Genomic DNA, 288,358 nt, shown 5'->3' on the forward strand with positions numbered 1-288,358 from the left:
TCAAGCAGCAGATTTAAAGAAAAACGTCACAAAGTGAAAATATCTGCAAAAACTACAAGTCCCATGAGTCTGCAGTGTATAGTCTATGATAGTCCAATTACTGTACAGCACACAGTATAAATATGTATGACGTCCCTTGAAGAAATATTTCACTCTATGTCAGGACCGGAGGCGAGGATTATGCATGTTTAAAGCTTACTTACAACCAGAGATGCAGGTTCTAAAACAGGTTTAAAATAGAACTTTTTGAAGGTGGACTCCGAAGACCAATCAGCTGCATTCATGATGTCTTCTAGCCTACCACCTACCTGTATGGCTTTAGAAGCCATAGCTCCTCTAGTGGAATGAACTCCAAATGTACATATGTCAATACTTGCCTCATCCATGATCCATCTAACCCATCTAGCACTAGTCGGGGATGAAACTGCTTTAAAGGGTTGTTGTAAGGAGATAAGAAGTTGATACTCACCCGTAGGTCTGACTTCTAACGTGATGTTTTCATAAGCCTTGATACAGTTTACGACACATAGTTTTGGATGATCCAGAAAGGCTGGGTAAGACACAATTCCGATATTGGTTTTAGTTCTCCTAGAGATAGTGAAAGTAACACCTTCCGGGGTAAAGACCCTAGCAGAGAGATCCAAGGCACTAACACCAGATACCCTTTTACAAGAAATGAGACAAAGTAGTATCGCTAACTTAGCCAAAATCTGTTTTCGAGAAAGGAGGTGATTATCGTGCCAATGAGAAAGAAATTTTAGGATTACATTCACATCCCGTAAACTTAAATATCTGGGCTCAGGAGGGTTAGAAAGACGGATGCCCTTCATTAGTTTACATACCCATGGATGTTCACCTACTGGTTTATTGTTAATGGCTATATGCCCTGCAGAAATGGCTGACCTAAAGGTATTAATGGTGCGATAGGCCAGACCCGAATGGGCAAGTACTGCCAAGAAATTTAAGATATAGGTGTTGTGCCCCCAAGGGATCAATATGTTTCGCCACACACCGAGTCCATCTGTTCCAGGCCAGTCTGTATGTTTTAGTGGTGCTAACGGACCAGGCTTGTTGGATGAAGTTATTAGCTTCTTTAGAAAGGAGTCTGTTTTTCCAACGTCCCCGGAAATCCTCCAAGCCATGAGACAAAGATGACCTTGAAGAACCAACGGGTGAGGAGACCCTTGGTGATCGAGAAGAATCGAAGGGAATGATGGAAAACGGATCGGAAGGTCCCAAGATAGTTCCATTAGATTCAGGAACCAAGCTTGAGACCTCCAAATCGGAGTCACAATAACCAAGGAAGCCATTTGACGTCTTACCTGAGCTGCCACTCTGGGAATCATTATGAAGGGGGAGAAGGCATACAGAAGGTCTTCTGACCAATCCTGAAGAAAAACATCTGTCGCTATTGCTCCCGGATCTGGTCTCCACCTGACATATCTCGTCAGCTGATGATTGAGACAGGATGCAAAAAGGTTGAGATCGCAAGGTCCCAACCTTTCCATCAGGGAAAGAAACATTTTTGGATCCAATTTCCAGCTGGTGTTGTCCGTAAGTTCCTGGAGTTCCAGTCTGCTGTTGTGTTCTTGGAACCCAGAAGATACTCCGCCACTACCGAGATCCGTTTCTGAAGACAATAATGCCAGAAATCTTTCGCTAGTTCTGAGAGAGCCCTTGATCAAGTGCCTCCAGTTGATTGATATATTGGACAGCTGATACGTTGTCCATCCTCAGAAGAATGGAACAACACACTTTGTCCTTTGTGAGGGATTTGATCACAAAAGATCCCACCAATAGTTCTAGACAGTTGATATGGAGAGAGAGTTCTTCCTCTGACCATCTGCCTCCCATGGAGATCTCCCTGCATCTGGCTCCCCATCCTAGACGACTGGTGTCTGATTCTATAATCATGTCCGGAGCCGACCCGAAAATCGCCGTGCCATTCCAGGCTTCCATGTGGTCTATCCACGATTTCAGTTCTGTTTTGCCTTCTGGAGATAAGGAAATTATTTCCGAATAAGTTAGACCCATTCTCAGATGAGAAGCTTTTAATCTCTGTAAGGCAGTGAAGAGGACCTGGGAAGATGGCTTGGATGGAAGAGGATAGAAGTCCCACAACTCTGGCCAATTGACGGAGAGAAATTCTTTCCCTTTTGAATTTTTTTTTTAGTTCTTTCCGAATCTTGGAAAGTTTCGACATTGGAAGGCTGAGAGACACTACAACAGAGTCTATGAGGAAACCAAGAAAAACTATTTTCTGAGAAGGCGTTAGTTCTGATTTGGATTCGTTGATCACAAACCTGAGATTCTGGAGGAGAGCAATAGTCATGCTCAGATTGGATTCGAGCTGAGCTAGAGATTGGTCCATCAGAAGAATATTGTCCAGGTAGATTATCATCCTTATGCCCCTGGTAAGAAGGAATTCTACTACAGGTCTCATAAGTTTGGTAAAATACCATGGAGCTGAGGAAAAACCGAAAGGGAGAGTTCGTAAATCTGACCTTTCCATGAGAATTGAAGAAATCTCCGGTGAGGGGAGAAAATGGGGACTGAAAGATAAGCCTCTTTGAGGTCTAGTCTGATCATCCAATCGTTTGGAAGTAAAATGTCCCTCAATAGATGAATGCCTTCCATCTTGAAGTGTTGATAAACCAACCATTCGTTGAAATCTTTCAAATTTATCACAGGTCGAAAACCCTTGTCCTTCTTTTCCACCAGAAAAATGTTGCTTAAAAACCCATTCGGATGAAGGAATGCTCTGCAAATGGCTTTTTTTCTGTAAGAGACCTTGTATCTCTAGATCTATAAGACTTGTCTCGTGAGATAGGAAAACTAAAGGTCTAGTTTGAGACTGTTGGATTGGAGTACCATAGAATTCTATATGAAAACCACAAACTGTTTGAAGGATCCTGGGATCCTTTGTTATTGTTTCCCAGTTGTGAGCAAATTTGAGAAGCCTTCCCCCCAGTTCTAGAGGGAAAAAAGGGGTAATGCTTACTGGAAACTCCTCCTGGTGCATTAGCTCCTCCTCCGACCCGGTTGCCCTTGGCTCTGCCAGAACCTCACGAGGGGTAGAATGTTCCTTGACGACCGTCGTTCCAGCTGTTGTTCCTCTTTGGGTATCCTCTAGAGGAGCCTTCATGGTAAAGGCGGCCGGAGGAGTGACCCCTTCCTCGTCCGGCCCCAGCAAAAACCTAATCGGGAAAAATCTTCTTAATGGAGTTTTGGGCCTTGTCAAGAGCGGAAAAAGTAGCTACAAATTTGCCTAATTCTTTGACAAATGGCTCCCCAAAGAGGTTTCCCTGAGCTATTGCTCCTGCTTCAGAAGTGGCTAATTCGCCGAGTTTGGGATCAATTTTAATAAGTAAGGATCTCCTTCGTTCTGCCGCAAGAGCACAGTTGGCATTTCCTAGGAGACAGATAGCCCTTTGAGCCCAACCCGCAAATAACCTCTAAAGAGAGCGGGGTACGCGAATGCTTGGCTTGCTCCGCCAATTGAATAATCTGGGTAAGAGGGCCAACAACATCCAGGAGTTTGTCTTGGCAGTTTCTCCAAGATCTGTCTATACCCTTCTTAGGGTCCTTAATGTACTTACTATAAAAGGTACATAGCTTTGGGTCGATATTGGGTGTAACAGCTACCTTGCCTGGTAAAGAGGGCCTAGGGCATTCTGCTCTAAGTTTAGCTCTAACCTCTCTCTCTAGGGGTAATTTATCTGCCACATAGTCGGCTACCTTAGGCTCAGGGACCCATTCAGAAGAACTAGGATGATACATTTCAGAGGGGTTAAACATATCAGAATCTTCTTCAGGAGAATCTGGGGAAACAGAGTTAGGACGCCAAGGTCTACTTAGTTCCTGTTCCTCATCTGAGAATAAATATTAATCTGAATCACCCTCCCCTCCAAGGGGGACCCCGAATGAAGGGTCTGCATTTTATGCGACAAAGTCGCTTATCTCTCCGGAGTTGTCTTCTCCCGGTAGGGTAAATGCTTAAGCATGCGCGCACTCTTAAGGAAGGTTATGGTAAGTCTATCAAAACCCTCCAGGTGCCCCGCATCACGCTTTGAGGCCTTTTTTACCCCCTGATCTAATCCCACTAGGGCCCGGTTTGTGTTGAGAAGTGTCAGAATAAACCCCTGGGATACTCTTTGTGAGTTTATCAACCAGTTCCCTAAGAGGTGCAAGCGCATTAGAAATAGCAGAAAAAAGCGCTTGACTCACTTCTGGGGGAAGACATTGAGAAGGCCGTTCCTGTTGTGCATCCTGGAAGGAAGCGGTTTCGTGACCAATAGACTGGTCCATTATAAGGGTGGGGGGACCAAAGTCAATAAAATTATAGAAGAAAAAATATACAAAATGTATTGCCTTTCTTTTTTTTTTGTTTTTTTAGAAGAAAAAATAAAAGCTGCTTTCAAAATATATACACCCAAAGGATAAAAGGGTAGCCCCCTCGGTGGTGCTCTAATATGAGAAAAGTCAAATAAATATTTGACAGAAAAAATAAATAAACTGGCTACAAGATGGTGCAATTGGTTTAAAACTGATCACCAGTACTATTTAAGCGAGGGTTGGTTCAGGAAAGCTAACGCTTGACAGAAATTCAAAGAATTTCCTGTCAGCGTTGCCCTGAAACATGCGTCGTCATCAGCTGAAGCGCTCCGTAAGAGCCTCCTCAGAAGACAGCTTACGCGTTTGACAGTTCGACGGGGAGAGCCTCGCGCACCTGTGTCGAACGCGACGATAAAAGATAAGAAATGCGAGTGCTCGAGCCAAAAGCCTACCACGCTACATAAACTGCGCACGAAATATATAATATATAACAATAAAATAAATATCTGAAGTTAAGGAAATCGTTATTGGGAATGTACTTGACTGACGAGCAGTGAAGAAAGAGCAACAGGAAGGGACGTCATACATATTTATACTGTGTGCTGTACAGTGATTGGACTATCATAGACTATACACTACAGACTCATGGGACTTGCAGTTTTTGCAGATATTTTCACTTTATTACGTTTTTCTTTGAATCTGCTGTTTGATTAAAGTGTAGAAAGTTATGCATAATCCTCACCTCCGGTCCTGACATAGAATTGAAGAGCGGTCATCCTGGCTCATGTTATGCTGGAGGGGCCCGGGCCTTTTATCTTTTTGACAGCGAGAGCACAGTGCATGTGTTCAAGTGCCCCGCTCACTAGTTGAAGAAGCGGAGTTGGCCGGGCCAACTTGTCAGCGCAGTTAGCGGTCTAGCTGGTTGGGTGCAGAGCTCTATGTAGAGAGGCCATTGCATGGACGCACTCAATCAGTGCATTGCTGGTGCACCGATGGCACACGTAAGGCAAGCCCATATGCACCCGTCTGCACCCGAACTGGCTCAGGTGCCAGACACTTCGCACCTCTCAAGTCAGATAGAAAAGTATTAACCATAGACCAGATTATAGCGCTCCGCCTCACCTTCTTAGAGACCTGTTGGGCCCCTGTTAATTCTCAGGCCAACCCATATTGTTGCAAATGTTGCCATTTCTCTTTTGACCCTAGTGATAACACTGCAGGCTTATCCAGCAATTAAACTGCAAGTCTTTTTGGCCACAGTAACAACAATGATTCCTCCTGGCCCAGTACTGCAGAAAGTGGATTCTGCTTCTTTAGCATTAACTGCTGCTCCCTTGCTAGTCATCAGCAACGTATTTATGACTTTCTGCTGGACAAAGTCCCTGATGCCCTGTTCCTGACAGAAACATGGCTACTTGACGCATCTCTACCCAATGTTATCTCCGCATTGCTGAAAAACAGGGAGCTGGTGCCCAACAAGTCCCGACTTGCTCACTCCCTATACACTTAAGAGTGGTAACTTTACTCTACTGCGAGACTTAAATATTTATTTGGAAGATTTCAACTGCAAGTTAGGCCAGGAAATCATAGATCTGCGTGCGCTGAACCTTTTTTAATCAATTCAACACACACACACCTGGTGGGCCACCTCCTTGTCCCCATCTTTTCTAATATTACACATCTCACCACAGATCTCTCCTTGCCATTACCTTGCCTGACTACTTTGCAGTGCTTTTTACATACCTCACCCTTCTGCACCCTCCTTGGTGGCAGTTGGTCGCAAGATCTCTGTCAGAAACTGGTCAATCAATCAATCAAAGCATTTGTAAAGTGCACTACTCACCCATGAGGGTCTCAAGGTGCTGGGGGGGCTGCTACTGCTCGAACAGCCAACTCTTGAGGTGTCTCCTGAAGGTAAGTAGGTCCTGTGTCTGTCACAGGTGGGTGGGAAGAGTGTTCCACGTCTTGGCGGCGAAGTGGGAGAACGATCAGCCACCGGCGGTCGTTCTGTGGATCCATGGGACAGTGGCGAGGGCAAGGTCAGCAGAGCGAAGCTGTCGGGTCGGGGTGTAGGAGAGCCGTCTGTTGAGGTATTCTGGTCCGGTGTTGTGCAGTGCCTTTTGAGCGTGGGTGAGGAGTTTGAAAGTGGTTTTATTGTTGATGGGGACCTAGTGCAGATCTCTCATGTGGGCTGTGATGTGGATGCAGTGGGGGATGTCCAAGATGAGGTGTGCAGAGGTGTTCTGTATGTGTTGCAGTCTTTCCTGGAGCTTGGCCATGGTTCCTGCATAGAGGGCATTGCCGTAGTCCAGTTTGCAGCTTACGAGGGCTTGGGTGACCGTCCTTCTGGTTTCAGTGGGGATCCATTTGTAGATTTTCCAAAGCATGCAGAGGGTGATGAAGCAGGAGGAAGAGACGGCGTTGACTTGATGGGTCATTGATAGCGATAAGTCCAGGATGATTCCCAGATTGCGTGCGTGGTCGGTGGGTGTCAGTGCGGTTCCCAGTGTGGCAGGCCACTAGGAGTCGTCCCATGCCGAGGGGGTTGAGCCAAGGATGAGGACCTCAGTTTAGTCAGAATTCAGTTTCAGGCAGCTGTTCTTCATCCATTTGGTGATGGCCTTCATTCCTTCATGGAGGTTGGTTTTGGCGGTGGCGGAGTCCTTGGTGAGGGTAGGATCAGCTGGGTGTCATCAGCATATGAGACGATGTTGAAGTTGTGAGATCGGGCGTTGATTGCGAGCGGAGCCATGTAGACGTTAAAGAGGATCTGGCCGAGGACAATCCCTTGGGTATGCTGCAAATGATTTGGTGGCTTCAGAACGGAATGGAGGGAGGGGGACTCTCTGAGTTCTGCCAGTGAGGAAGGAGGTGATCCAGTCCAGGGCTCCCTGCGTCATTAAGGTTTGTGCGTAGGGTGTGGTGGCAGATGGTGTCGAACATGGGCGAGAGGGCCAGAAGGATGAGGGCCGCAGTTTCACCGTTGTCAAGTATGGCCCTGATATCATGGGTGGTGGCGATGAGGGCGGTTTCAGGTCTGTGGTTGCTGCGGAATCTGGGTTGGGATGGGTCCAGGTTGTTGTTCTCCTTGAGGACACAGGTCAGTTGTTTGTTGACAATTTTCTCAATGACTGCTGCCGGGAAGGGGAGCAGAGAGAGGGGCCAGAAGTTCTTGAGGTCCTTTGGGCCCGCCTTGGGTTTCTTGAGGAGGGCGTTGATCTCGACGTGTTTCCAGCTCTGCGGGAAGGTGGCGGTCTCAAAGGAACTGTTGATGATCTTCCTGAGTTGGGTTACGATGACGGAGCTCGCTTTGTTGAAGATGTGGTGAGGGGCAGGGGTCGGATTTTGAGCCGGAGTTCATGGTGTTCATGATTTAGATGGTGTTGTCATTGTTGACGTGGGTCCAGGAGAATAGGAGGCTGGTGGGTGGTGAGTCTGTGGTGTTGGTGGTTGACGGGGAGTCTGGGTATTGAGGCTGTCTTGAATGTCTGCGATCTTGCAGTAGAAGAAGGTGGCTAGGGCGTCGCAGAGGTTTTGTGATGGCGGGATGTCGTTGATGTTGGAGCCCAGGTTGGAGAGTTCCTTCTTGATGTTAAAGAGCTCCTTGTAGCTGTGTGCGTTGTTGTAGATGCGTTCTTTGAAGGCGGTTCTTTTGGCGGTTCGGATGAGTTGGTGGTGTCTGCGGATGGCGTTCTTGACGGCTGTGTGGTTGTCCGGTGTCTGTCCTTGGAGCCATTTTTTTTTTTCTAAACTGGACATCCCTTCTCTTAACTCTAGATTATTGAATACTTTACCTTTACGGTCTCCTTCGAGACCTCTACTGGCTCACAGTAAAAAAACAAATCATATTTAAGGCACTGTGCTGCATGCATAAAATTAACTTGTACAATGGTTCACGGTACCTGCAAATGCTGGTGGCTCTTTAAAAGGGCTCCTGCATGTGCTCAAGCAACCAATCCCTCTACATTATTCCCACAGTTAATTGTGTGTGGATGGGGGGGTCATTCCTTATCATACCTGGGCCCCAAACTCTAGAACACCTCCCCTGAGTCCTTGAGAAGCTGTACATCACTTACCATTTTTTGTAAGCACTTGAAAACTTGGGGCCTCATTTACAAGGGCATTGTATCACCGGAGAGTCACTTTTTTCTAAAATTCCCATGGCAAAATGCCCTGCTCCATATTTGCAAAGGAGCGTTGAGCCTTTTTTAGTGGTTTAAATCTGCCTTGCAAATATGACACCTTGGCACGCTTCACTTTGCGTGAAAGGGACATGCAATGGGTGTTGCTGTGGGTGTTCCACCTCAACACCCATTACATTTTACATTACAGGAAATCGTAAACCTGAGGCAGCGGCAGAAACTAACACTACACCAGGAGTGGCATTAGAGTGGTGCAACGAAGAGAAATACATTTCTTTCTTCTTGTTTTTACTTTTTCTATGTGTGCTGCATTCCGCAGCACACCTAGAAAGCCCAAGATGCCATTAATGATTGTTTATGTGCAGGAAGGCGTTCCTTCCTGCACATAAACAATCATTAAATAATGACGATTTGTTAGTTCTATGTGTGCTGCGTTATGCAGCACACATAGAAGTAACATATGCCCGTTATTTAATTTTATGTACTTGAAGGGACACCTTCCTACACATAAACAATCATTCTCCGCAACGCAGGCACCCTTGCACTATGGTTGACGGATGCCTGTGTTGGTGCTAGACAGTTAATTTCAGCATCAGCGCTAGGGAAAACACAGGGGTGCACCGTATTGTAGTAAATAAGGCTCATTCCTGCATTTCTAAAATGACGCAGCAGAGCAAAATTTGCCACCAAGCTGCACCCCTTCTTTGTAAATGTGGCCCTTGGTTGTTTTAATCAGTTTTTAATTGGTCCACTTTGCACTGCCTGCTGCTAAAGCGCTGGGAAATCCTATTTGGGCAGCCATGCGCTATATAAGATTTAATAATGAATGGGAAAATACTGGCCCTGGCATAATAAATATTATTTTTGACAGATGGGATTGCCCATAGCACATTTTGAAAAAAAATAAGCCAGCTGAGGCAAAGAGTTAGGTTTCATTGGCCTTGCACACCATCAGAGGACAATAACTTGCACTATTCTACTCCATTATGCAAGGCTCACACTTTTCATTCCCTTGCCACAATTCAGGGCAAGTATTATGCCACACTACTTTCAAAGATCACGAGCTGCCCCTGCAAAAACAGAAGGTAAACAGTGTTGTGATGCTCTCTGTCTACTTTCTGCAGCATCCACTGGAACAAGGACATTAGGTTTTTGAAATAAATAATTCCAGCTGTACATTGCCCAGTTTTCTAATTGAATAAAAACAATAACTTAAATGTAAACAAATATTTGAACAATGTATTGCTTTGTTTCATAAATGTTAATACATGAAAAATGATGTGTGTGAAAATTTCTCTATTGAAATAAGGAACAATTTAAGCTAATACCATGGTTAATATTAAATATATGGTGTATATCAATTAATACATCTGAACTAAAATACTTTAAAATCCCTTTTTTTATCTCTCCCAATGAGTTAATACATTTCTTGTTGTGGTAGACACTAGGGGAGCTATTGAATCATTGCTCTTTGTGGTATAAATAATTTAGACTCCTGGTACTGTTTGATGTTCTGAGGCACTATATTCTATTCACACAAACACATAATTTTTCATCAAATGCAAAGATGAAGCATCCTAAAAGCCATGTGGCATCTCTTCCTGGGACGACTTAGTCTCAACAGTCATGATGATGTCACTTCCTGTGATGTTATGAAGGTCAAAGGGAGTTGGATGTCACTTCTGCTACCTCTGGCATTTTAGTGAATCAATGTTGATTGTGGATTCTCTTAGTAGCTTCACAGTGCCTCCAATGGGTTTGTCCTGTTGCTGCTGGGTGAACTCAGTATAATACTGTTCTGTGTTGTGCATTTTCCATGGACTGATTCTCATGCACATTATCATTTATGAATCGCTCTTTTGTTCATTATTTTATTACACATATTCATTATAAAATGCAATTCTTTGCTATACGCTGATAGTGTATCAACAGCTCATTGTAGGAGGCTGGCCTGGTTTGTGTTGGGTACTTACACCTTATACCAGTTCCGGTTATCCTTTATTACTGAAATGTAGACAGTGTTTAGAAGCCAGGCTTTCTAGGGGTAGCTGTAGCTGAGCAGCCAAGGCTTATTTAGGAGACATCAAAGCTCATTCAATACCACTGTAGTCACACAGTACTCACACACATGAAAGACAATACTAATTGTTACAAAAATAAAGGCACTTTATTCTGGTGACACAAATGCCAAAAATACCACAGAGACTATAGTCCCTTAGGAGGTAAGTAATACACAAATGAAATACATTAGTATGCAAAAACAGGTGTAAAAATATTTAGAAAACAGTGCAATCAGTGAAAATCACAAGAGGTAGGAATGGGCCTAGAGGGAACACAAACCATATACTAAGAAAGTGGAATGGGAATGTTGGTTTCCCACCTAGGGAAGTGTAGGGTGTAAAGGGGCACTAGGAGTACTAAGAAAACCCTAAAGGTAAGTACTAGAACCCACCCCAGAGCCCAGGAAAGCAGGAGCAAAACACAGTAACTTTCCCAGAACACACAGAAACACGAGAAAGAAGATTATGCAACAACCAGAAGAGACTGCAAGACACCAACAGTGGATTTATGGACCTGAAGAGCTCTGGAAGAAGGGAACCAAGTCCAAGAAGCACAGAAGAGTCCAGGGAGAACAGGATCCCCTGCTAACCCAGGTGAATGTGCAAAAGAACCAGCGGTGAAGAACAACAGTCAGTACTGCACCCACGAAGACGGATTCTGGTTCCTGGTTGGTGCAGATGACGTCCCACGCCGGATGGAGGATTGCAATCTGGTTTGCGTCGCCGGGGTCCGCCAACAAGCCTTGAAACACACAAAGCTAGCGGTTAGCGGAAAATGGCGCTGCCGAGGACAAGTAAGGACAGGATGGACTCTACCCAGGAGGGGGAGTCAGAGAGGGTGCTCAACAACTCAGAGAGCCCACAGAAGTCCAGGCAGCGTGCACAGGAGTCCCACAGCATGGGGAAATAGGAGGTGCAGAAGGAAGCACATGCAGCACTACGACAAAGGGTTCCACGTCGCCGGAGACCACTCAGGATGATGTGCATCGCAGGATAAAGTGCTGGAGGCTGGAGCTGCATGGTACATGAAGAACTTCATGGCAGGATGCCAACAAGCCTTGGCAACTGCAAAACACGCAGTGCATGGGAGTACTGTCTTCAGGAGAGGGGATGCACGCAGCCAGTCGTCGTTGCAGTAGGTGCCTGCTAAAGCACGGGGTGTGACTCCTTCACCCCAGGGGAAAGTCCTTCGCTCTTTTGGTGCAGGGTGAAGACAGGCTGTCCTCTGAGGATGCTTGACCGGGAAACAGTTGCAGTTGCTGGCAGGAGCTGAAGATACGATGTTTCAGAAGTTGTCTTTGCTTCTTTGTTGCAGTTTGTAGAGTTCCTGAAGGATCCAGATGCAGTTTCGTCTGTGAGAAGTTGAAGTGGAGGATGCAGAGGATTTCTGCTGTAGTCTTGCAAATCAAATCTGAAGAACCACGCAAGAGAGATACCCTAAATAGCCCTGAAAGGGGGATTGGTCAGCTAAATAGGTAGGCACCCATCAGGGGAGGGCTCTGATGTCACCTGCTGGCACTGGCCACACAGATGCTCCCAGAGTTCCCTGCCAACTTGGAATCCAAGATGGCAAAGCCCGGGGACCCTCTGGAGGAGCTCTGAGCACCAGCCCCTTTCCTTTATCCAGTTTCGTGCCATAGCATGGACTGGGGGTCCCTGAACCAGTGTAGACTAGATTATGCAAGGAGGGCGCCAAATGTGCCCTTCAAAGCATTTCCAGTGGCTTGGGGAGGCTACCCCTCCCAAGCCTGTAACAGCTATTTCCAATATGAGAGTGTGTAACACCCATCTCCCAAAGGAAATCCTTTGTTCTGCCTTTCTGGGATTGAGCTTTTCAAGCAACAGGAGGGCAGAAACCAGTCTGAGAGGTGGCATCAGCTGGGGCTGCCTGGAAAACCTCAGAAGGCTGTAATGGCAGTATTGGGGGTCCTCTAAGTAGCACCCAGAGTGCATGGAATCATACAACCAATGCTTGCTAAAGCATGGGGGCATGATTCCTACATGTTTGATACCAAACATGCCTATGTTCGGAGTTATCATTATGTAGCTGGACATAGGTAGTGACCTATTTCCAGTACATGCGTAAACTGGCATCCCCGCACTCATGAAGGCTGGGAAAATGGTCCTGTAGGTCGTGGGGGCACCTCTGCTAGTGTAGGGGTGCCCTCACACACAGGTACTCTGCACCCTGCCCTCAGGGCTGGAGGGCCTGCTATAGGGGTGGCTTATAAGTGACCTGGTGCAGTGTAAATGGCAATGAAAGGGTGCATGCACCTTTTTACGCAGGCTGCAATGGCAGTCCTTCAGAAGCCTTTGAATGGGCTCCCTATGGGTGGCCAAAGATATGCTGCAGACCATAGGGATCCTCTGGAACCCCAATGCCCTGGGTACCTAAGTACCATATACTAGGGACTTATAAGGAGACACCAGCATGCCAATTGTGGGTGCAATACTGGGTTATCAGTATGCAACAACCATAATTTAAGGGAGAGAGCATAACTAGAGGGGTCCTGATTAGAAGGATCCCAGTAGACACTGTCAAACACACTGACAAACAGGCCAAAAGTAAGGGTAACCAAGCTAGAAAGAGGCTACTTTCCTACACTCATATGTTATGTATTCATATAATGAGATTTTTAAGGCACAGTTGTTAAGGCAACTGTGCAGGAGAAATTCACATTTGTTTTTTTCACACCCTACATCGAAAAATCACAAAGCCTAGTTTGCTCATAATAGTGTTAAAACACTATCTATGTTTGATTGACAGGTATCTTACTGGGGAGAGATCAAAGTATATAACAGCTCATATGTTATGTATTCATATAATATGATTTTTAAGGCACAATAGTCAAAGCAACCGTGCAGGAGAATTTAACGTTTTTTTCACACCTTATACCACCTATCACAAGGCCTAGTTTGCTCATACTTGTGTTCAGAACACTATGGGGGTCATTACAACCCTGGCGGTCGGTGTTCAAGCGGCGGTAATACCGCAAACAGGCCGGCGGACCAAAAAAGGGAATTATGACCGTGGCGGAAACCGCCAACAAAGACAGCCACTTTAACACTCCGACCGCCACGGCGGTACAGACAAGCAGCGCGGCGGTCACCGCCAATAGACAGGCGGAAGACAATGTACCGCCCATAGTATCACAACCCGCCAATCCGACACCTTTTCCGGGGCGGATTCACCGTGGATAAAAACACGGCGGAAACAGTTTCTGCAATGTGAAAACGCTCACCTGAACACATCCCACGAGGAAGGAGGACACCATGGAGCCGGAATTACAAATCCTACCGGCCCTTCTCTTCCTACTCATCTACGACCACCAACGCCGGCGAAGACAACGGTGAGTACTGCACCTACGACATAGGGGAGGCAAAAGTCAGGAACATACATACGCAACACCCCCACCCCCACCCTCGCATATTACAACACACACACCAATGCATTTACAAACATCACAGTAACAACCCACAACCCCCCATGAAGAATGCAAAGACAAAACAAAATCAGTTCAAACATTGTAATGTATCAATATACATGTCTCAAATATATACAGATATATTATAAAATCATTCAAAAGTATATACATTACGAGAAGTAGTGCAGATATGAACATATCAATGTCCGTGCACCACTAGTCCAAAAATGCATGGGCGAGGCCCACACAAGATACCTGTCCACAAACGGAGAGAACACTGCTGGGGCATCAGAGAGAAATACAACAGGCACCTCAGGGGGAAGGGAAGGGGGGGCACCTCAGCCGGATGAGTGCAAAGCCGGATCCACGATGGGGCTCCATGCCCATTGATGTATCCTGGGGAGTGCAAAGCCACAGGCCCTCAAGTCTCTACAGTGGGTGGGTTGCCCACTGGACCATCCTGGGGAGTGCAAAGCCACAGTCTCTCAAGTCTCTACAGTGGGTGGGTTGCCCACTGGACCATCCTGGGGAGTGCAAAGCCACAGTCTCTCAAGTAGATAACAGCCTCCACAGGTTCTGGAGGGGGACTGGTGCCCAGACTGCTTCATCCTGTGAAGGACAGACAGAGTGGATGGATCTCTTCACTGGTTCTGGAGGGGGAATGGTGCCCAGACTGGATTAGTCTCCCCGTGACAGTTCCTGTCCCGTCACTGTCCCAGCTGCACATGGGATAACGATGCTTGATGTGGCGGTCTTTTCCTTCTTCAGCGGTGCATGCCCTGTTCAGCGGTGCTTTGCCATGGCAGTTCTGGACTGTTCAGCGGTGCTTTGCCATGGCAGTCTCTGGACTGTTCAGCGGTGCTTTGCCATGGCGTTCTCTGGTCTGTTCAGCGGTGCTTTGCCATGGCGGTCTCTGGACTGTTCAGCGGTGCTTTGCCATGGCGGTTCTGGACTGTTCAGCGGTGCTTTGCCATGGCGGTCTCTGGACTGTTCAGCCGTGCTTTGCCATGGCGGTCTCTGGACTGTTCAGCGGTGCTTTGCCATGACGGTTCTGGACTGTTCAACGGTGCTTTGCCATGGCGGTCTCTGGACTGGGCGTTGGTGTGTGGCATGACGTTCTCTGGACTGGGCATTGGTGTGTGGCATGACGTTCTCTGGACTGGGCATTGGTGTGTGGCATGACGGTCCCTCATTGCCCAGCGGGGCTGTGGCTGCCGGGGCCCTCCTGGGCACTGACTCCGGCGGTGGCGGTGGTCTCCTGACCAGTGACAACACTTGGGCCCTCCTGGGCACTGACTCCGGCAGTGGCGGTGGTCTCTGGACCAGTGACGATACTTGTGCCCTCCTGGGCAATGACTCTGGCGGTGGTCACCTGACCAGTGACGATACTTGGGCCCTCCTGGGCAATGACTCTGGCGGTGGTCTCCTGACCAGTGATGTTACTTGGGCCCTCCTGGGCAATGACTCCGGCGGTGGCAGTGGTCTCCTGACCAGTGACGATACTTGGGCCCTCCTGGGCAATGACTCCGGCGGTGGCGGTGGTCTCCTGACCAGTGACAATACTTGGGCCCTCCTGGGAAATGACTCTGGCGGTGGTCTTCTGACCAGTGACAATACTTGGGCCCTCCTGGGCACTGACTCTGGCGGTGGTCTCATGACCAGTGATGACGGTGCTGGCGGTGGCGTCCCGGCTGCCGGAAAGGATGCCGCCCTTCTCCACTGTGATGCTCACACCAGGCTGTGCAGACTTCTTCTGGCCCTTCCCCAACTTTGGAGGAGTCACAGCTGACTCTGCAATCCCCCTGGGACCTTTGTGAGTTGTCTTGCCTCCAGGAGTCTTCACACGGTCCCGTCGGCCACTTTCCAACTTCAGAGCCTTTACAGAGGGTGGATTGCCAGTGCATTGGCTCCGGGTCACACTGCCTGCCCTGGTGGCTGGTGCACTCCACACACCTTGAACACGCACCACTGGTACTGGAGGGTTTTTGGCTGAGGGGCTACATCGGGACTGATGAATTGGAGGGGGGTGGGGGCAAAAAGGTCAACTTGGCAGAGGGAGAGTTTCTGACGAACACTGTGATGGGTAGTTGGAGGGGGTCTGGGAGTGGAGGAAGAGGAGGTGGTTGTAGGAGGTGTCACTTTAGGTGTTTTGGGTGCAGGTGCAGGTACTGGAGGCTGTCGTGAGGTGGATGGATGTTGGGTGTGTGGGTGCCCGCGTTTGTGTACTTTGGGAGGGGGCGTCACAGACACACTGGGAGAGGACACAGGGGACGTGTAAATGGGAGTGGAGGTGGTGATTGCAGGTGAGCGGGGTGTGGTGCTGGGTGTTCTGGTGCGAGTCCTGGTGCCTGTAGATGTAGTGCATGCAGGTGAGAGTGTAGATGACACTAGGAGGGAGGAGGGAGACGATGAGGAGGGGGACACAGTGGAGGCAGTGGATGTTGCTGTGTCTGTATGTGGGTGATGCTTGTGTGAGTGCCTGTGGGATGTGTGGTGTCTATTTTTGCCTGAGCTACTTTTGTGTGTTGAGGTGTGTCCATGCTGTTCTGATGGTGTGCTTGGGATGGGCTGGGGTACAGGGGATTGGGTCTGGGTGGAGGAGGTTGGAGGGGGGAGGCTAGACAAAGGGACAATGGCTGCCATCAGTGCTGAGGCCAGAGATTGCAGGGTTCTCTGAAGGACAGCCTGACCAGAATGAATGCCCTCCAGGAATGCATTACCGTGTTGCAACTCCCTTTCTACACCCTGGATGGCATTCACAATGGTAGACTGCCCAACAGTGAGTGACCTGAGGAGGACAATGGCCTCCTCACTGAGGGCAGCAGGGGTGACAGGGGCAGGGCCTGAGGTGCCTGGGGCGAAGGTGATGCCCACCCTCCTGGTTGAGCGGGCACGGTGTGAATGCTGAGGGGCTGCTGGGAGGGCGGTGCTGGTAGGGGAGGTGGCGGCTGTACCTGTAGAAGTGGGGCGCACAGATGGTGCCGGCACCACAAGGGAGCTTCCATCGTCGGACGAGTCCGTGTCGCTGGTTGGTGATCCGGTGGCCGAAGTGAAGCTCCCCTCGCCCTCCGTCCCACTGGTGCATTCTGAGTCCGTGGTGTGGCCCTCCATGGCCATGTGGGCTGCAGCTCCCTCGTGCTCCGGTCCCACTGTACCTCCGCCTGATGATGCTGATGCACAAAAGAACAGGGACAGCACAAAAAGGGAGGGGAGACAGAAGAAAGACAGGTTGAGCGCATGGCATACCGCTACAGTTGGCGGACAATACAGACACAGCAGCCCCCTGCACTACGCCGTGCTCCTGGCCTCTACAGATGCAATTTCTGGGATCTGGCCTACATGGCTATGATGGACATCTGCACACATGGATGCCACAGGGGCATGTATACCTGTACTTGGCACTCTACTGCGGTGGGGTAGAGTGCCACATGGCCTGCATTACGGAGGGGCCTAGACTACGTATTTCTGCCTGGCCTAGGCACACCCACAGCCCTCCTCACTCAGCCAGCCCCTCCACTGCGCGCCAAGTACCCAGAATGAGGTTGTACTCACCCCCTTGTGTCTGCTGTTATGCCCTCAAGCGCCCATCCAACTCCGGGTAGGCCACCGCCAGGATCCGGAACATTAGGGGGGTCATGGTGCGATGGGCACCCCTCCCACGTTGGGAGGCCATCCCCAGCTGAGCCTTCGCCGTCTTCTTGCTCTAGCGGCGAATGTCCTCCCATCTTTTCCGGCAGTGGGTGCCCCGTCTCTGGTGGACCCCCAGGGTCCGGACGTCCTTGGCGATGGCACGACAAATGTCCTTCTTCTGGTGGGTGCTGACCTATATGACATGCACAAGGGAAGAAGAGAAGTCATTACCAACTGCACCGTCGATGTGACTGTCCCCCCTCCCTACCCTAGCCATGTGGCCCATACAACGTGCTACCTGTGTACTAACCTGTTGGTCTGGAGGACCATAGAGTAGCGTGTACTGGGTGAGGACCCCATCCACAAGTTTCTTCAACTCCTGAGCAGTGAAGGCAGGGGCCCTTTCCCCAGACGCAGCAGCCATCGTCGCTTCCAGACCGAGGTCACAGCAGCACTTGCAGTGTAGGTCCTCTCCTGTCGAAGATCAGGTATCTAGTGATTGAACAGATAGAAAATCACGGTGACGTCCGCGGCGGTGACGTCCGTGGCGATGCGTATCATCACCGGCGGCGCACTTGTTCATTGGCTCCTGGGACCTATGGGGTCCAATGTTAACCAATGCAGCATTGCGCCACGGTCTACGACCGCCTACCACGACGGTGTGCAACGGCAACGCAGTTACCCCACAATCCCATTGTCCCAGTTTAGAGGTCAGGCAGCCGCCATTTCAGGGGCCCACATGGCTTCATTTACTTCTGCGTCACACATAGCTAGGCCTACACTCAACACACATACAGGAAGGGTTTTGTGTTTGGTGTGATGTTCTGTGTAACTGTGGGTACATACCTGGAAAAAAGTTGACTCTGTGGTCGCTGTTGTCCTTCCTAGGACAATTGAGAAGATGGCGGAATCCTCCAGTGTACCGACTGCTGGTGGACCTGTCGACAATGGAGGAGCGACATTTAATCGTCACCTACAGGTTTGACCGTGCCACTATCCATGAACTATGTACCCAGTTGGAGCCAGACCTGATGTCACCAATCCGCCATCCCACTGGAATCTCCCCTGACGTGCAGGTGCTGTCAGTGCTCCATTTCCTTGCAAGCGGGTCTTTTCAGACAACAGTGGCCATGGCATCAGGGATGTCCCAGCCTATGTTTTCCAACGTGCTGTCCAGAGTGTTGTCTGCCCTGCTGAAACACTTAAGGAGATACATCATTTTCCCAGAGGTGGAAGATTTGGCTACAGTCAAAGGTGACTTCTATGCCCTTGGACATATCCCCAACATCATACGTGCTATTGATGGGACCCGTGTAGTTTTGGTCCCCCCCCACAGGAGTGAACAGGTGTACAGGAACCGGAAGAGTTATCATTCCATGAATGTACAGATGGTATGTTTGGCTGACCAGTACATCTCTCAGGTAAATGCTATGTTTCCTGGCTCAGTGCATGACACCTACATCCTGCGGAATAGCAGAATCCCTGATATGATGGGTCAACTCCAGAGGCACCGTGTGTGGCTATTAGGGGACTCTGGTTACCCCAACCTGTCCTGGCTATTGACCCCAGTGAGGAATCCCAGGACCAGGGCAGAGGAACGGTACAATGAGGCCCATGGGCGGACTAGGAGGGTGATCGAACGCACCTTCGGCCTCCTGAAGGCCAGGTTCATGTGCCTCCATATGACAGGTGGTTCCCTATTCTACTCACCGAAGAAGGTGTGCCAGATCATCATCGCCTGCTCGATGCTTCACAATCTTGCATTGCGACGCCAGGTGCCTTTTCTGCAGGAGGATGATCCAGATGACTGTGTTGTGGCAGCTGTGGAGCCTGTGGAGACTGTGGACAGTGATGAGGAGGTAGCTGAGGAAGAAGACAACGACAACAGGGAGTCAGTCATACAGCAATATTTCCAGTGACACACAGGTGAGAACATTTTCATTTTTACCATTACATTCACTCTCACACGTCTTCCTCTATCCTGTGTGTAATTTCATAGGATTATTTGGTAACTGAGTTGTTCCTTTCCATTACGGTTTCACAGGTGTGCTTACCAACGTGTGTCATCTGCATGCATCCTTCAAGGATTTGTGATGTGTGACATAGGTATGTTGCCTTTATAACTAGAAACGCATTTTGACACTGTCATTGATAATACATTTTACCAAATCATAGACTGAATCCAGATTGTTTTGTGGTTCAAGGGTGTTTATTTAAGTGCTCAAAAATGGAGGGGGGTTGTAAAATGGTGAGGGGTGATGGTGGAGGAATGTCCATGGCAGAGTCCAGTCTATTAGTCTCACAGGTGCACTGCCCATATGGGCATAGGAAGTGGAGCTGGGGCAGTTTAAGTATGGACAGGGTAACAAAGTGGGACAGTGGGAGGACAATCAGGGTGGTCTCATTTCCTGGTGGGGGTCTTGCCATCTTGCTCTTTCCTGTTCCTGGATCTCAGGGACCTCTTGCGTGGTGGTTGTCCGTCTGCAGGGGGTGGGGTGCTGGTGTGGTGGTCTTGTGGCGGGGCGTCCTGTCCACTAGCGCCGGCGGAGGTGGTGGGCAGTTCATCGTCCATGCTAGTGTCAGGGGCCCCTTGGAGTGCCACGGTGTCCCTTAAGGTCTGCTGTATGTCCTTCAGCACCCCTACGATGGTGCCCAAGGCCGACCTGATGGTCCTGAGCTCCTCCCTGAACCCCAAATACTGGTCCTCCTGCAGGCGCTGGGTCTCCTGAAACTTGGTCAGGACCGTCGCTATCGTCTCCTGGGAGTGGTGGTATGCTCCCATGATGGAGGAGAGGGCCTCATAGAGAGTGGGTTCCCTTGGCCTGTCCGCCCCCTGTCGCACAGCAGCCCTCCCAGTTCCCCTGTGTTCCTGTGTCTCCGTCCCCTGGACCGTGTGCCCACTACCACTGCCCCCAGGTCCCTGTTGTTGTTGGGGTGGTGGGTTAACCTGGGTTCCCTGTAGTGGTGAACACACAGCTGATTGACCTGTCCTGGGTACGGAGGTTTGGGCCCGCTGGGTGGGTGCTGTACTGGTGTTACGAGAGGGTGGAAGGTCAGTGTTAGGCTGTGCCTGTGCAAGGGGAACCAACGGTCCCGAGGCCCACGATGGTCCGGGCTGGTCATCAGGATCCAGTAGGGCAGAGCTGCTATCGTCACTGTGGGCCTCTTCTGTGGGTGGAGTGGAGTTGTCTGGACCCACCGGGGTGGTGCCGGTCCTTCGTGATCCTGCAGGGGCATAAGAGCATGATTATTGCATGTGTGTGTGTCATGGTGTGCATTGGTGGGTGACCGTGTACCCCAGTGCGAGCATTCCTGTGTGGGGGCTTGTGTGATGATGGTTAAGGGTTGTTATGGGTATGTGCAGTGAGCATGCTTTAGTGATGGGTGTCCATGCTTAGTTGTGTCATGCAGGGCTTGGTGTTGGGATGTGTGGTTTGTGTTCTTAGTACATTAGTGAGGAGTTTGGGTGATAGGGGAGGGTGTGAGGGTGGGGGCGGGTGATAGCATGCACGTAGGGTGGCGGATATGATAGTTAAGAATTGACTTACCAGTGTCCATTCCTCCACCGACTCCTCCAAGGCCCTCTGGATGCATGATGGTCAAGACTTGCTCCTCCCATGTTGTTAGTTGTGGGGAAGGAGGTGGGGGTCCGCCGCCAGTCCGCTGAACCGCGATGTTGTCCCTTTAGACCGCTGAACGCACCTTCCCCCATAGGTCGTTCCACCTCTTCCTGATGTCCTCCTGATTTCTTGGATGCTGTCCCACAGCGTTGACCCTGTCCACGATTCTTCGCCATAGCTCTATCTTCCTGGCTATGGATGTGTGCTGCACCTGTGAGCCAAATAGCTGTGGCTCTACCCGTAGGATTTCCTCCACCATGACCCGGAGCTCCTCCTCAGAAAAGCGGGCGTGTCATTGGCATGACATGTGGTGGTGTGTGTGATATGTGTGGGGCGGTGTCAGTGTTGATGTGTGTGGTGATGTGTAGTGGTGTGTGGTGTTTTGTGCGTGGATGTTGTGTGGGTGATGGTGTTGTGTGCCTCTGTGTGGTGGGATTGTCTATTCTGTGTTGTCTCTCTGGCCTTTGTGACTAATTTTTGGTCGTAGGGTGATGTGGGTGTGTGTTTTATATAGTGTTGGGTGTGTGGGAGTGGTGTTTGTATGTGTATCAGGTGTGTGTATTTGGAATTGTCCAATGTGGCGGTGTTTTGGAGATGTGTGTGTATTTTGAGCGCGGAGGTGTGTACCGCCAATGGAATACCGCAGTTGAAAGACCGCCGTGTGGATTCGTGGGTCGTAATAGCATGGGCGTGTTTCTGTTGGCGTGGAGGTGGAGGTTTTGTTTTCGCCAGTTTAACACTGACCTTTGGTGTTGCGGACTTGTGTGGGTGTCTGTATTTCGGCGGATTTCGAGATGTGTGTCATAATAGCTGTGGCGGAATTCCGCGGCAGTGTATTGGCGGTCTTCTGCACGGCGGTAAGCGGCTTTTACCGCCAATGTTGTAATGACCCCCTATCTTTGTGCAAGTATCTTGGTGGGGAGAGGCTGTTCAGATTCCTGAAGGGGCTTTCAGGCTGTAGACACATAACTTGAAGGTTATGTGCTGTTGGCATTCTTTTTCTCACTCTCAGGAGCAACGCAGTAAAATAAGTCAGACACTAGTTTTGTGTTAGGCTGAACAATGAAAATACTAGAAATCGGTAAATAGTCTGTGTGTTAAAAGGCCATCTATGAAACTCATTTTAAGCATCTTTGCTGCTAATATAGATTTTGGCTAGTGACCAAGGGAAAAGGGATTCCATGAAACAATCAAATGTTTAATACTATCACTAATTTTATTTGATGAAGACCATTTGATATAATGCCAATTTTCCTCATATTTTTATTCACATTTTTCTTAATGTTCTTTTTCTCCAATAAAGCTAACCCATATATTCTATACTAGAAGAGGGCTTTAAAATTTAATAAAGCTTTTTTTAAAATGTATAGTTTGGATACTTATTTGTTTTCATCTTTTGAGGAAAAGGGCTCTAGAACTAATTTATAAAAAAATGAATGAATAAATATACTCTCTCTTTTTAGAAGACGTTTGCCACCAAGGAGTCCTTTGAAACATTTTGAATGATTTGTAATCCACGAAAGGCAAAACCTGGATGATCTTGATGAAGGCTATATATTAATCGACACATGAAGGAAAGGGCAGTTCTTGTGTAAAATTCTGATGGTACACAGACATGCTGAGAGACTTTACTAAGATAGATACCTGGGGAAAGTGACTGGGAAGAATCTGAGTTTGGGAAGAAACCTATGTTTCACACTGTAGTGAATGGAACAGGATTAGGCCAGGATTTTTTTGGTCACCAATTGCTCAACCAAGAAAAAAAAGATTGCCACAAACTACCAGAACTTTAGTTTTGTATATTATAAACTTTAAGGTGTTAGAGCTCAGTTGTGGAAGCAGATTCTGGATTGCCTGACATGTTATATAACTAAGGGGGTCATTACGACCCTGGCGGTCCATGACCGACAGGGTTAATGTGGCGGTAGCACCGCCAACAGGCTGGCGGTAATACTGCTGCATTATGACCATTGCGGTCCCGCGATGGTAATACCGCCAGGATCGCCAGGCTACTGCCAGCCTGCAGCCTGGCTGTCCCAATGGTCGTAATCCGCCAGGGCAGCGCTGCAAACAGCGCTGCCCTGGGGATTACGAGTCCCCATCCTCCAGCCTGTCCATGGCGGTAAACACCGCCATGGAAAGGCTGGCGGTATGGAGGACTCGAGGGGCTCCATGGGCCCCTGCAGTGCCCATGCACTAGGCATGAGCACTGCAGGGGCCGCCATGCACAGTCCCATCACGCATTCCACTGCCTGAATTACGGGCAGTGGAATGCACGACGGGTGCTTCTGCACCCGACGCACCTCAACATTGAAACAGGCTCGTAATCGAGTTGGCTTCAATGTTGAGGTTAAGTTTCCGCTGGGCCAGCGGGCGGAAACGCTGTTAACGTCCTCTGGCCCAGCGGAAATGTCATGATAGGGTGCAAAACATACCGCCTGCACTGGCGGTATGTTGGCACCCGTGGCATCGGCGGTCTTTTGAAAAGACCGCCGATGTCATAATGAGGGCCTGAATGTCTATATGGGTGTCATCAGCATTAAGTCAAAGGAATGGAAGCAGAAGACCTAATCAGACATGACAAGAGGGAGACATGAAGGTTAAAAATGGTGGTACTCCAGAAAGAGCTCTGTGGCACCCCCTGAATCACAAACCTAAGACTCAAAGGGGGCAGTTAGATTCTTGAGAGCACTCTCCCCAGCCAAGGGTTTGATCTTATGCTCCTGCCTTGAAGAGACTGACAGAAGGATTTCCGAAGTCCCTATTGAATGCTGTAGAGATGTCTAATAATAACAAAACAGCTCTTCTACCTTCCTTTCATCGCCCATCACATTTTCAGTTCCTTCAAGATTGTGAGTAAAGATGGCTCTGTTCTGCTGTACAGTGACAGGAAACCAGATTGCGCTAGACCTCGAAGATGGGTATCCTCAAAAAATATTGTCAGCCGAGTAATGATGTATTTCATATAATTTTGAAGGGTGGCGGAGTCAGAGAGAAAGGACGAAGATTACTCAAGATGTAGGGGCCCACACTTTTTTGCTGTCTCACTACAGACTGTAAGAGCTGTGCATAGCTGTCAGCATTGCATGCAATGTTCCGATTGGATTGCTTTTTTATCAATCTCAGGTCCCTTGTTTTTACTGGTGACTTTCCTTCCTATTCGATGTGTGTGCCTCCCATTCAGCATAGTCCTTTTACCTTGCTTTTGTCTCTCTAATGTGTATCATTCCACTTTTTAGGCCATGGATCTATTTGGTTTTGTGTTTCATTTCTTTTTTGACACTTGATTTGAGTATATGTGCTATTCCTTCCTCTGCTTGTGTTCCCTCCCACAACTACCAGGTCTGTTCCTTGCTGCATCCCAAAGCTCGCCCACTGCCATCGCTCTTCTCCCCACCTCCATCATGTTCCTGGTGGGTGTCTTTTTGTCTTGGTGTGTTCCCTTTTCATCCTTCACCCCTCCATCTTCCCCCAAAAGCCTTCATAAACATCTATCTGTCTCACACTCATTGTCTCACAATCAGTGATTCCAGCTGTCATTCCTTGTTGGGCACCATTGTCAAAAAATGTATACTAAGGAGTGGGGCAGTGCTTTGAAGAAGGATCATCAGCATCACAAATGGGTAACCTCTCTGCTGTGTCATCGCTGAAGGGTTGCCCATATCCATCACAGATCAACCCATGGGCAGGCTACTCAAACTGGATGAAGATGCTGTCAGTTTTCATATGATTGAGGACAAATGACCTCCGCAGCTCGACACCGACAGGAGTAATAAACTGGACAGCAGTGCTTAAATATTAGCTTCAGCATCAGTAAAAATGAATTAAATTAATTTATAGACAAGTTGTGTGCAATATGGATAGCTAGAACTTTTCAGACTATTTATTGCCTAAGAATTCATTTCCAAGGAGTTGATTATTGGTTTCGCAACCCATTTAATGGAAAATTGACTTGCCATATTTGTAATACCTACGTTCTGTCTTAAACATCATGTATGGTCATTGTACCTCCTGTTTTGAACTAATCCCTTCTTAGTGCATATTCACAGAGTGTTTAAATACCTCTTCCTAAAACATCTTTTACCTGGATATGTGCACTGATGCAGTTGTGTTTACAAGGAAGACCATGTGTCTGGTTCTATGTGCACAATCTGTGCTGTACTCCACTCCTCACCCCACCTGTTCTAGAATCTTCAGGTTTTACCCATCCTTAGATGTACACAGTCATGGAATAGTCTAGGATAGAGGTCTCCAGCGAGTAGCTCTCGAGCTACTTGTAGCTCTCCAGTCACCTATAAGTAGCTCTCTTGTTTCCACTCCTGCCTACTAAATTAGCATTTGTTTGACTGAATATATGTATGCCAAAATAGAAAAGCATGTATAAGAGACAAAATATGTGTATTTCCAGAACTGATTAGATGATGTTTGAATTTCCAAAAACTATTTAAAGCTGATATTTAAGTGATAAATCATTTGATGTTGAGGAAGCTTACTACTAACATTATTACTTTGGTGCCAGAGGCATTTAAACTATGGGTATTATGTATCACCCACATAAAAGTATTCCAAATTGACAAAGCCTTTTTAGGTCGGGCGTGCAAGCTCTCTGGCCTAAAGTAATCTATCTGTGGGCTTTTCCCCACACCCACCTCTTGCCCATCACTAACACTCATTTATGGGCTTGCTTTTCAAATATCCATTTGCCATCATTGGTAAATGCTTTATGTTTGTCCCTCCTCTGGCAGTTTTATTACCTCCTTGGCCACTGACCCCGTTACATGGATAGTTGCACTTTTGCCGATAGGTTTGACTGCGATCAAACTTTTTCCTTTTGTGTCTCTTCTTCACACTCATGCTCGTGGCTGCTGTGGCGCTTTGAATAGGCTTGCTTATGTGAACTGTTTTACTTTTCATTTTCAATTAATGTGGCAAGAAAAGTCCAGTTAGGAATTTACAAGCCAAATAGCTCTAACCCGAAGAAATGTGAGACCCATTACATTGCAAATGCTTGTTTTTAATTATTGCTGGCAATCCTGTCTGATGCACTGAGGTGATCACTGCGGGTAATTTTCCAAAGGGTTGTCACTAATGTAATTTTGTCTGATGTCACTATTACGACATGAATGATATTAGTAGCCCGGGATGATTTTTATTGTTCAAAAGTATCTCCTATTACAGAAAAGGTTGGAGACTTCTGGTCTAGGATATCCCAGATTAGCTAGCCTACCTCCAAAATGTTTCTCAAATTCTTGTTTCATACCTAGTTCATTTCACATATTCACTTCCCTTGCCTAGTAGGAAGAACCCTTGGTCAGTTTGTAATTTGTACCGTCATGGCTAGGGTGGAGTTTTTATTCACCTTTAAAGATCACAGGGTCAAGCCAAACTGTGAATACATTATTGACACTTCTTCATTCGTCCACACCTCTAAACGCCACATTGCATTATACAATAACTGCTCCTCCATTGTCATTGAAATACAACATGTGAACACTTCTGACATAAGTCCAAACCAAAGATGATCCCCTCTGAACAACACAGCCTACATGGTGTAGCCTACTAGCCATGTAAGATCTCTTTGGTGCCTTGCATAAGGGGAGTAAGCGCTATATAAATCATACCATACTAAATGATAATGGATTTAAAAGCGTACGACAGGCACTGATGGAAGACTCACCACAGTAAAAGGGCAGATTTATGCAATAAATGTCTCTGGAAAGATACTGGACTTGTGGTGTGAGCATGGTGGGATGACTGAGTCATTCATAGTGCCTGTGATGAGTAAGATTAAAAGGTTGGTGTGAAAAACCTTAAATTAATGATTAATAAAAGTTTTTTATTTTTTTATTATAAATGGTTTTGTTTTTCATATCTTTAAATATAATTCTGACACAATTCTTGGAGGGACAGGCAGCGGCCATTTGCTGCCTGGCCATTTCACTTGATGAAATCCACTTTAACAGAATTCTAAATGTATTTACAATGCCAAGCTTCAGAATTCTATATCAGAGAAAGTCATTACTGATAGTGAACAAGCACTGCCAAGTCAAAACAGCTTTTACCAGCCTAATGACACTTATAGTAAATTTTCTGAGGAACTGACCCAGAAGGCAACGGAGTGAACCATAGGAATACATATCATATCATATAGTTGACCATATTGTATGCCCTGAGGAGTTCACCCCAGGGTTGTACAGGAGCAGCAAAAAGCATAAGTATATAGATCTATGGGGTATCTCCTAAAATAGGATGCATATATCCTGGGAACACTGAGCCCTGCCAAAGGTGTAATCTCCTGGGGTGGATTTCTATCTTTTGATCTGGGATTGTGGGGTGTTCCAGGATTACTGGGAACACTAGTAAACAGACTGAGGAGGTTATTGGCAAGATTGTGGGGCTCGACCCGGAGTTTGGTTTGCTGGGTCACCAAAACAGACCCAAAGGATAAACCCAAGCTTGCAGATTTAAATATTTCGCCCTAGTACTTGCCAATCATGGCACAGCCAAGTGTTGGAGAGTGAGGGAGCACCCAATATAGCAAATTGGTTGAGGGAGCTGGTCCAAGATGGTGGCTTAAACCTCAGAGCTTCAAAAGAGGGTGGAACTGACTTAATCACTGGTTGGGATGTGATATTGATCGCCTTGGTGGCTAAATCAGGCACTAGGCCTCCCAGGACTACATCAAAGGTGTAATAATAGCAACGGACAAGGTATCACGCAGCCTTGGTGGGCCACTCACTCAACGCAACATCCTAAAGTAGGTATGATGATGAAGGAGACAGCTGATGATATGTGCTGTGATGCCCTGGGTGTTCTCCTGACACACAAATTTGTCTTCGTTACGCAACTTCATTTGTCTGCTAATTATATTACTTCTGAGACAGCATAGCTCAACCGAAGGGGGGGGGGGTGTAGGTTTAAAGTGTGGTAACAGGCGATTTTGGGGTTATATTATATTAATATTATGTAAATTCCAACATAATACCATAATATGTATAGTAGATATAGAGTAGATATACAGCAATGACAGACCTGCCTCCTCACCAGTGCCACAGTGTGAGACGCGATATCGGCTCCCTTCACACCGTCACCCGATAAGGACCAGATATCACACGGTGGGAAGGAAAACGAGCTGGAAACCACTGCAAACAGTGGATTTTCAGCTTGTTTTCATAGTCTTTGAACTGCCGATGTACATTAAGGGGTGTGAACGTGCCACAGGACAGAGACACGAGCCTCAGCAAGGGTTTTTTTCTGTTTCTTTGGAGGGTGGGGTTTATCGAGGGGCTGGGGCAAAAGCAGCCTATAGGTACTTCTGGGTGCTAGGTCCCACCCATCCACACATGGTGAATATTTTGTTAGGGTTGGCAGGTCTGCCCTGAGCATGCAATGTTTCCTTTTTAGGCAAGAAGTCAGGTTCTTCTTTTGTGCTATTAATAATAAACAATAAAATCATTAATAATAATAAAAATCAACTTGGGAGGAAGAATCTATGGGGTCCATCCAAGGAGCAGACATTGCACACCTATCCGTATGGATAACACGGACGAACTGAAGAGAGAGGATATCACTCATTGATTTTGTGGGTGGAACACATTTAAGGTGCAGAACAGAAGAATGTGAAGTAGGGGGTGGTTTTAGGTAGGTTATGGAGGGAGATCAGGGAAGAATGTCTTGGATAAAGCCCTTTCCAGGCTTAAATAAGGAAGACACCATAGGATGATGCACTGACCTCTCTGCCCAAACAGTGAAGACACCACAAGAAGACACCATGGAATGACGCTAGAATATAAAGGCCTAATTATGATCTTACAAAAAAGGTGTCTTAAGTATTGTTTTCAAAAATATCCCTGGCTGGATGTAATAATAGAAAATCTCCATAAATGGGGCAATATTTTAGGTCTAGCCTTTGAGACCACTTTGTCTTGCCAGGCTATAGTTTTCAAAAAACATACATGATACACATACCTATAGCTGCTTTTGGTCAGCAGGTTTCATCCATTGGTCTGGTGAATTGTCATTCACATCTTGCTTCCACCAACCACAGCATAAAGCTTGGCACAGCGGCCCAGCCCACTTTACTTATTCATGCATTTTACTCTAAGTGACAGCACAAAGCTTGTGTACATTGTTCACATCTGCTTAAAATAGTTCCTTTCTATTCAATGACCGAGCTCTTTCAAAGACTTGTATATTATTATCTTTCTAAAATGTATATTTATTTTTCTAGCTCTTCAGGTGGGCAGTTAGATGATAATTTGCTGGATGATACTTTCTCATTGTCACCTTCAGAAAACAAACTGTGAAATTTATGACAAAACTGAAATTAAAACAGTTACATAAGTAACATTTTAATGTTTTTAATTTTTATTACAAGCATGTGGTGCCACAGTTAGGTGACTATCTGTTTTAATTTATTTTATTAGAAAACTTTAAAACAAATCTACCACTGCACCGGAATGTCAGGGGAAGATCTATTGGCTTTGTTAACAATGTCTGTAATTGACATTTTTGTCACAATGTTTTTGTCAGACTGTCGTTTAGTTATTAAAATTCTAACATGTAACTGACGTCATCATTATCTCCACTCGTCAAATGCCATCTGGGCTCGATGGCCTTACAGCAAAACAAAAAACATTCCAATATGACCACCACACATTTGTGGGTATGCAAAGCGGCCATCTCTAAAAAACTAAAAAGCGCTGGTGAAGTCTGTAAGTCTGCACCCCAATGTAACAGGCTAGATCTATTGGCCTTGACAAAGCTATGGGTTAGAACTATTGACTTGGGCAACGCTTGTTGAAAATTGTTTTGTATCCTCCCTTATTGTGTGGCTCTGCTCTGCCTTGAATTCCTGCACCCTTGTTGAATCTAAACGGCCCCAGAATTTACTTGGTATATAGAGAAGATGGAATGCGTAAAGAGCCAGAAAATGTGATGGAGATGTCCACGGTGTAAATTTACAGCAGACTTCTGATTTTTGTAACATTTCTGGATCGCTCTTGGAGACAAATATCTCCTGGGTAGATTGATTCACTAACGACCACAGCTCTATTTCACAAAGAGTCACATAATGTTTTCACTAAAGTTCATGGACTGGAATCTTGTCCAAAATTGCAAGAGACTTAACCACAGTCAAGAACACCTTTCTCCACCCAATGTGCGCTGAATAAAATCAGAAGGCACCACACACCCGCTTTTAGAGTGAAACTGGTTTATTTCCAATTGCATTATTTCCATTTGGATCATCTCCAAATTCACAGAAGAGCCCCCTCCTGGAGAGGAACAGTGAGTGTACAATAGACCAGAGGAAAGGACTGTACATAGAGAGAGGTGGGTGAAGTGAAGCAACAGGAACAATGGGAACCATTGAGAGACAAGAGGCCCTGGTCCACTATTCGCTGTTTTTGCTTGTGGAGTCACCTGTAGTGAAGAGAAAAAAATACAGATCAGAAAAATAGCACCTAGGATGGAGATGTGTGTTGCTAGGCACTGCTGGGGAGTTGGTGCAACTGTACAGTGATGGCAAACTAGGTATATGTGTGCATCGTCATGAGAACCCCTGTGATCTTACAGTGTTAAATGAAATTATTTGAATATTACTGCCAGAAGCACTGTTGTTAAAATGCACAACAAGAAGACCCGTGTTCCAAACCCGCAGCACCTCACAGAGGCCAAACATGAGGCCTGCAGGGCATGTTCCATTGCCAGGACACTGGATGTAAATTTACACTGCCAGAACTGGGGTAACCATACGCAGCAAGGAGAACTTGTGTAACTTTACACTGCCAAGAGAAATGGTGTAAATTTACATTGACAGAACTGGGGTAACCATACGCAGCCAGGAGAACTTGTGTAACTTTACACTGCCAGGAGAACTGGTGTAAAGTTACACTGCCGGAACTGGGGTAACCGTACGCAGCCAGGAGAACTTGTGTAACCTTACACTGCCAGGAGAACTGGTGTAAATTTACACTTCCAGGAGGGCTGGTGTAAATTTAGAAAGTCAGGAGAACTGGTGTAGATGTACACTGCCAGGAGAACTGTAGTAACTTTACACTGCCAAGAGAAAATGTGTAACTTTAAACTGCCAGGAGAGCTGGTGTAAATTTACAATGCCAGGAGAAATGGTGTAACTTTACATTTCCGGGAGAACTGGTGTAACTTTACCCTGCCAAACATCATGTAACTGTACACTGCCAGGAGAACTGGTGCAACTTTACAGTGCCAGAACTGGAGTAGCTTTACACTGCCAGGAGACCTGATCTACATTTGCCCTGGCAGGAGACCTGCTTTTAAATTACACTGCCGAAAGATATAGTGTAAAGTTACCTTGCCAGAACTTGTGATGGGAATATACACTACCATGATTCCTAGCGTATGTTTACACTGCTTTGAGACCTGCTGTAAATATGCACTGGCAAGAGGCTGACCATAAAGTTACACTGGCAGGATATCTGGTGTAAAGTTACACTGACGAGAGACCTGCTCTAAAGGTACTCTACAAAGGGTGCTGGTGTAAGTGACAGTGCCAGGAGACCAGGTAGATAGATGCATTGTAGGAAACTGGATTGAAACATACACTGTCATCAGATATGCTGCAAGGATGCACTTCCAGGAGACCTCATATTAATGTTCATTGTCAGGAAACCTGGTGTAAACGTGCAGAGTTAATATAGTAGAGCTGTAAATAAACACTGTTGGGGGTGTACACGGTGAACTGCTAGATTGGGAAGCTGAAGCAGGTAGGATAGGAGCAGAGACAGCCCTAGGTGCTAAGGTAAGATGGGGGCAGGAAAGTGAAGGAAGAACCTACAGAGGAAGGGAGTAAAACAGGAGATGACAAGAGCAGGAACCACCGAGGAGAACGGGGAAAAGCAGGGTAGGAACGCAGGGCAGGAAGGAGCCTGCCCTTCACTGGTATACCTACCTGCACTGCAGGGAGCGTTGTACTCTGTTACTGCATTGTCACCTGGAAGAGAAGGAGAAACAAGGATAAGAACAGGCTTATTCAAAGGATTGTCTCTCATTGCTCGTGGACAAGCTGATTGGTCAACACAGTCCTGCAAACAAACCAAAATTCAATCTACTCCATTAGAAAACTAGGGTGCAGAACACAAATCAGGGATTACACAGCAATATGAGCCTGCTTCCCTGAATACACAAACTGTGCCTGAGGGAGGCTAGCGCCTAGAGAGTAGTACCAGGGTGAGGGGAGCTGCTGCCCATGGTAAGTGGGAACAACTGCTGCATGGGAGTCATTATTTGCTTGAAGTTCTCATTGTCTGCTAGAAGTGATTATTTCACAGTGTATTTGAGGAGATATCTATTGTCTAAGGCAGTGTGCCATTTCACAATGATGATTTATAATGAAATACGGGGGCATTGAGTGGTTGGTAAAGCTCAAGCACCAACGTAATCAGGGGTGCTCCTGACAGGCCTAACCCGTGGTTCCCCCACTATTTAGCATCAGACCTTGAGTTTGTTTTGCTCCTCCATCACAAAAACAGCCCACTCCTACAAGGCCTCAGGTCATGGTAACAGTAGCCATGCCTTCACTGGGGCAGGTTAAGGACCACCAGATCTGTCCGCCTGGGACAGCCATGGAAGGCAGAGACACTGTGTAAACCATGGCCTTCCCGGGCAAAGAAATAGTTCTAAGGCCCCACATGAAGGGAGAAAATTTGCTGTCCTTCAGAATAATTATTTTGTTTCTCAAGAATCAGCTCCTGCTTTGTGGGTTTAATCATTAAAACCAAAAAATACGGCTAGCAGACTTGGACCTGATACTCTGCATCTTCTCAGGAAGGAGAGAAGCTCACATGCTCTGTCGCTGTCCCCAACAATGCTGATTCAGGGTTAGCAGAAGTGGCATCACCCACTCTTTGACTCACACGGCTGACCCATTCTCCAAACCTCAGTCATGAAACTGTCTTCTGACTGCTGCTAATAGGCTAAGGGATGTGAATGGATTTGAAAGTACAAAGAGCAAACATTGGCCAATGTGTCACTTAGTTTCTATCCTTATGCCTGCCTTCATGAATCCTGAGATGAAGGTATCAAGGGATATGATGACAAGGGGATCAGTTCCAACCATTGGCCGCTCCTAACTCAACATGACTTCTCACCTTTCTCATAGTAGTCGTAGACCGTCACGGTGGCTGGCTTCATGTCCTTCACCTCATTGTCCTGCTCCAATGAGAAGCTAAACCGATGTGGTGTCTTGTCAAGCTACGATAGAAAACAATTAACCAGAGAAATGTAAGGATCACCTTAACCACAGAAAACCTGAACTGTATTTAATGTCTAAAGAAATCCAACACCAATCTAAATGCAACTATATTAGATAGTGAGAATGATAAATTGATTCTGGGAGATGTAAATTATGTTGTTATTGTGATGGTCCTCTCTTCGCATGGTTTCAATGGAATACCTCTTAATAACATGGTCCATCGGCTATCCTGTCGCAAAAGATTTACGAAATGTGCATATGAGCCACCAGTTCCTGTAATTTCAAGGCCTTTTTGAGTTACCATCTAACTGAACATAATAAACTGATGAAAAGTGCTGTCTTAGCTCTCACCTGATCCAAGTAGATGGTGACTTGATCTGGCTTGATTTCCACTTTCTTAACATCCTTCTTTCCCTCCACCTGTGAACACAAGAGCACAGTTTAGTGTATGCATCCCAGGGTCCTTGAGCCCTTCCTATAGCTATGCAGCTTCTTCATCCCTCTGACAGACTTTATGTATGCACCTCACTGCTCCAGGGTGATGTCACCCTGCCACACTCAATACTTCGATGCACCTGTTTCCTTTTGTGACTATGATCTTTTTCTCCCTCTCTCTCTCTGTTACTTACTCTCTCTGTATTGTTGTCATCTTTCTCTGTTGCTTCCTTTCTCACTTTGTCTAACTGACCAACCAGTCTTCCCACAACCCACTTAATGCACCATCTTCCTTTCACTGACTAGATATATCTTATATCAATCTGAGACTTTTGTTCTACCCCTCTCATTTGCTTTCATGCAACCTTAACCTTATCTGCCTTTTCCTGCTTCAGTTACTAATGTGACATAATGCATTACATATTGTTTTATTCAAGTCATGTGTCATGTAAAGTGGCCAAACATGAATAGTGGCCCTAATACATGTGATGCCAGCTTTTGGCCCAGGCAGATTGAACACTGGGCACAGGGAGTGTCAATCAATGATGCCCAATGCTCATAAACGTTACCTTTATTCTCTTAAAGAATGGCCTGAGACAATGCCCAGGGCAGGCCACCAATAGCAGCTATGCATAGGGCAGAGTCTTCGGGGGTGCGGTCAATGGCCACTAGCCATATGCTGAACCACTCTTCCCAGCACCAGGTGGGTACCACCTGAGACCATGCCTGCAGGCACTGGTTACAGCATGACCTTTGACCTTGTCATTTGTACTGCATCCCACCGAAACAAACAGGTAGGATTGTCGCAGACTAAAGAGGGTTGTATTGAACAAGACCTAAACTCTGTTCCTGAGTCCCATTAGCCAAAGGAAGAGCTATCAACCATCATTTGTTTTATTTGTTTCAAGTAGCATATTTTCTTTAAAAAAATGTTTTATTTCAGAAATAACACATGATAAATAATGTAGTGTACTTATATATTTCTTTACATCATACTCAAAAGAGGCATTTGATTATCACACCCAAAGATGTCTTTTGCATTAACCAAATGGCACCTGGCAACTGCTGCTTCTACTGAAAGCAGTGCACATGATGTACAGCAATAGGATCTCTCCCTAGGAGGTCAAATACTATAATGAACAGTGAATAGATTGTCTGTGAAGGATAAATACTACTCTGGCCTGATCCAAAATGTGAGTGACACTGCCATTGGACAGTGGGTGGAGGGGGCTGACCTAAAGCAACCAATAGCGGAGGGAGCTTACACAAACACCAAGATTTGTCCAATGTGCGCCAAAAATGAAAAAGCATTGGCTGCTGAAGTTTACTATGCCTCTATATGAATGAGTATACGAGCATAAAAGTATACAGAACATAGATAGGAAGAGCAAGATAGAGGACTTTGGGGCACACTATGATCTTATGTAAGGTGATCCAGCCCACAAATAAGAGCGGTGGTTCATGGTACGGTTTCCTCACCGCACCAGTGCAGAAGGCGCCTGTGTCAGGGGCGGTTCCTCCATTAGGGTGGAGTAGCATCAACCCCCAGAAGCTGCAAAACCTTTAACAAACAAAATGATAATAAACCATGCTTATCGTTTGATTGTTAAAGGGGCTGGGCCACGGGGATGATGAGCAGTGAGGGGAGTGCACTGTGCACTCCCCTCAGTGTGCATTAATGCTTGGCCAGATGTCTCTTGCCGGCCAAACACACATGTGCAGTAAACTCTCTACAGCCCAGCAACACAGTTGGCAGGGCTGGAGAGACCATGTACAGGCTCCCAATCTGCCTGGGAGCACCCAGCCAATCCTGATGCTGCTCTGAGCAGCACCCAGATTGGCTGCAGGGCAGGCTGAGAGCCTGTGCCTGCAGCCTGCAGCGAAGGGAGCGAGAGGAGCGGTGCGGGAGCGGAGCAGGTGAGTTTTTATTTTAAAAAATATATATTTTTAAATACATTTTATCCCTATCCCATTCCTCCCCCTAACACCCACGTGCCACACACACACACACCCTTGTGACCGAAGGAAGCCGCTACTGGCTTGTGTACTTCTCATTGGCATGTCAAGTGCATACATTAACTTGAAACATCTCACGGTTAATGCATATTTTGCTCACACAAGAGCTCGGAAACATAGGGCAGTGATTGCCCCTTTTTTTGGCAGCTCTGCTGTGAGAAAAACATGGATTAACTCAGAGATAATTTGAGTTAATATATGCAAAGAAGATCCCCAACAGCAGAGCAGAGACACCTTCAGCATTGGTGTAGCACAGAAAAGTACATCGTGATACAGGGGTACATTTCACAACAATTTCAAAATATGACTATAGTTATCGGATTTTTTAGGAAATATTCTACAATAAGGATTGGTGAGAAATAATAACAAAATCCAAGATATTTATGATTCTCTGATCTGGGGGCCAATCACCGTACCTTGAGTTTTCGGGCTATTTAACTTGTAGCGGGTCTAATCTCAGGTAGAGCAGATGCTCAGTGAATGGTATGGATGCGGTTGGATCTACACTAAAAATGTCATTGGCAAATGTCAGCTCTTTGGCGTCTAACCTTAGCATATACCAGTGGTGACACTTGAAGAAGTGAAATGATGAAATATTCCTTATAGAAAGCGTTTGGAAGAGGGATCAGGGGGGCACCCATTTCTAATGCCACTTGTGATAGATATAGGTGGAGAAGAGAGCCCAGTTATAGATATTACCACCCGAGTGGACAGGTATGGGGATCCGGCAGATATACGTTTGAGGAATACATTACCAAAACATCACTGACCAGAGGAATGATCCTGACATGTGAATCAGATTCTATACTGAGACTGCATTTTTTTCAGTGCAAAATATGAAGATATTTTAAAATTTTTGCAGAAAAACACTGAACAGGTTTGCACCAAATAAATCAGGATGGACCGAGCATTAGACTGTAGTACCCAATTGGTGTTAACGTTCAGTGTTCCTCGTAGCAGAATTGGGAAAAAAGTAATCATGGATTTTAATCGAAAGTGTAACATTTGGGAATACTTTTTTCAACTTCTCCCGCCACCTCTCCCCAACCAATCTGCATGAATGTTGCGGACATAATTTGGGGAATTATTGGAATGATTTGTCTAGTAATGTTGGTCTTTCCCAAAAAATTCAATATTATGGCAGAATATCTTGCATTCATTTGTTAAAGTCAGTGACATGAAAGTGGACAGTATATGTGAGGTGGCCTTGCATGGAACAGGTCGGAAAAAGAGATAAATCTCTCATATTTGATGGTGTATGGGGTAAGAGATGTATCCAAATGACAAAAACAAGAGAAAACCTATAAAATAAAATTACAAATGTTACAAAGCACACTTCGGCATCATAATTTTCCACCAGGTAAAAAGCCAGCATGATTACATTCTGCTCCTTGGAATACTCTTGGAAATAAACCATTGTCATATTTTCAGGATTACTCCTAGGTTTCCTTGAGAATGCTGTGACAGTCAGAAATTTGCTCCAATTAGGAAAGGGCATCTAGTAGGCCAAATAGCAAATTGTTCAAGCCAAACTCTGGATGGAACAACATCCCACCTCCACCTTTCACTGTGTGACGTAATTGTCCCATCTTACCTCTCGCACAGAGCTCTTCACAGGAATAAACCCTGACACCATGTCCACAACGATGAGAGCCATGTTCGAGGTCTCCCGGTTACCGATGTAGCTGTGGAAGAAGGCAGAGGAGTGAGACATTTGTGATGCAGAATCTCGAGTCACCCTGTTTGCACTCTACCAAAAGCAGACAAGATTAAAATTGTGACAAAATGGATATGTAAGTAGTGGTATGAATACTGCACCTCCACTAGGATGAGTGACAATAGTAGAGCGTATAGTAAATTACAATGAATACAGTCCATGCGGTGCTGGTCATGTATTTGAGCCCTACTACCCAGGGCTTAAAACTCAGTGGTTCTCTAGGGATCTACTGAGACTTATTTTTCAAAGGTTACCCGATACACTCCATATTAGAGTCCTATTTCAGTCCTGAGTCCATTTGCAGTAAGGATACCTAGTACAGATGAAGTTCAAATCCTTTTTAGGCACACAATGTTAATCTTCTACAGTCGACACATGTTTTGTCACATCTGTGACTTTTTCAAGGCTAAAAATAGTATTACCAAAACCAGTCTGCTCCTGTATGTGGTGGCTAATGTATTACTGTTGACTAATGACTCATTTTATCCACATTATTATAACCTTTCTGTTTTTTTAATCCATGTATCGTCACAGATGCTCTTTTGAAGAGTTTGTTAAAAATTGGGTTGTTGGTTGACTGGGGTGTGGCCCCTGGTCAAGCGACAGCCACAACCCCTTGCAAGATGAACCACAAAAAGTCACTAAGTTAACTTATTCTTGGTATCTTGGCACAAAGTAAGCAGTCAGGCTTACATTTAGAGCCAATGTGTAAAGTATTTATGCAGCACACAAACAGAAATATAGTGAAAACACAACAGAAGAGAAATCCCAAATCAATAAGGAAAAATAGGGTACATTTCAATACATTTTTGGACACCAAAACAACAAAAGTTCAATCAGTAGAAGCAGAGTTATGATTTTAATTTTTTTATAAAAATAGTTCCAAAAAGCACAAACCTTCAACTATAGATGTCTGGTTGCCATGGACCGGGTCAAAGTCACGCTTTCAGGCTGACCTCAATGTCGGATACAGTCACCAGATTAGACCCATTGAGTCTACCTCCCAATTGAGCACCAAAAGACCCGTTCAAGTTGGAGAGGGACACAAGGAGCAGGGAATGCATCCCGGGAGGCTGTCAGTGAGCATGAAGAGCAGACCAGGTGTTGCAGACTGGAAGCTGCACACTGGCAGTCCCCACAAGAGGTCGATGTTATAGCACCAAGTGTTGGGATGGCGGCGCTTCACGTTGCATTGTAAGCTGCAAGATCTTGGTGCAAACGGCCCACTGGATTTCAGCTCTGAGCCGCACTAAGGGTCCAGGACCTGAGGGGCACCAGCTGTGGATCAGGAACTCTCTTCAGCTGGGTCAGGAGCTAATGCATGATATTGGGGGGCTTTTTGTCTCTGAGACTCAGATCAGTAGACCAGCAGACCAGTCCTTGGAGTTACTCTGATGATCTGGGTTCAAGATGAAGTTGCAGGTCCAGTTCTTCTTCCCTAGGAAAGAGGGCAGAACAACAGGGCACTAGCACCTTCAGAATAGCAGTTCAGCAGTGTGGCAGTCCTTTCAGCAGCACAGCAGTCCTTCGTCCTGGCATAATATTCACAGGTCCAGAGGTGTACTGAAGAGTTGGTGTCTGAGGTCCCCTTTGTATTCTGCCCAGGTTCTGGAAGGTGAGAGAAGCTCCTAGAAAGTAGTTTTAGAATGCATAGAATGTTCTGCCTCCCCTGCCATGGAACCAAGCTGGCTACAGAATAATGGGGTGTTGTTAGGCCCTATGTGTGAAGGCAGACCACAGGCTATTCAGGTGCAAGTGAGGCTGTGCTCAGCTCCAGCCCCTCATCTTGCTAGCAGATGTCCCACTGAGGCATACTTAGTCCCTCTACTGTGTGACTGTCTGGAAGAAATTAACACAGTCAGTTATACCTAGTCATGTCACCCCAGGCAGGGTAAAGGCACAAAAGGGCTAAGGGCAAAAACATGGTAACTTTCTAAAAGCACCATTTTTAAAACTGCAGTCAAAAACCCGACTTTACTATTAAATAGGGCTTTCCACCACAATTCCAAAGAAAACCAAACATAACATAGCTATCAGCTTCCATTTGGAAAAGTACAGCTTACTAAATGAAATAAGGCATCCCCCAATGTTAGCCTATGGGAGGGAGAGGCATTACAGAACAGAAAAACTAATTTGGGACTTGGTCACTACCTAGACATGCAAAACCTAAAAGTACATGTCCAACCTTTTAATTACACAGCACCCTGCCCTATGGGCTATCTAGGGCCTACCTTAGGGATGACTTGTATGTAAACAAAGGGGAGTTTGGCAAGGGGATTTAAATGCCAATCAGAGGTGTAGCGTCAGGGAGGGTGGGGAGGTTTGGGGTGTTAGCACTCTCAAATAAATGTATTCACCACTAAATAGGTCGGTACAGGTACTTTCAGTTGGGTATGATGAGGTGGCTGTCTGATTTCACCTAGTATTTCTACATGCACCCACAGACAAAAACATATGCAGACACATTCACACACACACACACACACACACACACACACACACACACACACTCTCTCTCTCTCTCACTCTCTGTTTTGACGTTCTTAAAACTGTTGTTTATTTTACAACCTCTTGTCTTCTAGGTAACCCTGACAATCCACACACTGGTATCCCTTCCCACTGCCCTTTAAGCCAAATCATGCGTTGTTTCTCAAATATTTTGTTTTATGATGGTATATTAGTGTGATTGTTGGGAGATTCGAAGCTCCCCCCATCCAATCTTACTAACCAAGCTATGCCCCTGATGCTGGTTCACTGTGGCAGTTTAAAACTGCATTCAGGCTTCAGTGGCAGGCCCACGACATGTTTTAAAGTGCTACTTAAGTGGGTGGCACAAAAGGTGCTGCAGGCCCACTGGCAGCATTTAATTTACATGGTATACCTCTCTACTAGACGTGTAATTAAATTAAATATGCCAATTAGGTAAATGCCAATTCAACCATGTTTTAGGGAGTGAGCACAAGCACTTCAGCATTGGTAAGCAGTGGTAAAGTTCATAGAGCCCAAAGTCCAATGAAAACGAATTGAGCCAAAAGTGAAGGGTAAAAAGGAAAAGGGATGGTGATGATCATTCAGATAGGGCAACGCCCAACAGTGTTTCTGATCCAATAGTGATGTTATTGTCAAATACATAAGCAAGAGCCTCGAAGCACAGCCATATCACTTTGCTGCAGATAACCTTTAAGGGTCTCTAGTAAACAAAAGCCCAACCTTACTAACCAAAGTTAAACATGTGAGGAAGCAGGAATACTTCTTTCAGTAGTAGAGGGCTTCGCTCAATATTGTCTTAGTCTGAAATTTTAGGATAGAAAACAGACGGTAACCTTGGAGCACGCTCCCACCTTTTCCTCATGTGGGACAAGTCAAAACTGGGGGAAGAAGCGTGGGAGGGGAACATTGAATGGCGAATTACTAAGCCACCAGACTTGCCCTCTCCAGTATCCTCTATTTAGTTTTAAAAATATAAATGTGCGTTCAGTGAAGGTAATGCCTCCAGGGAGAATATGGCGGTTACTAATGTTGCTAACCGACCCCAATTGGCACCCATCCCAATGAAACTTCAGTAGTAGCCCGGTGTAGTATTACTTGTGCTCCAGGAACACTTCATTAAAGTGAGTGGGGTTTAGGAATTGTGCTGTTTTCTAAATTTACCACTTTATTTTTAATAGAAATAAAAATTTATGATGTATATATTTTATAATGTTTTAAAAGACAAAATGCAGATCTATACAATTTATTAAGCACTGTTCACTTATTTCCCTGAGACTAAAGACAAATCCAACTATATTTTGGAGATAGTTTAAGGGTAGGTAGGGTAGAGACACTCAAAAGAAAACCATGAAAAGTATATAGTTTACACAAGTACATTTCTATTTGAAGCTTTACTTAATTCCCCCATTGATAGGCTTACTCTATTGTGTGACATATTCATGTTGGTTAGAAAATTCTGTGGAGTATGTGGTATTGTTAGAAATGGGGTCTTTGGTTGACAGTCAGGTTACCCCCTGTTCAAGCAAAGACCCTCACTCTAGTTAGGGTAAAAGCGAATCACCCTCAGCTAACCCCTGTTTACCCACTTGGTAACTTGGCAGACCAGTAGGCTTAACTTCAGAGTGCTAGGTGTAAAGTATGTGTACCAACACACACAGTAACATAATGAAAACACTACAAAATGACACAACACCAATTTGGAAAAATAGGAAATATTTATCTTATTTATAGACCAAAACGACAAAAACCCACAATACACAAGTCAAGTTATCAATAAAAATGCAAAAAGAGTCTTTAAGTAGTTTTAAACACACACTAACACTGTTAGCGTGAAAATGTACCTTGGGTGCCTCAAAAATAACCCCGCACGGGCGTCAAAAGGGATTGCGATGCCTTGAATCCACTCACGAGCTGGACCTTGCGTTGTTTCTCCTTTCGCAGGGTCAGGCGCATCATTTCTTCTCTCCGCAGGAGAGCGATGTGTCGATCCGGTCAGCACTCTTGGGTCCGGGCAGGCCTTGCATTGTGTTTTACACGCCCAGTGGTACTTGAGTCAGAAATCCAGCCGCACGATGATCTGAAAACCATGCAGCGCAGGTTGAGATCTCCCAGATTCTTCGGTCGTGTTTCTGGCAAGCGTCGATTTTCAGTTGCAGAGCCGGCAGCGCGTCGTTTCTTCAGCCGCATATCGGAGTCACCACAATCTTTTCCCCGCACGGCGCTCGGTGCGTGGATTTCCTCGTCTTTAGGCTGCCAGCTTCTCCTTTCAGGGTCCCAGGAACTGGATGGGCACCACAGGGCAGAGTAGAAGTCTCTCCAGAGACTCCTGGGGCTGGCAGAGAGAAGTCTTCGCTGTCCCTTAGACTTCAAACAACAGGAGTCAAGCTCTAAATCAAGCCCTTGGAGATTTCTTCTCAAGATGGAAGGCACACAAAGTCCAGTCTTTGCCCTCTTACTCTGGCAGAAGCGGCAACTGCAGGATAGCTCCACAAAGCACAGTCACAGGCAGGGCAGCTCTTATTCCTCAGCTCTTCTCCAGGCAGAGGTTCCTCTTGTTTCCAGAAGTGTTTTCTAAAGTCTGTGGTTTTGAGTGCCCTTCTTATACCCAATTTCTCCTTTGAAGTAGGGCTACTTCAAAGTAAAGTCACTTTAGAATGTGAAATCCTGCCTTGCCCAGGCCAGGTCCCAGACACTCACCAGGGGCTTGGAGACTGCATTGTGTGAGAGCAGGCACAGCCCTTTCAGGTGTGAGTGACCATTCCTCCCCTCCCTCCTAGCACAGATGGCTCCTCAGGAAATGCAGGCTACACCCCAGATCCCTTTGTGTCACTGTCTAGTGTGAGGTGCAACCAGCCCAACCGTCAAACTGACCCAGACAGGGAATCCACAAACAGGCAGAGTCACAGAAATGGTATAAGCAAGTTTAAAGGTAGCCCCCATGTTAACCTATGAGAGGGACATGCCTTGCAACAGTGAAAAATGAATTTAGCAATATTTCACTGTCATGACATATGAAACACATCACTATTGGGGTCATTACAACCCTGGCGGACGGTGTTAAAGCGGCGGTAAGACCACCAACAGGCTGGCGGTCTTTTTTTGAGCATTATGACCATGGTGGTTACCGCCATGGTCATCCGCCGCTTCTCCGTTCCGCCTGCTGGGCTGGAGACCTGGGTCTCCAGCCCGGCTGCCGTCACAATACCGCCGCCGGTATTGTGACCCGCCTTACCGCCGTGGATTTCCAGCGGTAGGAACCGCCATGAAATCCATGGCGGTAAGCACTATCAGTGCCAGGGAATTCCTTCCCTGGCACTGATAGGGGTCTCCCCCACCCCCCCACCCCGACTCCCTCCCCTACACCCCCCACCACCCCTGCCACCCCCCAAAGGTGGCAGGGCCCCCCTCCCCACCTCGACCCCGACATTACCTTACACATACACACCCGACACGCACGCTGGCACCACCAACACACATACACGAACACACACCGACATACATGCCAACATCCACACACACAGTCAGACACGTACACCCACATTCACACATTCACGCACACATCCACACAGACATACCTACAGACATACACGCACTCATTCCCAAAACACGCAACACCCCCGAGCATACACGCACTCACACACCCCCTCTACATACACAGACGAACACCCCCATGCACCCACACAACACCTCCCACCCCCCTCCCCTAACGGACGATCGACTTACCTGTTCCGTCGATCTGCCGGGAGGGGACGGGAGCCATGGGGGCAGCTCCGCCGACACCACTCCGCCAACAGAACACCGCAGCACAGAATCACAGGATGTGATTAGCTGGGCGGTGTTCTGTTGGCGTGGCAGTGGAGGTGGAGCAACCTCCACTTCCCCGCCGCCCGAAAGTATGGCTGCTGGCAGCTCTCTGTCGGAAAAACGACGGAGGGCAGCCAACGATCATAATACGCCGAGCGGCAAACCGCCACTACTGGCGGTCTTCCGCACGGCGGTCCCTCAGCGGTTTTGTTAAAAGACCGCCGAGGTTGTAATGACCACCTATATGTCCTACCTTAACCATACACTGCACCCTGCCCTTGGGGCTACAGAGGGCTTACCTTAGGGGTGTCTGGCATGTAGGAAAAGGGAAGATTTAAGCCTAGCAAGTAGGAACACTTGCCAAGTCGAAGTTACAGTTAAAACTGCACACACAGACACTGCAGTGGCAGGTCTGAGACATGGTTACATGGCTACTCATGTGGGTGGCACAACCAGTGCTGCAGGCCTACTAGTAGAATTTGATTTACAGGCCCTGGCACCTCTAGTGCACTTTACTATGGACTTACTAGTAAATCAAATATGGCAATCATGGATAAGCCAACTACATACACATTTTGTAAAGGAGCCCTTGCACTTTAGCACTGGTTAGCAGTGGTAAAGTGCCCAGATTAGAAAAACAGCAAAATCAGAGTCCAGCACACATCAACAACCTGGGGAACAGAGGCAAAAGGTTAAGGGAGACCACGCCAGGTATCATTATGAAGTAAGAGAATCTCACCTGGCAGTGACTGTGACCGTGAACGTTGACTTTGCTGCTTCTGTGCAACTCTCCGGATCTGTAGTTACAGCCAGTTTGAAAGTGGCATCACTCTTTGGAGGCGGGATGTTATACCTCAATGTTGTCTGACAGAAACAAATATTAGTAAGAGAATGAAGAAAATCCAAGAGTGGCAAAGAGTGTTGGCCCAAGCCTAAGGGTCCAAAGAAAAAATACAGGAAGTTTTCAAATGGGGTAGAGAACAGGGGAATAAAGAGCACGTACATGTAGGCAGGATGTATTTGCTGCTATTGAGGATCCTTTTCAAAATATTTAATTAACATAATTTAAACGAATCCTTGAGTATTGTGGTCCCATCTCCATAGACTTAGAGGAAACTGATACAGAAAAACTTGAATAATTAAGGCCTACTGTGCAAGGAACACCAGCTGTCGAGTTGAGGAGAAGCATTTAGTTTAGTGGTTTTTCTGCTCATGGAATTTGAACAATTTCAATTAGAAATGCATAGGGCATTCCAAGAATCCCTCCCATAAAAAACAGAAATGAAACCATCAAGAAGCAGACTAAGCTAAAACAGGAGATCTAACCCAGGAAAAGCATTGAGAAGTCTGAGCTTTAATATTCTAAAATTGTCAGCTTTCATCCTTGAAAATACTGAACAATGCAAGAGGGAAAACCTAGACCAGTAGACAAATAATATTCATTGAATTAAAACTGAGAGTTTCAAGCTGAAGGTATTGCAATCCATACTAGGAAAATCTAATGGATCTCATCAAGGAAAATCCTGGAGAAATCCTAGACAAAAATGGGACAATGAGAGTTTCTGGTAAAGGGATTCTAGGACACCATGAAGCAGTGGTCTAGATTATTATCCCACTGTGTACATGACATTCCAATTGTGTCTCCCAGGAAAATTCTTTTGAACTGGGTGCCAACATTACTTAATTTAATGGTTGCAACAAGGGAAACACATGACTCTGGAAGAGTCTCAGGAATATAAATGTCAATAAATTACAGGGAAATAATTTGATAAGGATTCACAAGCTGCATTTTTGATAAATGGGATGTAATACTTTTCAACAGAAAATGGCCTATAGTGATGGGGACTCCAATCTCTGGACACCCCAGGCTTCAGTGCTAGTCCATATCCATATATTTACATAAACCCAGTGCTTAATGTGTATCATATTATGTATTGGTGCCTAAGCGTACAGAAGCCCATTGCCAATGCCATAAAATGTGGGTTCAGAATCCCAAATCTGGTTAGTCTTGATTCCGTCCCAGGCCTCTTTCACCCTTCATCAGAGATCCCCTGCTCCTTTATCTCACTACTTCAGGTTCTTTGTAATCCCTATTTCTTTCTTTGCACGGTTTTACTGTCTTTCTCTTCTTCAGAACATCCTTTTGTGTCTTTCTCTCTCCTGCACTGAGTTAAAGTCTAATGAGGAAAATGAGCTGGTCTCCGAAAACGACTACTGGTGGGCTCCACCCGCAACGAGCAGCTCAAATTAGGAACTGCATAAACCATAATACCCCTAACATGTTATGTTGAGCATTGTTACCAGAATAATGATCTACAAGAGAGGTCTTTTAGTCAAGAAATGCATATAACCTCATTCATTAATAAACTGCTACATCTGGGCGTGTGACTGTCTGCATAACTTGGTATGTCTCATGTCAAAAAATTCGCATCTGCTGGGCTCTTCTACAGACAGAACAGGAATCCCAGTCCAACTCCCCAGAAATATTGAGCCTTTCTTCCTAGGAATTCTAAGCACCTTTCACTCAGAAAAAGAAGTTGTCCCAGAGATCCTGAATATCCCTCATACAAAGCTCATATGTGGGAAATTCCTAAGGTTTTTGGGAGGATACTGTTTATAACAAAAAGATCCCAATATTTGAATCCTCACTTACCTGCACATACACGCAGCCCTTCCCTGCTGCCGATATTGTGTATTCTCCTGGAACTTTCGTAAGTGGTGCTTGCTGCAGCAGAAGCCGATTTTTGTTGTGCACATGGAACTGTTGTTTGATCTCATCTCCGATTTTGACAGTCACAGTCACATCTCCCTTTTCGCTGAAGGTAGCCCCAGCATAAATGGCTAGACCATTGAGAGCGACCACTGTGTCCTAGAAAAATGGAGGCAACATGGTAACTGGAAAGTGACCCTACACAAGCAGAATGTTTATAACAGTGACCATGCACCACTGCCCTCTTACTGGCTGGAGTGCCACAGTGCTACCACACCAGTGCCTACTGGATGGTGGATCATCAGGGGCACTCACACAGATCAGTCCATTCACCTGTGCAAACACTAACAGAAGCCAGTCATTGCTAACAAGCCACTGTGCACACATTGAGTGAGTGGGAGTTTTACATTTCTCCTACACACCTATAAGAACCTGAAAGTGGCAACAAACCATGACCTACAAACTAGCAGGAAAATGAAACAGCCTACAGATTGTCAGAATAGTGGAAACTCACTAGTACGTGCAATGCACTGCTACAAGAGATATAACATTTATTTTTGGGGCAGCTTCTATTTATTCCATAACAGCAGTCATGAAGACACAGGCCACTGCATCAGCCACCCATATCTCAGAAAACGCACTCCCTAAAGAACAAGAAGTAGTCTGATTCTAAGGCCACAATTAATCTTAAGCAGTTCATGAAAAGGTAGATCTCTCTTCTGCCAGGCCCAAACTGCCTTCCTTGTAACCTGGACCAGGAACATTATTGCCATCACAGCCTTCAATGCCTTAAAGTGTCACATGGTCAAGACAAACCACTCCGTGTCTGTGAATATTAAGTGTTTAAATAATGCTGGCTGATCACTTTTCCATTGATAACATTCTGCACTAACCTAGACCTTAATTTTGGGATGAAAGGGAGATTAAATCTTCATCCCTGTGATTGGAAGACCTTTTTACAGAACCAGGGAAGTAAACAGGCAAAGTGAGAGCAAAGTAAGACATTTAGAGGTAGGTGCCCTTGCCCCATTTACAGACCTGTCCTCCAGGAAATGGTGTTCAATACCAAAGAATATACATTTTATGGATGTGATGTCTGGACATTGTTTTTTCGCTCTTTGTGCCTTTTACCTGAGTTGAAGAGAAGCCCCCATATGGGTTCTGCTGCTTGGAGAGCCAGCTCACAATCTGTGATGCTGTGCCAATGTCTTCTTTGGACACATGGTGCTGAGACATGTATGCCAAGAGCACATAGGATGTCATCTCCACCTCTGCAGAGGGTGCTTGATACCAATAGGGCACATCTTCTTGCTTGGGTTTGTCTTTACGCTCCCAGTGGATCTGTCCCTCTGCAAAAATAAAACTAATATTTAGGGGGTTTAGGAAGCTCAAAGGGTGAACAGTATGGCACAGCAGTGAGGAAGAGAACTATCAAAGAGAGAAGATGAGGTTTCATTAATGTTCAACATTGTCACCAAATATGTAGGTTTTACTAGCTTACATTTTTAATGAGCAGAATAAGTGCCATTTTATGGGATACAGTCATACCCAGAACATCTGTTGGGAAAGGTGTGATACCTTGAATGTTCCAATCTAGAACTTCTAAGATCACTTCTCATGCACTACTGTGCCTTCTTAAATTGAACACTGAACTTGCATTGTTCCCAATCAGCTCAAAAAGACGAGGGGGAGTGGTGAGGGCTGCTCCTAGGTGGCATCATTCTTCATATGGTCCAGCCTTTCATCCTTTGTACATTTGGGTTACATTTACCACAGTGCCACAGGCAGAATCCAAAAAGGAGCTAAAATATCAGACTTGAATCATAATTTTAAATACAAATCATTTGGTCATCAGGCATCACCAGTCCCTGTCTATTTCTGACAGCAGTTCTGTCCTGTTCGCTGTGTTACAAGTGCATTATATCCAATGGTATTTGTGATATGGTGGATGGGATATCTATGGGATATCCATCATGTTTGTGATAGAGCTCCCTTGGAATTGTGCTTTATACCATCAGTAGAAGTTATACATGAAGTTATACCCCTTGCCAATACTTCTAATTTGTACAAATAATCAACCCTTTGCCTGTTTGACTGAATAGTTTGCCTTCATATATGATACTCATGCTGAACAAGCACCTGTACTGATCTACCTTTACCAGTGTTCTACATGACTGCGCATGATCATTAACTACAACTACTTGACCACTTTATGGTAAATGGAATTAGACTGGAAGAACTGTTCTGTAGGCTACACAAGGAAGTTAAAACAGAAGATTATTGGCCCTCGGCTGAAGAATTAATTGCAGTTTCAGCTTTATCAGTCTACACCCAAGATTTCATCATATATGAGGGCCTCTCACTAGTGATCTAAAGGGATGCAGTGATTACGGTCCCAAAGTACTATTCACATTTGCAAACCTGGGTTGTGCAATTTGTGCACCAATTAGCTTGTAAATTGCAATGCAATTTGCTTTGCAACCTTTGCATTAATTGATCGCTTCACAAAATGTCCACTCATAGTGGTTGCAAAATGATCATAGTTCTACAGGTTAGTATCTGTAATAAAAACTCCTGCAGTTGGTTGCAAATGCAGAGATGGAGGATGCTAGGACAACAAACCTTCATCCTTGTAGTTTCTTTCCCAAATAGGATAGTTTCTGTTTTTTTGTGTTTTTTCTTTTTTTTTTCTTCAGAAACCATGTCCGTTCAAGGAAAAGGTACTGCTTTAAAAAAGGGGGCTTGGGGATGCAAAAAAAGGCAGGGCCTCGTCACTTGTTGGTTATCAAGCCATTTTGTTGTGGAAAAATGTCCAGATCACAAGTTTCAGTTTTTGGCTGTTTTGGCATCTTTAGCACCACTTCCATGGGGTCAGGACTGGAGGGGCACTACTTGGAGGGCAGGACACACTTCAGGCAGGGTCCAGTTGTGGGTTCAAGGTTGTTGAAGCTTTTTGTGTCACTGTAGCTCAGAACAGGAAGCCCGCCAACTAGCCCTTGGAGTCACTCTGGTAGTCCTGTGATCAAGCAACAAGGTGGGTTTCAAGCAACAGGGCAGCCCTTCAAAGGTAAAAGGCAGGCTTTGGGTAGCAGGACAGTCCTCTGTAAACAGCAAGGCAGTCCTCTGTAACAGAAAGCAGGCCTCAAGAAGCAGGGCCGTCTTCTGAAGTACAACACAGTCCTTCTGGGGGTCCTCCAAAGGTCCTGGCTTGAACTGAAGGGTTGGTTTCAGGGTCCAATACCTATACCTGGTACCAGCCATTGAAGAACGAGAAACTTCTAGGCATTTCTAGATCAGGTTCAGGAAACTTCCCCCCTTCCCCTGCTCAGGCTGCAAGAGGCCAGTGTGACAAAAGACTAGTATCTCGATCTTTGTGAGTGTGTTGGAGGCAGCCTCTTTAAAAGGTAATTGGGGCAGAGAACAGGTACACCCCACCCATCCTGCAGTACGGCTCATCCTGCAAACACCAAGTCCCTTTTGTTTTGGTGTTTGGGAGGCATAACCAAAGGTCAACTGCCTACTATTTACAGTCAGGCGCCACAGGCTGCAGGTACCAAATGGTTAGGACAAGAAAATGCCAACTTTCTAAAAGTGGCATTTTCAGAGTTGTGACTTAAAATCCATCTTTATCATTGAAGCACATTTTAAAGTACACTTGTTTTTAGACCAAAGATGACATTTCTACCTGTTCCCAACGAAAGTTGGCACTTATTAAATGTAATAAGGTAACCAAATGTTATCCTATGGGAGAGGTAGGCCTCACAGTAGTAAAGAACGATTTCTGATGGATACAACTACCTGGATTCCTCACTCATTGAATTTTCCCCCTGCACCAGCTTTCGATGGAAATTTTCTTCTTAGCTTCCGCACGTCGACGAGGACGTCACAATTGCCCATGCGACGCCGTCTGACGTCATACAGGCAATAAGAGGTCCTCGCCGACATGCCGACGTCAGTTCCCTTTTTTCCGTGCCTTCTAACAACGGTTATTTTTCGAAGGAGCTACTGTTTCTACTCTGCGTAGTTACAGTTACTGTTACTGTTTCTTTCTTTGAAAAGAAAGCATGTCTCAACGAAAGTCGTGTTTTATGCCCTGCAATGAGTCCGGAGGCAAAATGTCAGTGACGGACCCACATATAGACTGTTTGTGGTGTCTCAGCTCCGACCACGACGTGGAGAAATGTGACTCCTGTCAACAGATGAACCTGAAGGCATTAAAGGAGCGAGAGGTGAAACTCTTTTTGGCGAAATCCAAGGAGAAGCGGCATCGACGCAAGTCTTCTTCTCCTAAGTCCCATCGGCGTCATCGTGACTCCCGGTGTCGTCGTGAATCTCGACGCCGGTCGAGTAGGGAGAGATCGTGCTCGAGGTCGTCTTCAGCTCGACGCCAAAAGACATGGGAAGTTAGTCCCACCATCTCTCCGCAGCCGCAGACGCCTCTTGCATCACCGGCTTCACCAGCTTCGCCGACGTCGCCTTTGAATCCACCATCTGTGTTTGAGGTTTCTCAGCGTCAGGAGTTCTCACCGGCCTCTCAGACGCCAGGGCTGGCGCCGATGTCACCTCGAGCCCAGGCTCCACAGTATCCGGCTTTCCCGGCCCCAGGAGCCGACAGTTCCGCATTTTTAAATAAGATGTTTGCTCTCTTTTTCAACAGATGGCTCCAGGTGGTGGACCGGCTAGTCCTTCGGGTCCATTGGCCTTCAATATGGGTGCTCCGGCTCCTTTACGACCGGCACCTTTCATGCCCTTCCTTCCGATGGGAGGTGTTGGCTCGGCGCCGGTTCCTATGGCGTCGACTTCACAGCCGGTGACGGCGAGTAGATCTGCTGGTCTGGCGACGGAGAGTTCTCTTGTCCATCCTTTGCCTCATACAGCGCCGAAGAAGTCCACGGCGCCAATGGATCCGCCGTCAGATGGATCCGAGGATCGGCGTCCGGCTTCGAAATCGGCTGACGCCCTGTCGACGCCAAGAATTGAAGCCAGGCTGCATTCAAGAAGGCTTGCTCTTCGCATTCTTGAGGAGCAGGAGTATCGGAAGCAGGCCTTGGAGGAAGGAGAGATTGAAGAACTTCTGGGAGATCTCCCGGGTTTAGATACGGCAAGTGGCTTGGACACCTCTCCAGAATGGGACTTAACATCTCCTGGAGAATATACAGAGGAGGCTGCTTCATTCCACTCTGTAATAAGGAAAGCAGCTGACTTTTTGGACCTTCCCTTTCCAGTGTGTGAACCTAAGCCCAATATTTTAACGGAGGTTTTACATCCTGCTTCGACAGTTGCAGAGCCACTTCTGCCTTTTAATGAGGCTCTGTTAGATCCAATTTTAGAGATCTGGAAGAAGCCGGTGTCTTCTTCGGCAGTTAATAGATCAGTTGCTCGCAGGTATCTCGTGGCCCCTGCGGATCCTGCCCCAGGTTCTTTTCCAGGAGTGCCTTCAGACAGATACTCAAAGAAAATTGATCAATCTTCCAAGAAGGCTTTCTCATCATGCAGCATGGCTCTAAAATCTACTAATGCCACATGCATTTTGGGCAGATACATCTATGCCCTAATGGAAGAAATAAAGTTGTCCCATACTGAGGTGCCTCAGGAGGTGTTGAGTCTGGTCTCCGATGCTCAAGCTGCAGCAACCCAAGTGATCCAGTCGGGGCTGGACACTACTGATTCTGTGGCCAGGGCTATGGGCACTGCTGTTGCTATGAGGAGGCAGGCCTGGCTTCGTTCCTCTGGTTTCTCATCAGATGTCCAGTCAGCCCTGCTGGATCTTCCCTTCGATGGGGATAAACTTTTTGGATCCAAGGCGGACTCTGCCCTTGAGAGATTTAAGGAGAGTAGTGCCACAGCGAAGTCTTTAGGCTTGCAGGCCTCCTCTTCTGCTTCTTCGAGACTCTTCAGAAGATTTAGGGGGTTTGGTCGTGGCTCATCCTCCTCCTTTCGGGGCAGATATCAACAACAACCCGCCACTGCTCTCTCCTATAGATCATACAGGGGGAGGGTCCGAACCAGGGAGCCGCCCAGCAGCACTCTGCCTCTTCCTCTTACTCTGGAGGGGTGCAGCATGGGAAGCAGCCTTAGTCTTCCACTAATTCCTTCACATACCACTCCTGTAGGGGGGAGGTTATTGAACTTTCTCCGCAAGTGGGAGGATATACCATCAGACTCCTGGGTCACCAGCATTGTGGGGAAAGGCTATGCCCTTCCCTTTCGGGAGTTTCCTCCCCCCATCCCGCCCGCCCATCCTACTGTTCAGAAGAGCATCTCCTGTTACTAGAACGGGAGGTTCTAGTCCTCCTTTCAAAGGGTGCAGTGGAGTTGGTTCCAGAGCCGGAGAGGGGTCAGGGTTGTTACTCAAGATACTTCCTGATCCCCAAGAAGGATGGTCGGTTGAGGCCTATCCTGGACCTGAGGATCTTGAATTGGTTCCTCAAACAGGAAAAGTTCAAAATGCTGACCTTGGCTCAGATGCTTTTGGCATTGAATGCAGGAGATTTGATGGTGTCTGTCGACTTGCAGGATGCTTATTTTCACATCCCGATACTCAAGTCGCCCAGGAAGTATCTCCGGTTTGTGGTGGGATCGCAGCACTATCAGTTTGCGGTCCTTCCATTTGGTCTTACTTCAGCACCTCGAGTCTTCACAAAGGTGATGGCGGTGGTTGCAGCAGAGCTCAGAAGGAAGGGGATAGTGGTATTTCCTTACCTGGACGATTGGTTGATCAAAGCCAAGTCTCTGGAGCTCGTGCTGCGTCACCTGCAGTCGACAACCCAGTTGTTGTTCGACCTGGGTTTTTCTGTGAACGTGCCCAAATCTCACCTGGAGCCCTCTCAGCGCCTCCTGTTCATAGGGGCAGTACTGGATACAACATTGAATCGCGCCTTTCCTCCGCCTCAGCGGATTCAGGACATTCAGGCGTTGGTTCCAATGTTTCAAAGTGGAGCGGTCATTCCAGTCCTCAAGGTCCTACGTCTGCTCGGTCTGTTTGCTTCTTGCATTCTGTTGGTCACTCACGCTCGCTGCACATGAAGGCTCTTCAGTGGTGCCTCCAAAAGCAGTGGTCTCAACACAAAGGAGATCTCGAGGGATCGGTAAAGATCTCCAGTGACGCTGCAGTGGATCTAACATGGTGGGTTGCGGATGGCAATCTTTCCCAAGGAAGGCCGTTCTCGCAACCTCTGCCAGTGACCACAGTAATAACGGATGCTTCCACTCTAGGGTGGGGAGCTCATCTGGGGGACCTGGAGGTCAAAGGTCATTGGTCTCCAGTGGAACAGATGTTTCACATAAATCTGTTAGAGTTGCGGGCAATACGTCTGCCTCTCAAGGCCTTTCTCCCTTCCCTTTGCGGTCAGTCGGTTCAGGTCTTGACTGACAATACTACCGCGATGTGGTGTATAAACAAACAGGGAGGAGTAGGGTCATACCTTCTCTGCAGAGAAGCTCTGCGACTATGGTCCTGGGCAAGGGACCATCAGATTTGCTTGGTAGCAAACCATCTGGCCGGAGTCTTGGACATGCGTGCGGACAGTCTCAGTCTGCACTTCTAAACCGATCACAAGTGGCGTCTTCATCCAGATCTAGTCCGGAAGATCTTCCAGATGTGGGGGATTCCTCGGGTAGATCTATTTGCCACTCGGGAGAACTCGCACTGCCTGTTGGTGGACGTGTTTCAGATGTCCTGGTGCGACCAGTTGCTTTACGCGTTTCCCCCGATACCTTTGATTCTTCGGGTTCTGAGAATAATTCGCCAAGACCGGGCTCAAGTCATCTTAATAGCTCCGGATTGGCCAAGGAGGGTATGGTATTCGGATCTTCTCCAACTCTCTCTCTGCCCCCCGCTCCGTCTCCCTCTCAGGGCAGACCTTCTCTCACAATCGAAGGGGCAGGTTTTACACCCCCACCTCCAGAGCCTGCACCTTCATGCCTGGACATTGAACGGGGCAACCTGAGTTCCTTTTCTCTCCCACCTGAGGTCGTGGATGTTATTTTATCCGCCAGGCTACACTCCACCAAATCTATCTACGCTAGCAGGTGGGCTAAATTTGTGTGTTGGTGTGGAGAAAGGCAAATCGATCCCTTACGTGCCCACTTATCAGATATCTTATCTTTTGCATTGTCCTTGGCACAGAGGGGTTGTGCAGTGGCTACAGTCAAGGGCTATTTATCGGCCCTGTCAGCCTTTCTGTGTCTTCCAGACCAACCTTCTTTATTTAAATCTCCTTTAGTGTTAAGATTTTTAAAAGGCCTCATTAATAAGTTTCCTCCCACTCCTTTCATTATGCCTTAGTGGAATTTGAACCTAGTCTTAACGTTTCTTATGTTTTCACTTTTTGAGCCCATGCATTCTTGCCCCATAAGGTTATTGGTGTTAAAGACTGTTTTCCTTGTTGAGATCACTTCTGCTAGAAGAGTGAGTGAGCTGCAGACTCTTTCTGTTAAGCCCCCGTATACATCCTTCTATGTAGATAAGGTGGTATTGAGGACCAAGGCTGCTTTCTTGACGAAGTTTGTTTCACCCTTCCATATGGGTCAGACTATTACTCTCTCCTCTTTTATCCTCCACCTCATCCTTCTAAAGAGGAAGAAAGACTACATCGTTTGGACCCGAGAAGAGCGCTGAGCTCCTTCATAGACAGAACGAAGGAGTTTAGATTAGAGGATCAACTCTTCATTGGGTACGTGGGAAAGAGGAGAGGAAGGGCAGTCCACAAGAGAACACTCTCCAGTTGGGTCATTATTTGCATTAAGTTGTGTTATTCTCTGGCAAAGAAAGAACCCCCTGATGGAATAAGAGCTCATTCCACCAGAGCTAAGTCGACCTCTTCGGCCTTGGCTAGGGGTGTTCCTGTGGTTGACATCTGCAAGGCTGCAACTTGGTCATCCCTCCACAATTTTGCAAAGCATTATTGCTTGGATTCGGAGGTTAGGAGGGATGGCCATTTTGCACGGTCGGTGCTGCAGGATTTCTTGGTTTGACCATTCAGGCACCCTCCACCTAGTGCGGTACTGCTTTGGGACTCTATTCAATGAGTGAGGAATCCACAGGTAGTTGTATCCATCAGAAGAACGAGTTACTTACCTTAGGTAACGCCTTTTCTGGTGGATACATTAGGTCCATCACAGCTTTGTTAAAGTTAAGCAAGTGCTCAACAGGATTTCCATGGGAAATTTGTGGAGGATAAATCTTTATTCCCCTCCACTGATACAGGCAATTACAGTATTTCCACAGTTTTGTGCAAAATGGGCATAACTGAGGCCACCTAGTCAGTGAGAGGCCCTGAGGGACACTTCAGATCAATATTAAGGGAACTATCTAAGCTTCTGGCACTCTACAGAGTCAAATAATCACCTGTATCAATGCTGTTACAACAGCCATGATTAGAATCACAGCCAAAGAGCTCCTGAAGATGATCTAAGATGATCTTAGTACTTATCATGGGTCAAGGGCATGTAGGGTTTTCCTCCTCAAGCAGTTAATGTCCAGTATGTCTAAATCTGGCATCAGTCTTTGGAAAGTCCATCAATGTCAGTAAAGGATCCATGCTCGGCGCAGGACATAGCAAGGTTAGGTTGAGCACTGACAAAACATTTCGGAGCTGAAGAGGCACTGCTAGCACCGGAATGGTGTGAGAAGGAGACAGAGAGGAGTTGACTGTTGCCGAGGATGGTGATGCTGGCAGAAGCTTTGTGGGATGTCCTGAAGGCTAACTAGGTATGGAAGGTACACCATAAGGTGTCAGAACAGCAGAATATTGCAACCACAGCATGGGTGACAGATGTTACCTACACTGGGTCAGCACTAAAACCGCCATAAAAAGGGCTTCAATTCCTGGAGTTGAGACTGATACCAACTACATCACCAATACAGGCTTTGAGGGCGATGCTAAGGCTGAAGTCTGGGAACCCTGCTGCCGAAAGAAAAACCTCCCCCTCAAACTATAACAACGTCTAAAATTGGAACAATTCCTGTTGTGCTGCTTCTTGTGAGATGGCTTGTCTTTATCCATAGAAGCAGGCCATTTTGAAAACTTAGCTGTCATAAGCAAGTTGCCGGTCATGTGGCCTACTTTTCACATGAACCAGAGTTGTGTTTTAGGATGCAAACATCAGTGAGAGATGTCCCTAGGGTCAGACATCATCATCTGCTTATGGAAGAAAGATTACACCATATAAACCCTGAAATATTTTTTGCATTATAAACATTCAAGGAGAGCCACTCCATATCCACATTGAAACTGGTGGAAAAAAGGAAATTACATCAACACACTGGGTTGTGCAATATGTGGCTCTGTGACATCGTATCCTGAGAGGATTCCATAGTAAAGTCAGAGCTGTGCTGCTACCTGCCTGCACGGGAGAACTATTTCAATGTTCTCAGATGCAGGCTGGTTCCTGGGGGAGATGCAGGAGATGAGGAACCTGCAGGTGGAAGTATGCATCGTATTTGCATGAACAGCTTTCAACTTTTACATCTGATACTGAAAATGCACTACATTAGATACAGTAGAACTATCTCTGGTTAGGTCTTGTAACATGTGGTCAAGTTGGCCAATGTATCTGTGGTTTAGAGTCATGGTATACGGATTCACAAGTCTTGATTGCAGGGAACTCACTTTCCAAAACACATATTGCTTAAAACTTGGAAGTTAACTTTCAAAACCTCTCACATTTGGTTAATGCAAATGTCCTTCTTGACTCTTTTTGAAATAACATATTTTTGCATTTCACGCTGATATTCAAAAACATCTTGTGCAATTGCAGTGTTTCACTTATGTTCATTGTCTGATATGCTAGACTCCATCATACCATTATTTGAATCTAGGCCCAGATTTACAAAAAAGTGCAGCATCTGACCACTGCTGAAATGCAGGAATGCACAATATTTACAAAAATACAGCGCTCCCATGTGTTTCCCTCTGCTCCGGTGCTAAATTTGGCTGCTAGTGCAAATGCAGGTATCCTTCCACCATAGTGGAAGGGTGTCTGTGTTGAGGGGATAGATGGTTTATGTGTAGGAAGATGCCCCTTCCTGCACATAAACAATCTACAATTGCGATTTGGCACTTCTATGCAGCACACACAGAAGTAACAAATCATATTTTATTAATGATTGTTTATGTGCTGGAAGATGCCCCTTCCTGCACATAAACAATCTACAATGGCAATTTGGTACTTCTATGCAGCACACATAGAAGTAACAAATCATATTTTATTAATGATTGTTTATGTGCAGGAAGGGATACCTTCCTGCACATAAACAATCATTCATGGCATTTTGCTCTTTCTATATGTGCTGCAGAGAGCAGCAAACATAGAAAAATCAAAAACGAGGAGGAATAAAATGATTTCTTCTTGTTGTGCCATGCTAACACCATCCCTGGGGTGGCGTTAGTTTTTAGCGCTGACAGATTTACGATTTCTCATAAATCTGGGGCAGCATCAAAACCAATGGGGGTTGTGGTGTAACACCCACAGCAACACCCGCTGCACGCCCCTCTGCCACACAAAGTGGCTTAATGCCTCCTTGTAAATATGCTGCAGTGAATAGCGCCACCAGAGCGTCACTAAACATTACGCTCCGGTGGCGCTAGGGCCTTGCAAATCTGGCCCCTATTTTGTTTATCTACCTTTTATGTTCTTAGATACCAGACCAACACTCTTCTTTCTGTAGCTTGTCTTTTCTCACATGTCTTAGTACACTTAGGGAGTCATTCTGACCTCGGCGGTAAAAGACGCTTACCGCCGGTCAGAAGAACGCCATAACACCGCCGCGGTAAACCGCCACGGTCATTCTGACCCGCAAGAGGCAAACCGCCAAAAACCCGACATCCACAAAAGTCCGCCACACCAACGGCCAGCGATAAACTGGCGATGACCAAACCTCCACCATCACGCCAACAGAAATACGCCCATGCCATTCCGACCCACGAATCCCCGCGGCGGTCTTTCAACCGCGGTATTCCATTGGCGGTACACACCGCCGCGCTCAAAATACACACCCAGCTCCAAAACACAGCCACATTGGACAATTTGAAATACACACACCTGATACACATACAAACAACACTCCCACACACCCAATTAACTATAAAACACACACCCACATCACCCACAAACCCCTACAACTACAAGTCAGAGACGAAGGCCAGAGAGAGACAGCACAGAATAGAGAACACCATCACACAGAGGCACACTACACCATCACCCACACAACATCCACGCACAAAACACCACACACCACCACACTCACCACACTCATCACCGCAAACACCACCCCACACCTCATCCACACCACCCCATGGCACCCCAAAGACACCCCAGGTTTTCAGACGCTGAACTCAGGGTCATGGTGGAGGAAATAGTTTGGGTAGAGCCCCAGCTCTTCGGGACACAGGTGCAGCACACCAGCATTGCCAGTAAGATGGAGCTATGGCAAAGAATAGTGGACAGGGTCAACGCTGTGGGACAGCACCCACGAAATCGGGACGACATCAGGAAGCGGTGGAACGACCTACGGAGGAAAGTGCGTTCCATGGTATCGAGGCACAACATAGCGGTGCAGAAGACTGGCGGCGGACCCCCACCTCAACCCCCAGAATTTACAACATGGGAGGAACAGGTCTTGGCGATCCTGCATCCCGAGGGCCTCGAAGGAGTAGGCGGAGGAATGGACTCTGGTAAGTCTAATCTCAACTACTTCATCCCCCCCACCCACCAGCATGCCAGCTCATACCCCCACCCTCCCCCCACCCCCATCACACATCCTCCTTGCTAATGTCTCACCATCACAACCCACCCATCCCAACCCCAAGCCCTGCATGCCACCACAAACCATGGACACCCATCACCTAAGCATGCCCACTGCACATACCCATCCCCCCCACAAACCACCGTCACAACAGCCCCCACAAGGGAATGCCAGCACTGGGGTACACGGGCACCCACCCATTGCACGCTATGGCACACACAGAAGCAATAACCATACTCTTATACCCCTGCAGAATCCGAACGCCACCACACCGCCCAGGGAGGTCCAGAAATGTCCATCCCACCCCCAGAAGAGGCCCCCAGTGATGACAGCAGCTCTGTCTCCCTGGACCCAGATGACCAGCCCGGCCCATCGGGGACCTCGGGACAGTCGGTTCCCCTCACACAGCCACAGGCCACAGCAGACCTTACCCCCTCTGGGAACACCAGCACAGCACCCACCCAGCGAGGCCCATGCCTCTGTCTCCAGGACACGTCAATCAGCGGTGTGTCCACCACTACAGGGCACCCAGGTTAACCCACCACCCCAACAACAACAGGGACCTGGGGGCAGTTGTAGTGGGCACACGGTCCAGGGGACGGAGGCCCAGGGAAACAGGGGAACTGGGAGGGCTGCTGTGCGACAGGAGGGGACAGGCCCAGGGAACCCACTCTCCACGAGGCCCTCTCCTCCATCATGGGAGCATACCACCACTCCCAGGAGACGATGGCGACGGTCCTGGCCAGGTTCCAGGAGATCCAGGTACTGCAGGAGGAACAGTTTATGGGGTTCAGGGAAGAACTCAGAAACATCAGTTCCGCAATGGGCACCATCGTTGTGGCTCTCAACCAGATTGTCACCACATTGCGGGACCATGTGGCACCACAAAGGGCCCCTGTCACTAGCATGGACCAAGAACAGGCAACCACCTCCGCCGGCGCTAGTGGACAGGAGGCCCCGACACAAGAACAACAGGCCACCAGAACCCCACACCCTGCAGAAGGAGAACCACCCCGCAAGCGGGCCTGAGATCTAGGAAGAAGACAGAGTAGGATGCCAAGACCCCCGCCAGGAAAGAATACCCCCTGATTGTCATCCCACTGTCCCACATTGTCACCCTGTCCAACCTTAAACTGCCCCTGCTCCACCTTCCACAGGCATATGGACAATGCACCTGTGAGACTGAGAATCTGGACTCTGCCATGGACATTTCTCCACCATCACCCATCACCGATTTTCAACCATTTCCCAAAATTGAGCACTTTAACAAACACACTTATTGCACAAAAATAATCTGGAGTCCGCCTGTATTTTTTAACAAATGTTTTAGACATAACCGTGCCAAAAAGTCCAGTTACATTGTGATGACAACATACCACTGTCACACAGCTGTAGTCCATGGGGAAACAAAGCAGAGGTCACGCAGTGGGGCCCACATCTTTGAAATTGGAAGGGAAAGTCACAACTCAGTTAACATACACTGGGGGGAAACTCAGACAGTAGAGAAGCAGGAGACTGTAAGTAAATGTAAAATGCCAGTGTTGATTCTTACCTGTGTGTCATTGAAAATACTGCTGTATTACTGTGATCCTGTTGTCTGTGTCGTCCTCTTCGTCTTCCTCCTCTTCACTCTCCGCAGGCTCCACAGCTGCCACAACACCACCATCTGGACCATCCTCCTGCAGGAAAGGCACCTGGCGTCGCAAAGCCAGGTTGTGAAGCATACAGCAGGCCACGATGATATGACACACCTTCTTTGGTGAGTACATTAGGGATCCGCCTGTCATATGCAGGCACCTAAACCTGGCCTTCAGGAGGCCGAAGGTCCGCTCGATCACCCTCCTAGTACGCCCATGGGCCTCATTGTACCGTTCCTCTGCCCTTGTCCTGGGATTCCTCACTGGGGTCAGTAGCCACGACAGGTTAGGGTAACCAGAGTCACCAATTAGCCACACACTGTAGTTGTTCCATCACATAAGGGATGCTGCTATTTCGCATGATGTACGCGTCATGCACTGACCCAGGGAACTTGGCATTTACATGGGAGATGTACTGGTCAGCCAAACAGACCACCTGGACATTCATGGAATGATAACTTTTTCTGTTCCTGTACACCTGTTCACTCCTGCTGGGGGGGACCAAAGCCACATGGGTCCCATCAATGGCACCAATGATGTTGGGAATATGTCCAAGGGCATAGAAATCACCCTTCACTGTAGGCAAATCCCCCACCTCAGGGAAAACGATGTAGCTCCGCATGTATTTCATCAGGGCAGACAACACTCTGGACAACACCTTGGAAAACATAGGCTGAGACATCCCTGATGAAATGGCCACTGTTGATTGAAATGACCCACTTGCCAAAAAACGGAGAACTGACAGAACCTGCACTAGAGGGGGGATCCCTGTGGGTTGGCGGATGGGTGACATCAGGTCTGGCTCCAGCTGGGCACACAGTTCCTGTATAGTGGCTCGGTCAAGCCTGTATGTCAGTATGACATGTCTTTCTTCCATTGTCGACAGGTCCACCAGCGGTCTGTACACGGGAACATTCCTCCATCTCCTCGCAAGTCCCAGCGGACGGTGCCTAGGAAGGACAACATGGAGCACAGAGTCAATCAACCCACAGGTACGTTCCCACAGCTTGCACAGTACACGATTCTCAATGCAGTGAATGGCTTGTATGAGTGTTGATGCAAGGCCTAGGTATGTGTGACGCAGTAGAAATTAAGATATGGGGGCCCTTGAAATGGCAGCTGCCTGACCTGTGAAGTGCGACAGTGGGATGTGAGGTCAATGCGCTGGCGTGGCACACCGTGGCGGTAGGCGGTCGAAGACCGCGGCGCAAAGCCGCATTGGTTAACTTTGAACCCTATGGGTTTCAGGAGCCAATGACGATGTGCGCCGGCGGTCGCGGTACGCACCGCCGCGGTACGCACTGCCGCGGGCGTGACGGACATTTTCTATCTGTTTAATCACTCGATACCTGATCATCCACAGGAGAGGACCTATACTGCAAGTGCTGCTGTGACCTCGGTCTGGAAGAGACAATGGCTGCTGCATCTGGGGAAAGGGCCCCTGCCTTCACTTCTGAAGAATTGGAGAAACTCGTGGATGGGGTCCTCCCCCAGTATGCGCTACTCTACGGTCCTCCAGACCAACAGGTAAGTACACTGGGACCATGCTTTGTGGCCAATGCCTGGGTTGAGTGGGGTGAATGAACGATGGTGGGGAGGGGAGCGAATGAGGCATGCATCAAACGACAGATGAGAGCATGTGCCACATGGCAAGGGTGGGGATGGGGGGCCACTCACATCGAGCATGCAGAAAATGATGATATATTATTTTCTCCCCCTGTACATGTCACATAGGTCAGCGCCCATCAGAAAATCGACATTTGGCGTGCCATCGGCAAGGACGTCCGGACCCTGGGGGTCCACAACAGACGGGGCACCCACTGCCGCAAGAGGTGGAAGGACATCCGCCGCGGGAGCAGGAAGACCGCGGAGGCTCTGCTGGGGATGGCCTCCCAACGTAGGAGGGGTGGCACTCGTCAATTGACCCCCTTGATGTCCCGGATCCTGGCGGTGGCCTACCCCGATTAGGATGGGCGCGTGAGGACATCACAGCAGACACAAGGGGGTGAGTACAAGCACATTCTGGTGATTTTTAGCACATTGGAGGTGTCTGGGTGGGGGAGGAGGGCTGTGGGTATCCCTAGGCCAGGGCGATTTCCGTAGGCTAGGCCCTCCGTTAGGCATGGCCCTGTGCCCCCGCCCCCCACCTCTGTAGGTTGCCTAGTACAGCTAATCATGGCCCTGTGTCACCTATGTGTGGATTTGTCGTCCATAGGCTTGTAGGCCATGTCCCACGGATTGAGTAGTGTACCCCAAGTGCGCGGCGTAGTGCAGGGGGCTTCTGTGCCTGTCCTCTCCGCCAACTGTGTCGCCAATGCATGCACTCAACATGTCTTTATTTCTCCCCCCCCCCCTTTTTTTGGTGGTCTTCCTGTTCATGTGTGCATTAGCATCATCGGGCGGAGGAGAAGTGGCATCGGAGCACAAGGTAGCTGCATCTCACATGGCCATGGAGGGCCATGCAACCGACTCGGAGTTCACCAGTGAGACGGAGGGCGAGGGGAGCTCCACAGCTGGGACATGTGGTGACACCAGCGACACAGACACGTCCTCGGAAGGGAGCTCCCTTGTGGTGGCGGCAACATCCGTGCCCACCGCAACAACAGGTACAGCCGCCACCAAGCGCACCAGCTCCACCCTACCAGCAGCCCCTCAGCGTTTGCACCGTGCCCGCTCACCCAGGAAGGTGGGCATCTCCTTCGCCCCAGGCACCTCAGGCCCTGCCCCAGTTACCCCTGCTGCCCTCAGTGAGGAGGTCGTTGACCTCCTCAAGACGCTCATTGTTGGGCAGTCTACCCTTTTGAATGCCATCCAGGGTGTAGAAAGGGAGGTGCACAGGAGTAATGCATACCTGGATGGCATTCATTCGGGTCAGGCTGCCCATCAGCGATCGTTCAACGCTCTGGCCTCAGCACTGACGGCAGCCATTGTCCCTGTCTCCTGCCTCCCTCCTCCAACTTCCTTAACCCAGTACCACTCCCCTGTACCTCTGCCTATCCCAGACACACCTACAGACCAGCCTGCACACACCTCAACACCCAAGGGAAGCTCATCCAGACATAAGCACCACACATCACACAAGCATTCACCCAAGCGCCATCCACATCCAGACATGCCAACAGCCACTGCCTCCTCTGTGTCCCCCTCCTCCTCGTCTCCCTCCTCCCTCCCTGTGACGTCTCCACTCACACTTGCATGCACAACATCATCAGCCACTACGTCCATCACCAGCACACCCACCAGAACACTCCGCACACGTGCAGTCACCACCCCCACTACCATTTACACGTCCCCTGTGTCCTCTCCCAGTGTGTCTGTCACCCCCTCTTCCAAACCAAACAAACGCAGGCAGCCACCCACCCAACAGCCATCCACCTCACAACAGCCTCCAGCACAAGCACCTGCACCTAAAGACACCAGACATGACTCACCTGCAACTCCCATACCCACTACACCTACCCTTCCCACTGCTCCTAAAAAGCTTTTCCTGTCCACAATTAACCTCTTTCCATCACCTGACCCACCCCCTCCATCTCATAAGACTCCAATCAGCACCTCAGCCACCACAAACCCTGGACCTACAAGGACAATAGTCCAAGGATTTTGGAGTCCACCACCTTCAAGGCCAGCTACTTCGGCTAGCAGTAAATAGACAGCCAGCCCACCCCCTGAAAAAAAAAACAAGAAAGCCAGTGCCCGGCGCGAGAGGCCAGAGACAGCAGGCTCCAAAGGCACTACCCTGGCACCGTCAGGAAGTGGGGTGCCACCTGGCACACCGACAAAGGGAGGAATGGGCCACAGAGGAGCAGGGAAGGGTGGCAAGGGCAGCACGCCCGACAAGTCCGGCAGCAGGCGAGCTACCCAGGAGGGACCCACCAGCCCCATTCCAGGTGTGAAGGTGGACACCCACGGGCCCGGGATGGCAGCACAGGAGGGCCCCGCAAGCGAGAAGACAGATGTGCACGAAGGGCCCAGCAGCCACATGTTGGGTGGCGAGTGAAATCCATGTCATGGCCGGATCTGGTGCCCTGGAGACACATGTCAAGCACCGCTGAACAGGGCCCTTCAAGTCAAGCACCGCTGAACAGGGCCCTTCAAGTCAAGCACCGCTGAACAGGGCCCCGCCGTCTCAAGAACCGCTGAACAGGGAACCGCCGTCTCAAGCACCGCTGAACAGGGCACCACCGTCTCAAGCACCGCTGAACAGGGCCCTTCAAGTCAAGCACCGCTGAACAGGGCACCGCCGTCTCAAGAACCGCTGAACAGGGCACCGCCATCTCAAGAACCGCTGAACAGGGCACCGCCGTCTCAAGAACCGATGAACAGGGCACCGCCATCTCAAGCACCCCTGAACAGGGCCCTTCAAGTCAAGCACCGCTGAACAGGGCACCGCCGTCTCTGCACCGCTCCGCTTGGCCTTTCATCTCATGCACCGCTCCGCTGGGCCCTTTATCTCAAGCACCGCTCCGCTGGGCACCGCCGTCTCTGCACCGCTCCGCTGGGCCCTTCATCTCAAGCACCGCTCCGCTGGACCCTTCATCTCAAGCACCGCTCCGCTGGGCCCTTCATCTCAAGCACCGCTCCGCTGGGCACCGCCGTCTCTGCACCGCTCCGCTTGGCCCTTCATCTCAAGCACCTCTCCGCTGGACACCGCCGTCTCTGCACCGCTCCGCTGTGCCCTTCATCTCAAGCACCGCTACGCTGGGCACCGCCGTCTCTGCACCACTCCGCTGGGCCCTTCATCTCAAGCACCGCTCCGCTGGGCCCTTCATCTCAAGCACCGCTCCGCTGGGCACCGCCGTCTCTGCACCGCTCCGCTGGGCCCTTCATCTCAAGCTTCGCTCCGCAGGGCACCGCCATATCTGCACCGCTCCGCTGGGCCCTTCATCTCAAGCACCGCTCCGCTGGGCACCGCTGTCTCTGCACCGCTCCGCTGGGCCCTTCAAGTCAAGCACCGCTGAACAGGCCACCGCCGTCTCAAGCACCGCTGGCCCATTGGCAGAAGGGGCAGGCCCGGATCTGTGTCGGGCAGGGCTGCACGAAGCACTCTGGGCACCATGCCTCCTCCAGAACCAGTGGAGTCTGCAATCCACTTGATAGACTGTGGATTTGCACTCCCCAGGATGGCACAGTGGGCAATCCACCCACTGTATAGACTTGTGAGACTGTGGCTTTGCACTCCCCAGGATTGAACAGTGGCCAGCCCACCCACTGTATGGACTTGTGAGACTGTGGCTTTGCACTTCCCAGGATAGTACAGTGGGCAATCCACCCCTGTATAGACTTGTGAGACTGTGGCTTTGCACTCCCCAGGATTGAACAGTGGCCAGCCCACCCACTGTATAGACTTGTGAGACTGTGGCTTTGCACTCCCCAGGATTGAACAGTGGGCAATCCACCCACTGTAGAGACTTGTGAGACTGTGGCTTTGCACTCCCCAGGATTGAACAGTGGCCATGGAGACCCCTCGTGGATCTGGCGTCGTGGACTCATCTGGCTGAGGTGCCCCCCCCTTCCCTTCCCCCTGAGGTGCCTGTAGTTTTGCTATCTGATGCCCCTGCAGTGTTCTCTCTAATGGATTCGGGTCTCCTGTGTGGGCTTTGCCCATGTGTTTAGGCCGATTGGCCCATAGGACTATTTACATATGTATATATAGTTATAGATGTTTGATATATTTTTTTACTTAGCCGTACAATATACTTCAAATTTCATGATCATTTTATTTTGTCTTTGCATTCTTCCGGGGGGTTTGGGGGGTGTCACTCTGAGTTGTTGCTCTGCATTGATGTGTATGTAGTTGTGGGTGAGGGTGAGGGTGGGTGTGTTGCGTATGTGTGTCCCCGTAATTTTTTGCCTCCCCCCTCCCCTGTGTCGTAGGTGCAGTACTCACCGTTGTCTTCTGCGCCGGCGTTCATGCTCCTGGTAGAGGAGCAGGAAGACAATAGCTGGTAGGATGTGTAGTTCGGGTTCCATGCTGTCCAGATTCCTCGTGGAGTGTGTGGAGGTGAGCGTTTTCCGTTCGTAATGTCTGTTTCTGCTGTGTTTTTATCGGCGGGGCTACCGCCCCGGAAAAGGTGGCGGATTGGTGGGTTGTGATAGGGTGGGTGGTACATTGTCTCCCGCCTGTCTGTTGGCGGTGAGCGCCGCGCTGTTTGTTTGTCCCGCCGTGGCGGTCGGAGTGTTAAAGTGGCGGTCTCTGTTGGCGGTTTCCGCCAGGGTTAGAATTCCATTTTTTTCCCCGCCAGCCTGTTTGCGGTTTAGCCGCCGCTTTAACACCGACCGCCAGGGTTGGAATGACCCCCTTAGTGTTATTCATAGCCTGTTAGGTTCCTCAGATTGTTAAGAAGATTGTAAGGTCCTTATTTATTTTTCCGCTATTGTTATAAGGTACTTAATAAAGATTTGTCAAAAAATAACAATAAGACACATTTCTCATGGCTTATCAAAACCCCTGTTGCTTTTGCAGCTGTTTGAAAGTTAAGTTAATATTTAATAAGGACTGAAACATTGTGATCATTACGAGTCCCCCTTACGGTCATCACTCCATTGAACACAGTAATTCCAATGCAGGCGTAAGTAAGAGTTTCCTCTGTAATCAGAATTATAACGAGTGCATACATTTCAGAGTAATGCCCAGTGCACATTTTGCTAGCAACAACAGCCTGGAATTTGTGCAAGTATATCCTGCAGCACTGATGTTTTGAAGCACGGAATGGGTTTGGGGAGGGGAGAACGTGAGTTTTTCCTGCTTAATTCCAGCATTCTGAGGTACACAACGCAGAGTGTAGAGGTAATACCACTCCCAGTAAACTCTGCCCTCTAATGGATCGGTATTTAGTATGCGCAATAACCATCAAGCCCTAGCCACTTGGACTGAGTCCCTGAATGAGACCATGTTTCACACAGCAAGCCTTTTCAACTCTCTGGCTAGATCCAGTATCAGCAATGGAAAGATAGAAGAGTTAATTTTAAGTTCAATTATAATAAACAATCAGATTTTGTATTAAAAATATGCTACAAAGGCAAATATAACACAGATGAATCAAGTTTGTAATTTTGGGAAAACTTATGAAAGGGACTTCAGTAAAGAACAAAAGGCTTTTTTGCCCATTTACACAAAAACCTGTGTCTTGGTGAAAATATTGTGAAAGTAAATACCTATCTGCCAGGTGTTACACATCTCTAAGACAGGGAGGTGTTTCCTTCGCTGTTCAGAATGGGATGTCGAATTTTTAATTCATAATTTCAAACAAAATCAAAAGTCAAATAAAAAGAAACTATTGCACATGTCAAATATATATTTAGGATGCATCACTCATCAGTCCTCTAGTTCCCTTACCTTAGAATGGTTAGGGTCTCAATAACTTTTGTGGGAACATACCTGCCCTTCTTACCTGATTTGATGGCCTGCTCATTTAGCTCTGCTATAACTTTATCACGCGCCTCCTTGTAGTCAGCGAGGGTGAAGGTGTAGGCCATAAGAGCTAGTGTGTAGGTGTTGGTAACAGTGGGCAGAGAATCTTTCAGGCAGGCCAGAGCACGCTTCACTGTGCTGTCCTGCAGAAAAGAAGTTGAATTGGAGGTTTGTCACTTGGACCTACGGATGCCATTATATGCTTTCAAATATTTTACCCCAAAATACATGACCAGCCAGATTATGAATAGGAGATTCCAGATGATTAGAGTTTAACTTCTTACCACTCAGTCTAGGGTCTCACTATAAAGGGGGTTATTCTAACTTTGGAGGAGTGTTAATCCGTCCCAAAAGTGACGGTAAAGTGACGGATATACCACCAGCCGTATTACGAGTTCCATAGGATATAATGGACTCGTAATACGGCTGGTGGTAAATCTGTCACTTTTCCGTCACTTTTGGGACGGATTAACACCTCCTCCAAAGTTAGAATAACCCCCAAAGTAATTATCTTTGAGGGAGCTGGATTGGGATTTATGTTTCAAGCTACACTCAAATTGTGACCTCTTGGTGGATTCAAAAAGATAAAAAGGGTGGGAGTTCCCTCTCCATGTCCCTACCACTACTGGCCGTTCTTCACCATGACGACCTCTAGAAGTTAGATGGATGTTGAGTTATTGAGCAAACCCCTTTATCTCTGACCTTTCATCCCTTTTCAACTTGTGACAAGGTGGGGATAGGTTTAGAGCAGAATGCCATTTCAGAATAATGACAGCAAGTGCCTGTTGGCACAAAGGAAATAATAACAGCTATAAACCTACACAACTCATTATGACCTATCATTCAAATAGCAGTATAAAAATATTTTGGATTCTCAATCATTTTGATTTTCAGAATGCTACTTTCTCAAAATACACGTTTTGTTTGTCGAATATTCGCAATGCTATAAGAAAATCCAGTCCATTACTTGCAAAGTGACCTTCTCCAGTATGGCGGTAGTAGAAACAATGAATTAAGCACTGTGCTGAGCTGCACTTCAGTGAGCTATTTCTAGGGTCCTGGCCAGCTACTAGTATCTCCTGAGCTATCCGTCAAAGTGTCCTCTGTTAGACCCTTAAACTTATCTCATCCTGATGGAAAGTTGAATATTGGCCAAAGCATTACTAAAGGCCTGTCAAAGTTTGCATGAACCCAGAGGCTTCCAACCCACTGATCAATGTTTCAAAGGCTCTCTTCCATCCTCCTCCTCTACATACCCAGTGAAGGCTCGAACGGGACTCACCGTATCATTCCGCCCCAGTTCGAGCATGGCTGCTGTGACGTAGGCCGAAAGCGAGAGGTTATCTTCAACGCCACCCTGTGGGAGACAGAGCTAAGTTGTCACAAGCACCTCTTTCAGAGTTCTCTCCCACCCCTCCCTTCTCTCAGCAGTAACACTCAATACAATGTGCAGCTCATGCTGGCAGATTAAATATCTCTTTTTCAGTGAAATTTACAAAAAGCTTCTTTTTATAATCAATTACCACTTTTCAAAACGTCCTGGTGCAACAAATGTATTCTACCAATCTGTTGAGACTTTGGAACTTTAAGTTAATTCTGGCAATATGGACGTAAGTTCTCCAAAATGCCATAGGTACCGGAAGTGATATCACACACCATTTGATCCTCACTTTCACATACACTGACATTCACATACACACACTCTCTCACGTAAACACACTCTCACCTCTAAACACGTACACAACATACATTTGAAAGCATTTTTTATCTACCTCAGCTGCCAGGGAAAGCCATATTTCAGCTCCATTTTTATTAAGGTAACAGTGAAAAATGTAATTTTCTTCATTATTAGTTTAATAAAAACTTCATAGAAAACAAGGAGAATGGCGTCCCAACGGATATCCCAAAGGACAATCCATGGAGGAGCTGCTGCTCTATTCCAGGCACTGATCTTGCCCCCTTAAGACCAGGGGTTGCAAAGGTAGTGCCAGGGGGTCACAAAGAGTAAGCCAGGGGTCGCAGCTTCGACCCCAGCGATCCCCCAAATGACGTCCATAGCTGGCAAGCAGACCTTTCTTGCAGATGTGAGTGAAAGTATCTACTTTTGTTGTATTTCTTTAATGTAATACCATGCAAAGTTTATTGCCACTTTGTCAAAACTAGAGTGACTCATATCGACACCGAAGGATTTACAGTGACATCTAGCTGCAATAACATCACAATATTTCTATCTGCCATCATAACAAATGCATGTATTAATGAGTGCCAGGTTACAATGTTTTGCCCTGACTTGTATTTACAGGGCTTTGACATATCAGACACATGCATGTCATTGTCAGTGGTTACTGGAAGGTGCCATACGAACCTGCTTCTGTGCATCAATAAAGAGAAAACTTGCCATCTTACATTATGGCATGTAAAGTGACTCTTTATTAATGAATCAGCAGGTTTGCTTCCACTTAAAAATCTGTACACATATTACGGATTTACTTCTGGACATGGAGATCGCAAGGCCTGTGGTATGTTCCCTACAAGACACTCGCCCTCCTTTTTGTCTGCTCTGGTGGCACATGTCAACAAGGGACATTTAATGGAAAGGTAGGCCCATGTGCAAGGACCGGTTCTGTGATGGCTCACACAGGACAGCTGGGGCAGAACTGGCTACTGTAATGGTTCTCAAAGGAAGGGACTGTCTGCGGTAGAACTGTTTGATTTGGTAGTGTTTACTAGACCCGGTTATTGATCGGTGTAGTGTGTGGATGGATAGTGTGTTGATGGCCAACAGTGGTGCACAGTGCTTCACTACTCGGGCTAGGGTGGCTATTCGCTTTGGACATATGATTAGCCGGTTAAATATGTTTGAGGCAATGCTGTACGCATGCGCGTGTTATATTTAACATGTTCTGAACGGTTGGACAAGCACAATGGTGAAGGGGTGTAATGTGCTGTGCCATGGGCATGTCTGTGCCATGGGATGTCTTTAGTGTGTGCTGTTGGATTAAGTCAAAAGATGCAAAACCAAAAAAAATAAAATAAAAAATATGTTGTGTGGTGAGTTGTGCTGGAAGTTTGTAGAAAGCCAATTAACTGTCAAATGGGTGGACATTAGTACACAAGACGCACACTTATGTGCTTCTGCATAGTAATGACAGGCATGTAGGCATGCAAACAACATACATCTACAGTTTCATGCAAGCACTCAAATGACATCTGTCCACACATGTCAATATTGCAATTATTGTATTACAGTTGATAGCAGCAGGTTGCTGTGTATCAGCATAAGTAAGCATTGTAATGGCATGCAACAGGCATGTCAGTGTCACACTGGTTCCTGTTTATTATTGGAAGATGGTGGGGATGGTTTAAATACTGGCTTCACTTCCGCTTCCGTTCCTTCAATTTCTTTCATTGGAATGTCTACACCTGAGCTGTGAATCAGCAGGGACTCTCAAATGGTGACTGACTGGCTTCTCTGCTGTTTGCAGCCCATGAGGTTTAGAACCTCCTGTGGCATGAAAGGCTGAGGTCCAGTGTACTATGGCATCTTCCCAGCAACATTCGCCAAGTAGTGCATGCCACACACTATGCCAAAGCTGGTAAAGTCACAGCCTACTCGTTTAATGCAGAGCGCCTTGTCTAAAGTTGACTGCCCATTCCTCTGCTCTGTTGCAGGTGTGGGTTGTCTGCTGTCCTCTGCTGAGATGCACTTGAAAGTCACAAGCATCTGGACCATGGACCACAGAAGATAAAGAATAAGTAGTCACTTTGAAAGCAACCTGCAGTGACTTGTCTTGGAGACAATGTTATACTTTCCACATGAATCATCTTGCAGACCTGAAATCATTGTGTTTTCACACAATATATTTAAACAGGGAAATGTATTCTTACATTGTTGTTCATGCGAAAAGATGCATAGATGCTCTTGGGTGGAACAATGGCGGAAGTATAGTTGACACCGCCGGCATTGCCTACCACATGAAAGGGGGCCATTTGGCACAAAAATGATTGTGTGGTTCCCCTTGACTTCGGCCCTCATTGAGAGTGATCCGGTAAATAGTGCTCTGTGTCACAATTTATTGTGTACGATAAATCCCAGCAATTTATTAGTTTTACCGCACCAAAAACCACAGGTTACTGTATTTACCAGGCATTTTCCTCTGCCTGATAATATTAGCTGGTATGACATTTTGAAATATATCTGGGGGTGTGGTGTAATTTATTTTCACAATATTCATAATTCTGATACCTTTGGTATTCTATTTAGGAGTTTTGATATAGCGCATAAAGCAGCGTGAGGATTGGCTGGGAGAGCACCCAGCCAGGGCACTCCCAGGCAGACTGTGAGCCTGTGCATGCTTTCTCCAGCCCGACAACACAGTGCCGGGCTGGAGAGAGCGTTGTGCGCATGTGTGTTTGGCCGTCCCGAGACGGTCAGTCAAACATACATGCACACTGAGGGGGGAGTGCTGTGCACGCCCCCTCAGTGCTCGTCAGACCCTGTGGCCCCAGCCCTTTACAAGAAAATGATAATAAACACAGTTTATTATTGTTTTTTTGTAAAGGTTTTGCGGCAGCCGCTGCTGGCGGGGGAGCCACCTCTGGGAAAGTTATAAAAATGACCATTGGTTTTTGGTTTCATCATTCTTTATTGACACTCACTACCGATGCAAGTAGGCACTGTATGACCACACCTACCTCCACCCTCAGTTGCCTTCCTCCTTCCTGAAAAATAACTTTATCCTTCTGTTGTCCAGCGAATTTTTCAATCTGTAAATCCATTGCTGACAAACCGCTATTTCCGTTTTTTATATTTATTTTTATATTACATTTTTATTCACAGGTAATCTCCCATAATTCTTGATTACAGACTTGCACATCCTTTTTTTCTACAGTTATGCTTTTTCAACAGTTATGCTTTCCAACGTATTGATTTTTTTGGCTTATGCTTTTAACACAAGGTATGTCCTCACGTACAATTTTACCATCTGACATGGGACAATTTCCTTCCATGTAAAAGGTGTATTTTTCCTACGATTTTCTTGAAAACTGCACACAGTACAAATAAAAATAATTCAAATTTTTTGCCTAGCCCTATTTAAAAACTGGTTTTCCCTTTGAAATACTTGTATGATACATACACTTCCTAAAGAAGATTATAAATGCTTGCATGTGTGGCCCGTATCTGTGTTCACATGTTTCTATAACACTTCATGCCTACATGGAGTTACCACATCATAGGTGGAGCTACCACATCATAGGTGGAGCACCTCTTCGGTCCTCATGCCACTACTCCCGACACTTCCTTATAGGCCAAACTATAATCTTTCCCGCCACCCCCCAGCCATGCACTTCTCCAAGGAACCCAATAAGTTCTCTGTGGCCTCATCAAGGATGTGAAACAATAGATACATTCTAAATTGAGTAGTACAATATGATACAACACCTGCATTGGTGTGTGTCAACATTACAAAATCATGCAATACAACAATTGCAAGGCTCATCCTTGAAGATTGTGCGTGAACATGTGTTTCCACTGCAATAACATTTAAAGCAAAGAAATGATGGATACCTGGACTCTTTAGCGATTAGTAGGGGAAAATTCACAGTACACTGTCTGAATACAGCAACTAATATGCTTGCGAAACCCTAAAACCCTAAAAAATGGTGGTTCTCAACCTGAAAACCAGGCACCCCCTAGGGAGTCACAACAGCTACTCACGGGGGCCGAGACTGTTTAGAATATTAAGTAATTGGATTTGTAAAGCAATCATGAATGCAAAAGCAACATTTTGAAATTTTTAAAGACTCTGTGAAATTGAAGTGAATAGAAATATAAAAATCATGGTGGTTTCCTTAGCTTTACTTGTGGGAGCAGTGCAAAGCAAGTACAGCAAACTGAATCCAGCATGGCCAATTGGTGCCTTCTGTTGGACCACTAGGAGCCTCATTACAAGTTTGGCAGTCATGAGACCGCCAAACTCGCATCGACGGTCGGACCGCTGTGGGTTTGGCCATCCGACTGCAAATTTCACCTTTGGCAGTCTGACTACCAAAGGACCACCATCCCCGCCGGGAAAATTGTTCCTGACGGCATGATAGCGGTCGGACTTGCAACCAGTTATGGCAACACTAAACTCAGTGCCGCCAGGCTGATTACAACCCCTCTTTCCACCAGCCTTTTTAAGGGGGTCCCCCAGCACTCATGGCCATGGCATGAGCAGGGCAGTGACCGCACTGTCCAGCACCATCGGAATGCAGACAGTGCGCCTTCCGAGAGTGCTGGAGTGTAAGGGAGCCGAAGCCAATATCCTAACACGGTTCCCACCGGTCAGCCCGGCGGGAACACATTTTACAATCTTGTAGTATGCTCGGGTGGGAATGTCGTCGCTAACATATAGTCCAACATATTACTTTATCATTTAGAAAAACGATGAAAAATTGAAAAGCTCTAACCTTTTCATTAAAATGAGAATTTTGATAAATACAACATTCGTAAATTATGTATTTGTTGGATCTTGACTTGTCTCTGTATTTTTGTATATTGTTTTGAGGTTCCGATTGTTGAATTTGCTTTGGCAGGTATCCCAGTCTTCTGGTACCAATGTAATGGAATTTAATGGGGGTCCACAGAAGCACAAAGGTAAAAAAAACGCAGCGCTAAAAAGAGCCTTTTCAAAAGTGTGTTCTGTGGCTGAGCTTTAGAAAAATTCTTGGAAGCCTGGAATAACGGTGTAGTGATGTATATCACATTGCACTCATTACCCTCTACTTACAGACTAGAATGTCAATGCAATTCTCCTGTAACTATGTACAGTTGAGTTGCGATGTCACCCTCTTTGCCGGTGCCAAACATTATGAAAGGCCGGTCACTGAGCAGGATTGCTGCTTTTGTTTCAATAGTGAGAGCAAATAACTTTTTAATGAAGCTGCCTGAAGATTTAATCAATAGCTGCAAAGCACACTTTTATTGCTCTGTGTTGCCAGCATTCCTGTTATAGCAGAATTCTGTTTGCCTGTTACCACACATTCTGAACCACAGCCGCTTTTGATTGTGACATATTAAACTGCTTAAATATATTTTGCAACCAATTATACCTACATATGAGCATGTATTTTGCAGCAAATTACAACTGCACATGAGCATGTTTACTGCACATTTCAGACAACATCTTTATTTATGCATCTGCAAATCTCTTATTTATAAGAAAGAGACCTAGGATTTAAAAGATAGTTGCAAAGGGGTGAAGCTGTGACCATGCAGTATAAGGAAGAATATATCACCAAGTTGCTTAATTTTTTTGTAAAAATCTGTAAATCTTGCCCTGTAGACCGTTCTTCTTAGCCTTCGACTTTACTATTTCTAGGACTGACACCAATAAACCTACCCTTTCCCAATTTGCTGTCCTCCCTGTGGGGACAGGGATTCTTATTCTCTTCTCTATAAAGTGTGGGTTCCCCTCAAATTCTTGCCTCGCTCACATTCTACATTCAGCATGCCCCTGTCCTTGGCCATGTTTTGGCTGGCCTCTGTGTTTTTCTACCCCTGAGTACTCAGTCCCAAAGAGCTGGTAATAATCCTTGATAATCCCAATTCTAAAGAAATCCTCCACTGACCCCTCTATCATCAGAAGTTTTTGTCTCATTCCTCGTCTGTCTTCCAGCTAATATGGTAAAAAAAAGAAAATCAATCAACACTCAACGTTTTCTTTCTTGAGTCCAATCACATCCTTGGCTCCTTCCAGTCAGGCTTCTACCCTCTCCATAGAACTGGGCCTGCTTTTCCATCCACCTTGGATAACCTTGGCTTCCTGGTGGACACAAGTGGCTCTTTGCCCTTCGTCTTATTCTACCTTCCTGTAGTATTCAACCTGTTTACACACATCATCATGCTATGATGTCTTCGTCAGATTAGAAAAGGAGGCAGTGTTCTCTCTTGAATCAGTCATAATTTCTCCGACTGTCCATGAGCCTTTCACTTACCTCCTTTTCATTCAGCTTTCCTAGATGTGCCCAATGGGGCGCCTCAAGCTTCTCTCCTCAGCCCTACCATCTTCAACTTCTGTATTGCTTCCTGGGCTCTCTTTATTTTCACTTTTTGTCTTTCCTTCATGACCTAAGCAGACAATACTCAAATTTTGTTCTACATAAAAAAGCTTTTTTTTTCCATCTTCAGAACTGTTTCATTGCGGTGGTTTCTTGAATGAACAACAAATCGCTAGATACTAACACCGGCAGACTCCAGACACTAATCTTTGGACAGCATCTTCCCCATACTTCCATTGGTTGGTGGCCTTGTGAACTGCCTTCCCTTTCCAACTGCAGAGTCCAAATTTCAACTGTTGAGCTTTGTTATTGATCAGTTCCTCTCTACTCCCAAATTATAACATTTTCCTCCATATGCTTCTGCCAATTATGTCTACAGGAAAACAAAGTGTATCTTTTCTCCCTCCCTCCCTCAAACACTGGTCCAGGCCACAATGCTTCTTGCTTCTATTACTGCAATTTCAGCTTCTTAGAGCTTCCATCTCCTTCTTCTCATTCAACACATTGCAAGCCATATCATTCTTAATCTTCCTAAACGTCGGCCCGTCTCATCACCAATGCCCTCTCTTCACTGGCTTCCTTATCCTAGGACCATTGTTGTAATTTCTCTATGATTCACCCATGACTTCAACCTCTTATTCAAAGAACACATTGTCAAGAAGACCAAACCACTCTAGTCTAACTCACTTCCCTGAAAAAATAGTATCCTTTCTTCCATGAAAAGAACTCAAAACAACCACCTAATCCGTAGTCCACTACTACCTTGCTGAATGCCACACCCTGCTCATCAGCATCTCAAAGACCACCTTCTCTCCTCTGAAAGGCATGTTTCAAGCAGCAAGATGGCACAATTAAGTGCTGGAGCAGTATGACCACCTCAGTTTCATTCTACATAATCTACAGTGTACATCTGCAAACCTGGCATCACTACAAGTCATTCTATGCCAAGACCACATTTACCTAGTGCATGAACTAATATTATCTGTAGATTGACACTAAACAGAAGCTCCAACATCACCAGAAATGCTGAAATATAATGAAAAACAAGAAAACACAACTTCTGAGCCTATGCCCTCAGAATCTCAAACAACATCCCCTCCAACATTAGAACTGTACTAACTCTACTACAATTCAAGAAGAAACTAAAATCTCAATACTTCAAGAAAACAACTTCCGATAGGTTCACTTGTCACTTCTTCCACTTTTCCTACTTGACCTTGCCCCCTGTAGAGTGCACCATTACTAGCCAGTGAGGTCCATGCTTTAGAAATACAAAAACACACATACATACACTTAATTCTCCTTGTTTTGCCACCATGCATTTCACAAACAAGGACGCAGGTAGATTCAGTTCAAATTTAGGAAAGATTCTCATTCTCGCTCTCTCTTTTCTGCCTTGATCTTTCTTTTGACCTTACCTATAGTGTGTTATTCTCAAATTGAGGGGTCATTGTTCACTTTTATAACGGCCTAACACTGAAACGCTCTTCTTTTCTACCCATCACTATCTGTCTAATGGATCTGTTTCCTTAAATCTCTGAAAACTCTACTTGCCTGCTCCTCTCTTTAATTGACCTGCATTGTGATTCTACAGCCCCCTTCCTTCATGTAAGCTACCATGCTGGTGACAGCTGTGTTTAATAAATATCTTTCATCAATAACAATAATGCAAATCACCTAAGATCTCATTGGCTTTGTAAAAGAACGTGGACTTAAGCCACACTCCTCTTCAACTCTTCAATGACTTGCAAAACCCGCAGACTGTACATGAGGGGACGTCTTGTCTCGTACTTAACAGCAAAGTTAGAGTTATTCACTTCCACTTGGCGTGCTACAATGTCAAGGCCCAAGGAAAGGCAACGTTCCAGCAAGGGATTAAGACATCGCTTTGTGAAGCCTCCCATACCTTCAGTGCGTTGTTCAAGAGTTTTCCAGAACTGTTGAAGCAGCCGCTATCCAGCTGATGCTCCTTGAGATACTTGAGGGCTTGGTCGATGTACACCTTGTCAACATATATGTCGTACCGGGCCTGGCTAAAGGACTTCATGACAAAAGCAGTGAGCCTGAGGAGACAGAAAATGTGAGGGTGAGAATTATGGAGCATAGTAGCTGTAGAGAGTTGGAGGGACAGAAAGGGGAAGGAATGGAAAGTTGGAAAGGAAAAGTGGGAGAGATGACAAGGAACAGGAAGAAACTCCAGAGATTGGAAGAAGATGAGTAAATGATACAAAAGGCACAGGGTGATAACAGGTGGGAAAGGGAGGCTTGTAGATGTTGGGGACAGGGTTGCAAATAGACAGGCAAGTGAGAGAGACACAGAGGTGAAGAGAAGAGAAAAAAAGGATGACAGAGATGGGCTATAAGTGGATGTGGAGGCAAGGGAATTGTGAATACAGGAAATGAGATACCAGGTGATGACCCGAGAAAAAAGAAGGAGGCAAAGAACTGAACTAAAATGACATACCACCGTGCTTCCTTAATATTGATTTTAGCAGATATGACATAATGAGCCTAATGAGTTACCTTGCTCCCATGTTCAGATGGATTGGTGTACACAAACCAACTGCCTGGGGAAGCTTGCAGTGTACTAGGGGACATATTTTGTCAGGTTGATAGCTTCGATGAGCACTAAACTCAAACCTAAGGTTTTAGGGAGTGGTACTAGGGTGATTGAGATGACATTCAGATCACAGGGTGCACTGTACTGTAAAAGAGCTCATTGTTGTTTATTCAAATACACAGGGGTGATGGACAGTGAATTTAAGCCGGTCCCCCATCCCACAAGCCTCGCTATCTCGTATTCAAGTACTGGTTGCTGTCATGGTAAGCGAAGTAGAGTCCAGTATTCCTAGCATTCTGAAGGGGCAAACACTAATTAGACCAACCTACTCAACAGGTATGGTCACAAATGTAAACTAAGCAACATTCCAGGCGTAACAGAAATGAAGTTACATAGGTCTTCATTACGACTTTGGCGGTCTTCCATATTACGGGTACTGCCGGATTTCCGCCACACTTTGGGTGGAAATCCAGCAGTAATCATGCTGGCGGGTGGAGGCGCTCTGGCATTTCCATCACCGGCCCCACCCCAGCAGTAGAACACCGCCCGCCATATTATGAGCAATAATATGACCTGGCGGTGTCCTGATGGCGAGGCGCTGCCGGTAGTGGAAGTGCCCCTTCCCGTTCTCTGCCAGACTACCTCCTGCCCAGACCCAATAAGTTGATCATCTGACAGGGGAGGGGGTGGTGGGAGGGGAGGTGGTGTTGTGTGTGTATGTGTGAGTGTGTGGTGTCTGCATGTGTGCATGAACGTGTGAATGCGTGTTTGTATGCATGTATGAATGTTGAAGTGAGTGTGTCTCTGCATGTAAGTGTGCATGCGCGTGAGTATGCGTGTTTGGATGCATGTATGAAAGTTGTGAATGCGTGTGAATATGCATGTTTGGATGCGTGTATGAAGGTTGTCGTGAATGCATGTATGGATGAATGCTTGAATGCGTTTATGAAGGTTGTTGGGAATACATGTATGGATGGTTACGCGTAAAAAGGGGAACAAGGGGTTAGTGTTCTGGGATACCCTACTCATTTCTGTCTTATAAGCACAATATTGGCATCTTTGAGGAAAGGCCATGTCACAAGGTGAGGGGAGATGGCAGCAGAGGGCATTGTTATGGGGAGGAGGAAGTAAGGACACAATAATAAGGTACCGGAGTAATTCAAATACGTGTAAGGTTTTTTAAATGTAATTATTACACCCTACATTTTCCCATAGATCAGGGACAGACATGTAAGAAAACTGGGCAAGTTTCAATTACCCGATGAAGGAGGTGGTTTCTGTAATTGTGCCAAAAATGTGTCTCTTTTCCCTGTCTCCCAGCTACCCCATTGTCAGGTCCATCTTTTAAAAGCCTATTGAAAATTTACTTTTCTATCTAAATTTGATCTATGACGATAAGAGAAGGAACAAATGTAAATAATACATGACTTAGGTGTAATAATCCTTCCTCAAGTCACTAATTGTAATATCACATTTAGGTTCAAGCCTCTTACCTTTCCTTCTTCTCCTGTCCAACTCCCAATCCTAGAAGCTGTTTCAGAGGTATGTGCCACCATCTTAGCTTCTGTGTCTATATGCAAAATACGCTGTACTTGCAAATTACTGATTTGTTCTTCTCTTCTTAATGCTATAGAACCAATCGACTGAATGCCACCTGTTTGATGTTCTCTACTTTTTAGCTTCTGTTAGCAGGGTTTTTAAAGTTTCCATTAATTCACCCATCCTTTAATGTGTGATTCCTTGCACTCTTATTCTTTCATCCATCCATGTTATGTACGCATTCATCCATTTTCACTCTTTCATGCATTCATTGTCCACACTTTAATGTCTCATCATCCAACCATCTATTTCATACTAACAGACCTAGCCACATTCTCTTCTTTTATTTATGTCCCTACACACATATTCTTCCACTTTTCTTTCCAGGTCCATGTGCTCATTCAACCATACATGTATTCAGCTATCCTAAAACAATCACTCACCTATTCAGTCATCCATTCTCCTAATTTAATTCATTCTTCCATTAATCCAGATTCATATTCTCATTCATCTCATTGTTTTATCAATGCATTCATCTTCAGTCCCATTGATTTATTCAGTACCCATCCATCCATTCTTCTATCCATCCATCCAATACAAAATGTGATTGAAACACACTTGGCACAACATATCCTGACCATTTTTTAACAAAATTGCACACACAGCTGAAATGGGGCAGACTCCATAAACTTTCCTGGCTCACTTTTAGAGGCAGCGATACAGGGCCACAGACACACTTACCAGGTGTTCCCTTCCTGATCGCTTTTGCCAAAGGCGCTGTAAGACCCATCATCATGCTTGTAGTTCAGCTGCCGCTGGTACCCTGCAGAAAAAGAAATGAAGTGAGAGGCGATATTTCTCATATTCAGTTCCAGACGAACATTTCTTCTGTTGCCTGAAAGAAGCATCATATCCCTAATCGCTGGAAAGGAAGGGCCTCAAAGTTATTTGAGGGAATATGCAAACAAATTAAAAAGGCAAAATGCTGTGAAGCAGGGGCATTCAACATTTATTACCAAAACAGACTTCAAGCACGATTTTCATGATAACTAACTTTTACATGATGCTCCAAAGGATTTAGTGGGCTCAATTCCCAAAGCTATTTGCATCTATGGGTCCAAACAACAGGTGCAAATTGCCTGACTCAAAAGCATAATGCAATGTGCAGTCCCCCAAAGCACAACCTCTTTACAATCTTTCTGACTGTCTGACTTTCCTTTCACTGCTCATATTTAGGGAACTGTTTTTTCATTTTCTTTCAGCGCTCTATGAGAGTGCATGTCTTTTTGGGATCTCTCCATCACGTGCTGCTTCCTCCTTGCCAAATCCCACAATCTGTCCCAGAGTGCTTCATATTGCACCTGATGAAGCGGAAAATGAAGGTTTCGATTTATTAACGCTTAAACGTAGTGCTGAAATAACCATGTGTGACATTAACCGAATTAATCAAGATTGTACGGGGACAAAATGTGCCCTCAGAGTAGTTTGCCATCATTTATACGCGTGCTTTATATAACGTGGTGTATTAGAATTGCACTAATCCGACATAATCATAAACGTGTGCTACGATTTGCTTGTTTGAAATGTTTTAGTTTAGCATTACTTTAGCGGAGGCTTTGGCCTAGTTGCCTGGTCTCACGGTTTAGATGCTCGTATTTTTCCATTGTGCTAATAAACGTGTATTCTTGCTTGAAGCTGTACTTTTCCACAGAAACTGTTCACATGCTTATCTTAAAGTTAGTGCCAGCCTGGCATATTTTCTCTTTAATTCAAGGTCGACTTGCAGGTGCGGACAATGGAGGCTCTGAGAGTAAGCTAATTGGGAGACAATGTTGCGATTTGCGTACCCATCTCCAAGGATAATGTATGCTTAAGTAAAAGCTTGAGAACTGTCGTTTTTGATTGGTCAATTTGAAGCTAACCTATGAACCCTCCAATGGAGACCCTACAGGACTCGAACTGTTGTCTATAAAACCCAGGTGCACGAGGAGAAGGTAGCCATTACCAGCTCGATACCCGCCATTTTGCAGACTTCGTAGCTATTATGGCCCACTTTGCTGCGACGCCATTTTGAAAGAGACTTTGATTCTTTCTCTAATCGAGAGAAAGAGACTTTAAATGATTCTTGCCCTAGAGACTGTAACTTTGATTTGATCCCTTTGCATGAAGTAGTAGTTTTACCTTGCCGCCGTGAGGCAATTGCCCCGTCCACCCCTGCCCCTTAGTCCCGTCCTATGCCGATCGAAACGGTACCCATGCTGACCGAAGAATGGTACCTGTGAGACGAAGACTTCCTTGTATGCTGATCGTAATTGGTAAATATGAAAGGAAATTGTAAAATTGCATTGTGTTTCTTTTAGGTAACCAACTGCTGATTTTGATAAGGGCCCTAGTTAGGAGTTTTCTAAATTAATGTTGCTAAATTGTTTTCGCATGAAGTCCCACATGCTGATGCTAATTTGAGGTTAGATGAGGATTCCATATGTTGCACAATGCAATTGGAGATCTTGTTATGCTGACTAAATGTATGCCATTAGTTCATTACAGATTATCGTATTAGTGATTTGCATTGCTATTATCGAATGCCTTGTGATTCAAATGCTACATAGATTACACTTGTTTCGACGTTATGGACAGCTAATAATGTTCATATATGTTTATCATTTGGTGTTGAGAAACATTTACATTGTGCTAGCTTTGTTAATATAGGGAAATAAATTCACTAACTTTGCAATAAACTGGTGTGGTTCTTCCTGACCGAAAGGTCAGGGTTCGCCGAAATGTATTCTGGATTAATTGTTAAGTGTTATGTTGTTCAAGGTGTTGCTTATGTTCGTTATTGATTATTGATTTTGATGAGACTGATCGATTAAGAGTACAGAGAGTTCCCACTAAGTCAAAAGATTCATCGGCCTAAAGAGCGTCCAAAACAGGTAAAATTATTAGTACGGACCGCTCTATCAGTAGATGGTAGCAGAGGACGGTTTCGTCTTTTGGGACCCTGTACTATTAAAGTATATGGTGTCGAATTAACGGTTACGCATTTTGAGACCCCATTCGAGAGGTTGAATTAGATTTTTCTTGGATAAAATAGATTGACAAGATGATGATGGGCTAGGTCCACCGCGACTTTCCCGGGATCTCGGAGCTTGCGAATGGAGAGAACGGAGGTGTGGAATCAGCGCTGGCGGTACTAGTGATGGTATGAGTGAAGTTAGGGTTTTGCGCTTGCACAGCTTATTGCCGCAGGGTGTGTGAAAAGGTTGCGAGGATTTTTTTTCTTTTGAGGATAGCGGAGGTGCGACTCCGAGTGTAGAAGTAGAGAAGTCGTCGAACTTCATAGAGATATCGGAGGTGCGGCTCCGAGTGTGAGAGTAGGGAAGTCGTCGAACTTCATGTGCGTCTGGCGCTTTGTGCATAAAAAGGTCCACGTGGTTGTTGTTGTTGAGACGGGCCCTGCGAGGTCAAGAGACTCCGGAGTATGATGATCCATGTTGTGGTCTGGGCGGTTTAGTAGGTTGATCGGGCGTGGTCAACGAGTCGGTACGTGTGTTAGGGAGTGAAAGAAACTTCGACTTCGGGCTTTGACAAAGATTCTAAGTGCACTAGAACAGATCATTGACAAGTTGAGAGTAAGTCTGCGGGTCAGATTTGCTTGCGAATGTGGGGACTGAGAAAGACGGAATAGCGGCCAGAGGCTAGTGAAAGAGTCCCGAGGCTAGTGAAAGGTCCCTAAGGTCCTGAAGCGATTGTGTTACCCTTCCTGTAGTAAACCGACAGATCTGTTTTATTTTTTTGGTAGCTCGCAATATATGCAAGAAGTTGTTACAAGAGGAGGTGAGTGAAGGAGGACTAGCCGCGAGGCTTTGTCAGCCGCAGTGTGTGTGAGTGTGACGTCACTAAGAGCCGCGCTGGGATAGGTTAGTTGAAGAGAAGGGTCGCGCACGGATTGGACGCAGTCCGTGGCACTCGATTGGAAGGGGAGAGGCAGGTGAAGAGTATTCCAGGAATTAAAGTCACCTATTGATTACGAACTTTGTGAAATAAAAGTGACCTATTGATTATAAACTTGGTTAAATAAAAGACGAGGAAGAGGAAATTCCTTAAAGCATTCAGGAGTGCGATGAAGGGGGAGTCGTACATTAAAGCGAGCGTAGGAGAGGAGACGCCGCCCGAGGGTACACCAGCTTACATTGTAATGGAAGAAAAGGGGGTAGCTCCGTGTCTTTGGCTAAAGCAATGGCACAAGTTGACAGAGAAACATGGGAGCGTAGCGTTCCCAATATATGGGACTTTCAATATAAAGATTTTAGAGAATTTGAGATTCACGATGTACGACATGAAGGTGCCTCCAAGGCCAGCACAGTTTGAGGCTCTAGCAATTTGGGAACTGATGGCCAGACAGCAACAGCAAAAGAAGTTCAAGACCAGAATGAGGAAGGTAGAAAAGACACTAGCGGATGCTAGGTGGGATAATGCACAGAAGGTGTGGAGGTCAGATGTATTGCAGGGGATAAAATTGTTCCCAGCAATTACTAAGGAAGGAGAAGAGACAGGTAAGAAAGCTACCTGTAAGACGGACAGAAAGTGTTCCAAGGATAGAGAGGACAAGGAAAAGTTGAGAAGAGAAGAGGAGTTAGAGGATGAGGAGTTGATAATGCAATTGCTGAACGACCGTCCACCACCTTATGCGGAAAATGGACAAGGTCCAAGTACCAGTTCTGCCCCTCCGGTACCGGTACAGAACAATGAAACTCAGAGTTCAGGAGCATCATCGGGACCAAAGGACCCGAGTCTGCTGTTCACCCCGCAGATACCGCAGGTTAGGAGAATATATCCAGATGTGCCTGTGTTGAAACCAGCAGAAAGTTATCAGTCACAGATGCCAGGGTACTACAGTAGTGATAACGGTGCAGGAATGATTCTAGATCCAACAGTAAGGGGAGTACAGAATGGTTACAGCCCAACAATGGCACAAGCTGAATCAACTCAGTTTTTGATGCCTCAAAAGCAGATGCAGGGAGGAAATGCACATGCTCAAATGACGGGGAGCCAGATGGGCATGCCGACAATGATGACCCATGGTGTGGGAATGAGCATGCCTCAGAACATGGGGAATGGACAGAACCCAGACGCAATATCCTTACCCATTACTGTAGGTCCAGCGGTACATCTGTATAGTCAGCCTCACTTGGGTCTGAACAGTCAGGGATCAATGCTGCAGAATGGGACAGAAAGAAGATGCATAGAAAACACGCCAGGGATAACTCCGATAGCGGCTCAGCCAACTGGGTCTGGGTCCTTGATGGAGTTTAGTCCCGTATGCGCTCAGTCAACACTGGTGAGGTCGAGCCCCCCACTGATAATACCTCTCACATCGAACACTGAAAAGCTGCCGCAGCCATCGATGGCAGTCGATGTGAATGCTACATTGATGGGAGTAAATGCGCAACAGCTAACCCAGTGGTTCAACAGTCTAAATTCCACACAAAGTTCAGACAGTGGGAAAGGAGAAGATTACTTGAATAGGATGAGGCTGAACATGGAAGCACAAGAATTGGTGGAAGGGAATATGGGTGTGAACAGATTAGAGTCCTACACGGAAGAAGAGCTGAGGTATCTATGTCCAAAGATCACGAAGGAAGTGAACAAGGTACATAAAAGTCTGCAGGAAGTAGCGGACAGAAACGGGATTGACATAGGCAAGACGAAACACTTGAGCAGGAGCTATAGGTTGGATTTTGGGACTACAGATTTTGAACACATGAGGTCCGCAGGTATGAAAGCACACCTTAAAGAATTGCTGCAGAGTGCACAAGTGTGGAGGTGCTTAGACAAGTGGGAAAGCAGGTGGGTAAAGAGGAAGGATAAGAGGAGGGACAGTGCTACAGAGCAAAATGAGAAAAGACCGCAGAGTAGTGATACAGTAACAATGTTACCAATGAGGGAGACAGCAGGGGGAAAATTAGTACACGTACCATGGCACCGAAGTGACATCCAGTCCTTCACGGATGATTTTCCCAAACTAAGAGAGAAGCCGATTGAATGGTATCAGCAGACTGATAGGTTTGTGAAGCTTGGAAAATGTCTCTGGGAAGACCTGAATACTCTCTTTGAGATTGTGGTTCCGGCAGATTTGTGGGAGGATTGCAAAAGAGCCGTAGGTTGGCCGACAAGTGAACCAGAGAGGAACAGGGAGACAGGTGCACCATCGCCTATGGTGATGAGCTTGTACTACAAGGTGATTGAGCATTTGAAAACGAAGGTACCCACGAAGAATGTGGATTGGCAGAAGATTGATCGAACTGCCCAAGAGGCCAAAGAATCGATTCATAGTTACTATGAGAGGTTGTTGAAGGCGTTCAAGAATTACAGTGGCACGGAAACCATAGAGGCGAAGGACATGCTCCATTTTGTCTTCAGATTTGTGGAAGGGCTGAGGCCAGAGATAAGTCAAATGATAAAGTCGCATTTGATTTGTTGGCAGTCTAAACCGATTGACGAAGTCTTGACCTATGCGAAATACTGTAGCGACGAAATTGAAGTGAAACAGAAAAAGTTGAAAGAGAAGGTGATGATGATGCAGCTTAAGGCAGCTCAAACAGGTTTGCAAGGTCTGCAAGGCTTGCAAGGGATGCAAGGGTTCCAACAGCAGGTACCACAACCGCAGTTGCAGTTGCAGGGAAACATGGCGTTTCAGCCACAGGCCAGAGGCAGAGGCAGAGGCAGAGGCAGAGGAGGTTTTGTGAATAATGGTCCGGATTTGAACACTGTTGTGACGGGTGTGCAGGCAATGAAGAAGGTGATGCCGTGTCATGTGTGCGGAATCGTAGGTCATTGGAAACGCGAGTGCCCAATGGTGGTGCAGGAAGGTGCAGGTGTAGGTGCAGGTGTAGGTGCAGGTGTAAGTGCAGGTGTTGGTCAGCAAAACAATGATGTCAATGCATTTCAGACAATGAGGGGACCGAAAATGAGAGGTCCAAACCCAAATTTTCAGACCATAAATCAATTGCAGGGATTGCAACCTATGCAGCCGCAGCAGATGCAGATGCCTCGTATGCAGATGACGCAAATGCAGCCGATGCAACAGCAGTTACCTATGGTACCTAATCAGCAAATGCAAATACCCTTGGCACCAATGAGTCAGCAGCAAGTGATGGTTCCTCCGCAGGTAACAGGTCAGGTAATGAGTACAAATGGCACCGTACAACAGTTCCCATTACACAGTGAGAGTGGAATAAACAACGTATGGGAGAGTGAAAGTTCAGGAGAAGAAGGAGACTGTGTGCTTGCGGCATCCTTGGAAGTCGATCAAAGGGGTCCGTACGTAGAGGGAAGAGTAATGGGTCATCGTGTTTCATTCTTGGTTGACACGGGAGCCACACGTTCAACAGTTAAGAGTAGTGAAGTTCCAAATTTGCCACTCTCGGGAAGGACAGTTCAAGTGGTGGGAGTAGCAAACAGACATCTGACGAACCCAATCACAGATCCGGTTCCAGTCAGCATCGGTAACTATCAAGGGGTACATCAGTTTGTGGTGTGTGACTCAAGCCCGATAGCACTGTTAGGAAGAGACCTATTGTGCAAATTGGGTTGCTCGATCATGTGTTCGAACGAAGGAATAACAATCCAGACAAGCAGTGATGGGGAAGAAGAGGACAGTGTAGAGGGGGACGAGATGGAAACTGTCGATGAAGAGTATCCTCTGATTTGTCTCTTCCCGATGATAACTGAAGAAGATATCCCAGCCGGACTACGGGAGACAGTCGGAAAGGAAGTGTGGGACATGACAGGGAAAGAGGTGGGATTGATGAAAGGAGTGGAACCAGTGAAAGTGATGGTAAAGCCCAATGCAATCTTTCCCCAGACCCCACAATACCACATGCCACAAGATACCCTCATGAAAGTTGCTCAACTCATTGACGAATTTGTAAAGCAGGGGGTACTGAAAGAGGTGTTAAGCAGTCCGTGTAATTCACCAATAATGGGACTAATAAAGCCGAGTGGAAAGGTCCGACTCGTGCAGGATTGGAGGAAAATAAATGACATTATAATAAAGTGCTGTCCTGTCGTGCCGAATCCAGCTGTGATAATGTTTCAAATTCCTTGCGATGCTGAATGGTTCTCAGTCATCGATTTGTCACAAGCATTCTTTTCTGTGCCTCTTCATGAGGACAGCCAATTCCTCTTTTGTTTCAAATTCTTAGACAGAGTGTACAGTTGGTGTCGAATTCCTCAAGGGTTTTCTGAGTCACCGTCAATATTCAATCAGATTCTAAAGAAAGACCTGGAAGCATTAGAATTACCATTCGAGTCAACCCTAGTACAGTACATTGACGACTTACTGGTTGCATCAAAGACAGAAAGTGGCTGCACAGCCGATACCATTGCTCTGTTGAACCATTTGGGAAGGAATGGACATAAGGTGTCTCCTTCCAAATTAAAGTTCTGTCAGAAGAAAGTGAAATACTTGTGTCACCAAATAGAGAAAGGGTCACGGAGAATAATGAAGGAAAGAATTACAAGTATACTCCAAATGAGTCCACCAAAGACAAGGAAGGAGGTGAGGAAGTTTTTGGGAATGGTGGGCTATTGTCGCCAGTGGATTCCCAACTTCTCGTCTCTAGCAAAGCCCCTACTGAAACTGACCCAGAAGGATGCCTTGGATGAAATTGAGCTGAAAGGAGATGAGATGGATGCTTTTGTTGAATTGAAAGAATGCATGTGTAGGGCTCCAGCTTTAGGTATGCCTGATTACACGAAGCCTTTCACATTGTTTTGCCATGAACGTGATGCATGTTCTTTGTCTGTCTTGACCCAAGCCCATGGTGGCGTGAACAGACCAGTAGCGTATTTTTCAGCTACTTTGGATCCGGTTGCAGCAGCACTCCCAGGGTGTTTGCGCGCCGTAGCAGCAGTTGGTATCAGCCTCACTCAGAGTGAAGGAATAGTGATGGGACACCCAGTAACAGTCATGGTCCCTCACTCAGTTGAGATACTTTTGACCCGCTCCCGAACGCAACACATGACTGGAGCAAGACTCACAAGGTATGAAACGATAATTCTGGGCTCACCGAATGTGCAGCTGAAAAGGTGCACTACGTTGAATCCAGCAACCTTGCTTCCTGGAGAAAATGCCGAAATTGAGAACGCTGAAGACGTCGAGCATGACTGCCTTCAGGTGACTGAATTTTGCACAAAACCTCGACCGGACATCAAGGATACCAAGCTTGATGTAAATGACCAAATTCTTTTTGTTGATGGTTCATGTCTAAGAGACGGGATGGGGATTTTGAAAGCAGGATATGCTGTATGTACTGTAACAGGGGTCTTGGAAGCGGGATGGCTTCAAGGAGTCTATTCTGCACAAGTAGCAGAACTTGTAGCCCTTACCAGAGCATGTCAATTGTCTGCATTGATGAAAGTCACCATTTACACTGATAGTCAATACGGGTTTGGGATTGTGCATGACTTTGGACAAGTATGGTCACAGAGAGGTTTCCTGACTTCTTCAGGATCCCCAGTGAAAAACGGGGAAAGAATAAGGGAATTGTTACATGCCATTCAAGTGCCAGCTGAAGTTGCAGTGGTAAAGTGCAGTGCTCACACGAAAGGACAGGACTATGTGTCTCTGGGAAATGCATATGCAGATCAAGTCGCAAGATTTTGTGCTTTGAACTGTATATTGCTATGGGATGATTGGAATACAATAAGTGAACCAGAACTCGAACCAGCTGAAGCATTTGCCTTGAAGGTTGTAGATACAATAGAAGAACTAAAAGCATTACAGAATAATGTCAGGGAGGATGAAAGAGATTCCTGGATCAAATCACAATGTATAAAGAGACAAGACGAGTTATGGGTTTCACATGAGGGGAAATATGTTTTGCCAAATAGTCTCTTATCACAGCTTGCGCGGTTCTATCATGGGCAAGCTCACCTAGGGAGAGATGCCATGATAAGATTGTTCAAAACTGATTGGTTTAACCCCAGATTTCGTCAAGCTGCAGAAGCAGTTTGCCATCGATGTGTCACTTGCCAGCAGATGAACCCAGAAAAGGGAACAGTTGTGAACGCGAGTCACATTGGTAGGGCAAGCGGGCCTTTTAGTCGAATGCAGATGGACTTCATTGAGATGCCTGTGCATGGGGGTCTGAAATATGTGTTGGTGATTGTGTGCATTTTTAGTCACTGGATTGAGGCATACCCCACACGTAGAAATGACAGCCTTACAGTTGCCAAGCTATTGTTGAGGGAGTTGATACCACGTTTCGGATTCCCGATCTCTTTAGAATCAGATAGGGGAAGTCACTTCAATAACGAGGTGATAAAGTTACTTTGCAAAGCGCTGAACATTGAGCAAAAGCTGCACTGCAGCTATCGTCCTGAAGCCTCAGGACTGGTGGAGCAGATGAATGGTACGCTGAAATCGAGAATGGCAAAAATATGTGCATCGACAAATTTGAAATGGCCTGACGCATTGCCCTTACTGCTAATGTCAATGAGAAACACTCCTGATAGAAAAACTGGATTGTCTCCGCATGAAATTCTCATGGGCAGGGCTATGAGACTTCCTGCAGTTCCCGCAAACATGCATTTGAATATTACAGATGATATGGTGTTAGACTACTGCAAAGGACTGGCTGACGTGGTTCGCTCTTTCTCTCACCAGGTGGAAGCGACCACCTTGCCACCGATCCAAGGTCCAGGACACGCACTGAAAGCAGGTGACTGGGTCGTGGTAAAGAAGCACGTGAGAAAATCGTGTCTGGAACCCCGTTGGAAAGGCCCTTTTCAAGTGATCCTGACGACAACTACCGCTGTGAAGTGTGCGGGGGTTCCCAACTGGATTCACGCCAGTCATACAAAGAAGGTGTTGTGTCCCACAGATGAGGAAGTTGAAGCGCTGAAATTGCCAGTGCCTGATAAAACAGTGCCAAGTGCTGAGGCAGAACAAAAGCGAACTGAAAGCGATCAAGCAGAAGCAGGAGAGAAAGCGGTATTGTTAGAGGGCGAAGAGTCTGACTCACTTGGGGAAGACCAAGGAGAAAGTTCAGACAGCGACGAAGAAGCTGCAGGTGACAAAGAACCTGAAGCAGCTGAGGGTAGCAAAAAGCCTGAAGCAGCTGAAGGTGACAGAGAACCTGAAGCAGCTGAAAGTGATAAAGAGCCTGACGAAAATAACGGTGACGAAGGGCTCGAAAAAGGTGAAGAGCCAGGAGAGCCTGATCAGAGGAGGGCTTTCCCAGAAACAGACGATACAGAAAAAGAAAAGGAGAACGTGATCGATTCCCCGGAAGAAGGGGATAAGGCAGAACAGAACGAAAAGGTTCAAGCTTCCACAGAAAAGATCGCAGGTCCATCAAATGGACATGGTGCAAAGAGAAGACTAAGCATCTCACCAATAAAAGAAAAGGGTAAAGAAGGTTTGAACGAAGGAGGGAGACCGAAAGTGAAAGAGAAGAGAAAGGAAGTGACTGTCGTGGAACAATCGTCAAGTGAAGAAAAAGACTTGACAAAAGAAGAAAGTACCAGCGAAGCCGAGTCGAAAAGGGAAGCAAAATTGAAAAGAAAAAGGATACCAAATAGGAGGTATTCCGGTCCTGAATGGGCATATGCAGTCAATGATGATTGGACTGACGAGTTTGTATCTCTAAGCATCGAGAACGAAGAAGAAGAAGAGATACCAATAGAAAAGAAAAGTTTCATAGACTCTGTCGATTGAAAGAGTAAATGATATTGCTTGCTACAATCTAACGTGAAAGAAACAACCAGCTGAGACATTGTTAAACCGGATGAGACATTTGCTAAACTGATAAAGACTGAGTCATTGCCGAATTGAGACAAATGCTGCTAACCGATAAGTGACTGGCCTTTTGAGGAAGACGGTGTGAACATTGCGCTTGTTCAGCTTTGTAACTGAATTGCTGAATAGTTTCATTTATAAGTGCTTCTAGCTCTCTGATTCTATACAGATCATGACTAGGTACGCTACGCAAAACAATAGAAAGAAATATTGTAAATATGTGTGTATAGGCTTGGTAATTACATGTGTACTAATAATAATGGCAATTGTGATTGGAATGCATGGAAAGGGTGAAAGTGAGAATATCGAGGCTTCTACTATTGCTCCTGTTACTGTCACTGAACTAACACCATTGAAAAGACTAGCAATGGATGAGAGGCTCTTGCACGATAAGAAAGAGCTTTCGTATAACGTTTTCTATCGCTTACTAACAGAGTATGTTGAAACTATGGATGCGAAGGATTGTTATGTGTGTACACAGATACCGACATCAGTAAAGGAAGGGGTAACTTATCACCACATGCCTCTTACATACGGGATTACATGTAGTATAGTAATGTCTAGGTTTTATGGTCAAACTAACATACAGTATTTTTACTCGAATTATGATGTTACCTTTGCTTATGTTCCTATAATAGCGCAGCTAAGCCAGATCGCAAAATATTGGGATTATAAAATTATGGGGGAATTTTTCGAGCCAATGCAACCTTTTGAAACGGCTCATGCTCATAGGGAAAACCTTACTTGCTCAGTCTCTGCTGTAGAAATAAGCTTTTTGGATCGCACAGATGATAGAAGGGCTCAAATGAAAGCGAAATTAGAAAAGGAGTTACATAAGAGGACTTCAGTAGATAATTATGATTTTGCTGCTATAAAGACACAAGGGAAAATAGCTTTAGATGCTTGGCATGTAGGGAAGTTTTGTATATATCGAGGTGAATCTTATTATGACAATATTTTTGTAGGAGCGAGTGAATGCAAACATACGTTTATTTTTAAGGCCAAATGGACATTCATGATGGACGGACTTGACCCTGTCATTCCAGGTGTATATTACATTTGTGGGCATAATGCCTATTATCGTCTTCCAAAGGGATGGTGGGGAAGATGTTATTTGGGTATAGTGTTCCCAAAGGTTTATCAACTGGATGACGTATCGATGATTCAAAAGACATCTGGATCTCATAGTATCCAGAAAAGAGAGACCGCAGCTGCTGTGGTAGGTGATATATTTGGAGCCATGATTCCTTCATTGGGAGTTGTGCTGAATTCCATCAAGATACGAAAGTTGTCTACTATAGTGGATAACATGTTGACAAAGTTTTCAGGTGCTATAATCCTGATAGATGCTGAGCTTGCAGCGGAAAGAGCTATGACTCTTCAAAATAGGCTTGCTTTAGACATTCTTTTAGCAAAGGATGGAGGCGTTTGCAAAATGATTGGTGCACGTCACTGTTGCACCTATATACCGGATAATAGTGTGAAGATTAAAACTATGCTTGCTAATCTAACAAAGGAAAGTGCAGATTTGAAGGAATTGAAAGAACCAGGAGTGTGGGAGAAGGTTGGAAAGGGAATAGCTTCAGTGGGACATTGGATTGGGGGAATTTGGAATGGAATATTATTGAAAATAATAGAAGGAATATTACTAGTAATAATGTGCGTATTTGGAATTTGGGGAATAAAAAGGGGAATAATAATGATTATGGAAAGAATCAAAAGAAGAAAGGAAGAGAAAATTATGAAAAGAATGGCAGAAGAATACAAAGCGCAAACAAGGGGTACTAAAAGGAAAAGGGAACTGACAGAATTTTAATGGAATAAAATTTGTGGGCTAAATTTGTGTGATGACAAGTAGTCATCAGAGGAGGGATTGATGAAGCGGAAAATGAAGGTTTCGATTTATTAACGCTTAAACGTAGTGCTGAAATAACCATGTGTGACATTAACCGAATTAATCAAGATTGTACGGGGACAAAATGTGCCCTCAGAGTAGTTTGCCATCATTTATACGCGTGCTTTATATAACGTGGTGTATTAGAATTGCACTAATCCGACATAATCATAAACGTGTGCTACGATTTGCTTGTTTGAAATGTTTTAGCTTAGCATTACTTTAGCGGAGGCTTTGGCCTAGTTGCCTGGTCTCACGGTTTAGATGCTCGTATTTTTCCATTGTGCTAATAAACGTGTATTCTTGCTTGAAGCTGTACTTTTCCACAGAAACTGTTCACATGCTTATCTTAAAGTTAGTGCCAGCCTGGCATATTTTCTCTTTAATTCAAGGTCGACTTGCAGGTGCGGACAATGGAGGCTCTGAGAGTAAGCTAATTGGGAGACAATGTTGCGATTTGCGTACCCATCTCCAAGGATAATGTATGCTTAAGTAAAAGCTTGAGAACTGTCGTTTTTGATTGGTCAATTTGAAGCTAACCTATGAACCCTCCAATGGAGACCCTACAGGACTCGAACTGTTGTCTATAAAACCCAGGTGCACGAGGAGAAGGTAGCCATTACCAGCTCGATACCCGCCATTTTGCAGACTTCGTAGCTATTATGGCCCACTTTGCTGCGACGCCATTTTGAAAGAGACTTTGATTCTTTCTCTAATCGAGAGAAAGAGACTTTAAATGATTCTTGCCCTAGAGACTGTAACTTTGATTTGATCCCTTTGCATGAAGTAGTAGTTTTACCTTGCCGCCGTGAGGCAATTGCCCCGTCCACCCCTGCCCCTTAGTCCCGTCCTATGCCGATCGAAACGGTACCCATGCTGACCGAAGAACGGTACCTGTGAGACGAAGACTTCCTTGTATGCTGATCGTAATTGGTAAATATGAAAGGAAATTGTAAAATTGCATTGTGTTTCTTTTAGGTAACCAACTGCTGATTTTGATAAGGGCCCTAGTTAGGAGTTTTCTAAATTAATGTTGCTAAATTGTTTTCGCATGAAGTCCCACATGCTGATGCTAATTTGAGGTTAGATGAGGATTCCATATGTTGCACGATGCAATTGGAGATCTTGTTATGCTGACTAAATGTATGCCATTAGTTCATTACAGATTATCGTATTAGTGATTTGCATTGCTATTATCGAATGCCTTGTGATTCAAATGCTACATAGATTACACTTGTTTCGACGTTATGGACAGCTATTAATGTTCATATATGTTTATCATTTGGTGTTGAGAAACATTTAATTGTGCTAGCTTTGTTAATATAGGGAAATAAATTCACTAACTTTGCAATAAACTGGTGTGGTTCTTCCTGACCGAAAGGTCAGGGTTCGCCGAAATGTATTCTGGATTAATTGTTAAGTGTTATGTTGTTCAAGGTGTTGCTTATGTTCGTTATTGATTATTGATTTTGATGAGACTGATCGATTAAGAGTACAGAGAGTTCCCACTAAGTCAAAAGATTCATCGGCCTAAAGAGCGTCCAAAACAGGTAAAATTATTAGTACGGACCGCTCTATCACACCCTCTTCTGTTTTGCTCTCCCCTTTATGTCCTGCTTTTTCTTTGACCTGCTCTCTGAATCCCATTGTATTGCTCCCTCCTTTGCCGGTAGTGTCCATTGCTTCCTCGTCTTTTGCTTTTTAATATTGTGTTTTTAATTATTATGCCCCATCTGGTGCACCCCTCATCTGATATCAGTTGCTTCCCTCCCACCTCCATGCTCCCTTACCTGGAACTTTAAAGTTAGCTGTTTAGTGAGTCAAGAACTACCATTAAAAAATACAAAAAAACACTGACATGTGCCAGTTAGTTTAATTAGCTATAAGTGCACCCCCATCAAGCACTGATTAGGACTTCACATATTACCTTGGGGACAGCGGTACTCATTAGTAATTTAAGCAATACTGTTCTCTAAATCTGAGTGATGCCATCAATGATGCCATTTAACACGTAATGAGTCATGCAAAAACGTATGCACAGGTAATTCACCTCCCACGCACGATGGATGAGTGGATACTTCAACGAGGAGGGTGACTTGAAAAATGTGGGAGCACCCATAAATGTAAGAGTTTTTGGGTAGTCATAAACTTCTCAGTGACCCATCACTGCCCAGAAAACAGTCAGAAATGTACTCCTATCTAGAGCAAGAGTAAATTAATTCCCATTGCTTGTAATGGAAAAGAACACACCCAAAATTGATAAGGATGTAAGGCAAAGAGTTTCGTCATAAGAAAAGGTGTGATTTCACCAATGCAGAATCAGTTTTGTAAGCATATAGATTGCGCAAGAGCAATCACCTCCGCTTGGAAGTAATTAGGAATTTAGAAAACTCTTCAAAGAGCACTCCAAGAAACCTATGTCTGTTGCAAGTTCCCATGGGTAGTCTGGAAAAAGTATGCAAGTTTCTGTAATTCAAAAGACTTCACCCATGCAGGCATGCATTTTTTGTGAACTAAGCCCATTTGTATGCAGATTTGTAGAAAGTCAGGCTTTTTGATGGTTGTCCCCCCACTTTTTGCCCCCATTTGAACTGATAGATGGTGGTTTTTGACTTTGACAGTGTACTGAAACCTACTAACCAGGCTCCAGTGCCAGTGTTCTTTCCCCTAAAAACATAATACCCAATTGGCAAAGCACTTTAGCACCCCTGTAGGTCCTAAGAAATGGTGTAGGAAAGTGCCACTGTTTGACATGGTCACCCCCACTTTTTGCCTGGGAATTTGTGCAATTTTGACAGAATGTGCACTGGGTTCCCAGTGCCAGATTTCTTTCCCTAAAACTTTGCAATTGTTCCCAAATTGGCAATACCTTTAGAACCTCTGTAAGTCCCTAGTAAAAGGTACCCCTGGTACCTGACCATGGGTACTAAAGAGGATCCTTAAAGGCTGCAGCATGTATTGTGCCACACTCAGGCACCCCTCAGCACACACATGCCAACTGCCATCGCAGGCTGCTTGACATGGTGCATGACAAGTGAGAAGAGAACATGGCCCACCTCCTGTGTGCCATGCCTACAAACACTGCATGCAGCATTGGTAAGTCACCCATACAGCAGGCCTTAAAGCCCTAAAGCAGAGTACACTATACTACATGTGTGGACATATCTGCATGAGCAGATATGCCCCTGTGATGTCTATGACGAGTTCCCCAGCTACATGATAACTTCACTGACACCGAAGATGTTTGGTATCTTGTATTAACAAGCCCACACTGATTCCAGTGATGGATTCATTAATGCATGCCCTAAAGGGCACCTTAGGGTGCCTCCTGAAAACCTACCAATTACTAGTCTACTGGCTGACTGGTCTTGACCAGCCTGCCACCACAGACGAGTTTCTGACCCCCTGAGGTGATAGCCCATGCCTCTGGGGTCAGACACAAAGCCTGCTCTGGACGGAGGTGTTACAACCTCCTCCAAGCAGGGAGACTTCTTATCAACATATCAAGGCAGGAGGATTCAAAGGCCGCTGCTGCCTTTGTTATGCGACCTCCAGATCCCTCAGTCAGTGGAGATGCCACTCCCCCTTCTCCGGGCACATTTGCCACCAAGCCAAGAAGGAGAATTTCGGATCAGTAGGTGTGTTCCCCATCTGTCTAGTTCCACCACATAGGTGGACCACCTGATGTGAACACAACACTTAGAATTCCACCATTGGGTCTTAGTGGACGTAGGCTCGCTGGATCACGGATATGCCCACTCTCCACAGGAAGTGGTCATATAAAGGGTGTAGACACTCAAAAGGTAACCATCCCATTAGCTACTACCTGTACCATCCCTGGATTCATCATTTAGGTGGCACCCCTGATGCCAGGAAATCAGATTTGATGAGTCCAGAAGACAAGGAAAAAGAAGAGCTGTGAAAAAGTGAGAAAAAAAGACTTGCTGTGGACCTTTGGCACCAAACTCTCTTGCCTGCACCAGTCTCAATGATTGTGACAAAGTGACTTGTCCTGCAGCTGAGCACTTGCCATGAATCCCAGTAGACTGCCAGTGCGTTGCAAATTACCAGCAAACTCCCTTGGTGCAGAGGAGCTACTCCCCTGCAGTTTGCAGGCAACAAAACAGCAGAGTTGGGTACAATGTCTTGCAGCTCACTGGCCAGCCAGACGCCGCAGGCACCCAGGAAGAGGCACTTGTACCCCAGAAGGTCAGACCTGGCGACTAACCAAGTGTGAAGACACCAGGATCAACCATGGTAGCACACCACCAGTACTCTGGGTACTGGACGCCCTGCACCAAGCCAAGACCGTGAGAGTACAATTGGGACTCCCACTGCACCGAGCAGCCATTGAGGGATGTCAGCACAAGAGAGATCCACTTCCTGAGCAGCCCTGCCATCCTGCTTTTGCACCCTCAAACCAACGAGACCGACAACCTGGATGTCTTTGACGCACCCAGCCCAGCCAACCTATCTATCTATGCTGCACCCGAGCACCCCAGCCCGGGTATCAGAGAACCAACTGTGCCTTTGTGTCTCAAGGACCCTACGACCCATACCTCACATTCTGAGCTCCCAGACATGTCCACAAGTCCCCCTCTGCAGCCCGTTTCTAGGTGGTCCCACTTCTCTCCACCGGCATAGCATGCACCTCTGTACCCAGCCGCCTCAGGGCAGGTAACGAGTAACTGCTCGTCGTACTTTGTACCTTGGCTCCCTCCGACCCCAAGTCCTGAAGGAGACCATCAGAAACTAACTGTAAATAACTGTATGCAACATATGCCTTTTTCCCTATAGGAAAGCATTGCTGCATAAAGACACATTTAAGCGAAAATTTACTTACTTGGAAAAATCGATATTTAAAAAAGTACTTATTTGTTAACGAAGTTCTTGGTATCAAAATTTACATAAAAATATGTTCCATTTCTCTAAATTTGTCTCAGATTTATTCTTTGAGTGTTTATCTCATGTATTGCCTCTGCGAGTACAGCAAATTCTCAGCACTACCCTCTGACAAGCATTAACTGCTCATCTGCATTACCACAAAAGAGACTATTTAGTGTTGTCACTTGTGCCTCTGTAAACCAGTTGGGGTCAGCTTACTGCAAATGGTACCCCTGGTACTAGGGCATGTGTACTAAAGAGAGTCCCTAAGGGATGCAGCATGTATTATGCCACCCTGAGGGAACTCCATACAAATTCCATGCAGAGTGCCATAGCAGGCTGTGTGTCATAGTACAAGCCATGAGTGAAAACACGGCATGGCAAACTTATTGTGTGCAATGCCAAAGTCACTACATATAATATATGTACATGACCTCTACAACAGGGCTTAAAGCACAAATGGCAGAGTGCAATATATTCAAAGTAAGGACATATCTGCATGAGCAGATATGCCACTGTGATGTCTAATTCTATTACTAGATATTGCAAGTGAACAAGGAAGCCATCTTATGGTATGTATTGGGCACTGGTCATTATGAGTTACCTATCTACATAATGGCTTCTCTGAAACCTATGTTGTTTGGTATCAAACACCTTGTCTTAACAAATCTACACTGATGCCAGTCTTGGATTCATTATGGCATGCACCCAAAGGGTATCTTAGAGGTGGCCCATGAAAAACTACTAGCCCTCTAGTATGCTGGCTGACTGGTATCGACCAGCCAGCCACTACAGATGAGTTTCTGACACCCCGGAGGCAAGAGCCTGCATTCTCAGAGGTCAGAAACAATGTCTGCTCTGGAGGAAGGTGTTATCACCTCCTCCAGCAGGATGGCCAGTAAATTAGCATATCTGAGCTGGAAGCCTCAAACCTCTGCTACCCTTTGACATGCAACTCTGGCTTCCCCCAGACCTAGGAAATGCTGCTCCCTGCCCAGAAGCTTGTTTGGCACCAGGACAGGAGGGAAATTAACAATGCAAGTAGGCGTGTTGCACTACCAGGCTAGTCATACCCTTACAGTGGGTTGCATGATCTGCCCCATAAAGGAAGGTGTCCGCCATCCGCTTTTTGGTGGAATTAGGAATTCTGGGACAGGGTTATGCCCACTCTACACAGGAAGTGGTCATATTCGGTGTGTGATCACCCCAGGGGAGAGAAGCCCATTGGCTTACACTCACCTAAATGCCCCTAAAGTACAAGTTACTTACCTTCGGTAACAAAATATCTGCTAGAGGCATATTCTAGTTGCAGATTCCTTACCTTAGAATTTTCCCCCAGGTGTCAGACTGGATCCGTAGATTTTTCTTCGAGCAATACCCTTGCGCATCGGTAGGTGGCGTCAGTCGACTCCGCAGGCGTCGTAGGCGTTGTGGTCGCCGTGATGACGTCGGGAGTAGTACATAGATGCCGCCCTTGCACAGTGACGTCAGTTCTTTTGGCACCAAAACCTCCCCACTGGCCGCTGTCCTGACAATCACCTGGACCCGACTCATCCTATCGCTGTGAATCTCCCAAAAGCCTCACAGGGTTGCCAGTACTTCATAAAGCAGCCAGCATCTCCTTGGAGTGGAGGAGACATCCCTGACATCTGCAGGCACCAGCCACGATATCCAGACCACCAATCTGCTGACCAGCATGCCCACTGATGCACCATTAACCCAGGAGGAGGTCATCGTCGTCCCGGAGGACAGACCCATCTCCCCACAAAGTTTGGAGACACCAAGTCCACCAGGAGACGCCCTCCACCAATGCCCAGGGTACCAGAGCAGTTGGAAAAACCAAGGCTTGTCTGTGCCTGAGCCAGATACACAGCCACAAAACAACAAACTGCACCCAGGGGATGAAAGAATTTATGAAGTTGCCCACAAGAGGGGCCAGACTGTCTGTTTTTCCTCCTCCTCTGCAGGCCTAACCAAGCACTGTGAGCGCTCTCGATGTAGGGGACCAGCCAACCAAAACCCTCTGCACCCAAGCGCCTTGGCCCGGGTCCAGCAGTATCGACTGTGCCCACTTGCTTCCAGGACCCTCAGGAACTGTGCTCCAGGTTGGGAGCTCCCGGACTTGTCCGCCTCTTCAGCCTGTTTCCAGAAGCCCCATACTTTTGCCAATCATGCAGTGTGCGAGGCACCCGACCCATCCAGCACCTCTGCTCCCAGACTCCCCAGGGCAGGTAAAACTGAACTGCTGGTATTTATCGTGCCCTTGCCCCATAGCATCCTATGACCTAAAGGGGACTCCCAAGATACTTCTGTAAATACCCATACGCGGTACATGTACTTTACCCACTGAAAGTCATTACCGGGTAAAAGTGCATTGATGTATTTTACTTATCCCACTTTGAATAAAAACTCCACAACAGTACTTACCTTACTTGAAGGATTTCTGGTGTTGAACCATAATATTAAGTGTTGTATTTTTCTAAAATTGTCTTGAGTTTCTTCTTGAGTGTGTCTCATTTATTGTATGTTCCACAAATGGTTAGCACTACACTCTGATAAGCCTAAACAGCTCACCCATATTACCACAAAAGAGAGCATTTAGGGTATTTAAGTTAAGCCTCTATCAACCAAAGAGGGTCGCCTGTACTATCTGCATAGTATAACCCTACATTGGTACACTACATAGATAGCCACCATCCTACAAGATTAAATAGGTGAATATTAGATATTGCTCCAGTCTTTGTGGACCAAAACTACACAACCCACAAAACTGTCATCAATAAAGAATACACACCTATGATGCAACAATCAGGTGATATCAGGACTTTTGTTTCATACTAGGGGCCACATGTACAAGATAGAGTTGCATCAGCTTTGACGCACCACTTTTCTTGCGCCTCCCTGTGCCATCCAGCGACACCATGTGTGAGCCGTATTTACAATACGGCACACCATGGCACAGGTTAGGACAATAGCATCCTAATTTATGATGCTATTGTGGTTCTTTGCAGGATTAGCGGCATAAATTGTGGCGCTAACCCTGCAAAGTAAATGGAGGCCCTTTGAAAGGAAAGGGGTGTCATTTTAACACCTGCCTTAGGCAGATTTTAAGAATGACGCTAAAAGTGGTGCAGTGAAAGGTTGTAGATTTCAGTGCGCCATTTTTACAGGCCTCCCTGCATGGAAACAGCCCCATTGCATACATTATGCCTGGCGCAAGCATAATGTGAAGCAAGGGGTTACAAAGTGGTGCAATGCATGCATTGAGCCACTTTGTAAATATGGCAAAGGAGAATGGCCTCCTTAACACCACATTAGCGTAAAAAAATGATACTAGTGGGGCGCTAAGAGGTGCTAGGGCCTTCTAAATTTTGCCCTTGGAATTACACTATGGAGCTGGTACAGAACATACACATTGACTCCGGAAATGAAGTGATGAGTAGGGGGTGAATGCTATGAAGTAGACAGAAAAAGCGGGTCCGGCCCTCGAGATAATGTTTAAAATAATGAGGCCAATTAGTGCAATCCACAGGCCCATTGGTATGTAACTTGGCTAATATCATAGATTTAATAGGCAGTTTTTTGGAAAGAAACTCGTGAAATATTACAATGCTAGTATGCAATGCCAGAAATGTCAGATCCACCCAGGAGGTATTGAAGGGCTCGCCTTTCCAACAAATCTTGGTGAAACGATTGCAAAATTGAGTATTCCTCAATGTAAGTTTCCTAGAAATTGTCTCTAAAGTCAAAAGTTTTACAAGTAGCTTATATAATTGTGGTATGCAGTCTTACATACCACAAATCATTTCAAGATCTCCATAGCATTTTTATTCAATTCTATCTTCAAACTCTTTATGAAAGACTGCATATATTATGACTGAGAATGTACTAGAAGGAGGCAGAATGGTTACAAAATCTCATACATTCCACAGATTGCAGGGCTCTCCCTCAGGATAGACAGATCCTCCAAGCTCAGACACTAGGAGTTAAACTCAGGTTACTGTGACACAACAGGTCAGCCACCAGACATATCCTTAAGGCTACACCAATTTTACAGCTTGTTGCTTTAGACAGCAGCACTGATTATCGTGCTATAAATATTCAAAATATTTATCAATATAGATGAAGAAATACCTCCACAAAAATCATAAAATATCAGCAGACGCATTCATTTCCCTCTGACACCAAGGAAGAAGTATCAGCAATGAATGTCCACAAGTTATCAGAAATTATAACACAAATATCAGCTTTATGTACATCATCAACCCTCAGATAAGCAAACATTTTATTCCCAAAATCAGCGTCAAATTTCGAGACAAACTTCAAACGTTGTTGCAAAAAACAGGTTTTCATGTTGGGTAAACGTATAGTTTCTTATCTGTTGGTGAAGTTTTGCAGCTTGAAGAATTTTCTGGATTTATGTACTGTCATTATTCGGACATCTAGGGTTTTGGTCTGGAATTCTCCACTATTTTGTAGTCCTAATTTTATATTTTTGTTGTTCGTCGATGGGCCCCTATTTGGTGTATCCTGTCACGTCTTACTCCTTCTTAGGAAGCTCCCACCTTTGGTTGCCATATTCATATACTTTTATTCTTCTGGTAACTTGTTCTCTTCTTCCAGTCTTCTTGGTGGAGGAGGGTGGGTACATCTACAAGTAAGAAACTACGTTTTGCAGCATGAATATTTCGTGGATTTACATGCTGTGCATAGATTTTGTAGCGGTTTGATGCTTTTGTGGTGGTTGGGTTGAAGATGAGCTTTAATTTGTAAACAGGTGTTGTAAGACCTTTTTGTCTCACTTGAGCTTCCCTATTCATTTGAATATATCTATACAGAAGTGTTTTGTGAACGTGTGTACAGATGACCGTGTTGCTGCTGTGCATATGTCCTGTAAGGATGTTGCTTTTTTCTTTCTTGTTGAATCTGCCTTTGGCTTTGAGATAAATGTCTCTCCTGCATTTGTTGGCACAATTGAATGGTTTGGGTGATCCATTTTGCAATTGTGCCCTTAGTTACAGGTTTTATCAGATAATTATTAGCAAATTAAACAAATGTCGGCTTTGTTTTCCTGTTTGTTTTTGTCTTTTTAGTGTAGTATATTATGGCACGACTTTCGGCCTGCGTGTGTAAAGTTCTCTCTGCGTGTGTCTTAGGTTTTTGGAAAAAAACTTGGTATTTGTATCACGTAGTTGATGTGGAAGTGTGGACCGAACTTGGGTAAGAACTGTGGGTCTGTCTTCATGGCAATACTGTCGTTGTGGACTTTAAAGTATGGTTCTTGAAGGGTGAGTGCTTGTAATTCGCTCACCTTGCGCAGAGATGTTATGGCCACCAAAAATGGTGTCTTAAGTGTGAACATTTGTAATGTGGCTCTGTGTAATGATTCAAAGGGTGCCTTCATTAATTGTGTGAGTAGCACATTTAAATTTGATGGTGGTGCTGGTACCCTTCTTTGTGGTGCAATCCTTTATGCTCCTTCATAAAACCTTTTTACAACTGGTGCTATGAAGTAACTTCTTCCCATGTGACCCCTTGTGTATGCCACTATTGCTGCTAAGTGTACCTTTAGTGAAGCATATGTTAACTTTAAGTCAATGGAGTATGTTAGATATTTTAATACTGTTGAATCCTTTGTATTCTTTCCTAATTCTTAATAGTCCATTTTAAGACACCGTAGAGAGTATCTTTTCCACTTTGCCATGTAGCATTTTCTTGTGGTTGGCTCTCTTGTTTCCTTTAGAACAGCCATTGTGCTTTCCAGTAGCTTTAGATGAACATATTCTAAGTCCTCAGAAGCCAGGCTACCAGCTCAAAGACTCTGGTTCTGAGGGAGTAGTACCCTTCCCCCTTTCACTGACTGTAGATCTTGTTGTCTTGGTAATCCTTGAATATTTCTTTGTGCTATTGCTATTAGTTCTGAGAACCATGTTTGCGTCACCCACTGTGGGGCAATTAGTATGAGTGTCATCTTGCTTCTCTTGAATTTGCTCTGTAACAATAGTATCAGGGGAAAATTGTAAGCAAATGTCCCTGACCAGTCTATCAACAGTGCATTCCCCAGGGGTTGGTGATATGGCTGTCTGGATGCAAGGCTTTGGCATTTTGTATTTATTGGTGTTACAAATAGATCTATTATTGGAGTTCCTCACTTCCAAAAGATCATTTTGAGGACTTTCTGATTTAGTTCCCATTTGTGTGAGCATGATGCATGTCTGAATAACCTGTCTGTTTCTGTATTTTCCTGCCCTGGGAGATGGACTGTTGTTTTTTACATACTCCACTGTATGGCTAATTTCTATAGATCTTGGGATAGTCTTGATAATGCCAGGGAATGTGTTCTTCCTTGCTTTTTCATGTAAAACACTGTGTTGTCTGTTAGGGTCTTTATAGATTTGTCTAAGAGCAACTACTGAGAGGCTTTTAAGGCTAAGAACACTTTTCAGATCCAGGGTATTGATGTGTTGTCATGCCTCTTGTTCCTTCCAGCCTCCTCTCACTTTGAGCGAGCCCCTGTGAGCTCCCCAACCCATATGTGAGCATCTGCTGTGATTGCCACTGCTGAGTAGGTGGTGCAAACTTACTTCATTGAGTATATATTTTTGGCTTCCAGTTCAAAAAAATAATTCATTTCAAGGCTCCACGCACAGGTCCATTTATGGGAAAGGTCCACCTATCATTTGATCCCTGCTTACCCCTTAATCCCCAGAAAGGGCCCTTTGCTTTAGTAACCAGGGACTTCCAGTGGTGGCAAAGATCAAAAGAGCAAAGAGTGAAGGCCGCCATTTTGAATTGCTCACCTCCAGGCTCTGGAATGCTCTTCCGGCCTCCCGTAGAAGTCAGCCATCGGAAGTCCGTTTTAGGAAAATGCAGCAAACCCACATTTTCTAAACGTGGTTCAGGAAATGTTCATCTTGGATTAGTGGAGGGGTTATGTTGTATCTAGCACTTGGAGGCCAGTTGGGCAGCCATGCGCTATACAAATACAATGAATTGAATTGAACATGTGATGCGTTCTACCACGCCATCCCCTCTTGTACCTTTTGCATGACAAACACTAGATCTTCAAAACAACATGTTGCTTGAGACCACCGGTTTTGTACCCATTCCTGAATCACATGCATTTGTAGTCTTGCATATGGGATCTGTGGGCTACATGATGCCATTTTCCGTAGCATTTTCCCCACTGTCCTCACTGTCAGAGCTTGTCACTTCTGGTATTGAATACGCTCCAAATGGGTCCAACACTCTCTTTCTAAATGCCCATATGTCACTTTTGGAGGTGGTATGGGTTACCAAAGAGGTGTGGACCCCTTATATTGACCTCTATGGGTATGTATCATCAGCAATATATTGGTAAACCCATCCAATGAAGTTTATTGTAAAGTGCATCAATGAAACACAGACCGCCAGTCTGATGTACATAGATGAAGCCAACACGTGTTTCGGCCCTAGTGGTATGTAAACCTGGGGCTTTCTCAAGTTTATTCCAGTATTCTTAAGGTAAGTTGTTATGTGACTCCATTAGCATGTTGCAATGATTAGGGAACAAATCACTCGATCAGCACCATGTTCAGCAAAATCACGGGATAAATCCCTTAAAGGGTGGTGTTGTGTGTTTCATTGATGCACTTTACAATAAACTTCATTGGATCCACTGATTTAGCTGGAGATGATAATTTAAAAGAGAATTCTGATCTGAAGATATGGTTTAATTAGCTGTTATATGGGGTTACCAATATTTTGCTCCCTTCTGGTATTGGATTGTTTCCAGCAGTAATGATGGTATTCTCTTTTTGCTGGGGTACACTTTCACTTGGATTGAGTTGATCCTTGCTCCAAGAGACATTTTTTCCTGCTCTGGAGTCGGTGATGACTTCTCTATGTTTAATGGGGATCCCCATGTGAATAGAGTTTTCATGACTTGCTGAATATGTTCCTTGCGCTTGTGTGAATTGGCTCCTACTAAACAGGCATCTACGTAACGATAGGCATGTATGCCCTATCTTCTTAGGTGTACTGTTACAGCTGCTAGGCACCTTGTAAATACTCTTGAGCAGATTTTATCCTGAATGCCAGCACCGTGAACTGGTAGTGCATTTTGTTTACCACAAACCTAAGGCATTTTCTGCATTTTGCATTCATTGGGATTTGCAAGTATGCGTTCTTTAAGTCTATAGTTGCTGTGTAGTCACCTCTTTGTAATTGGGGAATGACCTCCTTCAAAGTTTTCATCTTGAATTATTGTGTCCTTATAAACTTTTGTATTAGGAAATATGTTGAGTAATTTCCCTGGTTTACTTCTGCCTTTGGCCCTGCTTCAATTGCTTTTCTCTCCAGCAATTTCTCTTCCTCCTTTAGAAGAGGTTTGTTTCTTCTTTTGTGTGAACCTTCTTTTTTGGTCCCCTTGTTGGAGGCATTTCATTTAATTCTATGCAGTATCCATATTTAATTACGTTCAAGATCCATTTGTCTGATGTTATCTTTTTTCACTCCTGAAGGACACTTTTTATTCTGCCTCCCACTGGTGTTATTGTGTAAAAGGCTGTGCTCTGCTTTTATGTCTCTCACTGGTGTTATTTGAGAGAGGTTGTGGACTCTTAAGAAGTCACTTGTTGGAGAGGATTGTGCCCCCCTGGGGTTGTCCCATGACCCATGTTCTTCCACAAGAGGACTGTCATCTTTTCCCTTGGTATTGCCAGCTCTGCAGGATTGTAGGTGTTTGGTTAATTCTTTCAAACCCAATTGGAAACTGCCTCTTCCCTTGGGCTTTTGAGATGGTACCGAACCCCCTTCGGAAACCTCGTTGAAACTGTAATGCTCCCATCGATTTTGCGATTTTGTTGTCCTTTTTGAGATGGTTCAAGGTGCCATTAACTGTGCTCCTGAACAAATGATCACTGTTAAAAGGGGTATTTAGTATGATTGCCTGCACCTATGGCTTGAAACCTGAAATGCTCACCGGTGAGTGATGGCGTAGGCTGATGTCTATCATCATCTGTTGGCTGGAGGTGTCCGCCGCATCCAATGCTGATTTGAGACATGAATTTCATCCTCTTGCTCTCCTTGTCTGGAGGAAGGTCTGATGTAGATGAGATGTTGACCATTTTCCGTGTTGTCGAGGTGATGATTGAATCAGCCGGTACACTTCTCTTGATTTATGCAGGGTCCTTGTACGAATACTTGTACTTTTTCTCTGCCTTTGAGTCAAAGCTCTACAAGTGATGGGTTCTTTGTATCATTCCCTTCCCTGGTCCTGGACACTTGGAAGCAATAGCAAGAACTGGTTCCTTGCTTGTGTTAGTAAAAAGTGTTTCTAGCAGGAAACAAGACCAAGGTCTTTCCTCTTCCAACTGCACCTTAAACTTGTCCACAGCCTTCTTAATCACCCGATTATACATGGCAATTTCTTCTGGAGCAGGACTTTGAGGGATAGTTATCGACCCTCTCCTCTGGAGAATATGTGTCAAGGTCCTGACACTGAGGATCTGTGATCCCTGATTCCACAGAATCCTGGAACATTCCTCCCATTTGTTCCTCCTCCTCTTCATAGAAGAGCTTGTCTTCTTTTTCCTCTGTCTGTGGCTTTGGACTTAAAGGTGGGTTGATGTCTTCAACCTCTTTCTCTCCCTGGTCCCTTTGGTGGTATTTTAAATCCCTTAGGGGAGTCATTGAAGTCTTTTTTCTTCTGGACAAGAGGGTCTATTTCAACTTCAAGGTGCCTCTTCTCGATTTCTGCTGCACATCATTCGGCATATGGCCTCTGCATTGCTTTTTTTTCCCCCGATGCCGAAGATTCCTTAGAGGATGCCTCGGTCGCCAAGCTTCATATTTCTTCTTGAGACCTCCCCTTTTTGATGTTGAAGCATCTTTCCCTCGTCTGTCCTTCGACAACTGGGTTTTTTCATGGGATCTTCCTCCTGCAGTGTCCCTTTCAAAGGATTCGAGGGATTCCCTGTCTAGAGGCATGGCTGCGGCATGGAGGGTTTCCACACAGAGGCTCCCTTTGATGCCCTTGAATCCTATTTTCCTGGTTTTCCTCCTCATCACTCGAAGGACCCAAGTCTCTTAGGGATGGAGTCTTCTGCTGTTCCTGTATAGTATGATGTGCTTGCCTCTGCCTCTCATTCAACCTCTGTGTCTTCAATGTGAACACGGACAGGCACTGCAGTTGTCGATTCGATGGAAATTTGTGGTGACAATTCAGGCAGAACTTGAATGGAGTCTACTCCATTACACTATTCAGGGCGCCCCCTGTACAGGCATTCTCAACAAAACTTTGAGATCATTCTTCACTTTCCCCTTTGACTTCTCCTCCGGTATCTTACTGTCGGTGTTCTTCTCTGATTTTTGTTGAATTTTCGGCAAACTTCTCATAAATGTTTCTCAATTTTTCTTCCTCGTGTTGGAGAGCCTTCAGCTGCCCATCCAGACCCAATGGCGGAAAAAAAGAATCTGAAGAAGGCGACGAAAGGTGAGAGCTTCCGGAGTAAGGAGTATGACATCACAGAACACACCAAATGGGAGCGGACAGTTGATGTACAACAAAAAAAAAAGAAAAATAGGCATAGGACTACAAAACTGTGGAGAATTCCGTACCCAACCGCTAAATAGAAGAATAATGGACAGCATATGAATCCAGAAAAGAATTGTGCCGCAAAATTCAAATCCCCACAACAAAGTGTGTACAGTTTTGAAAATGTACATTTGGCACCCAACACCAACTACATTTATTGAATCCATGGATTTGGTACGTAAATAACAGTCTGTTCCTTTCATCAGGTACCAACATGCACCATTGCCAGAACTGTACAGATTGTGCAGCACATGCAGCTGCATCACAATGAAATGCCTGGGGTCACGAATGGTCACTTTCAGCCAGGATGCCCACATAAGCATTCTAGTGCCCATGCACCAAGCGTTGCCGTTTACAAGAAACAATGCTACACAAATAGCAGCCGTTCTTCTCTCACCGCTCTTGAGGTACTCCACTGCCTTTTCTTTGATCTCCGGTGTCATCTGGTTGGTCTTTCTTAGGTACTGCATGATGTAGATATTGGGGGCAAACTTGACCATATTCTGCTCGCCGCAGCCATATGGCATGGTCAGGAGTCGGTCGATGTTCTGCAGGGCAGTGCCCATGATGTCACCTATACAAAATAAGGGCAGTGCAGTGATGAGAATAGGACCATGGATACAACAGCACTGATCACAATCTCACTGTTACTAATGTCAGTGTAAAGGTTTAGTGGATATTAACAAACGTGTGGCACTAATGATGTAATGTACTTAAATGTTTATAGGATTTGGAATGTGGATGGAAACCATGGGTGGCACTATGAGGGGGGGTACAGATGAAAGAGAAGAAAGGGTGGATGCTGGGAGAAAATAACTGTGAAAGAAGGAAGAACACATGGATAGTAAAAAAAGGGTTTGAGAGAAATGAACAGAAGAAAGGAGCGAGGGAATGGAGAAAAGTGAAGAAGAAGGGGCAAACAACTGAAAAGGGTGTAAGAAAGAAAAGGAAACAGGAGTGAAGAGAACACAATCAAGAAGTAAGAAAGATATAAAAGAGAAACTGTGGAAGTGAGGAGAAGAGTGGTGGGTGGGAATAGTAAAAACAGATGGAATCAAACAAGGTGAATCAAAGGGAGAAAGGAAGGTAAAAGGAGTGAAGCAAAAGAGTAAAGGCTGGCAAATGTGGAGGAGGGACTAAGGTAGGCAAAAGAAAGGAGAAGTGGAGTAAAGGAAAGAAAGGAGGTTGGTCCTGAACCAATATCCAATGCAAGTTGCCATGAAGAGATTAGTGAGACATAAAACAATGTAATGGGGCAAGAAATGATGCAACAAATCAGCGTATCAGAAATCCTGAGCTGAGACACAAAAGATGCATAGAGGCAGGAACTAGCGCAGCAAATCAATGTGGGTGTAGTAAAACATCCAGAGAAATTCTGAAATTAGAAGATGTGCTACAAACTAATACTTTCTGCAGTGAATCGTTGGAGGATTTACTGAATCAGGCCTTTTTACCAAGATGAAAAACAAGGGACTAAGATATGATATAAGTAGACAGAAAGTGGTTCAATAAACGAAGTTCTGCAAAAGAGCAATTAATGATAATGAAAGCATTTCCTACCCAGGGCTGACACATGCGCTCGCTCTGAATCTTTCAGAATGTTCTCAGGGAGTTTCAGAGAGATCACTTCTGATGCCTCGCCATCTCCTAGGAGGAAAACATCAAGAAACAGCAATGTCATATCACAGGTAGTGGCTAGAAACTCTTCAGTGTAGAAACCTAACTCCATGTCTTTTCTTCCCTTTGTTTTAATTAATCAAATAGCTGTTAATTCACAAAGTGCACATCAGTGTACCATAAAATAGAATTTTCAATTGAATACTACAACTGGTCTGGGTTTCGAAAAGGTGAAGGTAGAGTCATTTATTCAAAGGCAGGCAGACTGTGGGGCACATTTATGAGAGGCTTGTGCCACTGTTGCATCACTTTTAGAGACGCAACAGAGGCACAAACCTTTCAACCATATCTATGAGGACACGCAAAAGCCCCTTTGTGTGGCTCTGAGTGGCCTCATAGGCATGGAGTAGGGCCTTACTCTACGTCAGGGAGGCATTCCATGGACATTGCAGTGGGTGTTTCCAGCCAATACCCATGGTTTTGATGCAGCTCCAGATTTACAACAACTTGTAAACCTCGGGATGGGCCAAATCCTTACGCCTCTCAAGGAGAGGCGCAGCAAGGAGTAATAACTTTATTTTACCTTGTTTTTAGGGTTGAGCCTGCGCTAGCATGTGCATCGGTTGTAAGACACTTTAGTAGTTAGAAAAGGGCTCGGAGCCCCGTCCATGTCGCATCAATGTCTTTCATTGGTTCATGAATACGTCATGCCTTTTCCAGTGGTTAGCCCTCCTCGAGCGCAGCGACCAAGTACTGAAAACATACGAGGCTCGCTGTTTTCCGTCCGGTTTGTGGACTACTTTTTATCTTTTTTCGCATCGCGATCTCGCTTGGCAGAAGACAAGCGCTTTGCATGACATCGACCCTGTTACATAGTTAATTGCACTTTTGCCAGTTACGTAGATACTTGCACTTTTGCTGATAGGTTTCACTACAAGTGAACTGTAGCAGCGCGATTGTGCTCTTTTTTTCCATTTAATGTGACAAGAAAAGTCCGGTTGGGGTTTTACAACTGCTAATAGCTCAAACTCTGAGAAATGCAAGACCTGTTGCATTGCAAATGCTTGCTTCCTCTTTCTATGTTTGCTACATTCAGCAGCATACAAAGAGAAAAAACCCACCCAGGATTGTTTTTGTGAAGGAAAGTGTCCTTTCCTGCACAAACACAATTATGCTTACAATGCAGACACCCTAGCACCATGGTGCAAAGGTGCCTGTTTTGGCACTAGGCAGCCATAAATGGCACCATTGCAGTGGGAAAGGACAGGATTGTGCATATTGCATAGATATGGTGCATTCCAGCCCTTTCCTTTTGACCCAGGGCAGTGCAGCAAAGTGACTTGCTGTGCTGTCCTGTGCCAAAAGCCCATACATCTGGGCCTCACTGTCTAAATATACACATGAGCTTCAGTGCGCAATCAAAGATCAACAAATCCTGTGCTAGAGTTACTAGTTCTGCCATCACCAAGATTTTGGGTCCACATCATGTAGACCACCTTAGAGGTGGAACTGGCCTGACGGTTGACATGCCTCTCTGACTACTAATTTTACGGTCTATCCAGGAATCCAAATGTGCCCTGGATCGGGGGGGCAGTATCTGCTCCCCTCTGAGGGAAACCAGATTCACATACCAAAGGCTGTGGGGTCTTTGAAGTCCCCTGCCTTGGAATGCTAATTTGCAGGTTTTCCTGCTGGAAGGGGTGGATAATATCCCTGCCAGTGCAGGCTTTCTTCCTAACAGCCAGAGAGCAGAGGCTCTCACCCCTGGGGATCAGAAACGTGTCTGTTGGTGGCAGCTGCTTAAGACCAGTCAGCCATCACACAGGTCGTTGGTAGGTTTTTTCAGAGGGCACTTCTAAGGTGCCCTGTGGTGCATGTATTAATAAATCCATCACTGGAATCTGTGAGGTTTTATTAATACTAGATGGTTGATACCAAACATCCCTATTTTCAGTGAAGCCATCATGTTGCTGGAGAACTCATATTGACCAGTGTCCAGCACATGCATTTAGAATGACTTCCCTGTTCACTTACTATGTCTAAGAATCAACAAAGACATAGTAGGGGTATATCTGCTCATGCAGATATGTCCTCACATATAATGCATCGTGCCTTATGACTGAAAGACTTGCTGTAGGGGTGGCTTACATATATTGCATGCATTGTTAGTGGGCATGGCAGACAGACTGTGCCATGTCAGGTTTTCACTTTGAGCTTCACCAAGACACACAGCCTGCTATGACAGTCTACATGAGCTAGGTGAGGGGACCCTTAGGGTAGCACAATACATGCTGCAGCCCTTGGGGACTCTGTTACCTATACCCTATGTAACTGGGGTGTCATTCACTAGGGACTTACAGGGGTGCCAAAGGTCTTGCCAATTGGGGAGCAATTGTACAGTTTTAGGCAAAGAGATCTGACACTGCGGGCCTGGATAGCAGGAACCCATTGCACTTTCTGTCGAACTTGCATCAAATACCAGGCAAAAAGTGGGGATGACCATGTCAAAAAGAGGTACTTTCCTACAAGCAGGACCAAGATTGATTTGCATATTACTGGGTCTAACCTAAGGTAGCTTAGTGGGCAAAACATTATTGTTGGAATGGTATCCTAAGCAACTACTAGTGGTTAGGCTATTTATAAACATTCTGATCATCATCTTTTGGGTGTTTGACATTCCCTCTCACTGAGACAATCTGTTAGTCTTCTCAGTGAAGAAGACTGACCCACTGCTGTATCAAAAGCAACCTGGCCTTTTCATATTTTAGTTGGTTCCAATTTCCTCCCACAAAATGGCAGTCAGACCTTTACCTTGTGCACAGAGTAGGGAACTGTGAGCCTTCTCCTTCAGGACTCCACCTGGCTGAAAAGACAGAACAGGAAATAATCAGGGGACTCCCTAGTAAGTCAGTACGCAGCATGCACTTCAGAGACATACAAAGTTGTTGGAACAAATAAGGTTGTACTGACTAGCAGGCCCCATCTACACTGCGGGGGACTATGTTACACTCCAACACGTGTGTGATGGCCCAGACTGATGCAATGTTTCTGTGAAAAGTCCTAGTAGATATCAGGTAATTGGAGTAATGCCTCAGTAAGAAGGCAGGATACTGGAGTGATGTCACCATCAGTTGGCAGGTTATTGGAGTCTGTCTGGTGTCTGGTTCCTCAAATTCTGCAACAGCGTGATGTCAGGTTATTCAGAATGATTCGAGTTTGACATTTTTCTAATGTGAAATTCAAGTCAGGCTTAAGGCTTCTGGAATTGGTGTGGGGGCTGCCATCATATTACTAGAGCAATGCCACATTCTGACATTATGTTCTAGGAGAAACATTTCAATCTATTGTCATGTTCCTTTAGTGAAGTCAATCTGAGTCAATAAGTGAATGTGTGAGTTATTGAGTGAGTGAGTGGCAACAATTCTGAATCCAACATATTAACAGACATAAATAAATAATAATGACATATTGATGAATACCACAGATAGTCCCAGCATTTTCATCTCACTATTTTTCTTTCCCTCTTCTTTCTCTTTATCACTCTCTCTCTCTCACACACACACCCCTTCTTTATTCTCACTTTCATCTCTATCTAGCTCGTGCTAAAATTTCCTAAAAGAGACATCGCACAAAGAACGTAACACCGTTTGGAGACATATTAATTTAAAAACGTAAACTCTATTTTACTGGAGTGATAAATAAAAGAAATGGAAAGTCACACTTTTTTATCACAATAGTATTCGAGATAAAGACAAATAATTAAAGTGGTTTCATTTTTAATCAGACACAAGTGTACTTTTGACTTTTAAATCATATGGAATTTTACTTCTGGTTTTATCACTCCATTGTAATATCACCAGGCCTTCTGAAAGTCAACAGAGATAGGCACCTATCTTGGATTGTCATTGTGCATAATTACAAGACAGCTGTCAAATTACCCAACGTTGGCGGATGGCAAATCACATTACAATATCACTAACATCATTTACTATACTTCTCATTGTATTCCATATTGCATCAAGATTATGGCTATATTGGAAGTATCTAAAACAATGTTCAAAGATGGCCAACGCTTTTGCTTTCTGCTTTGCAAATCCTTCTGATTGCTTGTAAAAATCAATGCAAGTATTTGCAAATCTATTGCTTGGAACATTATTTTCCATAATTGCAGGACAACAGCTACCATCTTTCAATAGACAGAGAGAAAGCATCTGCCAGAAAAAGAGAAGAAAGACTAAGGAGCAGGTCATGCACTCCCATTGAGTACCAAAGTGCAAAGGGAGCAGTAAAACATGTAAGAATATCAGTTCCCAGAGGTGTATGTTATGGGAGTCAACCAGTAAAAAAGCAGGGAGGAAGGCTATCCAATCAGGAGGAGGGAACTGAAATGGAAAGTCATAAAATCATGAGCACAGGGCTGACCCAACTCGCAATCTTAAGTATACATTAATGTATTGGTTACAACATTCCCAGAAACAGACAGCTACAGCTGCCTCTAGCAAAATCTCAAAAATGTAAACAATGAACAGGAAATGAAAAAGAGTCCTATGTATGGCAAGGAAATAGTTGTAGGGAGTAATTTCTCATTTTCACACGTACCTTGACAAGAATGGGCTTGATGACTGTGTCAATGCGCCCTTCAGAGGGTGTCACTGTGATCTCATTGCCGCATGCTTCTTTGGAGTCCAGAGCTTCTGTGGTGACGGTCAGGTTCACTTCACCTAAAAAGTGGAGGAGGACACTGGGTGAGATGGGCTGGTGAGGTGAGCGGGAGCAGCAGGATCCACAGATCAGGTGAATAGAGAGAAAGAGGAAGTCAGGGGGAAAGGAGAGAGGAGGAGGAGATGAGAACAGAAGGGTGTACAGCATGAGTAAAGCATGACAAAAGAGGGTTGAAGATCAGAAGGAAAGTAGGAAGGAGACAAAAGGCTATGAATAAAGTGGGCAGAAAAAGTGATGTCACTGCTGATGTCACGTTTTTTGTGTGAACTCATCGACAAAGCAGTGTTCTATGGTTGCCTGGCATATTATAAAAAATTTACATTTAACAATAATATCTCATTGCCCAACTAACTTCATGGTGTTTTAACTCCGAACTCGGAATCCTGCAAGATCAGCTTGAACCTTAGCAGATCAACTTGTATTATTTTCAAATAATTGTGTTTAGATTCAGTTTCTAGGTTGAAATTCCTGTATTGAATATGAACAGGGGTGTAGAGCAGAGGCCTGTCAAGGACAGAAAGTAAAGAACCCTCCAATCCTCATCTCTTAGATTGCCTAATGTAAGAAAAAGCCCCTTTCTCCCTTCAGAAGCCACTTTGCCATACCAGATTGCAAATGTTCTTGGTATGGAGAGCTGCTTCCTTGAAACTGTCACTTTCAACCAAAAGGCATAAAAACCACAAGCAAGTTTTGAATGAAGACCAAAATGAGAAATTAAGATCTACAAAGGTGAAGAAAAAGCCTGCAAAAACCTTGCAACAAAATATGTAGCAAGAGGGCGATGAACCCCATGAAAATCACACAGAAAGCATTGTGACACAATGGACAACTGAATGCTTCTTGCTTTTATAAGGTCCACTTAGTATGGTTTACGGGAAGAGTAAGTGAGGTAGAGAAAGTAGCCGCCCTCTTGCTTGGCAGATGTTCATGTGTGGTGTTTATATTTCCTCTATTTTGAAATGGAGAAAAAACTCCATTGGAGGTTTGCCAGAAACACGGGAAAATGATACGATTTCTGGAATGAACACCTGTGACTGCTTTCCCCTGTAACTCCAGGGAGCCATCTGCAATTTACTGAAATTTACTGCCTGTGCCTCACACAGTACAGGACACATGGCCCAACTAAATTGAAACATACTGGGCAGACATCCATGTCCCCATCTTCAATGCAATAGGAAATGCTGAAGAAATGTCCATTAAGCGCAACCTCTGCTCAACCAGGAGGAGAATAGAGTGATGTTTAAACCCCAAGGTGCAAGCGAGCCAACGAGCTACTGCCACAGAGAGTAGGAGCCTTGCAAACCTTGGCACCTTGATATGGATGCATGAGGAACTGGCAGCTTCTCAGCCAAGACACGGTCATAGAGCACTTTCCACACTGGTCACAGGGGGTGTCCTACAAGGTCCAGAAGAAGCTCTGTAAGACATTTTCTGCAATCCACTCAAAAGAATTTAGTGTATCGTCGACTTCTTCCTATATATACACACCATACCAGCTACCAAACGGCAGCAGTGAGTAAATGGTGCCAGCGGTCCACTGAAGGTGGGGAAATTTGCACTTTTGAAGTTGCTAATTCCGTCAAGTTTCCTACTTCACTGTCATAGAAAACTCCTGTGCTACAAGTATTTTTTTCAGAGTTTCTCAGTTTTTACTTGCATAATGGTAGTGCCTAATCACCAACAGTCAGCAGCTCACTGGCAACCGCATGGCCTCATTATTTCCTGAAACAAAAACAGATATTCCTGATGTCTTGTGGCCCTCAGAAGACCTACGAAGTGTGTGGCATGACAAAGAAACCACAGAATACTCTAGACTAATCATAAAAAATTGAAACACCACAGTGGGTGGCATACTCATGGTAACAAAGTGAACAAATATTTTTTGGCCCTCGATTTCAATTTTGTCTCATTGAGAACATTACATTATAAATTATTTACAATTATAGCTTTCAAGAAACAAATGCTTAGTCTTGCCTAAACTGATTTACCATGCATTCCCTAGTTAGTCCTTTATAGACCAATTAAGTGTATTTGATGGGCTGCGTCAATAAGAGAAATGTAAATATGGATTAGAGCTGTCACTAGCATTACATTTACAAAGGCACTGATAAAGACCTTAACAAGATATGTGCGAAGGACCTGGCCTTTCTGACTTTGGGAAAGAGCCACATTATGACTCTCTTCCATTGGTCTCTTAATTTGAGATGGAAATTCTTATATTGGAGCAGAAAGTGGGCTCGTCAGATGATATTTGTCCTACGAACATTACAAAAAAATCTCTCAGGTCCAGTTGAAAGCAATGTCCTCTATTTTTGAACTCATGGCTCTCATGGGGTGTTGTTCTGAACAGCTGGAAGATGCGGTGGCTAAAGTCCGCTCTGAAAAAACTTTAGACCCTATTGAGGTGAAGAACTATACACCCAAGTCCTTGCTCCTTGCATTGTCAGAACTGGGAGAAAAGATTCTAGCAAAATGGCTTACTCATCTTGAAAATAATCAATTCTTAGATGACAGTCAAATGTGGTTTAGGCCAGAAAATCCTGCAGTAGCTGCATGGGTCTCAGTCATGATTAGATCTGCTTTGTATTCTTCCCACAAACCACTTAAAACCTTCAGGTTTTGCTCTTTCATTTGAGAGAGAAAGCATGAATGGAAAATGAAGAGTAATTATGGATTCTCTAGTATATAACTCAACACCCCAAAAGCAGTTAGATGGTTGTTTAAAAAAGATGTTAGAATCAGCTTAATACAAGCTATATTTTAAAATTATGCTCAGAATGTATAGAAACATGCAGAGAGATTCTATTTTTTTCTATAGTTGCCTAAAGCATGGAAAAATAATTGTGACATCAAAGCTCAGCTGTAATAAGTTATTACAGTGGACCCGATACATCATTTCTTTATTGCGAGTACATAAATCACCTGTAATAAGGAAATTAGACAGTCTTTTATACTGGGTTGGACAATTCCATATATGATATTGGGATTTGGCAAGCCTGTTAAAGAAATTATGGATGATTTTAAAAACTGCGTAGTGGCAGTGTAATAATGGATGAACTGTATACTCTTAAGACTGAATGGTTCAAATTTAAGGTTATTGCGTTTGCCAGAAATAATCCTTGGGCTCCCAACTTGTGGTATGAACTTCTTGGAAAGCTGACTGGGGTCGCAGAGAAGGTTACGAGCTTTTGATTACAATTGGATAAGGAGCAGAGCCTTACTCTCCAGATTAATGGAGCAGTATCCGCCAAGAAATATTTCCCTTTTAACTTGACTAACTTAAGAAAATTTCTGGTGAGGGTTGCTATAAATTTACATCTGGATTTTGCAAATGTGTAGACTTTAGGACTTCCTGATAGAGCATTACACAAGCTTTAGGTTATCCCGGACTTTGCATTATTGACTATCTTTAGACCCTGAAAAGTTGATTCTGTCTCTGACACCTGTCACTGCATTCATTGGTTTACAGACGAGAGGCATATCAACTGATGTAAGGCCTTTCACATGATGAATGAAGTCTTTGTCCTTTCATAAGCTGCTCAAAAAATATTAATACAATTAGTCCACAAGATGGAAGCAACAATCTCTTATGCATGCCACATATCTAAAAAATCCTGAATATTGAGTAGAATATACAAATAAAAACAAAGACATTTCCAAATGTCATCAACCTATACAGAAAGGAAAAAGTTACACTATAAGCATCTGGTGGTGGAGTGGAGTGCTGTAGATTCACATCCTCTGTATACCACAGCCATCTGGTGTTGGCATCGGATATTACAAATGCAATACACTTTTAGCCTTGCTGTAGCAAGTTTAGATGCACTTAAACATCCACCTTGCAATGCCCATCTTGGAAATGGTATGACCTTTGTGGGGTTTGGCAAAGCTACAAAGAGCTGGTTAGTTTTTCTGAAGTACTTAGTCCTTTCAATGTAATACAGGAGGGCCTGGTTGACCTCTAATGAGTACAGCTCACTTTCTGTAACAGAATCAGGTTGTGGAAAGCTTGTGTACCGCAAGGACTGGTTCCTGAATGGTAAGTGTGTGTAACACGCTGATGCGTCTGAGTGAAGTTATAGGCTATAGGAACGGCCACTTTCCAGGAACAAAGCTGTAAGCTGAAAGAATGGAGGGATTGAAATGGCACAGCCATACGTCTTGTCTTATTTGAAACACCTTAGGGTTCCACATGGGGCTGGAGGTGCTGTTGGAGGGTGTCACCCTTCTGAGCTCCTCCTTGAGCCCACTTACCACGTAATCCTGAAGGGGGCTGAGTGTTCCCTGTTATGCAGGCATGCCGCTACCGCGGCTTCATTGAGGTACATTGAGGTACATGCAAGGTCCGCCTTCTGAGGGTATAAAAGATTGCAAATAATATCTTGAACCTTGACTTTGATGGGATCTAGTTGATTGAAGATACAGTAATAGACAAGCCTCTTCATCTTGGCTGCATGGCTTGTAGTAAGCCTCATGTACTATGGTCATAAACTCCGCAGGGAGGTTAGGTAGCCACACTCTAAGCCCTCAGGTGCTATATGGTTAAGTTGAGTTGCTTGGGGCCTGGTTGCCTGATTTGCGTACCTTATGTGAGAAAGTCTGGCCATGATAGCTTCTCATGGGGACTGATGGACCTCTCAAGGAGCATTCAGTATGAGGGTTGTCTGGTCCAAGTTGGTACCACCAGTGTGAAGGTCAAGGACACCTCCCTAAAATGTCTCACTAAGTGTAGGATGAGTGCGAGAGGTGGAAAAGTGTAGGCAAATATCCCTGACTAGTGTATCTATAGTGCAGACACCTGAAGGCAGTGGATGTCCCCATTTTTGCATGTAATATATAGCTTTCATGTTGTCTGTATTGATGAGGAGGTTGGTAGAAGTGTACAGAGCTCTTGAGGTAGGAGGGGCCTATGCTGTGTAGAGTGTTGTTTATGTGTGTGAGGAGTTTGAACTCAGTTTGTTGGTGTATGGGGAGTGAGGAAAGTTGCTTGAGGTGTAAGGTGATATGGGTGCAGCGCGGTGGTTTGAGGATGAGTCTTGTTGTGGCGCTTTATATGGTTTGGAGACTGTTCAGGAGCAGTTTGGTGATTCCTGCTTAGAGTGTATTCCAATAGTCGAGTCTGCTGTTTATCAGGATCTCTGTGACTATTTTCCTAGTATTCGCTGGTAGCCACTTTAATATTTTTGCAGCATTTTCAGGGTGTGGAACCAGGTGGAAGTCATTGCATTGATTTAAGGTGTCCTATCAAGTTTGTTGTCTAGGATACCCAAGTTCCTGGTGTAGGTAGGTGTGAAGCCGAGGTCTGCTGGCCACCAGGTAGAAACCCAAACAGCGGTTTATCTTTCTGAAGATCTCCACTTCCGCTTTGTCTGAGTTGGTTCCCATCCTGGAACTCATCCTATCTTTGTCATGTAGTTGGTGAAGATGATTTTGTCGCAGGGGTTTTATCGGATAGTGATAATATCAGTTATCTAGGAGAGTACGTTGATACAATGCCATTGAATGAGGTTAGCCAGTGGGGCCATGTAGTTGTTAAATATGGTCAGACAGAGATAATTCTTGTGAGACTCCACAGAAGAGGTTCTTGGCTGCTGACGTGTAAGGTGGCATGCTGACATTTTGAATTCTTCCTGTGAGAAAGGAGCAGATCCAGTTGAGGGAGGGTGTTGGTGTGTGTTGAGGCAGTGGGTGAGTTGCTTGTTGATGGCTTTCTCCATAATTTGGATGGATAAAGTAGTAGGGAGATCAGGCGATAGTTTGCTAGCTGGGTGGGGACTGCCAAAGGTTTCTTTAGAAGTGTATTGATTGCTGTGTGTTTCCAGGCATCTGGGAATATTGCAGTGGTGATGGAGGTTCTCAAAATGCGGGTGAGTACTCTGCTGATTGTGGAGTTGTCCATATTGTCAATGAGATCTGGAGGTGCCCTTGGATGGTTGTCATGATGTTGGCTGGTTCTTCCATTGTGATTGCTTCCCAGGTGTTTAGGGTGGAGGCACGGGTGCAGAGGTCCAGTTGAGGGTCTAGATTATTTTGTTGCGGAAACTTCTGAGAGATTGTCACAGAGTGCTTGCAAGAGGTTGATGCTGTTCATGGTGGAAGCTGGAGTTGTGAAATCTTTGATGATTGTGAAGATTTCTTTACTGCTATTGGAGCTGTTGTCACAGTTTACGTTGTCAGTGGGGTTGGGCTGGCTTATGCGCAGGCTGTCGGAGCAGTTAGATTCTGGAATGCTCTAGCTGTGTCTGGCTAGTCTGGAGGTGACAGGTTTTGTTTGGTGAGAGATGTTGATTTGGAAGTGGACAATGTTGTGATCAGCCCACCATGAGAGGTGTGTTTGTGGTGAATTTGATGCCATTAAAGGTGGCAAATACATTTTGAAGGTGTGCCTGAGTGTGTGGGTGTGATGACGTTTTGTTTCAGTCTGCAGTTTCTTAGGCTTTCATAGAGTGTAAAAAAGTTGGGGGTTTTCCTGTATTTCAGGTGGAATTTTAGGTCTCTTAGTACCATGTGGGCTCCAGAGTTGATGGTAAGGGGGGGAGAGGGAGGACAAAATCTGCAATCTTGTTAGTGAAAGTGACTCATGGTCTGTTTGGTAGGTATACAAGGATTCCGTTCAGGGTGAAAGTTGCTGAGGTTTTGAACTGTAGGTATTCTATGAAGGGGGTCACTTTCTCTGTGGCTGTAGTGCAATTGATGTTTTTTTTAAAGTTTATAGCAATACTCCTCCTGGTTTGTGTTGGTGGTTCTGTCCAGCCAAGCTGGATATCGCAATGCCATCTTTTGACTCAGCATTTCCGCCATGTTTCCATAAAGAAGAGGAGGTCCAGGGATTTACTGTCCAGTATTTCCCAGATTTCCATGGTGAGTCTCCCGATTGAGTGGGTGTTGAGGTGCTGTTACCGATGCTGTGCAGTGGTCACCTGAGGAAGAAGGTCTAAGAAAAACCTGCTGAGCAAAATGTTGCTATTGTTCCACCACTGCAGAGAGAACTGAGTGCTGGCCTTAATCACCACGAGATCATTCCAGTAACCCTCGGCTTGTGACCATGCCTCACACATCACTGTTGAAACAGGTGTATCTGCATTCTGGTCTGCAGAAAAATTGTTGTGCAGTATGCAGTCATACCAAAGAACATCAATACAGTTCTTATAGTTACCAGATGAGTGGACTGAAAAATCGGTAGCAGCTATTTGAATGCCAACACCCTCTGTGTGTTTGGATATGCCTTTCCTTTACCAATGTTCAATATCGGACCCAGAAAGAGCTGGGCTGGAGGTGACACTTCTTTGCATTTATGGTGAACCCTAGGCTGCAACAAGGTTAGAGCCACCTGGGTTTGGTCTTGTGTGATGGATGCTGGTGTTTACAGTGCAGAAAGCAGAATCTGCAGAATCACATGTGCAGTGGATATTTGCGTTGGAAACAATCTTTACCTAATTGATTAGTTCCTCACCCCTTTTCCTTATGACTCATGTAGGTGTTGTACCAGTGCCTCCATCTCCTCCCAGGAAACCTGTTATACCTTGACAGAGAACCAACCAAATTAGTGATAAACCACTGGGTGGTTGCACCAACTGCGACATGCTAAGTAGCAGCATTGAGATGCTTGCTCTCCTTTTCCGGGGAAGTGGGGCATAGTCTCCACTTGCCTTAGTTGAGGCCCACTTCCTCTCAGTACGTACTACCATGAGTCTGGTGGGATCTTGAGTCCGATGTAGAAAGGGTGACTGGGAAAACCCTTAAACAACTTCTTGACTCGCAGGGTGACGACGCAGCCTTGATGTGGTATTTACAATTTTCAGGGGCTCACTTGAGCATACCCTGGAGCATACCCTAGACCATGGGCACAAAGTGGATGATGCATTTGGTCTTGGAGAGGGTCTGCATGAAAAGTCACTGTCCTCCTTTAAGAATTCCATGTCGACTTTATGATGGTGGACCGGACTCTGGATGACGGCATGATATGAGGTGATATCATCTGGCAGGGATGACTTGGCCACGCAAAGTTCGAAAACTGGACCTTGTGGCGTGGGTGTGGGGTCAAGTTGTACTCATCCTGGGGAGCCCACAGATAGCATGTTGAAAATGACACACTGCAAGTGAGAATGAACTAACAGAATTGCAGTTGCAACCATTTTAACACAATATCTTGTATAGACAATCATGGCTTTTCAAGATTACAGTACTTCCAGACTCTGGATGTGATTTGATTCAGGTGATTAAGCTAAATAACTTTGGCTTTGAAGAATCAGAGAGTCTTGCTCCCCATTTAATGCTATTAATCAGATTTTTCCTCTAAATGATTCTAATCTATGTGCTAATCCAAGGTGTCTGTTCAGATGTTTTCCTTCAAATATTTTTCTGTCTGTGTTACATTTTGAGCTGAATTAAATTCCATTTGGTAAAGAACAGACAATCATCTACCAGACATAGATTATCAGTACCATCCTTCAATGTGCCCATGACACTGCACACTAAGGACACCTGCAGCCAGTTCCGACAAACAATACTGTGCTTTGCATGGCGCTCTGTCTCCATTTTGACACTGCTGTGAAAGGTGGTGGTCTGGGCAACATAAATCAGTGGTATGTACAGTCACCAATTTTTGGTGGTGTTAATGCTGCCTGATAAACCTCACAATCATGCATGGAGCAACAAGGGAAGAAGGGAGTTGGTGAAAGGGAAAGAGATTAATTATTAGGTGGAGAAAATGAAAATGATGAAGTAGGGGGATGAAAGACAGTGTTGATGAATTGGGCCACATGGAGGGGCTAGGTCTGAGCAAAGGAGAATTAAAGTGTGTCAGCAGAGGCAATAGAATGACTATGGAGGATTGAAGGGGATCAGGACGGAGGAATTCAAAGGTGATAAGTATGGATTAGGGAAATAACATGGAGAGGGTGTGAATGAGAGAGGGAATGAAGGGAAATATCTGCTTTCAAGGAACATCTGAGGAATTAGTAAAGAATTTAGCGAAGAGATGAAGGATGAATTTGAATGACAGAAACAAATAACAATGATAAAGTAGGAAGCAGTAAGGAACGATGGAAGGAGGAAAGTAAAGGAACAAAGAAGAGAAAAAAGGAGGAATTTAAGAGGTGGGAGAATTGGGAAAAGGAATAAACAGCAGAAGAAAAGAAAGAACAGTGAAGTAAGAAGCAACATTACCCAGTTTCAACGGTGTGACCGACCAAGAGAATGTCTTTCCTTCACTGGCACCAAGGCAGCCGGTGTACTTGCTTTCAGGATGGGCTTCCATCTTGAACTCCTCTGATTTCAAAAGCTGTATTTGGATCTTCAAGGGGACAAACACATCACATAAGACTTCACATTCTCTAGTTGCCCCCAATTGCTAAATCTCTTACTAAAAATCAGCTACATTACTCATTTTTTCTTCTTTCTGGCATCTAGCTTTGTTTTGCTTTTAATTACAAGAGTTGATTAATTCCCGTTCAATGTGCAGAAAGTGGCCTGAGACTTCTCGGGATATGAGACAACATTGCCAAAGAGAAATCTACTGTTATTCAAAAAGGTTTAAAAACTAACCAGATTTTCCTAGAAAACATTGAAATGTATTCATAAAAAACAACTGGGAAGAAAGGAACTAAAGAAAAGGAGATTTGACATGGCTGACCTTGAAATATTATACATAGTCAACATTAACACGAATCAACAGATGTTGGTTAATAGTTCTGTCAGAAATGTTTGCTGCGACTCACAGTAATCTTTATGGAGAATGCACATCAGTCTGCCTCATCCGCAATGAAATATTAGGGGCCATGTTTTGCACAAGAAAATATCTCTCAGTGAAATTCACATGAATGTCTCAAGGCTTGACCACATTGCTCTGACCTACTCTCTAGGTACTCGCCTGGATGGGCTCCTTCAAGTAGTTGAAGATGGTGGCCTTGAGGGTAAAGGTTTCCCCCCGCACCACAGAGTATGGCAATGAGAGATCCACGAAGAAAGGCTTGAAAGCCCTCAGCGTCACTGGAGAAGACATCCCAAAACCGATATCTGCCAGACAGAAGGTACCAGTAACCCAATCTGTGATGGTGTCGGGGACGGTGACAGGGACTGTAGCTGTCCCAGACTCTCTAGAATGAGACAGGGGAAAGGTGCAATCAGAGGGATATCTGTGGAATGATGTCAAGAGCTGAGATAGATTATTATCAATCAATATTTCAAATGGTTCAACATTAAGTCATTCTACATCAACCATAGTAGGAGCTCAATATCCCATAGTGATAGGAGCCTGTACACCACATAATTTCAGGTCATGAAGTACCAGGGTCCATAGAACTAAGGATACACTTTCACCTTGGATAATAGGGAAGGACAGAGTTCCTGAGGTGAGAACAATGTCAGAGAATGGTCTTAACAAATACTTATCATCTTCCTTCTACTTAAGTGTGACAGCGATGTCAGCATGCAAGTGATAGTGGCAGGAAAGTCAGCCTCAAGGTAGGTTATTTACTTGAGGTATTCTTGTGGTCAAGACATGCGCACAAGAGTCAAAGACCCCACCAGTGCAAAGGTGAGAAGATGATTAGTCCCTGCTTCCAGACCCCAAGTGCTTCACACTGGAAAGCCTACAAAGGGTCCACTGACACCAGCTCTCGTAAATGCCACTGGTAGTAGAAGAGACATTATACTCCCTTAGACATTGATAACATCATTTAGTTGAGCGTTTCACCTGCTGTTTGATCAATCGTAGGCCAAGGTTTGCTGATGACAGCCGAGAGAAAGTGCAAGGAGTGTAAACTCTGAAAGTCCTAAAATACTACTAATGCTACTACTAATACTAATAATAATAGTAATTTATGTGTTAGATATAACTCATACTATTTCAGAGCACTGTAAATACCAGGTGTGACTATTTTCCAATTGATCCACCTTGGAACACTCACAGGGTTGTAGTTATAGCCAAACATGTGTCAGGAGCAAGCAGTTTCTCACTAAACCATCTCTTTCTGATCTCTGTGCAAATAAACATGCTGACATATTTCCACTTGCCATAGGTCCCATATGAATGTATTTTAGTACAAATGGAGTCTTGGATGACAGACAATATAGCATGTTCATTTAGTGCCTAAACTGGTGCATGTTCAGCTTTACCCGAGCTACCTGACTACGGTGCAGGATGTCAAAGGGCACCATTTGGCAAAAACTGTCTTCTCCTATGGCAAGCTCCATATTCTTTACCCATTCTTGCCAAACAGAATACCACAAGATGATACCTTTGCATTTCTTTGTACTGATTCAAGAGGCACAGTAAGCAGGATTTGCATTATTAGGGAAGTATGAGCATCAATGGGTACTCTTTGATATCACTGAGGAGAACCATGGAAGGTGGGTGCCATGTTATTGCCAGCAACACTGTATGTGCACATGCTTACTGGCCCTCAAAACTAACACGGCTGGACACAGCATTCTGTTATGTCCTGATGGATCTAGATCAATGTTACAATATCCTTCATGAATTTTCATCCAGTTCAGGCACCACTTCTCAAGCACAGCCAGATTTGAAATGCAAAATATTTCAGCAAAGTATTGCAGGGGTATGCACAGTGTGGTGGTTTACAGCCTAGATATTGGACATGTCATTATCACTAGATGACATTACCCTACTTCCTCTTACGGCTTCAGGAACCACTGAAAGTCATCTTTAGAATTGGTTTAAATAATAAATATGTTGTGAGTGCCACTTATAGTTTAGGCATTTTCCTCTTCATCATTCCCCTGGAACCTTACTCTGAAACTCTTGCCCTCTAACTATGGAGTTGGAAGCTGACTTCTGAAGATTCTGAAAAGTCCTGAACACACACTGTTGAGGAAGGTCTACAGGCTCTGGCAGAACCAAAGCTCTAATGCTGGGCGAACATGTTTGCTAAAAAGTGAAAATGCCCAAATCCACCGTTTTAGCTCTCACCTCTCAGACAGCTGTTAGCTGTCTGGTTATGAAAGACTGTTTGTGGGATAAACCAAGATCTTACGATGGGCTTACTGCCTGCCCACTACTTTCATTGGCTGGCTTTGTCTCTCTCATTAGTCCCTCTTCTGGAGGATAGCCTCTTCATCATACTTTTGAGTGGCGGATATACATCCTGTCACTGCTCACTTTCAGGGAACTTCTTTTTAATTTTTCTTAAATGAATCCATAAGAGTGCATATGTTTTTTAGGGCTTTCCCTCGCATGCTTCTCGCTGTGCCAAATACCAGACCGCCTTGTTCCATGTTGCTCTCTCCTTCCTGTGCTGCTTTCTCTCTCATGTACATCTCTTTTGCCAGTCCCTGTCGCCCACTCTCTACGTTGCTGTCTGTCTCGTGTGCTGCTTTTCCCTTCCTTGACCCACCAGGCTATATTTTTACTTTCACACTACCACGTCTTGTTACTTTACTTCCTCTCATCTAACTAGCATTTTATTGAAGCAACGGGCAGCTGCCATTTGCTGCTGTGAACTCTACTACAAGATAAACACGTTTATGCACTTTTTCTTATTTACTAATCTAAACGGTGTCCACAACTTTACATTGGTCACCAAAAATAAAGAAAATGGTGCCTGTGGCAGTCTAAGTGGGAGCATCCACTGTGACGCATGTGTGCACGTACTGCATAACGCTTGCACAAGCAAATGTCTTAACGCATGCAGGCACCTACAGAGTGATGCAATCAGCAACAGCAGTGGCACCTTTGTATCTCTTTTTTGGTTTTGCTGAGGCTGCACAGCATCAGGAAAAAAACAGTGGTGTGGCAAAATGGTCTACAAGATCCATTTGCTTTTTCAGTAAATGTTTCTATTATGACCACTCAGTGGATTGTGGCTAAAAAACCATGCCACCATGCACTTCTCAGGAGAACTAGAAAAAGGACAGATTATTTTCTCAGGAACACAGGACAAATGCTCATGTTCAGGCTACACAGTTATATGTTACTATTTAGATATCAACAGTATTGACCAACAAATAACATCACTTCCAGGATATCTCCTACCACTACATCCAAAGGTAAGTATATGATAACTATTCTTAACCCCATCCATACTTACCTTAGGAGGTGAGTACCAATTACTCAATAAAGCAGTGGAAGGCTTATATAGTGGATGCAACATTTTTGACACCAGATCACCTGAATTTTATGTATTGTTCCCACTGCCCCTAAACCAATCAAAACTGGTCTCTGTGGTGAAAACCTTGGCTTCAGGAACCCTTTTTGTCTGCATGTTCATACCATCATGTTCTGTCCATTGCGGGATAAACAGACAAGTAATCTTGCATCAGTTTGTGGATAAATAGATGTACGGCCAGGATACGCATGCTTTTTGTCAGGGGTAAGCTAAACTTAGGAGGTGCTGGAAAGGCTGCCCTGGAACTAGAAAATAATTGCCCAGCTCTACTCCGCTTCCTTATGCTGAAACTGCTAACTACTATGCTGGTTCTGATGAGCTGCCCTGATCCTCTCACTTTCCCACTTCCAAACCTACTCCTCCTTGCTTTGTAAAGAATTCTGAATCGACTACCACAATATCATGCTCCTAAACTAATAAAGGAAATTAAAATGTTGATATAAAACATAGCTGACTGTAATATCATCCACAAAAAGGTAAAAAAAGTTTTATCGACTATATATACAGTTTTAAGTAATAAATGTTAATTATAATATATAAAAGTAATATAAGGGAATAAATTCCATAATTTAATATTATATATATATATATATATATATATATATATATATATATATATATATATATTATACACACACACACATATATAGTATGACATAATTAATGAAAATATTTATTTTCCATTATATTAATGTGACATTTAATATTTCAAATGTGGTACTTTAAAAAGCATATATATCAAATAAAAATGCATAAACAAATAAAAAAACATCACAAATATAAACAATTTGATAACAAGATATATTAATTTGACCAACATAAAAAATAGTAAAATATGAAAGCAAAGAAAAACACATTTACTAAAAATAGTTAAATATAAAATTAAACTTTCTAAAATAAAAAACTACAAACCAAAATCATTAAATATAAACAAATAATCACATAATATATATCCTATGTCACCAAAAGTAGGAAAAGTGATTAGGTTTACTATTCCAGCTCCAGTCTAAACAACAGTAGGGAAAATGTTAGATTTCGTAGCGGGTAGATTTACTATTCCCACTCCAATTGAAGCAACAGTAGAAAAAGTGTTGAATGTTGGAGGGGTTAGATTGATTATTTCCACTCCAGTCCGAGGAACAGTTAGGTAAATGTTAGATTTCAGAGGGGTTACTTGTACTATTCCCCACTCCAATCCAAGCAGCAGTAGAGAAAGTTTCCAGCTTCAAAAGGGTTACATATAGGAATACAAGTCTTATTAATTTACTAGCAAACTGTAAACACTTCATATAAAACATTATCAAATTACAGTATTTTTAAATTACAGTATTCAGAAAATACATATATATGTATATATATATATATATATATATATATATATATATGTATATGTATATATTTTTTACCAAAATAAAACAGAAATGAAAAAAGACAGTAAACAAATAAAATACATATATTATTATGAACTTCCCTGACTACATAAAACATAACAAATTTAGGAAACCATTACTTATTTATATTAAATTAATACATAAAAAAGCAAAAACAGATAAAAAAAAACACAATCAAAATCATGCTGCAAATAAAATTTCACAATCACTTAACATTACATAAATTAAAAACGAATATAAAAATATACTTAATTACCGATGAATAAGTTAAATATACAAACCAATTAACATAAAAATTATTATGTTTTTATTATACTCCCAAACATACTCCCTGCCACAAAATAACACAGAATAAAAAAAACAGAAGTGCCATAAACATATAAGAACTAAAATACATATTGAAGGAAATACAGCATGAAAAAATATCAGTAATTAATGAATTATGTATTTTCTGGATTGTAATTAATACATAATATTTAACAAATAATTTAACAAATTAAAATCCATTTAATTTTATTTAACTTCACACCCTTTTCCTCTACCAACTCAACAACCCACAACTAAAATTTAACTTAAAGAAACCAAAACTATTTAACATTAATTTCAATTATTTAAAATGTGATTAACTTTCTACCATATATCCCTACAATCCCCAAAAAGCGACTAAAGCTTAATTTACTATTGCTAATAATAAAACTGCAATAAAAATTAAAATTACAACTTTAAATTCAAAATAATGTAACAAGAAATAATTTATATAATTATTCAATTAAAAAAGTACTCAACAATAAAACAACAAATTAGCAGCAATTAAAACAGTTCTAATTTAAATACCTTTCCACCCTATTCCCTTACAATACCAACAGCTCAGGACAACATTATAAATGAGTAATAATATTTAAAAAAATACTAAGGGCCAAATGAAAATGCTAAATTGGCATTATTTAAATAGCAACTTCATAGAAATCGCTAAATAAGAAATGCAAAATGCAATGTACTAAGATACTGATTTCCAAATAGCTATTCCTACAAAGTAGAAATCACTATTAATAAATCACTACTAGGAAATACCATTGCATGAGAGTCAATGAGCCAGGTTTGCATTTCCTAAATAGTGATTTCTTATTAGGAAATCACTATTAAGGAAATGCAAAAGCAAGGATGGCAATGGGCAAAAGGCCCCCCTTGGTGCACCTGAAAAATAGGATTGAACCTGTAGAGCACACATATGCCTAAGGGTCATGTGTGTGCTTTATTGCAATTTAAAAAGAAAAAATAAACACTTTGGAGTGCTTTTTTTAAACATGCACCTGGTTACCATAGACTTCAAGTAGATGGTAATTGCATTTCCCAAATGCCCAAGTTGCATTTAGGAAATGCATGGTGCATCAGAAAAGGAATCGCAAATAGGAAATCCTTAGTTGCGATTTCCTTGCTGGAAATCGCGAATTGTGATTCCTACAGGGTAGAAATCACAATTTGCGATTCCTTAAAGGGGATTTGTACATATGAAATGCCCAGTTTGTATTTTTCAACTGCCCAAATTAGCAATTCGGACCGTTAAGAAATGTGAATTGGCTTCATACGCCTGGCCCTAAATCACTTAAACTTACAAACTACATTTTATAAATTTAATAACAATTATGCCAACAATTGTAACACCTAAAAGGAATGTAATAACGAACACATCAAAATCATTTTAAAAACTTAGTTTTTACAACTATATTAAGGAAAACGATATTACATATAACAATATTCTTAAAAACAATATTATTTACCAAAACAAATATTCATAACAATATTCTATACCCAGATATTTTTGCATCACAATATTATTTCTGATATTTATGTGCCACAATATTTTAAACTCAATGTAACACAAAGACTGGACAGTGGACAATGAAGCAATAATTGATTCCAACTTAAGCAACAGGCCAGTCACTGTGAATCAAGAACATAAAATATCATCAAGAGATTCTACTAAAGTAAACACAACATACCCAACTGCGGTCAGGTCCCAGATCCAGGTCTCTGGGAAATGCTTCCGGACCTGCTCTTCCACCTTTGGTTGAGAGTCTGGTAGAACATTGGCCTGCGGAGGTGCAGATTCTGGCATGGAGTCTAAGAGCAAACAAAGATGACTATGACTAAACAGAAAACAGTGAGGCTTCCCTCAATGAACCACCTGATAGACCTGCAGCATGAGATTTAGGAAGGGGGCCTAGAGCGTGCAGTAAATCTCTCTTGCTGAACGTCCCAGTGAGGGTTTAACAACATGTTTGGTATGAAATTTTGCGAAAACAAAAATTGTTAATGAGAATAGAAAGTGCCTCTCATTGTCTCATTATCTCTATCCCTGATGTTCTCTACCTCTTTCTACATAGCATGTCACTCTTGCTGTCTCACACTTCTTGTCTCTCTCCTTTCTCTTGCCCCCTTTCTCCACTTTTGTTCTATTTGCTATCCTAACATATATCATTTACTCCCCTTTCTCTTTTTCGTCCTCCCTTCTCTACCTCTCTCCCCTCTCTATCTGTGTAGTAAAATTACAGCAAAACAGACATCATATATTGACGGAGGTAAGTATGGAGCATAACACCTAACTCAAATAAAATAAATAAAATTTACAGTAAAAAGGAATACATTGAACAGACAGTATTGAAAGTGCAAATTACACAGACTGTGTGAAATTAACTATGTAGGAATGTGGTAAAATGACAGAAATATCAGTATAGGGTGGGCCCAGGGCTGTCCATGCTGCCACCCACCAGCAGTGTAGTGGGCTGAGGCATAGCTGCAGAGAGCAGCAAACATTGCCAAAGCTAATAGGACTCACCTTTAAAAGGCAAATGCCAACTTATTGGATTTGCCAGTGCTTGTTTGCAATGGTAAGCCCCCATCACAGCTCATGCATGCTTTCGAAGCACCATTTCAACATAACTTAATGCCCCGTGCTGGACACAGCAACCATTTTGGAATGTAAGAACAGCATTCAAAAAGGGCCACCATTATAAAACTTTCATTTTGGCATTTTTAGGTCGAGCACGCAGGCGCTTTGACCTGTTGTAAGTCTTGTGGGATTTTAACCAAGCCCACCATGCCCATCACTTTCACTCATTCATGGGCTTGCCTTTCAAAAATCCTCTATCATTGGTAATTGCTGTACATTTGTCCCGCCTTGGGGGGGGGGTTTGTTAGCGCCTTGGACACTGACCCTGTTATATGGATGATTGCACTTTTGCCGATATGTTTGACTGTGAGAGAACTTCTTTTTCCTTTTGTGTCTCTCCATCGCACTCCTGCTCATGGCGGCTGTGGCGCTTTGTTTCTGTCTAGAGCAATGTCCAGTTAATATTATTGTCTACTCCTTTTATTGCAAATGTACTAAAATGATTCTTGTGCACTGTTAGTGGTGTATAGGTCTTTTTACTACAGGAAACGAGTCTAAAGTTTGTAAGAATAAAGTGTATACAGCAGTCATGTCAGACCATGCTGTGTAATGCATACATAAGCACAGTTTCGAGATGGAGACCTTGTACAGTTCGAGTAGAAGATTTAAGTCTGTTAGGTTGTCTTTAGTACATGCAACAAAGGGGTATGGCCGTACTAATATGGAGACTATTAAAATGCTCATCTCTGCAAAATACTTATTTGTTAAAATAGGTAGGATATTTATTTAAAGCATATCTCTTCCTGTTCAATTCAAAAGCAAGGGAGCATTTTAAACAACATCTGGTTTGCCATGGAAACTTCCGCTGCTAAGGCGTATTTCACAGGGTCTCAAACTTAGCTAGATAAAAGTAAAGTACTTGCCATGAGCACCATGTGTTTTTGACAGAATTGAGTCTGTATTAGGAAGTGATGGTTCAGCATAATGAACTTTATGACGGACACCATAATGCCATTTATGGAAATCAGCTGATGGATTCCACACACTCTAGAATGGGATGTTTTAAATTATCTAATGGGTGGCTTGGCTAAATTATTGTTTGATGGTAAGTGAGATCAAAATATATTTTTTTGTTAATCTAAAAAAGGGTCCAAGGCTGGTGACTTAATGCGTCCCAGTGAAACATGCAAGTGGCAAAACAAAGCAAACAGACATTAGGGCCTTCAGGATTAAAGTGGCACAAGTATCTTAAGAAAAAAGTAATAATGTTCTAGAGCAGTGGTTCCTAGCCTTTTAATTTCTGTGGACCCCCACTTTATCATTACTGGAGCCCGGGGACCCCCACTGAATCTTTATTTGAATCTAGGGACCCCCTACTGGGTCATTGCTGAAATCTGAAGACTAAAACAGATAATATTATTTAATTTTCTAAGCAGTCGCGGACCCCAAGGAGGCATTATGGACCCCCAGGGGTCCCCGGACCACAGGCTGGGAACCATTGTTTTAGAACGCAGGTGTAGAAATCTCAAATGACTTCTTATGTGTTTCTTCAACAGAAGCAGACAAAGAAATACTACACATCCAAAGCGTCCACAGAATAAAAAAATAAATGTTGAAAAAATAAATAACACGCATTAGCAAAGCTGATAGCTCTGGTGTGGACTGCCAACTTTTTGGCTTTGTCAATGCTTGATTTGCTTTGTCATGGAGTTTGTAAAACTGTGGCCCTAATTAATAGTTTGGCGGATGGGAACACCTGTCCGCCAGACTCCTGACAGGGTTGCTGCCACTGTTGCTGCCACCTCCCTGACGAAACCTATTATGACTTTCCTGCTTGACTGACGGGTGTAACCCAAGGTTACTGCCAGTCAGCCTGCAGGGGGCAGGAGCACAGCAGACAGAGCGCATTACTAGGGTGCTGGGCAGGGGGGGCCTGTACTGACCCTGCCAGTTAGGAGAGCTTTGGCAAGCAAGCATAGCCAGCGAAAACTGTCTTAATGTGGGTTCGGGGGGGGGTCTCCCCCCGAGAACATTTTGTAAAAAAGAGTGGTCAAATTGTGCATTTTCATGCAAATCTGAGAAAGCAAGAAGATTAATAAGGCAATTGTGAAAGTGTAGGTGTGACATCAATTAAGAGATATGACAATGATGTAAGTAGCAGGTTATTCAGTGTAACCACTGAACCACAGAACCACATGAAGTTCTGTGGTTACACTGAATAACCTGCTGCTTACATCATTACAGACTTTGAGATAACTTTGGGCCAGATGTATCAAAGCTTTTTGCACTCGCAAACGGTGCGAACGCCCGTTTGCGAATGCAAAAAGCCATTTCAGAATGTATCAAAGGCATTCTGAATGCAATTTTAAGGAATCACTAAAATAGTGATTCCTTAAAACTGCGACCCTGTTTAGAGAGTCGCAAATTGAGACTCTCTAAATAAGAAATTGCAAATAAGGAATCCTTATTTGCGATTTCTAAAGCACATGTATCAAGCAATTCCTTAATGCGAATTGGGCATTAAAGAATCGCTATTTACCATCAAGTTGAACTTGGTAGTAACCATGTGCAAATTTTAAAAATGCATTTAAAATGCATTTTTAAAATTTACATGTAAAGCACACATGCCCTTTTGGCATGTGTGCACCTTACATGTTGTAAAAAAATATTTTGGGGTGCAGCAGAGGGGGCCTGGGGCCCCTGGACTTTGCATTTCACAAAATTGCAAATTCCAGTTAGGAATTTGCAATTTTGGAAATGCAAACAATTCGCAAATATGGGCCTACAGGCCTATAGGTGTGAATGGGGGCCGGTATTGCAATTTGCGAATCGGTAATAGCATTTGCGATTTTTAAGAAATCGCTATTACCGAATCGCAAATATGATACATTGCATTTTGCGAATCAAAAAATAGCAATTTCTTAAAAATCACTATTTCCGACTCGCAAAATGCATTCTTGCTACATCTGCCCCTTTGTATTTTTCACAGTCCCTATGATTGCAGTCAGTCACGCAACATTGACACCTGTATCTCACTCTGAAAATCATTCCAGCACAACTGCAGCCTTCAATCATGGCAGCCCACATCACAGATCTTCACTCAATGGCTGCACATGCGCTTCCACATTCTGGAAGCGGGCCTGAGCGTGCTGATGGTAAGTGGCACTTTAAGCAACCTCACCGCAGGGCACAGAATGGAAGCTGGTCACAGAATGTTCATTGTTGTAAGCAGCGCAGGAATGAACAGCAGTTCTGCATGCATTGCACTAAGCATGCCTTACTGCAATATTTAAAGCCTATGGCTATTATTTAACATATGAACATGCAGTTCTGCATGAACTGGAATAAGCATGCCTTACTGCAATATTTAAAGCCTATGGCTAATATTTAACACATGAACACACACAATGCATGCACTGCATTCTTGTACTACAAAAATATTTTCTATTTTTTGTTCTGAATCGCTTGCAAGGCACTTTTTGTCTTCTGTTTTTACATAACTTGTAAGTTATATGAATACAATCTTACAATCAATATAACACAAGCTATACAGACATCAATGTATTCTGTCACAGTGTCCTATGATAACTCTCTTGTCTATTCACAAGAATAGCACATCAGAGGTAAATGGGGCCTCCTCGGATGTCCTTATAGCCCGAGGCATTGGTGCCATCCTAGCTTATCTGTTATCAAAAGGTTCTGTGTGTTTAAGGTCTGACAAAGAGCTTGAATTCTATTGTTCGCATTTGGGGACAGTTGTATAAATTTTTCCAATAGCGATTACCTAATTGTGATTTTTTGCTAATCGCAAATAGGTAATCGGTATTTGAATGTATGAAACTCCAGGAGTGTCATTTAGCGATTACCAACGGCTTGCAAATCGACCTACCCCATTAATATTTATGAGGTAGGACACAATTCGCAACCCATTGTGAATGGCTACAGGGGATGGTGGCCTGCTGGGCTCAGCAGACCACCATGTCTGTGATTGCTTTTAAATAAAGCAATTTATTTTCTTTAAATGCACCCGTTTTCCTTAAAGGAAAATGGAATGCGTTTAAAAAAGAAAAATGAAAAGTTCTCTTTTAATTTTTTAAGAGCAGGCACTGGTCCAAAACCTGCTCTGAAAAAATGGTTTTGCATGCATTCACAAAGGGGAAGGGGTCCCGTTTGCGTATGGGTTACCATCTACTTGAAGTAGGTGGTAAAGTGCGAATGTTTTGCGAACGTATTTCATTAGTCAGGCCATAAACCAACACAGCACACAGGGCTCGGGATGGGCTGTAAACTATGCTGTAGGAGGAAATCCTTGCCCTGATGTGCGGGCACGACAGTCACAGCCGAGTCCATTCTGCAATTTACATTTGTAGAAGACAGTAGGTGTCAGACCAGAAAAGCTCTTTGAAAACGTGATTTCCTTTGTAAAAGTTTCGATGTGCCTTGTGCAGCCTGGATTTGAATGAATGTCCAGGTGAGGCACGGAGCTAGCAGCATCTGGTGAGTCTTTAAAGCATTTGTACGCTAGGTGAGAAAATACAAAATGCGCGTTCTCTCTGCCTGCCTGGAAAAATAAATGAAGTTGTTCTTAACACATTGAGGAAAGAGTTGTTTTAAATTAATTATCCACATCTGAGTTGCGCTGTTCTGCAGATAATTGAAAATGCATTGACTGAGAATGTATGTACTCGAGCTTTTAAAGCTGTGGGAAAAGCCTTCTGCAATATTTACGTGACACATTCCTGTAGTGTTGTTGTGCTTTAAAAATTTGCTGAAGAGGGCGCTATGATACTATAATTAGATAACTACTCAGCACTCCTGCAGTGAAGCTTTGATTGTAATATGCACTTACTGTGAAGAGTTTCACCAGCGGTTATTATGCTGTCTGTAGGTAGAAAGCATAATTTTGTGAAATACACGTTGTTCAGGGGAATTAGGAAAATACCACACACAGTCTGTTTGCCAACTGCAATCCTCTACCCTCATTTAAATGGATCCACTTTTTTTTTTCTTTGCAATTTTATAAAGCACAAACTCGCCCCATAGGTGTTGGAGCACTGTACATGATCCCCAGCTACATTACACAACACATTAATTTTTGGTAGGCACCACACAGGGAGATTAAGGGACTGATGAATGTGACGGTATTATGACTGCCATCTTCGCAGTGGTGGTCTGGATAACACATAACAACCCTGGCGGTCCGACAGCCAGGGAACTGCCAGCTCCAACATGATCTTGGGTCCCGGTGGTCTAGAGGTGGTAGAGATCCTAATCTGTCCTGGAGATTACGACCTCGTTCTCCACCAGCCTTTTTATGTTGGTAACACCACCGGCGGAGAACAGGTGCAGGGGACCACAGAGGGGCCCCTGCATTGCCCATGGGCTTGCACTTGCATGGGCAGTACAGGCCCCCCCCGACCAGCACCGTTGTAATGTTCACTGTCAACTTTGCAGACAGTGAACATTGCAAGAGTACTGGTGCACCCTGCTGGCTACATCATTGCCGCCGGCTTGATTTGAGCCGGAGACTCTGCTGCGGCCCGTTTCCCATCAGGGCAGCAGGCGGAAACTTAGGTCCTGTTGTGAGTTTGGTGGACAAAGTTTCCATCTGCCAAACTCCTCAGAGGCCGAAAGTGTTTTGCCCAGAATCACAGAGTATGTTGAGCCGGCACCGAGACTTGCACTTATCAACTTCTGCACAAAGGAGCAGTTTTAAAACATGCCTAAATTATACACATCAAAACTGACATGGTTACCCACACTCTCTCCTGGGTTGGAAATGGGAGAGTCTGTCTCTTGTAAGTGTCAGCGAACGCACTTGCAATAAATCCAGAATTTTTTAAAGCAGCATCGTAATATTGAGTTCTGCTATCATTATGACTCAGAATGATAGGAGAAGTCAATATTATGATGCTTCCAAAAATCCTGGATTTTTATTCAAGCTGGTCTGGGAGGCTCAGAAGCAGCGGCCCTCACAGAGGGATGTAATGCCATCACAAAGTGAGTGCAGGAGGTGGACAGGATAATAGTGTGCAAGGGATGCTCTGAACTGAAGTCTCATACATCCGCTATCTTGCCTCATACTGTATCTTCCCTCTCAGGTGCATCTGTTTTTCAGTTCAGCATGCCACACTGAGCCATGCACAACCGTGTTCTTGAGGCAGAAGCTTCCCTGTCCAAACACACATGACCGGCGATAGTGCTCCAACGTTACTTGTAACATACGTGTTGGCCTTGGTGTGAAACAGTGTCTGCGGGACAACCCTGGACAATACTGTCAGAGCCCTAGATGGCTGTTCATGGCACTGTGTCCCATGTGCCCTGGAGAGTTGAATATTTTGAATCATCCAGAAATATAAAAGCAATGTCAGCTTTTCATCCTTATCAGGTGGATAAAATGCCGACCCTTGAGCCAGGTAATGCTAAACATCCAATATGTGGCAAGCAACACTGGTAGGAGGCTACACTGGGACCAATGTAGTGCTCTAGAAATACACTTTGGGGGTCATTCCGACCCTGGCGGTCATGGACCGCCAGGGCCGGGGACCGCGGATGCACCGCCAACAGGCTGGTGGTGCATCCAGGCCAATTCTGACCGCGGCGGTAAAGCCGCGGTCAGAAAAGGGAAACCGGCGGTTTCCCGCCGGTTTTCCCCTGGCCTGAGGAATCCTCCATGGCGGCGCTGCAGGCAGCGCCGCCATGGGGATTCCGACCCCCTTCCCGCCAGCCTGGTTCTGGCGGTTTTGACCGCCAGCCTGGTTCTGGCGGTTTTGACCGCCAGAACCTGGCTGGCGGAAACGGGTGTTGTGGGGCCCCTGGGGGCCGCTGCAGTGCCCATGCCAATGGCATGGGCACTGCAGGGGCCCCCTAACAGGGCCCCACAAAGATTTTCAGTGTCTGCATAGAAGACACTGAAAATCGCGATGGGTGCAACTGCACCCGTCGCACCCTTTCCACTCCGCCGGCTCCATTTGGAGCCGGCATCCTCGTGGAAGGGGGTTTGCTGCTGGGCGGGCGGGCGGCCTTCTGGCGGTCGCCCGCCCGCCCAGCGGGAAACTCAGAATTACCGCTGCGGTCTTTTGACCGCGCGGCAGTATTCTGACGGCGGGACTTTGGCGGGCGGCCTCTGCCGCCCGCCAAAGTCAGAATGACCCCCTTTATGTATGATTACTGCTTTTTATTCACCATTTATGTGGGAGAAGGCCAAACTAGGGATAGTAACGCTGAACACAAATTACATCTAATTTTATAACCTGTAAATGAGGACGCACATATTTAAGACAGTAGTCATTCATTTAGGTAGCACCAGACAGACACATTATCTATCAGATGCAGTGGGCCCTGGTAAAAAAATGCTACCGGCACATGCTTAGGACTTAAGAGGCCTAAACGTGCACCTTGTCAGTCACTCACTGTTGGCACAGAGGTGGAGGTCGGCACCTGGGTCCCTTTGGAGAGGGGGCTCAGAGTTCATTACTTCTCAGAATGACCCCCCTTACTCTGGACCTTGATGACAGGGACTTTCTGTAGGATCTGCACCTGAATGAGTTGGCCTCCGGGGAGCAGCACACCTGAACGGGTCTTGGCCTCTAGACTGGGACTGTATGGCACCTGATGCTTCGAGATATTTTGAATTCCCTGCTGGGAGGCTGATTGGACCAGGGGAAGTGGGCGCCTTGTGGTCCTGGTGGGGGAGGGAGTCCACGGGATGCGATGCTGACCAACAGCCAACTACCATAGTTGAATTGCATCATAAACAACATGATCCCTGGAATACAAATCATAATATGTCATTATTTCATCACACCAACTAATTTTTTAATATACTTACTTACCTGTGTGGATTGTGGAAGGAAACTCAACGGCGAACTAAGACAACTCCGTTCTGTTTTCTGGATCAACCAACGCTCGTTGGGGCCTATCTCCTCCTGCTGCATCACGTAAATGATGAAAAAGGACTGGACACCAGCGAGAGAGACAGCCTCCACCCCCATCCCCACACTGCCTCTTGTCACGTGCACCACCATGCACTATAAACACTGCATCAGTAGAATCCTGAATGCAGGCCCCTTGTAACATGCCACCTCTCAGTCTAAGCCAATCCTGGCGCTGAGCCTGCTGTTGCTGCAGCGCTAGGATTGGCTAGGGCAGGGGACCTCACTGCTCATACCGAGGCCGGTGGCTGCGCCTTTGAGGCATCCCCAGCTGACTAATGGGGGCTGTGTTGCAGACCTAGTGCACATGTCTGGTTGGCTGAAGGAAGGCCGCTGCCCAACCTAACATTCGCACTTAAGTGCACGCAGCGCTGGGAATCTAACTGACTCTGCCTGGTGACATTTTTGCTATTGTAAGCCCCACCCCCTCAGGCCCGCCTGGCTGCCTCAGGAGCAGTCTTCGCTCAATCACAGAAACACTCAATTAGCTGCTGCACTTTAAATAGATAAAAACGTGTTTTACTTAATGCATTTATTGGCATTTATTGGGGGTCCAGGGTCAAAAAATTCAGTGGGGCAATGCCCTAACAGAGGCACCGCCTCTGGTGGGCCTACTCATTGCCCCATGCTGTGAGCTGTAGTGGGCGAAATCAAAATGTGAATAACACAACAAAAGAATAATGGATTAAGAGGGCTGGCATACAAGTCAGTACAATATGTATATATATTAATAAAACCAGAAGATCTTGCCTAACGCCACACCTAAACTGCAGGACAGTGAAAGAGCATTCACCATGGCACTGCTGGAGGGGGAGATTGGCACAGCAGTTGGTAAAGAAGCTAAGGGTGAACTATAGGCGCGTGCCCTGTTTGAGGCAGCAAAGATGCCTCCCACTGATGATGGGCAAACGAACATAGCAAACCCAGGTGGTGTCTAGTTCAGAGCAGCACTTGTTGCACCCTTCTTTTAGGTATGTGGATAGTGAAATAAAAAAACAGCTCAGATAAAGCAATAAGTCACTCAACATAGATACAAGCCAGTCACTAATGAAAGTAGCCAGTAAAATGGTATATTATAGACACGTGCATAGTTACCTTGGGCTTGAGAGTGCAGTGCCTTTTAGTTCAGAAAGTCTTGTAGCACTAACACAATGACTCTACTGTTCGTCTTGTTTCCTTGGTGGCAGTTTATCTTTGGGAAGCCCCGTAATAACCCTGAACAGCTAGGAATGGGTTTTGCAAGCAGTTTCTTTGAACATGCAGCGCAAAGCAAAGTGTAGGCTGGAATTTTTGCTGAGTTGCCTAGGGTGACCAGATGGCCCCATTTTGACGGGGCACCACTTTTCCTTTCCTGGACTTTGATTTACGTATCAGTACATTCTGGGAGTTATAGTCTCAGTGACTTGGAAACATCTGGTCACCGTATATGGACTGGCTCATATTTTCTACATCACATTTTCTCAGTGTGTCACTGTGATAGTTCCCTCAGTCAATTATTTAAAGGCGTTTCTCAGGAACAACAAAGCAGAACTGGAACAATCAATTGAGCAACAGGCCACAGTAGTGGGGTGAGGCTTAGGTTCTGTATATGGGAGTTCATGAATGTATGTGTGTGTGTTGGGGTGGTAGCTGTGCTTTTTGATTTTTTGTGTGTATCTGTGTACAAATGGCAAAATACAGTACTTTTCAGATGTTACCATCTGCTAAATGTCCTGGCCTGATGCCAATGCTAATGGGCCACCTTGTGATCTATTTGCAAAAGCCAGCTAAACCAAAGTAGCCACTGAATGCAAGCAGATGTCCAAATATCCTTCTCTATATAGTCTATTGTTATAGATCCATGCGTTATGTATATGTGTGTGTTGTCTTGTGTGGTGACAATACCTCCTGGCAGACAGGTACAGATTTCAGTAGGTGAAACCTAAAAATATGTTTGTCATATGAAGCGGAAAGTGAAGGAGCAACGAGGAGTGAATAAAGTAATGGAAGGAGAAAAGGGACAGGGGATACTTACCGAATAACATAGTACTACGGTCAGCTAGACCAATTCCTCCACCACTACCACCTGCAGGAGCTCCTGGAAGTCCGAAGTGTCGATGCATGTACATAGGGGGTTCAGGACATTTTACTGGCTGCCGTATGTTAGCGTTGGTTATCATCTTTATGCCCATGGCCTGCAGGGAAAGATGAGAGTGGCTTCAGAGTCAGAAGAAAATTGTTACTAACCCCCATAAGCACCTGTTTGTAGCATGCAGTGCTGTATACTCACATGCTCTGCATACTCCTGCAATCTAGTGTTGGGCTCAGTCTTTTGCATGTTGTTCTATTCAAAGTAGTCTTTTAACTTATGAGGTATATGAACTCCACTGTAAGTTTGCAATATTCACTGGAGATTGTTTTTTGCACAACAGGTCAGAGTTGTTTTCTGCCTTCTGGAGCGTAGAATGTGCACTGTGAGTGATAAGGAGTGTTCACTTGGATTTTTGATAGGAAGTTTGAAGACACTTGACTATTTATCTACAATTCCTGCTTTTAGATATTAGAGGACTCTTGTGGGGTTTTTCAAAGGCTACAAACAGCTGGCATGCTTTCCAAGAAGGTTTTGTTTTCTATGTTGTGCATGAGGCGCACTTGGCATCTAGAGTATGAAGCGCCCTCTTCGCTACCGAATCTGGTTGGAGAAAGAACACTGGGAGCTCTATGGTGTGGCTATGGTAGAAAGGGGATACTAAATTAGGAAGGAATTTAGGGTTTGTCCTGATCTCTACTCTGTCCTTGTGAACTTGGATGAAGGGCTTTTGCAGTGCGAGGCCTTGCGTTGCAAAGCAGTAATCGCAACTAGGATGCCACCTTCCATGAAAAATACTGTGGAGGCCAATATTGTAAGGGCTCAAAAGATGGACACATGAGTCTGGTAAGGAGAATATTGTGCTGGGGGAACTCTGGGAGGAATGCCCTTTTAGTGCCTTGATGACAGCTATATACAGAGGAGGGATGTAGGTTCCCTGTTTCTCATATATGCAACTTTGGGGGTTAGATGGAGCTGTATCGAGGGGTAGGATAGCAGTGACTTTTGAAGTTTGAGCAAGTAGCTAAAATATTAGGTAGCAGGCTATACGTGGTCTGACTTGTTGTCAATACATACCTGATGGTGACCAAGGCTGCAGAATGGAAGACCTCAGGTGCCAGATCACTAGATTGGCTTGCTTGGGATCTGGATAACTGATACGACCATAGTTCCTGCTGAGAGGGTCCGGCCTGTTGGGAAGCCTTTCGTATGGGATCATCGACATTTAGAACTGGGCTGAGTACTAGGCCTATCGAGCCTAGGTGGGGGCTACTGAGGTGAGTCTGATGTTTGCCGCATCTTCCACAGCACCCATGGAAGGAAGAGATGAGGCAGCATGTGTAAGCAAATATCCCTGACCAGTTGATCCTGTATTGCCTACATACTGTGGGTTCGGGTACTTGGGGGCAAACTTTAACTATTTTGCAATCTCGGGGTGCCCAAACTTTAGAAATGCTGGTGCAGGACCTGCAGGTGGAGTTCCTACTCACAGACTTGTTGATGAGTTCTGCTTATCAGATCTGCCATAGAGTAGCCCACTCTTAGAAAGTATTGTACCATCAAGTGAATGCGGTTGTGGAGCACCAAATGCAAGGGTTCCTGATCTAGCAAAGAAAGTGAGAGTGAGTTGCTGTCAACCTGCTACTGTAGGTAGTACATGGCATTTATGTTGTCTGTCGTGACCAGAAATACCTTGTCTTTGATGTGTGGTAGTAAAGTTTTCAGTGCAAGATGTATCACCAGAAGCTTGTGGTAGTTCATTTGATAACTCTGCTGCTTGGGGTCCAAGCTCCCTACACTGTGACCTTATTCAGGTCAGTGGTCTCCTGGCTTGCGAAGCATCTGCAGTAATGGTGACTTGTGAAGTCTAGGAAATGCCATCCTCGCAACAAGTTGTTGTTGTGTTCCACAGCAATACAGGTTGGCCTTTACCACACTACATTCACCATTTGGCCATCAGCCTATGACCACTGTGCTAAAAGACACTTTTGCAACGGGCGCATGTGTACCAGGCTTGGGTATGATAGCGATTTATGATGATAGCAATATATGAGGGCATCATGCCTCGCAGGCGCATTACAGTTCAGACTAAGGCAACATTGTGACTGAAAAAGAGGTCCATGATGACCGGAGGATGTGACCCTTTGAGAGCTTGGGTGGGCTTTACCAGCAACCAAGTTCAATACCTCCCCTAGAAAAGATTTGATTTGAAGGAGTTGTAAATGGAACTTGGCCACATTTATTGGAAACCCAAGGTTGTGAAAAATTGATGTAGTCGCTTGTGTATAATAGAGACACTGTTGGCTGCTTGAACTCTAGATCAGCCAATCATTGTGACATAGGGAAATGTGAAAGCCCACCCCTCTCCTGAGTGGGCTGCTACCACCGCCAGGGACTTTGTAAAGACCCTTGGGGCAATGGTGATGCTAAGGGAAGTGCTTTGAATTGGTAATGCCAACCACATACCCTGAAACACAGGTAGCTTTGTTGGGCAGGATGTATGGGGATGTAGAAATAAGCATGCATGAGCTATAATGCTGCCAAGTAATTATCTTGCTGGAGCAGAGGGATCACATCCTCCAGCATCGCCATGCAGAACTGTTCTAAAAGAACATACCTGCTGGAGGCAGAATGGGTGAGAGTGAGCTGTCTATGTTTGGAATGAGAAAATAAAATAAGTACACCCCTTTGCCCAGTTGGTGCATGTGTTCTGCTTCTATGGAACCCTTTTGAAAGCCTCTTCCTCAAAAAGATTGAGATGATCTCTGCTAAAAACATGCTTCAGGGCTGTATGTTGGTTGGCGGTACAAGATGTTCTAAGGAGTAGCTATACTGAACAATGGCTAATAACCATTTGTATGATGTGATCTCCTGCCAGAGGGGGAGAAAATCTTGGAGATTTTCACTGACAGATGTGATAGAAGGAAGGTAGGGGAGTCCCTGTTTGGAGGTGGAGGCCTCTTATCCACAGTCTTCTTTACTCCTGTCCCAGTTATTGTTGCCCCCGGAGACTACGCTAGAGTAGTTCTATGGTGACTGCTGGCGGATGGGAGGAGTATTTGTAGAGGTAGCCTTAACCACATGTCCTGTTTAGAGGCCTCTGAAAGGATGTCCTGGGGGGAGATGTTTGAAGGGCACCCATGGCCTTGGCAGTGTCTCCGTTTAAAGTTTTTGCAGCATTTGGTCAACCTTCGGGGAATAAAGGTTTTTGCCGTTGAATGGTAGGTTGCACAGATGATGTTGCACTTCAGGTTTAAAATCATAGACATGGAACCAGGTGTGGCAGCGTGCCTCCACCTCAGTGCTGTAGTGTCACCTGCATCTAGGGCAGTGAGGATGTTAGCATTGGAGATTGTCTTCTCTTCCAACACCAATTCCTCTTCTTTTTGCCTTAGCTTCTCGGGGAGATGGTTAAGGAGATCCTGAATGTCATCAAAATGTGCCCTGTTGTATGGGGAGAACAAGCAAATGGAGTTGGTGATTCTCCAGTGTAGGGCTGTCTGAAATGCTACCCACTTCCCTGATGCACTTATTTTCTTGCTTTCTTTGTCTAGTGGGTAGAGGAAGAGGAGCATCTCCTGTGGCCTGGGCATTTTTGTGCTTACGTATGGTGTGGACCACAAGGGGAATCAGGGGGTACTTGACCATGTATATAAGGTGGGTTGCTGGGAGAGGGCTTTTGTTTTTGTCCACCCAGGGTGCTAGTATCCTCACTTTCACAGCTTTTTGAAGATGTCTGTGATGGTTTGGAGCATAAGCAGGAACTGTACTGTGCACCAGGTCTTAGTCAGCATCTCCACCAGGAGGTCATCATCCATCTTGTGATATGTATCCACCCTCTATATCTCTTCATGATACTCTTTGGTACCATCTGTGAAGGAGGGGGGAGGCCTATCTGGGAACAGACTGAAATTTGTATTGCCCCCTCATGTATTGAAATTATAGTCATCCAGCCCATGGGTCATCAGTAGGCATCAGGTCATAAAGTGCACTGTAGGTGTCAAATTATCTCCGTGTAAGAGGAGTGGGGTGATTCCTCAGTGAGTATTATCAAGGGGACATATGTGTTGGTGGTGGAGGTGTGGAGGAAGAGGCGGTAGAAGAAGAGCAGTAGAAAAAGAGGATGTGGAGGATGAGGTGTAATATGGATAAAGATAAAGGCCCTGTCTCTGCATCGTTTGTGCTTGGGAGATGGAGGAGGCTCCACAGCAATTTCCCTCTCAAAGGTTAGCCTCCTCTTTAGTGGCAAAGCCCCTGTTGGCTTTTTTATGAAGCTTAGTGGAGATTTTGCTGGTATGCTAATAAATGAACATACACTTTTGCCATGCATTTAGCTCCTTCTGCAGCCGCTGAAGGTAGGTTGTTATGATGCTTCAGAGCCATTAGTCAAAGGTGTTTTTAGCACCAAGTGTGTTTTCGGGCCCAAAGGAATTTTGACTTTAGAATTTGGCACCACAGTGGGTCTCTATTTGGGCAGAGAGGCCTTTTGGTGTCAAAGATCCCTGGACTTGTGAAGTATCTTTGGGCTCGACAGGAAGCTGGCTTGATCCCCGGAGGAGGGGGCACAGTCAGCTCCAAAGACCTTGGTCAGTGACAAACTTGGCCAATAAGTTTGGTGGTGGTCTGCTGGCTTTTTTCAGGGAAGAACCTCAACACCTGACACACTTGGGAGCAGTGCTGTGCCTCAGCTCAGGGACCAATGCCCTGGACTGATTTATATATTGGTGAGGACCATACTTGTGGTGCATGTTCACGTCTGTGGCTTTGAGGCGCCAGAGGAGAAGACCATCTCTGCACTGAGTGATGACTGGAGGGCCTGTGCCTCTGAAAGGTCAGCTTCTAGTGCCTCAACACTCTGTCCCCCAAAGCACTGGGCGTGTCATCTGAAACCTGTCTCTGAGCCTCTTTGTGCGCCCACCTACGCTTGCGTCGTTATTGTAGAGTCTTCTTTGACTAGGAGGTAGGCAGGTATCACACATGGTGTCATTGTGGGAAGGGAAATGTCAGAGATTACACAGTTCCTGGCCGTCCAGAGGAATTTTGAGTGGCACTGGAGACAGTACTGGAAGAGGGTCCTTTCCATTACTGTGCATGCATTTTTTAAGACAAAGTCTACCTGGTGAGCGGTGCGGAGCCCCGGGATGAGCCTGAGGTCTTGCCGGTGAGGCATCCTTGGGAGGCCGGTAGTTAAACAATGTATTGAAAGCCAAGCAGAGCCGAACATCAACAACTGAGCCAAGTTTTAACACTCAGTACTAGAACAACCATTTTGGCCAAAGGAAGGTGCTGCAAGTCATGGAACACTTTGATCAGCCAGTACACATCCGAACCTAGTGGTGGAAAAAACAATCGAATAGGAATTGAATAAATATGTTCATTGGAAACAAAAGGAGGAGTCGCTAAACCTCAGAATTGTTCTTCTTAAAAAAAAAACTCTGAGCCCAGCACTACACGGCAGGAGTATACAGAGCATGTTTACTTACAGCAAAGCATGAAACAAACATGTTATTCCTTGGACTGTATCATCCCTTTGTTCTTGGTCAGACTGAGATATAGTCTCTTGCAAGAAACCTTTTAATTGGGCATGGGTCAGTACTGAACTTAATGACTGACTCTGCACGAAGCTCTGTCAGTGACAGAGTGATGTGATCTACACTGTTCCTACATTAAATGAAGCCAAGTTCTCACTCAGTGTGAGAACAGAGTTAGTGTGTGTGAAGTGATGGATATATGGCTCCTTACACTGGATGAGGACTCTGACACACTGCTACAGCCCTCTCTAAAAGTAAGTGCACTTTTAGAGCCTTCATAAAGTGCAGGAGGACCTTTGTACATCACTTCACACATTTACTTACAGTGTGTCAGAGTGAGAACTCTGACACTCACCGAGTGCCTGTGAAGCGATGCACATAGTGCAACCAGCACTCACTGAGGGGGTGTCAGTGCAAGGTGGCACATAGGCAGCAACGAAACGTAGTGACAGCTCTATATCTGTTAATGAATGTGTGAGCACTAAAGCTCACACTGAGAGAATGAAGAGATGTGCTGACTGTTTCATGCATTAAATTAGAGGTGGATATGCGAGGAGATGAAGAGATTGCTTTCTGCATTCAATCATCGTATACTGTGCAAGGAAATTCAACAGCTTCCTGCATTCAATGAAAGTTGACTGTGCGAGAAGACGCAGACTTCTCCCTGCATTCAAAGAGAGGTGATTCAGCAAGGAGTTTACAGACCCTTCATTCAGTGAGAGTTGACTGTGCGAGGAGATGCACACACATCTCCCCGTATTCAATGTGTATTGATTGGACAAGCAGATGCACAGACTGTTGCCTGCATTTAATGAGAGATGACTAGGCGAGGAGTTACAGAGATTGAGCCCTGCTTTTAATGAGTGTTGACTAAGTGAGAAGATGTACAGATTGCTCCCTGCATTTAGTTAGAGTTGACAGTGTGCGGAGATGTGCAGGCTGCTTCATGAACTCATGAGTGGTCTAAACCTCCCTCTGGAGTTGAAAGTGTGAGAGAATGTGCAGATCTTCACGTGTACTCACTAAAGGCATTTAACACTCCCGCTAGAGGTGACAGTGTGAGGAGTTGTTCAGACTACCCCTTGAACTCAGTGACTGTTTTAACACTTTCTCTGGGGTAACAGTGTGATGAGATGTGCTCAATACTTAATTGATTCAGTTGAGCCTCAAACACTTACTCTGAGAATGAGCGTGAGGTGATGCTGAGAACACTTGTTTTACTACATGAGGTGGTGAAAGTCTGAGATAGCTTACACTCGTTACTGGGTGCGAGGTGATGTATAGATTGCTCCCCATACTCACTGAGAGCTCCGAAATCAACTGGAGGTCACACTGTGAGCGACTCATACACTTCATCCTGAACTCAGTGAGGGCTCTAACACTCCTGTGGGTGGCAGAGTTTGGTAATGTACACTTCACACACTGAATTAAGGGCCAGATGTATGACATTTTGTTCTCAGACTCATAATTTGCAATCCGTTTGGGAATTGCAAATTGCGAGTCGCAAAACAAAATGTACAACAGTGTAAAGCACACTGTTTGTGATTCCCAATGGGGTCGCAAATGACCTACCTCATCAATATTCATGAGGTAGGTCGCAATTCGTGACCCCATTGGTAATGGCCGCACTCACAGGGATGGAGGCCTGCTGGGGACAGCGGACCACCATGTCTGTGACTGCTTTTTAAATAAAGCAGGGTCTTTTTTTTAAAACAGACCATTTTCCTCAAAGGAAAATGGGATGCATTACAAAAAAATATGAGAAGTTTTCATTTCATTTTTTCAGAGTAGGCAGCGGTCCATGGGAGCATTGCCTGCTCTGAAAAAATGTTTGCGCCCCTTTCACAAAGGGAAAGGGGTCCGTTGAGAACCTCTTCCCTGTTTACGAATAGATACCACTTAAAGTTGGTGGTAACTGCGAATGTTTTGCGTTCGCATTCACAGTCCCAAAACATTCTCACATGCCAGTCAGATTCGGTATTAGGAAGGGATGCCCTGAACACGCTCCTTCCTCGTACCGAATCGCAAAAGCAAAATGTGATTTGATAAACAAGTTACAGAGTCGCATTTTGTTTTAGTGCATAGAAAAAAAGCATTATTCCAGTCACAAACGGCCGGGAAAAATGCTCCGTATATCTGTCCATAAGCGAGTGCTCTAGAAGTCATTCTAGAGATCAGTGATGTAGAGACTGCCCCCAGCGCTCAATAAGGGCCCTAAAAATTCTCTCTGAGGTGACACCACAATAAGAAGTACAGACTGCTCTCTGAACACAATGAGGGCTCCAACATTCTTTCAGAAGTTAACTGCGTGAGGGAATGTACAGACTGCTCCCTGCATTCAGTGAGGACTTTTATTCTTGTTATATGGATAAGAATGTGAGGCGAAGCACAATCTATTCCCTGAACTCACTGAGGGCTCAAACACTCCCTCTGTAGAGGACAAGAAGATGGAACGTACAGACTGCTACCTGAACTAGTTGAGGGCTCTAACAGGCCCTATGTTGGTAAGGATGTGAGGTGATATACAGACTACTTCCTGCACTCTATGAGGGCGATAACACTACTGAGGTCTATAGTACTCCTTCTGTAGATCAAAATGAGATGTGAGGTACAGACTGCTCCCTGCACTCATTGTAGACTCCTCCTTGGGTAGCAGTGTGAGGAAGTGCACAGTCCACTCCAGTGATTAATTTGTGCGGGTGTTTGATTACTTATGACAGTCTATCTTTTTTTGTATGCATTACATCCGTTTAACAAATAAATACATATTTTAAAATAATTCTAGAGCATCTAGGCCATTCTTACTACTTCTGGTGGCCTGGAAGTGTCCAAATTGTCACATATATAGGAGTGTGAGGTTTAGTAGGGAGCTTTATAGTGGCATGTGGCAAGGGGGACAGCAATGCCTGGGACCCTGCCACTTATTTAGTTGCAAATTAAGCACTGGTCTGTTCCTTTCATTCTGTGAGCACCACAACACACTAACTGTGGATGTGAATGTGAGGTGAAGCACCAACTAGTCTCAACACTCAGTGAGGGCTCTAACTCGCTCTCTTTAGATAAGATTGTGATTTGATGCACAGGCTGCTCTCTGCACTCAGCGGGACTCCAACTCAATCTCTTTAGATAAGATTGTGATTTGTTGCACAGGCTGCTCTCTGCACTCAGTGGGGCTCTAACTCGCTCTCTTTAGATAACATTGTGGTTCGATGCACAGGCTGCTCTCTGCACTCAGTGGGGCTCCAACTCTCTTTATATAAGGTTGTGATTTGATTCACAGGCTGCTCTCTGCACTCAGTGGGGTGTCTCTTTAGATAAGATTGTGATTTGATGCACAGGCTGCTCTCTGCACTCAGTGGGGCTCTAACTCTCTCTTTAGATAAGAGTGTGATTTGATGCACAGGCTGCTCTCTGCACTCAGTGGGGCTCTAACTCTCTCTCTTTAGATAAGATTGTGATTCGATGCACAGGCTGCTTTCGCCACTCAGTGGGGGCTCTAAGACTCACCCCGGGTGATTTGTATAGACTGCTCCCAGGGGTCAATGAGGACTCCAAGTCTCCATCTACACTCGGCCTACCTGCACCAAGCTATACACGTCCGGGTCTCTCTGAGGCCTCCATGGCATGATGGATCGGCGTCTCCGGGATAACGATGGGCGAACAAAATCAAATGGACGGGGCATTATTCCAGGGAAGAAAGGGAGGCCTGGGCAGTGCATTTCCACCTGGTCTTCCGTTTGGTAAGGGTAGCCCCCAAAATAACCAGGTCGGATCATGTTGAACACCTAAAGGAGGAGAGATAATTGAACTCGCTGTGACAAAAATAAAACAGACGTTTTTCTGGGATGAAGATATGGACAGTGAAAGGTTAGTGGCAGTGAATTACAAGGCTATGAGTCAGTAAAGCACTTAGAGTGACATTATAAACAGCATGATAGAAAGATGAATGGTTTACTGAGGTCCCAAGTGCAGGCACATTTTATCACAGGCTTGTAATTTCCTAGACTGCTAGCAACACGTCTTAAAAGATGTGTTTAATTTACAGGCTGCCAAATTATTATTAAAAGCTGAGAATACTGCAGTATATATTGTCTGGTCAACATTAGTGTCTACTTCAAAGAAGAGAAAACTATTGCTGTTTGTTAGAAATGGGGTTTCTGGTTGGCTAGGGTATGCACCTCAGCCAGGCAGAACTTACCCACTCTAGTCAGGGCAAGGGAGTTACACGTCCAAGATAACCCCTGCTCACCCCCTTGGTAGCTTGGCACGAGCAGTCAGGCTTAACCCGGAGGCAATGCGTAAAGCGTTTGCACAACACACACATACATGTGACGCAATATCCCCACCACAAAGGAAACACAACACCAGATTATATAAAAATACACTGTATTGTACACAACGTAATTATTAGACCAACATCACATAACAGTACTATCCTGCTACCTTAGCAGTTGTCAGAACGTTACACATTAGTTACTCTGCAAACTAGCAGTAGTCACGCATAACACACAGGTTACTCAGTATTCTGCAACATAAGCAGTAGTCAGGAAACACGTTATCACATTAGCACACTTGTCATAAGAATATCATAAAACGCCCATAGTAGGAACATTAGAAAACCTATGGCAAGTTAAGCAAACATATTAGCAAGTCATGCCCATAAAAGGAACATGTGCACACATATGTAAACACATCATAGGACAGGCAGGCAATATAACATAATTACAAAGTCTGTAAAAAGAACTTTAAATCAACGTTACATTAGTCCGTTTTAAAGTACCTGAAAAATGATGAAAAGGCACCTCCAGTGCCTAAAACGAATAATGGGGCGGCACTTCCAGTGCCTAAACAACCAATGGGGCCCCCGGCGCTCCTCTGCGCAAAACGGGGGCCTCCTGTGCATATTTGGGCCAAAGAGGGGCGGCACGCACCCTCTCAGCGTTCCTGACGGGCCCCTCCTGGGACCCGTAATCACTGGGGGCCCCCCGGGCCTCCACCGGCCCTCCTGTGGGGGCCAAGGTCAGGGAAATCCTGAGGATCTGGAGGGGGGCGCCACGCACCCCCTCCACTCTGCGAACGGGCCCCTCTGGGGGCCCGCAAACTCCTGGGGTCTCCCGGGGCCTCCGCTGGCCCTTGCAGCAGGGGAGACCCCTTTGTGATGGCCTCGGGCCCACGAGGGGGCCCACAAGAGAGTTGGCGGCGGGGGCGAGCCTCCGATGAGGCTGTCTCCCCGGCCGCGCACTGCAAAGCGAGCCCTCCGGGGCTGGAGCAGGGGAGGGAGAGGTGTCCTCCTCTCCCTCCTGCTCCGATGGCAACACCGGCACCAGGTCGGGCCGGCCGGTGCCCCGGGGGCGCTCCTTGGAGCGATCCCTACCCCGGGGGCACCGCTAGGAGCAGGCTTGCTCCTCGTTACTTTGAAAAGGGGTTTCTTGTGCCCCGGGGGCACTGAGCTGAGCGCGATCCTCGCGCTCGGCAATAACTTGAAAACCCGGCTGCGGCGGTGATCCCAAACAGCAGGAGAGCGCTTTTCAGAGCGCTAGCACACATTTTAAATCCCGGGCTGCGGCGGTGATTTCCCTGCACGAAAGAAAAGCGCCTTCAAAGCGCTAGAGCACATCCACAAGCTCGGGCTGCGGCGGTGATTTCTCTGTTAGCAAAAGAAAAGCGCCTTCAAAGCTCAATGGTCCCTCAGCAGCCTCAGTCATCAAAAGAATGCCTCATTCCTCATAAAAGCAGGATCGTAGCAGGGGTCAGGGGCCACAGCACCCTGCCCCTGGGAACAATTAAACAAGAAGGAGCACAGGGCTGGTGGGCCCAGCTACAGGCCAGCACAAGGGGTGCAGATGGTGGCAGTTCCTCCTAGTGACCAGGCAGGTCACAGGTCAGCACAGCAGCAGCAGTCCATGGCGGTTTCCTGGTGAGTCCATTCATCAGCGTTCTGTGTCCAGTTTCAAGTTCCAAGAGTGTTCAAATTGTGGGGAAAATTCCCCTGTACTTATAGTCAGTTCATACAGTGTTTTACAGTGGTAGGGAGAGGAGGTTCCAGCCAGTTACAACTGGTTCTGGGAGTGCCCCCTCTCTCCTTTCAGCACAGGCTCCAAACATCAGTGGGGGGTTAACGACCCTATTGTGTTAGGCCAGGGCACAGCCTTTACAAATGTAGGTGTGCCCCGCCTCTCCCTTCTCTCAGCCCAGGAAGACTATTCAGTATGTAGATGCACCTCAGTGACACCTCCACCCTCCCTGTGTACAGGCTGTCTGAAAAGTATGCACAAAGCCCCAACTGTCACTCTGCCCAGACGTGGATTGGAGTCAAGCTGCAAAACACCAGAATCATAAGCACAGATAAATGCGCACTTTCTAGAAGTGGCATTTCTGTGATAGTAATAAAAAATACACACACACCAGTAAGCAGTATTTATTATCACCATCACAACCATACCAAACACGCCTACGCTACCCCTCATAAATCAGACAATACCCCTTACACATAAGGCAGGGCATTTCTAATGCAATCCTATGAGAAGGCAGCACTCACAGCAGTGAGACACCAAGTTAGGCTGTTTGTCACTACAGGACAGGCCATGCAATATGGCACATGTCCTGCCTTTCTACATACATGGCACCCTGCCCACAGGGCGTACTTTAGGGGTGACTTACATGTAGTAAAAGGGGAGTTCTGGGCCTGGCAAGTAAATTTAGATGCCAGGTCCCTGTGGCAGAAAACTGCGCACACAGGCCCTGCGCTAGCAGGCCTGAGACAGGTCTGAAAGTCTACTTCAGTGGGTGGCGCAAGCAGCGCTGCAGGCCCACTAGTAGTATTTAATTTACAGGCCCTGGGTATAGAGATACCACTGTACAAGGGACTTATAGGTAAATTAAATATGCCAATTAGGTATAAGCCAATCATACCAACTTTAGATGGGAGAGCACCTGCACTTTAGCACTGGTCAGCAGTGATAAAGTGCTCAGAGTCCTAGAGCCAACAGCGAGAGGTCAGAAAAACCAGGAGGAAGGAGGCAAAAAGACTAGGGATGACCATGCGTATGGCCAAAAGTCCAACACAACCCCCTACCAGCCAAAATCCAGGGGAGAACAATCAATACCTTGATGTACTTTCCTGATTGGGGCGATAGAACAAGGACCCAGGCCCACAACAGCAGGGGCATGTTCCAGTTCTACGCCTTCCTGACTCCACTGGGATCTCTCTGTCAATGCGTCCCAGGCAGCCTAGACCAACCCACGGGGATTCTCTAGCTGCCAATGGCCAGAACCAGGCCCCAGGCCATCTAGGAGCCTCTGGTCTCTGAAACCATAATGAGTGGGGGGCGGTAGCCCCAGGTGCAAAGCAACCTGTCTCCACTCCATTTCTGATCAGTTCAGGGGCTCTACCCTGCCACTGATCCACCAACCTAGGGTCCGCACCCATAGGTTCTACAGGGGCTAGAGGCGAGGCTCTCCTCCCTCTACCCCTCCTTCTAGGATTCCGCCCTCCTCTCCTAGGAGGGGTATCACCAGAATCCACACTTGCCAGGGTGCTGGGTACAGCAGCCCTGCACAACTTTCTCGCCAGCCCAGGATCACTACCTGGCGACTGACCACCCAACCTAGGGACGACACCCTTGGGTTGCACCGGGGTCCGGGACGGGCTTCCCCCTCCCTGAACCCCACTTCCAGAGTCCTGCGTCTCCCCACCTCGGGAGAAGCCACCAGAAGTTTCACACGGGGGGGTGAGCACACTAACCGCCCCCCCAACCAGATCAGAGTTTACCCCTTGAACCTGTCTATCTAGTCCAGGGACGACACCCTTAGACTGGACCATTGCCCAGCGAACCAGGACTTCCTTGGGAGCACACCTACCCCCTACCAGATCAGAGCTTACCCCCTGAATCTGGCAATCCAACCCAGAGTCACTACCCTGCGGTTGAACCACTGCCTGGCGCACCAGGACTTCCTTGGGAGCACACGTACTCCCCATCAGGTCAGAGTTTACCCCCTGAACCTGATCATCCAACCCAGAGTCACCACCCTGCGGTTGAATCATTGCCTGGCGCACCAGGACTTCCTGGGGGGCACACCTACCCCCCATCAGGGAAACACTTTCCCCAAGGGCCACACAAGAGTCTGGCTGGCGCAGGTCTCCTGACCTCTGCCCATCGGACAGAGTCTGGATTCCTCCCAGCCCAGAAATGGTCTCACCAAGGTCATTCCTGGGGGGCTCTGCACTCAGAGCTGACCCCTGACCCTCCAGGTTCTCCACTGGGGCCCGCAGCCCCCTCTCAACCCTATGTCTGGATTTCCGCCTCCTCCGCTGTAGAGCGAGACTACCAGACACCAGGATCGGCGGAACGCTATCACCAGCCACCCGCCTAAATCCTAATGACAAAATGGGATCCTTCTGAACAGCTGGCCCTACGGCACAGGTTAGGCTCACCTCCTGGCGTTCACTCATGGAACCTTCAGGGGCCTGGGACGGTATCTTGGGCACCTTGGGCCTCAGCCCAGCCCCATTCCCTCTCCTCAGAGACGGGACATGGGGTCCCTCACCCATCCCAGTCCACTGGGACCTACCTGGGACACTCCATTCCTTTCCCACCACACCTTGTTGGGAAACACCTAGACCACTCTCATTAGGAACACCCCCTAATGTCACACCAGACCCTCTGGTACGCAACCAGAAGTCTGCCTCCTTTGCAAGCTCCCTGGAGTCAGAGAGCTCACACACTGACAAGTGTTGGCGTAACTCTGAAAAACAACAACGAAACAGGTGCTCTCTGAGAATCAGATTAAACAGCCCTTCAAAATTGTTTACTGTGCTACCCTTCACCCATCCATCTAGTGCAATGCAGCAATCCTCCACAAACTCCTCCCAAGACTGGTGGGACAGTTTCTTACCACCCCTAAACCTTTTTCTGTATTCCTCAGGGGAAAAACCATACTTCACAATCAGTGCGTTCTTCACAGCGGAGTACCCCTCCCTGTCACTCTCTTCTAGAGTCAGTAGGGCATCCCTTCCCTCCTCAGGAATAAAACTCCCTAGGCCAGTTCCCCAATCCTTCTCAGGGATCCTGCGCTCTACCAGAGCCCTCTCATATTCCTTTAACCACTGACGTATGTCACCCCCCTCTTGGAACCTAGGTACCAGATCTATGGGTATGTGAGGAACATCTTTGCTACAGCACTGTACATTGCTGCCACCACTGGACTCCACCTGCAGCGCTGGTGAGTCCAGAACCTTCAGACTGCGCTCTAGAGCGAGTCTTTCTCTGGCAAAGGCCCTCTCTGCCTCTGCCATTCTCTCCTGTACTAAGGCCTTCTCTACCTCAGCCCTTCTCTCCTCAACAGCTAGGCGCGCTAACTGCAACTTCAGGTCCCTCTCTTCCCGCCTATCTCTTAGCTCATCAGGCGTCAAGGAATGAGAGGTAGCCCTGCTTCTTACACTGGACCCAGCAAGGGACTCCCTATCACTGGGGCCTTCCCTGTCAACTGGCGTCCCCAACCGGTCATTCTCACCCTCCTGATCAGTCTCTCTACCACTCTCTAGGGATGAGGTCTGGGAGCCCTCCCATTGGGAACCCTCGCTACACTCAGGATCCTCTGGGTACCCCCTACGCACACTCCCTCCCTGGGTAAATGTCACAAACCTTTCAAAGAAATTCAGAGATCTCCTGAGGTCCCCTTCTACAGGCAGCCCTCTCTCTCTACAGAACCCCTCTAATTCCCCCTGCGTATAAAACGGCAGGTCCTCTAAATCAAAGGTAAGCCCCATCTTGAAAAGGTACAAATAACTCAACTGTGACAACCACAATACCCAAGCGTGAGAACTGAAAACAGGAAAAATGACCAAAGAGAGAAAGTTAAGAGAAGCCAAACATGTGATGGTCTAAACGCAATCCTTGTAGTGAAATAATGAGTCACAATGGTATTGTGCAAGCGCAAGTCCTATCCTCACCGCTGACTTCCAATGTTAGAAATGGGGTTTCTGGTTGGCTAGGGTATGCACCTCAGCCAGGCAGAACTTACCCACTCTAGTCAGGGCAAGGGAGTTACACGTCCAAGATAACCCCTGCTCACCCCCTTGGTAGCTTGGCACGAGCAGTCAGGCTTAACCCGGAGGCAATGCGTAAAGCGTTTGCACAACACACACATACATGTGACGCAATATCCCCACCACAAAGGAAACACAACACCAGATTATATAAAAATACACTGTATTGTACACAACGTAATTATTAGACCAACATCACATAACAGTACTATCCTGCTACCTTAGCAGTTGTCAGAACGTTACACATTAGTTACTCTGCAAACTAGCAGTAGTCACACATAACACACAGGTTACTCAGTATTCTGCAACATAAGCAGTAGTCAGGAAACACGTTATCACATTAGCACACTTGTCATAAGAATATCATAAAACGCCCATAGTAGGAACATTAGAAAACCTATGGCAAGTTAAGCAAACATATTAGCAAGTCATGCCCATAAAAGGAACATGTGCACACATATGTAAACACATCATAGGACAGGCAGGCAATATAACATAATTACAAAGTCTGTAAAAAGAACTTTAAATCAACGTTACATTAGTCCGTTTTAAAGTACCTGAAAAATGATGAAAAGGCACCTCCAGTGCCTAAAACGAATAATGGGGCGGCACTTCCAGTGCCTAAACAACCAATGGGGCCCCCAGCGCTCCTCTGCGCAAAACGGGGGCCTCCTGTGCATATTTGGGCCAAAGAGGGGCGGCACGCACCCTCTCAGCGTTCCTGACGGGCCCCTCCTGGGACCCGTAATCACTGGGGGCCCCCCGGGCCTCCACCGGCCCTCCTGTGGGGGCCAAGGTCAGGGAAATCCTGAGGATCTGGAGGGGGGCGCCACGCACCCCCTCCACTCTGCGAACGGGCCCCTCTGGGGGCCCGCAAACTCCTGGGGTCTCCCGGGGCCTCCGCTGGCCCTTGCAGCAGGGGAGACCCCTTTGTGATGGCCTCGGGCCCACGAGGGGGCCCACAAGAGAGTTGGCGGCGGGGGCGAGCCTCCGATGAGGCTGTCTCCCCGGCCGCGCACTGCAAAGCGAGCCCTCCGGGGCTGGAGCAGGGGAGGGAGAGGTGTCCTCCTCTCCCTCCTGCTCCGATGGCAACACCGGCACCAGGTCGGGCCGGCCGGTGCCCCGGGGGCGCTCCTTGGAGCGATCCCTACCCCGGGGGCACCGCTAGGAGCAGGCTTGCTCCTCGTTACTTTGAAAAGGGGTTTCTTGTGCCCCGGGGGCACTGAGCTGAGCGCGATCCTCGCGCTCGGCAATAACTTGAAAACCCGGCTGCGGCGGTGATCCCAAACAGCAGGAGAGCGCTTTTCAGAGCGCTAGCACACATTTTAAATCCCGGGCTGCGGCGGTGATTTCCCTGCACGAAAGAAAAGCGCCTTCAAAGCGCTAGAGCACATCCACAAGCTCGGGCTGCGGCGGTGATTTCTCTGTTAGCAAAAGAAAAGCGCCTTCAAAGCGCAATGGTCCCTCAGCAGCCTCAGTCATCAAAAGAATGCCTCATTCCTCATAAAAGCAGGATCGTAGCAGGGGTCAGGGGCCACAGCACCCTGCCCCTGGGAACAATTAAACAAGAAGGAGCACAGGGCTGGTGGGCCCAGCTACAGGCCAGCACAAGGGGTGCAGATGGTGGCAGTTCCTCCTAGTGACCAGGCAGGTCACAGGTCAGCACAGCAGCAGCAGTCCATGGCGGTTTCCTGGTGAGTCCATTCATCAGCGTTCTGTGTCCAGTTTCAAGTTCCAAGAGTGTTCAAATTGTGGGGAAAATTCCCCTGTACTTATAGTCAGTTCATACAGTGTTTTACAGTGGTAGGGAGAGGAGGTTCCAGCCAGTTACAACTGGTTCTGGGAGTGCCCCCTCTCTCCTTTCAGCACAGGCTCCAAACATCAGTGGGGGGTTAACGACCCTATTGTGTGAGGCCAGGGCACAGCCTTTACAAATGTAGGTGTGCCCCGCCTCTCCCTTCTCTCAGCCCAGGAAGACTATTCAGTATGTAGATGCACCTCAGTGACACCTCCACCCTCCCTGTGTACAGGCTGTCTGAAAAGTATGCACAAAGCCCCAACTGTCACTCTGCCCAGACGTGGATTGGAGTCAAGCTGCAAAACACCAGAATCATAAGCACAGATAAATGCGCACTTTCTAGAAGTGGCATTTCTGTGATAGTAATAAAAAATACACACACACCAGTAAGCAGTATTTATTATCACCATCACAACCATACCAAACACGCCTACGCTACCCCTCATAAATCAGACAATACCCCTTACACATAAGGCAGGGCATTTCTAATGCAATCCTATGAGAAGGCAGCACTCACAGCAGTGAGACACCAAGTTAGGCTGTTTGTCACTACCAGGACAGGCCATGCAATATGGCACATGTCCTGCCTTTCTACATACATGGCACCCTGCCCACAGGGCGTACTTTAGGGGTGACTTACATGTAGTAAAAGGGGAGTTCTGGGCCTGGCAAGTAAATTTAGATGCCAGGTCCCTGTGGCAGAAAACTGCGCACACAGGCCCTGCGCTAGCAGGCCTGAGACAGGTCTGAAAGTCTACTTCAGTGGGTGGCGCAAGCAGCGCTGCAGGCCCACTAGTAGTATTTAATTTACAGGCCCTGGGTATAGAGATACCACTGTACAAGGGACTTATAGGTAAATTAAATATGCCAATTAGGTATAAGCCAATCATACCAACTTTAGATGGGAGAGCACCTGCACTTTAGCACTGGTCAGCAGTGATAAAGTGCTCAGAGTCCTAGAGCCAACAGCGAGAGGTCAGAAAAACCAGGAGGAAGGAGGCAAAAAGACTAGGGATGACCATGCGTATGGCCAAAAGTCCAACACTGTTTTATATTGAAGTCAATCACTACACATTTTTGTCAGTTTATTTCTCCATTTAAATATAGTGTTTTCTGTTGTCAGGCTGTTTGGTAAACAATAATTTACTTGACCAGGTGTAGGCTGGATTTTGACTAAAACACAAATTTACAGCTTTGATTTTCTTCATTTAGCTTAAACACCCGTAGGCCAGCTTTGCATATAGTGCCATATTTTCTGAAATTACATACCATCTCCCCCACTAGCTCCATTCATATTTTGCAAGATAGGACTCAAGCTGTCATGTTGGAGAACCACAGATCCCACTCAAAAGAGACAAGACAAGCACAAGTTCCTTCAATCAGCCCCCCTGCTGATGAGCAGTAATGTTGGACCTTCATCCGTGAAAATTGATTCGTTTGAGTTTTATCAATAGGCAGACGGTTTCAGATTGATCTTTCGAACCTAGGGCAGGATCACTGTTGAAACACTTCAGGAGAGCTTTCAGTGTTCTCTAATTGACATAGCCAAATGAATGAGTGAGAATGAGTTATGGTACAATGCACGGGTTCTAATAGTGAGGAGTAAAACCATTGGTGGAATCCTATAAAAAGGTTTCCCCTGCCAGCTGCAGAGATAGGTAGAAAGGTTGAGACTGTTGATTGCAGATTGGTTTAAGAGCCACAAGCTAACCAATTAACAGCTTCCTGCATTGAGGACTCCCAGAGAACTGCTGATGAGATGAGAAGAATGGAATTGGACAGTGTTTGTTGCTGACCTCAATCATATGTCTATATTCTCCACATGGCCTCTTTTCTGTTTTCAGTATCTTCTGGCAACAGTGCCCACAGGTTTGGCTGGAGCAGCAGCATTACTCACCTTGTCCCTAGTGAGCTCCTCCTCGGGTTTCATTAGTACTGTGCTCTTATCCACAGCACGAACAGCGCATAGAGAGCCGGCAGCCGAGTGTAGGTGAAGGGAGATATCAGCCCCAGGTAATGCCTCTTCTTGAGAAAATCCCAAGGTCACCTGCAAAAACCCAAAACAGGAGTCAAGAGGCGTCTCTTTGCCTCTGCATAAAATTGAAACATGACAAATTAGATTCCAAATACCCTGGTGCATGGACAGGCAACCTGTGTATTTTTAAACTGTTATTTATCCACAATAATTATAATAACTATTTAAATATGTGTGCCCCAGTGCTGCTGTTTAGGGCTTCCTAAAATAATGAAAGGGGCAGTGCTATCAACCAGATTCATAGTACTGCTGAGATACCTTGATCGTTCACTGGGGTTGATAGGTGGGGGCTCATGTGAAGGCATTCTTTTTATTGACCATCAGGACTCACTTCTATCCTACTGTTTCTTCCTTGACCTCTACCATTAGAGCACATTTCCCTTTCCTCTGACTCCCACTCTTTCTAAGCTGGTCTCAGCTGTCCTTTGGGGCTTCTAAATGCCACTGATTGGCCTGAAAATGGTCCTGTGCTCCCAGCAAGACCTTTTCCTTGGTACCTCTAAGGATGTCTTTACGCAAGTGTCCAAGCAAAATAAAATAAGGTTGACTGCCTGGTTGACCATATATGATCTTGTTGGCCAGGGAAAGCCTGTGGGCCTCTCCAGCACCAGCCCACCAGCCCAAAACCCCGTTATGCATTTCCCAGCCCAACACATCCAAAAAATATGTGCTGTTAGACTTGGCCACACCTACTGCCCAACAATTAAGGAAAAGCTAATCAGTCTCACAGCTGAGCCAATGGCTGCCTGAACTGAGGGTGAACCTTTAGCAACAATATGCCAACATCAGCTTTCCGCATTATTCATTGTTGTTTAAAGTCTAGTCAACAAGTTACCCTGAAAACACTTTTGTTTTTTTTTAAGATTGACCAATTTCTATTGGAAAGCACTGGAATGTTTACCAGGACTCACAAAAAGGCAGATGTTCACTAGTCTGCCAGACAGGCAGCAGATCAAGCTCCCATATCTCAGGCATCTGTAAGAGAAGTGTCCTTTAACAGAGTCATCGAATAACCTTTTGCCTTGCGCAATTTATCAAAACTGCAAAAAGGAAAGGGTTTCAAAACACTTCACCTAAATAAACCTGCCCATACCTATGCAGATGTTTGATCTGAGCCAGTCTTTCAACTGAGTGCCTGCGAGGATTTGAACAGCTGCCTGGAAGGTCCGGTGCTCTGCCTTTATTGGCAGGATCCCCTAGCCCCTTATTGTCATGAACACTATCTGAGTTTGTGAATAGTTACAAGCCCCTCTGGTGGCAAGGAGCTGCCTTCCATTTGCTTGCATCAGTCTGAGCTGCTCCACGAAAACATGGAGCCAGGATAACTACTGTTGCATTAATATCTTCTCAAAATGAGACAGGGAATGAACCTTCTCTGCATCACTGGAAGTGTCAGGAAAGAAATGATGGTGCTGGTCTTAGAGTGCACTAGAGCATATTCATAGACATGGGAGCTTGTGATACCTTTGGAAGCTGCCAATGTCTTATACTAGGATTCTCAAGTAGCAATATATGGGTCCCTGGTACTGTGGAAACTGGCAATATCTCTCACTGACCATGTGAAACTGGCAACCTTCTTTTTGGTGCATGCAGAAACTGGTAATACTTGTTAGAAGGGACATGGAAATGGACATTCTTGTTAATGGGAGTCCTGGTATTGACCATAACTGTTACTAGAGAAGTTATAAATAGCTATCACAAGGCTTTTTAAATCTGATCATCCAGAGGACTGGGCCTGTGGTAAGTGCAAAATTGCAATACTGGGCACACTGACCTTCCCGCAATTGAGTCTAGGCACATGAGGCATGCAAATATCTAACACTGAACATGTGGAAATTGTTAATTGAGACTTGTTCACTAGGAATGTTATTTAAAATACTTTTACTAGAATAATGTAGGCTCTCTACTCTAAACCCCTTAATGATTTGACTAATGTTGCGTTCCCTCCAGTGGTGTAGCACAGGCCCTATTTCAAGCAAATAGGTGCATCCGATCACTGTTGTATGGGCAGTAAAATACAACAATTACAATAAAGTGGGCTACTCAGGCATCTGAGTCCATTGGCCACTGCACCTTGTGCACCATTGATAGTTACCCACCCCCCACCTCCGTATCACCACCTCCCCTCTGTCCTCTGTGCAAAGGGATTTGTTAGTTGATCAGAATATATCTTCTCATGCATGTGGAACCATTTCAAGAGAATATGCAAAGCATCACCTTGAATTGTCCGAACTTGTATCTAGTTTGCCTATAAAACGGAAATTTCTTTCTGACCACACTGCAAGAGAAGACGCAAATATCTTTCCTCTGACATAGTCATGAACAGGGGACCCTAAGTGGGGGCATGGGATCTTCTGATCTCACCAGGGTGATTCACACATGAACAGATTCCTCCACGACACCCAAACTCCACCCCTGTGCCAACTGCATGGAATGCGAGGCAAAGGAAGGGGTCTACTGGAATAGCTTGCTATTTGACAGGGGTACATCCTGGTCAGGCATCTTCAGAGACTTCTTTGTTTAGTGGCATCTTTAAGTAGGAATTAAAGGGGGGATGACTGTGCTGTCAACCAGTTGATTCAGGTTGTTGTAGCGCTGGTTTTACTTGTGTTGTGGGTGGGGGTTTGCCTTTCTGAAATGGAAGAGGAACTAAGGATCTAATTTACTGTTTGGTGGACAGGACTCCATCATAAACACAATTGCTATCATGTCTGCTTCATTACAAGGGCATTACATCCGAATGTACTTGAAATAGGATGTAAGGGATATCCACCAAAGTCTAAATCAAACCCCAAGTGATTGTTCTATTTGGCTATTTGCCAAACAAAAGAAGGTGTTTGGGAGTGGACGTCTTGGGAAGGGATGTGGTCCAGCTCAGAGTGCACCACTTTTAGTACCACCTCTAAGCTGTGAAGCCAAATGCTGACCCTGATGGACACAAACCTTTTTTGCTCCCATTTGTTTTTATTTTGATACACCATTTTATTAATAAATAACACCAACATCCAATTCACATAAATGATGAAGAATTAAAAAGATGCCCAAAAACTAGGTGACCATTCGTAGAACTGCGCTGCAGCCTGGATTACTTCCTCGGTCCACTAGGCACAAATGGCTATGCTATTCATGTGCAGAAAATAGCTATCCCAGTGGTCCGTCAGCATTGCCCCAAAAATGGTGACTCTAACAGAACTTGCACTAGCAGTTACAGAGATAATAGCAGCAGATTATTTTATTAAGGCAACAGAGAGAGCCCTTAATTGCATTAATTGCTTGTGGAGGTCATGTATGCCAGATCAGAAGGTCACATGTTTAATTAGTGGAAGGACCGTCTCCGAGCATCATACTTCTCCATGTGGATTCACTGAGTATACATACATTGGGAAATAATTATACCTGTTAGGTCAGGAGCATCATAACTAAACCTAACTATATTACTACTACTTTATCATCACCTGTGGTTAAAGTAGTCCCTAATGCTTTGTAATGCAAGCATTCTATCAGAAGCGGAAGGATTCATTCAAGTGAGCAAATCATTATTGAGAAAGAAATAATCCAATTGGCCGAGCCAAGACAAATTTTGGCAATCATGGCTAAAAGAGGTTTGTCGAAGAAACGATTGGTTGAAAGGGATGTACCCTACAGCCCACAGCATCCGTATTAAAAAACAATAAGGCCCTCATTTTAACCCTGGCGGTAGTGGCGATAGTACCGCCAACAGGCTGGAGGTACTATTCACCTTATTTTGACCGCGGCGGTAAAACCTCCGGGACCGGCGGTATACCGCCATAGCGGGCCTGGCGGTCATAATCCGCCAGGGCAGCGCTGCAAGCAACGCTGCCCTGGGGATTTCGACTCCCCTTACCTCCAGCATGTCCATGGCGGTAGACACCGCCATGAAAGGCTGGCGGTAAGGGGACTCGGATTGCCCCCCTGTACTGTCCATGCACTTGGCATGGGCAGTGCAGGGGCCACCCCCGGGATAGCCCCATCGCGCATTTCACTGCCCGAAATGAGTAACGGGTGGTACTGCATCCGATGCACATCGGCATTTCTGCTGGCTCTATTTCGAGCCGGCAGCAATGTTGATGTAACTTTTCCGCTGGGCCAGCGGCCGGTAACACTGTTACCGTCCGCTGGCCCAGCGGAAAAGTCTTAATAGGGATCCAGACATACCACCAGTAGTGGCGTTATTCTGGCGCCTGCAGCCTCGCGGTCTTGAGGTAAGACCGCCAAGGTTGTGATGAAGGCCTAAGTCTCTTTGAGAGTTGTGCTGTAAAAGACAGACCTCAATTGTCCCAGACACTGATGTGAGTGAGGATAGAGTTAAGAATAACAGACCTCGTGTGAGACTGGCATCTAGAAGTGCTTTGACCACACAAACCTCCCACTCAGGAGGGGATGAAGGCTCATCCCAACTGTTTTGGTCACCTCCTCTCATCAGTCACCATCTCCATTTTTTATAAAGTTCAGTTTTGATGAGAACATTTTTTGCCAAGTTTTGTAAAGTGTTGGTAACATATGTACTGAGTTAGCAGCATTCTAAAGATGAGTAATATGTATTGTCTTGTGTAGAAAAGGCACTGAGTGCTCACCTCGTTCTTGAAGCACTTCACTACGTTGAGATTAGTTGTGGCAGCAGCAACCTCGCCGTCCTCAAAGATGATGTAGACGAACACCTTGGTCGATGGTGCCCAATCTGTGCTTACAGGAAGTTCAATGGAGTAGGTGCCTTTCAGAACTGAGATGAAGGGTGCGAACAGAAAATAGAAGGTGGTGATGCAACGGTACAGCTTCAGTCAAGAGATAAAAATGAGAGACAATAAGCTATGCACAAAGTATAGAGGGGAGTGGTGCACAGATCTGTTCAATTACGAATTTTCGATTGCTCTTGAGTCAGGCAGCAATGTGGTCAGAGCAGGAAGGAAGCCGTTTAAAACTTGCTACAGTAAAGAAACAGAGTAAAAGTCCACAACACCTACCTTGCTCTTTGTCAACTGCTATCTTCTTAGTTCCTTCGTGAATGATTCCTGCTCTAGATGAAACCTGGGGGAGAGATTGAACCAGTCAGTGTCCTACTATCAAGGGCCGTAATACAGGTTACCTATTAGTCAGGTCAATGCTTCTAAGGCCAGATGAACCCCGTTGACACTTGACTGAGGTGACCTATTATCACCCAATGATCATACACACACAGACTCATGTCCATTAAATAACCCTCACAAGGTCTCGAGCCTCCAAAAAGAACACATAGCTTTGACTACTCAAGCTGTCATGTGTGAGGTTTAAAGGATAAACAGGTGATCCTTACCAGACCTTCAACATTATCAGACACTCCTACTCTGCATGCACTCTGACAGTGCACCTTGCATTCATGTGCCGCTGTGACATCTAGTGGATATAAGGAGTGTAGAATAGGCTGGAGGGAGGAGACAGTGAAGCAGCAATGATGCCTAGTGATCAGTCTGTGCTGTTAGCTGAGATCTTGAAGCAACCACATAGCCTTCGAGATCGCCGTGTCACCCAGTTGCTAGTCAGGGTATGACATTGATTAAGGACCTTTGGGAAAAGACAAGCACTGATGCAACAGTGAGACCTAGCGATCTGTGTGTGAGTGGCTCTGTTACTAGAGGTGGAACAGACTTTAGCTCCTACACCTCATAGAAAGACAGGGAATTATGTGGGATACGAGTGCTACATCTTATATCGTCAGCTTTGTGGACCCAATTCCTTTATGAAACCTCAATCTCCCCATGTCAGTCTCATACCCCTACTCAACCTCAATTCCTCAAATATATTTTCCAGGACATTACCACGTAGTGCAGGTCCAAATGTTCTGCATCTTCATGTAGCTCATTTCGCTGGATGATGTAGTCCACTTGCACATCCTGTGTGTGACCACAGGGCAGCTCTTCTCGCACAGAGTGTATCTTCAGGAAGCTCTTACTCTTAGAGTAGAAGGGTTTCAACCACAAGTAGGCATCCTGATAGCGAGGCACTACTTTTCCATAATCCCAGTGCTGCTGCTCCAGCTTGAAACTTCCCTACATAGAACAGAAGTATAGAAATATTTAGATACTTAACATCTTTCCACTTTGAAATTGTTGGAACTACAGTAGATGCAATTCAGTGGGCGGCACAATCTTCTGCAGTGCTCGGACTTACAATGCCATGCAACAGGAAGATGGGGTTCCCTACATCCATAAAGAATAGACAGTCTCCCCTGCATGGTCAGATCTGCAACATCCCCAATTTGTGTCAGAAATGGATTTTTCAAGAGTAATCCTGCATCTTTTGCACTTAATGGCTTGATAAACTCATGAAGTAATATGGACTCTTAGGGCTTAAAGATCAGAAGAAAATTTCCTGTAAGAAATCACCAGAACTAGTAGACTAAATATGTGGGTTAAATATACAAGGTTTAAATGTTGTATTGTTTGAGAAAGAAATAGCGTTCAACATATTGTGGGAGAAAACCTTAAACATATAAGGCCTGATTAGGAGTTCGGTGGACAGTTTTCACCGTCCGCTGAACTTCCGATGGGGAGGTTGCCGCCACACTGGCTACCTCCCTGCTGGACCCATTAAAAGTTTCCCGCTAGGTCAGCGGGCAGAAACCTGTGTTTCCACCCACTGGCCTAGCAGGAAACAGCCTTCAGCATTGTCTCCAGCTCGTAATTGAGCCAGACGGCAATGCTGTAGAGCGCAGGGTGCACCAGAACCGTTGCAGTGTTCACCCTCTGCAAAGCAGAGAGTGAACATTGCGATCGTGCTGGCCAGGGGGCCCCCAGCACCTGTTCTCTGCCAACATTTTCAATCGCTGGCGGAGAAACAGGTCATAATCCCCAGGGCAGCACTGCTTGCAGCGCTTCCCTGGCGGATTAGGACCACCACCACCTCCAGACCTCTGGTATCTTTGATCCTGGCGGAGCTGGTGGTCCCCTGGTGGCCCAACCGCCAGGGTTGAAAAATGGTGCTGGGAAAGATGCATTGGCGCTGGTACTACCACCACCCACAAACCTAGCAATCTTGTGACTGCCAGGTTTGTAATGAGGCCCATAATGTCAGAGACAAAGACTGAACTCAGACTGCAGATTTGTGTTACTGTTGAAATAAATTACTACAAATTGTAAAAAATAAAAACTATGTTCATAACAAGAGTGACTGCAAGACACGACAAGGCTATGTATCAGGAACAAAGGCATCACAATCAACTCTTCATGCACTGAATAATACAGGTCCAGGTGCAATCACACTACATAATTTGAGCACAATGATGCCAAACATGTGTTGCATGCCATACACATGCTAAATATCATGGCATAACATTAGTATAACTTGCTCAACACGGCTAATCAAATCAGCCGTAGATGGACACTGCTCTCTATTGGTCCAAATTACCTCCGATACCCTATTGCCTGTACTTAAACTGAAAAGGAGGAATTAATTTGAGATTTTGGAGTCACATATGGGATGCTCAGAATATTGAAAATAAGCCATCATCAATTACAGTGTTATAAGGGGGAGAAAACTGTGCATTAAGGGCATTTTAACTGTTTACTGTACAAAAGCAAATCTACAATTTTGGAAGGCAATGCCACACAAAGTTTAAATCAAATGTCAATAGAAGTTAGGCACCTGCTGCCAAATGTAGAAAGCAGGCCTACATTTCTGCAGCTTTTTGTTTGCTCATTAGGTGAATCACACCAAAACAGTGTGCAGTAACATTCAGGGCACCACTCTTCACTTTTCTAAATTATGAATGTATCACTGGCACTTACAGGCATTTAATGAGACTTAAAAGCATCAATGACAAAATTATATGTTGTGTGGAATTCCAAGAACATTTCTGCAAATGTATGAAAGTTAATTATATATAGCTAACTTTTATTTGTACAGAGACTACAAACAAATGATCAGAATGTCTCCCACACACATTTTCTCATTGATAGCACTTCAACTTGGTCATATGCAGAGAAAATCAACACAGTGACCTCTAATGCTGAAAGGAAAAGAAGGTATGGTGGGACAAGTGTGCTCCAAAAAATAAGTAGCTTTTTGGAGACAAAAAAGCATGAACAACAATGGGCTGTCCCTGGCCCTTGCTTTTGAGTAGCGCCACGTTTCGAGTAATTGTGTGTATAAGCATTTCTCGCTGGAAAAATTGAAAAGGCTTTGATTTTCTCAATTGGGCTTTCAAAATGTATACCCCCTGTCACGGTGGAGAAAGGAAGCTGTTTAGAGGCAACAAAAAAATTAAGAAAAGATGCACTTTTTCTAACTCTCAAATAAGTTATCAAATATATCCATATTTTTTAAATTCTAAAAGCCCTGTAAGAGATTAAAGAAAAAAGTTTAAAAGTTGGAATTGTTATTTCAAAAAATATAAATGTTCACTTTGAAAGAAATACCATAGACTCTCGTTTGTCTAAATATGTGCCTACAAAATGTAAGGGACATAATTTTACTAACATCATGAAGTTCTTTTCACGACTTTTAGGAGGACTGAAACTTTTTTTTTAAACTTGCCAAAGACTCCAGTTCACTACCTCCTAACATATGGGCTCTTCTGCAGTTATCTCAAATTAACAAGCTTGTTGGGGTTCTGAATACCTCGAGTTCTGGGAACTCATCCTAGGGTGACTGGGGAGGACCAATCGGCGGTATTCAGAGAAAATAACTCACCCTAAGGTTGACTGAGAAGGACCAATTGGAGGTATTCAGGGAAATACTTCACTCCCTGTTTGAGGTAATCATGGAAAAGAACTTACCCTTAGGTTGACTGAGTAGGACCAATCAGAGGTATCCAGGGAAAAGAAAGCCCTTCCGGAATCATCAGTCTCATATGATTGGTTCAGTCGCTGCGAACCCCACTCAGTAAATAGGTAGACAGTCTGATCTTTTATCGGTGTGCCATCAGCACTGGCAAGCTTCATCTGTAACAAGAGAGGGAGATTAAAAAATGAAAAGTAGCTTGAAGAGAAGGGTCGAAGTGAGAAAGGTAGGACTGAGAGTTATAGAACTGTCAGACAAGAAAAAAAGAAATGTTTGGGGTCCAAGAGAGGAGGAAAGGCAGTGTCAGAGAAGGAAATACAATATAGGTGAGGAGCTTAAGAAAGTGTGAAAGTGTGTGACAGGATTAAAACACAGGTTAGAGGATAACAGAAGGGATTGTACCGTGTTAGAGAGGATAAAGAAAGGAGGGAGATTAAATAAAGGACAGCACATATGAAGAGAACAGAAGAGCAAGAGATGAGACAAGAGACATGGGAGACAAAGAAAAAGGTTTTGGAGAGGACCCATGGAAAGTTTGGAAGAGGAGGAGAGAAGCTATTAGATGAGTGAGGAAGAGGGAAAGGAGTCAGGTAAGGCAAAGATGTGAACAGACGTGGGCAACGGAAAAAAATCTATTAAAGGTGTCACAATCAGGACCTTGCACTTGATAATCATTCTTTTATAAATCCCATATGCACCTGACTTCCATTCCTGCAAAGGCCCTTCAGCAGTAAAGGTTGTAGTATACACAGTGTTGATTATGACTGTATGAAGTGTCCTCCCATAAGATGCCATTGTAGCACATGACTGTTCTGTACAATAAACTAGTACGTTCAATTAGTGATGGGAAGGATGCTCAATGTTAGAATTAAGAACAGCAGCACCAATTCATGGCTCATCGAAAATAGGTCTCATCTCATGACAGGAGGGTTAGAAGATGACATGCCTCAAACCAGAAAGTACTCGCCATATTATGTTTTAATTATTTCATTTATTAATGTTGCTATTACTGATTCTAAAAAAGACTTTTAAACACGTAGAAAAATATATTGTTTGCTTTCCAATAGGCCTTTTATAGTTTATACATTTTTATAAACCTTGTTTGTAAGAACAAATGTACTACTTAAGATGAATTTGAGAGAGAAGAAGGTGGGATGCAGATGTAAGAAAGAAACAGAGATAAAGACATATTTGACATTAGAATGAACAGGGATAGGTGAGAGAAGACAAGGATGGGAGATTAGTGGCTACAGTGTGCAAGCGGATCGGTGTGATGGGGTAAAGAGATACATAGGAGAGAGAAATGGATAAGGATAAGTGAGAGCATGTGGAAGTGAGATGAGAAGTAAGTCAAGGATGTGAAAAAAGAGGTAAGAGAGATATGTGAGAGGCAGGAAAGAGCATAGACATGTGAGGGAAGTTAATGAGGAGGTATATAGAGCTATATATGTGGACAATGAAAAGCGAGAAGCACTGTGAATAAGGTGTATGATAAGACAAAGGTGGAGAAAGAAGATATATGGAGAGATCAGTGATCCGATAGAAAGGCAACAGGTAAGGTAAAAGGGGAGGAAAATACTTTAAATGTAGAAGAGATGAAAAGAAGTGTTAGAGTGGAAGAACGGACAGATCTGAAATAAGATAGAAGAAAGAGAGATGTCTGAGGAAGAAGGAAGACAGTGCAGGAAAGAATGAAACAGGTTTGACCGCTCCGTCACAAAGACTGCTTCGTCCCATTCCTCCAGTCATTGTCCTACATACCCAGCCAGTGTAGGGTATGCCTTTCTTGTAGTACTCATCTGTCTCCTCAAACATCACAGTTGCAATATCAGAAGATATTTGGCATGACTTGGATCCAGAGAGAGTCACATCTGTAGAGGATATCAAGTTAGTCAAGTGGAATCACCTAAAAAACCTCTCAAAAAGACACTCAGATTAATCCTATATCCCAGGGGTGTTTATTAAATCTAACATGGCATTAACCCCAAACCTGTAGCCAATGAGTCTGCCCATAAACTGAAGAAGCTACTTTTATCACAGCCAAAGTAATAAATTCCTGCCTAGACACCCTAGCAAACATATCTACCATCATACTGAAGGTGCCTAGCTCAATACTAAAACCTGTCTCACAACCTTGGTCTACAGATGCAATGTTCTTCACCTGGGCTTCAGGAGCAGGTTCCTTTGTCAGACTGCAACCTACCAGTGTCGTCTTCAGTCACTGAGCCGCTTACATCGAAGGTCATCATATAGGACTGTGCCGTCATATTGAAGAAGTCCAGCTCCACTTTGTTGGAGAAGCATCCAGTCCTTTCAAGCTGAACAAAAGTCAACATATGAGAAGCTATTCAGCTTCAAGACAGATCAAGCCTAAACGTGTCGATTTCATACATACCATGGATCAAGAGGGTTGGGGTACAATTCATAAAGTTTTTGAACATTGACTTAGAGGGGGAATCAGACATGCATCAATCTCAAGTAGGGAATTCATGAGCATTAAGTGCTTAAGGAAAATGTAATTGACTGCTAAAGGTATGTAAGAAAAAGAGACTGTACCCAATTCTTTGAAAAAAAAAAAGCGGGAAATCTGCACCGTAGGTTACCAGTGTCAGGTGGGTGTAGGTTTCTGATTTTTTTTGTTCCTTTTTCTCATAGAAAAATATATATCCCTACTTTTCCCCTGAGAAAATATGCATCACCAGTGTAAATGCACTAACTTTGTTTTTTTATTTCCACAGGAAGAACATTTTGCCTCATGAAGAAATCCCCTTCCGCAGCTTCCAAAAAATCTGCAAAATGATTTACCATTGATAGGAGTAAATGCCTGACCTTACCTGGGAATGGTACAGGTCGTAGACAAGTTTGTGAAACTCACAAATGTGTAAGTTTGTGTATGTTCATAAACACACAGGTTACCATCCTTTCCTGTGCAAACCCTCACAAACACAAAAGTATCTTTTAAGTCGGTATACTCTGGTAAAAATAAAATCTACTTGAACATGTAAGTCAAACTTTCAGGCTCAAATAGATTTAAAATTCGGAGTGTCCAATACATACACTGAAGGAACAATACGCATATATTTTAGGGGTGCAACAACTGATTATGTGATATAAAAATATCTCTACTGTTAACTGTTGTAGAAGCCTTCAGTTCTCAGATAGATTGTTCCTTCACTGCTGCTTTCGCCAAAGACAGTAAACGATTGGTTATTTTCAGGTGTGTGTTTCACACACCAACTTAAGGAAGCTCAACAGTGCTATTTATTGGATACTTTTTATAGGAGTTTGGCTCCACTGTAGGGCAATACAAACGTGTTTTTTTTATTTAATTATTAGGGCTGGTCTGCAAATTTAACTCACACACCAGCAGGGACAAGTTAAGCTTCTCTTTCCATTGACTGTCCATAGCCTCTGGGTTTAGTGTACTGATGGACCATTTTCCAATTTCTGGTGAAAATCCTTAATATGGAGGGCAATCCATCAACTGAATTTCTCCATAATTTTCATTGTAGGGTGAAGTAAGCCTCGCCAGTGCAATTTTCTCCAAATTTAGCACGTGCCATCAAAAATTGAAAACATTTCCAACAGCACCCAACTAGAATCCAGCTAAGTGAGTTGCTACCTTTAATTCCAAGAGCTGTGGCACCAATATGAGGTGGGAACAGAGGGTAAGGGTGAAACACAGCTTTGAAAATAAGGAACTTTAAAAAAATTGGGTAATTGATAACGTGTCACATAAATCAAGCAAACCTCTAAATTAAGCAAACTTTTTTTTAACAAACATGTTGGCGCCTTGCCTGTACCAAATAGATTACACAATGGGCTGTGCAGTGATGAGAATTCAGATTTTAAACAAATATTAAAATATATCTGCCATGCGCAGACAGCAGAGCCATTTCAGGTGGAAAAGCCACAGTAAAATTATCATTACTATACAATTCTGAGGGACTTTCTGAACATAGCTCAACCTCTGGTCATACAGATGATATTCAGATCAAATGGAAGACAGCAAGGAATAAGTCCTCAAATTGATTAAAGTGTTAAAAACATTGACAACAGTGGAGCTATGGGTTCTGAAGACACTGCTGCACCTAAATGCCATTGATTTATAGTCTATTCCCCTGTACCTTCTCGGCACACTGGCCCTCTCGCCCCTGCCCACCTTACCTGGCCTGTCATTGTCATGCACAGATCTGGGGGGCGCTCGGAGTTGCTACTGCTCCAGTGGTAATAAAACCGCTTGCGGCACACAGTAGCACTGTACTGTCCTTGGACCGGCTTTCCATAGGTGTACCTGTCAGCAACAGAGACGAAAGGAAGAGCAAGCATCAGTTGGACGATTCTGGGCAAAGAGACAGCATGACCAGATGGCAGTGATGGCACTCTAGGACTTTTGCTTTGCCTTGTGGAAGTGCCACTCCAGTTACCACCAGAAGACGAAGAGATAAGGGATGGGATGATAACTGGTACTACAAAGATTATGATTACACTGGATCAATGTTCAAAAAGCAATTGGAATCCACTGAGTATGGTCCTGTGGAATGACCTTTTTCTTTCGCGGAATGTCCTCTTTCTTCTGTGGAATGTCTTCCTTCTGAAAGTAGGGGGTCTCTGCCTTCGTGGGATTATTGTAATCTGTTGTACCCCCTTGGACAATCTTCTTTATCTGTGGGGGTACATACTGTGCTGACCTTGCATTGTATGTGTTAACCAATCGAAATCAGAAGGTATAAAACTGGGTGCTCTGTCCCATCTGGAGAGGGACACGAAAGGAGAAGGGCCTTATGTTATCAGGGAGTGTACAACAGCCATGGGACATCAGGTACCATAAGCTATGGTGCACCAACCACCGGGACAACTACAAGCATTGTAAGTCTAGTGGGCATTAATAATCTGCCAAGCATGAGTATTTAATGACATTTTAGGTAAGATTCAGAGATGACATACTGTCTTTAAGGAATTAAATAGAAAGTCTAACTTTTGACATACACACATGCTAGGCAGTGGAAAATTCCAGAAAAAAAAGAATGATTTACATTTATATAAATTAACGCGTTGAAATAATGAGTTTCTCGTGAACTCAAATCATGGTTTATTGTCTTAGCACAGAAGAATTACATAATATTTCTTTTAGAAAATGTAACCAACAAATATATAGGCTTAGGGCATGTATACCCAGCCCCTGCACTTAGCTCCTCAGCCTTCCAGTCCTCACACAAACAAGTAGCATTTCTAGAATTTTTTTAAATAGTGGCAGTTTCTGTAAGAGATTTCAGAACAAGGTGCATTTTATATATAACTTCCAAGTAGAGAGAAACTCTTATTTTATAAAGTTGTTATAAATAGTGTAACCTGAAGAAAGTGGTGTCACATTTCAGAGCTTAACAATATGGGTTGATTTTGTTCAAAAGTTGACATCTGTAATTTGGTGTAAGAGCTGGCCACGTGCAAAGTTATCAGCTGTCCATAAATATCTGAAATACAGCTATAGCTGGACATAGTTATGTGGTAAATATTTTAATGACTATGTATATATAATATAATAATAATGTGAATGGACACACTTATAAAATAATTACTATTTACATGTAGCATTCGTAACACCAGACTAGTATAGTAAATATGCAACACCTAACTCACTGGTCTCAGTTGATCTACCTCACAGACACAAAATGCTCCTCTGCTGGCATTCAAACCCACGTCCATCAGCTTTTACCAACGTTAAATCCTTATCAGCAAAAGTACAGTGTACCCATAACATTCTTTGTCCCCATAACATTCTTATAGGTATTTCTTGAATTGGGTAGACATCTTTGTCCCTTTTTCATTACGTAGCCTAAATATAGGGTGAAACAAATGTGTGGGTATGATGGTGCTCCGTGATTTAGTTGAATTATGTTTGTTTTATTTAGCAATGAATGCAGTGCTTAATTTGAGCCGGTGGTTTTGGTGCTCAACACCAGCAATTTATTGTCAACATTGACTTTTCTAACAATGTGCCACATGATGGCACTGTTTATCTAATTTTGAGAGGCACACAACTACAGTTTCTTAATAACTAAATATACATTAAATCCACTAATATCTGCCACCCAAAGCAATAAGAATAGCTTGGGAGGCATATATTAGTCATTGTTAATGTATATTTAAAGTCTGAATTGTCACACTTGTATGAGTGTGATGGTTAGTTGGGATGGTACTGTCACTGGAAGTGCTAGTGGGGGCAATTAGTGGTGCAAGCAGCAGTGGCCTCCTGAGAAGAGCCCTGGTACTTTTTTCTTTTTTTTTCACAAATTAAGTACTGAATGAATGTTATGTATATATCAAGTGTGCTAATAAAGCATCACAAACCACTGCTAAAATACATAGATTCCCTCATATCTCACACAGATTTTTAATCCCTGTTGGGAGCATTAAGTTCCATTTTCAGAGGACTTTAAAAAGTGTTTTCTCTCATACATACATACATGTCTCATATTTACACTATCTACTATAGTATATTATTAAAACAATTTTAAACGTTACAAGTTTTTTGTGTCCTTTACTAATTTCTGGAAAATAAACAAAGGTTACGAAGATCAATGTGTTTGGGCTTGCAGGAAAAGAAAGCCCATTGTAAGGATTTCAATAACTCATATGCCCCATTTTCGCAATTTTGTATGCAGGTGTAAGTGTTGAGTAACCTGCAAAGAACATATATTGAAATTATGTACTCTTTTAAATGGCCTGCGAAGTAAGTTACTGGTGATTGAATCCTTTTCCCTTTTGGCCGCAGCGCACAAGGATCATTTGTGCACACTGAGGACCACTGAGCTACGGATTGAGGCCCACAGCAAGATTCTACTTTCAGGACAGGCACACCACAAGTGTCCTCTGTAGTGATGGATTCGGATGCGGCCTGACTGAGTTCCAGTGGCTGAGATTAATTCAAGCATTCCATCCATCACTGTGTTTTTTGATGCCCTAAGTGTGATGGGTATGCCAAGACGTGTGTCCCAGGCTCAGTGGCATGTGCCACTGGAATTAAGCTATACCTGGCTGATGAGCCCATAGTAAGTGACCGGTCCTGGCTTGCTTGTGTTTCGGTTCAGGGAGGACGTAGCTTGGCAAGTCAGGCTGGACTGTTCCACTGGAGTAGGGTCAAGACTGATTTGCATATGGCTTGATGAAAACTGAGGTGGCATAGTGTGCGAAGAACGATGGATTGGGATGCAGCCTCAAGTTTTCTCCTATGGCTGAGATTAATTTAAGTATTCCATCCATCACTATGTTTTTGATCCTCATTACTGATGGTAGCTACTGTCAGGGCAATTGGATTGACTGGATAGACAGTTGGGTAAGTGTGTTAACTGATAGTGGCAGTACAAGACATTTTTATATTTTCCATGCACAGAGTGGTTGGCTGGTTGGCCCCGCCTGTTAAAAAGGTTTGTCCAATCTAATTTCAGGTCCTTCACTGCATTCAGTGGGCATGGTTAGGCACATATGCATATTGTAAGTGTGTTGTAGGGTGAGTTAGGAGTTTGACAGTGTCATGGATGACTGTAAGCACAACAGAATTGATTTTGGATCGCCACTGTAAGCAAGGTGTGCAAAATAGAGGTTGGAGGAATTCTGCAAAACTAGTGATGTTTCCTGTGGGCATTCCTGAAACCTGAGATAGGGATGGCCTTTGGTCAGGTCCTGCCTTTTGTTTCCCTTGCGGTACCACCCTCATCAGGTTGATAGGTGATGTGGACGTACAGGAGACAGATGTCCCTGTCTCTTTAGAAGTGCAGTTAGTCTGTTTCATTGACTTGCCCTTTTGTTCTCCTGGAGGTACCAGACCCTAAAGGCTGATGAGTGTTGTAGGAAAGTGCCCTCTTTCTTGGCATGGTTATCTCCATTTTCTGCCAGTTGTTAGTGTGTTTGACTGTGTTCACTGGGATCCTGCTAACCAGGACCCCAGTGATTATGCCCTCTCCCTTTAATCTTGGTTACTTACTCCCCACATTTGGCATACTGGTGTTCCCATGTAAGTCCCTAGTATATGGTACCCACAGCATTGGGGCTACCAGGGGATCCCCATGGGCTGCAGCATGTATTATGCCACCCATAGGGAGCCCATGCAAAGTGTATCTTCAGGCCTGCCATTGCAGCCTGCGTGAAAGGGTGCATGCACCCTTGTCACTACAGGTCACTGCACCAGGTCACTGTAAGTCACCCATATGGCAGGCCCTCCTAGCCCAGGGGCAGGGTGCAAGTACCTGCGGGTGAGAGCACCCCTGCACTAGTAGAGGTGCCCCCACAAACTCCAGTTCCATTTTCCTGGACTTCGTGAGAGCGTGGATGCCATTTTATATGCGTACTGGACATAGGTCACTACCTATGTCCAGCTACATAATGGTAACTCTGAACCTAGGCCTTTTTGGTATCAAACATGTCAGAATCACACCCAAATACTGTTGCCAGCATTGGAAGTATGATTCCATGCACTCTGGTGGCTCTTTAGAAGGGATGTATGATGGAACAACACATGCGCCAACCACGCATGCCTGAACAACGCGTTTGGAACAACGACCACGTTGTTTCCACAAATGCCTTTACCACCCATGCCTTTACAACGAGTTTTCGTTATAAAGGCATGCCAAGTAAAGGCATGTGTGGAACATCATGCGTGGTTTTTGCATGCCATCCCCCCACCTGCCCTAAAAATACAACTATCCCAACACCCCACCCGCCGTAAAAAAAAAACTACCCTGAACCCCCATCTGGCCCTAAAAACTATCCCATTACCTCCCACCTACCCTGAGCCCTAAAACCTACCCCGACCCCCCACCTTAGAAACAACTGACCCCCACCCCAAAAATAAAATTACTTTGCCACTAAAAACAAAGTTACCCTGACCCCGCCCCTAAAAACCCACCCTAAATACAAAATTACCCAGACACCCCACCCTGCCCCTAAAAACACAAATACCCCGACCCCCCACCCTAAAAACCAAAGTACCCGACCTCCCTCCAACACCCCTTAAAAAAAACCAAACACCCCCAGCCCTAAACACTACCCCCAACCCTCTCCCAGCCCCACTTACCTGACCGCGTTCTACCCCATGCGCCAACCACGCATGCCTGAACAACGCGTTTGGAACAACGACCACGTTGTTTCCACAAATGCCTTTACCACCCATGCCTTTACAACAAGTTTTCGTTATAAAGGCATGCCAAGTAAAGGCATGTGTGGAACATCATGCGTGGTTTTTGCATGCCATCCCCCCACCTGCCCTAAAAATACAACTATCCCAACACCCCACCCGCCGTAAAAAAAAAACTACCCTGAACCCCCATCTGGCCCTAAAAACTATCCCATTACCTCCCACCTACCCTGAGCCCTAAAACCTACCCCGACCCCCCACCTTAGAAACAACTGACCCCCACCCCAAAAATAAAATTACTTTGCCACTAAAAACAAAGTTACCCTGACCCCGCCCCTAAAAACCCACCCTAAATACAAAATTACCCAGACACCCCACCCTGCCCCTAAAAACACAAATACCCCGACCCCCCACCCTAAAAACCAAAGTACCCGACCTCCCTCCAACACCCCTTAAAAAAAACCAAACACCCCCAGCCCTAAACACTACCCCCAACCCTCTCCCAGCCCCACTTACCTGACCGCGTTCTACCCCGGCCCCCCACCCTGCACTAAATACAAAATTACCACGACCCCCCACCCCGCTTGAAAACTTGCCCAACCACAATACAAAATTACCCCCAACCTCCCACCCGCCCCTAAATACCCACCCTCCCATCCCCACCCCTAAATACCCACCCCTGGCCCTAAAAACAAAATTACCTCGACCCCACACCCCTACAAAACCCACCCCTCCACCCATCCTAAATACAGAATTACCCCTACCCCCGCGCCCATGCTCCTAAAAACAAAATTACCCCGAACCCCCCCTACCCACCCTAAATACAAAACTACCCCCCAGCCCCACTTACCTGACTGCTTCCTCTCCGGATGCTGACTTCCTCTTTCTCTGCCTTAACCACGCATGTGCGTTGTTCAGCACATGTCTGGTTAAGGCAGAGAAAAAGGGAGTCGTTGTTAATACATGCGCGGTTCTGCTTGCGTTAACAACAATGTCATGATTCCGGCGTCGTTGTTGAGGATCTTTACCCCTTAGAAGACCCATGGCATTGCTCCTACCAGCCTTCTGGGGTTCTCCGGGCAGCCCAAGCCGCTGCCACCCCTCAGATAGGTTTCTGCCCTCCTGCTGCTTGAACAGCTCAAGCCCATGAAGGCAGTACAAAGGATTTCCTTTGGGGGTTGGGGGTAACACCATCTCCCTTTGGAAATAGGTGTTATATGGCTTGAGAGGGGTAGCCTCCCCAAGCCACTGGTAAGCTTTGAAGGGCACATTTGGTGCCTTCCATGCATAAACCAGTCCCTGCTTTGGCGTGAAACTGGACAATGGATAGGAAGTGGCCACTCCCCTGTCCATCACCACCCCAGGTGTGTTGCTCAGACCTCCGCCAGATAGTCCCTGGGTTCTGCCATCTTGCATCCATCCTTGCATCCAAGGTTGGCAGGGCCCTATTGGAGATTCTGAGTGTCTGGGTCAGGCATGTGATGTTAGAGCCCTCTTTTGATAAGTGTCATCTGGCTAGATGACCAATCCCCCTTTCAGGGCTATTTAGGGTCTGTCTCTTGGGTGGGTCCTCAGATTTAGCTTGCAAGATTCTAGCAGGACTCCTCTGCAACCTCTACATCGACTTCTAGCCACTGGAACTGCAACTGGACCCCCCAGGAACCGACAATCTACATCCACGACAAAGAATGTGCTTGTAACATTGTTTCCACAGCTCCTTCCAGCTTCTGAAACATTTCCTCAGCTGTGCATGCTCTGAGGGTGGCAAGTCCTCAATTCGTAAAAGAAGGAAGAAGGAATCTCCCTTGGATCCGCAGGCACCAGCTGTAACAACATCCAGCTGCGTGGATCTCCTCTCATCCTGAGCTGCGTGGATCCTGCATGGATAGTAGCTCCTGGTCCTCTTGGGCTCTTCAGTGACACTTGGGCTTGGTCCCCATCATCCACAGGTCTTCCCCTTCAGGAATCCACAAATGGTTTCTTGCAGTCTTGTCTGGGTGTTGCACTCTCTTCTCTTTCTTCTTTCTGAGTGGTTTGGGGGAACATCTAGTAACTTACTCCTTTCCTACTGGTCGCTAGGGGTACTGTGGTACTTACCTTTGGGGTTTCCTAGTAACCCCAGCTGACCTCTACACAGTCCACTTACCTAGGTTGGGGTCCTACTTTCGCATTCCATTTTTTTAGTATATGGTTTGGTCTTCCCCTACGGTCACTATTGCCTATTTGCTATTGCACTGTTTTCTATTGCTATTTATTTCTAATTCTGATTACTAGTGTACATATCTAGTGTGTTATTCTCCTTCTATTGAAGGGTTGCCTCTCTTGTACATTTTGGTAATTGTGTCACTGAAATATAGTACCTTTATTTTTGTAACACTGAGTGTTTTCATTCATGTGTGTAAGTGGTGTGTGACTACAGTGGTATTGCATGAGCTTTGCATATCTTCTAGATAAGCCTTGGCTGCTCATCCACAGTTACCTCTAGAGAGCCTGGCTTCTAGACACTGCCTACATTACACTAATAGGGGATACCTGGACCTGGTATAAGGTGTAAGTACCTTAAGTACCCACCACACACCTGGCCAGATTCCTACAGTTGTAAAGTGTGAAGGAGTCTCTCTCTTTTGGGTTCTTTCTGAATAAAGAGATTGAAAGGCCCACCCATTTTTCAGGCTGTCTTTTCAGAACAAAGACTGTGGATGACCTGTCTGGAGATGTATACACAAATCACAGCACTGTTTTGAACCAGCCCCAGAACTGAGCTAGGGGAATACACAAACTCTACTTGTTACGGTGATGTAAAAAACAGACTGAAAACCCGGGCCAATATTCCAGGGCTTCTTGCTCGTCTATGTAGGCAACACCCGGTTCATTGATGGAGAATCTTCTGAGATCAGAACTGATGTACTTGACATTCACCTTTCAGACAGGTGAGGAGACCTCACCTGTGACGTCTGCAACTTTTTGCTGGAGGTGGTGAGGGTCTACATTGGAGGAGGAGCCTGCTATGCTGCTGAGAGAGTGATGGTGGAAGTGCCCATGTAGGAGAAGTCTGCCCAGATAATCAAACTGTGTCTGCCTGGTGGGAACCTTCTCAGAGAGAGGAAAGTTGCACCAGAAACTACAGAACCATTAACTTTTGAAGCACTGATGGATAAACATTGGTGGAAGTATCTGTAGTGAGCTTTTGCATCCCTGTCAATGGAAGACCGTGACTTCACTGCGCCCAACTGGATCACTGCTCTACTCCATTGCCTGAAAGTTTGGTAGGATTGTCTGATAGAAGGGATACTGATCATTATCAATTTAAAGAACATTGTGCGTGCAGGAGCCTCCTGTCACCATGGGGGTTCCCTTCCCTTGCTTACCAAAGCACTTGACTTAGTATAACCATGACTAGCAGTTATTTTGTGACCGAAATAATTAAGTGTAGTGCTGCACTTTGTGCTCATATGACTTTTATCCCAATTCACTATGGAAGTCCGGGGGTTCTGAAGCACAAGTTCCTAGAGTCAATTTTAGTGCCCATGAGCTCTCCAGATTCATCAGCTGGCAGACCCCCTGCTTTACTCAGTGGATATTCATGTGGAATCCTCTCACTTACATGTGGATTTGTATAGCCCTATAACCTTAGCAAAAAGATCTGCTATTACGACCACCCAGTAATAATGCCCAAAAAAAAAATTAAAGAGAAGAGGCGGGGCCACACGAACAAAGGAGCTGTAATACTATGGCTGCAGGTAAACAGTGCTCCCCTTGGATTGGTTGTCCTGCATCACAATGTCAACAGTTTGCTTGGGACCAGGCCTGTGTAACGGCTTCCAATTATATTTGCTAAGATGTGGGAAGCTGCCAATCGTGACAGAACACAGTGACAGATTGCTTATGGGCTGTCCTTCAGGGTCAAGGAAAGGGCAGACACTGAATCTTTTATTACACTGTAAGGCCACATTTGTATAGTTCACAGAATGTCAGTGTTTCCCCACACTATTATGCTCCATTGATGTAAAGTACTGGGTGGACCATCATATTATTGGGAGTTTTTTTGTGAGTTGCTGAGTCTCTAACCTCCCACTACCTCCCTGAATAAGCCATGGACAACTCAAACTTCTACCCTGAGAGGCAAGTGCTAAAGTGGACACCTGTTGCTCTGATTTCGTGGCCCTCGAAAGTCCTCCAAAGATGCCAGAGGCATCGGACTCCGTGACCTTGACTTGGTCTAGCAACCCTTGTGAATCCTAGGGCTCCCAAACCGGTTGTGACAAGAATCAAATAACACTACCTCAAAATATTAGAAACATTTGGGTTAATTGTGAAAAAGTATGCTGAGCAAAGGCAAGGACAACAGGTTCATGCAGCATCCACACTGGGGAACTGATGAGGAGAAAGGAAAACAGTAAATTCCATGAATGGTGGGAAAGACAGTAATTTATAATGTCAAAAACGTTTGACCTCCACCCCCACCCCAAGTGATGCATTTCAACAGGATAAAAGCACTGCCAGCCAGTGTTTTCTTACCCTGGTGCTCTCTTTCTGTAATTAAGACTCATGACACGGGGACATGGGGGAGCTGCCAGATTAGCAACTTTTTGATTTAAGAGTGCATTCACAAAAAATATTTAGTTTCAATATGACTACCTCAATTCCTAGTGCAATATTTCCTGAAGAAAAAAGGTGAAATTTGGTACATTCCAACACATGGGGCAAAGAAGTTCAATACACTGGTTAATACACAGATTTACACAGAGAAACATGTTTCCCTTGCACCAAAGATTACACACAGGGCCCGCTGGAAGGAAACAAAACTTTTCTTCATCTCACCTGCCACACAATGTCATCTTCAAATGCTCGTCTAAAATGGTGACTACTTTGGGAAGCTCTATTTGGACCTCAAACCTGGGCAACACTGCAAAGGGTGAGAAAGAGGAGTTTGACTATTCAGCGTGGATTTGTGTACATAAATATTTCGGCACAAAAAACATAAAGCACATGTTTAGCAGCTTTTTCAAAATTATTAATACATGGTGTGACTTCTTGAAAGCATAAATAGACAGGCTTCCATACTGCTAAAACATCCTAAGATTTGGATTCTGTTTTCACTCTGCATGATTTAAATTCTAGAATATTTCTTAAATTTCATGAAACCTCTGGTGGGTTTCCAAATTCATGATACTTTCAAACATATACACTAGTGCGGGACCCTGACCTACCTTTTGACCCATCTGCCTGATGCTGGCTCTTTCTAATACTTGGATAGGCAGAAACATCTCATTCTTATGCTTCCATGTGCACAGTGGCGAGGCACTATGCATCCCGGTGCATGTTCCTCACCTGGCAATGTGTAATGAAGCAAAGCACCAAAATAACTTAGTGATTAATCTAGAGTAGGGCAGTAACAGAAAGCTCTTACATTTCTGTAAGAAGTTATGTATCTGGAGCATACTTTATCAGTGGAATTTCCTCCACTGTAACCTTCATATAGAAGAGGAAATTCTTTCAAAGCATTGTCCTCTTGATTAGGCACTTCTTTCATAGATAGGAGAATCTTCCTTTTCCAACAGACTCTTAAATTGGTTGTTCATGTTTACAAGCAAAAATTCCCAACAAGGCCCTTTCAATAGAACAATATAAAAAAAATATATCAAACAATTAACAAAGAAAGAAAATGACAGCAGGACAAAGCAAACCTTCTCTTTCTGACTAAACGGCAATATCGCAAACCAAAAGTGAAGAATAACGAGATTCTATGACATGTGTAAAGATGCAGAAAAGGAGAACTAAATTAGCAATAATGAAGAATTGGTTTAAATTATGATCAATGTTGGAGGCAAAGGGCTTGATTTAGATTTCAGAGGACGGGTTACTCCATATCAAAGGTGTCAGATACCCAGTCAGCCGAAGTATAAATTTCATTTTATCCTATGGGATTTATATGTCAGCAGATGGGATATCTGTCAGCGTTGTGACAGAGAAACCCCTCTGTAGAAATCTAAATCAGGCCCAAAGTCAAAAGGTCCAATGGTTTGCAGTCTTCGTGCATTTTATCTTGGCCCTTGCATCAAGCCGTGTATATGCCGTGTTTCACTGAATCTGTTTTTAAATGTCTGAAGAAATCCCAGGTGAATCCAACAGATCTGTTCAACTACTGGCCAATATTAAAGCTGGTGTATACAGGGACACTCCAGGCAGCAGCTGTTATGAATGAAATAAACTTAAAAAGGAAAACAGTTCTGGACTGTGACTCAATCTTATTCACTAGTCATTACTCTAGATAGCATTCCATTTTCTTGTTTTTTGTGTGCATATATCATTACAGAAAAGGAAAGAATCACAGGTGGCTCTGCCCCAAAGGACATCTTGGCACAACTTTCTAGGCTACTTCTGCCCTGCAGAGGAACACAAGCAACTGCAGAGATATTACAGTCTTGTTGAGCCTCATCAGGAAGGTGAGCCATCGTGGCACAAAAAGGACACTGGATAGCAAAGAAATGATAAATGAATGATTGACCACACAGTCCTTATGGTCAGAATGCAAAAATCCCCAGATAATTGCCATGGTTCCAATGTAGTCTCCGCATCTGCTGACCACTTGTGATGAACCCTAATCTCAACCTTCCCAACACAGCTTTTGCAAAGGGTCTATGGAACACCCCATTAAAACTGATTAATACTTTTAGTATCATTTGAGTTAACTATCCAGCTAATGATCAGGTGTGGCTGAGACACTTTTTGGCAGAAGAGAACCATATGCTTTCAACCTATGGCGACTGATGGCTAGATTGGTTACGGCAAAGGAGATCATGTTCAGGGGCATCTAGACTCCTGTTCTATGGACCTGTCCAGTATCAGATATGCAAGTGAAGAATCTCTAATAGACTGCAATCCCATGCTGGTACAATGAACCACTGGAAACAGGATTATTTCACTGGACAGCGACTTAGAAATGGGTGATCTCTCACATTTTCAGCATGGTGCATCAGATTATCTACCAGCATGCAGTCTGTTGTATGCTAATAGGTTCAATGAAGAGTTTGACTTTGGGCAACCTGCTTTGCCCTTATTATTACTCAAAGTCCAAATTAAACCAGGTGTGCTTGACCATTCTCTGTACCATTTGCCAAACAGCACAGATTGCTATAGCTTAACTGACAAAAATTACAATCGTTTTACTTTTGTTCAAGCTTTGAAACCTTATCTTGTGTTGGAGTAATTCCTCATCAGCTTTTTTAAGCCCACAGAAAGTCAAAAAGCAACATCATGGTGTTAGGGTTGGACTGGCCTATAGGGCAATCAAGCAATGCCCAATCGGCTGGTCTGACAGGTCAGTGTGTGGGTTTTTTTTTGGCTGTTTACTTGCTGTTTTATGGTCTGCTGGGACAGTAATTAGTGTTAATTTGCCTGATATCGAAACAAACATTGCTTGCAGCAAGCCCATTTCCATGTAGTGTTCCATCCCTTGCAAAACACTTGTACAGCATGCCTTCACAAAGCTTCCCCAATTTGCAAACAATGGCTACTTTTTTAGCTTTGTAATTCACTAATGAGGCCATTCTTATTTTGGGGCCTGGGTCTGTTTTCTGTCCCTGTGTTACCCTGCCTGGCATTTGATGTTGTCTAATAGTACTTTAATGTAACTTTACCAAGAAAATCGCTTTAGTTGTAGGATTCTATACCTCCTATTGAACACATTTTACTGCCCAAATTTCCAAACCAACACTTTCTGTCTGAGTGCTCCATGATACATTACCATATTCCTCCACTGTGAAAGTATGCTGAAAGTCATTTCCCACTTTAATAACGTAGGTCCCCTGAGGAGGCTCGCTTGACAGCGGGAAGGACAGATCAACAATGCCCTGCTTCGGAACCACTTCCAGCCACTGGCCAATACGGTTACTGTTTGGGTCCTAAACAAACATACATATAACGGGTTTAGAATGGGAGAAATCTCATACAGCATGTGATGCTTATAGAGCTGTCCACAAGACAACATATTTATCATGAGAACCATTTCTAATCTAAACACTGAACACTCATATGTATAAAAAAATCTAAATGCATAAGTACGTCTGTAATGAACTGGTCAACCGACAAAGAAGGAACTCAAGGATAACCAGGAAGGAAACAGTTGTCTAATTGAAGAATGCCAGGAAGTCAGGAAACTGACAACTGAAAACATAAAAAATTATTATTGAGGATGCAGAGTGGAAAGAAAGGTCAATAAACATTAAAAATGAAATGAGAAGGAAGGATAACAGCAAATGGGTTTGTGACGAGGATAATAAGAACCACACAGAGAGCTGATAGGAAAAGCTATATTTGTATCTGTAATATTGATAGAAGGAAACAGAAAATGGGATACCAGCATAGATAGGAAGCTGTGCAAAAAGAATAGAAGAAAACAACAAAAAAGAAGAGAAAAATCAAAAATTATGAAAGACAACACTGATCAACAAACAGATGCTGGAAAAAATTGAGTAGAAAATGATAGTTAATAGATGAAGACTGAAACAAGGTGGTTAATACACACATTAACAAGAGGAAATAAAAATACATGGCTGGTAACGTGGAGTACACAATCTGATTACAAACATTCATAGGAGATAAATATTATTCTGGAACTTCAAGAAAAATGCAGGGCAGGTCAAAAGGAAGACGGTGTTATGAAAAATGCTGTGGAGTGTATAGAAGGGGAAGCCATCAGTGAAGAACAGTATAGCAAGAACAAGAGAAGACCTTGAGTGAACTGAATATAACAAGCCTGGGGATGTACAGCAATACAGAAGATTGCACAAAACACAGAATATTAAGACAGGAGTGGCATGAGTAGCCGAGACTCAAACAATAACAAAAATAAAACACCAAGATAAAACCATGAAACAAGAAAAAAATATTTCTCCTTTCCCGGCATTTAATGGTATCCCAAGTAAAGAACACTATAAAATGTTTGATACTTGAAGAGAGCACCTAACGAGATGCTATTCTAAAGTTACACTCTTAAATACGTTTGGCAACAATAAAGTATTGTTTCTGTTTCTTCCGCATAGGTAATGCAATATCAGTTGCACCCAACAATGATGGTTTGGGGAACACATGAAAGTAAAAGTGCGGGGCTTGTGAACAGCGCAATTGAGATAACAGAGGATTTTAAAAAATCAGGGCATTAGGTGTTTCTTACTGGACTTTGTTATTAAAAACACTGATCTGAACTTCAGTGGTCATGGCAGTATTGTAGGCATAGCCTTGAGTTTTGACTTCAAGGAGTGACAGCAAGTTTTGGCCTTGGTTAGAGTGAGCTGTATTCCACAGACTAAAAAAAATATAAAAAAAACACAACTGCTGTTTTGTTTCACTTTCAAAAAGAGAAGTGTTAAGACGTGGGCATCAGGTTCTATACCTTACACTGGCTTCTTTTTAGATAGTTTGCTTAAGATGTCTCCCTCCCCTGTGTCACCTTGCTGACCATTGAACTGTGATGTTCCTTGAGAACCAACTCTATGTCCCGTGCTGTCCAGTGTGTATACTGCCACCCACCAATGATGTCATCTTGATAAGACCCTTTGGCTTCTCCTTTTTTCATTCACAACCCGCAGCTGCTTAGCCAGTTCACAGCTCCTAACTCTGCATCTCCTGACTTGTGCAACTGCCTCACCACGCTGAACCCATGGACAAGCTACAATTGACCTTAGAACCTTAGAGTTCGGTGGAAGAAATACTCCATCACAAATATAGCAGATGTTCTGCCTTGCGTATTACAAGTGTACTATAGCCTATGGCACTTGTAATACCGCAAAGGCATATCCTCCACATTTTGATGGAGTATCCTGTCACACTGTAAATAAGGCTCTTAGACTAAACCAAGATTCTAGCCTTAGATAATAATCCCTAACTCTGTTCCTCTAACTGGGGTTGTCTGTTCTTGGCCCCACTCTGTTCACTGGAGGTTACAGAAGAAACTGTGGATCTGCAAACATCCACTTTGCTCTTAGGAGTTTAAAGACAATTCTCCCCTCTCATGCCACGGATGGAACAAGGGTAATTCATTAGATGTGATTACCTCTTGCCATTGCTACAGTAATTTTACCTTTTTGTGCTTGCAAACTATCTGATCTAGACTATAGGTATCAGGGAAGTAGCTTGGTCAGGAAGATTGGGGGTGTGAGCTTCAGATTTTCCGACTATGAGGCTGGCATATAATGTTCAAATACATTATACGACAAGCTGACGCACAAGAGGAGGCCAAAGGGTAGTGGAAAGGGAGAAGAATGCGATTTGGTAGGAGTACTAAGAGAGAAAAGACAATATTCTGTAAAATAATCAAACATTTTGAGGACTTTCATAGCAGAGAGTGGGAGTGTGTGGGAGTTTCTGTCTGTGTGTATGTATAAAATCCTGCTGTAATGCTACAAACACCTCACTGTACACAACTGAAAGCATCTGTACCACCTACTTATCAAAAAATACATTTATTGGGGGGTGTAACACCCTAAACAACCCCCTGAGGCTACGCCCCTACGGTTGTTTCATAAATGGCAGCCTGCTTGCTCCTAAACTTGCCACTTCAATCTTGTTGGAATTTCATATTCAATCTCTACATTAGTTACCTTCCAGTAATTGCATACACATAATCCCCGGGGTGGGTGCAGAAATGGGACAATTTTAGCTTAGGTCCTATCGAAAGCCTATGTTCCACCTTTCTCAAGATTTGAACACACATGTCCAAGTACAAGCAGATAAAAACAATACATTCATTCATTTTGGTCAGTATTTGAATTTACAGTGACAGGTTTAAAGCAAGTTTCTTCTGGCCCACATACCCTTTTGTAAAATGGGAGTCATCTTCATACAGGAAGAGAAGGGGTTACTAATTTTGTAAAAAGGAGCTGCATACATAGTGAACAGTACAGGAGACAAAGGAGACCCTTCCGTTGTCCCACAGGCAATAGAGGTAAGGTTAAAAGTGAAAGGACCTAACTTGCAATCTCTCGGAAATAAAAGAGGCCAAAAGCCACGGTGGACAATCTAGAAAGGATGATGTTTTGTTCCACATTGTCAAAGGCCAGAGAGAGGTTGCACATGATAACTATGGTAGCATGACCTTCAGCAACATATCCCAAGGTAGAATTCCAGAGGCCTGATTGAAGTGGAAACAGCAGTGGTATGGGTCAAGAAGGTTTTGGTGTTGGCCCTCTGAACGTACTCTACCAGTTTGGTGAGCACTGGTAAGTTAATATTGGGTTGGTAATTGCTTAAGATGTGAACATTCAGATTCACTTTCTTCAAAAAGTGCAATATTAAATGTTCCTTCTTAGATGAGGGAGCTGAGCCTAGGATGATGGAGCACAAGCTTTGATCAACCCCACACTGATTCAGGAAGAGACACACTAGTGGTCTACCAAACTCTATTATTTACATTTCAATGTCATTCTACTCTCAGCAGTTTATCACACTGGGATGAAAAAAGTCTGACTATATAATCGCTTTAATAAAACATAGTTATCTCCCATTTTAAGTACAGAGCACTGTAATAAAGTCTTGAGTATAAAAAACCTACATACCCCAAACAGAAAAGGTCACTGCCAGAAGAATGAAACGTTTGGCATAAGTAAACCATATCCCATTTTCACCATTCTTAAAGGAAACATTTCTCCTTCTGAAACACGGATTCCATGATACGCAATCATGTCTTGGAACCGTTTGACAGAAATAAAAATCAGTATTTATCACAGACTGAAGGCCATTGACAAAGCCTTGTTAAAAATCTTCATTTTGAACAAATTATCCCTCTGGAATTCAGGTCTAGTAGATTCCCCTGCTTGTTGCTGTTGTTGAGGTTTCCTCATGTACCACACCACCATCGCTCTGAAGTAAATCACTTTTCTACCAATGCGGGGAGGTCCACACTATCCTATCACTACATAAACATAGAATACGTAAATAGAGGAAACACTTTTTTCTCATGAAATACAATAGAAAGTAAAAAAGTGGGGTCTAGTGAGAGGTATGACCCATACTTGATTTAAATGCTCTGGCATTTATGTTTTTTTTAAACAAGTTGTTGATAAAATGGGCCCAAAAGGGGGCATGCTACTCTGAAAAACAATGAATTATGACTAAAGGACAGTTCTTCATAGTTGGCTGAATCCATCAGACCCGATTCACAAAGCTTTTAGCAAAAATAATTTATTAAAAATACCCAGAGGTTATGTAAATTGGCAAGAATGCAGATTGTGCAAGAATATCTCCTGCATACATATTTAAATTTGTAGGCACATATTACACATTATGGCCCTCATTACAACCTGAAGCCGCCCGCCAAGGTTGGAGCGCAGGGCGGCCGCCAATGCGGCCGCACTCCCACAGCGGCCATTATGAGATCCCCGCTGGGCCGGCGGGCCGAAACCTGTTTTCTGCCCGCCGGCCCAGCGGGGATCACGGCCGCAACACAGGAGCCAGCTCCAAATGGATCCAGTGGTGTTGCGGCTGTGCAGACAGTGAAAAGCTGCACGGGGCCATGGCAGGGGGCCCCTGCACTGCCCATGCCAGTGACATGGGCAGTGCAGGGGCCCCCAGGGGCCCAGAGACTCCCCTTACCACCAGCCTTTTTATGGCGGTTCAAACCGCCATGAAAAGGCTGGCGGTAGGGGGACTCGTAATCCCCTGGGCAGCGCTGCAAGCAGCATTGCCCTAGCGGATTAATACCGCCGGGACCACTGTGGTGGTGTGTAGTAATTCCCTGTGAACCACCGCCAGCCTGTTGGCGGTACTTCCTCCAGAACAGCCCTGGCGGTCTTTAACCGCCAGGGTTGTAATGACCCCCTATATATCTTTGCAAATCAGCTCCATGGTATTCAGTAAGGCAACAATATAAGTATTTCTTGTATCAATGTAATGTTTATTGTACAGACATAAATAGCACATGCGTTTTGTGGAATAGACATAGGAATTGAAATAATTGGTCTTATGTTCTCTAACTTTCACACAAAATACAAAACCTTACATGTCAAACCTTTTCCACATTGCTTTAACTTCAGGGAGCGTGGGTTCTAGGTTAATCTTTATTTTCAACAATTAAAAGGGTTTGTTTGGAAGACGTTTTCTTTTTTCGGTCTTGCTACAGAAATTTAGCTTTGCATCGCAGATCTATTGTGCCCAATACATTACATACACTCAGAATAGGCCTTGGATGGCTTTGTTGTCTTTTTCTGGTCTCTGAACTTGATTTGATAGCTTTCCTCCCCATTTTATTTCTGTCCCATTCAGAAATATGTCAGGCCCAGGGTATTTCGACTGGATGACTTTTTTTCCTTTAAAAGTTTGCCTGGAGGGGTTCTTTTTTCTTTTCTTTCATCACTCCATGAGAGCCCATCTCTTTCCTTGGTCTCTTCCCCTTCCACTCCTTCCGCTTGTACTATGACACCCTTGCCTCCCAGCTCTCACTTTTTGCTCTCTCCTTTCTCCTCAATCCACATTGTTCCCACGTTCACCTTTTGTTTATCTAGCACCCAAGTCACCAAGATCCTTTTTGCCCCGTGCCCAGTTGCTTCTTCCACAGTCTTTCTGGGATTGGAAACGTCAGACCTGTATTTTGCAGACGTGATGATTTTGGGTCCACAGACAACTGGGAGTGGATGTTTGGAATTCCAATCGGGTCAACTTTCACCGCTCATAATAAGGGGCTTACTGTAAAGGGTGGATAGAGATGAATGATATTTGCAATGCCACCAAAAAAGTATTATACATCTAGGTTATTTAATAGTACCTTTTATCCATCTCCAACCTCTGTAGCAACCCAGAAGCACAATGACTTCTCAAAGAAGAGAGCAACATCATGGTCTAAGACCCATACCCTTCGATCCATAATCCAGCTCTGCATCCACTGGCCATACCTTACCATCTACTTGTCAGAAAAAGTCACTGGACTCATTAGTTCAACTAGCAATCACAACTGAATCTCTGTCGTAAATAGTGCTTTATGCCAAAACAGTTAGCTGCAACATAATGACTAAAATGAAAAATGCTCTGGAAATTGTGGGAAAAAACAAGACATACTAAACATATCAAATCCAACAGGAGGTGAACAACAAAAAAGGCATGATGGACAAAGAAGACATCTTAAAAGTGCTTACCTGGATTTGCACCAGAGAGTACTGAAAGAGAAGAGTGGACATTGTTAGAAAGAAGACAGTCAAATATCCATGTTACTTTCCTAATTCAGAAGATATGCTTGTATGAAGAAAAATTGGTGCACAACCTATTGAACACTCAACAGGGTGCTTATCTGAACTATAAGCTGTGATAGATTTGATAGCTGAAAAATGTGAGACCGAATTACATGCTTCCTAAGCCAGTATACTAAGGAAATTTGCTAACCACAGAAGATCAGTGAAATGGATTGCCCTCTAAGGATCAGTGTCCTAGGCTGTATATTTGCTCTACCTATACAACTAGACATTAACAGTAGGCTTTCTAAAGATGTTTGAGTTTGTTCACACTCCACAGAAGTATGAACCAAGGCAATAACATTAGTTGCACTGATCCCTTGGGTTTTCCTTCTAATTCAAAAGTCATCTCATTGGTAATTGGGAAGGTTTTTCTAGGCAGGCACCCATCTCACAAATATAATGGATTTTCTTTGCCCATGAGGAGAACCCCACTGCTCTGCTCATGATTGCTTACCGGCTTGTTCTCTGCACTAAAGTCCTCATTCAGAGTCACAATGCGAAATTTCACTGCAAAGGCAAGAAGTGAGTGTTAGTAAGTTGCTTCTAGGTATGCGAACACCCACACCTTGAGGTCAGTTTAGCTCAAGTGCACCCTCTTCCATAGCACAGAAGTGTGTTTCACCTTACAGCTCTCAAAGTGGTTGGGGAACAGGAACTGGTTTAGCAGAAGTTGGAGTAGCCCCATATCACTGTACTTAAGGCCCAAGTCAGTTAACTTTTTGCCATTAGTAAATTTCTCTTAAACACTGAAAAAAATACTGTGAATTGGACCCCAAGTAACATATCCACTTTCTCTTTTTCACTGTCACATCGTGTTAAGTTGCACTGATAGTCCATAATCATGCAAATGTATCAATCTCAACTTTCCGCTTCTTTCATCACGGTTTCCAACATGTTTTTCTTCACAAGTTACATCACATCTTCCTCATCTTTTCCTTCATTTTCCCTCCAAAGATTCCTTCAATCACTGTCTGGACCTCTATTTCCTCTTTGAACATCATAATCCCTTCAATGTTCATTTCTTTTGCTTGTTTACTCATTCACCATTGCTATCACTTGTTTTTTTACTAATGTTTCACTACTGCTTTCAATTTTTAGTTATTCTTTCTGTTGCACTTTTTCTCTTTCAATATGTTTTGAGTTTGCAATTTTTCTCACTATTGCACCATTTCATTCACTCTTTCCTTCAGTTATAATGCTATAAGGTGTGAGTTTCGAATGGTTAGAGAGCTTGAACTCCTCAAAACTCCTAACCAAGTTTCTGACTTGAGGACAGAAGGGAGAATATATCTGAGGGGTACCTGTCTGTCCCGGCTTGTACACAGCTTTGTCGGTCTGCAAAAATGTCCCACTTTTGACAGTTCTCAAAAGCACCTTCTTCTTGTTTTTCAGTCTGTGGCCCTCACACTCAACAGAAATTCCCACGTGCCCAACCTCCTCAGAGCCACCTGCGGGGAGCGGTACCTGTACGAGAATCACACATGAAAGATTTCACTGTACATCATATCAGGTTATCATTGATAGGGGCTAGAACTCAAATACAAGACACGCAAAATCATTAACAACTTTGTTATGTAGTATATTTCTTTTAGTCCAGCAGAAAATTGCTGCTAAACCAAAATAATACTGGAAACTTTTCTAGAATTATTCATACTATCGCTGTTTTATTAAAAAAAACATTTTTAATTACATGTTTTAAAGAAGTTAATTTATCTGTAGTTTAAGAAGTTTATTATGAACACACTTAAAAACAATTATTCCTTCCTATTAGTAGCTGTATCATTTTGAAATTGTTCTGTAGACTTGTTGAACATTATGCATCTAAAAGTACTAAACTTATACAAAAGTGTAAAGTTACTCAAAAGTACAGTTTGTGGGTCAGGCCATATGTGTTTTCCTCTGTAGGAATTCTACGTGAAGAAAGTTATTTGCGGAAAAACCTGAAAGTGTGGTAGTCACAGTTGATTTGTTCTCAATTTATAAACTTCTGAAGGATGATATGCTAAGTTGCCTCTATCAAGATAAAATTGCACACCCTACACATCAGGACAGATGTTCCCAGCAAGGACTCCTAGGTGCCTGGCCATCTTGCAAACTATGAAAATGACTTATTATCAGCTAGGATCAAAACTTATTCCTAACAGATAGCAACACTTTTTTGCAGTTTTATATGGAATGATTTTTGCCCCGGGGCATTAAAGCAATCTGCAAGAGAACTAGAAAAGTCACTCTTTCTTTGGTGGAGGCACAGACAGATTGGTTGTTTTTTTCCGAATCACGGCAGCTTTAGTCACCTCAACGCTTCTCCTTCCCCAACTTAAGTAAAGATGTTTCCAATGCATCATTTTTTTTATACAAATATCTAATAGTCATATTTTACTAGCAATAAACATTATTTTAATTTGACTATGATTCTTTTTTTTTGCTTGGATAATTGATTTATTTGCTGATGAGTTGGTAATCGATAAAAAAGTAACAGTCTATGAGTCGACTTAATGAATTTTTAAATCAGTGAGTTGTGGGTCTATGAACTGACATGGCATAGTTAAAACCTATTCTGCCCCAAAAATGCCTAAAGCTTTTTCATAGTTGGGACCAGTTTTTGTCATGAGCTGGTGAGGAAGAATATGAACTAAGTTAGAGACACCTTTATCTAGAAATTTAGAGAGAAAGTACAGTGGTCATGACCTCTGCAGACAGTGTTTGAGTGACACCTGTTCATCAGCTAAGACATTGGTCAGTTCAGGGACACCTTAGGGACTTTGGAGGCCCCAAGCCAAACATAATTTTGAGTCCCTATGCTCAGAACAACTCTGAATTTCGTATCCATTTTCAGCTCATCCAAGTGCTCCGCAACTATGGTCTGATCATTGACAATCCTTTTATTTGGCCCCAAAACCTTTAAGGGGGCCTTTTGGGGGGGGGGGGGGCTCACATCCAATGCAAAGCTTTTAAATAGATTTGAAATATTAGAGACTTCGAAGCCCCTTTTCAGTTTGTCCACATTGACATGTTTGTGTTCTGTCACTGTCTGGGGCTACCCTGAAAGCTTAATGTTGGGGCCCCTTAAAAGGTGGGGCCCTGGGCCAGAGTCCACTTCGTGTATGCGATGTCCAAAACATCTCTGGTCAGTTCCCAATGCCTCTGGTGCATAATCACAATCTTGCGTGCAAAATATTGTGCAACAGTAATATCACTGTAATTGCAATGCAATGACATAGGGAGTCATAATACCTCTTGCAGGTACATTTTATGCACCTGTATAGGAAGGAAAGTTGTAATGTAAGCATTAGGACAAGGGTTAGGGCTAGGTATGCACTATACTGAAAGTATATACTAACAAAATCACATACTACAGGATAATGTAACACGATGTAAATGTAGACAATAGAATGGCAAAATGAGAAGTAAATTCTGAAAATAACTCAATTATGTCTGAGGCTTTGGATGAACTATAAATGTTAAAAAATAATATGGTACCTGATATAGTGTCCTACAACCAGGGTTATGGAGATTAATTGAGACAGGGGACAAGGCCAGGCAACTAATGAGGAATGAAGTGGCAAATGATGGATGCTGCCACAGAGTGAACCTGTGAGTCTGTGCCAACTCAGGACACAATCCACACAAGAGGCCTGATATGCGTAGTAAAGTTACAAGTGCAGAGTCTCCACATTTGTGATAAAATCTCCGCATGGCACTCTGCAGAGAGTGCGCCGTGAGGAGATTCCGCCACGAGTACAGAGATTCCTCCACGAGTACGGAGATTCTGCCACGAGTACGGAGAGTCCACCACGAGTACGGAGATTCTGCCACGAGTACGGAGAGTCTGCCACGAGTACGGAGATTCTGCCACAAATACGGAGATTCCACCACGAGTACGGAGATTCCACCAAGAGTATGGAGATTCCACCACAAGTACATAGATTCTGCACTTATATCGTTACCACATGTGAGTCTCTTTTTGAATTGGGCCCAAGAAGTCAGATGCTGCTCATGAACTGTGAAGACCTCATGAGTTAGACCCACATGCAGATTCAGAGAGAGAAAATGCTACCGATTTCTTTGTGGAATAAGTGAGTGTGAGTAAAGGAGTATCTACTGCTCAGTGCGTACTTTAAAAAACATGGACAATGTACCATTTATGGACAAACAGAAGGCAACGATCAGAGGAAGTCCTTTCTCTGTAGGGCCTAGAAAAAGTAAAGGCTGACAGAGCCATTTGCTTTGCAATATAAAAGTTTGCCAGTAGTGAGCTTTTTTGGTGGCTAAAAGACTCTTGCAAAGGAATGAAAGCACCTTTGGATATATAAGCTCAGCTCAGAGGGATGCGTGACTACTGGCTACCAGCGAAGCATATTCGGCACTGATACAGTCGTTCATTCTCATTGTCTTGTGCATTGTATATGTAATGTTGTGAGACAGGTTAGTACACGTATAGTTTAACATATTATTGCCCAAATATGTCATCTTCTAAGAGATTCTGGAACTTGTGGCATAGTGTGAGGATCTCCTGGATCCCACTGGATCAGATTGGTGCTCCATTAGCTTCTGCAAGCTCTGTGACCACTTAGGGTTTGTAAGGCCTTTAAAAAACTAACACTCAAGCACATGACGGCCAGCATCGTTCTGGAAATGTGGTCATAGCCCTGAGCAGGTAATGTTTAAACTTACGCGAGGTGAAGTAGAACAGAAAAATAACACAATCAAAAAAGTAATTTGAAGATGGAAAAAAGGTGTGAGATGCTTAATTTGGAGATAAAGAAATAAAGGTACTTAAATGCATTACCAGAGCATTCTATGAGGATGCATTTAGGTGGCTACAATGAAGGATCTACTGCTTGCGGATAAGATGAGATTTCACTTTCATTTACATTCAGTCATTAAACTTTACCGTGGACCGTACATTTCTAGTCAGCTAGCGTTGGATTCTGTACTATCTCTGTGTTGGCCTTTAACCACTCAGACCTGGCCACTGCCAACCATCAATTTTCAGTGCCTCTAGTCCCCTCCCACTCACAAATCCAGAATACTGTACCTGAAAAGAGACACATTTGAAGTATGTGGTGGGTTGAACTTTTTCTTCCAGTAGGGTTAGGTTGACCTGTTGCAGGTGAAGAGTGACTGTTAGGTGTGCAGTCTCATTGAGGTTGGTGAGATGGACGCAGGCCCGTTCTGTGTGTGGGAAGTGGATCTCTGCTGGGATCAGTACTGCATAGTAACTATAAGGGAAGAATTTAGAGGTAAAGGGTTACATCAGGTCCTGTTCTCACTATTACCATCACCCTCACATCTGCTCTTTAAGGGGCCTCCCTCCCTCTACCTTCCCCTGTTCTTCACAAACACCCAAACATCATGACTCAACTCACTCATAGACATGGCATTGGTTTAGTTCTTCAAAGGTTTAATCTGAGATGCTCAGACAAGTATGCCAGAGGTAACCTCAAAATTGGGTGCCATAGATCTTCGAAGCTCAAGTTTTAGAAAGCAGGTTAATTTTTGGGGAAGACACAAGTCTACAGGCTCAGGCTTTGGAAAGAAGACGTATCCCACAGGTTCTATATACGGTCTGATCAAAGTTCAAACAGCATATCTATCCCTTGCTTTAAACCTTACAGACTCGACCACAGTAGCTATCCATCACACCATATACATTTGTCGAATTTTGGTTCTACTCCATAGAGGATCCAGGCTCTACCACAGATGGAGCCTCTGATGTCAGAGGAAAAGTTCCCCCGTATTGATCTCCCTCCCATTACCTCACAGGCTGGTTCGGATGGCACTGTGGAAGCCGTGCGCAGTAGGGAGCAGGTGAGGAGACCCAGGACCCACATTCTGGTGAAGCAGTGAGGAAGAGGAGGGGTGACGGGGAGACCCGCAGGGTCAGGGGTCTTAAGAAGGGGGTGGCGGACAGCTGAAGCCCCAGGGGAACGGGGTTGACGGCGAGCTCCCCCAGCTGAACTCGTCACCTCCAAAGAGGGAATAAAATGAGGGATGCTTCCACATCTGCCTCCAGCGTTTAAAAGGTCTGCATCCGACGGGGAGGGGCAAAGGGCATGGGGAGAGAGAAGGCGGGGTCAAACACTAACTGAAAATGGGCAAGGGCGCTGTAGGGCTGTGTTTGCTGATGTTGCAAAATTTCCCTCATCCCACGATCGTATGACTAGAAGACGAGGCGCTGTCCCTCGCCAAAAGGTTTGCGCAATATTTACAGGGCGTAGTGTTTGTGATGCAAGGCAGCAAAGGTCTGATTAAGGCTGCCACCATTCCTCGGGAAAAAATACCGGCCATTTGTTTATGTTTTGCTTTCCTGGAACAGCCAGGTAGAAAAAAGTCATGTAAAATTGTCAGGGTGCTCTTGGCGCAAGGCAATCAGCCCCCTGATTACTTTGATAATCATTATGAAACGATTTAGACTGCTTCGAAATGTTTTACTGAGTTTTTATGTCACTGTTGTTTTTAGGTTTGCATTTCAAAGGGGAAGAACTGTCAAATTTCATCTTTTTGCTTTGCGTTTTAATCAGCCTTGACTTTTACAGTATAAGGTCAGGTCGATAAAAACTGACCAGGTGGGAACTTTTATTTTGTATCTGCAGTTCTCCAAATGAACGCTTGGTGGCAGTGACACAACGCCGTTCTACTCCTTCTTCCCGGTCCTCAGAGTGGGTCTTCTAAATGAAGCGCTGCCAAGAAGGGGGACTTTTTGGGGGTGGCTGTGGGGGCCCGTCACGGCGTCCAGGAATTTAGCGTCCCGCCCCCTCAGTACTCCAGAGAACAATCACCAACATGTGGGAGGGCCGGATGATTGGCCGTCCTTGTCTCCGAACTTGGCAACTCCTGCCCAGTCTGGGTTTCTGCCCCAGATGCCCCTCTGCCAAAGGCTACCCCCGACGGGAGCGGGATTTGCCCAACGGCGAAGGAACTGACTGTCCTTTGTCCGTGCTCAGTTGCTTGGGCTCCTTGCCAGCACCCAGTTCTAAGAAAGAGTGAGCTATCAGAGAGTGCAGCATGGGGCGGGCGCAGATTTAGATTTAAAGCGGCAGTGGGTAGGATGGGGTGTTTTTACCTGAGCTCCGCCTGCCCATCAGTTCTGCAGAGGGACTTTTCAGCCTCAGGGACATCTTAGGAATTCTCGGACCCTGAGCCAGACATACTTTGGGGGACCCTGTTTAGAGCAACTTTGGATTTATGACCCAATTTCAGCTTTTTTGTGCACTTTTTGGTCAGGTCAGTGACACTGCAGAATAGTCTAAAATCTATATGTGTTTCCATTTAATATTTAGTGGTAATCATTTGTTTTTTCAATATAGCAACAGACCTACTGCAATATTTTTCATATGTGAGGTCCTGTATTAATCTAAAAGGAACTTTTGTATTGATGTTGCATAGTGTTTAATAACATAAACACAACATTTCTCTTCAAAATGTCAGTACTAGACTCCTACACATTACCTCTATTAAAAATAAAATGGCATTTAAAACAATATCAGTTTAAAAAATCATTACCTCCTCTTTTCCTTCCTTGTCCCATTCCTTACCCATTGAGGATTTAGCCTCCAAACTCCAAATGGTCACCACTTCTTTTTCTTTTTCTATTTTAATGGATGACGACAGTCGTCCTCCTATAAACTCCTGTTTTACAAAGCATTCTATCAGATTGTTGATAAAGGCTCTCAGGAAGGGCAGAAAGGAGGGAGTGTCATAAGTACTGGGACGAGGGAGGAAGAATCGGAGTAATGAAAATTGCCAAAAAGTAATCTAGACATTCAAGTTCATCAGGGTAGAATTGTATGGAGAATAGAGCCAGATCTATCAGGGGGGCCATGATAAGCTGGGGCCCTGGGCCAGATCCCACTTTGACCATGCCTTAAAATATCTTTGTTCAGCCTCAATAAAGGCTTGAATGTGGAGCAATAGAGTTGTGATTGGATAAGTGCTTAATTTGAGCCGGTGGTTTCCTGTGCGGGGCACCAGCACTTATTTTTTTGCCTCAAGCATTTAATGTGAGCAAAAGACACATATGGGAAAGACGGAGCAAAGAAAGATAGAAACGCCTCACAAAGGGAAAAAAGAGCAAGCTGCAAGAGTGACCTGAAGGGGCAGGGAGTGGCTGTAAATGGATTAAAAAGGCCCAAGATGGCTTCAGGATTAGGCTGCCTCAGTATTCCATGCTCACACATTTAATTGCAGCAGCCTCATGTTTCAGAGGAGAGCTTTGGGCAGCAGCACATTTTTATTTACAAATTAAGCCCTGGATTAGATCCCAAAATCAGAGAGTGCAGCAGATCAGGAGAACTGAGGTACACTAGCTGTGTGTATGCAGGGTTTTAAGTGGATTGTTAAAAGTTGGGGGGGTCCCTGAAAGTGGCGGGCCTATATAGTTAGCGGGTGTGGCTTAAATACAGTATAATACACTAATATATGCTTAGAGTGCCACTCACCCACTTTTTTGCATAGAATCACAACAATAAGTGACATACTTGATCCTTGTTTTGTGAGTGTTGCACAGAGGCCAAGGATTGGATGACCAAGTATTCAGAACACATTTTGCTCCTGACAGGCACTGATAGAATCTCACACTGCCTTTAGCTGTGTTCCATTAAGAACACCTGGATGCAACTCACTTCAAATTCTGCCCTAGGCAAGAGGAACATGCTGGCTGAAAAGAAAACAAAAGCTTAACACAACATCCTGGAAAAATGAAATACTCGAAGGGAATGAAAGGTTAAATAAACCATATGAAATATAGACAGGAACAGCATGGATTACCTTCACGTTTTTTACATTGATCGTTCGATCAGTGTTTTTGCATGAGATGTTAAGGACACAAATACAGAGCCCGAAAGGCTACTGAGACCCGTAGGGACCCAGCACACTTAAAGCCCTGTGTGTGGGTTTCAGTCCTTGAGAGAGCGGAGGTCTAGTGCATGGATATATGTCTGCACCTCTGAAAGGAAAACGGAGTGAAGGAGTGTTCTTGCCCATTTAACTATTGGCCTCTCTTCTGAGACTGCACCTAAGAGTGGTGATGGGGCCCAATTGTGGTTGTTTATTGACAAAGTGAACAGCTGCAGACGAGCATCCTGAGCGAGATGACAGCACATGACATCTAGCCACATAAGATAGTACCCTCCAACTCTCTCCCACACACACACACATTTGCGGAGGTGCAAAGAGCCCAGTGGCGTAACAAAGGCCCCCGCAGTCCCGGCTCTGTGGGGGGACGAGCTTCAGGGGGCCCCCTCAGCACATTGACTGGGTCCAGGGGGGAGAGGGCCCCCTCCAGGGACTTAGCAGGGGCCCCCCTCAAGTTTTGTTACGCCACTGAAAGAGCCACAGAGATGTAATATGCCTACAGGCCTATGAATGTTAGACAAAGGATGAGGTTGTGGTGTAACTGCCAGAGCTGCTGACATTGGAGCTGGGGAACCAGGTTTGAGGCTCTGTGTTGGTTCAACATCCTGTGATTCTTGGCAAATCACTTAATCTCCCTGTGTTGACCAAAAATGAATGTGTCCTTGTGCAACGTAACTGGTTCTCATGTAAAGTAATCCAATACCTTTGGGTCAAGTTCAGGCTATATAAAACTGAAAAAACAATACAAAAAGTAATTCTAGACACAAGTACTGTTTGAAATTACAGATGCCTCCCCGACGTGACAGTGGCATAAAGCAAAATGACAGGGACCCTTCTGCAGAATGTAATCAGGGGGGCCCTCGGGTTTCCCATATCTCACAGATAATTATTAATCTTGGACTGAATGGGGCCCTTTTAAAGGCAGGGGCCCTTCCTCCCAGTGCTGCAGGGGCCTGCGTTACGCCCCTGACACGACTGACATGCATGCACACACACGTTGGCCTTTCACTGTGGTTGATGACCAGTTAGCAGACTGTGGGACCCAGATGTTCTCTGACTTGTCCAGCTGGGCCCCTGCTGCAGTACCTTGGGCATCACAGTAACCAAGACACGCATGCCCTGCAGTGGTATCTAAACATTCTGTGCATAGCTGAGAGGCGCACCCCTGTCACATGTGACACATTCAGCCAGTTATGACATCCCAGCTAACACTTTCAAAGATGGTAGACCTCCTCCTTCAATGTCTCCCTGTTTGTGCTTTCCGTTCCTTGGCATGATTGCATTTTCTTGAGGCTGTCTTCTCTGCTGCCCTTTGTGTTTGTATGTACTCCTGGGCAAAAGAGTGGTCTCTCCCTAAAGTGAGTATGAAGTAATCATATAGACATCTTCAATTCAGCCTCAAATCATCAGGAACAATGTCATCTTGAGAAGTGATCAGGTAATCATTTCATTTCATTCTTAAATCATCAGGCACTCTTTTCTAAACTCTGCTGATGACTTTCAGAGCTTGGTGATGTCTGATGATATGAAAATGACTTCTACAGTAGTCAAAGGATCTTCCAGGACCCTGGGATGGCTTTTCAAGTCATCCTCTTTGACACAGGTAATCACTTTCTGGACGTTTGGGTGCCCAGCCTGTCACTAATCCTCAAAACATTTCATGCACACATCCATTTGTACTGATGCAACATCATCATACAGTCACATTCACAAGTGTCAATGTAAATTCACAAGTCAAGCAAAATGACAGCAGCCTAAGGGCAACACACGCTAGAGACACACAGCAAACATCAAACACTGACAAAAAACATTACACAGACACACAATAAATTGTAAATGGTATACCCTAGTAGTGCTTATCCTGTGGTTCAGAGACCCCTGGGGTTCCGCAAAGCCTACTCAAGGGGTCTGCTTTGAAAATGAAATAATATTAACAGAATAATAAAGTGTATATAAATGAAAAAGCAAAATATAAAGAAGAACATTTTAAAACATTCTGACCTTGTGAAGGAATTTGAAGTTGAAGGCTAAAAATTAGGTTATTATCCTCAGATTGATTTGTGGGAGCTGTGCAAGTGCATCAAACAGAAGGTAGAGTGGCCTCAGTGGAGTCTGGAAAAGCCCCAACCTTCCCACTAAACATTAACATTTTGATTTATTTTATATTTCTTTTGAATAAAATAAAGATTAAATATTTTGTGTATGTTGATGAATGCTTGTTTCTGTATTTTTGTGTATTGTTTTCTGGTTCAAATCATCGAAATGTGTAGACTGGTTTCCCCTGTTTCCAGTAATGACTGAGTGGAGGTCACCAGATTCCAAAAATGATTCAGTGGGGGTCCCGAGTTCCATTAGTGATTAAGTAGGGGTCCACAGGATTCAAAAGGTTAAGAACCACTGGTTTACCCGGTTAATGACTCAGTCATTAGGCTCGCTTGCCTCATGTCCTCAGAAAATTTCAACTATGACCTTGCAGCCTATAAAGTCCCAGCAGCCCTGGGCTCAGTAAGTGTGTCCATATTTGTTCAATTCTGCTGGTATTCATTTGGGACTCAGGACCTTACCCCCGGTGGGTGACTCGTTGAGGAGGCTATCTCTTCCCTGCTCACAGTCTCCTGCTGTGTCGGTAGACCACATTCTGAAAAGCATGCAAGGAACAAACCAGCTACAAAACAAACTATGTATGTATCGCTGCACCATACCTGGCAAGAGTAAAAATCCCAATAACTGTCTCACGATACTGTAGGTTTGCCTGTGTCTTTCTTCCAAAACACCTCTTCTAAATTTTCAGTAGTTTCTACCCATCTACTCGTTTGTCCTGTTTTTTTTTAACCATGTAACCATCCTTCTACCCTTGCTCATGACACCTTCTCTGCATCCCAAGTCCCCTAGAGTTATCAACACAGGGAGAATGATTGGGGATTCCTATTGGCAATGCCAATAGGTCTGGCTTTCAAATGAAAGTACCTTTTGTGTCATTGATGGGTTTAGGAATCCAATAAGCAGACCACCGGAATTATGTGGCAGGGGAGCGTCAAATTATGCAGCAAGGTTTAGTAAATTATGTGGCAAGAAAAGACAAATTATGCAGCATATTTTTTGATAGTAATACTTCATTATTTTGTCATTTTTAAACTTGTTAACACTGTCTGGACATTAGTTGCACCTCATTAGTACCAATGTAACATCCAAATATAGCAATGAAGTACAGAAAAGTGACCAGTCAACCTTTCCAAAGGCTTTCCACTGGGGAGCAACACGTGCTGCTGCGTTTTTACTAACTTTTAAACTGTTTGAGTTAGAAAAATGTTTTTGATAAAAAATGCAGATTTTGCAGCAGATGATGGATTATGTGCCAAATCTACAATTATGCGAAGCTCACAACTGCCGCAATATCGCATATTCCCAGTGACCCTGCCAATAAGTCATCAAAGGTGCACTCTGCCACTCACCTTTTCACTCATGCAGTTATTCACCCACCCACTGACTCATTCTTTCATTCACCCTCTAACACAACCACAATAAAACAAAAACAAACTCAACAACAAATGCAAGATAAGTGAAAATAATACAAGTAGAAAGAATAAACAATACTGCCATCTAAACACGACAGGTATACGCTAAAAATAATGAAACTAAACATAGCAGCTAGTGTTCCCCTTGTAGTGATAATGTACATAGTATATCATTGTTTTACAGTTACAATAATGCTGTTATATGTACAGTCAATATGGTGGCCATCTTCGAATGTTAAAACATTGATACACTGTGGACAACAGCATTCCAAAATGGTAACTGCGTTAGAGGAAGTGGCCATGTGGGATGTGGTGCGCTGCAGATGAACTGAGCAGCAATCAAGCGGACTGTTATCTCTGTCTGAGGAGCTGTGGTACCCTCTTAAGAAAAATTAAATGAGAAGAGGAAAAGCAAATAGGTGGAAAAGGAACTATTAAAGGATAAAATTGAAAGCTAAAGGACTGGCCAACCAGACCGGGCCCTTAATTAAACACACTCATTTCCAGGCAGATTTGAACGTGTGATCAGAAAATGCTATCATTCAGAGGGCAAAAGAGCCAATGACTGACGTGTACTGAACCATTACCCCTAGCAGTTCACTGTCATGGATGGAAACAGAGTTTAAATGGTACATGATGGGGCAGGTGTGGAATATTGCTCAGGTAATAGAAGGTCATGCAGTGAGTTGGTGTCGCTATCACTACATTCACCCCAGCAAGTGTGTGATCCATTTATAGTGTAAAATTATGTCACACCTCAATAAATCACGCAGCCCTGGGGAAGAGGGTTAGGGGCTCGGTGAATGGATGGGAAAGGGGAATTAGGGAAAGGTGGCAAAGGCAAACACTGTGCAAAAGTAACCACAACAATATTCATCGGGCACTGAGCAGACAAAGAAGTGGCAGAAGACAGATGACCCAAAGGCCCTCTCCGTATCTGTATGGATATGTAGTTATATGAATGGACATAAGTATTATCTGATGATTTTGAAATTCAAGATCCTGCCTGCCAGGCCTTCAAAACAATTCTAGCAAGAATTATTACAGTTCAAATATTCTATCCCTAGGATTTGTCAAAGGGGGTGACGAACAACAAAATCCTTACCAACAAAGGTTATCTGTGAGATTTCATGAAGCAAAATACCTGATTGCAAGCTTTAACAATGTGCAAAACAATTTGCAACCTTAAAGATCTATTGGCTGTAACATAAGTGTAAAGTGGTAAATAAATCAGGCCTCCCTCCTTTGTTTAAAATTTTCATAATCAACATTAAACCTATTGCATCAGAAATGCCCTGTTATTGTGAGCCAGTCAGGCACTTAGCTGTCACCTTAACAAAACCAGGCCTGCTGTACTGAGCTTAAGATTTCCCACAAAACACGCATCAGGTGTACAGTCATAAAATAGCAAATGTGAACAAAATTACAATTGGCAAAGCCTAATACTATCTCTTCCAAGAGGGCCTAACAAAGATTCTCACAGTGCAAATCTACTTTCATGAGGGTTTTTGTTTCAGAGGAGTTAACCAATACCAAAACACTTGCCCACTAGGTAATCTGTGAGATTCCATGTAACAAAATGATTCTCTGCAGGCTTTCTCATCGAGTAATAACAATCCACACTTAAATGGTTTGCTGTTCACATATGATTTTCACAATAAAATACACCTGTTCTATTGTCTTTACCACAACAATTCATAATAAAGTGCTTTGCAGTGTATAGGCTTTCACCAAGCCAAAAGGTTCAATACAAGCACTTTGGTGGAAGCATACACCTTTGTCCCAATTATATCTCATACTCAGGGTAACCGAAAAGTGGGTGTAGTGTAATCCTCCCTCCCAGTAGTACTCTCAAAGCTCTGCACTGTCATACCAGACCTAAAAAGTGAGATAGCTTTTATGAAATGTGGATATGTCTTCAAGCATCTCCTATTCCCAGAGTTTTGTTGAATTTCACCTGGCTAGTGGTTTCAGGGCCCGATTATTTCAAGGGGGCCTGATCTGTCCCTGCCACATTTATTTAATACATCATTTAATCAGTCAAACAATCAGATTATTAACACAATAATATTTTTCAAACAATTACAGGCATCATGCATAGAAAGCAGACATAAACTATACAATTCATAAATTAGAGCCACACATTTTCTAAGAAATTCCAAAACAACCAAGACCTAACTTCACATCTAAGAAGAGCACGTCAGCTAAAAGGTTAGCTGCTGAAGAATATGACATTTCATCATATTTGATCAATCAAAGGTTTGAAAACTATAGATGTTAAGCAAAAAACATAATGCAGTCTATCAAAATATATGTATATTTACCACTCATTACCATCTATTAGCCTCAATAAATGATGCTTCTCCGAGCATTAAAGCCAGCCTGAACTTGAGGACTCCTACCCTTGGCGGTCAGGCTAGATTCTGATCCACGTAAGGAAAAACCTCATAATCTCCCAAAGAATTTAAAGTTAGGGTGAGGGAGGGTTTCATTTCTAGGTAACTCTAATCTCTTTTTCCACAAATTTTCATGGCTGAACATTTCATTGCTTGCATGGGAGGAAAAACACCCCACTTCTGTATACAACCAAAATCATTATGCAGGTATTTGTGCAAGTTCACCTGCCTTCAAACTGACTTGACCCATGATCTCTCACTCTTTATTATGTAGTGACATGAGTGAGCCATCAAAATAAAATCTCCATCCTACGTTTGAGTGCAAACATAGGATGTAGATTTTATTCTGATGGCTAGAATCCAAAGAGTGTAAATTTAACTTTGCATGCCCCTACTAAATCATGTCATGATATCAGCCCAGGCTCATGCTTGACCCTTCAATCACCGAGTTGGGTGTAAGATTTAATTTCTGTTTCAAACTGCTTTTCCCAATGATTTCTAGGAGGTTCTGTGGTCAAAGGTCAGTAGTTCTGGACCTTACTGAATGGCCAGTGGCACTTTCCCTTTGAAAGCTAATAAAAGGGACATAGTAAATAGTTCCCATATTCACAACTAGACTTTTCTAAACCACCCAAGGTTATCATAGAGTGGACAAATACCTGACCTAAATTCCTTGCCTAGCTTAAGAAAGCAGAAGATTTTAAACCAAGATATTCATATGAATGTTCTCTCTCTATCAGATTTCCTCCAGTCCGCCACAAATCTATACTATTTTTTCCCCAAAATCTAGACTCTTTGGGTCTGGTTTAGATGTCAGCAGAGGGGTTACTCTGTCGCAATGGATATCCCGTCTGCCAAAATCCAAGGGCAAGATGTATGAAAAAGGCCTTTTGCGAATCGGAAATAGCGATTTTTAAGAAATCGCTATTTCTGATTCGCAAAATGCAACGTATCACATTTGCGATTCGGTAATAGCGATTTCTTAAAAATCGCAAATGCTATTACCGAATCGCAAATTGCGATACAGGCCCCATTCGCACCTATGGGCCTGTAGGCCCATATTTGTGAATTTTTTGCATTTCCAAAATTGCGAATTCCAGAACTGGAATTCACAATTTTTGGAAATGCAAAGTCCAGGGTGCTGGGGGCCCTAGGCACCCTCTGCTGCACCCCAAAATATATTATTTTACAACATGTAAGGTGCACACATGCCAAAAGGGCATGTGTGCTTTACATGTACATTTAAAAAATGCATTTTAAATGCATTTTTAAAATTTGCACATTGTTACCACCAAGTTCAACTTGGTGGTAAATAGCAATTCCTTAATGCCCAATTCGCATTAAGGAATTGCTTGTTACATGTGCTTTAGAAATCGCAAATAAGGATTTCTTATTTGCGATTTCTTATTTAGAGAGTCACAATTTGCGACTTTCTAAACCGGGTCGCAATTTTAAGGAATCGCTATTTTAGCGATTCCTTAAAATTGCATTCAGAATGCCTTTGATACATTCTGAATTGGCTTTTTACATTCGCAAACAGGCATTTGCATTGTTTGCGAATGCAAAAAGCTTTGATAAATCTGGCCCTAAATCCCTTAGGATATAATAGCATTTAGATTTCGGTGAGCAGGATATCTGTCACAGTTATGATGAAATAACACCTCTGCTGGCATCTACATCAGGCCCTTTGTTTTCTCAATATGTACTGTGAGGTGATTATTAATGCATTATTCACGAAGGTCCACCTACTTTCTTGGCAGACTGATTAAGAAAACATGAGACTTGGGCTCTGCCTATTCTAGGAGAAAAGGAAGCAGTTTCTTTGAATTGAATGGGTAAGTCTGTCCGGAGATAGGGTAGGGGCTAACACACGGCCTCTTTAAGCCAGTGTGTATTCAAATCCATTTAATGAGTCAGTCAGTAGGTCCACATCAACACAAGGAACTGAAATATATTCTGCAGACATATTTCAGGTAGTTACTTTTTCCAGAGTTGCTCCCTGCCAATTATTTCAAAAGCCACCCAAAAGTAGTTGAAGCCACAGCAGTCAATTCAGCCTCAATTATGACCCTGTGAAAAGTCATCTCCAATAATCAGGATTGAGTCTGCCACCTCAATCGCGATGCAACCAATCACGTATACAAATTCTACCTGTAAGGTGAGTGTGGCACGTCCACCACAGTTCTGTCAGCTGGTCAACACGCCACTGACCCGTAGCCATAACATAACTGCCTTTGAGGCACAGTAATTACTTTGAAACCTGGAACAGGAGAGATCTACGTGAATACATCTCTGTCCCCTAGTGCTTCCTATGAACCTGCAAACTGGTAATCATAACCTGCTGGGCGTGTCTCCTGTAGTAGTGCCAGTTACATCTGAGGAGAAGTGTCATCATTAAAAACAAGTTAAGGGCACATAGCTCAGACAGTCCTCAAATTCTGCTACTTGGCATCTTCACACCTAAATCTGTCTAACTTGTAATTGGAGCCAGTGTTCTCAAGTGGAGATCTCTGCACAAATAAGTATGTGTTTCAGTAGTAGATTTGGCAGTGACCGAGGGAGTGGCTGGAAATGGGGAGTACTTACAACACCCAAGGAAGGTTTAGAGAGGAGTAATAAATGGTTTAGGGAAGAAGGAGGTAAGGGAGGGACATGTAAGTAAAGAGTATGATCATTGCTTTTCACCATCTACAATTCTAAAATTACTACATCCCACAAGACCACAAAATAGTCATATATGTACTCCATCCAAGCCTGGGAGTTAGTCTAGTACTGGACATGGTCATGCACAGGTACTGCAACACCATCACTTAGTAAATAATGGCTATAGAGATTTAAAATAAAACATCATAAAAATAATGTTAAATTGAACACCGTATTTTGGCTTGAACTTTTTTTTACATTTTGTTTAGAAATATCATATTTAAAATAAATTAATATAGTCTAATTAATTATGAATCATTCATTTGATGAGTTATTGTACTATAATATTTTATTTTATTAGTTCTAATTTATTAATATTTAATTTAATTAGTTTACAGTTTTATTTTTCATTAAAATATTTGTTTGTATTTAAAAAAAAAAACAATACATTGTATTCATGTTTCCTATATTTTGCTATAGAGATATCTCTGCTATGGTTGTGGAGATCTCTGTATATGCGTAAAAAATTACTAGTGGTAATTTTACATCTATTCAGCCTTACTTTCAAATGGTGGAGACATATTTGTATGCACTTAGAAGTGGAGAGTAGCAAAAAAGTGCAGATTTAAACCTAGGCGCAAGAGTAAATTTACATGAGAGTAAATCTACATTTGTAAATTATCTTTCTGAAAATGACCCTTTGTAACAAATAAAAATTAATGTTCACAAATGGTCATATCTTTAAATGTGAGGCAAATTATGATTTTACAAACTTCAGAACACAAACATAAAGGCAACTCAAAAACATTATATACAATACATAAAACCTGACACCCGACATCAGTGCACATACACATGCAAAACAAACACATCAAAACATCCCTCTTTTCCAGTGAATTTGAGTCTCTCAATCCTTTCTCCCAGCAAAAGAATCATAAAGCAGAAGTTAAAAGAAAACAAAATGCAAAAGCATTTGACATAGGAGAAAACTAAAATAAGACAGACCTACTATCTAAAAGGAAAAATAAGAGAAAGCTAAAGAAGAGAAAAGAAACTGCGACAAGAAGGCACAGGAGGAAACTTGAATGAAGGCACAAATTAACGCTCAACGAAGAAATTGTAGAAACTCAAAGAATACACTAGAGAACATTCCAAAGAATCAAGGGAAAAACCTCTAATAAAGAATTTGGCAAACTGCAAAAAAATAAAACGAGAAACATTTTAAGTGAAACAACAGTTAATTTTCAAACATTACACCGGTAAAGGACACAAACACATGCTCAACAAAGACCCAAGCTAAAGCTCATTGTCCAATTTCCTTTCAGAGGGCCCAACCGTGATGGTTGAGGGCTTTGACTTCTGATATCTTGCGGCTTGACTTACTATAGATCATGAGCAACTGGGCCGAGTACCCCTTCTGCACTTGGCTTTCAGTGGTAGCTGTGGATGAGCAGTTAAGGCTCCCTCAGGGAAGTACAGATAGAGGTCAGTGAACATGACTGATAAATCAAAAATCATACAAAATGAACAACAAATCAATGTCCAGTCAAATACTTGCTTTTGTAGAAGCAAAAGAAAGAAAAAGGGCCTCATTACGAGGCTGGCTGCCTTGTGATCTGCCAGCCTTCGGGAGAGAAGACCACCGCAGTCCCGGAGGTCTTCTCTCTGAGCCAATTACATCTTTCCCACTGGACTGACGGGTTAGAACCAAGGTTCCCATCCGTCAGCCCAGTGGGAAAGGTGCAGGGGCATTGTTCCCGGCTCAAAATAGAGCCTGCGGCAATGCTGCTGCTTGCAGGGTGCACCAGCACCCTTGAAATGCGGAAAACAGTGCTCTCTTCAAGGGTGCTGGGTAGGAGGCCCCCTTGTGGCCCCTGGATGTGTTCTCCACCGGCCTTTTCATGGTGGGGGAACCGCCATGAAAAGCCTGGCAGAGAACAAGGCTGTAATCAGCACAGTGGCACTAACTTTAGCACTGCAGTGGCTGACTACAACCAAGACCACTGTCAGTCCATTGGGAACAAAGTTCTCTGCGGGGGCTGTGGTCCTCAGGCGGATATGCCCGTCGGAGTTATAATTGAGCAGTCAACGGTCAGACTGGCAACCAGAGTGGGGTGGTCCTCGGACGCTACAGTCGAAATTAAGCCCTAAGTATTTTATTTCTACCTCGACACATGCAATCAATCAATCAATACATTTGTGGAGTGCACTAACCACCCATGAGGGTCTCAAGCCGCTGAGGGGTGGAGGGTGCTGCTACTGCTCCAATAGCCAGGTTTTGAGGCACTTCTTGAAAGTCAGCAGGTCTGTCATCGGAGCAATGGAAGGGTGTTCCAGGTATGGCGGCAAGGTGGGAGATGGATCTGCCTCCGGTGGTCGCTCTTCGGAAGCGAGGGATGGTGGCGAGGGCGAGGTCGGCTGAGTGGAGTTGGCGGAACTGGGTGTAGAAGGTGAGTCATCTGTTGAGGTAGGCTGGACCGGTGTTTTGGAGGGCCTTGTGTGCGTGGGTCAGGAGCTTGAAGGTTAACCTTTTGTTGACAGAGAGCCAGTTTATGTCTTTCATGTGGGGAGTGATGTGCCTGTGGCAGGGTGCATCGAGGATCAGGCGTGCAGAGGCGTTTTGTATGCGTTGCAGTCGTTTGCAAAGATATGCAACATTCGGAAGCACAATTCTCATTGAGGTCAGAGCTCTAATAGTTGTCCGGTAAATCCCTGTCCCAAATTCCCTTGTGTAACATTTTCAGGATTATTCCACATTCACTGGTGGCTGCATCCAGGGAATGCACACTATAACGGCAAACTCACACTTCCCTTTTGACTCTTCAGGATTCTAGTCAAAAGTGTCTATGGTGACACCACTAGCCGCGAGACTCCTGGGGCCCAACTGGCCCAGTTCTTGCATAACCTGCTCTCGCAACACAGGAGGAGATCAGTAGAGTAATGGGTGCCCTCTGAGCTAGCACCCGCGAGTCCTGCTCATTCTGGAAAAGTCAAGTTGCTCTTGGTTCATGCAGCAGCACCCAGCGGTATGGACTGTCTCTCCTTAGTGGTGCTGCCGGAGTTCTTCTCAGTTGTCAGAGCAGCTTCCAGCTCACAAAAATGCAGTAAGTTGGCTTTACTTGCAATTGGGGGGTCCTTTCTTCACTCCCAACTGGAGCCCACTTTGGGTTTGATGTCATCCACAGCATCTTCGGCAGCCCTCAGGCCACTCGGGTGCAGTTCCTCTCACAGTGCTGATCAAGCTCATGGAACATTGCCTCAGTCTTCCTTTCCTTTGGTATGCTGGTACCGGCAGCCCCTCCTGGCATAGGGGTTACTGTGGTACTTGGACAACATAGGTGCCGACTTTCTTGGTGCAGACAAGACAGCCTTGGGTCCCAGACATTCAGCAGTGTTCATTTTACTTGTGCCCCCCTCTGGCATATGGGTCACCTCAGCACGGAGGTACACATTTGCCCAGTTCTGCACAGTGATTCTCTCTCAGCTTAGTCTTGTGCAACCCTCTCCTGGCATAGGAGAGTCACAGAGCCGACACAGTAAATTGGAAATGGCCCGATTGGTACACAGCCTCACACCTTGCGCAGGCAATCCTTTCACCGGGCTCCCACATGACCTTGCTCTCTCCAACTCTCTCCTCTTCCTCACAGGGCACACTGGTCTTGGCAAGCAGGCAGGCAGGTGCTTCAGACTCCAGGACGGAGGTTCTTGGTTTCCTGGGTGATGTCCCCTCACCTAGCAGGCCTTTGCTCCCAGTCCTGTTTGCAGACAGAAATCTTATAGAGCTTTCCCTGCTGGCTGCTTGGCAGATGACAAACTTTGAAGTCTCAACCGCCCCTTTTTATAATTCATTTCCAGACACCAAAATGTAAGTTAGGGTCTGAGTCTTTGAAGCTTTATGTTGGAACTCTGCATCTTTTGAAGTGGACGCCTCTCCTTTTCTTCTTTCCTGATGAAAGGCTATCTGTCACAGCAGGCAAGGCTACAGAGCTGATTGTCCCACAACACAGTTCATGGGCGGTACCAGAGTTCCTACCTGGATGTCAGCCACAGTAATATGTGCATCAAAAAGTTAAGCCCAGCCCCCAGCCCTACTCGTCATAATTCCCTTAGCAGCCGCACTCCCTTTCCTAGATGTTTCCAGAACCCTTCTTTGTGATCTCTCTACATCTCATGCCTGCACCAGGCAGGGGTGGGTTACCCAAAATGGAACCCAGGGTCCTCCGTGTAATGTACCATTGCAGACACACTTACTTATACGTTCACAGCACACTTAGACCCATATTTATACTTTTTTTGCACCGTATTTGCATCATTTTTTGATGCAAAAGCAGCACAAACTTACAAAATACGATTGTATATTGTAAGTTTGCGCCGATTTTGCATCAAAAAACGCCGCAAATGCGGCACTAAAAAAGTATAAATATGGGCCTTACTGTCCAGCACTAGGACCTTCAGAAATTGTACACATGCATTTAGCACACACACTCTGTCTGCACGCATTGTTCAGCACTGAAGCTTTTCTGTATTTACAGGGTGTGATATTTTCAAACACACACACTGCCAGCACAGACACTTACCATGTGGGCACTGCACAACAATTCACCCTTTATGGACTGTACTTCACACAAGCACACACACCCAGCACATGCTCTCATTGCTTACACACTGTAAAACATGTCATATATTCCTTAGAGGCATACATACTGCCAGTACACACACATAATGCACAGTGTCACTCTATCCCTCCCCTCCAGGGCAGTTATAATGGTCCTGTTAACTACTACTGATCACTACATGTTATGTTGCCACCACCATGCACGTGCTGCTTAACTCCTGAAGAAGGCGGTAGCCTTGCACCACTATCAGGGTAGCACTTTGGGCGGCCCTCCTTGTCAGACAAGATCCCAATCCGTGAGACAGGCCTATGTCGTGGTGCTCATGCATTGTTTGTGTTCACCTATGACAAATCATCAACATTAAGGATCCAGACAACAATAAGGCCCATATTTATACTTTTTTAGCGTCGCATTTGTGCCGCTTTTTGACGCAAAAGCAGCGCAAACTTACAAAACACAACTGTATTTTGTAAGTTTGTGCTGATTTTGCGTCAAAAAATGACGCAAATGCGGTGCTAAAAAAGTATAAATATGGGCCTAAAGTTGGGCACTCAGGGCAGGGGTATACATCTTTTCTGTACCAACACTCAGGTTATATTCACAGGAAAGGTGAAATGAGAACAAAAGTGAAAGCTCCTATTTTAATATTAAGCATTGGCAAAGTCAATATGTAAGGCCTCATTAGGATAACACATTCAAACACAGGCTTGTCTGTGCTGCTTATCTCTTTGTGCGGTGTTTTTATTCCAGAATTTCCTGGTGCTGGTACCATGCATTCTGAATGGCGTGACCTCAATTCCAAACCGCAAGCAGCAAGCTTGTGAAAGGGCTCATAATGAATACTATACACTGCCTTTGTTGCACTTGAAACACACCAGATGCAGGAACTTAACACAGAAAGTGCAGAGCAGTAACCACACTACAAACAAAACGAGAAGCCAATTTGTACATCAAGGAACCCCAATATAGCAGAGATCCTCAAGAGGTTCGCTCATGCTAGTAAAGGATACTAAATACAAAACAAGCAAGCATGGCCCTAGACAGAGGGAAAAAACAGAAAGTCCCACAAAATCTACCAAAGGCTACTGAAGGGTCTCTTCATGCCTGCACGACTGTCATGCACAACAGTGAGAAATTCCCTCTTCTGTTTTGCTTGCCTTTCTTTAGAAGAAAATATACTTAAAATGTAGCCACTGTGCATGTCTGTGTTGTAAATAATTAAAGGAAAAGCAAGCAGATGGCCATCCTGGGCTCGTCTGTCTCCCAACCAATAAGAGCTTGGGCCCTGGATTTTGCAATGGAGCTTGGCAGCAAACTCTGGCCACAGTGGCGAGTGTTTGAGTGGTGGAGCTCTTGAGGTGAAGGCTGGTAAAGTCCATTGTGAACTGTACACATTCTAGAGAGGACAATGGTGAAGGGCAGATGAGCAAAACGTTCTGGAAGATGTTTGCACTGGCATTTCACTGAATCCCAGCTGGCCTATCATGGCATGACACATCCTGCACACATGTCTGTGGGAAGCCATGGAGTCGCTGCCTCCGAGGTGTACTCCAAGGTGTGGCCCAGGTACAGGTAGGTAGAGATTGTGAACCTCAGGGAGCTTCTTAGGTATCTGACTCCTGTGTATCTCAGACTCATTCCAATGCAAAAGCTGTTTGTTTTTTTCTAAGCAAATGCCTGCCTGTATCAATGCTTCTCCATGCCTCTAGTGATGGTTTAAGAGGTAGGCCTAGCAATATTTTCATCTAACTGGTCTGGGATGCTTGTGTTCCCCTTCAATGGGACCTGGGCTAGTAGTTTGGGCTTTACTAGTTGTACTGGACCAGGCCCAAAGCTGATTTGCATATGGCTGGTTTCTGGCAGAGGTGGCATTGTGAGAAAAAAATGATGGACTTTGTTACATTCCTGAGTAATTTCCAGGGACTGAGTTAATTTCAAGAAATCTACCAATCAGTTTTTTATTTTCCTCAGATGAATGTTCATTACTGCAGGCAGCTATGTATTTTGTAATGTGCATTACGGGACATCTCTATGTTGCCTGGTGTCTTTGGAACCAGATGGCTCTGGGAAGCAATAAGTCTGATGTTTGAGGAGCTAAGTGTTACTTTTTGATCAGGGTTGGATGTGTTGTTAGGGGAGCATGCATTGAATGACTGGTACTTTGTTTCTGTGCATGTGAAGAGTGTGCCCGTGAAACAATTTGAATAAGAGTTTGTGTATTTGGAGTAGGTGGTCTCAATTCTAGCAGAGTACACAGTGACTAGTGCATGGTTTTGTTGGGTCATCCAAGGTAGTAGCATGTGTTGTTTGTTTCAGTATTGTGTTTGTTGACTGAGATGCAGTCACATTGGTGATGGTACAACCCTGGATCATCCTGAGCAGGCAGACGTATGGAGGTGGTGACAGTCCAAAGACAGGGTCAAGTGTGTGGGTAGTGGTAAGAGCAGCACATTGTTATGGATGTGTTCCTAAAGAGCATGGTGGGAATTAGCTGTGTCAACTCACTTTTGTGGCTAGGCTTATAAGGAGGGGTTGGGGCAAGAGTGGGTAAGTTTTGTGAGTGTTGTGTTCAGAAGTTTGGTATTTGGTTTTCTAGGGATTGCGGAAACAACAAGGCGCATATTTCAGATAGATGAGGTGTGCACATTTAAATAGTTGGCCATTTGGCACAGAGACATTATATTACGCCACATAAGCCCTCTGTGAGGAGAGGAGAGGAGATGAGAGATGTGGAGACTGGAGGAGAGGGGAGAGGAGAGGAGAGGAGAGAAGAGGAGCGGAGAAGACAGGAGCAGAGGAGAAGTGTCGAGCAGGACAAGTCAGAGTAAAGAGCAGTAGGGATCAGAATGGTGCATTGTGAAGAGTGCCTGCTCAGCACTCAGTGCTGTCAATGAGCTGTCTGTGAGAGCACCAGCAAAAAAGATTGCCAGATAGAACAGGAGAGAGAAACTTGACCTGAAAGCAAGAGAGTCAGAATGCAAAAAAGCATGATGGATGAGTAAGACATGGGCAGCCAAGGAGATGGAGATAAGACATGGGCAGCCAAGGAGATGGAGGTCCTTGAAAACTAGACCTAGGAGAGGGGAGATAAGGGCCATAATGAGGGAGCAGAGTCTAACTAAGGAAGAAGTGTTAGAAATCAGGGAGACCATTATAAAGGTGTATTTGCATGTCCAGATGCCTCCGATGCTGGCAGAGGTATGCTCTATGTTCCTCATCAAGTATGCTCAGAGTCTATGGGAGTTTTAAGGCTTACAGAGATCCCCACCATTCGTGCTACTATCTGTAGATGATTTTGCATTTAGTCCAGACTTATTTTGGTGACATCTAGATACACCAGCATGTAAGTGACATTTGAGTCAACAAAGAAGGGTAAGACCTGGCCTCGATAGCACTGCTGAATGTTTAAAATGGCTGTTGGTGAAATAATTATACCAACAAATAGAGGGATAGGGAGGATTAAAGGTCCAGTGTACATTCTCCCAATCAGATTAGTCAACAACAAAAAGTACACTGTTCCTGGAACTAGGGGGACAGTTTAAGTTTCAGGAGCAAGAGCCCTCACACACCCAGATGGGTGTCATGCTTCATCATCGGGAAGCTCCTCGTCAGACCGGCGGTGCAATCACTGACGGGCTCCCCTTTCGGGGGCTCTTTACCGGAGATCTTTTAATATGTCAGGGGTGGCTGCCGTAAAGATCATGAAGGTCAGACACTCCTTATGGCAGGAGAGTGAATATTAAAATTGATTAGGAACTCCTACGTAATCTACTTTTACTGGTTTATCTCAAGGAGTTACGATCAAGATTAAAAACAAACAAAAAGTGGAAAATGAGGATAATGATCAACCACTTTAAAAATGCCTGGAGATCTGGGAAATTGTCACCTGACCCCTAAGGTCTGGTCAACATGTTTCGCGTAGGGTGGTCATGAAAGATCCTTTAACGCTTCATCAGGACCTACAATCAACTAAGCTTCTCCTGACTGTATCGAAAACAAAAAGGACACTATCTATGATATATGTGAAAAGAAGTAACAGTCACTTACATTTGTGTGTACTGTCTCGTCAAAAATCAGAATAAAAAAAAAAGTCGCCCATCCCTTATCGTAAGGGGGGCCCCTTGGGGAATAGCACGGTCCAGCCAGTCGCTTTTGCGCCTCGGCGTTTGCTATCGCGGTAACCTACCCGCGGCGTTCTGTCCCCGAATATACACATTATGAGAAATTGGGTTTCTGGTTGAGGGGTTGTAACCCTGCTCAAGAAGCAACCACATTTCTTGTCAGAGTGAAATGCAGGCAAACCCCAATTTAACCTGTGCTTAACCCTCTGTTAGTTTGGCACAAAAGCAGCCAGGCTTCACTTTGAGGCACAGTGTAAGTATTTATGCAGCACTTAAGCATTATCAGAATAAAATGATACCAGAAAAATCCCACACCAAATTAGAAAAACAGAGTAGAATTTAATAAATTATTTGACACTGAAACAACAAAAATCCAATTAGTGGAACAGCAGATATGCAATTTTAAAGATTTAGGTCAAAATAATGCTTAAAAGCACAAAGCGCCTATAGTGATTATCTGGCTGCGCAGACAGGGACAACGTCACAAATTGAGGCCGACCATAATGGCGTGCAGGCCAGATCAAGGACCAAGTTTGTCCCACTGAGAAATGTATCTTAAGTCCTGGTTGCGGAGCATTGCGCTGCAACAGTTCCATGAAATGATGTGAGGTTCCGAGTCAAAGATGTGTGACACAATGGTGGTTTTGAGGTCACAAGACTGTGATGTGAGTTCCTGCATCAGAGATGCGTCATGCAGCGGCCATCCCGATGAGTTGCTGCGCTGCATTGCAAGGTCCTGCAACAGAGATGCATTGCACAGAAGTGGTTTTGATGAGTTGCAGGCTGTTATATGAGGTCTTATGTTGAGAACTGGTCACGCAGCAGCAGTTCCAAAACGGAGCTGAGAGGAGTTGCGTCTCACCACTTCATTTCTGCTGAAGACCACAATAGGGCGGGCAGAACACTTTTAGCCCCTCTTCCAATGGTCTAGGACTGGAGGGGCACTACATGAGTGTTAGGACTCATAGCAGGCAGTCTATGTGCAGCGTTCAAGATGCTTGGAGCCTTTTCTGTCCCTGAAGCTCTGATCAGAAGGATAGCCAACTAGCTCTTGGAGTCACTCTGGGAGTCCTGGGTTCAATATGCATGTCCAGTCCTTCTCACTCAGGCAGCAGGGTAGCACAGCAGTCCTTCCTGGAGTGCATCAATACAGCAGTCCTTCTTCTGAAATTTCCACAAGTCCAGAAGTGTGTTGAAGAGTTGAGTCTGAGGCTCTACTATTTATAGCTGGTGCTTTCTTTGAAGTGGGAGAAGATTCTAGAGTCCACCCCCTACAGGGGTGTTTGAAATTTCCTGCCTCCCTGGCCTGGCACTGGCTTGTCTGTGGGGCACAAATGATTAATGTGAAACTCTTTCTGAGTGTGCCGAGGCAGTCTTTGTGATGTAAAAGTGTGGTAGGTGACAGTTCTGCCCCCCCCCCATCAAGTCAGAAATGACCCATCTTGCCAGCACCCATTGGCCCTTTGACTCACTGTCTGGGAGTAATACATAAAGATCAGCTACACCCAGTCATGTGACCCAGGGTACAGGCTGCAGGCACCAAATGTTTGGGAAAAGAAAATGCCAACTTTCTAAAAGTAGCATTTTCAGAATTATGATTTCAAATCCAACTTTACCATTAAAAAGGGATTCAAACTACAATTATTTAGACACCACACTTGAAACTACTACCTGCTCCCAACTGAAGTTATCACTTATTAAATGTAATATGGTAAAACAATGTTTTCCCATGGGAGAGGCAAGTCTTGCAGTTGTGAAGAATGAATTTAAGAGTTTTTAACTACCAGGACATATAAAAGTTAAAAACACATGTCCAACTTTTTAAATATACTGCACTGGTTAGTCACGGTGAAGGGTGCAGAGTCAAAAGGCCAACAAAAACAAATTCAGCAAAATCAGGAGGTACAAGACAAAATGTTCTGGGGAAGGCCACCCTAAGGCTGACAAATCTAACACACACCCCCAGCATCCTACTCACAAGACAATAATTCAAAGTGCTGTGTGCACACCTCTGGGCACGATGGATGTCTAACTAACCATCAAAAGGGCAAGACATATTATTATAAGAAACATGCTCCCATGGCAAATCATGACCATCACCCCTTCCCCCTCCACCCAGTCAGCCATCCAAGACTAAGGCCCTCATTATGACTTTGGCGGTATTTTCGTAAGACCGCCGAAGCCACGGGCGCCTAAAGACCACTAGGGCTGGTGGTCTTATGACTGCCCTATTACGACTGATTTTGGAATTCCGCACAAAATCGGGTGGAATTCTGTCACCAGTTGTGCTGGCGGTTGGCAGTGAAGAGGCGGTTCTACCACTGGCATCGCCACGCAAAAAGGACACCGCACGCCGTATTACAACACGAAATGCGGCGTGGCAGTGTCCTGATGGCAGGGCGCTGACGGCGGTGGAAGAGCCGGGATCCGTCCCCTCCTCAATGGACGAGGTAAGTGGATCGTTCGACAGGGGAGGGTGTGAGTGAATGTCATGAATGCGGGAGGTGTTTGTGGGTGCGTGTCTGTGTGTTGGTGATTGTGGACAGGGTGAGGGGGTGTGCAAGTGTTTGTGGATTGAGGCAGGGGGTGCATGTGTATAAGTGGATTGGGGTGGGGTGGGGTGTGTGTGAGTGTTTGTGGATGGGGTAAGTGCAAGAGTTTGTGAGTGCGATTGAGCAGATGGAAGGGGTGAGTGCGTGTATGGTGTGCATGTGTATGTGTATGTAAGTGGACAGGGCTGAGTGTTTGTGTGAGTGGACGGGGAGAGCGGGTGAGTGTGTGTATGCGGTGTAGGGGGAAGGAGTTTTGAATGTATGTATGTGCTGGAGGGGGCAGGGGAGTGAATGTGTGAATGAGTGCAGTGTTTGTGTATGTATGTTAGTGTGAATTGGGGTGTACGATGTGAGTGTGTGGGTGAGTGGGGGTTTGAGGGTGCATGTGTGCGGGTATGTGGACGTGTGTGCTGGAGTATCTGAGCGAAAGGAATGTAGATTCCTCTCGCCGGGATACAAGACTGAAAGCTTTTTCTGGTGGTGCACCTGCCAGAAAAATGCTGGCAGTCTTCCGTGTCGTAATACCTCTAGTGGTATTAGATCATTGGTCGGCCTATAGGTGCTTACCTCCAGCCTGGCAGACCGTGGAAAAGCGTTGAGAAGGGTGGAGTATCAATGGTGTAGCTTAGGCCAAACCGCCGAACTCATAATTTGGTGGTCTTCACTGCTGGCCCATCAGCGGTGAGCCCGCCACTGCGGGTCTGGCAGTCTTAAGACTGCCAGATTCATAATGAGGGTGTAAGAGTTTGCAGGTGAAAGTTAGTTAGGTAACCGCGTCCACATACCAATCACATTCACAATCTTCAAAGATAAAGAGAAGTTGTGGTGAAATTCCTAAATTCAAATGTCAGTCATTTCAGTGCTCAACGACTATCTGACATTAGGTGACAATTGGTAGTAACTTCAGTTTACCACCAGACAGGCAGGACTTCAAGGTCTTCAAGGGACTCTTGGCGATAAAAGGAGACTGAGCAAGGTGGCAGTCCAGCTTAAATAGAAAGGTGGTGGATCAAAGACATCAGAATTTGTATTGCCCTTTCTCCATGAACATGCTAATAAATGTTATAAATATCGTTGACTTGTTGTGGAACCCAAAACTGGAAGTTAAGAAGAAGTACCATGAAGGAAGTTATTAATTAAAAGTTTAACATTACTGAATTAAACATAGGGAGAGAGCACCTGAACACAGCAAGTACATGCCACGGTCACTGCAGATTACAATAAACCCCTGTAAAAAAGAGCAAAGGAGAACCAGGCCCTGGACTGGATAATGGATTCAGAGAACTCAACCACAGAACTGATACAGGCATTATAATTACAGGGCTGTCTTTGCTACTATGTGTCATTAGGTGTGATTAGAGTGCTCGAAATGGCTGCAGGTGAAATAGAATGAAAAGCCCTGGGCTAGCCATAGCCAAGAAGACCCTGGAGAAAAATGAACAATGTATCTTTACTCAAAATGGAATAACGAAATTCTGCCCATAGCCAGGTGCAGCATGGTTGTCTGGGACTACCTTCATCTGACATAGTCACTTTGCAGGAAGATGCATACATCATAGGGCTGGAAATTTCCAGATTCTAGCAAGCAGATAGTGTGGTACTTGTTTGGTGGTGCCTGTAGGTTAGCTTTCCCGGGGCTTCACTCTGCCAAGCCTTGTGTGGAGCACTGTTTCAGTGCTCACTTACACATAAAGACCCTAGAGATCGCAAGGCCTTCCAATAGAAGGTAGACTGGACCAGTGGGTACCCTGGCCATTGAGTGTCTGCCCCAATGCTGGTTAAGGCACCAGGGGGAGATACTTATCTTTCTTAGAAGCCCGCCCTCTGTAGGTAGCGAGTGGTGCACAGGCCAAGTGGAGTAATGCACCCATGAACCTGTAGATTCATGACTATGCAGGAAGGGCCATTGTTGCAAACAAGGCAGCTTATTTTCTTCTCCGGAGTTACCCCACCTCCTAAAAGAGCATACCAATACCCAATCCAAAATAGGAGCTAGCTCAATATAAGTGGAACGGGAGTTTGTCTTGAGTCATTTGTAGAATTTCAGCAAAAAATGTTAATCAAATGTCAGGGAACTATCTTCAAGTTTGTATACCTTGTGTATTAGGGAATAATCCAAGTTCTTTAAAAATTATTTCACCACCATCCCAGCAAAGGGTTTGAGAACACCAACAATCAAGATTATTTCAATAATATACAAAATAAGAGATTTTCCAAAACTTATGAAGGGGGAAATGTCAAATGGGGTAAGATCAGAGGAGCCTGGGCCACTGCTTGAAGTCTTAGTTTATGGAATTGGGTTGCTTTTAAATGGACAAAAATATACAAGCTCTTCTGGATTTAGGTAGGTTACATGTATAGACTTTCACTCCAGAGAGAATAGCAGATTTGTGAATCAGACATCATCCTTATGCACTAGGTAATATAGGGGGTCATTCCGACCCTGGCGGTCCAAGACCGCCAGGGCCGGGGACCACGGAAGCACCGCCAACAGGCTGGCGGTGCTTCAATGCCCATTCTGACCGCGGCGTTAAAGCCGCGGTCAGAAAAGGGAATCCGGCGGTTTCCCGCCAGATTTCCCTTGCATGGGCTGAATCTCCATGGAGATTCCGACCCCCTTCCTGCCATCCTGTTCCTGGCGGTAAAAACCGCCAGGAACAGGATGGCGGGAACGGGTGTCGTGGGGCCCCTGGGGGCCCCTGCACTGCCCATGCCACTGGCATGGGCAGCGCAGGGGCCCCCCTAACAGGGCCCCAGATAGATTTTCACTGTCTGCATTGCAGACAGTGAAAATCGCGACGGGTGCAACTGCACCCGTCGCACCCCTGCAACTCCGCTGGCTCCATTCGGAGCCGGCTTCATTGTTGCAGGGCCTTTCCCGCTGGGCCGGTGGGCGCTCCTTTGGCGGGCGCCCGCCGGCCCAGCGGGAAAGCCAGAATGGCCTCCGCAGTCTTTTGACCGCGGAGCAGCTAAGTGGAGGTTCCCGTTTGGCTGGCGGCTACCGCCGCCAGCCAAAGTCGGAATCAGGCCCATAATCTTCCAAGTACCCAGAAGAATAAGGCCATGGTATGTATTATAATTTATTTCTTCACAATTACCTTCTATAGTTATACTGAGAAAACTCATCAATGTTCTTTAAAAGGGGACCCATGTGCAGCTTTTCTGGGGAAACTACAGTAGCTGGTTAGGGACAGCTGGACAGAAAACCAGCTTTAATTCTATTTAGCGGTCCACACCCTGATTTCTCAAACATGAAAACTCCGGAAATTCCAACATGGTTGGTGTTGGTGAGGATAAGCAAAATGAAATAAATATGCAAAACGAACAATGGTTCTTTGCCCAGGATAGCTATTTGGATAAATTCTCACAGAAATGGATCCAACGTAACAGTTGGATCTAAAAACTCAAACCTTTAAATATCAAGAGAGATTTACTTTTATCATGATTAAGTGATGGTCCCATTGTTAAACAAGTTGGTTTAAATTTTAAGACTAAGGTTTTGCTCACATTCACTACTTTGTGTTTCTTTTTATTGCATTTAAAGACCCAAGGACTTTAATTAATTTATGCTAATTGTACTTTTTCCAATATTGCACAACTTTGTAAAAATAAAGTAGCACTATGACACAGTATATTCTGCTTCATATTAAAAGAAAAGAGTTGACAGTAAGTGAGCTACACACTGCGGGTCACCATCGTGGGGCTAGCAACCCAGGAGGCTGGTTTAGGGCACCATGTTGGATCCTATTTTACTGTCCAAGGAGTAGGACCTTCCCACTGACCCAATGCTTTTCAGAGAGGAATTCAAGGCATTGCCTCCCTGTTGGGTGCAGCTGAAGAGACTTGAGGCTTTCACCTGCTTGATGCCACTTCAGCTTTTTTTGTTATAGTTGTGGATTATCCCTAGGCCGTCATTGTCAGTGGTCGGTGATTTGCCCCAGCCCTTAGTGGAATGGATAGATGGAATAGATCTGAAATGTTCGTGCAGGAGCTGTATCAAGTTATGTGTGCCCCCAATGAGAGCTTGCATTATTCCACTTTTTGAATAGGTGTGCATTGTCCTACTGTGGCAGGTGACCATGTAAATAACCCCATACAGTACGGCAGCCAGCCACATGTGTATGTGTGATTATTCCTCCTGTGTGAGAGTTACATGGAACATATCCTGGAACCTGTGGACCAGGGTGGAAACACTATGAATGTTTACGCATGGTAATGATTTATGTCCCTATAATACATGTGCACATCGGACCAGAATGCAAGACCACACCATCTCAGGTCGGAGACAATCTCAAAATAGATACACTGAAGATTCTTAGGTATGGAAGAACAAGGACATAGAATGGTTTGATGGCTTGCAACCCAGCTCTTTTAGTGTCAACGTGATGCCAAGGTTTCTGCAACCTGATGCCTTACTCCAGTAACACAACTAATATGCAATATTTGGCATTATTGCCCTCCCTTTCTGAAGAATCCATCAAACCTCTCAGAGACTGGCACTACCCAATAGTAATAAAGAAGAAATATCTTAATACTGTTTAGTAAGGGAACCTTTCTTTGTGATAAATGCAATATAAAAGCCATTACCCTGGCTCCATGAGTCACAGTCTGCTGAGGAAATCTCCTGGAAAGTGTCACATGCTTTAGTCATCCTTCTCCCAAAAAAAGATATGCTGACCAGAATAATCACTTTAATTGCTGAGGCGCTTCAAGACTGCTATATATGGCAAGGACTATAGAGACTATAGTGATGGCAGAACTGTCAACCAAACCCCAGAAAATGTTGTGTTGCATGCTTGTAGAAAACCACAATATGCCCACCATACTCTGATACAACCAACCAAACCCTTTTCTTCTCAGCGGACACTCATCTGCCTAATCATGCCCAATTACGCCCAAAACACCCTTTCCACCCTATCATACCTAATTCAGCCGACCATACACACAAGCACCTGGTGATACCCTATTTAGACCAGAATATGATCACACAACCTACCACACATTATCAACAGAGGACATGCTCAAAACTGCCTTCATACATAAGTCAGCCCAGCACACCCTCAACCACTGCCTTATCACAATCAGTCTAGCAAATGCTCAAACGTGCTAACACACGTGTCCCAGCTACCCAGGAAGCCATCTACCACACTTCACAAGCTCTACACATCCTATGCTTGCCACATTCCTTCATCTCTTCGGGTCCTAGCCATACACTCACACTGCTCATCACACGTCAACTCATCTGATGTGTTCTACCTTTCCATAAAGTGTTGCAACAGCTGCTCCCTACCTACCAAGCTACTAACCCTCATACACATGTCCAGTTGCCTATGAAACAGACAAAGGCTCAGATTGCATGACTATGAACCCATGCACTATATCAACCCCCTACAGTCACAACAATGGGACCTGACATCTACCACTCCCCAAAGGAACCACATCAGCAGCCCCATCTGCACAACCATCAAAAAACAATATAACCCAGATCCGAACTGGCCATAGGGCAATCAGGCAGTATCCAATGGGCTGGTGTTATAGGTCAGTGTATGAGCCCTTTTTGGCCCTGTTTTATGGCCTGCTGGGTCCGTGTTGACTGTTATTTTCCTTTGATATTGAAACTGACATTGCCGCAGCAAGTTCAACCCCATGCAGTCTTTCATACCTTGCATAACACTTATACAGCATGGCTTTTAAGTTCAAAACTGCCACAGTTTGCAAACATGGGCCACTTTTTAGCTATCTAATTCACTAATGGGGTCACCTTTGTTTTGGTTTCGAGCCTATTTTCTGCCCCAGTTAGACCTTGTTTTAACCCACACCACCACCTGCTGACACCTCACCCCACACCCCAAAATACAAGAAAATAGATCTTCAACCTTCTGTTTGTAGTTACAAAGCATGGCAAGCAGGCACTCGTTTCACCACCACAGCCAAACACCAAGAAACAATAAGAGAACTCCCATATGTGCACCACATCAAATGCATGTAAAATATGCCATCTTACTACATCAACAAAACAATACACACCCCTAACAATATTGGCACCTTCTTCCCATGAGCAACAGATCATCTCCATCCAACAACCCATCTCTCCTTTGTCTTTCTTTCAATATTTTCACACTCAGCACATTAACCTACTCCCCATCCAGTGCCTGCGCGTCATCTGCCTCCTGCAGCACTCCTCCCCCAACGCGTCATCCTTGCGGGTGCATATATCAGTGCTCGTCCATGGTCCAACACACATGCTTCACAGCCACTGCCAACATACTGCTCTTAACACGCCAGTATACCACAATCTGGGTGTTCATTCTACCACATGAAGCCACCAGCTTAGAGGCTCTGCAATATACAGACATACTCCAGGAAAAAGGTAGATAAACACCAGCATCACACAGTCACCCTCAGTAAAATCCCTGCATCACAATACCAGTCACACAATAGCACCAGATGCATCCACCACCAGGGACCACATGGACAACATTGTCCTACACCTAAATCCACAACAGCCGTGTAAACCTCTCTGTCTCCCTAACCCCATCACAGCTCATTCTTCCATTGTGCCTTTGCTGCTGCTGTTAAATTTCTGCTCAGTACCCGAACGCCACTGTGGCCAGCACCTTGTTAGCTCAGCAGAAATCAGTGTCTTATTCTGATTTGTGAACAGCGATACCCAGAGGTTCAGAAACCAATCCCACCAGCCAATTTATTCCAGTGAAGAACAAGCACAACCAGAGGGCTATGAATTGCCACACTCAACACAAAATCACCGAAATTCACCCCTGCGTACAATCTACAGCTGCTGGTACACTGCAGGCTGTACACCACTACCACATTTTCCATCCACTCCATCACCAGAGCACCCAGACCAGGCCACACCTTTGGAGTCATCACTGTCATTGTTCAGTCATTCCCTTGTCTCCGGGACGTCAGCCAGGCTTCCAGAAGGAAGGGCCACAGAAAACAGAATTCACAGGCTAAAGGCAAAGACGAATCCAGACAAGAGATCCTAAGAGACAGAGACACAGGAGAGTCCCAAAACGACAAAGTAAGAAATGTCAAAGATGGCAGTAGAGAAAACTCAGCAGTGCAAAGGAGAAAGTTCAAACTTTTCAAACCGAAAACTGGAGGATAAAACACCAGAGCCCAAAAAAACGAGGATGAAAGAGGGTTCAAATAAGACAACAAAGAGAGCTCAAATTATAGAAAAAAATGTAAGACGGTACTTACAGAACAATAAAAGAAAACACCAGAGTAAGAGTTGCATGGAAAATACAGGGACAGATTAGGGAAGACAATGGAAACTTTGAAGGAGAGACTATGAAAAAAGAAGAAAGCTCAAAATCGGTAGGAACAACCTCAAAGAAACAAGTAAAAGCTTAAGGAAGACGGGAAAACACCTCGAAGAGACATGTAATAGTTCAAAAGAGGCAGGAAAAAGAGATCGAAGAATGCACAAGAGAAAGCGTATGAGAGGATGAGCTATAAAGTGGAAACTCACGGTGTTGCTCCGGATCCGGTGAGCAGGTTTAGCAGCAGCAGGCAGGGAAGGATGCCCGGTACCCAGGCCTTCTTGCTGGCAGAAGAGGCAGCCAGACTGAGCCCTGGCCCGAGCCGGCCCTGATATACGGCCCAAACTCCCACACTCGCCCACAGGGGCAAACACCAGGCCAGGCAGGAGGTGAAGGCCGCAGGAAGAGGGGAGGAGCTGGTAAATATTGACCAAGCCCCGGATTGGCAATTCCCAAGGACTTCCTGAGTCCTGCAGGACGATTTCAACAGAGTCAACAAGAGTCTGTTGTCTGATGACCCTTTCATGGGAAGGGACTCCAGGTGAGGGCCAGAAAGCGGGTCCCTGGTAGATGCCTTTGGCTAGCTTTGCAACTCTGTTGAAATAGATGCTGTGCAGGCGTGCAGTAATAATGTTATCAACAGCATGGTAAAGGTGTACCTTAGTGTGTGTTGTAGCTGTTCGTAAACTACGCACTGTCTGTCAAAACGTGAGAATACCAACCTACAGCCACCAGAGGCCTTCACCCAAGTGTACAGACCCCATCTAATCCGTAGTCATACATGTTTATTTTGAATATTTTATTAGAACACTATAACACATAAATGCAATGCAAAACACGAGGCCTTTTAATGCCACTTACTTCACGTAAGGCAGAGTTTTCCAATGAAGTTGTTTCCCGGTAGTGAGGTCTCGTTGCCTTTGTTAAGGACCCTGCCCTGGCCAAGGGCAGGATTACAGGGTTTCTTGGATTCTCACTGTGGACGTCAGCCATATTTGTTTCACAATATTCTATCACAAAGCCTTAGCATCCCTCACATAAAATGAAAGGAGGAAACAGAGGGAGTTGTGGTAATCCACCATGACTGTGTAGATTGCACTGTGCCCTACAAGCTGGTTTTCACCCATACTCAAGTTTGTGAATACACCGTGCTCAGTTACCCAAAGCTAGTCTTTTCTTCTGCGTGAAGTTAAGCACTTACCTCTGTAGTAATACATTTTCACCAACTAACAGAGGGTGGAGTGGATGGGAGAGGGCATGGGAGGAGCCACAGTGGAACATTCTGCATGGACCTGTAAATCATCAACCACCAGTTTCCAATGAATGATGCCATGGGGAGTTCTCACCAGCGTTCACTCCAGTCTGACTGCAGCAAAGAATAAAAAATCTGCACAAGATTCTGCCTTAAGGTAAAGAAAAGGAACTTCGTGTTTCTCAACCCATTGGTTTCCTTTTGAGGAGAGTATCTAGGTTCATATTCACCATCATACGACATTGCATCAGTGGCCACATAACCGGTGTAAGCTCTCTCTTCATTAAAGTTCTGCCATTTGGTTGGCCCAGAGAAATGTAAAAAGGAGATTGGTGGAATGCATGAATGAATCTTAGATGCCAGTAATTACTGTAGAATGCATTCATTCATTATGGTTTTGCCCGCCGTGCCTCTCCAGACAGGGAGCAACCATATGCTAGTGAGCATCAGTCCTGCTCCAATGAAGGAAGAGCAGTGAAGCTGCCAGGCAAGGTCCCTTCTGAATTAAAACAGCCTCGGTTCAGCCTTGTTGGTCCTCTTCAGAGAGGTGCAGCTTGAGTCCCATGGCACATGGAAAGCAAAATCAAGTCGGGGGCCTTTTGTTGCACTCCAGGTATCTCAATGACAAAAGCAACAACAAGTCACTGGTCTGTCCCTTTTTGTTTTGTGGGCCAATGCAGATAGAGACCAATCATACTGAATCAGCATCACATGACAGACCCGTCTTGGTCAATCCAAACAGCTTTGTCACCTCAGTTATAAATGGAAAGAAAAGCAACTCCAGATGGGTTTTAGCCTTGGTGGGCGCTTTATTAGTAAGGTGTAGCTTAAATTCTATTGGTCAGTAAGCCTTGGACCTCGCCTGGGCATATGCTTTGTGTTTACAGAGCATCCTTTCAGCTCCTGGGTTGCACCAAGTGCTTTTGAGCTGTATTGTCAAAGGATAACTGGGATTCTGTTCACCTTGCTTGCTAAGATGTCATAAAAGCCCATCATATTTTGTAGTGGGGTACTAAAATTGCTTGAAGGTGCCAACCCAAGCCATGTCAGCAGTGTTTAATTTGTGCTTGTTGTTTCCACTGCTGAGCACCAGCACTTATTTTTGAGGGCTGAGGCTTATTCTTGTGCCTCAAGCATTTGCTGCAAGCAAAAGACACACATGGGAAAGACGGATGAAAGGAAAAACGAAAAAGCGTCACAAAGGGAGAAAGTAGAAAGCTGCAAGAGTGAGCTGAAGGGGCAGGGAGTGGGTTTTTATGGATTGAAGAGGCCCGAGATGGCCTCAGGATTACTTTTCCTGAGTATTCCGTGTTCACACATTTAATTGCAGCAGCCGTGTGTTTGAGGATGGCTTTGAGCACCGGCACCTTTTTATTTACAAATTAAGCACTGCATGTCAGCAACCCCTTCACTTTATGCCCCCTGCCATTGGCGACTTCTTGCTCAGAATTCTGTGAATGTCCACTCACCATTCTGTGTGACTAGACTATATGCTCAAGATAGAGGAAATTAAAACAATCAATGGTAGGTCTGGGATGCTTCTGAAAAAGGATAAGCAATTTGTTCCTACCTACTGTTCATATAAAAAGTTATCGAATAACCCTAGTGCGCATTTAATTCAACATGAGAATTGACTCTGCAAGCAGAGGCTGGTATCACTTAGTTCTACACACTGAAGCACAGACGTTTGACATATTAACTACCACATTATCAATGTATCAGCAAATAAAGGCCTGCTTGCCCATATCACGCTTCTCCCGAAACCTACAAGCCTTAAAATAGAGCCGACCTGTTCTCCTGACTTTAGGCTGACTCTGGACCTGCTCTATTGGCCTTTTCAAATGTATCTGCCTGCGCTCCTGAGTTTGCATTGGCTCTGTTGCAGCCCTAGCAGCATTTTAGAAGAAAGGACATTCCATTCAGATTGATCCTTTCAGTAGTAGGTGACTTGCTAGGGGTCACGGGAAAGGGTCTTCCTAAATTTTAAAGATCTTCATAAAGTGCTGGGGTCGAAAATTTGTTGGTAGTTGTGTTTTCTCACCCAAGACAGGATATTACTATTGCCAAAGAAGGTATGTGAGATAGTCGATTTCTGTGAGGAGGGTCAGTCTTATTTTATATATATCCCACTTGAAGAGACATTAAATAACCTTTTTATCTAATCTACGTTTATATTCACTAACTATATATTTCTCGTACCAGTATTCCTATGTTTATAGTTGGGGTGCCACTAGTACTATTAACTTCATCCTTGTGATAGACCAGTGATCTGCTTACGTCTCTGATTTTAGAGTTATTTCTAATTGTGCAAGTGACCTTAATCCTATTGTAATGGGGATGTTTGTTGGTTCACGTACACCAAAAGTATTTGATACAGTAGATGACATGGGGGCTGTTCGAAATAATGAAGTGAGGATCAAATGGAGTGGGGTTAATGCTTTCAGAGTTCTTGTCTGCTTTTATTAGGAAGAATTTATAAAGCTTTTATGACGTGTTTATAGGAGAATGCAAGCTATACCGGTGTTAGGTTCTCCTTGGATGGCATTCTCGGTGCAACTAAGACTTTGCTGGTGAGTACTATGACTGAAAATAAGGGTAAACATCATGGTTGACTTTATCGGGCCTATACATAAGAAGATGAAAATGTAAAGGCTCTGTTACACTCAAGCAGTACAAAAATGTAGATTCAGGCATAAAATAGGACTCCAAGCTAGGAAGCCAATTTTAGAGAAGAAGTCTAGGGAATTTTAAGACCAACCAGTGAGATCAAAGATAAGACTGCATTTTGGAAACTGCATATTTAAGGGAATCTATAGTGCCAACTGTTGATGCCTTGTTCTCTGCCTTGGTTTTGGGTGAATAACTTGCGTAGCATCTACGCTTAGTCCCAGGGTGCTAGCTTTGTAACACCAGATGTTGATCCCATTCTAGATATTAATGCTCATTCTATCTCTTATGAGCAGGCTAATGTGTGCACTGCTAGAAATAGGAGCCATTCTGTTAAAGCCCCAGAGCCCAGACAACTCCCGTAGGATTTTTATAAGGTGAATATTGACCTTGGGCTCCGTCCTAACCAATGTTTTAAAGGTGATAGTGGGGGATGTTTTTCCATCCTTCTAGATGCAACCTATAGTAGTCATATTTTTTTTAAAAGTGAATAGAACTTATACAAACAGCTACCATCCCATCCCTCTATTAGATTCTTCAGTAAAGATGACAGGGAGAACATGATTAGCTCGCTTGGTATTATGGGTGAAGGGAAATATAGATTTTCACTAGCTTTGATGGTCAGAAAACCTGACTTTTATTGAGACAGAACCTTCAAGTTCAGTTCACCATTGTTTCATAATCCTTCCAAATAATCAAGATCTCTGGAAACATCCCAAAACAAATTATATTGTGAATCTGGAGGTTTACAAATTCTTATTCTCCTCATCAAACATCTCACCACAACATCCTGACTTACAGAAACACCATCCAGTAATATGTGTCCTGCAGCAATAGCTGATCTTTGCACATGGATTGTCCTTTATGACAGACCTAACTCAAACAAACTCGACAAATAGTTAACCACTTCCACTACATCAACTAAAACGGGGTTCAAATCCCTCTCCATACACCATCAAACTCATTTTTCCCATGGCAATCTATACATTTTCCCGCTGCCTGGTGCCTAGGATTCAACAAGATGTGAAGCCTCTCTTGGAAGTCCTGGCATTTCCCAGACACGCCTGAAATTTTCCAAGCTACCAGTCTCAATTGACCTGACATAACCAACTTGTGCATTTGTCCTAATGGACCTAACAGGATTTCCTGAAATACTGGCAAAAGAATCTGCAAGTCTACAGAAATCTCTAGGAGAACAAATCTGAGACTTCCAAAGAGGTGTTACTAACACCATTGTCTTCTTTCATTTGGGCACCACCAAAGTAACCAGAGTCATCATTGAAAATGGAGGAAAAGCATAAGGCTTGAGACCCCTCCAATTCTGTCAGAATGCATCTATTCGGCTGACTCTAGATCCTGATGCCAGCTAAAGAATGTGTGTAATTGGGCAGTCAACCTGTTTGCAAACAGATTCACCTGACAAAGTACACAAATCTCCAACACCTCTGAAAGACTGATCTGCTCAGTGTCCAATCACTGGAGTATGTGTAATTCCTTGATTACCAACCGGCCTCCACATTCCTCAAACCTGGAATGTGCTCAGCTTGCACTAGAATATTGTGCTTCAAACAATAATCCCAGAAATCCTTCACTAGATCTGCTAGATCCTTTGATTTTGGATACCCCAGCTTGTTCACATATCTCACCGCTGACACATTACCCATTCTCAGCAACACTGAACACTGGTTGTTGTCCTTCGTGAAACTCCTAATTGCAAACAACCCTGCCAAACATTCTAGACAATTTATATGAAGCCTGCTTTCCTCCTCTGACCATACAGCTCCTGTCAAAATTGGACCACAACGTGCTCCCCAGCCTACCAAACTAGCATCTGACTCTATAATCAATTCGGAATTCTCTCCAAAGATAGCTTTCCCATTCCAAGCCTCAATATTCCTTGACACACACAAATTCTCCTTTCGCTTCCTATGTAAGCACAATCTGTTCTGATTACTTCATACCATTTCTCAAATGTCTGACCTTCAACCTTCTGAAGCTCCCCATAATTTAAGGGTCTGGGAAAAATAGCCTGAATCATAGAAGGTAGAATACCTATCACTCTCGCTACCATTCTCAATTATATCTTTTTCTTAATCAACACCTTCTTTTGTTATTCTCTTAAACGTCTGTTACAGCAACTTCAATTGACTTTCCACTGTGTTTGCCATGAATCCCCAAAACTGAGTTTCCTGATTGGGTATTAACCACAACTTGTATTTGTTCACCCCAAAACCTAGGTTCTCCAACAATAACACAGCCATCCTTGCGTGACCTTCTACCTTCATCATGTCTTGATCCAAGATCAAAATGTTGTCCAAATAAATTATTAGATGCACTCCCCGTTCCCTTAACACCACTATAGGATGATGCACCTTTGTAAAACACCAAGGGGCAGAAGGTAGACTGAAGGATAGACACACAAACTTCCACATCTTTTCCACCCATCTGAACTGAAGCAACCTCTGATGCTGTTCCCAAATTGGAATTGTCAGGTAAGCATATTTAAAATCCAACCATCTCATTCAATCTCCTCTCTGTAGCTCATCCTTTAGCACATGCAATCCTTCCATCTTAAAATGATGGAATTCTACCCAGTCATTTAGATGTCATAAGTCTATTACAGGTCTCATTCCTTTGTCTTTTTTCTCTACCAGAAAAATATTGCCTACAAATCCCTCTAGATGATTCCTTACTTCCACAATCACACCCTTTCTTTTCAGCTCTTGAACATCCTTGTACAGCAACTCTGAAAAATCTGAACTGGCCTTTATTACCTCTGGAAGATGGTCCTGCACAGGCTTTTATCTGAAATCTATGTGATAACCTAACACTGTCTCCAGAACCCAAGGATCCCTTGTTATACGTTCCCAATTGTGAAAAAATTAGCAAGTATGCTACCCAATTTTAATGGGATAACAGAAGGTTCTAGTCTTACCTGGTCCCTGAGATTGAGTGTCTCCGTGACCTCCAGTAGATCTTGATCTCTGTCTTTGGGGATGGAAGTTCCCTGCTTGATAAAGGGCCTAGTACATAAAGGTTCTAAAGCCTCTTGAAAATGAAACCCTAGTGATACCCTGTCCACAGCCAGGGAACTAACCCTTCGTTTGCCTGGCCCCACCAAAATCACGACAGTCAAAGCTTACGATGTGACTTTTGCAATGAACTAAATGCCTCCACATATTTGGACATTTCCTTAATGGAAGCATCACCACAAAACAATTCATGAGCATCCAAACCAGCCTCATTACTGGCCAAATCAACTTGTTTTGGATCACTCTTTAATAAGATGCTCTTTCTTCTCTCCACAGATATTGCTGTGTTAGAATTTCTGATCAATCACACTACCCTCTGAATCCATTCTCTCAATTACCCCATATCAAGAGTCTTTCTAGCGATGTATGCATCTTCAGCCATATCAAAAACATTTTGTTAGTGGACCCGTAAGGTCCAAAAACCTACCCTGGCACATTCTTAGACTTCTTTGTCTAAAAAAATTTTGTGGTTCCCCCCACCCCCTTTACCAATGAAAGCTAAAATATCTCTGTCTCATCAGTCTCTGGCGTTAAGGAGACCGAAGTCACCAAATTCAGTCTAGGGCATTTGGACCTCAGTCTGACATCTTCAGGTATCTGCTTGTGCAGTCAGATCTCAACATACTCAGCGACATGAGGTGTAGGATACCACTTCGGGGAAAGAGTGGGTTGCAAAAACATTGGATTGAACATAACATCTCTTAAAAGATCCATCAGAGACTCAGCATCCCCAATTTGAAGTCCCTCTAACGGTTCTGACTACTGTACAGTCCCCACGTCTCCCTGATCAGAGTAAAAACCTGAAGAACAACTCAACTCAATCTCAGCACTTCTAGAAGAGTCCTCATATAGGATAGTAGAATGTTGGCAAACTTTCTTTGGTTTCTTAAATGCCTTCTCTGTACCCTTATTCTGGTCCCCATGTGTGTCCTCGACACTAAATTTTTTTTGGGCAATCACAAAATAAAATATCTGACACTGCAAATTTACTTTTCTTTGCTTTGACCTTATCCGTCTCCAGATGTTTTCACTTCCTACTTACTTTACCACATTTTTGTTTTACTATCCCTCCTCCTACTGACCAAAACTTCTCATCATGATTTGTTAAACCTATTGCTTGTACCAAATCTTCAAGCTTCCTTTCCATTTTATCATCTAATTCTGATGAAAACCTCCTCAGTATAATAGTTATTTTCTCCTCCAGAGAAATCTCCATATTCCTTGCAGCATTAGCCTCAGGCATATTAAGAGACCTACCATAAAGAAACTAATCTGATCAGTTACTTAAAGTGCCTAAAGAGACCTACTCTCCACAATATAAAAGATCAATTGACCAAACATGCCTCACAATTTATCCTTATGATTTTGTAAAACAAAGCAACCTACTCTAAATACCATTAAAAAGTCTACTAACCTAATTATACTTTTACACGGCCAAATGCAAGTAAATAGGTAAAACCTGTCTGTCAAAACCTAACTTCAGTTGTACCGCTATCCTAAACTGCCTAGAAAGAACACCACAACAGATTAAACTGTTATAACAACATTATTTTTCCCCAATCTGTTAAAATTCCAAACCATACAAATCAAATGTACGGTTCCCAATTTCCTAAAATGCCCGCATGCCTAATGCAGTACGTGCGCAGTAGGCAGACGACAGCGCTTAGCCTGTCTTCATTCTCAATGACAGTGACGCCAATTCCTCTAAAAACACAACATTGTAAACATTAGTACAAAGAATTCCCATGCACCAAAACACCTGCCCGGCCCTTTAAGCGGGGGAAAGCCTGATAATTACTTAAAATCTACAACAAATAGATCACAACACTGCTAATCCAATGTTTCCAACAGACTTCTGTGTGTGCAGCCAAAAGCAACTACCTCCCGCAGCTCTCACACAATGTTAACATGATCGAGCAACTTCAAATAACGGAGTCGCAAGAGATCTAACAGACTCTCCTACAAGGTAAATAACAAAAATAAACCTTTTTAAATAACTAACTAGTTACTAGACTAAAAACCCTGTCAACACTTACAAAATATTCAATATACAAAATGTTGGCGCTAACCCTGAACAGTACATATTGGCCCATTGTAACCAATTGTGTGCCCCCTTTTAGAGCCTGCTCTGAGCAAAAAACTAATTGTGAGAGCACAGACATAAAGGGGTCACAAGGCTGCACTAGAAGCCTTAGTACCCCGTGGTTTGTACTGAAAGTTACCCTGCTACTGCTGCACATTGTACGCAAGTAAAGTGGCTGTTGTTTGCACTCAAAGTTCGAAGTGTAAAACTAGGTTGAAAAGTTTTCCCCACAAATCATAGGGTAGAGCAAATAAAGAGGCTGGGATGCAGATTGCAGTTTAGGTACTTCCCGGTTTAAAGAGAGCAAAAGTGAAACAAATAGCTTCAAAGTATCTAGCAGAATTGTAAGAGAAAGCAATAGCTACCGCTGTTTCACAGCTTCCATTTAGGGACTGGCATGTTTCTTTTTATGTCTAAGTATACACACCTTTAGCTGCCAGACATATCTCATGTATGCAACCTACACTAGTGCACATAGAGGGGCTTGGGTGAGTCCTCCTGAGCCTTGGTTTACTTGTGAAGGCCACCATCCTCTGTTAGTTACCAGACGGAGGCCCATTTTTAAGAGGGCATTGCGCCTCCTTGCGTCACATTAACGTCATTTTTTTTATGTCGCTAATATGGCTCAACAATGCCAAATTCACCATGCCAGACTTACAAAGTGGTGCAATGCATGCATTGCGCCACTTAGTAACCCCTTGCGCCACATTATGCCTGCACCAGGCATAATGTATGCAAGGGGGGCGTTCCCCCATTAGGGGGACCACAAAAATGGTGCAGTGGAAACTATAAGATTCCACTGCCCCATTTTTAGCGACTATTTGTAACGGCTGCACAGGGCAGGCGCTGAAAGGGGGCACACCATTATTTATAATGGGCCTCAATGTGCCTTGCAGGATTAGCGGCAAACTGTTTGGCGCTAATCCTGCAATCTACTACAACAGCGTCAACATTTTGATGCTATTGTCCCTAACCTACGCCATGGTGCACCGTATGTTTAATGGCGCACACAGGGTGGCGTTAGGGGGGTGCTGATGGGTGGAAGAAAAGTGGCGCTGAATATAATGCAGCACCACTTTTCTTAAATTTAGGCCTGAGTGTCAATCATATTTTGTCTCTGTCTAGAGAATTTCCCACTCACAGTATACTTTACTTTAATTTATATTGACTGTTTTCTCTGATGGGACTCAATGGGTTCTATTTTTTGCCTTTTGGATTTATACTTTAGTTAGAACAGATCTGCCAACATATATACTGCCATGTGTTAATGTGATATCAGCCCTGCTCCCAGCGGAGAGCCGATATCACAAGGTAAGAAACACCTTAAGCTAGAAACACCTGCGCATAGTGGGTTTCAAACGTGTTTCTAAGTGCTGGGCGCAATGGATGCCCGTGTTTGCTTTGGCACACTTTGCAGGACATCAGCTGCAGCTTCAGAACCTTTTGTTTTTGTTTTGTTTTTTGGGGGAAGGGATGCTCAGCACAATGCCTCACCCCTTCCTCTAGAGCACTGCACCTCGAACATCGTGAAAGAAATGGCCTCAAAGCCAAGCCCACTCCTGAGACCACCCTCTTTTTAAGCCCCGCCCATTCACACTGTGAGATTTATCTGAAAGTTGGTAAGTGTGTTTGAGATAGATTATGGTAGAGTGACCAGATTTGAGAAGCAAAAACCAGGACAGGCCAGACATAGATGTAATACTAAAGACCTTAGTCCTACCTTTCCTGTTTTTTCCATAGCCTTCTTATATGTATATAGACGCACATTTTCAAGGTTTTGCATAACACTAGCTATAACTAGACTTCCATCCTCAGACCCCCTCGTCCACTCAGATGGTGGCATGCAGCTGTCCTCTACCTACATTGTTTGACTTTAGTGAAAACCAGAGCACACATTTCAATTGTTCTTTGCAGGATGACTTGAAGTTTGTCCCAACGACTGCGACATGTACTATTTGACACAACTTTCTTCAAAGGTTTCTTGACTGGGAAAGTGCATCTAATCCCTTCACACCTGCTTTGTCAGCATCCTGAACTCTGGGACAGGCTCCTCCGTTCCCTGTGGCAGCCTCCTATTTCCTCTATGTCAGAGGGTTACACCCTGTCAGCTCCTTGAATCACAATGTCAGGATTCCACACTTTTTGACCAGTTTTGCAATGTTTGCACCAAGCTACGTGAATCATACATGGTGCAAACCACTATGTCATATTTCAGAAGCCACGCAGAGCCACTTTGTGTGGTTTTGAATTACCTTATACATATGAAGAAAGGCAAGACAGGGCAACCCCTGTGTTCAATTACTCTGAGCAAGGGAGGCATTCTATGGGCATTGCAAGGTGTTCCCACTCAACTTCCATGGTTTTTGACGCATTTCCAGATTTACCAAACCTTGTACAGCTGGCACAGCTGGCTTTGTGCAAAAAAGATATTCCTTCTTACTTGAGATGTAATGAGGAGAAATATCTTTTTTTCTCCCCGTTTTTTCCCTCTTTCTTCGTGTGCTGTGTTCAGGAGCACACAGAAAGAAGAATACCCTTTAAGATTGTTTTTGTGCAGGAAGGTGTCCCTTCTATCTTGCTCACAATGCAGGCATCCTTGAACCATGGTGCAAGGGTGCCTGTGTTGGCGCTAGGCTAGCAAAATGGCGCCAGTGCAGGGGAAAGGACAGGAATGCAACGTATTGGATAAATGTGGAGCATGCCTGCCATTTTCCTGCTGCACAGAGCAACAAGGTAACTTGCTCCACTGCCCTTGCTAACGCGTCCCACTTTAGGTAAATTACTTAGTCTGGGACTCGTTTTAGGCCAATTAATCTTTTGACTCCGATTGGAGACACCTTAAGACGAGATAGATAATCAACATGTCAATCAAGCGATCAATAACCTCATCAATAATCACAATAGCAAATCAATCAAATTAGTTAACGGCATTAATAAGAATCAGGACACACCATGACCTTTCAGCCATGAATAACCACACGGAATTTAGTAAGATTTGTGATATTTATTCCCTATTTGTTGCACTCTACCAGCATGTTTATTAGTCTCAATACCTGGAAACACATCAACAATGTCACAATATGGCAACTCAAATAAGATTTCATCAAAGCAAAGATCATGAACATTAGAACAAAGCACGATATCAACATGGATTAACTTTAGCAGAGAATCATTAGCGCATTATTCAACAAAGTATAGATTCAGTCAGTTGTCTATTTGCGTCCATTTACTGAACCCCTTGACTAACCTCAGAATTAGCATTGGCATGTTGGGCTTCAGGCAAACAATTTAGCAACATGAATTTAGAAAACATCTACCTATGGCCTCTATCAAAAGAGAGCAGTTGGTACGTAGAAAGAAAAAGCAAACAGACAATCCAATTTCATTATCATATTGTTAACCTCCGTAATGGGTCAGCATACACAGTCAGTCTTCGTCCTCAGGACATCAGTTGATTCACCATCAGCCAGGAAACGCAGCAAAGTTCAGCAAGACAGGTAATGAGGGACACTTCCCTCATAAGGAGGAAAAGTATGAATCGGGCAAGACAAGGATGAAGATGGTTTGAAGAGTCAAACAGCAAAGTCTTTAAGACAGAGTGACAAAGTGGCTAGGTAACAGCAAAGAATGGCACGTAATGACTAGAAAATGGCAGATAATGGCTGATTTCTCCTTGTGACACGGGGGCATATTACTCTTGCTGAACAGTCTCTTAATTTCCAATTGGGTAAATTTTGGTGCATCATTATGTCCAACCAATAATTGACTTGTCACCTCACTAGGATTTTTGCTTTAGAACAGTTCTCACGTAGTTTGTTGGCTCCTGTAATTGACGTCTCCGACGGGTAGAATGTCAGGTACAAACTTTATTCTCGCTGGCTCAGTCAGTAGTCCCATTGTCTTTACCAGTTCAGGCGACCTTGTACCTGTTGCAAGTTTACACTGTTACATTCAGCAAGAATGTCTCCTTGAGCAAGTTGAGTCCCTTGAGAAAGAATTTACCACAGTTACACACACATCTTCTAGCTTCTGGAAAGTACGGCTTCATGTCCTTCAGCAAGTCAGCACATTGCACATTAGAAAAACACACTTAATATGAGATCGGCAGCTAGGCCCCGACTCATGCTAACTAAGGCCTAGTAATTAATTTTAGCAAAATCTTAACATATAACTCTTAAAACTAGTACAGAAGCACACATTAGTACATCAATAATCCATTATTAGTCAATTTCATTGGTCTTCGTATACATTGGTGGCCACTCCCCGTGGGCACATTTCACATGCGTATGTTAAAAGCACATTAATACATTTCTATGCGGCATCATTATACATTAATTCGCAAACATTTCATGTTCATTTTTTACCATAAAACTACACTCCAACAATCTCTCCTCTGATGACACTTGTCATCACACAAATCCGTTCTTTAACAACCCTTTCACTTTTTCATCTACCTCATCTCAATTTCTTCTTTTTGTTTCGCCTTTTCATATTTTGCTCTGAACATTTTCTCCCTTTTCTTTTCTTCCCTCCTCGCTTTATGTTTTGCCAATTTTGCCTTAACCCTTTTGCTAATTTTGCTCAATAACCATAGTCCAAATAAGCAAGACAAAACAATTACTATTCCCAGTATTCATTTTCCCTAAAACCCAATCTGCACTATCTCTTGTTAGGTTAGTAAGCATACTTCTAATCTCATTACTATTGTCAGGTATATAGGCACAGCAGTGTCGCTCATTAAGCATCTTACAGACTCTGCCATTTTTCGCTAAAAGAATGTCTAAAGCAAGCCTGTTTTAAAGAGTCATAGCCCTCTCTGCAGCAAGTTCAGTATCCATCAGGAGTATAGCCCCTGTGATGTTTGTCAGCATGTTATCCACAATAGTAGACAATTTTCGAATCTTTATTGAGTTTAAGACAACTCCCACTGAAGGAATTATAGCTCCAAATATGTCTCCTACTACACCAGCAGCAGTTTCTCTCTTTTGTCTAGCACAAAGTAATTCTGTCACTTTCGGAAACTTCTTTAAATCATCTAGCTGATAGATCTTTGGGAAAACTATTCCCAAATAACATGTCTCATACCATCCCTTTGGAAGACGGTAATAAGCACTACGTCCACAAATATAATAGACCCCAGGGATTGCTTGATCCATTCCATTTAGCATGAAAGTAAATTTATTCTGAAACAAAAACACAAGCTTACACTCACTCGTTCCCACAAATACATTGTCATAATATGACTTTGTCCGTGGTATGCAAAGCCTACCTACATGTTTTGCATCTAAAGCTAGCTTCCCTTGTGCCCTAATTCCATTATTGCTATTGCTAAAAAATGATCAGTGCTGCAAGTGCTGCAAGCCCTTTTCTAATTTCCCTTTTAAAACCCTCCTTCTATCTTCAGTGTGATCTAGAAAGCTGTTTTCTACGGGTGTAAGCAAGCATGTCAAATTATTGCGGTGTGCATATGAAGTACTAATTGTCATTCTAGGCTCAAAGAATCCCTTAATCAGCTTTATAGCATAATGCTTAGCTACACTATTCAAATCTTCTATGATAGGCACATAAGAGAACACAAGATCGTAATTGGAGTAAAAATATTGCACTTCTTCTTAATTATAGAAACGTGTTAGTAGCAAGCTACAACTTATCCCGTAGGTTAGTGACAAACTGTGATATGTAACTCCCTCTTGGACTGAAAGAGGAATTTGTGTACACACATAACAAGCCTTTGCATCCATAGTGTCAACATACTCACTCAGCAAGCGATAGAAAATATTAGTAGACAGCTCCCCTTTCGTATTAGTTTCGTCATGCAAATACTTCGTATCCTGCTCAAACCTTTCCCATGGTGTTAGTGTAGCAGTCTCAGAAACTGTAGCATTGTTAGCTTTACTCTCATCCACCAAACGCATCTCTACAAACAAGGCTATAATGAATATCGCACACACAACACCCAAAGCAACACCCAAATATTTACAGCGCTTATTCCCCTCAATGTCATCTCCTGACCTAGGCATGATCTGTAAAGAATCAGAAAGCAAAGTACTATAAGTGTAAACACTAATATGAGAATGGTTAGAAACTCTACTTTTTTCTCAGCAAAGCTAAGCAAAGTCTTTCTTCAGCAAGTATTTACAGCGTTCTCATTCACTCCCAGGGTCCTTTGTCAGTCTAGTTAGCACCTTGTCACAATCGATTTTCAAAAGTCAATTTCAGGTTAACAGCGTCAAATCTGGTAATTTATCAGTCTCTTTTCTCAGATTTCCCTTTATCCAATTTCAGCTTAACACAGTCTCTTTTATTTGTAGCCAATTTCAAGTACCATAATATTGGCCTAGAACCTCATGATCAAAAAGAAATGCCAAGAACTCTTGTTGCCACTCATCTGACGTTGCATAAGCCCATTCAGGACCCGGGTATCTTCTGTTTGCTATTGTCTTTCTTTTCAACTTGCGGTCACCCTGCAATGCTCCTTCACTCAGATCTTCTTTCCTTGTGGTATCGACCTCTACCTCTATTGTTTCATTGATGACCAATTTCCCTTTTGCAGCTTGTGACTCTGGCCACTTATCTCCCCTCAGTGTCCTTTTGGCTTTTCAGGTTGCTGTTCAATGCCCTCCTCTTGTGCTATGGTGTTTTCTCTTGATGAACCTGTAACGGCTCAGGAGGAGTCTGAACACTTTGACTTTCTTCTGCCTCAACTCCTTTGCCTTCTGGGTCCGTCAGGGGCTCAACCTCAAACCCATATCTGTCTGCTTCTGGGAGAACCTCTCCTTGAGTCAGCCCTCCTGGTGCCTCAGTTAAGATAGGCTCACCGTCACCCTTCTGGATATCGTTTGCTGTTTGAGTGACCAAGCTGTCCTCAACGGGCTCTCCTCCAGTCTCAGTTCCCCTTTGATTACCCTCCGGCCCTGAGACTTCCTTTTCTGTAGCTGTTATTTTCGACAACTCAATTTCCTCATCAGTTTGACACGTCACCTCCTTTGTGTGACTGGCATGGATGCAGTTTGGAATTCCCGCACATTTCACTGCAGTAGTAGTTGTCAGTATTACTTGATACGGCCCCTTCCAACGTGGCTCCAAACACGACTTCCTCACATGTTTCTTGACAACAACCCAGTCACCCGCTTTCAGATTGTGACCTGGATCATTAATCGGTGGCAGTGTGGTTGCTTCCACTTGGTGAGAGAAAGAGCGGACCACGTCAGCCAGACCCTTGCAGTAGTCCAACACCAGATCATCCGTGATATTCACAAGAGCATTTGCAGGCACTGCTGGCAATCTTATAGCTCGGCCCATTAGAATTTCATGAGGAGACAGTCCTGATTTCTTGTTGGGTGTATTTCTCATTGACATTAGCACTAAGGGCAATGCATCTGGCCACTTCAAATGTGTAGCTGTGCAAATCTTCGCCATTCTTGACTTCAGGGTACCATTTATCTGCTCCACTAGTCCTGATGCTTCAGGATGGTAGCTACAATGCAACTTCTGTTCAATGTTCAATGCTGCACGCAAGAGCTTAACCACCTCATTGTTGAAGTGACTTCCTCTATCTGATTCTAAAGAGATCGGGAACCCGAAATATGGTATCAATTCCTTAAGCAGCAACTTCGCTACTGTGAGACTGTCATTCCTACGTGTAGAGTAAGCTTCAATCCAGTGACTAAAAATACACACAATCACCAACACGAATCTCAGACCTCCACAGACATCTCAATAAAATACAATTGCATTCTGCTAAATGGACCTCCTGCTCTCCCAATGTGGCTCAAATTCACCATGGTCCCTTTCCCCGCATTCATCTGCTGACAGATGATGCACCTGTGACAAATCACTTTTGCAGCTTGTCTGAATTTCGGGTTAAACCAATCAGTTTTGAACAACCTGATCACGGCGTCTCTCACAATATGTGCTTGACCATGGTAAAACCTTGCAAACTGTGACAAGAGACTGTTTGGCAAAACCATTTTCCCCTCATCTGAAACCCACAAATCATCAGGTCTTTGCACACATTGAATTTTAAGCCAAGAGTGTTTCTCTTCTCTGCTGGCATGTCTCTGCAACAATTTTAATTCTTCCATTGTGTCAACCACCCTCAACGCGTAACCTGTCCATGTCTCATTTTCTGTTTCAGGTAACAATTCCCACTGATCCTTGAATGATATACAGTTCAATGCACAAAACCTTGCGACTTGATCTGCATACCCGTTTCCCATTGACACAAAATCTTGTGATTTCACATGAGCACTGCATTTCACCACGGCAATTTCAAGAGGTAACTGAATCGTGTGCAACAATTCCTTAATTCTTTCATCGTTTTTCACTGGAGAACCAGAAGAGGTCATGAAACCCCTCTGTGACCATACCTGGCCAAAATCATGGACAATTCCAAACCTGTACCTGCTGTCAGAATAGATAGTGACTTTCAACTTGTCAGCAGCATGGCATGCCCTAGTAAGAGCAAGCAATTCAGCCACATGAGCACAGTACACTCTCTCGAGCCAAGATGCTTCCAGGATACCAGTGATTGTACACCCAGCATATCCGGCTCTTAGCACCCCTACTGAGTCTCTCAGGCATGAACCATCAACAAAGATAATGTAATCATTTTCTTCCAATTGGGTACCTTTCATGTCAGGTCTCGGTTTGGTGCACAGTTCTGTTACCTCAGGACAATCATGTTCTACTTCCTCAGCATCATCAACATCTGTATTCTCATTAGGAAGCAATGTTGCCGGGTTTAACACAGTACAGTGTTTTAATGACACAGTAGGTAACCCCAATATAATCGTCTCATATTTGGTCAGACGGGCATTTGTCATGTGCTGCTTCTTTGTTCGGGTGAGTAGTATCTCGACTGAGAGTGGGACCATTACTGTTAACGTATGTCCCATCACTATGCCTTCACATTGAGTGAGGCTTTGACCAACTGCTGCAACTGCACGCGGACAACCCGGTAAGGCTGCTGCAACAGGGTCAAAAGTAGTTGAAAAATATGCTACTGGGGGGTTTGCACCTCCATGGACCTGTGTCAGGACAGACAAAGAACAAGCATCACGTTCATGACAAAACAGGACAAAAGGCTTTGTGTAATCAGGCATACCTAAAGCTGGAGCCCTGCACATACACTCTCTCAGTTCAATGAATGCCCTCATCTCTTTCTCGGACATAGTTAGGGTATCTGGGCCATCCTTAACCTCCTTAACGGTTGAGGATGGCTTAGAGATAATTAAATAGTTTGGAATCCACTGGCGACAGTAGCCCACCATTCCCAAAAACATCCTAACTTCTCTCTTGTATGTCGGGGGATTCATCTGCAATATGGCTGTCACTCTTTCTTTAGAGATTCTCCTCGACCCTTTCTCAGTCAGATGGCCTAAGTACTTGACTTCTTTCTGACAGTACTGCAGCTTCTTTGGGGACACTTTGGGGGTCATTACAACATTGGTGGTAAAAGGCGCTTACCGCCGTGCAGAAGACCGCCAATACACCGCCGCAGCCGCGGAATTCCGCCACAGCTATTATGACACACATCTCGGAATCCGCCGAAATTCAGACACCCACACAACTCCGCCACACCAAAGGTCAGTGATAAACTGGCGAAAACAAGTCCTCCACCTCCACGCCAACAGAAACACGCCCATGCTATTACAACCCACGAATCCACGTGGCGGTCTTTCAACCGTGGTATTCCATTGGCGGTACACACCACCGCGCTCAAAATACACACACATCTCCAAAACACTGCCATATTGGACAATTCCAAATAGACACGCCTGATACACTTACACACACCACTTCCACACACCCAACACTATATAAAACACACACCCACAACACCCACAAACCCCTACGACCACAATTCACAGACGAAGGCTAGAGAGACTGCACAGCATAGACAACCTCACCACACAGAGGCACACAACACCATCACCCACACAACATCCACGCACAAAACACCACACACCACTACACAGCACCACACACATCAACACGCACACCGCCCCACACATCACACACACCACCCCATGTCACGCCAAAGACACCCCCGCTTTTCCGAGGAGGAGCTCCGGGTCATGGTGGAGGAAATTGTCCGGGTAGAACCACAGTTATTTGTCTCACAGGTGCAGCACACATCTATAGCTAGGAAGATGGAGCTATGGAGCAGAATAGTCAACAGGGTCAACGCTGTGGGACAGCATCCAAGAAATCGGGAGGACATCAGGAAGAGGTGGAACGACCTACGGGGGAAGGTGCGTTCAACGGTCTCCAGGCACAACATAGTGAATCAGCGGACTGGCGGCAGACCCCCACCTCCTCCCCCACAACTAACAACATGGGAGGAGCAAGTCTTGACCATCATGCATCCAGAGGGCCTCGGAGGAGTCGGTGGAGGATGGGACACTGGTAAGTCAAATTTTAACTATCATATCCCCCACCCTGCCTGCATGCTATCACACACCCCCACCATCACACCCTCCCCTATCACCCCAAATCCTCACTAATGTATTCATAACACAAACTACACATCCCATCACCAAGCCCTGCATTACACAACTAAGCATGGACACCTATCAGCTAAGCATGCCCACTGCACATACCCAGAACAACCCCCTAACCATCATCACACAAGCCCCCACACAGGAATGCTTGCACTGGGGTACACAGACACCCACCCACTGCACACCATCACACACACACATGCAATAATCATGCTCTTATGCCCCTGCAGGAACACGAAGGACCGTCACCACACCAGAGGGTGCAGACAACACCACTCCACCCCCAGAAGAGGCCCACTGTGACAATAGCAGTTCTGCCCTACTGGAGCCTGATGACCAGCCTGGACCATCGTGGGCCTCGGGGCAGTCGGTTCCCCTTGCACAGGCACAGCCCAACGCTGACCTTCCACCCTCAGCACAGCACCCACCCAGCGGGCCCATACCTCCGTACCCAGGACAGGTCAATCAGCGGTGTGTCCACCACTACAGGGAATCCAGGATAACCCACCACCCCAACAACAACAGGGACCCGGGGGCAGTGGCAGTGGGCACACGGTCCAGGGGACGGAGGCACAGGAACGCAGGGGAACTGGGAGGGCTGCTGTGCGACAGGAGGAAGACAGGCCAAGGGAACCCACTCTCCACGAGGCCCTCACCTCCATCATGGGAGCATACCACCACTCCCAGGAGACGATGGCGACGGTCCTGGTCAAGTTTTAGGAGACCCAGTGCCTGCTGGAGGACTAGTATTTGGGGTTCAGGGAGGAGCTCAGGACCATCAGCTCCGCCTTGGGCACCATCGTAGGGGTGCTGAAGGACATACAGCAGACCCTGACGAACACCGTGGCACTCCAAGGGGCCCCTGACACTAGCCAGGTCTATGAACTGCCCACCACCTCCGCCGGCACTAGTGGACAGGATGCCCTGCCACAGGACCACCACACCAGCACCCCACCCCCTGCAGACGGACAACCACCACGCAAGCGGTCCCTGAGAGCCAGGAACAGGACAGAGCAAGATGGCAAGACCCCGCCAGGAAATGAGACCACCCTGATTGTCCCCCCACTGTCCCACTTTGTTACCCTGTCCATACTTGAACTGCCACTGCTTCACTTCCTATGCCCAGATGGGCAATGCACCTGTGAGACTAATAGACTGGACTCTGCCATGGACATTCCTCTGCCATCACCCATCCTCATTTTACAACCCCCTCCCATTTCTGAGCACTTCAATAAACACCCTTGAAACACAAAACAATCTGGAGTCAGTCTATGATTTGTTAAGATGTAATATCTTTGACAGTGTCAAAATGCGTTGTGAGATGTAAAGGCAACATACCAATGTCACACATCAAAAGTCCTTGAAGGATGCAAGTAGATGACACACGTTGGTAACCACACCTGTGAAACCGTAATGTAAAGAAACAACTCAATTACCAAATAATCCAAAAAAATTACACACAGGATAGAGGAAGACTTGTGACAGTGACTGTAATGGTAAAAATGAAAATGTTCTCACCTGTGTGTCACTGGAAATATTGCTGTATGACTGACTCCCTGTTGTCTTTGTCTTCTTCCTCAGCTTCCTCCTCATCACTGTCCACAGGCTCCACAGGCTCCACAGCTGCCACAACACCGTCATCTGGACCATCCTCCTGCAGAAAAGGCACCTGGCGTCGCGAAGCCAAATTATGAAGCATCGAGCAAGCGATGATGATCTGGCACACCTTCTTCGGTGAGTAGAATAGGGAACCACCTGTCATATGGAGGCACCTGAACCTGGCCTTCAGGAGGACGAAGGTCCGCTTGATCACCCTCCCAGTCCGCCCATGGGCCTCATTGTAGCGTTCCTCTGCCCTGGTCCTGGGATTCCTCACTAGGGTCAATAGCCAGGACAGGTTGGGGTAACCAGAGTCCCCTAATAGCCATACACGGTGCCTCTGGAGTTGACCCATCATATCAGGGATGCTGCTATTCCGCAGGATGTAGGCGTCATGCACTGAGCCAAGGAACATAGCATTAACCTGGGAGATGTACTGGTCTCCCAAACAGACCATCTGTACATTTATGGAATGATAACTCTTCCTGTTCCTGTACACCTGTTCACTCCTGTGGGGGTGAGGGGCCAGAGCTACATGGGTCCCATCAATGGCACCTATGACGTTGGGGATATGTCCAATGGCATAGAAGTCACCTTTCACTGTAGGCAAATCTTCCACCTCAGGGAAAATGATGTATCTCCTTACGTGTTTCAGCAGGGCAGACAACACTCTGGACAAGACGTTGGAAAACATAGGCTGGGACATCCCTGATGCCATGGCCACAGTTGTCTGAAAAGACCCACTAGCAAGGAAATGGAGCACTGATAGCACCAGCACGTCAGGGGGGATTCCAGTGGGATGGCGGATTGATGACATCAGGTCTGGCTCCAACTAGGTATATAGTTGCTGGATTGTGGCACGGTCAAACCTGTAGGTGACGATTACATGTCGCTCTTCCATTGTCAACAGGTCCACCAGTGGTCAGTACACTAGAGGATTCCGCCATCTTCTCACATGTCCCAGCTGACGGCACTTACGAAGGACAACAGCGACGATAAAGTCAATTTTCCACCAGGTATGTACCCACAGTTACACAGAAGACTACACCAAACACAAAACCCGTCCTGGATGTGTGTTGAGTGTAGGCCTAGCTATGTGTGACGCAGAAGTAAATGAATCCATGTGGGCCCCTGAAATGGCGGCTGTCTGACCTCTAAACTGGGACAATGGGATTGTGGGGTAACTGCGTTGGCGTTGCACACCGTCGCGGTAGGCAGTCGTAGACCGCGGCGCATTGCTGCATTGGTTAACATAGGACCCTATGGGTCCCAGGAGCCAATGAACAGGTGCGCCGGTGGTGATGATACGCACCGCCGCGGGCGTCACCGCCATTTTCTATCTATTCAATCACTAGATACCTGACCTTCGACAGGAGAGGACCTACACTGCAAGTGCTGCTGTGACCTCGGTCTGGAAGCAACGATGGCTGCTGTGTCTGGGGAAAGGGCCCCTGCCTTCACTGCTCAGGAGTTGGAGAAACTGGTAGATGGGGTCCTCCCCCAGTATACGCTACTCTACGGTCCTCCAGACCAACAGGTTAGTACACAGGGAGCACGTTGTATGGGCTAGGCCTGGGTGGAGAGGGCTGGTTGTAAGAGGGAAGAGGGCAGAGTTCAGGGAACATTAATGCATGTGAATTAATGGGCCACATGACTAGAGTAGGGAGGGGGCCATTCACATCGACATGCAGTTGGAAATGACTTTTTGTCTTCCTTTGTGCATGTCATGTAGATCAGCGCCCACCAGAAGAGGGACATTTGGCGTGCCATCGCCAAGGGCGTCCGGACCCTGGGGGCCCACCAGAGACGGGGCACCCACTGCCGGAAAAGATGGGAGGACATTCGCCGCTGCAGCAAGAAGATGGCAGAGGCTCAACTGGGGATGGCCTCCCAACGTGGGAGGGGTGCTCGTCACACCATGACCCCCCTGATGTTCCGGATCCTGGCGGCGGCCTACCCTGAGTTGGATGGGCGCATGAGGGCATCACAGCAGACACAAGGGGGTGAGTACAACCTCATTCTGCGGACTTTGCGCGCAGTAGAGGGGTCTGGGTGGGGGAGGAGGCCTGTGGGTGTACCTAGGCCAGCCAGAAAAACGTGAACTAGGCCCCTCTGTAATGCAGCCCATGTGGCACTCTACACCACCGCAGTACAGTGCCAAGTACAGGTATATATGCCCCTGTGGCATCGATGTGTGCAGATGTCCACCATAGCCATATAGGCCATGTCCCAAGAATAGGATATGCAGATGCAGGGAGCACGGCGTGGTGCAGGGGGCTGCTGTGTCTGTCTTGTCCGCCAACGGTAGCGGTATGCCATGCACTCAACCTGTTCTTCTTCTGTCTCCCCCCCCCTTTTTGTGCTCTCCCTGTTCTTTTGTGCATCAGCATCATCAGGCAGAGGTACAGTGGCACTGGAGCATGAGGGAGCTGCATCCCACATGGCCATGGAGGGCCACACCACGGACTCAGAATGCACCAGTGGGACGGAGGGCGAGGGGAGCTTCACGTCGGCCACCGGATCGCCAACCAGCGACACGGACTCGTCCTCCGATGGGAGCTCCCTTGTCCCTTGTGGTGGCGACACCATCTGTGCGCCCCACTTCTACAGGTACAGCCGCCACCTCCCCTACCAGCACCACCCTCCCAGCAGCCCCTCAGCGTTCGCCCCGTGCCCGCTCACCCAGGAGGGTGGGCATCACCTTCGCCCCAGGCACCTCAGGCCCTGCCCCAGTCACCCCTGCTGCCCTCAGTGAGGAGGCCATTGACCTCCTCAGGTCACTCACTGTTGGGCAGTCTACCATTGTGAATGCCATCCAGGGTGTAGAAAGAGAGTTGCAACACGGTAATGCATTCCTGGAGGGAATTCATTCTGGTCAGGCTGTCCTTCAGCGAACCCTGCAATCTCTGGCCTCAGCACTGATGGCAGTCATTGTCCCTGTGTCTAGCCTCCCCCCTCCAACCTCCTCCACCCAGGCCCAATCCCCTGTACCCCAGCCTATCCCAAGCACACCTACAGACCAGCATGCACACAAGTCAACACACACAAGTAGCTCAAGCAAACATAGGCACCACACAACCCACAGGCACTCACGCAAGCCTCACCAACATACAGACACAGCAACATCCACTGCCTCCACTGTGTCCCCCTCCTCCTCTTCTCCCTCCTCCCTCCCAGTCTCGTCTACACACACACCTGCATGCACTACATCTACAGGCACCAGGAGTCGCACCAGAACACCCAGCACCACTTCCCGCTCACCTGCACTCACCACCCCCACTGCCATTCACACGTCCCCTGTGTCTTCTCCCACTGTGTCTGTGACGCCCTCTCCCAAAGTACACAAACGCAGGCACCCACACACCCAACATCCATCCACCTCACGACAGCCTCCAGTACCTGCACCTGCACCCAAAACACCTAAAGTGACACCTCCTACAACCACCTCCTCTTCCTCCACTCCCAGGCCCCCTCCAACTACCCATCCCAGTATTCGTCAGAAACTGTCCCTGTGTAAAGTTGACCTTTTTTCCCCCTCCCCCCCCCCAATTCATCAGACCCGTCGTAGTGCCTCAGCCAAAAAGCCTCCAATACCAGTGGTGCCTGTTCAAGGTGTTCATGGAGTGCACCGGCCACCAGGGCAGGCAGTATGACCCGGAGCCAAGTCACTGGCAACCCACCCCCTGTAAAGGCTCTGAAATTGGAAAGTGGACGACGGGACCGTGTGAAGACTCCTGGAGGTAAAACAACTGACACGGGGTCCCAAGGGGATTGGAGAGTCAGCTTTGACGCCACAAAAGGTGGGGAAGAGCCAGAGGAAGTCTGCCCAGCCTGTTGTGAGTATCACAGCGGAGAAGGGCGGCATCATTCACGGCGGTCGAGACGCCACCGCCAGCACCGTCGTCACTGGTCCAGAGACCACCGCCAGAGTCATTGCCCAGGAGGGCCCAAGTATCATCACTGGTCAGGAAACCGCCGCCACCGCCAGAGTCAGTGCCCAGGAGGGCCCAAGTATCGTCACTGGTCAGGAGACCGCCGCCACCGCCAGAGTCAGTGCCCAGGAGGGCTCAAATATCGTCGCTGGTCAGGAGACCGCCGCCACCGCCAGAGTCAGTGCCCAGGAGAACACAAGTATCGTCACTGGTCAGGAGACCGTCGCCACCGCCAGAGTCAGTGCCCAGGAGGACACAAGTATTGTCACTGATCAGGAGACCGCCGCCACCGCCAGAGTCAGTGCCCAGGAGGGCCCAAGTGTCGTCACTGGTCAGGAGACCGCCGCCACCGCCAGAGTCAGTGCCCAGGAGGGCCCAAGTATCGTCACTGGTCAGGAGACCACCGCCAGAGTCAGTGCCCAGGAGGGCCCCGGCTGCCACATCCCAGGTGGCCTATGAGGGAACGTCATGACACACACCAATGCCCAGTCTAGGGAACGTCATGCCACACACCAATGCCCAGTCCAGGGAACGTCATGCCACACACCAATGGCTGTTCCCGAACCGCCATGACAGAGCACCGCTGAACAGTCCAGAGACCGTCATGGCAAAGCACCGCTAAACAGGGCATGCACCGCTGAACAGTCCAGAGTCCGCCATGGCAAAGCACCGCTGAACAGGGCATGCACCGCTGAACAGTCCAGAGCCCGCCATGGCAAAGCACCGCTGAACAGTCCAGAGACCGCCATGGCAAAGCACCGCTGAACAGTCCAGAGACCGCCATGGCAAAGCACCGCTGAACTGGGCATGCACCGCTGAACAGTCCAGAGACCGCCATGGCAAAGCACCGCTGAACAGTCCAGAGACCACCATGGCAAAACACCGCTGAACAGTCCAGAGACCACCATGGCAAAGCACCGTTGAACAGGGCATGCACCGCTGAACAGTCCAGAGCCCGCCATGGCAAAGCACCGCTGAACAGTCCAGAGACCGCCATGGCAAAGCACCGCTGAACAGGGCATGCACCGCTGAACAGTCCTGAGACCGCCATGGCAAAGCACCGCTGAACAGGGCATGCACCGGGTAAGAATGGAAAGACCGCCACATCAAGCATCGTTATCCCATGTGCAGCTGGGACAGTGACAGGACAGGAACTTTCACGGGGAGACTAATCCAGTCTGGGCACCAGTCCCCCTCCAGAGCCAGTGGTGGCTGTTATCTACTTGCGAAATTGTGGCTTTGCACTCCCCAGGATGGAACAGTGGCCAACCCACCCACTGTAGATACTTGAGAGACTGTGGCTTTGCACTCCCCAGGATGGAACAGTGGGCAACCCACCCACTGTAGAGACTTGAGAGACTGTGGCTTTGCACTCCCAGGATGGAACAGTGGGCAACCCACCCACTGTAGAGACTTGAGAGACTGTGGCTTTGCACTCCCCAGGATACACCAATGGGCATGGAGCCCCGTCGTGGATCTGGCTTTGCACTCATCCGGCTGAGGTGCCCCCCCTTCCCTTCCCCCTGAGGTGCCTGTATTATTTCTATCTGATGCCCTGGCAGTGTTCTCTCCGATTGTGGACAGGTATCTACTGTGGGCCTCGTCCATGCATTTTTTGACTAGTGGAGCACGGGCATTTATATGTGCATATCTGCACTACTTCTGGTACTGTATATAGTTTTGAATGATTTTCTACTATAATAGTATATTTTCGAGACATGTATATTACTACATTACAATGTTTGAACTGATTTTGTTTTGTCTTTGCATTCTTCTGGGGGGGGTTGTGGGTTGTTACTGTGATTTTTGTGGATGCATTGGTGTGTATGTTGTAATATGCGAGGGTGGGGGATGGGGGTGTTTCGTGCGTGTCCCCCTAACTTTTGCCTCCCCCATGTCGTAGGTGCAGTACTCACCATTTTCTTCGGCCGCGCCAGTGTAGGTCTTCGTAGATGAGTAGGAATACAAGGGCCGGTAGAATGTGTAATTCGGGCTCCATGGAGTCCTCGTTCCTCGTGGGATGTGTTCAGGTGAGCGTTTTCCCTTTGCAGTAACTGTTTCCACCGTGTTTTTATCCACGGTGAATCCGCCCCGGAAAAGGTGGCGGATTAGCCTGTTGTAATACTGTGGGCGGTACATTGTCTTCCGTCTGTCTGTTGGCGGTGACCGCCGCCCTGCTTGTCTGTACCGCCGTGGCGGGCGGTGTGTTAAAGTGGCTGTCTTTGTTGGCGGTTTCCGCCAGGGTCATGATTCCCTTTTTTTGTCCGCCGGCCTGTTTGCGGTATTACCGCAGCTTTAACACCGTCCGCCAGGGTTGTAATGACCCCCTTTATGTCAATTCTTTCCCAAATGATTCAGTAAGGCAATAGTATCATACCTGAAGTCATCTTTCGTTTTGGATGCAATCAACAAATCATCAATGTACTGCACTAGAGTCCAATTAAAAGGAAGTTCCAATGATTCCAAATCCTTCTTCAATATCTGATTGAAGATGGAAGGCAATTCCGAAAACCCTTAAGGAATTCAACACCAACTGTAAACTTTGTCCAAGAATTTGAAACTGAAGAGAAATTGGCTGTCCTCATGAAGAGGCACAGAAAAGAACGCTTGAGACAAATCCACGACTGTGAACCACTCTGCATCACATGGAACCTGGGACATGATCACAGCTGGATTTGGCACTATGGGGCAACATTTTACCACTATCTCATTAATTTTCCTCAGATCTTGGACAATTCGAAATTTCCCACACGGCTTTCTCAGTCCCATTATCGGTGAATTACATGGACTGCTCATCACTTCCTTCAGGACCCCTTGCTTCACAAAGTCTGCAATTATCTGTGTCACCTGTATAAGGACATCTTGTGCCGTGTGGTACTGCGGTACCTGGGGAAACACAGCATTTGGCTTTACCTCTACTTTCACTGGTTCTACCCTTTTTATCAGTTCTACTTCCTTTCCTGTCAGGTCCCACACCTTCTCTGTGATTGTTCCCTGTAATTCTGCTGGCAAATCGGTCACTGTGAACATCAGAAAGAAGCTTATCAAAGGGTACTTCTCATCTGTGGTCTCCGTCTCTGAGATCTGACCATCATCTCCTTCATAATCACTGTTTGTCTGCACCTCAATTCCTTCATTGGAACAGGTGATCGAACACCTCATCTTGCACAGTAAGTCTCTTCCCAGTAGGGACACGGGACTTGAATCACAGACTACAAACCTGTGCAATCCCTGAAAGGTACCAATCTCAACTTGGACCGGATCTGTAATCGGATTAGTCAGGAGCTGATTTGCTACTCCTACTACCTTTATCGTACGCCCTGAAAGAGGCAATTTCGGAACCTCTGCACTTTTGACTGTAGAGCGGGTAGCTCCTGTATCAACCAGGAATGAAACCTTGTGACCCATCACCTTCCCCTCCACATAAGGTCCCGTCTGATCTACTTCTAGGGACGCTGCAAGCCTGCACTCCTCACTATCTGAGCAGTCATCCGACCATTCATTGTTTATTCCATTCTCACCACGCAATGGGAACTGTTGTACTGCATTTTTTTGACTCATTGTTTGGCCAGTGACCTGTTGAGGAAGCATCACCTGTTGCTGTCCCACTGGAACTAGAGGCAACTGCATTTGCTGTCTAGGTACCACGGGAATCTGCTGTTGCACTTGCTGCACCTGCACTGGTTGTACACATGGCATTTGCACTTGTGTATGGGTTAGAGACCCTGCATCTGAACCATGTTATTCTGGAAGTTCGGATTTGGACCCCTCATTCTTGGACCCTTCACATTCTGAATTATACCGACATCATTCCTTTGTTGAACAACACCATCCTGCACCATCATCAGACATTCCCGCTTCCAGTGTCCCACGCTCCAGCACACATGGCATGGTGACATCTTTTTCATCCCTTGCACATCATTTTGGACCACCACAGTATTCAAATCTGGACCACGGTTCATAAAACCTCCTCGTCCTCTACCTCTCGTTTGCATCTGAAACATTCCGTTTCCTTGTGGCTGTTGCACCATTTGCTGCACTCCATCTCCCTGCAACCGTGCTTGAGCTGCCTTAATTTACATCTCCATCACCTTCTCTTTCAGCTTTCTCTGCTTCAATTCAGTCTCATCACTACAGTATTTTGCATACTGCAACACCTCATCAATCAGCTTCGCTTGCCAACAGATCAAATGATTCTTAATCATCTGGCTAATCTCTGGCCTCAGTCCCTCAACAAACCTGAACACAAGGTGATTCATGTCCTTTGGCTCTATGACCTCTGTACCACTATAGTGTTTGAACGCCTTTAACAACCTCTCATAGTAAGCATGTATTGACTCTTTGCCTTCTTGTGCCGTTCGATCAATCTTCTGCCAATCAATATTCTGCAGCAACACCTTCTGCTTCAAAAACTCAATCACCTTAAAGTAGTACCTCATCACCTCAGGAGACGGTGCTCCTGTAACCTTGTCCCTTGTCAGTTCTTCCATCAGCCAATCCACACTCCTCTTGCACTCAAGTCATAAATCAGCTGGAACTATAATCTCAAACAGTGCATTCAAGTCTTCCCAAAAACATTTCGCAAGCTTCACAAACCTGTCCATTTGCTGATACCATTCTATTGGCTTTTCCCTCAACCTGGGATAGTCATTTGTGAATGACAAAATGTCACCTCTAGACCACAGTACATGAACTAGAGCCCCTCCAGCTGTTTCCCTCATCGGTAACATCTTTATTGTTCCTGTCTCTGGCACAGCTTTCACCAGCTGCTGTTCCAAGAAATCACTTTTCTGTTTATCTCTCTTGTTCGCCCATCTGCCTTCCCACTTTTCTAATGCTCCCCAAACCTGAGCACTCTGTAGTATTTCTTTAAGATGTGCCTTCATCCCAGTAGACCTCATGTGATCAAAATCTTTAGGCTCGAAGTCTAACCTGTAACTCCTCTTCAGATGCTTAGTATTGTCTAAGTCTATACCATATTTGTCTGCCAAGTTCGCTAACCTTTGGTGCACCTTACTCACTTCTTTGGTTATTTTCGGGCACAGATACCTCAATTCTGCTTCAGTGTATGATTCTAACCTGTTCACTCCCATGCTTCCTTCAACCAACTCGGCTGCTTCCACACCCAACCTCACAAAATTCAGGTATTTCTCTCTCTCTGACCGCTCTGCTGTCGCCGGAGTAGTCTGTGGAGTGTTAAGCTTGTCTAACCATTCATTCAATTGTTGCACAGTCAAACCTTGCAACGAGATATTTCCAGCCTGCACCATCGGTGTTTGTGACGTATTTGCACTCAGTACCTGTGCAGTCAGTAGACTCAAACCTGCTTGTCTCATTGTCTCTAAAGGAACCCCAATCAGACTGAAGTCTAACAAGGATCTAGACCTCGCTGCTGTCTGTTCACCCGGTGTTATCCCTTGAGGGCTTCCTGCGAACCCTCCTCTTATCACCTCTTGAGTCATAACTCCTTGGTCACATACATTGGACTTTGCTTGTGCATACAGTGGCACTGGTGGACCAACAGTAATTGGCAAAGATATAGCAGCTGGTGACTGTCTGTTTCCCAATCCCTGTGGAGCATTAACTCCCATAGCTTGATTCATTACAGGTGCTGTGACTGATTGCGGTCCTGTGACCGAAGTGTAATTCGGAACCACCTGTTGCTGGGGCTGGGGCAGCAAATGTGAAGTTGGCTCAATCTGCACTAACTTTGATCTCGTGTATGCTGGATCAGGCGGCACCATCAAATTCGTAGTCGTCTCTAATATTGGGACATCAGGATGGAGCCTCTGAACTGGTGGCGGCTGCAACTGTATCTGCGTCTCTGGCACAGTGGATACACTAGCACCATTCTGTATTAGAGCTGATGTGGTAGCATTATTTGCCTGTGCTGTATTCGTGGTCCCCTGATTCTGTGTCGAATTTACAGGACATGCACTAGTACTCGGTGTATTGTTATCTATGGCATATGGTGGTGGTCGATCATGTAACAACTGATTGAGAAACTCATCATCATCTGAATCATCTGCATCTACCCAAGACTTCTGAGTCTCCTTTTGCTTACTAGAGCCCTTGTCTGTTTTACAAGTGGCCTTTCGTCCCTGTGTTCGGCCTCTTGAGTTATTGCCGGAAACATCTTAACCCCGTCTATTATTTCCCTTCTCCACATCCTGGTCTCACTATCCCATCAAGCCTCCACTAGAGTCTTTTCTGCTTTCCTCATTCTCTTCTCGAATTTCCGTTGCCTCTGTCGTATGGCCATTAATTCCCAAATTGCTAACGCCTCAAACTGAGCTGGTCTCGGAAGCAGCTTTTGCTCATTTAACACTTTCCGCAAATTTTCCAGAACCCCTATGATAAATGATCCATTCTCTGGAAACGCCAAACACCCATCCTTCTCTGTTAATTTGCACCATTGCTTTAGCCAAAGACATGGCGCAAATCCCTTCTCCTCCATTACGGCATAAGCCGGAGTATCCTCTGGCAGTGTAGGCTCCTCCACACTCGCTGTAATGTACACATCTCCCCTCAAAGCACTCTTTAAAGCCTTGAAAAACTTAATTTTTGCGTCTTGTATTTTGTTTAGAATTGAATCAGGAAGTAACTTTAATTCCCAGAACACTCTTGGCCTACCTTCTCATCCAATTGCCTCTCACGGACGGCTGTCAATCCGTGCGCGACCCTTCTCACTAACCAACCTATCCCAGCACGGCTCCAATGACGTGACAGTCACATGCACTGCGGCTGACAAAGTTCAGCGGCTCGTCTTTTTCACTCTCGGTTCGCACAAAAACGAATGCAATATATTGCGAGCACTTCAACAACAAAACTCAAATTTGCCGGTTTTCCACAGGAAGAGTAACACAATAGCTTCAGAACTTTACAGAGATTTCACTTGAAGCCTCGGCTGCTACTCTCTCCTTCTCAGATCCCGCACTCCCAAACAAAATTTGACCCACAAATTTCACTCTCGACTTGTCAATGGTTCGTCCTAGTGCACTTTAGAACTTACCAAATCTCCATCGAAGGTTTCACTCACACACTTTGACTCAAACTCAACTTGTCACCCACGCCCCATTGACCTATTAAACCGCGCAAATTACAACATAAACCAAGTGTCTCACTTATCAATATACTCCAGAGTCTTAGACCACGCCGGGTCCGTATATCACCAACAACCACGTGGACAATTTTTGAGCACAAAGCGCCACATTCACATGAAGTTCGCCGACTTCCCTACTCTCATACTGCGGAGTACGCCCACTTCTACTACAACATTACCTGGCCTAGATTCTCACAAACCTTCACAATTCACATGCAATATGCATAAGCTGAGTAAGCGCAAATTCTACGTCACACATACTATCACTAGAACGCCGAGAACATACCCAACTCACTTCGGCAGACTCTGAGATTCCGGGAAAGTCATTTGGGACTTAGGGGCACATCATATCTCCAATTTCCATCCTTTCAAAAACAATTCTAAAACAATGTTCCCTCGTCCTAGGGCCCCAAAGGGCCTAAACCGTACTCTGCTACCAGAACTGCTAACGCGTCCCGCTTTAGGTAATTTACTTAGTGTGATGCTAATAATTGTGTTTGACCAATGACTTTGTGTTTCACCACTGCGCATATTAGTTGCTCAATGTTCACCAGTAGCACATTTTGGCGGTCATTTTGACCTTGGTGGTCTTTTGAGAAGAACGCCGAGGGACCGCCGTGCTGAAGACCGCCAGTGGTGGCGGTTTTCCGCTCGGCGTATTAAGACTGCTGGAAGCTCTCTGTCCTTTTTCGGATGGAGAGCCACCAGCAGCCATACTGGCGGGTGGCAGGGAAGTGGAGGTTGCTCCACCTCCACAGCCACGTCAACAGAACACAGCCCAAAGAATCACATCCTGTGATTCGGCGTGGCGGTGTTCTGTTGACGGTGTGGTGCCGGCGGAGCAGCCCCCATGGATCCCGTCCCCTCCCGGAGGATCAACGGACCAGGTAAGTTGATCGTCCATTAGGGGGGTGGCAGGGGTGGTGGGGGTGTAGGGGAAGGACTCTGGGTGGGGGTGGGGTGTGGGGGAGACCCCTATCAGTGCCAGGGAAGGAATTCCCTGGCACTGATAGTGCTTACCGCCATGGATTTCATAGCGGTTCCAAAGCCCATGAAATCCATGGCGGTCAGCCGGGTCAAAATACCGCTGGCGTTATTGTGACGACCCCTGGGCTGGAGACCCAGGTCTCCAGCCCAGCGGTCGTCTCCACCCTGGCGGGAGGAACGGAGAAGTGGCGGATGATCATGGCAGTAACCGCCATGGTCATAATTGCAAAATTTTTACGGCCAGCCTGTTGGCGGTAAGACCGCCGCTTCTCTGCCTTCCGCCAGGGTCGTAATGACCGCCTATATGTTTTGTTCAGTTTAGCCGCCTATTGGCTTTGACATGGCATTAGCCATTGCATTCTGTATTCAGTTTAGTTGCCTGTTGGCTTTGACATGGCATTAGACATTCAGTTTAGCTGCCTATTGGCTTTGACATGGCATTAGCCATTACATTCTCTATTCAGTTTAGCTGCCTATTGGCTTTGACATGACATTAGACATTACATTTGATATTTAGGTTAGCTGCCTATTGGCTTTAACGTGGGGTTAGACATTGCAGTTGAGACATTGCAGAAGAGCCAAGCTGTGTTTTTCCACAAGATGGACCAAGCTGTTTTCTTCACACCAGACCTTAGCTGATAAGAGCATGTAGATTTTGTGTTTACCTCGCAATCCAGTCTGAGAGCGAGCGAGCTCAGGAGAATTGGCCCCTCTCCAAGGTTATTCGGCTCTCACACTGAGTTTTCTTTTAAGGATGACTCTGGGCTACAGTGAATTAGATTTAAATCTGCTTGACTTCAGACTGGAACTAGACGTCAGTTGCCCGTCTCCCGTTTGGGTAGATAATCTCTTTCTCGCAGTTGACCGGAGTCATCAACTTGCAGACCCCAGAAAGATGAAGCTGAGTATAGGCCCTACTTGCCCATACGGTGATGAATTTTGACTTTTATGCTTTGCTTTGAAGTTATGCTATAAATGTCTTCACCTATATTTGCTGTGTACATTGCAACTGAGAAGTACTTTGATATATTTTGCTTTCATTGCTGCGACTACTTTTAAACGTGTGCTTCCAATCTACTAATTTCGTCTTTAAGGAACTTGTGGGTGGGGGAGAATTAACAACAATAAAGGCCTTCTTTAAACTCAGAAGTGCATTCCAGAGAGGTTCTGTAAGCTCGGATATGAGATAAGAGGAAAGCAGAACACTTAGGGCCTCATTCTCACCCTGGCGGTAATTACCGCCAGGGCGGAGGTTGGCGGTAGCACCGCCAACAGGCTGGCGGTGCTCCGCCGGGCATTCTGACCGCGGCGGTACAGCCGCGGCCAGAAGCGGAAAGCCGGCGGGGTACCGCCGACTTTCCGCTGCCCGTCTGAATCCTCCATGGCGGCGGAGCGCGCTCCGCCGCCATGGGGATTCAGACACCCCCTACCGCCATCCTGTTCATGGCCGCTCTCCCGCCATGAACAGGATGGCGGTAGGGGGTGCCGCGGGGCCCCTGGGGGCCCCTGCAGTGCCCATGCCAATGGCATGGGCACTGCAGGGGCCCCCGTAAGAGGGCCCCGCAAAGTATTTCAGTGTCTGCTTTGCAGACACTGAAATACGCGACGGGTGCAACTGCACCCGTCGCACCTTCCCACTCCGCCGGCTCAATTCTGAGCCGGCATCCTAGTGGGAAGGTTGATTTGCCCTGGGCTGGCGGGTGGCCTTTTGGCGGCCGCCCGCCAGCCCAGGGCAAATGTCAGAATCACCGCTGCGGTCTTTCGACCGCGGTGCGGTGTTCTGACGGTGGTACCTTGGCGGACGGCCTCCCCGTCCGCCAAGGTCAGAATCACCGCCTTAGTCTGGGACTCGTTTTAGGCCAATGAATCTTTTGACCCTGATTGGAGACACCTTAAGACGAGATAGATAATCAACATGTCAATCAAGCGATCAATAACCTCATCAATAATCACAATAGCAAATCAATCAAATTAGTTAACGGCATTAATAAGAATCAGGACACACCATGACCTTTCAGCAATGAATAACCACGCGGAATTTAGTAAGTTTTGTGATATTTATTCCCTATTTGTTGCACTCTACCAGCATGTTTATTAGTCTCAATACCAGGAAACACATCAACAATGTCCCAATATGGCAACTCGAATAAGATTTCATCAAAGCAAAGATCATGAACATTAGAACAAAGCACGATGTCAACATGGATTAACTTTAGCAGAGTATCATTAGTGCATTATTCAACAAAGCATAGATTCAGTCAGTTGTCTATTTGCGTCCGTTTACTGAACCCCTTGACTAACCTCGAATTAGCATTGGCATGTTGGGCTTCATGCAAAACAATTTAGCAACACAAATTTAAAAAACATCTACCTATGGTCTCTATCAAAAGAGAGCAGTTGGTACCTAGAATGAAAAGGCAAACAGACAATTACAATTTCATTATCATATAGTTACCCTCCATAATGGGTCAGCATACAGAGTCAGTCTTCGTCCTCAGGACATCAGTTGATTCACCATCAGCCAGGAAACACAGCAAAGTTCAGCAAGACAGGTAATAAGGGACACTTTCCTCATAAAGAGGAAAAGTATGAATTGGGCAAGACAAGGATGAAGATGGTTTGAAGAGTCAAACAGCAAAGTCTTTAAGACAGAGTGACAAAGTGGCTAGGTAACAGCAAAGAATGGCACGTAATGGCTGGAAAATGGCAGAGAATGGCTGATTTCTCCTTGTGACACATGGTTATATTACTCTTGCTGTACAGCCTCTTAATTTCCAATTGGGTACATTTTGGTGCATCATTATCTCCAACCAATAATTGACTTGTCACCTCACTAGGATATTCGCTTTAGAACAGTTCTCACGTAGTTTATTGGCTCCTGTAATTGACGTCTCCGACGGGTAGAATGTCAGGTACAAACTTTATTCTTGCGGGCTCAGTCAGTAGTCCTATTGTCTTTACCAGTTCAGGCGACCTTGTACCTGTTGTAAGTTTACACTGTTGCATTCAGCAAGAATGTCTCCTTGAGCAAATTGAGTCCATTGAGAAAGAATTTACTACAGTTACACACACATCTTCTAGCTTCTGGAAAAGTACGGCTTCATGTCCTTCAGCAATTCAGCACATTGCACGTTAGAAAAACACATTTAATATGAGACCGGCAGCGAGGCCCGACTCATGCTAACTAAGGCCTAGTAATTAATTTTAGCAAAATCTTAACATATAACTCTTAATACTAGTACAGAAGCACACATTAGTACATCAATAATCCATTATTAGTCAATTTCATTTGTCATCGTATACATTGGTGGCCACTCCCCGTGGGCACATTTCACACGTGTATGTTAAAAGCACATTAATAAATTTCTATGCGGCATTATTATACATTAATTCGCAAACATTTCATGTTAATTTTTTACCATAAAACTACACTCCACCACCCTGCACCACAAAACCCATAAATATGGGCCCAGGTGTCCTTGTGTCTTGCTCCTTCTATGTCAGGCCCGCTATCTCAACCTCTGCTGTATTGTAATACTCTGGGAGAGTCACGTACGAGGAGCGCCACATAACTAGGTCCTTGACTCGAGGCTCTGATGCTCAATAGTGGGGAAGCGGATGTATCCCTATGGCAGGACAGTAGGTAGGGGCTAAAAGTTAATGTACCCGTGTGACCCCCGGCTCATCCGCGCCTGCTTCTAGAATTCGACCCCAAGTCACATGCAGCAACGACCCCCCTCCCAGTCTGGTTTTTAATTTTGCAATTCCATTAGGTTAATTTAATTTAGCCTTTATGTGTGATAGTAAATAATAGCCTGTCTAAGGTCACACTTTTCCGTGTTCATGCATGTTAGTTGAGTACAAAAGTAATATAAACATGGTTTGGGGGGCAGTCCTTTGATTTCTGTTTCTGGAGTTTTTTTTTTTTCAAGCAGAAACACAAGTTGGGCGCAAAAGCTATGTGAAGGGCAGGCCTGTCAGCAGACGTTATCTGAGAATGTGCACGTTGTCAGCTCTTTTCCCACTCAACGATTTGGATGTGCAGATAAGTGTGTTTGTGAACCAGCGGTAGCCAGGGCGACATGTGCCCCAGTACAAGCAAGAAAAATGGATCTCTTATTTTATTAAAAAGCTAGAATTTGAGTGCAGTGGGCCAATCATACCCTTGGTCACCGCTGCCACTGCACCTGCTGCACTATTGATGTGTGCACCCCTACAACATCGCCTCTTACTTTCCACTGTGTGGGAGTTCACCTCATTTGCACTGCGTTTTCCCGACCAGCCATTTGAAAATTCAGTCGGAATGTCTAGAACAGGCCTCCTACAATCCCATTTTTGTGGAAAATCCGTGAAAGGTGATCTAGATGTATACCTAAATATAGACAGACCTTTGACCACCTGCCTGTTTGCATGTAGAGTTTCTGAATGTTTCTATTTGTAAGTTTGACTAATGCACAGGGAAAGTTTGTAAATCGCTTCCGTTTGTGTCTGCACATCGCTCAGGACGCAGTTGTGGGTGAAATATTCAGTACACCCACGGTTTTGGCAGATGTGCCAGGACTTTATCTTCTGCTCCATGGATGGATGCAGTTTTGCCTCCAAGTTTTCTTTCTGGAGGCATCCACCCTTCCTCAGCCCTGACAACTCACACGTGCCACGGTTGCCACAGTGTGACACACATCGGCTCACCTCACACGGTCTCCTGGTGAGGAACCAATATCACACAATAGCAGGGAAAACGAGCTGAAAACCACTGTAAACAGATTTCAGCTCCTCTTCAGAGGCTTTTAACTGCCAATGTTCATTAATGGGCGTGAAAACACCCCCGGACATGGGCAGCAGCCTCAGCAATATTGTCTTGTTTTGTTAGGGGGGGGCAGGGTAGGGGCAAAACTGCCTCTTAGGTGCTTCTTGCATGAAGCCACGCCCATTCCAAAGCCAAGCCCCTCCTCACACTGTGGGTGGTTTTTGGGAACTTGGCAGGTCTGCTTCCTCCCTGATCCTCTGGTGGATCAGCATGTTACTCGCTGTAAAGTGCTTCAATGTCTCACCAGGGATAGTAAGCACAATAAAAATGCAATTATAAAGGGCCCACAGCATCTTTTGTGGTCCATTTGGACGTCATGGAGGGCAATGCACCCATGTTCTATCAGTGACGAGTGGTAAACCCTTCGGACTGGACACAAGCTGTTCAACTTTTTTATTTGGGTAGCAGCAGCACTGCAGTCTGTTGAGAAGGGCACTGGATGTAGCTCACTCATGGTACTGAGGGAAGAGGGAGACTGTGCATTTATTAGGCAGCAACCCCTGCCAGATCATGTGATGGGAGCTGTCCAATGATGTTCTCTCTCTGAGCCTCTTACTATGAGAGACTCAATTTCCTGCGCGTTTTATGCTTTCCCACTCCTAGTTTCTCATGTATTTATAAAATTCATTGACATTGGAGGGTTTGGTGAAAACCAGGCCTGGGTGAAATTAATGTAATTCCTTTTGCAGAAATACACAGAATGCCCAATTAAAATGCAAAATTATGCATTATTACACAAAATAATGTACCCCGTTTTGCGCTATGTCTTGTAGTATGTAATACGCCTTGCATTCATTCTGAACACAAAGATGCATTTTGCGCTAAAAAATAACAGAAAATCACATGTTGCATGAACACTCACAATAATGATCGTCAATCTGAAAATATAGTCACACAGAGCCCTCTTCATTCAACGTATGATGGGAACTGACCAGTCAAGATTACTGAAACATTTGTTGGCGTCACCAGATGGTCTCAGAAACTGACTACACATAATTCAAGCAAAACTGAAGTCATCCTTGTCTCCAAAGCCTGCCTAGAAGCCCAAATCCAAAATTGGCTTGATAACAAGACTGATTCTCCTCCACACTCAGGCCAAATGCAAAACCACATTTGCTTCATGGTTGACTTCGTCCAAAGTTCACATCACAAACCAAGTACAGACGGACAAGTACCAGTTCGCTCTCATGCTTGGCGCCATCACCTAGATCCTGAAAGCAGTCAACAGAACCACCAAGCAAACCTGGGACCTCTTCCCTCTGGCCTGCAGTAGCACCACCCTTTCTCCCTAGCACCTTTGGAAACCATCATCCATTCTACTGCACCTCAGCATGGAAGTTCAAAAATCTGTTCACATTGTACCCATTCTGACAGAACTGCAGTGACTGCCAGTTCGTGCATCATCTCTAAGACCTGCTAGAGCACGTAAAAACAGTAACAAGCGGAGTTCATCAGCTGGCAGGAAAACAGAAAATCTCTGGATGCCCAGGCATCACAAGAAGCCAGCAGCTCACCAGACTGGAGGTAAACAGTGCAAAAAATAGAACACTCAGGTCCAGATGTACAAAACATTTTTTGCGGTGGCAAATAGCCCGATTCACAAATTTAATAAATGCCATTTTACTATGTACAAACCATAAATTGTGTATCAGTAAATAGTCTCCAACCCCATACTGACTCTGTTTTTAGAAGGGGCGTGTTTAGGGCATCTCTTCGGAATACTGAATCTCAGGGGTATGTGTTAATGTTTTGCAACCAAATTCCAGTCGCAAAACATTAATATTTGACCACCTCCTCAAAGGAGGGATAAACCATTCATAAACAGACCCCTTCCCCTTTGTGAATGCTGAGAAAATATTTTATATGAGGAGGCAATGGTCCAATGCACCATTTCTTTCACTGAAGTCCATGGCAAACTATAACTAGGACATTCTCTGATTTAACAATACAACCATACAACCTGTAATTCAGAAAGTTCATTAAACTTATCTTTTTTTACAATAATTTCTTACCCATCGCCAGAAAACTACTAGTGCCACAAAACTCTCAGGTATGTTATCCTTCAATAAATAAAGGAATACAAATAAAGAAGATTAACTCATTAATACCAGGTACTAATTAGAAAAAGTCAGGCTGAACGTGCACAACAATCAATCTATCAATTAATCAGGATGCTTGTAGAGTGTGAGCTTTACACCCTGAGGGGTCTCCAGGCACTGGGGGGAAAGGGGGTGCTGCTGGTCTCGTTTGGCTGTTGCTGGCAATCAAAGAGCCAGGTTTTGAGCTGCTTTCTGAAGTACATCAGGAAAGGCGCGATGTGCAGAGGAAGGGGGAGGTTGTTACAGGATCTGTCATGAGGTGGGAGAAGGAGCGCCCTTCTTAGCGCTTGTGGCGGATGCGGAGAATGTGGGCCTGGGCGAGGGAGGCGCAGCGGAGGTCTCTGGTAGGTTGGTGTAAAAAGAGGTGGTTGTTATTGTAGGGGGGCCCGGCATTGTGTAGGGCTTTTACGCATGTGTGAGAATCTTGACGAGTCATCTCTGCTGGATGGGGAGCCAATGGTGAGACCCGAGGTGAAGGGTGATGCTGGTTCTCCTGGGGAGGTTGAGAACAAGTCTTGCTGCTGCGTTCTCAATGGTTTAGAGGTGGCTCATAATCTTTTTAGTGGTTCCAGCGTATAACGTGTTTCCATAGTCGAGCCGACTGGAGATGAGGACCTGGGTGACCATTTTTCTGGTCTAGATGGGGATCCTCTTGAAAATCCTAAGGAGTATGTGGAGATGTGGAAGCAGGAGGAGAAGACGGCTTGATCTGTTTCTCCATGGTCTTTTGGGCATCCAGGATGATTCAGAGGTTGTGTGCGTAGTTGGTGGGAGTGGGGGGGACCGAGGGCAGAGGGCCACCATGTGTCATTCCATGGGGAGGGTTTGTTCCAGAAGATGAGGATCTCCATTTTGTTAGAGTTTAGCTTAAGGCACTTGGTCCTCAGCCAGGAGGCAATGTCGGTCATAGCGTTCTTGAAGTTGGATTGTGCGGTACTGTTCGAGAGGGAGAGGATGAGCTGGATGTTGTCGGCGTAGGAAAGGATGCTGATTCCGTTGGTGCGTGTGATGTATGCCAGTGGAGTCATGTAGATATTGAAGGGGGTGGGGCTGAAGAAGGAGCCCTGGGGGAAGCCACGGATGTCGTCTTTTGGGACAGAGACATAGGGAGGGAGGAGGATACTCTGGGTTCAGCTGGAGAGGAAGGAGGCAATCCAGCTGAGTGCGTTGTTTTGGATGCTGATGCTGAGTCTGGAGATGAGAGTGTGGTGTTAGACGGGGTCAGAGGCTGCAGATAAGTTGAGGAGGATGAGCGCTGCTGTGGCTCCTTGGTTGAGGAGGTGTCTGATGTCGTCTGTGGCTGCTATCAGCCAGATTGGGATGGGTCGAGCAGTTTGTTGACTTCGAGGTGGTCTGTGAGCTGACAGTTGATGGCCTTTTCCTTGGTGGGGAAGGGGAGGAGCAAGATGGGGCAGTAGTTCTTGAGTTCGCTGGTGTCTGCTGAAGGTTTGTGGGGGTGGGGATAAAGGTGTTGAGGAGTTCTGGAAGTGCGGCTCTGATGGTTTCGCCTCCTACGTTGTAGATACTATGCAGGCAGAGGTCTGAGGGGGGATCCAGGCAGAATGGAGGCCATGATTTGGAGGGTGTCCTCAGTAGAAAGCTGCTTCCATTCGGTCTTTCTTTGAGGAGGGGGAGTGGTAGGATGGAGCGCAGGGGTGGTCGAGGACAGTGGGTTGGGGGTCGAAATTGCTGTAGATGTCTGTGATCTTGTGGTGAAAGTAGCCCGATAGCGTGTCACAGAGGTCATGTGAATGGTGAATAGTGTTCTCAGTGGTGGCGGGGCAGAATAATGCTCTGTCAGTGCTGAGGAGTTCTCAGGCGTGATTGGTGCTTGCCTCCAGGTGGGTGGTGAGCGCTTCTTTCTTGGTCTTTCTGAGTTGGTGGTGGACGGTCTTGAAGGCGCTGAGGTTGGCGGTGGTCTTGTTGGATCACCAGAGTCTCTCTAGTCCTCTGCATCTAATTTGAGGGTCTGAAGTTCTGATTTAAACTTTTGGTTTGTTTGGTGGGCTTGCTCCTGGTGGTTCTTTTTAGTTGGGCAATGGTATCAGCTGCTGAGGAGATCCAATTGGAGAAGTTCTGCATGCAATGTTCGAGGGTGTCCATGAGGATTCTTTGAGGGTGGTGATCTAGGGAGTTTCTGTGAAATGGCTACAGTTGCGGCAGGGGAGTGGGGGGATTTTCATCCGGGCTTCCAGTCGTCCCTTGATGATGAAGTGGACGATGTTGTGGAGAAAATGGGGTCTAGTGTGGGTCCTGCGCTGTGCATGGGCATAGTGACCAGTTGAGAGAGTCCTATGATGTTCATGTTGTCGAGGAGTGAGGTTTAGTTGGTGTCATTCGGGTCTTCTAGGTGGTAGTTCAACTTCCCCAGGAAGATGAAGTGGCTGGAGTTCATAGCCGGGGGTGGGGGTGGGAGCTGAAGTCTGGGATGGAGTTGCAGAAGCTGTGTCTGGGGACAGGGGTCTGTAGGTGACGGTTCCTTTGATGGTGATTTTGGCATTGTGTTTGATCTGGAAGTTGAGGTGCTCCATGGTCAGAGTAGTTTTGTCATCTGTGGAGGTGCAGTGGAGGAAGTCCTTGTGGATGATGGCAATGCCCCTGTTAGGGCTATGAAGGGGCTATGACCCTATGCAGCAGTGGGGAGCTGGAAGGCCAGCACACAAGGCTACTGAATTGCTGATGAATAGTGTAAGGTTAGCTCAGCAGTTTAAACCTACTCACTGTTATAAACAGAAAGCACAAACATGGCTGTATTTAGAGATTTGAAACCTTAGGGTAAAGTCTAATGTACTACATTAAGGTAAGATACGCAGGTGCACTTAGAAAGGAAATGTACTCACTAATTGATGCAATACAGGTATGAATACAGGTATGAACGCAATTAGATATTTTAATTTGTATTATGCATCTCTTCAGTTATGTATTGTTAAATGCATGCAGTTTTAGGGTGGAGAGATACGGTCTATGACCTCTCCAGCACTATAATGTGATTGATTCAACAGTTAACAACTATTAAGAATGGCTTCCTGGCGACAAAACTTACAATAAAACATTACCCCGCCTCCCTCAAAGTAAAATTTAATAATATAGAGTTTGTTCGTAATTGAGGGATGCTGGGACCGTTTCCTAAGAATACATTTTAGTCCTTTTTATAATTAAAATTTTCTTTAAAAAAACTAACATAGTGTGCATTTATTTAATAAATAGCATCACGTACAGAATATGCAATATATTGTGTTACGCTATATCCAAGAATGATGCACGAAGCATTGAATAAAAGTAGCTGTACTAAAGTAATATGCTATAGTGCTCCTTGCAGGTGTGATGGTAATACCACAAGGTCACACATCATTATGAAACACAGATACCGTGGAGTGCAATTTACCTCAGTGGTTACATGCATCTTCGATGCAGGTTCAGAAAAATAGAATGTTAATGGCTGACAAGTGACATGCACCAAACGTTTTGGTCACATTTGGTAGACCCATTCAAAAATGTCCCCCAAACACTCCTGCCATCAGGTTGTCCATCATACAAAGTTCCAGTCACTGTTGTTATTCCAAATTTTCTTTATTCAATAGATTGTACACCCGATCCAGCCAACATGTTTTGTCATTTCTGACTTCATTAGGACTAGAAAACCTTGTACCTAAATTTGCCACCAGTATTTTAAATACCATCCAAATCCCCTGCACCAAGTGGTAGATCCGTCTTGTCCCCCAGACTGCCAATGCACATTGTGGTACCTCACTTTGAGGAAATATCTGAAGAGACAGGGAAAACAGACAAGTATATTAAGGATCTATTTTTAGTTTTGCATGTTTCTGCTTGAGTTAGAGATAGGTCATTCATTCTCCAGCAGTTGGTATAAAGCAAAAATGCTTCAAGAGGTTCTAAGAAGTGTTTGTGATAAAAGAATGTAGAGACATCTTGAATACAAAATAATAGGTTAACTGATAGACAATTCCACCCTTGTGTTAGCCCTTCTCCCAGCAGTTCTATGTCCCAGAAGATGGAGGCTGTCAGGGTAAGGGAATAGGATCAGCTCTCCAAGGTGAGGGCATTCAAGGAGCACATATGGAATTGTGAGACACACTAGAAAGTGCCAGCCTCCTCAGCATCACAAAGATGCACATATGAAATGTGCCTCTGCGCCACAGACTTATGGCAGAAGGTGAATACAGTATCTTTTTGGCTCTTTCTTTACACTCAGGTCTTTGGAAAGAACCATTTGTTTACCAGGAATATGAAATACCGAAGTCTCATGAGTGTATCCTACTTATGGGAACATCTTTCTCCAGTAACTGCATCTTTTTATCTGTATTATGTGTCGATACCACTGAAAAATACTGTGGGGCTTATTTACAAGCAGCCTGCGCCACGGATGTGTCACTTTTTGTGACGCATTGGGTCGCAGGCTGCAGTCCCATCTACACGGCTATGCAATGTGACTTTGTGTGCCTTTTCATGGCCTTGCAGAGATGGAGTAAGGCAATGCATCGCAAGTCACTGCGCAGCCTTTCTTTGCGTCAAACAGGCATTCTATGGGTGTTGCAGTGGTCTTTTACATTGGTCCTGAAAAATTAGGCTACTTGCGTCATTTCAAACTGACGCACCACCTCTAAATTTTGATGCATTGCTGAAGTTGCATCAGTTGTGCCACTTTTTGGGCTGAATCATTGTGGAAAAGTTCGCACAGATGCATCAGGATTCAGATGGACCTTGAGTCCTTGCGCCATGGCGCCCCATATTGTAAATATGGTGCATCCTTGGTGTCGTAACAGATTCCTGCGCATCGCAACTAATTTAACGCAGCAATGCATAATTTCTTGTAAATATGCCTCATAATAATAGGAAATCACCTCCAGTCATTATTTTTGTGCAAGAAGGTGTCTCTTCCTGCACAAAAACAATCATTCTTACAGTGCACCTTCGTTCCAGTTGCCTGCATTCGCACATGGTATCTAATTGTTTGCCAGCGCAGGGGGAAAGTCCAGCAATGAGCTGTATGAATCATTTTTTTCCGCAGGTCATCGCAGGAAGAATTCTTGCAGCGCCGCACTGCGCCAAAACATTGTAAATGAGGCCCTGTCAGAGTCCAATAGTAGGAAGGAATCCATAGAGGGTTGCATATTTTGTGTATGTGCAATATTTTACTTGCTTCGTCTGTTATTGATGCTCTTTTGCACTTTTTCCTTTTGTTTCAGATTTGCCCTTTAAACCTATCCCTACACACTCATGTCTCTATAAACCCTGGCCTTGCTTCCCATGTGTTGTGTTTTATTTTTAACAGAACACAACAATCATTAGTCACTTCTGTTTTATAGATTGATGCCTTGTTGGATGGCATTTGTGTCTCTAGTTTCCTTGAGAGTTGTGTTTTATTTTTAACAGGACACAACAATCATTAGTCACTTTTATTGTACAGAGTGATGCCACATTGAATGGCCTTTGTGTCTCTTGTTTCTCTTGCTTAAACACGTCAATCCCATCTTGCTGCGAAGATGACAATGCCCAGGTGTGTGGGTTTGTTGACATTTTTATTCCTGTCTTGAGTGATGAAACATATTTTGTTTTGCATAATTTTTTGATCCACTGATCACCTCTTTGGATTTTTCCCTCCTCATTTGTTTTTCAAAATGTTGAAAGAGATTTCCCAGAAACAACTTGAGTGGGAAAAACATGAAGGGAAAGTAAGACAGAAATTTGCGGGCAATAGAACTCATTTCCGGCCTAAATGGTGTTGCTCGTTCAGGCTAGGACGGGCTGCTTGGATCAATGGCCCATGCAGTGGGAATCCTCGAAGGTCATGAGGATGTCAATGTCAATAAAACTATCAGGGCTCTTCTTATCCTAGTTACATGCTATACACCCCAAATAAGAGGTATGCAAATATTGTTTTTTCTAATTTCAGACCGTCGAAGGAAAGGTTTATGCCTTTTGAAAGGTTGCAGTTTTTCCCTTTGTCACCTTTGTGAGGCGACCTCCAAGCCTCCAAACGCCACTGCCGAAAACTCAAGCAAACATGGATACTCGAACGCACCCCAGACAACCACACGGCACTCAAGGATGCCACATGCAAACACCACCAACTCATCAGGCTAGCAAAAAGATCCTCCTTCAAGACCTGCCTGGAAAACAACGCCCACAACTGCAAAGAACCTTTCAGCATCGTAAAAGAACTCTCCAACCCAAACACCACCGTCAACCACATCACCCTCTCCCAAGAACTATGCGACGCCCAAGCAACCGCCTTCCACTGAAAAATCACAGACATCCATGACAGCTTCAACTCCCCTCACACTCCGGACGCTCCTACCCCAACCACCACGAACTCCACCCGCTCCAGCCGACTGACCTCCTGGACCATCATCAGCGACGACGAAACCCGCAAGACCATGAACTCCATCCACTCCGGATCACCATCAGAGCCCTGCCCACACCGCATCTTTAACAAAGCAGAAACAGTCATTGCACCACACCTACGGAAAGCCATCAACATCTCCTTTGAAACTGCAAGATTCCCGGAAAGCTGGAAACACGCCGAAATCAACGCCCTTCTCAAGAAACCAAAGGCGTACCCCAAGGACCTGAAAAACTTCCGGCCCATCTCTCTGCTCCCTTTCCCGGCGAAGGTCATCGAGAAAATCGTCAACACTCAGCTCACCCGGTACCTCGAAGACAACAACATCCTCGACCCCTCCCAGTCCGGCTTAAGACGCAACCACAGCACCGAAACCGCCCTCCTTGCTGCCACAGACGACATCAGAAGCCACCTTGACAATGGAGAAACATCAGCCCTCATCCTCCTAGACCTATCAGCCGCCTTTGACACCGTCTGTCGCCACACGCTAAAATCCCGCCTCCACGCAGCAGGAATCCAGGACCAGGCCCTCGAATGGACCGCATCCTACCTCGCCGGCAGAACCCAAAGAGTCCGCCTCCCCCGTACCAATCCAAAGCTTTCAACATCATCTGCGGCGTACCCCAGGGCTCATCCCTCAGCCCGACGCTGTTCAACATCTACATGGCCCCCCTCGCACAAGTGGCCTGTCAGCACAATCTCAACATCATCTCCTACGCTGACGACACCCAGCTCATCCTCTCCCTCACCAAGGACCTGAACACCGCCAAATCCAACCTCCATGAGGGACTAAAAACCATCGCCGACTGGATGAGAGAAAGGCGGCTAAAACTGAACTCGTACAAAACAGAGGTCCTCATCCTTGGGTGCACCCCCTCCGCCTGGGACAACTCATGGTGGCCAACCACGCTGGGTCCCTCACCGACACCCACCAACAGCGCACAAAACCTCGGCTTCGCCCTCGACTCCTCACTCTCCATGGCAAAGCAGGTCAGCGCCATCTCCTCCTCCTGCTACAACACCCTTCGCATGCTCCGCAGAGTTTACAAATGGATCCCAACAGAAACAAGAAAAACAGTAACCCAGGCCCTCGTCAGCAGCAGACTCGACTACGGCAACGTCCTCTACACCGGTATCTCATCCAAACTCCTACAACGCCTCCAACACATCCAAAACGCCTCCGCCCGACTCATCCTCAACATCCCCCGCCACTGCCACATCACCCGCCACCTAAGAGACCTTCACTGGCTCCCGTCAACAAGAGGATCACCTTCAAGCTCCCCACCCACGCACACAAGGCACTCCACAACACGGACCATCATACCCGAACAACAGACTCAGCTTCTACACCCCCATCCGGCATCTCTGCTCCGCAAACCTTGCCCTCGCCTCCATCCCCCGCATTCGGCTCAAATCTTCTGGTGGCAGATCATTCTCATACCTCGCTGCCAAGACCTGGAACACCCTCCCGTCGGATCCACGACAGACCCAGGACCTTCTTTCCTTCAGAAAACTCCTCAAGACTTGGCTCTTCGAGCAGTAGCAGCACCCTCCCTCCCCCCGCGCCTTGAAACCCTCACGGGTATGTAGGGTGCTTTACAAATTGATTGATTGATTGAGAAATGTACAACTTCCGTGACAATTTCTCTTTCCTATTTCCATTCTTAACAGCAACCAAATGGTTCTGAATGAGATATCACTCCCAGAAAGCAGCAGTAAGTGTTCTGCAAAAGGGAAGCTTGCAGAGAAAACAATCTTCAAAAACATTTCAGCTTGGGTAAGTTTCATTAGTGTGAAAATGATCTCTCTGTGAAGCAAACATGATCTCCTAATGAGCACAAAAGAATTGCAGGATAGAATAAAATCCGGGAAATTCATGAGGTAATGAAAGTGGAAAAATATGGAAAACGGGGACTTTCGCTAATGGAAATATATCTCTCACCCAGGATTATAGGTCATTGTTGATTTTTCTTAAAGACTACATACCAACACCTGTTGACTTGAAATAGTTGCCTCCTTATCTGCCATCAGGTGAGAGAAGAAGACGTTTTCTTTGCAATTTTTACCTTTTTTTTGTGCACCATACATTGCTCAGAAGAACATAAGGGGTCAGATTAATAAACAAGCATTTGCAATGCAATGGGTCTCTCTTTTGCTCGACCTAGAGCTATTAGCGTTGTAAACTCCTAACTGGACGTTTTTTGGCAGATAAACTGAAAACGAAAAGTAAAACAGTTTCACATAAGCGAGCTGACAGCCGCAATGAGCACAAAGCAGACACACAATAGGAAACAGAAGTTCGCTGGCAGTGAAACGTATCAGCAAAAGTGCAATTATCCATGTAACTGACAAAAGTGCAATTATCCATGTAACTGGCAAAAATGCAATTATCAATGTAACAGGGTCAATGTCATTCAAAGCTCGACTACTGCCCAGTGAGATCGTGCTGCGTACAAATTAAAGAGAAAAAGTAGTGCAGAAACCATACCGAAAACATGGAGCCTCATATGTTTTCAGTAGTTCGCTGGTGTGCTCGAGGTGGGCTAAACACCGGAAAAGGCATGACATATGCATGCCTTTCACTAATTAAATCAAGCAAATTTTAAAAGGCAAGCCGACGAAGCAACCAAATTGATGGGCGTGAAATGGGCGTGGTTAAAAGCCCACAAATAGATTACACCGGGGACAGAGCGCTTTGTGCTCGAACCCAAGAGTCAAAAGTACGCATGAAGAGATGTACATCTCATAACATTGCCAGTAATATGCCCAGAAAGCTGTGCAAGGAGCCGGTTTCCAGGCATACTTTTGGGAATATCATGTGACATATTCCCTCCTATTCCTAATGTAGAATTGTGAATGGGGGAACTGGACTCCCTCTGCTTGAGCACACTTTTTCTTTGGGGAAAACATTTTTCCACATCGAGAAAGCTCTTCCTCTCCATCACCGGCATGTATGTCAATTCATCAAAAAGCCAGGGGTAGCAGAAGTGACATCACACACTATATAATCTTTACTTTCACTTACACACACACATGCTTACACAAATGTACATTCTATTAAACACACTCTCTTTTACATAAACAAATTTTTACTCGCAAGCACACACACAACATACACTTAAAAGTGTTTTAACTACCTCAGCTACCAAGGAGGGTCATATTCCAGCTAATTGTACTCCATTTTTAATTACACTTATAATATATTATTCAATATTACTATTAGTGTAATTAAAAAAACAGATTGATAGCAAGGAAGTGGAGCCCCAAGCAACGGCCATAAGGAGGAGCTGCCCCTGTGTTCTTGGCACTGATTTTGCCACCTCTTAGGCCAGAGATCGCAAGGGGCAAGGAGAGGGGGTCGCAGTTGCGTAGACTAATGAAACTTATTAGTAATGAATTAATTATGTACTAATGTTTTGAATTTCTATTTGCATATCATAATTAGAATGATGTATTAGGGGTTTGTTAGTTAAATTACTAGGCCTTAGTTTAGCGAGGGTCTGGACCTAGCTGCCTGGTCTCATAGCATACTGTGTTTTTTCCTAACGTGCAATGTGCTGTTTTCCTGAAGGACACAAAACTGTACTTTTACAGAAGCTAGATGTGTGTGTAGCCGGGGTAAATTCTGTGGTTTGTGGAAAATTCTAGTGAAGTGTGTGGAGAATTATTGGACAGAGATAATGATGCGCAAACTATTATCCAATGAAGAATTAGGAGCAAATTAGGCAGTATTGATTTAACCGCATAACCCGAGGAGAAATCAGCCATTATTGGACATTCCACTCCAAGCCATACTTTGCCATTTTACTGAAGCATTTATGCCATTCTTTTGAGACTTTGCTGTTTGTTCTTCATGATACTTTAACCATCCTCTATTCATCCTACCTGATACTTACTTCTCCTCCATATGAAGGAAGATCTTATTCCTTAGATATGCCATACTGAGACTTTGCCCTGTCCTATCTTTGCTGATGGTGAATCGGCTGATGTCCTGAGGATGAAGACTGACGCTGTTTGCTGATTCGTTGGATGGGTAACTATCTGATGAAAATTGTAATTGTCTGTTTGCCTTTCTCTCTAGGTACCAGCTGCATTTTTGATAGAGGCCATAGTTAGATGTTTTCCAAATTTGTGTTTGCTAAATTGTTTTGCATGAAGCCCAACATGCTGATGCTAATTCGAGGTTAGTTAAGATGTTCACTAATATCTGATGCAAATAGAAAAAATTACTGAGTTCTTGCTTTGTTGAATCATGCACTACTGAGACTTTGTTAAGTTGCTTTTTATTAATGACGTGTTAATGCTGAATTAATATTCTCTATGTAATGATTAATTGTGTTCCAATTGAAATCTTAAGAGTTACTAATGAGATGAATTGCTAATGAGATTAACGGAAATGACTTTAGATTGTAACTAATAGGGAAATAAATATCCTAACACTTAACTAAATTGGTGTGGTTATTCATGACGGAAAGGTCATGGTGTGTTCACTTTATTGATTCTTATTAAATGTTATTGATTAACTTGTTGATTAGTTGCTGTAAATATTGTTTGGGTTATTGATCTATTCCTTTGTGATGCCAAAAAGATATCTTGTACTGGGAAGTCCCCGAACGTGGTCCAAAGGTTCATCAACCTAGGCGTGTCTCCTTTTAAGTTTACTTATCAAGGCTCTGACGCAATGTCAGTTTTTGATAGCAGAGGTAATGGTTTGGCCCTTTGGGGCCCCAGGGCGAGGGACTACGGTTTGATAGAGTTGATGGTTCGAAAGGTCCGGGAGGAATTGATGAGCGCAGTTTGGAAGTAAGCAAGGTGTATCGGAAAATTGGGTTGTGGGAAAATTGTTCTTTTTTCAATGATGCTAATTGGAGAGATGATGTGCCCCTAAGTCCCAAATGACTTTCCCGGAATCTCTGAACTTGCTGAAGGGAGTTTGAGTATGTCCCTGCGTTCTAGTGATAGTGTGAGTGAAGTAGGGTTTGCACTTGCACAGCTTATGCATACCGCAGGTGAATTGTGAAGTCTGTGAGGATTTTAGGCCAAATGATGATTTAGTAGGAGTGTGCGTACTCCGCAGTATGAAAGTAGGGAAGTCGGCGAACTTCATGTGAGTGTGGCGCTTTGTGCTCAAAAATTGTCCACGTGGTTGTTGATGATGTACGGACCCTGCGTGGTCTAAGACTCCGGAGTCTATTGATAAGTGTATGAGACACTTGGTTTATGTTGTAATTTGTGCGGTTTAATAGTGCGATGGTGAAATTTGAGTTTGAGTCAAAGTGAGTGAATGAAAACTTCAATGGAGATTTGGTGAGTTCTAAAGTGCACTAGAACAACTCATTGACAAGTCGAGAGTAAAATTTGCGGGTCAAATTTTGCTTGGGAGTGCGGGATCTGAGAAGGAGAGAGTAGCGGGTGAGGCTAAGAGAAATCTCTGTAAAGTTCTTAAGCAATTGTTATCCCTTTCCTGTAGTAAACTGGCAAATTTGAGTTTTTGTTGGTGCTCGCAAAATATATCATTAGTTTTGCGTGAATCGAGAGTGAGGAAGACAAGCAGCAAGACTTTGTCAGCCACAGTGTGTGTGAGTGTGACATCATTGGATAGGTCGATTAGTGAGAAGGGCCGCGCACGGATTGGCAGCCGTCCGTGAGAGGCAATTGGTTGAGAAGGTAGGTGAAGAGAGTTCTGGGAATTAAAGTCACTTCCTGATTCGATTGTGAACGAAATAAAAGACGCAAAAATTAAAATTTTCAAGGCTTTGAAGAGCGCCTTGAGGGGAGATGTATATATTACTGCGAGTGTAGGGTAGGTTACACCGCCCGAGGATACACCGGCTTATGCCGTAATGGAGGAAAGGGAATTTGCGCCATGTCTTTGGCTAAAGCAATGGTGCAAAGCAACAGAGAAAGAAGGGTGGAAGGGTGTTTGCCGTTTCCGGAGCACGGAACGTTCAACATAAGGGTTTTGGAGAATTTGCGGAGGGTGCTAAATGAGCTAAAGCCACCTCCTAGGCAAGCACAGTTTGAGTTTGGAGGAGAGAAACAATAGACAGAATTAGGATGTTTCCAGCAATAGTTCCAGAAGGTGAAAACAAAGGGGGGGAAGCTACTTCTAAGACTGACAAAAGTCCTTCCAAAGACAAAGAGGCTAGGAAAACCCTGGTCAGAGTTGGATGACTCAGACGATGATGAGTTCCTTAATCAGTTACTGAATGACCGACCTCCGCCATATGCAATAGATGACAATAGACCGAGTACTAGTACATGTCCTGCAGGTTCGACCCACGAGAAGGTGACGACGAATCCTGTACAGGTTAGTCCTGTCTCCACACCACTTCTGGTGCAGAGTAGTATTACCAGAAATTGGTGTCAAATTCCTCAAGGGTTTTCGGAATCACGTTCCATATTTAAACAAATACTGAAGAAAGATTTGGAGTCAATGGAATTGCCTTTTCAATCGACTCTAGTGCAGTACATTGACGATCTGTTGATCGCGTCCAAAATAAGGGATGAGTGCAAGTACGATTCAATTGCCTTACTGAATCACCTGGGAAAGAACGGACACAAGGTGTCGCCAGAGAAATTGCAATATAGCCAGAAAGGGATAAAGTACTTGGGTCATCAAATTGAGTAAGGGTTGAGGAAGGTATCCAGGGAAAGAGTAACTGCACTGTTACAGATGAATCCTCCAACGACACGGAGAGATGTTAGGATGTTTCTGGGAATGGTGGGTTACTGTCGTCAGTGGATCCCGAATTTTTCAGTCATCTCCAAGCAATTGATGAGGCTGATGGCTAAGGAAGGGCCAGATGTCATAGTGCTGACAGAGAAGGAAATGGAGGCGTTTACTGAGTTAAGGGAGAGCATGTGCAGGGCTCCAGCTTTAGGTATGCCTGATTACGCGAAGCCTTTTGTACTGTTTTGTCATGAACGTGATGCATGTTCTTTGTCTGTCCTGACACAGGTTCATGGAGGTGTAAACCGGTCAGTAGCGTATTTTTCAGCTACTTTGGACCCAGTTGCAGCAGCCTTACTGTGTTGTCTGCGTACAGTAGCAGCAGTTGGTCAAAGCCTCACATAGTGTGAAGGCACAGTGATGGGACATCCTCCAACAGTCATGATCCCTCACTCAGTTGAAATCCTCTTGACCCGTACTAAAACGCAGCACATGACAAATGCAAGATTGACAAAATATGAAACGATTATATTGGGGTCACCAAATGTAACGTTGAAAAGATGTACAGTGTTGAACCCGGCAACTTTGCTTCCAAATGAAAACACAGAAGTTGAAAATGTTGAAGATATAGAACATGATTGTCTTGAGGTAACAGAAATGTGCACCAAACCGAGGCCTGATATTAAAGATACCCAATTGGAAGAAAATGACCAGATTATCTTTGTCGATGGCTCATGTTTGAGAGACTCAGTAGGAGTGCTGAGAGCCGGATACGCTGTATGTACGATCTCTGGTATCCTTGAAGCGTCTTGGCTTGAGAGAGTATATTCTGCTCAAGTGGCTGAATTGGTTGCTCTTACTAGAGCTTGTCATGCCGCTGCCCGGTTGAGAGCGACTATCTATACTGATAGCCGATACGGATTCGGAATTGTCCATGACTTTGGCCAATTGTGATCACAGGGGGGTTTCTTGACCTCTTCTGGGTCGCCAGTGAAAAATGGTGAAAGAATCAAGGAGTTGTTGCACGCGATTCAGTTACCTCATGAAATTGCCGTGGTGAAATGCAGTGCTCACCTGAAGTCACAAGACTTTGCCCCATATTTATACTTTTTTAGTGCCGCATTTGCGTCATTTTTTGGCGCAAAAACAGCGCAAACTTGCAAAATACCATTAGATTTTGTAAGTTTGCACTGTTTTTGCATCAAAAAGTGGCGCAAATGCGGCGCTAAAAAAAGTATAAATATGGGCCTTTGTTTCAAGGGAAATGGATATGCAGATAAAGTCGCAAGGTTTTGCGCTTTGAACTGTATATCGTTTAAGGATCAGTGGGAATTGTTACCTGAAACAGAAAATGAGACATGCACAGGTTATGCCTTAAGGGTGATTGACACGTTGGAAGAATTGAAATTGTTGCAGGGACGTGCCAGCAAAGATGAGAAGCGTTCTTGGGTTAGGATGCAATGCGTACAAAGACCAGATCACTTGTGGGTCTCAGATGAAGGGAAAATGGTTTTGCCAAACAGTCACCTGTCACAATTTGCGAGGTTTTACCATGGTCAAGCACATATTGGGAGGGATGCCATGATCATGTTGTTCAAAATTGACTGGTTTAACCCGAAGTTCAGACAAGCTGCAAAAGTGATCTGTCATAGGTGTATCATCTGTCAGCAGATGAATGCGGGGAAAGGGACAGTGGTGAATTTGAGCCACATTGGGAGAGCAGAAGGTCCATTTAGCAGAATGCAATTGGATTTCATTGAGATTCCTGTGTGTGGAGGTTTGAGATATGTGTTGGTGATTGTGTGTATCTTTAGTCACTTTAGTCCTTAGTGGATTGAAACATACCCTACACGTAGGAATGACAGTCTCACAATAGCGAAGCTGGTGATTAGGGAATTGATACCGTGTTTTGGGTTACCGATCTCTTTAGAATCAGATAGGGGAAGTCACTTCAACAACAAGGTGGTTAAGCTATAGTGTGCAGCATTGAATATTGAGCAGAAGTTGCATTGTAGTTACCACCCTGAAGCATCAGGACTAGTGGAGCAGATGAATGTTACCCTGAAGTCGAGAATGGCGAAAATGTGTGCAGCCACGAATTTGAAATGGCCCGATGCATTGCCTTTGGTCTTAATGTCAATGAGAAATACACCTAACAAGAAACCAGGACTGTCCCCTCATGAGATTCTCATGGGCCGAGCTATGAGACTGCCCGCAGTGTCTGCAAATGCTCTTGTGAATATCACAGATGGTATGGTGTTGGACTGCTGCATGGGTCTGGCTGATGTGGTCCGCTCTTTTTCTCACCACGTGGAAGCTACCATCCTGCCACCGATAAATGATCCAGGACACAACCTGAAAGCTGGTGACTGGGTTGTCATCAAGAAACACGTAAGGAAGTCGTGTTTGGAGCCACATTGGAAGGGGCCATATCAAGTAATACTAACGACTACTACTGCTGTGAAGTGTGTGGGAATTCCGAATTGGATCCATGCCAGTCACACGAAAAAGGTGACGTGTCCAACTGATGAGGAAGTTGAGCTGTTGAAAGTACCAACAACAGAGAAGGAAGTCTCAGGGCCGGAGAGTGATCGAAGAGGAACTGAGACAGAAGGAAATCCCATTGAGGACAGCTTGGTCACTCCAATAAGAGACGAAGGAGAAGAGACCCAGAGGCCTATCTCAACTGAGGCAGCAGGAGAGCCAAATAAGAGGGAGGTTCTCGGAGAAGCAGACGAATATGGAAATGAGCTAGAGCCCCTGACCGACCAGAAGATGAAGGAGTTGAGGCGGAAGATAGTCAGAGTGTCCGGACTCCTCCTGAGCAAATTGCAAGTCCATCAAGAGAAAACACCATAGAGCGAAGGATTGCCACTGGAGAGATCAAAGACCAGAGAGACACTGAAAGGAGATAAATGGCCAAAATTGCAAGTGACGAAGGGAAATGTGGTTGTCGAAGATGCAATAGAGGAAGAGGTCGACACAACAAGGAGAGAAGATGTAAGTGAAGGAGAGTTGCAAGGTGATCGCAAGTTGAAAAGAAAGAGAGTAGCAAACAGAAGGTACGCGGGTCCTGAAGGGGAGTATGCAACAACAGCTGAGTGGCAACAAGGGTTCTTGGCGTTTTGCTTTGATCGAGAAATTCCAGGTCAGTACTTTGGCACCTGAGTCTGACTGAAGGAGACTGAATTGGTATAAAGTTTGAGTTAAAGTTGGGAGAAAAATAATTTGAGAAAAGAGACTGAGAACTCACCGGATGAGACTTTTGATAACCTGAATTGACTTTTGAAACCCGATTTTGACAAGCTGCGAACCTGAATTGACAAGGATCCTGGGAACACAACTGCAAGCTGTAAATAATTGCTGAAGGAAGACTTTCGCTTGTTTGACCTTTGCTGTGAAAAGAAAAGAAAAAAAAAGAAAGGAAAGAAAAGAAAAGAAAAGAAAAAAAGAAAGAAGAACATTTTCTAACTATCCTTTGTTGTTGTTTGAAATAACCATCCTTCACTTTCTGATTCTTTACAGATCATGGCTAACATTAGAGTGGCAACAAGAGTTCTTGGCGTTTTGCTTTGATCAAGAAATTCCAGGTCAGTACTTTGGCACCTGAGTCTGACTGAAGGAGACTGAATTGGTATAAAGTTTGAGTTAAAGTTGAGAGAAAAATAATTTGAGAAGAGAGACTGAGAACTTACCGGATGAGACTTTTGATAACCTGAATTGACTTTTGAAACCCGATTTTGACAAGCTGCTACCCTGAATTGACAAGGATCCTGGGAACACAACTGCAAGCTGTAAATAATTGCTGAAGGAAGACTTTCGCTTGTTTGACCTTTGCTGCGAAAAGAAAAAAAAAAAAAAGGAAAGAAAAAAAGAAAGAAGAACATTTTCTAAATATCCTCTGTTGTTGTTTGAATGAACCATCCTTCACTTTCTGATTCTTTACAGATCATGGCTAACATAAGAGAGGATAATAGAGGGAGTAGGCGTTGTAAATATTTGGGTGTTGGGTTAGGTGTTGTGTGTGTGATATTCATTATGGTTGTGGTTGTGGGTATGACACTAATGGATAAGAGTGGGACTAATAATGCTACAATACCTGAGACTACCACTGCACTAACAGCTTGGGAGAGGTTCGAGCAGGATACGAGATACTTGCATGAGGGAACTGACGCAAAAGGGGAACTATCCACTAACGTTTTCTATCACTTGCTGAGTGAGTATGTTGACATAATGGATAAGAAGGATTGCTTTGTGTGC

The 288,358-nt window shown here is 45.0% G+C and overlaps 1 protein-coding gene across 1 annotated transcript; it reads right to left on the bottom strand.

Annotated features, from left to right (window-relative positions):
- Nucleotides 1-30,409: 30,409 nt before the first annotated feature.
- On the bottom strand, nt 30,410-231,522 carry LOC138246809 (alpha-2-macroglobulin-like protein 1). The gene is made up of 36 exons (XM_069201571.1): nt 231,206-231,522; nt 200,047-200,230; nt 196,310-196,472; nt 195,463-195,515; nt 194,913-194,933; nt 188,534-188,690; nt 185,608-185,692; nt 175,821-175,947; nt 173,857-173,971; nt 173,415-173,524; nt 171,650-171,814; nt 168,692-168,922; nt 167,861-167,924; nt 167,474-167,619; nt 162,741-162,890; nt 152,576-152,782; nt 143,413-143,572; nt 132,575-132,695; nt 125,928-126,153; nt 125,225-125,351; nt 115,934-116,055; nt 114,146-114,197; nt 111,278-111,364; nt 110,115-110,291; nt 81,299-81,380; nt 78,365-78,521; nt 69,698-69,772; nt 68,396-68,558; nt 47,748-47,965; nt 46,560-46,775; nt 44,646-44,770; nt 37,490-37,580; nt 33,796-33,864; nt 33,341-33,443; nt 32,143-32,184; nt 30,410-30,635 (listed from the first exon to the last, which is right to left on the bottom strand). The coding sequence occupies exons 1-36, from the start codon at nt 231,520-231,522 to the stop codon at nt 30,607-30,609; spliced, it is 4,737 nt and encodes a 1,578-aa protein (XP_069057672.1). The 3' UTR covers nt 30,410-30,606.
- Between the last annotated feature and the right edge of the window lie 56,836 nt (nt 231,523-288,358).

This window comes from Pleurodeles waltl, chromosome 7 (genome assembly GCF_031143425.1).
Source record: "Pleurodeles waltl isolate 20211129_DDA chromosome 7, aPleWal1.hap1.20221129, whole genome shotgun sequence".
Lineage (NCBI taxonomy): Eukaryota > Metazoa > Chordata > Amphibia > Caudata > Salamandridae > Pleurodeles > Pleurodeles waltl.

Coding starts and splice junctions, on each gene's coding strand:
- LOC138246809 (XM_069201571.1), bottom strand. CDS start 231,522: ATGAAAGGGTCATCAGACAACAGACTCTTGTTGACTCTGTTGAAATCG. Junction 173,525..173,856: donor AGTGACTGAAGACGACACTG/GTAGGTTGCAGT, acceptor TATCCTCTACAG/ATGTGACTCTCTCTGGATCC. Junction 30,636..32,142: donor CAACGCTCCCTGCAGTGCAG/GTAGGTATACCA, acceptor TCTTCACTACAG/GTGACTCCACAAGCAAAAAC.